This window comes from Hevea brasiliensis, chromosome 1 (assembly GCF_030052815.1).
Source record: "Hevea brasiliensis isolate MT/VB/25A 57/8 chromosome 1, ASM3005281v1, whole genome shotgun sequence".
Classification (NCBI taxonomy): domain Eukaryota; kingdom Viridiplantae; phylum Streptophyta; class Magnoliopsida; order Malpighiales; family Euphorbiaceae; genus Hevea; species Hevea brasiliensis.
Window position 1 is genome coordinate 62,919,925 of NC_079493.1, and position 288,358 is coordinate 63,208,282.

The 288,358-nt window shown below is 36.0% G+C and overlaps 1 protein-coding gene across 1 annotated transcript; it reads left to right on the top strand.

The window, feature by feature from the left end:
- The first annotated feature begins 266,478 nt into the window (after nucleotides 1-266,478).
- Nucleotides 266,479-268,310, top strand: LOC131183171 (uncharacterized). Its single transcript, XM_058153363.1, has 3 exons — nucleotides 266,479-267,086; nucleotides 267,222-267,541; nucleotides 267,625-268,310. The coding sequence occupies exons 1-3, from the start codon at nucleotides 266,479-266,481 to the stop codon at nucleotides 268,308-268,310; spliced, it is 1,614 nt and encodes a 537-aa protein (XP_058009346.1).
- The last annotated feature ends 20,048 nt before the right edge of the window (nucleotides 268,311-288,358 follow it).

Below are 288,358 nucleotides of genomic sequence, written 5' to 3' on the forward strand. Positions count from 1 at the left end.
TGCCCGTTTCTGCCATGTTTGTGGTAAGCTACATGGAGGTATTTGTCGTAAGGCCTCTGGAGCCTGTTACAATTGTGGAAAACTTGGACACTTTGCTAAAGATTGTGCTAAACCACCTCGATCTGCTCTCCGGAGTTCACAGACCGTCAGTCAGAGTCAAAGATAGAAATAGAGTTGGTACTCCTCACCACTATAACACAGTGAATCAACCCGAATATAGTAGCGCACCAGTCGGAGTGTCCACTATGCGCCAAGTAAAAGGAGCAGAAACTTCAGATGTAGCTGCTGGTAAGTTCTTAATTTTTGAAAGAAACAATTAGTTATTATTTGATCCAAGCACTACTTAGTTGTGTGTTAGTGTCAGAACTATATGTTCTGTTGTTATTCCTTTATATGGAAATGAATTTTGATGTATTAGTGACTAGTCCTTTAGGATAATAACTACAATAACAAGTATGGTTGACATTAATTTTGGAAGAATTGTTAGCTAAAAGTATTTTCTAACATACCGTAAATTATAAAGTTAATCGGCGAGCCTACTTAATGTAAGGCAAGAGGACCTAAAAGTAAGTTACAGTAATAGAATTGCTCTAGATGAGGGCAAAGATGTTACTGTTAGTAATTGTCAAAGGAAATTGTAATCAGAATCGGTTTGGGATATTAGTGGATTTGAGAAAGATAAGATGTTAGAAAACCTAGTCCATGAGGTTATAACGTAGTGACTATGTAATGTTCTCGATGTTTGTATCGTAAGCTGCAGATTTCAGTTCCAGCACGAGATTATTGTGTAGAGCTACGTACTTCCTCGTGGTACAATAAAGTAAGAATATTTGTAAGTAATCTATAAATTGATACAGTTGCACCCGAATAGGGTATTATTACTGGAAATAAATGTGAAAATTTTAGTCAGAAATTTAAAACTTCAGAACTAGCCTGTCGAAAGACTACACTTGTAAGGTAGTGAAGTCGATGCTTTCGATTACAATAATGTGAACTACCTGTACCACAGTAATTGCTATAAGCTTAGAGATATCAGTACAACGTATCATCCTCAGACAGATGGACAATTGAAACAAGTAATTCAGGTAAATTCGGAAACTCATTGAGTTCCTATAAATAATGAAATGAAATGATAATAATAACCGGTAAAATGTGACAAGTCCTCAAGAATATATCGAGAACTTGTGTCATTGAATCCGAGAGGAGATGGGACAGATACATCCCACTAACAGAATTTGTATACATTAATAAGTGTCAAGCTAGCATACGAGTGGCACCCTATGAAACATAGTAAGGGAACAGATAACTATGGATTTTGTGATGAGATTTCTGAGGACACAGAATAGTCATGATACAGTATGGTTTATAATTGATAGACTAACCAAGTCTGCTCACTTTTTGCCAGTCCGGATGGACTATAGCCTGGAAAGATTAGCCAGATTGTACATATATGAGATTGTAAAATTGCATGGAGTGCTAGTATCAATTGTATCTGACAGAGATCCTAGGTTCACTTCTAGATTCTAGGGTAGTCTTTAGAGAGCCCTAGGAACTAGATTGAACTTCAGCACAGCATTCCACCCACAGACAGATGGCCAGTCTGAAAGGGTTATTCAGACATTAGAGGATATGCTACGGGCTTGTGTGATTGAATTTGAAGGTAGTTGGGATACACATTTGCCTTTGATTGAGTTTGCTTATAATAACAGCTACCAATCAAGCATTGGGATACCTCCATATGAAGCTTTGTATGGCAGAAAGTGCAGAACTCCCTTATGTTGGGATGAAGTAGGTGAAAGGAAGATCATTGGGCCAGAAATTGTTCAGTAGACAGAGGAAAAGATCAGATTGATTAGGGATAGACTCAAGGCTGCATCAGACCGTCAGAAGTCCTATGTTGATTTGAAAAGAAGAGATATTGAATATGCAGTGGGTGATAAGGTATTCCTCAAAGTTTCTCCTTGGAAGAGGATTATGAGATTTGGTAGAAAAGGGAAACTGAGTCCTCGTTTCATCGGACCATATGAGGTTCTGGAAAGAGTGGGTCCTTTGGCATATCGGTTGGCATTACCTCCAAAGTTAGCAAGGATACACAATGTCTTCCATGTTTCCATGTTAAGGAGGTACAGATCAGACCCATCTCATGTACTATTAGTTGAAGAGATTGAAGTAAATCCAGACCTCTCATACGAGGAAGAACCCATAAAAATTCTGGCTTATGAGGTGAAGCAGCTGAGGAATAAACAGATACACTTGGTTAAAGTGCTGTGGAACCATCATTCAGGCCAGGAAGCTACTTGGGAACGTGAAGAGGATATGAGGAGACAGCACCCACAGCTGTTCAGAGACTAATACCAGGTAAAATTTCGAGACGAAATTTATTTAAGGGGGGGAGAATTGTAACACCCCTAAGTTCGGTAGTGCGTACTACTGTTCCGAAATTTGTACATTGAAGTTGTAAAGTAAATTATGAGTTATTTTGACTTGTAAAAATTGTATTATATTTCTTTTATCTCATCCTTTGAAAATACTGAAAAATTGTTGTGGATTGAGTTGAGAAAAATATTGTGTTGAATTTTGTTGGAGTTGAGATTTGGAAAAATATTAAAGTGCTTTTTACAGGTTTTCTGAAGAACTGTTTTATCCAAAATACAGATGGCACTCTGCCAAAATTTTTACAGAAATTCCAAATAATTCAAATGTGTTAGTTCTACTACTTCAATTCAAAAAGGTTTTTAATACCTGTAAATAGTGCTCACCACTGTGAAAAAAGTAAGAAAAGTTTTTAAAATCCCTTGTAGTTTATTTAATGGGTTATCAGTAGACGGAGTTGGTAATTCATTAGGTATACTACGGGATCATGTTGCATCTTACAGGGGAGTAGGGTGTGACATGTTGTGCACAAACCTCTAATAATTGTCTCCTGGTCTAAACTCAGTGTTTCTTTCCCTTTTCTTGAGTCTTTGGTAACTGAGAAACACAATTTGAAGTGTTTCAGTACTAAATTAAACTGTCTCTAATGATAATGTTCGATAAGTAATTCACTGAAGGCTATTATTTGTTTAATCACCTAATATACCGACCCTCGATGCGTTTTAGGTAAATTAGCTTTTAGTGTCATTAATATGTCACATTCGATAGGGTTTTAGGGTTGGTACACGCTACCAATTTCATTTTCTTTTTTAGTGCATTTTCTTGCAATTTGCTGGATTCTGGGATACTAGTTTGACCTAGCCGGACGACTTAGTTCCCTCGGTTTTCGGGTTTTGATCAAAACTAAAAACTTGTAGATCTATGTCTTATTACACGCGGGGCAAAATTTCAGATCATTCCGAGTTATGTAGACCAAGTTATGGTCATTTTACTATTGCTGGTCAAATGGCATCAAATTAGGTCATTTTAGGTCAACTTTGGTCAACTTTGGTTCGGCCAGTTTTTGGACCCGAACTTGTGCAAGCTGTTTGACTTGCTTATGGCCATTTCTGGGCTTAGGTGTCTTCATAAGACTTGTAGGTATGGGTCTTAACTATTCATGGTTAAAATTTCAGGTCAATTGGACCTGTTTTGAGTGAGTTATGGCCTAAACACTAACTGCTGCCCAATTGGTCAATTTTCAGGTCTCAATTGTACTTAATCCGAATTGGTCATTTTTCTTGCTACATTGCAAGCAGAATTTTGGTATGCTTTCTCAATGAAAGTTGGCACATTTTGTGCCTAGTTTCACCTCCAATTGGTCTCATACCAATTGGAGTTACACATTTAAAGTTATAGGCTAAAATGCATACTGCCCTTAAATACATTGCATAAACATGTATCAATTACACATTTGCCTTGCTACAAGTCCACTTCTCTTACCAATTCTGTTTTGGTACATTACCAAAACCATATACCACTTCACTTTAAAGTCACTTTGGGCAGATAACACACATCCTCAATACACCAAATAAACTCAAATTTACAAAGTCTAAGTACAATCACATATATACCTAAACATTACTCATTCTTACATACACTTTACACAACCAACCTATATACATATCCATCAATCCTCAATGTCAATATTCTGCCAATACCTTCATGAACTCATACATTTATCAAAGTGTCCCAAGGCTGCCGAAATATTCTACAATGCCAAAGTGTCCCACAATTCGTCAATCTCCAATTTAAGTGCACAATCACCACATTTTCATGGAAATAACTTACTAGGATATTAAATCTCTCTACTCAACATGAATTTACATCAAATATATGTAATAATAAATCATTAAATACATAACTCCATGGCTGTCCAAAATGGACATATCAATAACTCCTCAAACTTGAAAATTTTCTTCACAAATCCAACACCCATAACATGGACACAAAGTTTAACAAAGCAATATTCAAAAATGTAAACTTACCTATGGTTGGAACTTGCTAAACCTTGATTAAACTTCTTGATTTTGGTATCAAGCTCTTCCTTATGATGTGTAGACAATCTTTAATGAAGAAACCTAAATGATTGGAAGTGAAATGAGGAGGTTAGGTGAGCTTGAAAGAAAACGGCAATGGAGGTTTCATTTCCTTCAATTCGGCAAGGTTAAGGGAAATGGAGAAGATGAACATTTCAGCTTGTATAATGGAGTTACAGCTGCCCCATTATGTTTTTATTTTATTCATTAGTGGCCCACTCACACCAATTAATCATATTATAAGTTTAATTCCCCTTTATCCCACATTAAACCCTTAATTCTTGTTATTTACTTTAGGTATCACCAAATTAATTTTTCATTTTATTTTCTAAGTGTAATACTATTTATTTTTAATGGAATTTTAGGTCAAAAGATGATTCGGGATGTCAAATGACCATAATGCTCCTGTTCGGGTTGCATTCCCGATTTTTCGGTAATACCGAGTTTTGTCCGTTTTTTGATTTCTCACTTTTCTTTGTACTAATTAATAAATTTTTCTTTGATATTTCTAATGATATTGATACTTCACTTGATGTCTCTTTAAGTCCTAAAAATATTTTTCAGGGTTCCCCGCAGTCCAGGGCCAGTCAAAGGTCCACCCCATGACTTCCCGGTGCGATCACCCATCGCTAGGGTTCTCGACTCGCTTAACTTGGTTACATTTCTTTGCTATTATTTTTCCTTTGTTTTTCTTGTATTTTCTTTTCTTGTATTTCATTATTTTATGTCTCCTCACTCATATTGAAGTGTAGTTCTAGGCATCCTAGCTGTCCGGACAACACTGGTCACCGGAGCAGTAGAACGCACTACCGAACTTAGGAGTGTTACAGTTCAAAAACTTTATCTGAGGTTTAGGCTATCTTAGGATAAATGGATATACTAGCACTAGGTATCTAGTACCTCGGGCCGTCACACCATCGGTCACAAAATGTCTCCCGGTGTGCAAATAGTTTGGCTAAAAAGCCATATAATCAATCAGGCATTAAGCCGAGTATAATAACACAATCTATATAGCCATAGGCTATTAAGATCATAGAATGGCATAATAAGCCATAAAACACAGTATGACGTAAAGTCATTTACAGAACAGCTGTCAGAATCCTATTGGCATGCCAACCTATCCAAACTAGTCAACTAGGCAAATTAGGGCATATTACAATATCACATATTTAATTCTTTATTCATAGGGTTTATACATCTTTATGCCTTTCACTGGTCAATAAAATTATTGACTTTTTTATGCATCATGGATAGGTTGATTCTAGCATCAACATGTCATAATTTACACTTCAATATGTTGTCAATATAATGCAATTTACCCTTTTCACAAGTTGGCATTCATTGCCAAATCACTTCAAGCATCATTTTATGTAATTACCAATTTTCAATTTTAGTGTGCTAGATTGATCTAGCTTAAAGTCCTATTTCCCTTGGTTTTTAGCTTCTGGTCAAAGAAGCAAAATTATAGCTCTATGTCTTATTGCACGCGGGGCAAAATTTCAGGTCATTCTGAGTTGTATAGACCAAGATATTGTGACACCCCTTACCCGTCTACAGTGTAGCCGAGCAAGCTATGTCACACGGTATACCGGCACACTCTATTATACCTTAATAAATTTTCATCAATAATTTTGATTATAGCTTGTAAAATATGTTTTATTTAAGTTATTAGTGAAATTATAATTTATTTGAGGTTCCGAAAATTTTATAGAAAATCCGGCAGAGTACCGGCTAAAAATGGAGAAACCAGTTCTTCGGAACCTGTGAAAAACACTTCCTATATTCATATTCCATCATCTCAACTCCATTTATCAAATTCTCAACATTTTTCAATCATTCATTCCTCATATACAAACAATAAATAAATGCTCAAGTTTTGCATTTATAACCATAACTTTCATTATTTACATAAACATCAAAATACATTACATAGATCCAAATACATATAAGAAAATCAAAATTAATTACAGAATGCCAAAATGACACCTAGTGTCCTACCAATGCATTGCAGAAGTTGAGGTGACAAGGACACTGAGCAGAACTGCAGGACAGACTCACCCAGTCTGTGGTCTACTGGGCTCACGATCGGGATCTCGGTACCTCTGGCGTGGCAAAGCAACGCTAAGCAATGATGCTTAGTGGTGCAATAATATAATAGAAGAAAATAGCAAGAAATTAAATGTGTATGGAATGTGTATGCTTTCTTTGTTTGGTATTGGTACATTCGTGATTTCATTAACGTTGTTCACTTTTATTCATTTGGTTGCCCCAAGTAACCTACACTAGATGACTGGACTGGATAGCAGATGGGTAAGTGCATGGGTACCTAGTACCTCGGGCGTCACACCATCGGTCACATATGCATCTCGGTGTGCATGAGCGGCTAACAAGCTGTAAATAATATCAGGCACAAGGCCAAGTCTCAATACAAAGTCAGAATGGCTAAAAGCCATGAAATCACAGAATGACATTGCCATGTGCAGTACTGCTAACTAAACCCTATTGGCATGCCAAACTATCCAAACCAATCTTGTTAGGTATACTAGGGTATTTGAAACTTTTAAATTCTTCAATTTGTGAATTTCATGTTTTGGTGTTACTATTCACCTCATTGGTCAACAAAAATGTTGACTTTTGGATAGAAAATATGTACATTGACTTTGGCACTCCCAACATACCACATTTGGTGTTTAAAACTTGTTGGCATTAAGTGTTAATACCATTTCAAAGTGTAAACCCACACAAGCAGAATTTTCAGTTTTGGTGAGTCAACTTCACTATTCTATTGGACACTGTTACTGTGGGAATTTGAAGAAATGTAAACATGAAAGTTGTTTCTTATTTTGTCTAGTTGAATTTCTTTTTTTGAATCACTCCATTTGGAGTTTTGTAGCTCCAGATATGGTCCAAAAACCACAGCTGGCCGGATTCCCATTCTGCAGAAAATACCATATCTACAATAACAGGAACAGTAACTTCCACTACCATTTGGGTTAGGTTCTGGCCATAATTTGGGGTAGGTTCCTTCATGAAAGTTGTTTGTCTATGTCTTAACTTGTTTCTGTAAAAATTTCAGGTCAATTGACCATACCTACAGTGAGTTATGGCCAAATGAACAGTTACTGTTCATTTGGTCAATTCTGCAGAACCAGTTGCAGGGTATCCGGATTAGGGCCAAGTTTTGGTCCTCTTGCTTTGGTCTTTTGGGCATGGTTTCTTCAGCAAAAATGTACCATTATAAGCCTAATTTAATGTCCAATTGGCCAAACACCAATTGGACTAACACAGCCCAAGTTATGGCAGTGCAAATGGACTGAATTTTCAGTCCCTATCTTTCTTGTCCTAGGGCAGCCTGCAACCTCACTTTGCAACCTCATTTTTCAGTCCATTTGTTAGTCAAATTACCTAAAATGGTCACTAATTGACCATTAAAAGGTCCTTTAACAATTGCATAGCCCAAGTTCACATTTTACTCCAAAAACCCTAGTTCAAAGTCATGATTTCTACACTTTACCTTAGTTAGCTATTAATTCACCATTCTTATGTTTATAAACTTCAAACATGGTTTCTAATTCACTTTAAGCTCATCAAAAACACTTCCTCCTATTCCATAGCTAGGGCTGCCGAAATTCACAAGCTCAAACACATAGGTTTATGTTCATTTAAACCACAATTCTCACTAAGTTTCAAGTCCCAAACCATGAAAATAAAGAGTTTAATGGATATAAGTGCACTAACCTCAAGTGGCAGAATTTTCCAAGCCCTTAAACCTCACTTTCTTTCTCCTTCTTGGCTGCCAAAAGCTTTAGCAAGGTGCTAGGGCAAATTTTAGTGAAGGGTTTCTAGGGTTTTAGGGTGAATTGAAGAGGAAATTGAAGGTTTGGAGTGAACATCAATGGAGGGAGGAGTTGAGGAAGTTTCGGCTGGTTTTCTTGAAAGGGAGATGGCTGCTGCATTTTATCAATTTGGACTTCTCTTATCTCTTTTAATAGTTAGTCAAATAATGGCTTAATTTTGATTGGTCATTGTTTTCTTAATGACATCACCATGATGTCATAAATACCTCTTTTCCTCATTTTCTTTTCTTTCCTCCACTACTCATTTTCAATTTAATTTCTAGTAATGTTTATTCATATTTTATGTTATATTAATTATTTACTCAACTGGACAAGTCGGCCAAAAATCACCTCGGAAGGCGAAATGACCAAAATGCCCTCCGTTTGGCTTAACGGGTCAAAATTGTCTGTACCGATTGAAAAATTTTTCTAGGTATTTTCTTGTCATTCTAATGCCATGGGAACCTCAATAACCCTTCTCTGGAGTCCCAAAAATTATTTTATAATTTTTCCCCCGGGTCTAAGGCTCCTCGTTGCGAGAACCGCAACTTCCCTCTGGTTACCCATCGCTAGGGCACCAGCTCGTTTAACTTGGTTGTATTTTATTTCTAAAATTTTTACTAAATTTTTCTTATTAATATTTGAGTTAATTTTGGTTCCTAACTTTAATTTAAATATTTTTTCGGACATTCTAGGTATGGGACCGACCAGTCACCGGAACAGTAGGATGTACGGAGTAGTTACCGGGAGGGTGTTACAACTCTTCCCCTCTAATTTAAATTTCGTCATCGAAATTTACCTGATACAAACAGTTGAGGGAACTGTTGCCTCATCGTTTCTTCACTTTCCCAAGTTGCCTCCTCGGTGTTGTGGTGCCTCCAAAGCACTTTCACCAATGGAATTTGCTTGTTTCTCAACTCTTTCACTTCCCGAGCCAAGATCCGTAGAGGTTCTTCTTCGTATGTCAAATCCGGCTGTATTTCAATTTCTTCTCTGGAGATGACATGTGAAGGATCTGAGCGGTATCTTCTGAGCATAGACACGTGGAACACATTGTGGATCTTGTCCAGCTCTGGTGGTAAAGCTAGCCTATAGGCTACTGGACCCACACGTTCAATGACTTCATATGGGCCAATGAACCTAGGGCTTAACTTACCTTTCCTTCCAAACCTCAATACTTTCTTCCATGGTGACACCTTGAGGAACACTTTGTCGCCAACCCCATATTCTATTTCTTTTCTCTTCAGGTCGGCATAAGACTTATGTCTGTCTGAGGCAACCTTTAAGTTGGCTTTGATTGATTTTACCTTCTCCTCGGCTGTTTCACAGTGCAGCCCTACCGATTTGTCTTCGCCCAATTCAGTCCGGCCTGCTGAGTTCTACATTTTCTCCCATACAATGCTTCATACGGGGCCATTTGGATACTAGCTTGGTAGCTATTATTGTATGCAAATTCTGCCAGTGGGAGGTATCTATCCCAACTTCCCTCAAACTGAATGACACAACTCCTCAGCATATCCTCAAGGACCTGACATATATTTCATGTTATTGTTATCATTTTAGTTCAATATTTGTACTAATTCAATTGGTTCAATTGTTTACCTGGATTACTCTTTCGGATTGCCCATCCGTCTGAGGATGGAAAAGTTATGCTGAAATGGAGTTGTGCACCCAAGGATTCATGCAACTTCTTCCAAAATCTCGATGTAAACCTTGGGTCTCGATCAAATATGATGGAAAGTGGAATTCCATGTAGTCTAACTATCTCACTGATATACAATTCTGCTAACTTCTCCAGTGAGTAGTCGGTCTAATCGCGAGAAAGTGTGCTGACTTGGTCAATCTATCCACTATTACCCATGCTGCATCATGTTTCTTCCGGGTGAGAGGTAGACCACTTACAAAATCCATGGTGACCCGATCCCATTTCCATTCAGGTATGCGTATAGGCTGTAGCAAAACCGATGGAACTTGATGTTCTGCCTTGACTTGCTAACATGTCAAGCATTTAGTTACATAGTCAGCTATGTCTTTCTTCATACCAGGCCACCAATACTGAAGCTTCAGGTCATGATACATCTTTGTACTTCCTGGGTGCATAGCATATACACTAGTGTGTGCCTCTTTCAGAATACTGGCCTTCAATTCCCCATCATCTGGTACACACAGTCTTCCTTTGTAGTACAGGCATCCATCTGCTTTCACCCCATAATCAGTTACTTTTCCTTCTGGGATTTTGCTCATAATGGCCGTTAACTTTCCATCTGCCTTTTGCCCATCTAAAATCTGCTGTAGCAGGTTTGGCCTCACTTGCAACTCAGCCAAAATAGTTCCATCTCGAATCAAAGCTAGACGGGCATTCAATGATCTCAAAGCTGTGATGGAATTTCTGCTCAAAGCATCAGCAACTACATTTGCCTTCCCAGGATGATAGTCAATCACACAATCATAGTCCTTCAGGAACTCAATCCATCGCCTCTGTCTAAGGTTGAGCTCCTTTTGGGTTGGCAAATATTTCAGGCTTTTGTGGTCTGTGTAAATGTAGCACTTTTCACCATACAAGTAATGCCTCCATATCTTCAGTGCGAAGATAATTGCTGCAAGCTCTAGATCATGGGTAGGGTAGTTTTGTTCATGTGGCCTTAGCTGCCTGAAAGCATAGGCGATCACTTTTCCCTCTTGCATCAATACACACCCTAACCCATTATGAGAGGCATCACTGTAGACCACAAAGTCCTTTCCCGACACTGGCTGTGTTAATACTGGTGCCTCTGTCAACATAGCTTTTAACTTCTCAAAACTGGTCTGACACTTGTCATTCCAGTCAAATCTGGCATTCTTGTGTAACAACTTGGTCATTGGAGCAGCTATTAGGGAAAATCCCTTCACAAATCTTCTGTAATACCAGCTAGCCCCAAGAAGCTTGACCTCGGTTGTATTCTGGGAGGCTTCCATTCCATCATCGCTTCTATTTTCTTGGGATCCACCTAATCCCATCGGTGACACTATGTGTCCAAGGAATGCTATCTCATTCACCAAAAGTCACACTTGGACAACTTAGCATCTGACTTCTTTTCTCTCGGGGTTTGCGAACAATCCTCAAATGCTCATCATGTTCTTCCTGGTCTTGGAATACACCAAAATATCATCAATAAAGACCACTACGAACCGATCTAAGTGTGGATGGAAGATATGGTTCATAAGGTCCATGAATGCATTGGTGCATTTGTTAAGCCAAAGGGCATCACTAGGAACTCATAATGCCCATATCGGGTCCTGAATGCAGTCTTTGGCACATCTGCATCCTTCACCCTCAACTGATGATATCCTGATCTGAGATCAATCTTGGAAAACACTCCTGCTCTCTTCAACTGATCAAACAGATCATCAATTCTAGGCAACGGATATTTGTTCTTCACGATCACTTTATTCAAGCTGCCGTGTCGATGCATAGTCTCAAAGTCCCATCCTTCTTTTTCACAACAGCAACCTTTGGAGCTCCCCATGGTGACACATCGGGCGTATGAACCCCTTATCAAGCAACTCTTGCAACCGAGTTTTCAACTCCCTCAATTCGATGAGGTGCCATCCTATAAGGAGCAATGGAAATGGGTGCTGTACCCGGCAGTGTCTCAATAGCAAATTCGACTTCCCTTTCTGGTGGCAAACCAGGCAACTCTTCAGGAAATACTTCTGGGAAGTCTCTCACTGTGGGTATGTCACTCAGGTTTGGCTTAGCCTGCCTAGTATCCACCACATGTGCTAGGTAGGCTTCACAGCCTTTTCTCATCATTCTTCTTGCAATCGTATTGAGATGACATTGGACAAGAAATCTGTCCTTTCCCCCACAACTGTGATCTCATTACCCTCTGAAGTTTTTAGAGAGATTCTCTTCAATTTGCAATCAACTATTGCCTGATGACGTGACAACTAGTCCATTCCCAATATCACGTCAAACTCATGGAAGGGTAACTCAATTAGGTCTGCCGAGAATTCATACCCTTGAATCCTTAATGGGCAACCCTTGTATACTTTATTCACCACTACACTGTGGCCCAATGGATTAGTGACCAGAATGTCTTGGTCACTCTCCCCTACTAGTATCCCCCTTTCTACGGGTAGGTTGATGCAAATGTAGGAATGAGTGGATCCTGGATCCACCAATGCATGCACAGGAGTATTGTAGAGGAGAGCATTACCCACGATGACGTCAGGGCATCTTGCTCCTCCGAGCTCTCGGGGCATAATTTCTTCTTGGTGGTCTGCTATCGGGCCTCTCCGTGGCTCGAATCAGAGCCTCGTGATGGTCCAACGACCTCAGTTTACAGATTTTCTACCTCTGCGTAGTGCGGGAGCAGTGCATGCGCTTGTGTTGGAGCAGTTGTAGTGGTTCTGCGTGGACAATTTCTCAGCTGATGCTCTATCGACCCACATCTCAAGCAGGCACAAGTTACTCTCCAACACTCCCCCTTGTGCCATTTAAAGCAGTGTGGACATGCAGAAGATGTTGGGGCTGGTCCCCTGAACCCCATCCCTAGAGAGCTGCCCACTGATGGTGTGGACTGACCTCTCCTAGGGGTGAGCGTGGCTGGGCCCCGAGGTGACCACGACCATGTGGTGAGTTGAACTCTGTGTAGGTGGACCCTTGAACTTCTTTCCAAATGCGTGAGCTAGGCTAGGCCCAGGGTCCCCTCTTCTGCTGTCTCTCCCTTCAGTGCGCTCACTGATTCTCACTTTTTCAACTCTTATTGCAGCTTCCACTAGCTTGCTAAATTCTGTGATTCCCAAGGCAGTGAGCTGGATCTTGATGCTGTCATTTAGTCCCTCTTCAAATCTCTTGCACCTTTCAGCTTCATTAGGGACTATCTCCCTTCCATAGCGGCTCAATCGACCAAACTCCTTCTCATACTCGCCATCGACAACCGCCTGCCTCAGTTAATGAACTCTCTTCTTCTCTCTTCCGTATACAGATCCACATATTTCTTCTTGAATTCGGAGAGGAAGAAGTCCCAAGTTATAACTTCGGCTGCACTTCACCGACACGTGTCCCACCATTCGTAGGCATCGTCTTGTAACAAGGATACAACGACTTCTAAGTTACGCTGCTGGGTGCGGTGGAGTTGTTTTAAGACTCTGCCCGTTCTATTCAACCAATTTTTTTTGCAATGAGTCATCTTCCCTCTTGCCGAAGAAATCCACCGCCCCAAACTTTCTTAGCCTTTCCAGGTGTGATTTCTGCTGTGGAGCTGGTGGTGGTGGTGGTGGTGCTGGCATTACTCCGGCCATTTGTCTAAAGAAGTCGGCCATTTGTTGGAACATGGCCTGTGGAGGTGGCGAGCTCTGCTGGTGGCGGAGTAGGTTCTCCCTACCCCCGTCTCACTGCTCTTTGGTGGAGCATGACTCTCCACTTCCTCCTCAACTGCCCTCTGAGATGAAGGGTCCATATCCTATTCAAAATAAGAAAAACAAATAGATCTGCAATAGTGTCACCTCGACTCTTACAAATGCAATGCATGATATGGACTCAATCTAGGACCAGAAACGCCTAAACCAGGCTCTGATACCACTAAATGTGACACCCCTTACCCGTCTACAGTGTAGCCGAGCAAGCTATGTCACACGGTGTACCGGCACACTCTATTATACCTTAATAAATTTTCATCAATAATTTTGATTATAGCTTGTGAAATATGTTTTATTTAAGTCATTAGTGAAATTATAATTTATTTGAGGTTCCGAAAATTTTATAGAAAATCCGTGATCTGGCTAAAAATGGAGAAACCAGTTCTTCGGAACCTGTGAAAAACACTTCCTATATTCATATTCCATCATCTCAACTCCATTTATCAAATTCTCAACATTTTTCAATCATTCATTCCTCATATACAAACAATAAATAAATGCTAAAGTTTTGCATTTATAACCATAACTTTCATTATTTACATAAACATCAAAATACATTACATAGATCCAAATACATATAAGAAAATCAAAATTAATTACAGAATGCCAAAATGACACCTAGTGTCCTACCAATGCACTGCAGAAGTTGAGGTGACAAGGACATTGAGCAGAACTGCAGGACGGACTCACCCAATCTATGGTCTACTAGGCTCACGATCGGGATCTCCAGTACCTACGCGTGGCAAAAGCAACGCGTTAAGCAATGATGCTTAGTGGTGCAATAATATAATAGAAGAAAATAGCAAGAAATTAAATGTGTATGGAATGTGTATGCTTTCTTTGTTTGGTATTGGTACATTCGTGATTTCATTAACGTTGTTCACTTTTATTCATTTGGTTGCCCCAAGTAACATACACTAGACGACTAGACTGGATAACGGGTAAACTGGCACTGGGTACCTAGTACCTCGGGCCGTCACACCATCAGTCACATATGCATCTCCCGGTGTGCAACAGAATAGCTAACAAGCTGTAAATAATATCAGGCACAAGGCCAAGTCTCAATACAAAGTCAGAATGGCTAAAAGCCATGAAATCACAGAATGACATATTGCCATGTGCAGTACTGCTAACTGAACCCTATTGGCATGCCAAACTATCCAAACCAATCTTGTTAGGTATACTAGGGCATTTGAAACTTTTAAATTCTTCAATTTGTGAATTTCATGTTTTGGTGTTACTATTCACCTCATTGGTCAACAAAAATGTTGACTTTTTTGTATAGAAAATATGTACATTGACTTTGGCACTCCCAACATACCACATTTGGTGTTTAAAACTTGTTGGCATTAAGTGTTAATACCATTTCAAAGTGTAAACCCACACAAGCAGAATTTTCAGTTTTGGTGAGTCAAATTCACTATTCCATTGGACACTGTTACTGTGGGAATTTGAAGAAATGTAAAACATGAAAGTTGTTCCTTATTTTGTCTAGTTGAATTTATTTTTTTGAATCACTCCATTTGGAGTTTTGTAGCTCCAGATATGGTCCAAAAACCACAGCTGGCTGGATTCCCATTCTGCAGAAAATACCATATCTACAGTAACAGGAACAGTAACTTCCACTACCATTTGGGTTAGGTTCTGGCCATAATTTGGGGTAGGTTCCTTCATGAAAGTTGTTTGTCTATGTCTTAACTTGTTGCTGTAAAAATTTCAGGTCAATTGACCATATCTACAGTGAGTTATGGCCAAATGAACAGTTACTGTTCATTTGGTCAATTCTGCAGAACCAGTTGCAGGGTATCCAGATTGGGGCCAAGTTTTGGTCCTATTGCTTTGGTCTTTTGGGCATGGTTTCTTCAGCAAAAATGTACCATTATAAGCCTAATTTAATGTCCAATTGGCCAAACACCAATTGGACTAACACAGCCCAAGTTATGGCAGTGCAAATGGACTGAATTTTCAGTCCCTATGCTGCTGTCCTAGGGCAGCCTGCAACCCCACTTTGCAATCTCATTTTTCAGTCCATTTGTTAGTCAAATTACCTAAAATGGTCACTAATTGACCATTAAAAGGTTCTTTAACAATTGCATAGGCCAAGTTCACATTTTACTCCAAAAACCCTAGTTGAAAGTCATGATTTCTACACTTTACCTTAGTTAGCTATTAATTCACCATTCTTATGTTTATAAACTTCAAACATGGTTTCTAATTCACTTTAAGCTCATCAAAAACACTTCCTCCTATTCCATAGCTAGGGCTGCCGAAATTCACAAGCTCAAACACATAGGTTTATATTCATTTAAACCACAATTCTCACTAAGTTTCAAGTCCCAAACCATGAAAATAAAGAGTTTAATGGATATAAGTGCACTAACCTCAAGTGGCAGAATTTTCCAAGCCCTTAAACCTCACTTTCTTTCTCCTTCTTGGCTGCCAAAAGCTTTAGCAAGGTGCTAGGGCAAATTTTAGTGAAGGGTTTCTAGGGTTTTAGGGTGAATTGAAGAGGAAATTGAAGGTTTGGAGTGAACATCAATGGAGAGAGGAGTTGAGGAAGTTTCGGCTGGTTTTCTTGAAAGGGAGATGGCTGCTGCATTTTATCAATTTGGTCTTCTCTTATCTCTTTTAATAGTCAGTCAAATAATGGCTTAATTTTGATTGGTCATTGTTTTCTTAATGACATCACCATGATATGGTCAATTTACTAAAGCTGGACAGATTGCAACTTTGGTGCAAAATTGGGTTAATTTCTCAATTTTTGTGTGCTAGATTTGTCTAGCTTAAAGTCCTATTTCTCTTGGTACTATTCCCTTCAGTTCATTTCATTAGTCAACCTATATTGTTGACCCTTGATGCACTCTACGTGAGTCAATTCTAATGTCACCAATATGTCACATTTTATAGCCTTTTAGTGTTGGTATATGTTACCAATTTCATTTCTAAGTGTATTGCATTTTATTGCAATTTACCAGATTTCGGTGTACTATTTTGACATAGCCGGACGACCTAGTTTCCTTGGTTTTCGGGTTTTGGTCCAAACTACAAACTTGTAGATCTATGTCTTATGGAACGCGGGGCAAAATTTCAGGTCATTCTGAGTTATGTAGACCAAGTTATGGTCATTTTACTATTGCTGGTCAAAATGTATCAAAATTGGTCACTTTAGGTCATTTTAGGTCATTTTAGGTTCGGCCAGTTTTTGGTCCCGAACTTGTGCAAGCTTTTTGACTTGCTTATGGTCATTTATGGGATTGGGTGTCTTCATAAGACTTGTAGATATAGGTCTTAACTATTCATGGTCAAAATATCAGGTCAATTGGACCTGTTTTGAGTGAGTTATGGCCTAAACACTAACTGCTGCCCAAATGGTCAGTTTTCAGGCCTTAAATGCACTAATCCGGATTTGGTCACTTTTTAAGGTCAGTTTCTAGGCAGAATTTTGGCAACCTTTCTACATGAAAGTTGGCCTATTTGGTGTCTAGTTTCACCCCATATTGGCCTCATACCAATTGGGTTCATAGTTTGGCACTTATGGCCTCATTTAGGTGATGCCTTCAATACACAACCTGCACAAAGCTCATACACTCCCAATTTAATGTTCCTTCTCCTCCTCATTACTGCAATATTCAATCAACAACACTTCCATACATATATTGTACACAATCCCAGCAAAAATTCTAGGCAGAATACTCAAGTGCACAATGCACACAATACACCATTAAACTTCAATATTTACATCCACCCAAATTCAACATACTTCAATGTTAATATTACACATATACTTCAACATATTCATACTTCAACATCACTTATGGTGAAGAAGATGAAATGGTTTAGTGGAAAATGCTGTCCACTTATGGTTTTATACCCCACTAAACATTTAAATAATAGTTAAAATAATTAAACTTTCATAATTCTAATTATAGCCCCATATTTCCTTTAATTGCATTTCATTTATAATTTCATTTTTCATTAAATTTTCAAAATACAATGCCACTTATTTTTCATGGAAATTTAAGTCAAAAGTCAACTCTAGGTGTCAATTGACCAAAATGCCCCTCTTCGGGTCAAGTTCGGACTTTTTCGGTAACACCGATTTACTCCCTGTACCGCCGATTTCTTTAATTTTTATTTTTCGTTTATACTAACTTTCTAATTTTTCTTTAACATTTTCTAAGTGTAACATCATTTATTTTTAATGGAGATTGAGGTCAAAAGGCAACTCTAGGTGTCAAATGACCAAAATACCCCACTTCGGGTTATATTCTCGATTTTTCGGTAATACCGATTTTTGTCTGTTTCTCGATTTTTTATTTTTCTTTGTACTAATTTATTAATTTTTCTTTGATATTTCTAGTGTCAATTACATTTCAATAAATCTTTATTTATGTCTCAAAATTATATTCAGAGGGTTCCCTGCGGTCACCCATTGCTGCAGTGCCGGCTCGTTTAACTTAGTTTCATTTTCTCTCTTTCATTTTTCTTTTATTTTTCTTGTATTTTCTTTTTATTTATTTCATCATTATATGTGTAACACCCTCACTGTAGCAATTCCATACATTTTACTGTTCCGGTGATCGGTGTCAGTCCGGATAGCTAGAACGTCTGGAAAAATAATTAGACTAAAGTGAGGAACCATAAATAACTCAAATATTGATAAGAAAAATTTAGTAAAAATTTTAGAAATAAAATACAACCAAGTTAAATGAGCCGGTGCCCTAGCGATGGGTAACTCCAATGAAGTTGCGGTTTTCGCAACTAGGAGCCCTAGACCTAGGGAAAAACTCATAAAATAATTTTTGGGACTCCAGAGAAGAGTCATTGAGGTTCCTATGGAATTAGAATGCCAAGAAAATATTTAGAAAAATTTTTCAATCGGTACAGACAATTTTGACCCGTTAAGCCAAACGGAGGGTATTTTGGTCATTTCGCCTTCAGAGGTGATTTTTGGCCGACTTGCCCAGTTGAGTAAATAATTAATATGACATAAAATATGAATAAACATTACTAAAAATTGAATTGAAAATGAGTAGAGAAAAGAAGAAAAGAAAATGAAGGAAAATGCTTAATTATGACATATGATGATGTCATTTAAAAGCCCCCTCCAATCACCATTTGACAAACCAATAAAAAGAGATAAAAATGACTTAAAATGAGAAAAAAAAAACAAAGGAAACCAGCAGTTTCCTTCTTTATACGGGCTGGAATAAGAAAGAAAGAGAAAGAAAAAAAGAAAGAGACCTCCATTGAAGCTCTTGTCTCAAGCTTGATTCCCTTCACTCCCCACCATAAAATCCCTTCTTCTCTTCATTAAAACTTGTCCACTCATCTTGGGAAAGTGTTTGGCAGCCTAGAAAAGGAAAGAAAAAGAAGTTTGAGTTTGGGAAAATCTGCCCTACAAGAGGTTAGTGCACATATAGACCTTAAACCCTTTATTTCTATGTTAGAAACTTGAAATAGGTAAGAATTTGTGAATTAAATGAACCAAATATATGTGTATGTCCACCATGAATTTCGGCAGCCCTAAGGAAGGAACAATGATGGAATGTTTTTGATGGTTTTAATGGACTTAAAATGAATTAGAGATTATGTTTAAGGTGTATGTACACATATAGAATGAATGAAAGTGCTTAGCTAGGTGTATGGGTGAATTGAAAGGGAAAATTAGGGTTTTGGGAGTGAAAAATTGGACTTGGCTTATGAAATGATTAATGGACATTCTAATGGTCAATTAGTGACCATTTGAGGCAAGTTAATTATAATTTGAAGTGAACTAATGCATGGCAAAGTGAATGAGTATGCTGCCTAGTGAGTGTAGCAGGGTGGCTGAGATTTCAGCCCACTTAGACAGCCATAACTTTGGCTGTGCAGGTCCAATTGGTGTTTGGCCAATTGGACATGAAACTAGACTTATAATGGCACATTTTTGCTGAAGAAACCATGCCCAAAAGACCAAAGCAAGAGGACCAAAAGTTGGCCCCAATCCGGATACCCTGCACCCAGAAAACTGCAAAATGACCAACCATAACTCACTGTAGAAATGGTCAATTGACCTGAAAGTTTTAAAGCAACAATTTAAGACATAGACAAACAACTTTCATGAAGAAACCTATCCCAAATTATGACCAGAACTTAATCAAAATGGCAGTCACAGTTACTGTTCATGGTACTGTAGATTTGGTAAATTCTGCAGAATTGAAATCCGGCCAGCTGTGGTTTTTGGACCATATCTGGAGCTACAAAACTCCAAATGGAGTGATTCAAAAAACTAAATTCAACTAGACAAAATAAGGAACAACTTTCATGTTTACCATTTCCTCAAATTTCCACTGTAACAGTCCCTAATAGAACAGTAAACTTATGGTATAAAAACTGAAAATTCTGCCACTTAGTGTTAGGCTTAGAAATGGTAATGGTGATCACTTCCAACAAGTTTTAAATGCAAAATGTGGTATGTTTGGAGTGTCAAAACCAATGTACCTATTTTCTATCCAAAAGTCAACATTTTTGTTGACCAATGAGGTGAATAGTGACACCAAAACTTGAAATTCAAATGTGAAATTAGAAATGCATTTAGGGAACTTTAAATTGCAATTGGCAATTAATACTAGCAAATGTAAAACTCAAAATGTGGGATCTTAGTGTAATTAGAATTAATATATCCATTAAGTATAAAAAAGTCAACATTTTGGTTGACTAGTAAGGTGAATAGTAATCAAAATGATTAGTAAATTAAGATGAAGACCTAGAACCAATTCTAAGCTTAAATGCTTAGAATTATATGACAAATGTGGACTATGCATCCTAGTCAAAATTGTTAAAAAGAAATTAAGGCCATAAATTTGAAATCCATGAAATATTTATGGATTACTTGAAACATGAAAAATAAGTCACCTAATTGATATGAATAGATAGTTAGGGCTTATATGCCCATCACAAATGGAATTCATAAAATATTAATAACTCAACTTGAAATATAAAATTTGCAATTACATAAGTAGATTCTTGAATGTATAAATGAGAAAAGGAAAAATGTTTTGAATACAATGGTACATGTGAACCATTGTTTAGAATTGTGATTAATATGAATAACATAAAGAATGAATAAATGAACCATATTAATGTATGAATGAGACATTAGTTCTCATTATTGTAGAAAGGAGAAGTATTTTGAGTACAATGGTATGAAAAGGATAATTGATGTGAATTGTGATCATATAAATGATCAAATGAATGTATGAATTATAATTGAAATTTATTATGAAATAATGAAGTCATAAAACACAATATATTAATGTTTAATGATATTATGTGCCTTTTTATTGCCTAGACATGTGTGTCAGATTGGATAGTTTAGCATGCCAATAGGGTATTGTTTTAGCAGTACTGCGAAAGGCTTTATGCCCGTATTCATGGCTTTATGCCCGCATTCATGCGTGGTTGACGCTCTGCGTCCCATGGTATGACGGCCCGAGGCACCAAGGTGTCCAGTGCCAATGACCCGTTATCCAGTTTAGTTAGCCTGTCATAGGTTACTTGGGTAGTGAAATTTATTGAGATAAGTTAAGAATATTAGCAATTTAAAATATTAGAAATTAAATAAAATAAATGAGTAAGATGACCTAAAATAAATTAGAATAGTTATTTATTAGAAAGAATCGAAATGAACTGGACAGATATTAAAATTTACTTATTATGAGATAATCTGAGACAACCTAGCAAGTATTGGGAAAATGCTAAAAGATTAGCAAAGAAAATTATAAAATAAATAAATATTGCAAATGAGACTTATATAATAATATAAGCATAAATTTATTATTTTCAGATCATTTTTTTTCTTGTACATTATTATTGTACATTGGCGAAAAAAACGCTTCCAAAGAAGACTAAATTAGGATAAAACATATTAAATTTTAGAAACCGCATGTGAAGTATAAATAGATCTTAATTATTTGAATGATGTTTTATTTATATCCTTATTTGTATATTATTTCCTTGTTATATTATTGCACCACTATGCAGCAATGCTTAGCGGGATGGAATTGTTTCCTCGCGCAGGTACTGAAGCTAGAACCCACTGGACGTTTGACTGGAAATTTTGAGAGTTCAAATCTGCAGAGTGTCAAAGGTTGTCACCTCCTCAGCAATGCATGTAGATAGGGCTCACATTAAGCATATCATGTATTTTGTGTATGTTAATTATTTCTTATATTGTAATATAAATTAGCAAATTGTAATTAATTTGTATATCATGTAAATTATGTAAATTAAGGAAATTTGAAAATTTTGCTTATGTAAATTGAGAATGTTTACATATGAATTGAGTACGAATAGAAATGTATGGAAATGATTATGAAATTGAGTTATATGAATGAGATGTGAATTATGAGATGAATGATTGAGAAATGAAATTGAAAAATGTTGAGATTTGATATTGGAGTTTGAGAGTGATGAGATATAAATATTGGAAGTGTTTTTCACAAGTTCCGAAGAACTGTTTTCTCCATTTTTAGACGGTACTCCGCCGGATTTTCTTTAAAATTTTCGAAACCTCAAATAAATAATAATTTTGATAAATGGCTTAAATAAATTATATTCCATAAACTATATTCAAAACTATGACAAAAAAATTAATTAAGGAAAAAAATAGAGTGTGCCGGTACACCGTGTGACATATCTTACCCGGATATACTGTAGACGGGTAAGGGGTGTCACATTTATTGGTATCAGAGCGCGGTTTAGGCGTTCCTAGGCATAGATAGATAAAATAAGATTGTGTGCATGACATGCATTGCATTCACATGAGTCGAGGTGACACTAATGCAGATCTATTTTCGTGGTTATTTTAGGTTAAGGTATGGACTCAGAATCATAGAGGGCAATAGAAGAAGAAGTAGTAAGCCGTATCCCGACTGGGAGTGATATTGGAAATCGGGGAAATCCTTCTCCACCAGTGCAAGAGGTGCCTGTACAACCCCAACAGGCCTTGTTTGAGCAGATGATTGAATTCTTTCAACAGATGACTGGGGTTATTCCGCCACTGCCTCATCGAAAATCACCTCTAGGAAAAATTAGGAAGTATGGAGCTGTAGATTTTAATGGTAGAAAGGAAGACGATTCTTCAGCTGCTGAGTATTGGTTAGAAAGAACTAGAAGAGTCTTGCAGCAGCTCCATTGCACACCAGAACAAAGTTTGGAGTGTGCAGTTTCATTGTTACAAGAAGCTGAATATCGGTGGTGGGATGTTGTAACCAAGGCAGTGCAACCAACCGACGTAACTTGGGAATTCTTTCTGATAGAGTTTAGAAAGAAATATATTAGCTGTGTTCATGAAGAGGAACAGAAGAGGAGTGGTGATCAGCAAAAGAGGAAATTTGGACAGTCTAGTAATAAGAGGCCGAGAGAACAGTTAAGTCAGACATCTGATCAAAGTAGGAGATCCAAACCCAGGCCTATACCCAGAAGAGATCAACCAGAAACACTAGTAGTGAGTGCGCCAGGATTAGCAAGAAAATGTGGCCATTGTAACAAGTGGCATAAAGGTGAATGTAGGGGATTGACTGGAGCCTGTTATAGATGTGGGGCCATAGACCATCGTCTGAAAGATTGTCCTAAGAGGAATTTACCACGGACCCAAACAGAGGTCGTGGAAGGACCAAGTACAACAGTAATGTCACCCAAGTCAGAGAGGAGCAAGAAGCCCCAAATGTAAATTTGAGGCAAAGTATCCTTCCCTTATGATATGCCAAAGTGTATAATAATAGATTCAAAAAAAATTAAATAGTACCATATATATAAAAGAAGTAGACAGATGGAGCAATAGATAGGTAAAATAATTATCTCAGAATCCAAAATACCCAGTAAATTTCGAGGACGAAATTTAAATTAGAGGGGAAGAATTGTAACACCCTCACTGTAGCAATTCCATACATTTTACTGTTCCGGTGACCGGTGTCGATCCAGACAGCTAGAACGTCTGGAAAAATAATTAGACTAAAGTGAGGAACCATAAATAACTCAAATATTAATAAGAAAAATTTAGTAAAAATTTTAGAAATAAAATACAACCAAGTTAAATGAGCCGGTGCCCTAGCGATGGGTAACCCAGCGGGAAGTTGCGGTTTTCGCAACTAGGAGCCCTAGACCTGGGGAAAAATTCATAAAATAATTTTTGGGACTCCAGAGAAGAGTCATTGAGGTTCCTATGGCATTAGAATGCCAATAAAATATTTAGAAAAATTTTTCAATCGGTACAGACAATTTTGACCCGTTAAGCCAAACGGAGGGCATTTTGGTCATTTCGCCTTCAGAGGTATTTTTGGCCGACTTTTCCAGTTGAGTAAATAATTAATATGACATAAAATATGAATAAACATTACTAAAAATTGAATTGAAAATGAGTAGAGAAAATAAGAAAAGAAAATGAAGGAAAATGCTTAATTATGACATATAATGATGTCATTTAAAAGACCCCTCCAATCACCATTTGACAAACCAATAAAAAGAGATAAAAATGACTTAAAATGAGATAAAAAAAACAAAGGAAACCAGCAGTTTCCTTCTTCATACAGGCTGGAATAAGCAAGAAAGAGAAAGAAAAAAAGAAAGAGACCTCCATTGAAGCTCTTGTCTCAAGCTTGATTCCCTTCACTCCCCACCATAAAATCCCTTCTTCTCTTCATTAAAACTTGTCCACTCATCTTGGGAAAGTGTTTGGCAGCCTAGAAAAGGAAAGAAAAAGAAGTTTGAGCTTGGGAAAATCTGCCCTACAAGAGGTTAGTGCACATATATACCTTAAACCCTTTATTTCTATGTTAGAAACTTGAAATAGGTAAGAATTTGTGAATTAAATGAACCAAATATATGTGTATGTCCACCATGAATTTCGGCAGCCCTAAGGAAGGAACAATGATGGAGTGTTTTTTATGGTTTTAATGGACTTAAAATGAATTAGAGATTATGTTTAAGGTGTATGTACACATATAGAATGAATGAAAGTGCTTAACTAGGTGTATGGGTGAATTGAAAGGGAAAATTAGGGTTTTGGGAGTGAAAAATTGGACTTAGCTTATGAAATGATTAATGGACATTCTAATGGTCAATTAGTGACCATTTGAGGCAAGTTAATTATAATTTGAAGTGAACTAATGCATGGCAAAGTGAATGAGTATGCTGCCTAGTGAGTGCAGCAGGGTGGCTGAGATTTCAGCCCACTTAGATAGCCATAACTTTGGCTGTGTAGGTCCAATTGGTGTTTGGCCAATTGGACATGAAACTAGACTTATAATGGCACATTTTTGCTGAAGAAACCATGCCCAAAAGACCAAAGCAAGAGGACCAAAAGTTGGCCCCAATCCGGATACCCTGCACCCATAAACTGCAAAATGACCAAATGAACACTGTTCATTTGGCCATAACTCACTGTAGAAATGGTCAATTGACCTGAAATATTTACAGCAACAAGTTAAGACATAGAAAAACAACTTTCATGAAGAAACCTACCCCAAATTATGACCAGAACTTAATCAAAATGGCAGTCACAATCACTATTCATGGTACTGTAGATTTGGTAAATTCTGCAGAATTGAAATCCGGCCAGCTGTGGTTTTTGGACCATATCTGGAGCTACAAAACTCCAAATGGAGTGATTCAAAAAACGAAATTCAACTAGACAAAATAAGGAACAACTTTCATGTTTACCATTTCCTCAAATTTCTATTGTAACAGTCTCTAATAGAACAGTAAACTTATGGTACAAAAACTGAAAATTCTGCCACTTAGTGTTAGGCTTAGAAATGGTAATGGTGATCACTTCTAACAAGTTTTAAATGCAAAATGTGGTATGTTTGGAGTGTCAAACCCAATGTACCTATTTTCTATCCAAAAGTCAACATTTTTGTTGACCAATGAGGTGAATAGCGACACCAAAACTTGAAATTCAAATGTGAAATTAGAAATGCATTTAGGGGACTTTAAATTGCAATTGGCAATTAATACTAGCAAATGTAAAACTCAAAATGTGGGATCTTGGTGTAATTAGAATTAATATATCCATTAAGTATAAAAAAGTCAACATTTTGGTTGACTAGTAAGGTGAATAGTAATCAAAATGATTAGTAAATTAAGATGAAGACCTAGAACCAATTCTAAGCTTAAATGCTTAGAATTGTATGACAAATGTGGACTATGCATCCTAGTCAAAATTGTTAAAAAGAATTTAAGGCCATAAATTTGAAATCCATGAAATATTTATGGATTACTTGAAACATGAAAAATAAGTCACCTAATTGATATGAATAGATAGTTAGGGCTTATATGCCCATCACAAATGGAATTCATAAAATATTAATAACTCAACTTGAAATATAAAATTTGCAATTACATAAGTAGATTCTTGAATGTATAAATGAGAAAAGGAAAAATGTTTTGAATACAATGGTACATGTGAACCATTGTTTAGAATTGTGATTAATATGAATAACATAAAGAATGAATAAATGAACCATATTAATGTATGAATGAGACATTAGTTCTCATTATTGTAGAAAGGAGAAGTATTTTGAGTACAATGGTATAAAAAGGATAATTGATGTGAATTGTGATCATATAAATGATCAAATGAATGTATGAATTATAATTGAAATTTGTTATGAAATAATGAAGTCATAAAACACAATATATTAATGTTTAATGATATTATGTGCCCTTTTATTGCCTAGACATGTGTGTCAGATTGGATAGTTTGGCATGCCAATAGGGTATTGTTTTAGCAGTACTGCGAAAGGCTTTATGCCCATATTCATGGCTTTATGCCCGCATTCATGGCATTATGCCAACATTCATGGCTTCTACGCCCGATTATGTGTTATCATGGCTTTCTAGCCATACTGACTGCATACGTGGTTGACGTTTTGCGTCCCATGGTATGACGGCCCGAGGCACCAAGGTGTCCAGTGCCAACGACCCGTTATCCAGTTTAGTCAGCCTGTCATAGGTTACTTGGGCAGTGAAATTTATTGAGATAAGTTAAGAATATTAGCAATTTAAAATATTAGAAATTAAATAAAATAAATGAGTAAAATGACCTAAAATAAATTAGAATAGTTATTTATTAGAAAGAATCGAAATGAACTGGACAGATATTAAAATTTACTTATTATGAGATAATCTGAAACAACCTAGCAAGTATTGGGAAAATGCTAAAAGATTAGCAAAGAAAATTATAAAATAAATAAATATTGCAAATGAGACTTATATAATAATATAAGCATAAATTTATTATTTTCAGATCATTTTTTTTCTTGTACATTATTACTGTACATTGGCGAAATAAACGCTTTCAAATAAGACTAAATTAGGATAAAACATATTAAGTTTTAGAAACCGCTTGTGAAGTATAAATAGATCTTAATTATTTGAATGATGTTTTATTTCTATCCTTATTTGTATATTATTTCCTTGTTATATTATTGCACCACTAAGCAGCAATGCTTAGCGCGATGGAATTGTTTCCTCGCACAGGTACTGAAGATAGAACCCACTGGACGTTTGACTAGAAATTTTGAGAGTTCAGATCTGCAGAGTGTCAAAGGTTGTCACCTCCTCAGCAATGCATGTAGATAGGGCTCACATTAAGCATATCATGTATATTGTGTATGTTAATTATTTCTTATATTGTAATATAAATTAGCAAATTGTAATTAATTTGTATATCATTTAAATTATGAAATTTTGTAATTATTTTGTAAATTATATAAATTAAGGAAATTTGAAAATTTTGCTTATGTAAATTGAGAATGTTTACATATGAATTGAGTACGAATGGAAATGTATGGAAATGATTATGAAATTGAGTTATATGAATGAGATGTGAATTATGAGATGAATGATTGAGAAATGAAATTGAAAAATGTTGAGATTTGATATTGGAGTTTGAGAGTGATGAGATATAAATATTGGAAGTGTTTTTCATAGGTTCCGAAGAACTGTTTTCTCCATTTTTAGCCAGTACTCCACCGGATTTTCTTTAAAATTTTCGAAACCTCAAATAAATAATAATTTTGATAAATGGCTTAAATAAATTATATTCCATAAACTATATTCAAAACTATGACAAAAAAATTAATTAAGGAAAAAAATAGAGTGTGCCGGTACACCGTGTGACATATCTTACCCAGATATACTGTAGACGGGTAAGGGGTGTCACAATATGTCTGTTCACTATCACCGAAGTGTAGTTCCAGACATCCTAACTTTCCTGGACTTTTATTTGACTACTGGAGCAGTAGAACGTACAAAATATGTACAGTGGGGATGTTACAACTCTTCCCCTCTAAATAAAAATTTCGTCCTCGAAATTTACCTGATGTGAAGAGCTGAGGGAACTGTTGTCTCATTGTCTCCTCGCTCTCCCATGTTGCCTCTTCCGTGTTGTGGTGTCTCCATAGGATTTTCACTAGTGGAATTTGAAGGAACGGAAGCATGAAAAACACAAGTTTATACCATTGAATTCAAAAATTTTCACCTAGGGTCACATGCATCATGCAAGATTTATTTTTATCTATTTGATTTCAATGATAAACAACATATTAAAACTCTTTTAATATGTTTTTGGATCTGTATTTGCCATTTAAGATTTTAAAATTAATCAGATTAATTTTAGAACCCTAGATTAAATCAAGAACGATTACACTAACCTCTTGATGCAATCGCAATGGTTCGCCTTTGAGATTCGTCTTCAGGACACCAGATGTTGTCCCTCTAGCTTGTCCACACCAAGAACACCTATGGCAGCCCTTGAATAGCTTCTAAAGCTTTTTCTATTAATTAGAAAATCAAGTTCTGCCTTTTAAGAGATTAAAGATGTAAACAGGACACTAGAAACAATTTCTCGTGTTCTTAATTCAAGAGATTGATGGCTAATCTCTTTGAATTGATAAGAGATGAAGAAGAAGAGATAAAAACCCTCAAAGTGGCGTGACAAAGGAGTGTGGCTGCTGGTTGTGTTTTATTTTCTCATAACAACACTTAAATAGCTAGGTTAACACATTAAACCCTTGCCACATGTCACCCTTTGATTAGCTCTAGGTTTAAGTGACCCAATCACATTGTGCCAAGTGTCAAACCTATATTTAATCTTGATTTTAATCATCTTACATGATTAAAAAAAAAAACATTTGGCAAGCTTATGTGTTATGCCATGTGTCACCATCTCATGGTGCCACGTGTCACACTGTAAAATGACCAAAATGCCCCTGTGTCTTTATTTTGAGTTCTTAACCAAAAATAATTATTTTCTTCTTCTAATTAATTTATATCAAATATAAATTAATTAATTAATCTCTATTAATTAATTTCTCATTAATTAAATTCATATTTAAACACTTTAAATATAAATTTAACTTATATTATACATCCAATAATCTAGATTTGATTTCAAGTCATGCTAGGGACTTTGCAATCTAATTGCAAACCAAACCTATTTAATTAATCAATTTAAACTCTTTAATTAATTAATTAAATCATATTTAATTAGGTGATAACTTGTGTATGTGTGTGACTTACTAGGCTCATCACTAATTGGCAAAGAGACATGATATCAACTCTTAATATCATTAGAACTCTTTCTTACCATAAATGATTTCTCTAAATCATTTTATGAACCTCATAGACCATGGTTAACACCTAGCATAGTATGCCATGGCCACCCAATTAGTAATAAGGTTTACCTTAAATGAACCTATAATCATATGTTACCATGCACTATAATCTCTCTGTTACAAAATCCCAACTCAAGCTGGAGTCATGGTTTATGTCAAACTCTATTTGCTATGAATATTATGTTCTCTTTTAATTCCAGTTCTTGATTAAAAAGATTTTCTCATCAGAAACTCTTTTCTGAATAAATCTATCTGTCCTGGCCAGGAACTTGATACATCAAGAACAATTAAATGAACATAGGATTTTATCTCTATTTACTTAGAGGAACAGATTCCATCTTGATCAACACCTACCTCCATATATAACTAGTAGGAGCCAACACATGCCCATATACCCATACACAGTACAAGTATGAAAGCAGTATCACACTCAAACTACCTCTATACAAGATAACTGTGCTATCTCGTGTCTAAAGATTATATGCATTGATATGATTTATGACAAAACATTGACAAGAGTAAACTCCATGTGCTTGTCATAAGTGTCACTGGTTCGGCCTACTTATCATTTATAAGTGCCTATCATGTTTGTTATATGGCATGAGACTCACCATTCCATCTTATTTATATCTCATATAAATAACTTGGGAACAAACATGAATACAATCTTTCTGGATAAGTCATGTCCTTATTATGAAGTATCCTCGATTGTGAACCTATTTATGATACTTTGTGCTAGAAATATTGTCACTCATATTCTTAACAACTTAAGAATAATATTTCTAACAAAATATCAATGGACCTTTTCTATTACACATAAATATATTATATAAACGGAAAAGTGGAAATGCCTTTTATTAATAAAAATATGTACAAGATACATACTAAATGATATGCTCTAGGGCATACTACTAACAATCTCCCACTAGCACTAGAGCCATTCATTACAATATCTTAGACCTATCTTCTCAAGATGTCGGTCTAACTGAGTCTGTGACATAGTCTTAGTGAATGGATCAGCTGGATTTTCAGCTAATGCTATTTTTTGCATGGCTACATCACCTCGCCCAACTATTTCTCTGATAATGTGGTAGCGCCTTTCTATGTGTTTGGATTTCTGGTGAGACCTTGGTTCCTTAGCCTGTATGATCGCTCCATTATTGTCACAGATGTAGTGGAACCGCTGACTCAATGGAAGGAACTCTGTAAGTTCTCACGAACTTATTTATCCAAACGACTTCCTTTGTAGCATCCGATGCGAGAATATACTCACCAGTAGTGGAATCTGCAATGTGCTCGCTTGGAACTCTTCCAACTGACTGCACCTCCATTACAAATGAACGCATATCCAGAGGTAGACTTTCTATCATCGATATCTGATTGGAAATCAGAATCAGTATAACCATCCAATTGCAAGTCTCCACCTCCATAAATCAAGAATAAATCCTTAGTTCTTCTCAAATGTTCCAAACCTGGATTGGATTGATACCTGCTAGTCAAACTAATAGCATATGCGATATCCGGCCTAGTAGACAACATTGCATACATTAAACTTCCAATAGCCGAAGCACATGGAATCCTGGCCATCTTATCTCTTTCTTCAAGTGTCTTTGGAGACATCTCTTTAGAAAGATGGATACCATGTCTCACTGGTAACAATCCTCTCTTGGAATCAAGCATGTTAAACCTCTTTAACACCCTTTCCAAGTATAGACTTTGGGATAAACCAATTATTCGTTTCGCTCTATCTCTATAGATGCGAATCCCAAGAATATAGGTTGCCTCCCCTAAGTATTTCATGGAGAATGTATTTGACAACCATACCTTTATAGTCGTCAACATACCTGTGTCATTACCCATCAACAGTATGTCATCCACATATAAGACAAGGAAAGTGATAGCACTGTCACTAACCTTCTTATATACACATGGCTCATCCTCATTTTTTATAAAACCAAAGGATTTAATGGCTTCATCAAAACGGATGTTCCAACTCCTCGAAGCTTGTTTCAACCCATAAATGGATCGCTTTAGCTTGCATACCTTGGAACCATTTTGGGATTCAAAACCCTTAGGTTGTTCCATGAAAATGTTTTCTTCAGTGTATCCATTGAGAAAAGCTGTTTTGACATCCATCTGCCAAATCTCATAATCATAGTACGCAGCTATTGCTAATAAAATTCTAATTGATTTAAGCATGGCAACAGGCGAGAAAGTCACCTCATAGTTGATTCCTTGCCTTTGGCGAAACCCTTTCGCTACTAGCCTTGCTTTATAGGTCTCTACCTTTCCATCAGAACCAATTTTCTTCTTGAAAATCCATTTGTTCCCTATAGGTATAATACCTTCAGGTGGGTCAACAAGATCCCAAACTTGATTCTTATACATGGAATCAATCTCGAATTTCATAGCATCAATCCATTTTGAAGAGTCTATATCTGATATAGCTTCTTCATAGGTAAGTGGACCATCTCCATGATCTACTTTTTCATGAGTAGACAACTCTTGTTCTTCTTCATGAAGAAAACCATATCTCACTGGTGGGTGAGATACCCTGGTTGTTCTACGAGGAACAGCTGTAGATGTTTCATCAAGGGGTATAGGTTGACTAGATGGATCTATATCCATCTGATCTGTTGGTTGGTCAGAATTCTCCAATTCTAACTCTATTTGCCTTCCTTTGCCTCCTTCTTGGACAAATTGATGTTCAAGAAATGTGGCATCTCTACTTATCACAACTTTTGTGAAGTAGGCAAATAAAATAATATCCAAAACTATCTTTTGGATATCCAACAAATCGACCTTTTTCTGATCTGGTCTCCAATTTATCAGTGTTCAGCTTTTTGATATAAGCTGGACAACCCCAAATCTTAACATGCTTAAGACTTGGTTTTCTTCCATGCCATATCTCATAAGGTGTGGAAGAAACTGATTTTGATGGAATCCTATTCAGATTATACAAAACTGATTCTAATGCAAATCCCCAAAAGGAGATTGGCATATCAGTATAGCTCATCATACTACGTACCATATCCAATAGGGTACGATTTCTCCTTTCAGATACACCATTCAGTTGTGGCGTTCCTAGAGGAGTCAGCTGAGAAACAATGCCATGCTCTCTCAAGTATTCATCAAATTCAGTACTCAAATATTCACCTCCACGATTTGATCGAAGAGCTTTAATATTCTTTTCTGTTTGATTTTCTACTTCAGATTTAAATTCTTTGAACTTTTCAAAAGATTCATGTTTGTATTTCATCAAATACAAATACCCAAAGCTTGATTTATCATCAGTAAAGGTAATAAAATAATGAAAACCCCCTCTAGCCATTTCATTAAATGGACCACATACATCACTATGTATTAGCTCCAAAATATTTTCAGCTCTTAGCCCCTGTCCAACAAAGGGTGATCTAGTCATTTTGCCCTGAAGGCAAGATTCACAAGTTGGAGTAGGCTCAGAGTCCAATAAGGATAGAATTCCCATTTTCTCCAATTTTGTAATCCTATCTTCTGCAACATGACTTAACCTTAAGTGCCAAATATATTTTGAACTTGAGTTGGTTTTCACCATGGCATTGTATTCTTTTAGATTGCTATACTCTGGCCAGTGGAAACACTTTCTTACTGGCAATGGAAACACTTTCCTATTGGCAATGGAAACACTTTCTTGTTGGCAGTGGAAACACTTTCCTTTGCCACCATCAGCTTTAGTCTTCCTTTTCTGTTTAGCTATTTTCTTGGAAGGACCAGGAATCTGAGGTTTCTTTTTCTTATTGCCCTTCTTCTTATTGGACTTTCCAGTAGAAGAAGATGCAACCAAAGCTACCTCTTTTCCTTTATTGCCTGGCATATTCTTTTGGGCAATAACCAGCATGTTGAGTAAACCAGCTAATGTGCATTCCTGTTTAGTCATATGGAAATTTGTCACAAAATTCCCAAAAGACTCGGGGAAGGATCAAGGATCAAATCCGTCTGTAGTTGGAAATCCATGTTGAAGTCAAGATGTTCCAACTGCTCAATTAACCGAATCATCTTGTGGACATGATCCCTAACATTCTGTCCCTCAGACATCCTTATACGGAATAGCTATCTAGATATCTCATACATAGCATTCCTGCTGTGCTCACCATACAACTCTTGTAGGTGAAGGAGGATCTCACTCGCACTCTGCATGTTCTCATGTTGCTTTTGTAACTCATTACTCATGGAAGCAAGCATGTAACACTTAGCTCTTATATCATGCTCCTTCCACTTGTCCAAAGTTTCATGTTCCTCTTGTGTGGCCTCTGGAGGTAAGGGACCAGGAACATTTGAATCTAGAACATATCCTATATGTTCAAGGTTCAGGACAAGTTTCAAATTTCTTAGCCAATCAGACAGATTAGGTCCTGTCAACCTATTGTGATCAAGTATGCTTGCAAGGATATTGGATGGTGGTGGTTGTTTTGTGCTCATTTTTATCAGAAAATTAACTGCAGAAAATAACCAGATTAATTAGTAAATGTATCATGTAATTAACCAAAATGATTATGGTCTTTTAATCAAATTGGTCCTCCCACTAACTTAGCGAATCCTACACTTCCAAAGTAGAAAACGGAAATCCTAGTTGGATGGATTTCTAGTGGGTGATTGAATTCTTATAATTCTATTGATCATCCTCAGGTACATCCATTATTGGAATTACAATAAACTATAAGTGAGCAACTCTTTGCCCATCACATCTCATGTGAGGTTCAATCCTTTACCTAGCCCCTAATGCTCAAAATCTTAGGTACATCCATTATTGACTTATCTTGCATTAGTTAAGTTGATCCCATTGAGCGATAATTATGCAAATAATTTTAATGTCCTCAGTACGTCAATATTGGCCACTAAACCATTTACATATTTACAACATCTCATGCTTAACAATTATTCTTAAGAAAATCTCTTAAATAAATTGCATCTTATGCAACTATTTAAAATTTCTTAAAATAATTGCCCCAATGGAGGGCCTATGTTATAATTACTTTAATTATAGCATTTCCAACTTAATCATTTGTTTGGAAGATTTTATGGTCATTCTATTTACTATTAAGGTCTCACTTTGCACATTATCCATTTAGCATGCATATATCATATAATTGCATACATTCCCATACATCTCATGCATTCATGGATAAGCAGTAAATATGGTATGATCATGGACTTTCTAAGGGATTCAATTCTGAGCCACCAAGAATTGAATCGGGGCATTCCTAGGTGCATTTCATTCATTCATTTTACAAGAGTTACTGAAGGAGTACATAATCAACACTTGATCTTGAATTACTCCCACTGGTCCCACCAATGCTCTTGACCTCCTTGAACTTCTTGCAATCCAATATTACATAGTAATCCTTGGCATACCAAGGCGAATTTACAAGAACTTAAATAAATGAAATTACAACCCAAAAATTATTACAAACTTAATAATACATGCCCAAAATAAATTAAAATAAATTAATTAATTTACAATCCCAAAGAAACATAAAAGAAATAAATCCAATCACATTGGTCTTTTATAGTCCATGATCATCCATCATGCATATCACTATTTAACAATTAAATAAAACATACATACTTAAATTAAATTGAATATCTCATATTCAACTTAAAAATCCAGATTTGAATATGATTCAAATAAATTTAAAAATTCAGATTTGAATCTCATTCAAACAAATTTAAAAATTCAGATTTGAATCACATTCAAACAACTTCAAAAATTCATATTTGAATCACATTCAAACATTTTTAAAAAAATCAGATCTGAATTTTATTCAATCAATTTTAAAAAATCAGATTTAAATATGATTCAAACAACTTTAAAAATTCAGATTTGAATCACATTCAAACAACTTTTAAAATTCAGATTTGAATCACATTCAAACAATTTTTAAAATTCTAATTTGAATCATAATTTAATTGTGTGATAAAAACTACTAATTAAACACTTTAATTAGTCAAAGAATAGGCCTTAGATCATACAACAATTGCAGAATTAAAAGCCAAACCTTAAACCACCCATGGAAGCCAAACCATGCGCACCATTGATGGTGTTTTTTCAAGTATGCCGCCAACTTGCTTTGCAACCAGCAATGAACTTTTGATCTCATGCTCAAACACACAATTAAATCATATAATCAAAAATCTAAATGGCAAATATAGTGGCTCTGATACCAATTGAAGGAACGGAAGCATGAAAAACACAAGTTTATACCATTGAATTCAAAAATTTTCACCTAGGGTCACATGCATCATGCAAAATTTATTTTTATCTATTTGATTTCAATGATAAACAACATATTAAAACTCTTTTAATATGTTTTTGGATCTGTATTTACCATTTAAGATTTTAAAATTAATCAGATTAATTTTAGAACCCTAGATTAAATCAAAAACGATTACACTAACCTCTTGATGCACTGCAGCGTGTCTGCGCCTTTGAGATTCGTCTTCAGGACACCAGATGTTGTCCCTCTAGCTTGTCCACACCAAGAACACCTATGGAAGCCCTTGAATAGCTTCTAAATCTTTTTCTATTAATTAGAAAATCAAGTTCTGCCTTTTAAGAGATTAAAGATGTAAGCAGGACACTAGAAACAATTTCTAGTGTTTTTAATTCAAGAGATTGATGGCTAATCTCTTTGAATTGATAAGAGATGAAGAAGAAGAGATAAAAACCCTCAAAGTGGCGTGACAAAGGAGTGTGGCTGCTGGTTGTGTTTTATTTTCTCATAACAACACTTAAATAGCTAGGTTAACACATTAAACCCTTGCCACATGTCACCCTTTGATTAGCTCTAGGTTTAAGTGACCCAATCACATTGTGCCAATTGTCAAACCTATATTTAATCTTGATTTTAATCATCTTACATGATTAAAAAAAAAACATTTGGCAAGCTTATGTGTTATGCCATGTGTCACCATCTCATGGTGCCACGTGTCACACTGTAAAATGACCAAAATGCCCCTGTGTCTTTATTTTGAGTTCTTAACCCAAAATAATTATTTTCTTCTTCTAATTAATTTATATCAAATATAAATTAATTAATTAATCTCTATTAATTAATTTCTCATTAATTAAATTCATATTTAAACACTTTAAATATAAATTTAACTTAGATTATACATCCAATAATCTAGATTTGGTTTCAAGTCATGCTAGGGACTTTGCAATCTAATTGCAAACCAAACCTATTTAATTAATCAATTTAAACTCTTTAATTAATTAATTAAATCATATTTAATTAGGTGATAACTTGTGTATGTGTGTGACTTACTAGGCTCATCACTAATTGGCAATGAGACATGATATCAACTCTTAATATCATTAGAACTCTTTCTTACCATAAATGATTTCTCTAAATCATTTTATGAACCTCATAGACCATGGTTAACACCTAGCATAGCATGCCATGGCCACCCAATTAGTAATAAGGTTTACCTTAAATGAACCTATAATCATATGTTACCATGCACTAGAATCTCTCTGTTACAAAATCCTAACTCAAGCTGGAGTCATGGTTTATGTCAAACTCCATTTGCTATGAATATTATGTTCTCTTTTAATTCCATTTCTTGATTAAAAAGATTTTCTCATCAGAAACTCTTTTCTGAATAAATCTATCTGTCCTGGCCAAGAACTTGAAACATCAAGAACAATTAAATGAACATAGGATTTTATCTCTATTTACTTAGAGGAACAGATTCCATCTTGATCAACACCTACCTCCATATATAACTAGTAGGAGCCAACACATGCCCATATACCCATACACAGTACAAGTATGAAAGCATTATCAAACTCAAACTACCTATATACAAGATAACTGTGCTATCTCAGGTCTAAAGATTATATGCACTGATATGATTTATGACAAAACATTGACAAGAGTAAACTCCATGTGCTTGTCATAAGTGTGATTGGTTCGGCCTACTTATCATTTATAAGTGCCTATCATGTTTGTTATATGGCATGAGACTCACCATTCTATCTTATTTATATCTCATATAAATAACTTGGGAACAAACATGAATACAATCTTTCTGGATAAGTCATGTCCTTATTATGAAGTATCCTCGATTGTGAACCTATTTATGATACTTTGTGCTAGAAATATTGTCACTCATATTCTTAACAACTTAAGAATAATATTTCTAACAAAATATCAATGGACCTTTTCTATTACACATAAATATATTATGTAAACGGAAAAGTGGAAATGCCTTTTATTAATAAAAATATGTACAAGATACATACTAAATGATATGCTCTAGGGCATACTACTAACAGAATTATCTTATTTCTGAGCTCTTTTACCTCTCGTGCCAAGATTTTAATTGGTTCTTCTTCATATGTCAGGTCAAGTTGTACCACAATTTCTTCTGCTGAGATGACATGTGAAGGATCTGATCTGTATCTTCTGAGCATCGAGACATGGAACACATTATGTGTCTTGTCTAGCTCAGGTGGTAAGGCTAATCTGTAGGCTACTAATCCCACACATTCCATAACTTCATATGGGCCAATAAACCTAGGGCTTAATTTTCCCTTTTTCCCGAATCTCAACACTTTCTTTCACGGTGATACTCTGAGAAATACTTTCTTGCCAACTTCATATTCAATGTCCTTTCTTTTCAAGTCAGCATAAGATTTCTGTCGGTCTGAGGCAACTTTCAAATTGGCCTTTATTAGTTTCACCTTTTCCTCTGTCTGTTTTATCAGGTCTGGCCCCACTAGCTTATCTTCACCCAACTCAGTCCAACATACAGGTGTGCTGCATTTTCTCCCATACAATGCTTCATAGGGTGCCATTTGCATGCTAGCTTGATAGCTATTATTATATGTAAATTCTCCCAGTGGAAGGTATCTGCCCCAACTTCCCTCAAACTCAATAACACAACTTCTCAGTATATCCTCGAGGACCTATCACATATGTTCGGTTATTATTATCATTATCAGTTTAATTATTATTTACAATAACTCAATGAGTTTCAAAATTTACTTGGATTATTCTTTCCAACTGTTCATCCGTCTGAGGATGAAAAGCCATACTAAAATGGAGTTGTGTGCCCAAGGATTCTTGTAATTTCTTCCAAAATCTAGATGTAAACCTCGAGTCTCTATCAGATATTTTGGAAAGTGGAATTCCATGTAGTCTAACTATCTCACTGATGTACAATTCTGCTAACTTTTCCAGTGAGTAGTCAATTCTGATTGGCAGAAAATGTGCTGAGTTGGTCAACCTATCCACAATCACCCATACTGCATCATGCTTCTTCTGAGTGAGAGGTAGACCACTGACAAAGTCCATAGTGACTCGGTCCCACTTCCATTCAGGTATGTTTATGGGCTGTAACAAACCTGATGGAACTTGATGTTCTGCTTTGACTTGCTGACATGTCAAGCATCTAGTTACATAGTCAACTATGTCCTTCTTCATACCTGGCCACCAGTATCTGAGTTTTAGGTCACGGTACATTTTTGTGCTTCCTGAGTGTATAGCATACACGTTGTTATGTGCTTCTTTTAGAATACTGGTTTTCAACTCTTTATCATTTGGTACACATACTCTTTCTTTATAGTACAGGCACCCATTTTCTTTCACCTCATATTCAGTTTCCTTCCCCTCAGTGATTTTGCCCATAACAGCCATTAATTTCTCATCTGTTTTCTGCCCATCCTGTATTTGTTATAATAGATTCGGCTTTACTTGCAACTCAGCCAAAATAACTCCATCAATGGAAGGTATCTATTCTTGCTTTCGGAGTGAGCATCAATACAATTTCTAAATGTATTCTCAAATACCTACATCATTCCTTTCTGTCTAAAATATTAAAATACTGATAAGACTCCATATCAATGTCCAGATATCTTCATCCTCAAGGTGTTCTTTCTAATTTATAGCCATACTAGATTCTCTAAGCTCATAGCAATTTTTGTGGTAATGGTAGTCCACATTACTGTAACTGAGTCTCTGACTCTAGCTACCTTAAAAGTGTAGTCTTTCGATAGGTTAGTTCTGAAGTTTTAAATTTTTGACTAGAAATTTCACATTTATTTCCCATAATAGTACTCTATTCGGGCGTAACTGTATCAAATTATAGATTACTTACAAATATTCTTAGTTTATTGTACCATGAGGAACCACGTAGCTCTATACAATAATCCCATATCAGTACTGTAATCTGCAGCTTACAATACAAACATCGAGAATATTACATAGCCACTACGTTATAACCTTATGATCTCGATTTTCTACTTCTTTTTCTAATACCCTCTGTGACTCTGAGTCCATATCTTAACTTTCAATAATCAAAAGTAAACAGATCTGCATAGTGTCACCTCGACTCTTATGAATGCAATGCATGTATGTACACTATCTTTCCACTTATCTTTGCCTAGGAACGCCTAAACCGTGCTCTGATACCACTAAATGTAACACCCCTCACCCGTCTACAGTGAAGCCGAGCAAGGCGTGCTACACGCCGTGCCGGAGCACCTGATCTTATCTGATTTCATTATAGTTCTAGATTTACTTGTTCAAAAACTTTATCTGAGGTTTAGGCTATTTTTTACTTTTATCAAAATCTGACTAATTTGGAAAATTTAAAAATTTCAATGATAATCCAAAGAGAGTCTTGGCGATAATTTGGACTAACAGTTCTTCTGAACCTGCCAAAAACAATTTCAATATATACTCCAATTCACAACTCAGAATCAGTCTCAAAATTTTTCATACTCAATCTCAATCAGAATAATCATGATCAGATACTTAACTCATATATCAAAATTCTTACATTTTATTATTTTGCATAATTTGCCAACTAAGTACATAAATTTATCAAGTACAGAATATACAAATAAAATTACAGTTACTAATTCACATTACAATAATAGCAGTAATTATAATGTACAGATTATAAAACATACTTAAAATGAGCCCTATCTATATGCATTGCTGAGGAGGTGACAACCTTCAATTCTTCTGACACTTCTGCAGATCTGGAATCCAAAAATCTCAGTCGACAGTCTACTGGTTTTACCTTTGGTACCTGCGCGAGGAAGCAATAGCATTTCTGCTTAGTGGTGTAATAATATAACAAGAAATAATATATACAAGTAAAGAAAGAAATAAATCATAATTTAGATACTCAGGAATCAATTTAATTTGGTATGGTATTTCTAGCATCAATGATCCCATATACTAGTTTGTTCCTCTTTGGAAGTTCTTAGTTTATAACTTTTCAGTAATACTACCCAGTATACAAATTATTCTAACTGTATTGTATTTCAAGTCTCTACAGTTCTGCAATTTATATTTTTGTTATGTTTCTTTTGCTAATCTCTTTTACTCATTCATTCAATACTTAACTTAATTATACTGAAATTTCATTATACTTAACTTAACTTAGCTTCCTGAATTGAATAATATTTTAAATGACTGCCCATATAGCCTATACACTGACCAGAGTGGATAAATGGATATACTAGCACTGGGTATCTAGTACCTCGGGCCGTCACACCATCGATCACAAAATGTCTCCCGGTGTGCAAATAGTGTGGCTAAAAAGCCATATAATCAATCAGGCATTAAGCCGAGTATAATAACACAATCTATATAGCCATAGGCTATTAAGATCATAGTATGGCATAATAAGCCATAAAACACAGTATGACGTAAAGTCATTTACAGAACAGCTGTCAGAATCCTATTGGCATGCCAACCTATCCAAACTAGTCAACTAGGCAAATTAGGGCATATTACAATATCACATATTTAATTCTTTATTCATAGGGTTTATACATCTTTATGCCTTTCACTGGTTAATAAAATTATTGACCTTTTTATGCATCATGGATAGGTTGATTCTAGCATCAACATGTCACAATTTACACTTCAATATGTTGTCAATATAATGCAATTTACCCTTTTCACAAGTTGGCATTCATTGCCGAATCACTTCAAGCATCATTTTATGTAATTACCAATTTTCAATTTTAGTGTGCTAGATTGATCTAGCTTAAAGTCCTATTTCCCTTGGTTTTTAGCTTCTGGTCAAAGAAGCAAAATTGTAGCTCTATGTCTTATTGCACGTGGGGCAAAATTTCAGGTCATTCTGAGTTATATAGACCAAGATATGGTCAATTTACTAAAGCTGGACAGATTGCAACTTTGGTGCAAAATTGGGTTAATTTCTCAATTTTTGTGTGCTAGATTTGTCTAACTTAAAGTCCTATTTCTCTTGGTATTATTCCCTTCAGTTCATTTCATTAGTCAACCTATAATGTTGACCCTTGATGCACTCTACGTGAGTCAATTCTAATGTCACCAATATGTCACATTTTATAGCCTTTTAGTGTTGGTATATGTCACCAATTTCATTTCTAAGTGTATTGCGTTTTATTACAATTTACCAGATTTCGGTGTACTATTTTGACATAGCCGGACGAACTAGTTTCCTTGGTTTTCAGGTTTCGGTCCAAACTACAAACTTGTAGATCTATTTCTTATGAAACGTGGGGCAAAATTTCAGGTCATTCTGAGTTATGTAGACCAAGTTATGATCATTTTACTATTGCTGGTCAAAATGTATCAAAATTGGTCACTTTAGGTCATTTTAGGTCATTTTAGGTTCGGCCAGTTTTTGGACCCGAAATTGTGAAAGCTTTTTGACTTGCTTATGGTCATTTCTGGGCTTGGGTGTCTTCATAAGACTTGTAGATATAGGTCTTAGCTATTCATGGTCAAAAGTTCAGGTCAATTGGACCTGGTTTGAGTGAGTTATGGCCTAAACACTAACTGCTGCCCAAATGGTAAGTTTTCAGGCTTTAAATGCACTAATCCGGATTTGGTCACTTTTTAAGGTCAGTTTCTAGGCAGAATTTTGGCAACCTTTCTCCATGAAAGTTGGCCTATTTGGTGTCTAGTTTCACCCCATATTGGCCTCATACCAATTGGGTTCATAGTTTGGCACTTATGGCCTCATTTATGTGCTGCCTTCAATACACAACCTGCACAAAGCTCATACACTCCCAATTTAATGTTCCTTCTTCTCCTCATTACTACAATATTCAATCAACAACACTTCCATACATATATTGTACACAATCCCAGCAAAAATTCTGGGCAGAATACTCAAGTGCACAATGCACACAATACACCATTAAACTTCAATATTTACATCCACCCAAATTCAACATACTTCAATGTTAATATTACACATTATACTTCAACATATTCATACTTCAACATCACTTACACTTGCTGCCCACAAATTGACATTCACATATATCATTAATAACCATATATTCACACACAATTTCATGCTATTAGGGGCTGCCAAACATTTATGGTTTAGTGGAAAATGCTGTCCACTTATGGTTTTATACCCCACTAAACATTTAAATAATAGTTAAAATAATTAAACTTTCATAATTCTAATTATAGCCCCATATTTCCTTTAATTGCATTTCATTTATAATTTCATTTTTCATTAAATTTTCAAAATACAATGCCACTTATTTTTCATGGACATTTAAGTCAAAAGTCAACTCTAGGTGTCAATTGACCAAAATGCCCCTCTTCGGGTCAAGTTCGGACTTTTTCGATAACACCGATTTACTCCCTGTACCGCTGATTTCTTTAATTTTTATTTTTCGTTTATACTAACTTTCTAATTTTTCTTTGAAATTTTATAAGTGTAATATCATTTATTTTTAATGGAGATTGAGGTCAAAAGGCAACTCTAGGTGTCAAATGACCAAAATACCCCACTTCGGGTTATATTCCCGATTTTTCAGTAATACCGATTTTTGTCTATTTCTCGATTTTTCGTTTTTCTTTGTACTAATTTATTAATTTTTCTTTGATATTTCTAGTGCCAATTACATTTCAATAAATCTTTATTTATGTCTCAAAATTATATTCAGAGGGTTCCCTGCGGTCCTGGGGTCGGCAACGGCCTTCCCAGTGCGGTCACCCATCGCTGCGGTGCCGGCTCGTTTAACTTATTTTATTTTCTCTCTTTCATTTTTCTTTTATTTTTCTTGTATTTTCTTTTTATTTATTTCATCATTATATGTCTGTTCACTATCACCGAAGTGTAGTTCCAGACATCCTAACTTTCCTGGACTGTTATTTGACTACTGGAGCAGTAGAACGTACAAAATATGTACAGTGGGGATGTTACATGATTTCTCTAAATCATTTTAGGCACCTCATAGACCATGGTTAACACCTAGCATAGCATGCAATGGCCACCCAATCAGTAATAAGGTTTACCTTAAATGAACCCATAATCATATGTTACCATGCACTAGAATCTCTCTGTTAGAAAATCTCAACTCAAGCTGGAGTCATGGTTTATGTCAAACCCCATTTGCTGTTAATATTATGTTCTCTTTTAATTCCAGTTCTTGATTAAAAAGATTTTCTCATCAGAAACTCTTTTCTGATTAAATCTATTTGTCCTGGCTAGGAACTTGAAACATCAAGAATAATTAAATGAACATAGGATTTTATCCCTATTTACTTAGAGGAACAGATTCCATCTTGATCAACACGTACCTCCATATATAACTAGTAGGAGCTAACACATGCCCATATACCCATGCACAGTACAAGTATGAAAGCAGTATCAAACTCAAATCACTTATATACAAGATAACTATGCTATCTTAGGTCTAAAGATTATATGCACTGATATGATTTATGACAATGCATTGACAAGAGCAAACTCCATGTGCTTGTCATAAGTGTCACTGGTTCGGCCTACTTATCATTTATAAGTGCCTATCATATTTGTCATATGGCATGAGACTCACCATTCCATCTTATTTATATCTCATATAAATAACTTAGGAACAAACATGAATACAATCTTTTTGGATAAGTCATGTCCTTATTGTGAAGTATCCTTAACTGTGAACCTATTTATGATACTTTGTACTAGAAATAATGTCACTCATATTCTTAACAAGTTAAGAATAGAATTTCTAACAAAATATCAATGGACCTTTTCTATTACACATAAATATATTATGTAAACGGAAAAGTGGAAATGCCTTTTATTAATAAAAACATGTACAAGATACATACTAAATGATATGCTCTAGGGCATAGTACTAACACTAGCTGTGAGGACCGTAACTTCCCACTTGGTTACCCATCGCTAGGGCATCGACTCTTTTAACTTGGTTGTATTTTATTTCTAAAATTTTTCCTAAATTTTTCTTATTAATATTTGAGTTATTTATGATTCCTCACTCTAGTCTAAATATTTTTCTAGACGTTCTAGCTATTCGGACCGACACCGGTCACTGAAACACTAGAATATACGTAATTGCTACAGTGAGGGTGTCACAACTCTTCCCCTCTAATTTTAAATTTTGTCCTTAAAATTTACCTGACTCAAGTAATCGAGGAGTTGCTACCTCCTTGCTTCTTCACTTCCTTGGGTTGCCTTATCAATGTCTGGGTTCGGCTCCTCCTGAGCTTCCATAGCATATACCCGTGGTACCATTCTAACCTCGGGCCTTTCGACCATCTCAGAAGCAACCTTCTGTGCAATATCAGCCGTCTTTGCTCTACCTAGTCTTTTACCCCTTTGACCTGTAGGGGTAGGTCTATCAACTTGTACTGGAGCTGTTGAACCACTCTTTTGAGGGCAATCTCTTATGAAATGATCTGTAGCCCCACACTTGAAACACTCTCCAGTTAACAGTTGACACTCCCCTCTGTGTCTCCTACCACAGTGCATACATTCTGGTACTGGGGCTGATCCCCTTGTTACTGTGCCTGGGGAGCTAGTTATAGATATCCCAGTCTGGCCTCTCTGGCCCTGTGTCTAATCTTGTGAACTAGAACCCTTAAGCTTCTTACTATCAGTCAGTATAATTGACTGCCCTGGTCTAAATTCCCTCTTACGCTACCTATCTTTCCTATTCTGTTCACTTACTCTAACCCTTTCCACTTTCAATGCGGCTTCAACTAGTTTTGTAAAATCCAAAATTCCCAAAGCTGTTATCACAATTTTAATATTATCATTTAGCCCCTCTTCAAACCTTCTGCACCTCTCAGCTTCTGTGGGGACTATCTCCTTCCCATATCTACTCAATCTGATAAATTCTCTTTCATACTCAGCTTCTATCAGCTGTCTCTGCCTCAGGTTAATAAATTCTCTCCTCCTGTCTTCCAGGTACACACTTTCCACATACTTCTTTCTGAATTCAGCGTGGAAGAACTCCCAGGTTATTTGTTCTGGCTGCACTTCACTAGACACTGTATCCCACCATTGATACGCATCATCTTGCAGTAGAGATACAGCAGCTTCTAGGTTTTGCTCTGGGGTGTAGTGGAGTTGTTTTAAGACTCTTCCTATTCTGTCGAGCCTGTTCTCAGCTGCAACAGAATCATCTTCTCTCTTGCCAAGAAAATCCATTACTCCAAATTTCCTGAGTTTTTCCAAATGAGAGTTTTGCTGTGGTGGTGGTGGTGGTGGTGGTATTACCCCTGCCATTTTTCTGAAAAACTCGGCCATTTGCTGGAACATGGCCTAGAACAAGGCCTATGGAGGCTGTTGAAGGAGTGGAAGCATGAAAAACACAAGTTTAGATTATTGAAATTCAAAATTTTTCTTATAGGGTCACATGCATTATGCAAGATTTATTTTTATCTATTTGATTTTAATGATAAATAGCATATTAAAACTCCTTTAATATATTTTTTGGATCTACATTTGCCATTTAAGATTTTAGAATTAACAGATTAATTCATTAGAACCCTAGATTAGATCAAGAACAAGTGCACTAACCTGTTTGATGCACTGCAGTGTGTTTGGCAACTTTGGGATGTGCTTAGGACACCAGATGTTGTCCCTTTAGCTTATCCACACCAAGATCACCAATGACAGCCCCTTGAATAGCTTCTAAAGCTTTTCCAATCAATTAGAAAATTAGGTTTTGCCTTTTGAGAGATTATAGATGTAAACAGGACACTAGAAATGATTTCTAATATTTTTAATTCAAGAGATTGTTGTGAAATCTCTTTGAATTGATGAGAGATGAAGAAGATGAAAGAAAGAGGTGCTTTGGGGCGGCACCAATGAAACAAATAGCAGCTAGGTAATTTTCTTTTCATCATTTCCCTTATATAGCTAGGTCACCACTTAAAACCCTGGCCACATGTCACCTTCTGATTGGCTCTAGGTTTAATTGACCCAATCACATTGTGCCAAGTGTCAAACCTATATTTAATCTTAATTTTAATCATTTTACATGATTAAAAGAAATTTGGCAAGCTTATGTGTAGTGCCATGTGTCACCATCTCATGGTGCCACATGTCACCCTGTGAAAATGACCAAAATGCCCCTGTGTTTTAATTTTGAGTTCTCAACCCAAAATAATTATTTCTCTTCTTCTAATCAATTTATATCAAATATAAATTAATTAATTAATCTTTATTAATTAATTTCTCATTAGTTAAATTCATATTTAAACACTTTAAATATAAATTTAACTTATACTATACATCCAATAATCTAGATTTGGTTTTAAGTCATGCTAGGGACTTTGCAATCTAATTGTAAATCAAACCTATTTAATTAATCAATTAAACTCTTTACTTAATTAATTAAATCATATTTAATTTAGTGATTACTTGTGTATGTGTGTGACTTACTAGGTTCATCACTAATTGGCAATGAGATATGATATCAACTCTTAATATTATCAGAACTCTTTCTTACCATAAATGATTTCTCTAAACCATTTTATGCACCTCATAGACCATGGTTAACACCTAGCATAGCATGCCATGGCCACCTAATTAGTAATAAGGTTTACCTTAAATGAACCTATAATCATATGTTATCATGCACTAGAATCTCTCTGTTACAAAATCCCAACTCAAGATGGAGTCATGGTTTATATCAAACCCCATTTGCTATGAATAGTATGTTCTCTTTTAATTCCAGTTCTTGATTAAAAGATTTTCTCATAAGAAACTCTTTTCTGATTAAATCTATCTGTCCTGGCCAGAAACTTGAAACATCAAGAACAATTAAATGAACATAGGATTTTATCCCTATTTACTTAGAGGAATAGATTCCATCTTGATCAACACCTACCTCCATATATAACTAGTAGGAGCCAACACATGCCCATATGCCCATACAAAGTACAAGTATGAAAGCAGTATTAAACTCAAATCACCTATATACAAGATAACTATGCAATCTCAGGTTTAAAGATTATATGCACTGATATGATTTATGAAAATACATTGACAAGAGTAAACTCCATGTGCTTGTCATAAATGTCACTGGTTCGGCCTACTTATCATGTATAAGTGCCTATCATGTTTGTTATATGGCATGAGACTCACCATTCCATCTTGTTTACATCTCATATAAATAACTTGGGAACAAACATAATTACAGTCTTTCTAGATAAGTCATGTCCTTATTGTGAAGTATCCTCGATTGTGAACCTATTTATGATACTTTGTGCTAGAAATACTGTCACTCATATTCTTAACATCTTAAGAATAATATTTCTAACAAAATATCAACGGACCTTTTCTATTACACATAAATATATTATGTAAATGGAAAAGTGAAAATGCCTTTTATTAATAAAACATGTATAAGATACATGCTAAATGATATGCTCTAGGGCATACTACTAACAGTTGTGCAGGCTCTACTGAAGCTGGTGGAGCAAGTTTTCCCCTACCCCCAGTTTTAGCTGCAATAGGTGGAGCATGACTCTCCACTTTCTCTTCAACTGCCCTCTGAGACATGGGGTACATATCCTAATCAAAATAAGAAAAACAAATAGATCTGCATTAGTGTCACCTCGACTCTTACAAATGCAATGCATGGTATGGACTTGATCTAGACCCAGAAACGCCTAAACCGTGCTCTGATACCACTAAATGGGACACCCCTTACCCGTTTACAGTATAGCCAAGCAAGATATGCTACACAGTGTACAGGAACACTATATTTTATCTCAATTATTTTTATCCTTCCTTAATTTATTTCTTTATGGTTATGAAATGAAGTTTGTGAAATTTGACTCATTTAATGCATTTATTGAAATTATAAATTCATTTGAGGTTTCGAAAATCTTATAGAAAATCCGGCAGGGTATCGGCTAAAAATGGATAAAACAGTTCCTCGAAACCTATGAAAAACACTTCTAATACATTTTCCATCATTCTCAAACTCTATTATATCAACATAATCTCAATATTTCTCAACCATTTTTCAAAAATTCTTCTATTTGTCATTCATTCATTTCACATGATAATGATGTACAAATCATAAATAAATACTAAATTTTCATTTATAAACAAAAATTATAAATATTTGTATTAATACCAAAATATATTACATGAGTTTCAACTATACATGAGAAAATAAAAGTTCACTTATAAAATACAAATAGTACAAAATACTAAAATGGGACCTAGTGTCCTACCAATGCATTGAAGTCTATGAGGTGACACGAATACTATGTAGATCTGTATACAAGCCTCACCCTGTCTGTGGTTTACTGGGCTCTCTATCAGTCTCTCCAGAACCTACGGGTGGCAAAGAGCAACGCTCTAAGCAATAAAGCTTAGTGGTGCCAATAATAAAATAAAAAGAACTAAAAAGAAATTAAATATGCAGTGTATATGCTGATTTCTCATACAGACTATTTTTTTGTAATATTATTCATATGGCGTTGTTTATATTATTTATTTACTTAAATTTATCCATTTCCATTTTGGTTGCCCAAGTAACCTATACTGGATGACTGGACTGGATAAACGGGTAAACTGGCACTGGGTAATAAGTACCTCGGGCAGTCACACCATCGATCACAATGTGTCTCACGGTGTGCAACAGAACCGCTAATAAGCTGTAATAAACATTGAGTACAAGGCCAAGTATCACACTGAAATCAGAATGGCTAAAAGCCATAAAATCACAGAATGGCATAATTCCATATGCAGTACTGATAACTGAACCCTATTGGCATGCCAACCTATCCAAACTAATCTCACTAGGTGTACTAGGGCGCATTACAAAATTATTTCTTGAATATTTGTACTTAACATGTAAGATTACTATTCATTTAGTCATTTAAGTCAAAATATTGACTTTCTCATATATAATAGTTACATGAGTTCTAATCACATAAATCTACCACATTTTGGTTCCCAAAAGTGTTGGCATTAGTTGCCAATCATTGCTTCTAACCAATGGAGAATAAATCAAAATTTTCAGTTTTGGGTGCTAGAGTTCACTATTCCATTAGGCCATTCTACAGTGAGAATTTGACCAAATGTTCTTCATTAAAGTTGTTCCTTATTGTGTCTAGTTATATTTCACTTTTTAAATCACCCCATTTGGAGTTTTCTAACTCAAGTTATGGCTATTTCACCATAACTGGTCGAATTGGCTTTACCTAGAATTTCTAGGCAATTTTGGTTCTGCCTGATTTGGTAGTTCAAATTTGACTAGCAATTTCATTTAGTTAAGTCCAGAATTCGAGTTTGTGTTCTACATGAAAGTTATTCTAATTTGCCTAAGCTTTCCATTGTTGTAAATTTTAGGTCAATTGGACCTTTCTATACTAAGTTATGACCAAATGAATGAACACTGTTCATTTGGTCATTTTGCCCAGGCAGAATTAGTGCTACCCGGATTTGGTCAATTTTTAAGGCATCCTAAGTTTGTTTTCTAGATAGGGTTCCTTCATCAAAGTTGTGCCATTATGTGTCTAATTTTATGTCTAATTGGCCTTGCACCAGTTGAATGTAACACCCCTCACCCGTCTACAGTACAGCCGAGCAAGGCGTGCTACACGGCGTGCCGGAACACCTAGTCTGTGATTATTTCATTTCCTGAACTCAATTTGATTTTAAGAAGTCTTTAATGTAATATTCACATCATGCTGATACTATTTTCATACTTTGATAAAATCAGTATTTCAAAAATAGTAATAAAAATTTAGCAAGGTCCCATCTGTATTTCAGACAAACTGTCCTTCCAAACCTATTGAAAATAGTTTAATATGATAATATCAGAATCTCAAATATGTCACAGTCTCTATTTCTCAGTAAAGTCAATAGACTTTTACAATCATTAAATAGTTCCATAATATAGTCCATAATAATTTAAATATATCCAGAAAATCTCCATAGTATTTAATATGTATAAGATATTACAAACTTTAGAGCTTTCATAATATTACAAAATATAGGGCCGAATTTCAAAAATACAACAGAAGTACAAAATACAAGATATCCTAAGTTCTACCATGTATGCAATGCAGTTTAGATGACTCTGAACTCCTGTGCAAATCTGATGTCTCACCCGATCGTAGGTCTGCTGGGCTCCCCAGCTGTGTCTCCAGTACCTACGCGTTACAAAAGCAACGCGCTAAGCAATTTTGCTTAGTGGTGCCAAATATAAAGAAATATACACTAAAATAAAGTAAATGAATTTATGACATCGGTATTCTTTACAATTGTTGATTCTACTTTTATTTGCTGGCATTTCAATTTGTGCTAATTTTGGTGGTGCTGTATGTCAGAAGACTGAATTTAGCTATTTGAATTTAATAGTACTTGAATTAACTGCCCGTGTAGCCTATATACTGACCAGATTGAATAAACGGATATACTGACACTGGGTACCTAGTACCTCTGGCCATCACACCATCGGTCACAAAGTGTCTCCCGGTGTGTAAATAGTGTGGCTAAAAAGCCATATAGTCAATATAGCGATAAACCAAGAATAAATACACAATATGTGTAGCCGTAGGCTATTAAAGTCACAGTGCGGCATAATAAGCCGTAAAAACACAGTATGGCATGAAGCCATTTCCAGAACAGCTGTTAGAATCCTATTGGCATGCCAACCTATCCAAACTAGTTAACTAGGAAAACTAGGGCACATTATAAATTAATCGTTTAATTTATCAATTTTTAGAGTTTACTAGCTATTATGTAATTCATAAGTCAATGCATATGTTGACCTTTTTAGGTACTATGGATAAGTTGTTTCTAGCATCAACATGTCACATATTGTTATTCAATATGCTGCCAATATAGTGCAATTTACCATTTTTATAAGTTGGCATTCATTGCCAAATTGCTTCAAGAATCATTGTATGTAAATGTTAAATTCTCATTTTTTGTGTGCTAGATTGGTCTAGCTTAAAGTCCTATTTCTCTTAGTTTTTAGCTTCTGATCAAAGAAGAAAAATTGTAGCTCTATGTCTTATTGCACTCGGGGTAAAATTTCAGTTCATTCTGAGTTATATAGACTAAGATATGGTCAATTTACTAAAGCTGGACAGATTGCACCTTTAGTGCAAAATTTGGTCAATTTTAGGTCACTTTTAGTTTTGGCAGTTTTGGTACCCGAACTTGTGCAAGCTATTTGAATTTGGTTCTGGTCATTTCTGGGCTTTGGTGTCTTCATAAGAATTGTAGCTCTATATCTAAGCTATCTATGGTAAAACTTTCAGGACAATTGGACCTTTGTTGAGTGAGTTATGATCATCCTAATGATTACTGTTCATATGGTCAAAAATCTGGGTTGCAAGGTTGCTATTCCGGATTTGGTCATTTTTAAGGTCAGTTTCTAGGCAGAATTTTGGCAACATTTCTACATAAAAGTTGGCCTATTTGGTGTCTAGTTTCACCCCCCATTGGCCTCATACTAATTGGGTTCACAATTTGGCACTGATAACCTAATTTAGGTACTGCCATCAATACACAACCTGCACAAAACACTTACACTTCTAATTTGATATTCCTTCTCCTCCTCATTACTTCAATATTCAATCAATGGCACTTCCATATATATATATATATATATATATATATATATATATATATATATATATATATATATATATTGTACAAAATTCCAGCAAACAATTTTGGGCAGAACATTCAAGTGCTCAATGCACACAATTCACCATTAAGTTCAACATTCACTTCCACCAAAATTCAACATATCTCCATATCAATATTACACATACACTTCAATATACTCATACTTCAATATCAATTGCATATGCTGCCCATAATTTAACACTGTCATATTGTAACACCCCTAAGTTCGGTAGTGCGTTGTACTGTTCCGGTGACTAGTGTTGTCCGGACAGCTAGAATGCCTAGAACTACACTTTGATATGAGTGAGGAGACATTAAATAATGAAATACAAGAAAAGAAAATACAAGAAAAATAAAGGAAAAATAATAGTAAAGAAATGCAACTAAGTTAAGCGAGCCGAGAACCCTAGCGATGGGTGACCGCACCGGGAAGTCACGGCGTGGACCGTTGACTAGCCCTGGACCGCGAGGAACCCTGGAAAATATTTTTAGGATTTAAATAGACACCTATTGAAGTATAAATATCATTAGAAATATCAAAGAAAAATTAATTAATTAGTACAAAGAAAAGTGAGAAATCGAAAAAACGGACAAAACCCGGTGTTACCGAAAAATCGGGAATGCAACCCGAACAGGGGCATTGTGGTCATTTGACACCCCAAGTTGTCTTTTGACCTAAATGTCCATTAAAAATACATGATATTATATTTGGAAAATGTTATGAAAAATTAAATTGATGGTACATAAATTAAATAGCAAAAATTAGGAGTTAAATGTGGAAATTGAAAACTTGGATTATTATAATGTTAATGTTAATTAGTGAAGCACTAAGTGAACACTTAGTGGACCACTTAATATGCATTTGGACAGCAGATTCATCCTCTTCTTCAACCTCTCAAATTCAGCCGAAATGCTCCCAATGAAGAACTCCATGGCCAAAGCTTCCAAGCTCCATGCATGAACTCCAATCCACCATTTCAAGCCATAATTTCTTCACTTGTTCTTCATTAAAGTTGCTCTACATAGCTTGGGCAGTAGATAGGCAGCAAGAAATGAAAGTTTTTGTGGAGTTTTGAAGAATTTCCAAAGTGGTAAGTTTTTATTTTTTATTGTTGCTTTGTTAAAGTTTGTAAGAATGTTATGGGTGTTTGATTTATGAAGAAATTTTTGAGGTTTAATGTTGAATGGGAATATGTACTTTTGGCAGCCATGGAAACACCTTGAAGGCAGTTCATTTGTGCTTGTAAATAGTGGATTAAAAGGTTGATTAAATATTTATGTGTATAGGAAATCATTTGGGTGATTATACTTAGTATATGTAAATGTGTATTGAAATTTAAAGCTTGGAAATTGATGGAATATAAATGTACCATTGTGGCAGTTTGTTGACTCTTGAAGAATGCTAGAATTCAAGCTTGAATTATGGTATATTAATGTTGAATTGTGTTGGATGTTAGGGCAGTTTGAGTGTGTATATGATGGTGTGAAGTTGGACATGAAAAAAGTGTTATGGTTAGGTGATTAAATTGTTATAAATTTGGTTTAAAAATTCTGTACAAAATGGTGTATGTTGAATGTAATTGTAAGCTGCCAAAATGACCTATAATGTGTTGTGAATTATGTTTAGGTCATGGTACAACCAGAATTGGCTTGAATGTTGAGCTTGGTGAGTGTTAAAAGTGATCCTTGATGTGTATGACAGAAATGCAATAAGGCAGTTTGAGTTTTAGGCCTATAACTTTAAGTGTGTGGCTCCAATTGGTATGAGACCAATTAGAGGTGAAACTAGGCACAAAATCTGCCAACTTTCATGAAGGAAGCATGCCAAAATTCTGCTTGCAAGGTAGCTTGAAAAATGACCAAATCCAGATTAAGTGCAAATAAGGCCTGAAAATTGACCATTTGGGCAGCAGTTAGTTTTTAGGCCATAACTCACTCAAAACAGGTCCAATTGACCTGAAATTTTAACCATGAATATTTAAGACCCATATCTACAAGTCTTATGAAGACACCAAAGGCCAAAAATGACCATAAGCAAGTCAAACAGCTTGCATAAGTTCAGGTCCAAAAACTGGCCGAACCTAAAATGACTTAAAGTGACCTAAAATGACCAATTTTGGTGCAATTTGACTAGCAATAGTAAAATGATCATAACTTGGTCTACATAACTCAGAATGATCTGAAATTTTGCCCCGCGTTCCATAAGACATAGATCTACAAGTTTGTAGTTTAGACCGAAACCCGAAAACCGAGGGAACTAGGTATTTTCAATTGAAATAAATTACGATTATTTATATGTTATTGTTTTAAATTGTGTTTGTGCACAATAATTATTTTTTTTAAATTTTTCAATTGAAATAAATGATGATTATTTGTACGTTATTGTTTTAAATTGTGTTTGTGCACAATAAGTTTGACTTCTTATTTTCTACTTAAAAATTTAATTCAACATTATAGTTTTAAATTGTGTCCGTGCACAATACTTTTATATTCACTACTTTTACTAGCAAATTTTTTTGGAGAAATGAGTTATGAATAATTTTTTATTGCTTTGGTTTTGGGAATACTATTTGGAAATTATTGTGTTACCAACCTTGCAAATGGAAATTTTGAGATAAAATGTGATTTATGGTTTGTATGAAATATTATGATTTGAAATTGTTTTGATTCACACTTGGCATGACACTGTTACTATGTTCCTCCTCCATTTATGGGGTGAGTGTGATATATTCCTCCCTCTTTGACCTATCAGTCTGGGGTGAGTGTGATTATGGTCCTCCCTCTTTGACTTGCCAGTCTGAGGTGAGTGTGGATGAGTACTCATTATTCAGCTAGCTTCCTCCCTCATTGATTTCGATTATTGGGGTAAGTGTGTCTTGTCGTGGTGTACAACACGGCATGTGTGGAAAAATTGTGTCATGGCCTAAATTATGTTATCGATTGGCAACATTGTATTATTCAGTTATTTGATCGAATTGTGTTATTGATTTGCAAAACGATATTATTCAATTACTTGATCAAATTTGTGTTAGATGAATTTTGTAAATTGTGAAATGGAATTGTGAATCATTTGATTTGTGAACTGTCAATAAAAGATTTATATATCACATTTCAAATTGTTATTGTGCACCATTGAGTAAATTTTACTCAGTGATAGCTTTTCATTCTTTGTGCAGTGGAAACGGTGACAGGCGATGAGCTAGGCTGCTAGTACATTCAGCGAGAAATCATCGGGTATATTGAGTATACCATATTCTGCATTTTATATTGTAATGTATGTTGACTGTATATTATATAGTGTTCTTGGTTTTGAGCAGTTGTAAATTAAAATTGTACATTAAAGTTATAAAATAAATTATGAGTTATTTGGACTTGTAAAAATTGTATTATATTTCTTGTATCTCAGTCTTTGAAAAATTATTGTGGATTTGTGTTGAATTATGCTAGAGTTTGAGATTGAGAAAAATATTGAAGTGCTTTTTATAGGTTTTTTAAGAACTGTTTTATCCAAATTACGTAGGGCACTCTGCCAAAATTTTTTTTACAGAAATTACTAATAGTCTAAATGTGTTAGTTAATTCACCTCAGTTCAAAAAGGTTTTTAACACCTGTAAATAGTGCTCACCACTGTAAAAGAAGTAAGAAAAGTTTTTGAAAATCCCTTGTAGTGTATTTAATGGGTTATCAGTAGGCGAAGTTGGTAATTCATTAGGTATACTACGGGATCATGTTATGCCTTACAGAGGGGTAGGGTGTGACACATATTTCATTAATAAACTTCATATTCACACACAAATTCATGATATTATGGGCTGCCAAACATGGCAGTTTTCCAAAGCATCAAGGTTCAATTTCAAACCCTTAATTCAAGCATTACATACACATACTTAGATTTTAACTTACTACATCTTCCATTTGAGTTAATCAACCATAATTCCCATCCATTAGAGGTAAGAAAAACTCAAATACAATAAATATTCATAGCTGCCAAAAATGGACAATTACATATCTCAATGTTTTCTTCATTTCTCTTCACCAAAATACTCACCTCAACCTAAATACAAGGTTTACTAAAGCAAGGGAGAGATTTTGGACACTTACCAACTTTGAAGCTTATCAAAACTTCACCAAATCTTGTTTTTCTTGTTGCCAATATCTTCCCTAAGGTAAGTAGGCAAGCTTTAATGAAGGAACCAAGTGGAAATGGTGGCTTGATCATGCACCAATAAAGGTTGCATGTGGGGCGGCAATGGTGGTTTCCATGGTGAGAGTTTCGGCTGGTTTATGGAGCAAGGTTGAAGATGATGATTTAGCTATCCCATGGCTCGAGTTAGTGGAGTACTAAGTAATAGTTTAATGGTTAATTAGTTAAAGTTTCCTTATTTGCTCATTTAGCTCCATTCTTTTACTATTTACATATTGTATCCCATTTTAATTTTTCATGACATTTCATAAGTGCAATATCATTTATTTTTAATGTAAATTGAGGTCAAAAGGCAACTCTTGGTGTCAAATGACCAAAATGTCCCACTTGGGGTTATATTCCCAATTTTTCGGTAACACCGATTTTTGTCTGTTTCTCGATTTTTTATTTTTCTTTGTACTAATTTACTAATTTTTCTTTGGTATTTCTATTGTTAATTACATTTCAATAAACCTTTACTTACGTCCCGAAATTTAATTCCGAGGGTTCCCCATGGTCCTGGGGTCGGCAACGGCCTTCCCGGTGAGGTTACCCATCACTGCAGTGCCGGCTTGTTTAACTTAGCTTCACTTTCTCTCTTTCATTTTTCTTTGATTTTTCTTGTATTTTCTTTTTATTTATTTCATCATTATATGTCTTTTCACTATCACCAAAGCGTAGTTCCAGATGTCCTGACTTGCCTGGACTAATATTTGGCCACTGGAGCAACAGAACGTACTGTAACATCCTCATTTTAGCTAGTCCGTACAGTCTACTGTTCCGGTGACCAGTGTCGGTCCGGACAGCTAGAATGTTCGAAAAAAAAAATTTTTAACTAAAGTGAGGAACGATAAGTAACTCAAATATTAATAAGAAAAATTTAGGAAAAATTTTAAAAATAAAATACAACCAAGTTAAATGAGCCGGTGCCCTAGCGATGGGTAACCTAGTGAGAAGTTGCGGTTCTCGCAACCAGGAGCCCTAAACCTGGGGGAAAAATTATAAAATAATTTTTGGGACTCCAGAGAAGGGTTATTGAGGTTCTTATGGCATTAGAATGCCAAGAAAATACTTAGAAAAAAAATTTTCAATTGGTAAAGACAATTTTAGCCCGTTAAGCCAAACGGAGGGCATTCTGGTCATTTCGTCTTCAGAGATGATTTTCGGGCCAACTTGTTTAGTTAAATAAATAATTTATATAACATAAAATATGAATAAATATTATTAAAAATTTAATTGAAATGAATTAGACAAAAAAAGGATGGAAAAAAATGGAAGAAATTGAAGTTATGACATCATAATGATGTCATTAAAAGTCTCCCAACCAACCCAGTGTTGACACATGGCATAAGCTCATTTAAAAGAGACAAATGGGCTGGAAATGGAACAAAAAAAATCAGACTTCTTCAACCTTTGGGGCAGCCAAAAACATGGAGAGAGAGAGAGAGAGGAAGGAAAAACTCCATTAAAGCTCACCCAAGCTCCCAACCTCACCAAATCTCACTCCAAAACCCTAGCCTTCTTCACAAAAAATTAACCTAGCACCTTGAGGAAACTTTGGGCAGCAAAAAGAAAGGAAAATCAAGAAGTTTTCTAAGTTAGGGAAACTTTCCAATAAAGGTTAGTGACCTAACCATGAATTTTTCTTTAAATTCATGTTAATAACTTTGAATATGTGTAAAATGCAAAGAAAAAAAAATTGTTGAATACCATTTGGATGGAAACCCTAGATTCATGGCAACCATGGTTAGGGTTTGTTTGTGGTGAGTTTAATGAAATTAAAAGACCATCATGGCTGCCCACAACATGTATTTACTAAGTGGATTGATGAAATGCAAGTTAAATGCATGATTTGAGAAGTTAGGGTTAGGGTTTGGGTATAAAAATGGGATTTTGACCATGTGATGAAGAAAATAGATTTTAATGGTCAATTAGTGACCATTTAGTTCTGTTTAAATTAAAAATCAAGTGTGTTCAGTGATGGGATTGGGTTTGGTGTGGCTGCCATGAAAGGGACCTGCAGAATGGAGTGACCTGCAGAATTGGACTTGAGTCCAGCAGGTTTGGACAGCCATAACTTGAATTGTAGAGGTTCAATTGGTGCAAGACCAATTGTACATGAAACTAGACACATAATGGCACAACTTTGGTGAAGAAACCATGCCCATAATACCAAACCAAGTGGACCAAAAGCTTGCTCAAATCCGGGTGACCTGCAGGCTGTTTCTGCAGAATGACCAAATGAACAGTGTTCATTTGGCCATAACTCAATGTAGAAAGGTCCAATTGATCTGAAAGTTTACCAGAAAGAAGCTGAGATATACGCCAACAACTTTCATGAAGAAAACATGCCCATAAAACCAAACCAAGTGGACCAAAAGCTTGCTCAAATCCGGGTGACCTGCAGGCTGTTTCTGCAGAATGACCAAATGAACAGTTAGTGACTGTTCATTTAGCCATAACTCAATGTAGAAAGGTCCAATTGACCTGAAATTTTACCAGAAACAAGCTAAGATATAGACCAACAACTTTCATGAAGAAACCTACCCCAAATTATGACCAGAACCTATCCAATAAGTGAGTTGCAGTCACTGTTCACTGCACTGTAGATATGGTCAGCCCAGAAAAATTTCAATCCGGCCAGTTGTGGTTTTTGGACCATAACTTGAGCTAAAAAAACTCCAAATGGAGTGATTCAAAAAAGGAAATTCAACTAGACAAAATAAGGAACAACTTTCATTTTGATCATTTTGCCAAATTCCCACTGTAAAAATGACTAATAGAACAGTAAATATGAAACAAGAAAACTGAAATTTCTGCTTACTTAACTTTAAGCTTAGAAATGGTATTGGCAACCAATACCAACAAAATTTGAATGCAAAATGTGGTATTTTGGGAGTATTAAAACTAATGTACCTATTGTCTATGCAAAAGTCAACATTTTGGTTGACTAATGAAGTGAATAGTAACACCAAAACTTGAAATTCAAAAATTGTAAAACTTAAAAGTGTAAAATGCCCTAGTATACCTAACAAGATTGGTTTGGATAGCTTGGCATGCCAATAGGGTTCTGTTAGCAGTACTGCATATGGCTTCGTGCCATTCTGTGTTTCATGGCTTTCCCATGCCATTCTGTGAAATAATAGCCTTTGGCTATGTTATTTGAGTTGATATGCTTGGGTTTTGACCCTGATAATTATTACAGCTTATTAGCTGTTCTGTTGCACACCGGGAGACACAATGTGACCGATGGTGTGATGGTCCGAGGTACTTAGTGCCCAGTGCCGTTTTACCTGTTTATCCAGTCCAGTCAACTAGTATGGGTTACTCGGGCAATGATAATAAACCGTATCAAATTTTAAGTGAATAATACTACAAACAGTACCAAAAATTAAGTCTACCCAAAAACGAAATCATACACTCTGCATAATTATTTTATTCTATTTTATTTTATTTTATATTGTCACCACTAAGCAGAATTGCTTAGCGCGTCGCTTTGCCACGCCAGTAATCGAGAACCTAGCGGGAGCCCAGCAGACATCAGACGAGGTGAGTCTTCAGAGCTATATCAGGAGTCCAGAGTCACCTCACATTTGCACTGCATATGGTAGGACATTAGGACTATAGGTGGCCCTTTTTTGTATTAGTTTGGATTGTAACTATAAACTCTTGTAATTATGTATTAATGTAAATATATGAAATTTCATATTATTGAGATTTTCTGCATTATGTATGTTGATAAATGAAATGTTGAGAATTATTTGTGAATATGCTTCAAGTGATGAAGTGAACAGAAAAGTTTTGAAAATAATATCGTGATTGAGATTGAGATTTTGAGATTGACTTGAATATATATAATGGAGTGTGGATTTGGAAATTATTTTGGAAGTGTTTTTTTTAAACAGGTTCATAAGAACTGTTTTGCCAATTTATAGCCGGCACTCTGCCGGATTTTCTATAAAATTTGCAGATAAATTCAGATTTATCAAAATTGAAAATAAATGAATTATAAAGGGATAAATTGTAATAGAAACATAAATTGGTGCTCCGGCACACTGAGTGGCATAACTTGCTCGGCTACATTGTAGACGGGTAAGGGGTGTCACACGTACAGAATACATACAGTGGGGATGTTACATTGAACCTACAAAAATCAAGTTATAGCTGACCAAAGTTGTTGGACTCACATCCAGACCTGCAGGGCACATTGGACAGCATACCTAACCTCAATTCCCTATTTAATCCATTTTTTTTCCTCTTTCTTTGCTACTCATTTTCAATTCAATTTTTAACAATATTTATTCACATTTTATTTCATAGTAATTATTTACTTAACTGGACAAGTCAGCCAAATATCATCTCTGAAGACGAAATGATCAAAATGCCCTCCGTTTGGCTTATCGAGCCAAAATCGTCTATACTGATCTAAAAGTTTTTCCAAGCATTTTCTTGGCATTCTAATGCCATCGAAACCTCAATGAATCTTCTCTGGAGTCCCAAGAATTATTTCATGAATTTTTCCCTAGGTTTAGGGCTTCTAGCTGTGAGGACCGCAACTTCCCACTGGATTACCCATCGCTAAGGCATCGACTCATTTAACTTGGTTATATTTTGTTTCTAAAATTTCTCCTAAATTTTTCTTATAATATTTGAGTTTTTTTTATGATTCCTCACTCTAGTCTAAATATTTTTCCAGGCGTTCTAGCTGTCTGGATTGACACCGGTCACCGGAACAGTAGAATGTACGGTATTGCTACAATGAGGGTGCCACAGCCTCTATATCTTTAGTGCGAAGATAATTGCGGCAAGTTCTAGATCATGGGTAGGGTAGTTCTATTCATCTAGCCTTAGCTGCCTAGAAGCATAGGCGACCAACTTCCCCTCTTCCATCAATACACACCCTAACCCATTATGCGAGGCATCACTGTAGACCACAAAGTCCTTTCCTAACACTGGTTGTGTTAACACTGGTGCCTCTGTCAACATAGCCTTCAACTTCTCAAAATTGGCCTGAGATTTGTCATTATAGTCAAATCTAACATTCTTGTGTAATAACTTGGTCATTGGAGTAGCTATTAAAGAAAATCCCTTTACAAATCTTCTGTAATCCCATCAGCTGACACTATGTGTCCAAGGAATGTAATCTCACTCAACCAGAAATCACACTTGGACAACTTATCCTCAAATGCTCATCATGTTCTTCCTTGGTCTTGGAATATATAACATCCTCCCTGAATGTATTCTGTATGTTTTATTGCTCCAATGACCTAATGTCAGTCCGTGTAAGTCAGGATGTCTAGAACTACACTTCAGTGATAGCGAACAGACGTATAATGATGAAATAAATAAAAAGAAAATACAAGAAAAATTAAAGAAAAATAAAAGAGAGAAAATGAAACTAGGTTAAATGAGCCGGCACCGTAGCGATGGGTGACCGCACCGGGAAGTTACGGCGAAGGCAATTGCCAACTCCAGGATCGCAGGGAACCCTTGAAATTAAATTTTGAGACATAATTAAAGGTTTATTGAAATGTAATTGACACTAGAAATATCAAAGAAAAATTAATAAATTAGTATAAAGAAAAATGAAAAATCGAGAAATAGACAAAAATCGGTCTTATCGAAAAATTGGGAATACAACCCGAAGAAGGGCATTTTGGTTATTTGACACTTAGAGTTGTCTTTTGACTCAATTTCCATTAAAAATAAATGATATTACACTTTGAAAATGTCAAGAAAATTAAATTGAGGTACATTATATTAATAGTGAAAGAAATGAGGCATAAAATGTAAATTGTGAAACTTTAAATCATTAAAAATTAAATTATTGTTTAGTGCTCCACTAACTCATGAAGTGGGACACATATATGAGACTTTGGGACATCAAAAACCACTTCATCTTCAACCTTCCTTAGCCAGCCGAATTGTCCTCCATGAAAACTCCATTGCCGTAGCTCACTTCAAGCTCCATACACCCATGTTCAAGCCACTTTTCACACTAAGTTCTTCATTAAAACTTGCACACTCACCTTGAGGAAGCTTTTGGTAGCAAGAAAGGAAGGATTCGGTGAGGTTTGGGGAAAGGTCTCAAGAGGTAAGTGTCCATTTCTTCTTTCTTTCTTTAGTAAATTTGATTATTAGGTTGAGATGAATTGAATGGTGAAGAGAATGGAAGGATTTGTTGGGTTATTGAATTGTTCAATTTTGGTAGCCATGAGAACCTAAGTTGATTGAGTTTTTCTTACTTCTAATGGATGGAAATTTATGTTGATTTAGTCATTTTAAAGTTGTAATAAATTAATTTCCATATATATGTATATTGAGTACTTGAATTTAAGGGTTTGGATAGCAAGTTGAATACCTTAGCAAATTGCCACTTTTCGTAGCCTTTAAATTCATAAATTAATGTTTTATTTCATGAATTTCATTGATGAATTATGATGAAGATGAATTGAGGGCAGTGTATGCGAATGTTAGTGGAAGTGTTTGTATAAAATTAAGTGATCAAGTGTATTGATATTGTGTTGTTGTTGGCAGTACCTAAATGGAGCTATAAGTGCAAATTTGTGATCTCAATTGGTATGAGGCTAATTGAAGGCAAAACTAGACATAAAATAGGCCAACTTTCATGTAGAAATGTTGCCAAAATTTTGCCTAAAAGTAACCTAAAAAAATGACCTAATCTAGAATTGGTAATGTGCAAACCCAGATTTTTGACCATATGAACAACAGTCACTAAAATAATGATAACTCACTCAAAACAGGTCCAAATGGCTTGAAATTTATATCATTGGAAAGCTTAGACATAGGGCTATAACTCTTATGAAGACACCAAAGCCCAGAAATTACCAGAACCAAATCAAATTGCTTGCCCAATTTAGGGTACCAAACTTGCCAAAATTGAACTTGAGCTAAAAATGACCTAAATTTGCATTGAAAATGCAATCTGTCCAGTTTTAGTAAATTGACCATATCTTAGTCTATACAACTCAAAATGACCTAAAATCAGAGCCAAAAGTTCAATAAGACATAGAGCTACAAATTTGCTTCTTTGACTAGAAGCTAAAAACCAAAAGAAATAGGACATTTAGCTAGATCAATCTAGCACACAAAAACTGAAAAAAATGATAATATTATACCATAAAGCCTAGAAATAATTTGGCAATAAGTGCCAACTTGTGAGAATTGTAAATTGCACTATATTGGTAGTATATTGAAATGTAAATTGTGACATGTTGATACTAGAAAAAACTTATCCATGATGTCTAGAAAGCTCAACATTTGCATTGACTTGTGAATTGCATAATAACTTGTAAACCCTAAAAATAAAGAATCAAACAATTAATCTTGTAATATGCCTTAGTTTTCCTAGTTTGGATAGGTTAGCATGCCAATAGGATTCTGACAGCTGTTCTATAAATAGCTTTACGCCATATTGTGTTTATACGGCTTATTATACTGCACTGTGATTTTAATAGCCTATGGCTATACGGATTTTATTATTATACTCAGTTTATTGCCTGATTGATTATATAGCTTTTTAGCCACAGCATTTGCACACCGAGAGATACTTTGTGATCGATGGTGTGATGGCCCGAAGTACTAGGTATCCAGTGCTAGTATATCCATTTATCCAGTCTGGTCAGTATATAGGCTACACGGGCAGTTAATTTAAATGTTATTAAATTCAAATAGCTAAATTCAGTTTATTGACATACATCACCACCAAAATTAGCAAAAAAGAAATGTTAGCAAATAAAAGCAGAAACAACAACTGCAAAGAATATCGATGTCATAAATTCATTTATTTTATTTTAGTGTATATTTCTTTATAATTGGCACCACTAAGCATAATTGCTTAGCGTGTTGCTTTTGCTACGCGTAGGTAATGGAGACGGAGCTGGGGAGCCCAGCAGACCTACGACCGGATGAGATATCAGATCTGCACAGGAGTCCAGAGTCATCTGCACTACACTGTATATATGGTAGGACTTAGGATCTTGTGTAATGACTATCAGTTGTATTTTGACATTTTGTTATGTAATATATATATTATAAAACTTTAAGATTTGTAATAATTTGTACATATTAACTTTATATGGAGAATGTCTAGATGTATTTAAGTTATAATGGACTATATTTTGAAACTATTTAAATATTGTAAAAATCAATAGACTGTATTGAAATATTGAGACTGTGAAATAGTTGAGATTTTGAGAATATTATATTGAACTATTTTTAACAGGTGAAAAAGAACTGTTTGTCCAAATTACAGACGGCACTTTACCAGATTATGGTTAAAAATTTTGCAACACTAAATTTTATTACAAGATACAAATATAACCAACATGATATGAATTTTACATAAAAGCTTCTTAAGCCAAATTGAGTATTCTGAAAATAAGATAATCACAGACTAGGTGCTCTAGCACGCCGTGTAGCATGCATTGTTTGGCTACACTGTAGACGGGTGAGGGGTGTTACATTTAGTGGTATTAGAGCACGGTTTAGGCGTTTCTGGACCTAGATAGATTGCATATCATGCATTGCATTGTAAGTGTTAAGATGACTCTAATGCAGATCTTTTGATTTGTTATTTTGATCAGAATATGGACTCCACATCGCAGAGAGCGGTCGATGAGGAGGTGGAGAGTCATGCTCCATCTATAACTGAGCCAGGAGACTGGAGGGAACCTGCTCCACTAGTACAATAGGCACCAGCCACATTTTAGCAAATGGCCGAGTTCTTTAGACAGATGGCAGGAGTTATGCCACCACTACCACCTCCACATAAAAAATCTCATATGGAGAAACTTAGAAAGTTTGGAGCAGTGGATTTTCTGGGCAAAAGGGAAGATGATTTAGTCACGGCTGAAAACTGGTTGGACAGAACTAGAAGAGTCTTAAAACAATTTCACTGTACTCCATAGCAGAATTTGGAAGCTGCTGTATCATTACTGCAAGATGATGCATACTAAAGGTGGGATACATTGACTAGTGAGGTGCCACCAGAACAAATAACTTGGGATTTCTTTCTCACTGAGTTCAGAAAGAAGTATGTGGGCAGTGTATACCTGGAAGAGAGGAGAAGGGAATTTATTACCCTATACCAGAGACAGCTGACAGTGGCTGAATATGAAAGAGAATTTGTCAGACTGAGTCGCTATGGGCTGGAAATAGTCCCTAATGAGGCCGAGAGATGCAAGAGATTTGAGGAAGGACTCAATGATAACATTAAAGTAATGATTACAGCCTTGGGGATTATAGAGTTTTGCAAGTTAGTGGAAGCTGCACTGAAGGTCAAAAAAGTTAGAATAAATGAGCATAGTAGAAGGCACAGACAGCAGAAAAGAGGTCAGGGTCAGATTAGTACATCTTCTGCCCCTAGTAAGAAATTCAGATGTTCGCCTACTCAGAGTTTCAGTAGAGCACCAAGTCAGGGTCAGTCATAGAGGCCCAAATCTCAGTTTGTACCAAGGAGAGGCCAGTCCACACCTTCACTGGCTAGCTCTCTAGGGACAGGGTTAGGGGTCTAACCTCAACAGTATCTGTTACTTGCCCACATTGCCAAAAATGGCATAAGGGGGAATGTTGGAGAATGATAGGTGCTTGTTTAAGGTGTGGGTCTACAGACCACCTAATCTGAGATTGTCTGCGCAGAACTGCTACATCTACTCCGGTATCAACTATTAGTCCTGTCCCTCTAGCTCCAAGGGGTACAAAGCCGGGTAAGGTTGAGGCAGTCAGTACTTCACAGAGACTTGTATCAAAGTCTGTGGAGAGAGCAGAAGGTAGAATACCAGCTAGAGCCTGTGCTATGAGGGCACAAGAGGAACAGGATGCTCCAGATGTCATCAAGGGTACGTTCCTCCTCTATAATACTTTTGTGCATGCATTAGTGGATCTTGGATCTACTCATTCCTATATTTGTATCAAGCTACCCATAGAAAAGGGAATACCAGTAGAGGAAAGTGACCAAGATATCCTGGTTATAAATCCGCTAGGCCACAGTGTGGTAGTAAACAAGGCATATAAGGGCTGTCCATTAAAGATTTAAGGGAAAGAGTTTTCGACAGACTTATTCGAACTGCCTTTCCATGAGTTTGACATGATTTTGGGAATGGACTGGTTATCCCATCATCAGGCAATAGTAGATTGTAAATTAAAGAGAATCTCTCTAAAAACTGCTGAGAATGAAGAAATAACAGTTGTGGCTGAAAGGACAGATTTCTTGTCCAATGTCATCTCAGCTACAGTTGCAAGGAGATGGATGAGAAAAGGGTGTGAAGCCAATCTGGCACATGTGGTTGACACTAGGCAGGGTAAATTTGACTTGTCTGACATACCCACAATAAGGGATTTCTCTGAGGTATTTCCTGAGGAATTACCTAGTTTGCCACTAGAAAGGGAAGTTGAATTTGCTATTGAGATTGCTCCGTATAGGATGGCACCTGCTAAATTGAAAGAGTTAAAAATCCAACTGCAAGAATTACTAAACAAGGGGTTTGTACACCCCAATGTGTCACCGTGGGGAGCTCCAGTACTGTTTATAAAGAAGAAAGATGGGACACTAAGGTGATGTGCTGATGACCGGCAGTTAAACAAAGTAACAGTGAAGAACAAGTATCTGTTGCCTAGAATTGATGATCTATTTGATCAGTTGAAGGGAGCCGGTGTGTTTTCTAAGATTGATCTCATATCAGGGTATCATCAGCTAAGAGTTAAAGATGTAGATGTGCCTAAGACTGCATTCAAAACCCGGTATGGGCATTATGAATTCCTGGTGATGCCATTTGGGTTAACAAACGCTCCAGCAGCATTCATGGGCCTTATGAACCATATCTTCCATCCATACTTAGATCGGTTCATAGTGGTCTTCATTTATGACATCCTGGTGTATTCCAAGGATAAAGCAGAACATGATGAGCATTTGAGAATTATTCTGTAGACTCTAAAAGAGAAGAAACTGTATGCTAAATTGTCCAAGTGTGAGTTCTGGTTGAATGAGATTGCATTCCTTAGACATGTAGTATCAACTAAAGGGATTAGAGTGGATCCCAAAAAGATTGAAGTACTGATGGAATGGAAGCTTCCCAGAAATACAACTGAGATTAGAAGTTTCTTAGGGTTAGCTGGATATTATAGAAGATTTGTAAAGGGATTTTCCCAGATAGCTGCTCCAATGACCAAATTACTACACAAGAATATGAAAAATGACTGGAATGACAAGTGTCAAGCCAGTTTTGAGAGGCTGAAGGCTATGTTGATAGAGGTACTAGTGTTAACACAGCCAGTGTCAGGAAAAGACTTCGTAGTCTACAGTGATGCCTCACATAATGGGTTTGGGTGTGTACTCATGCAAAAAGGGAAAGTGGTCGCATATGCTTCCAGGCAGTTAAGGCCACATAAAAAGAATTACCCTACTCATGATTTGGAGTTAGTAGTAATTATCTTCGCATTGAAGATATGGAGGCATTACTTGTATGGAGAAAAATACTACATATACACAGACCATAAGAGTCTAAAGTATCTGCCAACCTAGAAGGATCTTAATTTGAGACAGAGGCGATGGGTTGAATTCCTGAAAGATTATGATTGTGTGATTGACTTCCACCCTGGGAAGGCAAACGTAGTCACTGATGCCTTAAGTAGAAAATCTATTTTAGCATTAAGATCTCTGAATGCCCAACTGTCCTTAACTCATGACGGAGTTATTTTGGCTAAGTTGCAAGTGAAGCCGAATCTGTTACAATAAATACAGGATGGGCAGAAGACAGATGAGAAATTAATGGTTGTTATGGGCAAAATCATTGAGGGAAAGGAAACTGAATATGAAGTGAAAGAAAATGGGTGCTTGTACTATAAAGAAAGAGTGTGTGTACTAGATGATAAAGAGTTGAAAACCAGTATTCTGAAAGAAGCACATAATAGTGTGTATGCTATGCACCCAGGAAGCACAAAAATGTACCATGACCTGAAACTTCGATACTGGTGGCCGGGTATGAAGAAGGATGTAGCTGACTATGTAACTAGATGCTTGACATGTCAGCAAGTCAAAGCAGAATACTAAGTTCCATCAGGTTTGTTACAGCCTATAAACATACCTGAATGGAAATGGGACCGAGTCACTATGGACTTTGTCAGTGGTCTACCTCTCACTCAGAAGAAGCATGATGTAGCATGGGTGATTGTAGATAGGTTGACCAAATCAGCACATTTTTTGCTAGTCAGAACTGACTACTCATTAGAAAAGCTAGCAGAATTGTACATCTGTGAGATAGTTAGACTACATGGAATTCCATTTTCCATCATATCTGATAGAGACCCGAGGTTTACATCTAGATTTTGGAAGAAATTACAAGAATCCTTGGGCCCACAACTCCATTTTAGTATGGCTTTTCATCCTCAGATGGATGGACAGTCAGAAAGAATAATCTAGGTAAATTTTTAAACTCATTGAGTTATTGCAAATAATAAATTGAATTGATAATGATAATAATAACCAAACATATGTGATAGGTCCTCGAGGATATACTGAGAAGTTGTGTTATTGAGTTTGAGGGAAGCTGGGACAGATACCTTCCACTGGCAGAATTTGCATACAATAATAGCTATCAAGCTGGCATACAAATGGCACCCTATGAAGCACTGTAAGGGAGAAAATATAGAACACCCATATGTTGAACTGAATTGGGTGAAGATAAGCTAGTGGGACCAGACCTGGTAAAACAGATAGAGGAAAAGGTGAAACTGATAAAGGCCAATTTAAAAGTTGCCTTAGACCGACACAAATCTTATGCTGATTTAAAAAAGAAGGACATTGAGTATGAAGTTGGCGAGAAGGTATTTCTCAAAGTATCACTATAGAAGAAAGTGCTGAGATTCGAGAAAAAAGGGGAAATTAAGCCCTAGGTTCATTGGCCCATATGAAGTTATTGAACGTGTGGGACCAGTAGCCTACAGATTAGCCTTACCACCTGAGCTGGACAAGATACATAACGTGTTCCATGTTTCGATGCTCAAAAGATACAGATCAGATCCTTCACATGTCATCTCAGCAGAAAAAATTGTTGTACAACCTGACCTAATATATGAAAAAGAACCGATTAAAATCTTGACACGAGAGGTAAAAGAGCTCAGAAACAAAACAATTCCACTAGTGAAAATCCTATGGAGGCATCACAACACGGAAGAGGCAACATGGGAGAGCGAGGAGACAATGAGGCAATAGTTCCCTCAACACTTCACATCAGGTAAATTTCGAGGATGAAATTTTTATTTAGAGGGGAAGAGTTGTAACATCGTCCCTGTATGTATTATGTACGTTCTGTTGCTTCGGTGACCTAATGTTAGTCCGAGCAAGTCAAGATGTCTAGAACTACACTTCAGTGATAGTGAACAGATATATAATGATGAAACAAATAAAAAGAAAATACAAGAAAAATTAAAGAAAAATAAAAGAGAGAAAACGAAACTAAGTTACACGAGCTGGCACCGTAGCTGTAACACCCTCCCGATAACCACTCCGTACATCCTACTGTTCCGGTGACCGGTGTCGGCCCGGACAGCTAGAACGTCCGGAAAAATATTTAAACTAAAGTCAGGAACCATAATTAACTCAAATATTAATAAGAAACACTTAGTAAAAATTTTAGAAATAAAATACAACCAAGCAAAACGAGCCGGTGCCCAAGCGATGGGTAACCGGAGAGAAGTTGCGGTTCTCGCAACGAGGAGCCCTAGACCCGGGGGAAAAATTACAAAATAATTTTTGGGACTCCAGAGAAGGGTAATTGAGGTTCCCATGGCATTAGAATGCCAAGAAAATACCTAGAAAAATTTTTCAATCGGTACAGACGATTTTGACCCATTAAGCTAAACGGAGGGCATTTTGGTCATTTCGCCTTCCGAGGTGATTTTTGGCCGACTTGTCCAGTTGAGTAAATAATTAATATGACATAAAATATGAAGAAACATTGCTAGAAATTAAATTGAAACTTGATAGAAAAGAAAAGAAAGAAAAAGGAGCTTAATTGGGAATTATGATGTCATGCTTAGGTAATTAAAAGTGTATTGGCCAATCAAATTTAAGCAAGTCCATTAAAATGAAATAAAAATGGGTAATGAGGCAGAATTCTAGAAACCCAAAACCAGCTCCCTCTCTTCTTCTTCACGCCACTCACTCACTCTTACCCATTCCACCATTAACAACCTTTCATCCTTCATCTTTCTTAGCTTTCTTCCACTAAAAACCCTAACTACCAACACAAAAATTCATTCTATCATCTTGGTGATTATTGTGGGAGCAAAAAGAAAAGGAAACCAAGACTTTGAGGAAGGGAAAAATTCTGCCACTTGAGGTTAGTGCATTTATATCTTAAAAACTCATTATTTTCATGGTTTGGGACTTGAAACTAGTAAGGATTGTGATTTAAATTAACAAAAACTTATGTGTATAACATCTTGAATTTTGGCTGCCCTAGCTATGGAATAGGGGGAAGTGTTTTGATGAGCTTAGAGTGGAATAGAAACCATGTTGAAGTGATAAACATATGAGCAATGCATTGGTAGCTACTAAGATACATGGCATAAACCATGAATTTGAATTAGGGTTTGGAAACGTGAAAATGTGACTTGGCTTAGGAAATTATTAGAGAGCATTTTAATGGTCAATTAGTGACCATTTTAGGTAATTTGACCAACAAATGGACAGAAAAATGAGATTGCAAAGTGAGGATTGCAGGCTGCCCTAGGACAACAGTATAGGGACTGAAAATTCAGTCCCTTTGCACTGCCATAACTTGGGCTGTGTTAGTCCAATTGAAGTTTGGCCAATTGGACATGAAACTAGGCTTATAATAGCACATTTTTGCTGAAGAAACCATGCCCAAAACACCAAAGCAAGAAGACCAAAACTTGGCCCCAATCCGGATACCCTGCAGCTGGTTCTGCAGAATTGACCAAATGAATAGTAACTGTTCATTTGGCCATAACTCACTGTAGATTTGGTCAATTGACCTGAAATTTTTACAGCAACAAGTTAAGACATAGACAAACAACTTTCATGCAGGAACCTACCCCAAATTATGGCCAGAACCCATCCAACCAAGTGACTCTAGTTACTGTTCATGCACTGTAGATAAGGTAATTTTCTGCAGAATGCACATTCGGCCAGCTTGGGTCTTTGGACCATATCTAGAGCTACAAAACTCCAAATGGAGTGATTCAAAAAAGGAAATTCAACTAGACAAAATAAAGAACAACTTTCATGTTTTACATTTCTTCAAATTCCTATAGTAATAGTGTCCAATGGAACAGTGAAGTTGACTCACCAAAATTGAAAATTCTGCTTGTGTTGAGTTACACTTTGGAATGGTATTAACACTTAATGCCAATAAGTTTTAAACACCAAATGTGGTATGTTGGGAGTGCCAAAGTCAATGTACACATTTGTATTCTAAAAGTCAACATTTTTGTTGACCAATGATGAATAGTGACACCAAAAATTTGAAATTCACAAATTGAAGAATTTAAAAGTTTCAAATGCCCTAGTATACCTAACAAGATTGGTTTGGATAGTTTGGCATGCCAATAGGGTTCAGTTAGCAGTACTGCACATGGCAAAAATGCCATTCTGTGATTTCATGGCTTTTAGCCATTCTGACTTTGTATTGAGACTTGGCCTTGTGCCTGATATTATTTACAACTTGTTAGCTGCTCTGTTGCACACCGGGAGATGCATATGTGACCGATGGTGTGACGGCTCGAGGTACTAGGTACCCAGTGCCAGTTTACCCGTTATCCAGTCCAGTCATCTAGTGTAGGTTACTTGGGGCAACCAGATGAATGAAAATGAGCAATGTAGAAGAAATAAAGGAATGGATATACAAATACATGACAAACAAAACATGCATATGCAATACATATTTATATCTGTTATTTCTTGTTATTTTATTATTGCACCACTAAGCATTATTGCTTAGCGCGTTGCTTTTGCCACGCGTAGGTTCTGGAGATACCGATCGTGAGCCCAGTAGACCACAGACTGGGTGAGTCCATCCGGCAGTTCTACTCAGTGTCCGTGTCACCTCAACTTCTGCTGTGCATTGGTAGGACACTAGGTGTCATTTTGACATTTTGTAACTAAATTTTGATTTTTCTTCATATGTAATTAGACTTGTGTAATGTATATTGATGTATATGTAAATTATGAAAATTGTATTTGTTAATAGAAATTGAAATGTTGAAATCTTGATATTGAGTTTGGTGTTGATATTGGAGTTTGAGATGATGGAATAAAAATATTGGAAGTGTTTTTAACAGGTTCCGAAGAACTGTTTTCTCCATTTTTAGCCGATACTCCGCCGGATTTTCTTTAAAATTTTCGGAACCTCAAAATAATAATGTTTGAAATAAATGGCTTAAATAAATCATATTTCATAAATTAGTTTCAAAAGCATGATACAAATTAAGTAAGGTATATTAGAGTATGCCGGTACACTGTGTGGCCTTACTTACTCGGGTACACTGTACACGGGTAAGGGGTGTCACATTTAGTGGTATCAGAGCACGGTTTAGGCGTTTCTGGGCCTAGATTGAGTCCATACCATGCATTGCATTTGTAAGAGTTGAGGTGACACTAACGCAAATCTGTTTATCCTTCTTATTTTGAATAGGATATGGACCCTTCATCTCAGAGAGCCGTTGAGGAGGAAGTGGAGAGTCATGCTCCACCTAACTGAGACTGGGGGCATGAGAGAATCTGCTCCGCCAACTCAAGCAGAGCCTATGGCCGGGGTAATGCCAGCACCACCACCACCACCACCAACTCCACAGCAGAAATCACACCTGGAAAGGCTAAGGATGTTTGGAGCTGTGGACTTCTATGGCAAGAGAGAAGATGACTCATTGCGGTAGAATTGGTTGAGCAGGCAAAGTACTAAAACAACTTCACTGCACTCCAGCAAAACAGAAGTCGCCATCTCTTTCTTGCAAGATGATGCATATGAGTGGTGGGACACCGTGTCGATGAAGTGCAGCGGAAAAGTAACTTGGGATTTCTTTCTTTACGAGTTCAAGAAGAAATATGTGGATCTTGTATACCGAAGAGAAGAAGAGAATTTATTAACCTGAGGCAGAGACAATTGTCAGTGGCTGAGTATGAGAAAGAATTCGTCCGATTAAGCCGCTATGGAAGGGAGATAGTCCCAAATGAAGCTGAAAGATGCAAGAGATTTGAAGAGGGACTAAATAACAACATCAAGATCCAGCTCACCGCCTTGGGAATCACAGAATTTACCAAGTTAGTGGAAGCTGCAATAAAGGTGGAAAAAGTAAGAATTAGTGAATAGACCAGAAGGGATAGACAGCAGAAGAGGGTACCAGGTCAGTCTAGTTTCGCTCCTGGATTTGGGAAGAAGTTTAAGGGTCCTCCTGCACAGAGTTCGGGTCAGCCACAGGGTCAGGGTCAGTCTCAGGGGCCCAAGCCACAGTTCATGAAGGAACGGAAGCGTGAAAAACACAAGATTATACCATTGAATTCAAAAATTTTCACCTAGGGTCACAAGCACCATGCAAGATTTATTTTTATCTATTTGATTTCAATGATAAACAACATATTAAAACTCTTTTAATATGTTTTTTGGATCTGTATTTGCCATTTAAGATTTTAAAATTAATCAGATTAATTTTAGAACCCTAGATTAAATCAAGAACGATTACACTAACCTCTTGATATCTTTGCAGTGTATGCGCCTTTGAGATCGTCTTGAGGACACGGATGTTGTCCCTCTAGCTTGTCCACACCAAGAACACCTATGGCAGCCCTTGAACAGCTTCTAAAGCCTTTTCTATTAATTAGAAATTCAAGTTCTGCCTTTTAAGAGATTAGAGATGCAAACAGGACACTAGAAACAATTTCTAGCGTTCTTAATTCAAGAGATTGATGGCTAATCTCTTTGAATTGATGAGAGATGAAGAGAAATAGCTGGAGAGGCTCAAAGTGGCGTGACATATGAGAGGAGAGGCTGCTGGTTGTGTTTTCTTTTCATAACCCCACTTAAATAGCTAGGTTAACACATTAAACCCTAGCCACATGTCACCTTTTGATTAGCTCTAGGTTTAAGTGACCCAATCACATTGTGCCTATAAACCTAGAGCTAATCAAAAGGTGACATGTGGCTAGGGTTTAATGTGTTAACCTAGCTATTTAAGTGGGGTTATGAAAAGAAAACACAACCAGCAGCCTCTCCTCTCATATGTCACGCCACTTTGAGCCTCTCCAGCTATTTCTCTTCATCTCTCATCAATTCAAAGAGATTAGCCATCAATCTCTTGAATTAAGAACGCTAGAAATTGTTTCTAGTGTCCTGTTTGCATCTCTAATCTCTTAAAAGGCAGAACTTGAATTTCTAATTAATAGAAAAGGCTTTAGAAGCTGTTCAAGGGCTGCCATAGGTGTTCTTGGTGTGGACAAGCTAGAGGGACAACATCCGTGTCCTGAAGACGATCTCAAAGCGCACTGCAAAGATATCAAGAGGTTAGTGTAATCGTTCTTGATTTAATCTAGGGTTCTAAAATTAATCGATTAATTTTAAAATCTTAAATGGCAAATACAGATCCAAAAACATATTAAAAGAGTTTTAATATGTTGTTTATCATTGAAATCAAATAGATAAAAATAAATCTTGCATGGTGCTTGTGACCTAGGTGAAAATTTTGAATTCAATGGTATAATCTTGTGTTTTTCACGCCTATTCCTTCAATTGGTATCGAGCCACTATATTTGCCATTTAGATTGTTGATTATATAATTTAATTGTGTGTTTGATCATGAGATCAAGAGATTCATTGCTGGTTGGATCATGAGATGTGGCGTCACACATGGAGAAGCCACCATTGGTGGCGGCAACAATGGTTCCATGGGTGATTCAAGGTTTGGCTTTTAATTCTGCAATTGTTGTATGATCTAAGGCCTATTCTTTGACTAATTAAAGTGTTTAATTAGTTGTTTTAATCACACAATTAAATTATGATTCAAATCAGAATTTTAAAAAATGTTTGAATGTGATTCAAATCTGAATTTTAAAAGTTGTTTGAATGAGATTCAAATCTGAATTTTTAAAGTTGTTTGAATCATATTTAAATCTGATTTTTTAAAATTGATTCAATAAAATTCAGATCTGTTTTTTAAAAAATATTTGAATGTGATTCAAATCTGATTTTTTAAAAAATGTTTGAATGTGATTCAAATCTGAATTTTGAAGTTGTTTGAATGTGATTCAAATCTGAATTTTTAAATTTGTTTGAATGAGATTCAAATCTGAATTTTTAAATTTATTTGAATCATATTCAAATCTGGAATTTTAAGTTGAATATGAGATATTCAATTTAATTTAAGTATGTATGTTTTATTTAATTGTTAAATAGTGATATGCATGATGGATGATCATGGACTATAAAAGACCAATGTGATTGGATTTATTTCTTTTATGTTTCTTTGGGATTGTAAATTAATTAATTTATTTTAATTTATTTTGGGCATGTATTATTAAGTTTGTAATATTTTTGGGTTGTAATTTTATTTATTTAAGTTCTTGTAAATTCGCCTTGGTATGCCAAGGATTACTATGTAATATTGGATTGCAAGAAGTTCAAGGAGGTCAAGAGCATTGGTGGGACCAGTGGGAGGAATTCAATATCAAGTGTTGATTATGTACTCCTTCAGCAACTCTTGTAAAATGAATGAATGAAATGCACCTAGGAATGCCCAGATTCAATTCTTGGTGGCTCAATTGAATCCCTTAGAAAGTCCATGATCATACCATATTCTCGCTTATCCATGAATGCATGAGATGTATGGGAATGTATGCAATTATATGATATATGCATGCTAAATGGATAATGTGCAAAGTGAGACCTTAATAGTAATTAGGATGGCTATAAAATCTTCCAAACAAATGATTAAGTTGGAAATGCTATAATTAAAGTAATTATAACATAAGCCCTCCATTGGGGCAATTATTTTAAGAAATTTTAAATAGTTGCATGAGATGCAATTAATTTAAGAGATTTTCTTAAGAATAATTGTTAAGCATGAGATGTTGTAAATATGTAAATGGTTTGGTGGCCAATATTGGATGTACCTGAGGACATTAAAATTATTTGCATAATTACTGGCTCAATGGGATCAACTTAACTAATGCAAGATAAGTCAATAATGGATGTACCTGAGATTTTGAGCATTAGGGGCTAGGTAAAGGATTGAACCTCACATGAGATGTGATAGGCAAGGAGTTGCTCACTTATAGTTTATTGTAATTCCAATAATGGATGTACCTGAGGATGATCAATAGAATTATAAGAATTCAATCACCCACTAGAAATCCATCCAACTAGGATTCCGTTTTCTACTTTGGAAGTGTAGGATTCGCTAAGTTAGTGGGAGGACTAATTTGATTAAAAGACCATAATCATTTTGGTTAATTACTTGATACATTTACTAATTAATCTGGTTATTTTCTCTGATTAATTTTACGATAAAAATGAGCACAAAACAACCACCACCATCCAATATCCTTGCAAGCATACTTGATCACAACAGTTGACAGGACCTAATCATGCGATTGGCTAAGAAATTTGAAACTTGTCCTGAACCTTGAACATATAGGATATGTTCTAGATTCAAATGTTCCTGGTCCCTTACCTCCAGAGGCCACACAAGATGAACATGAAACTTTGGACAAGTGGAAGGAGCATGATATAAGAGCTAAGTGTTACATGCTTGCTTCAATGAGTAATGAGTTACAGAAGCAACATGAGAACATGCAGAGTGCGAGTGAGATCCTCCTTCACCTACAAGAGTTGTATGGTGAGCACAGCAGGAATGCTAGGTATGAGATATCTAGACAGTTATTCCGTTTGAGAATGTCTGAGGGACAGAATGTTGGGGATCATGTCCACAAGATGATTCGGCTGATTGAGCAGTTGGAACATCTTGACTTCAACATGATTTCCAACTACAAACGGATTTGATCCTTCAGTCCCTTCCTGAGTCTTTTGGGAATTTTGTCACAAATTTCCATATGATTAAACAGGAATGCACCTTAGCTGAATTACTCAACATGCTGGTTATTGCCCAAAAGAATATGCCAGGCAATAAAGGAAAAGAGGTAGCTTTGGTTGCATCTTCTTCCGCTGGAAAGTCCAACAAGAAGAAGGACAATAAGAAAAAGAAACTTCAGATTCCTGGTCCTTCCAAGAAAATAGCTAAACAGAAAGGGAAGACCAAAGCTGACAAAGGCAAAGGAAAGTGTTTCCACTGCCAATAGGAAAGTGTTTCCATTGCAAGAAGAAAGTGTTTCCACGCCAGCAGAAAGTGTTTCCATTGCCCGAAGAAAGTGTTTTTCTTGCCCAGTATAGCAATATAAAAGAATGCATTGCCATGGTGAAAACCAACTCAAGTTCAAAAGATATATGGCACTTAAGGTTATGTCATATTGCAGAAGATAGGATTGCAAAATTGGAGAAAATGGGGATTCTATCCTCATTGGGCTCTGAGCCTACTCCAACTTGTGAATCTTGCCTTCAAGGCAAAATGACTAGATCACCCTTTGTTGGACAAGGGCTAAGAGTGAAAATATTTTGGAGCTAATACATAGTGATGTATGTGGTCCATTTAAAGAAATGGCTAGAGGGCTTTCATTATTTTATTACCTTTCTTGATGATAAATCAAGGTTTGGGTATTTGTATTTGATGAAATACAAACATGAATCCTTTGAAAAGTTTAAGGAATTTAAATCAAGTAGAAAATCAAACAGAAAAAATATTAAAGCTCTTCGATCGGATCGTGGAGGTGAATATTTGAAATCGAATTTGATGAATACTTGAGAGAGCATGGCATTGTTTCTCGGTGACTCCTCCAGAACGCCATAGCTGAATGGTGTATCTAAAGGAGAAATCGTACCCTATTGGATATGGTACGTAGTATGATGAGCTATCTTGATATGCCAATCTCCTTTTGGGGATTTGCATTAAGATCGACTTTATATATTCGAATAGGATTCCATCAAAATCGCTTTCTTCCACACCTTATGAGATATGGCATGGAAGAAAACCAAGTCTTAAGCATGTTAAGATTTGGGGTTGTCGATTTATATCAAAAAGGTGAACAACGATAAATTGGAGACCGGATCGTAAAGAGGTCGATTTGTTGGATATCCAAAAGATAGTTTTGGATATTATTTTTATTTGCCTACTTCACAAAAGGTTGTGATAAGTAGAGATGCCACATTTCTTGAACAACGGTTTGTTCAAGAAGGAGGCAAAGGAAGGCAAATAGAGTTAGAATTGGAGAATTACGACCAACCAACGATCGGATGGATATAGATCCATCTAGTCAACCTATATCCATTGATGAAACATCTACATTGTTCCTCGTAGAACAACTGTGGTATCTCACCCACCAGTGAGATATGGTTTTCTTCATGAAGAAGAACAAGAGTTGTCTACTCATGAAGAAGTAGATCATGGAGATGATCCACTTACCTATGAAGAAGCTATATCAGATATAGACTCTTCAAAATGGATTGATGCTATGAAATCCGAGATTGATTCCATGTATAAGAATCAAGTTTGGGATCTTGTTGACCCACCTGAAGGTATTGTACTTATAGGGAACAAATGGGTTTTCAAGAAGAAAATTGGTTCTGATGGAAAGGTAGAGACCTATAAGGCAAGGCTAGTAGCGAAAGGGTTTCGCCAAAGGCAAGGGATAGACTATGAGGAGACTTTCTCGCCTGTTGCGATGCTTAAATCAATTAGGATTTTATTAGCAATAGCTGCATACTATGATTATGAGTTTTGGCAGATGGATGTCAAAACAGCCTTTCTCAATGGATACATTGAAGAAAACATTTTCATGGAACAACCTAAGGGATTTGAATCCCAAGATGGTTCCAAGGTATGCAAGCTAAAGCGATCCATTTATGGGTTGAAACAAGCTTCGAGGAGTTGGAACATCCGTTTTGATGAAGCCATTAAATCTTGTGGTTTTATCAAAAATGAGGATGAGCCATGTGTATATAAGAAGGTTAGTGACAGTGCTATCACTTTCCTTGTCTTATATGTGGATGACATACTGTTGGTGGGTAATGATACAGGTATGTTGACGACTATAAAGGTATGGTTGTCAAATACATTCTCCATGAAAGACTTAGGGGAGGCAACCTATATTCTTGGGATTCGCATCTATAGAGATAGAGCGAAAAGAATAATTGGTTTATCCCAAAGTCTATACTTGGAAAAGGTGTTAAAGAGGTTTAACATGCTTGATTCCAAGAGAGGATTGTTACCAGTGAGACATGGTATCCACCTTTCTAAAGAGATGTCTCCAAAGACACACGAAGAAAGAGATAAGATGGCGAGGATTCCATATGCTTCACTATTGGAAGTTTAATGTATGCAATGTTGTGTACTAGGCCGGATATCGCATATGTCGTTAGTTTGACTAGCAGATATCAATCCAATCCGTGTTTGGAACATCGATAGTATCAAGAATATCCTTAAGTACTTGAGAAGAACTAAGGATTTATTCTTGATTTATGGAGGTGGAGACTTGCAATTGGATGGTTATACCGATTCGATTTCCAATCGATATCGATGATAGAAAGTCTACCTCTGGATATGTGTTCATTTGTAATGGAGGTGCATCGGTTGGAAGAGTTCCAAACAGAGTACGATCGCAGATTCCACATCGAGGTCGAGTATATTGTTGCATCGATGTCGCAAAAGAAGTCGCTTTGGATAAAGAAGTTCGTGATGTAACTTACGAGAGTTCCTTCCATTGAGTCGCCAGCCCACTACATCGTGACAATAATGGAGCATCATACTGAGCTAAGGAACTAAGGTCTCACCCAAAATCCAAACACATAGAAAGGCACTACCACATTATCGCATATAGTTGGGCAAAGGCGATATAGCCATGCAGAAAATAGCATCACCGAAAATCCGGTGATCCATTCACTAAGCCTATGTCACGCACTCGTTAGACCGACATCTTGAGAAGATAGGTCTAAGATATTGTAATGAATGGCTCTAGTGCTAGTGGGAGATTGTTAGTAGTATGCCTAGAGCATATCATTTAGTATGTATCTTGTACATATTTTTAATAATAAAGGCATTTCCACTTTTCTTTACATAATATATTTATGTGTAATAGAAAAGGTCCATTGATATTTTGTTAGAAATATTATTCTTAAGTTGTTAAGAATATGAGTGACAATATTTCTAGCACAAAGTATCATAAATAGGTTCACGAGGATACTTCATAATAAGGACATGACTTATCCGGAAAGATTGTATTCATGTTTGTTCCCAAGTTATTTATATGAGATATAAATTAGATGGAATGGTGAGTCTCATGCCATATAACAAACATGATAGGCACATATAAATGATAAGAAGGCTGAACCACTGACACTTATCACAATCACATGGAGTTTACACTTGTCAAAGTATAGTCATAAATCATATATCAGCATATAATCTATAGAACTGATATAGCACAGTTATCTTATATATAGGTAGTTTGAGTTTGATATCGCTTTCATACTTGTACTATGTATGGGTATATGGGCATGTGTTGGCTCTGCTAGTTATATATGGAGGTAGGTGTTGATCAAGATGGAATCTGTTCCTCTAAGTAAATAGAGTTAAAATCCTATGTTCATTTAATTGTTCTTGATGTTTCAAGTTCTGCCAGACAGATAGATTTATTCGTAAAAGAGTTTCGATGAGAAAATCTATCTGTCTCCGGCCAGAACTTGAAACATCAAGAACAATTAAATGAACATAGGATTTTAACTCTATTTACTTAGAGGAACAGATTCCATCTTGATCAACACCTACCTCCATATATAACTAGCAGGAGCCAACACATGCCCATATACCCATACATAGTACAAGTATGAAAGCAGTATCAAACTCTAACTACCTATATACAAGATAAATTTTATATCTCATGTCTAAAGATTATATGCACTGATATGATTTATGACAAAACATTGACAAGAGTAAACTCCATGTGCTTGTCATAAGTGTCACTGGTTCGGCCTACTTATCATTTATAAGTGCCTATCATGTTTGTTATATGGCATGAGACTCACCATTCCATCTTATATATATCTCATATAAATAACTTGGGAACAAACATGAATACAATCTTTCTGGATAAGTCATGTCCTTATTATGAAGTATCCTCGATTGTGAACCTATTTATGATACTTTGTGCTAGAAATATTGTCACTCATATTCTTAACAACTTAAGAATAATATTTCTAACAAAATATCAATGGACCTTTTCTATTACACATAAATATATTATGTAAACTGAAAAGTGGAAATGCCTTTTATTATTAAAAATATGTACAAGATACATACTAAATGATATGCTCTAGGGCATACTACTAACAGTTCACCCCTAGGAGAGGTCAGTCCACACCATCAGTGGGCAGCTCTCCAGGGATGGGGTTCAGGGGACCAGCCCCAACATCTTCTGCATGTCCACACTGTCAGAAATGGCATAAGGGGGAGTGTTGGAGAGTGACTGGTGCCTGCTTGAGGTGTGGGTCAACAGAGCATCAGTTGAAGAACTGTCCACGCAGAACTACTACAGCTGCTCCAACACAAGCAGACAGACCTGCTCCTGCACCACCAAGGGGTAGAAGGTCTGGTAAATCCGAAGCTGTGGGACCATCTCAGAGGCTCAGCATCCGAGCCCAGAGAGGCCGATAATGCACCACCTGCCAGAAATTATGCCCTGAGAACTCAGGAGGAGCAAGATGCCCCAGACGTCATCAGGGGTACGTTCTCCCTCTACACTACACCTGTGCATGCATTGGTGGATCCAGGATCCACTCACTCATACATCTGCATCAATCTACCCGTAGAAAGGGGGATACTGGTAGGGGAGAGTGACCAAGACATTCTGGTCACTAATCCATTAGGCCACAGTGTAGTGGTGAACAAAGTATACAAGGGTTGCCCGTTAAGGATTCAGGGGTATGAATTCTTGGCCGACCTGATTGAGTTGCCCTTCCATGAGTTTGACGTGATATTGGGAATGGACTGGTTGTCACGTCATCAGGCAATAGTTGATTGCAAATTGAAGAGAATTTCTTTGAAAACCCCTGAGGTTAATGAAATTACAGTTGTGGGTGAAAGGACAGATTTTCTGTCTAATGTCATCTCAGCCACAGTTGCAAGAAGAATGATGAGAAAAGGCTGTGAAGCCTACCTAGCACATGTGGTGGATACTAGGCAGGCTAAGCCAAACTTGAGTGACATACCCACAGTAAGAGACTTCCCAGAGGTATTTCCTGAAGAGTTACCTAGTTTGCCACCAGAAAGGGAAGTCGAATTTGCTATTGAGACACTGCCGGGTACAGCACCCATTTCCATTGCTCCTTATAGGATGGCACCCACTGAATTGAGAGAGTTGAAAACTCAGTTGCAAGAGTTGTTAGATAAGGGGTTCATACGCCCCAGTGTGTCACCATGGGGAGCTCCAGTGCTGTTTGTGAAAAAGAAGGATGGGACTTTGAGGCTATGTATTGATTACCGGCAGTTGAATAAAGTAACTGTGAAGAATAAATATCCGTTGCCTAGAATTGATGATCTGTTTGATCAGTTGAAGGGAGCAGGAGTATTTTATAAGATTGATCTCAGATCAGGGTATCATCAGTTGAGGGTGAAGGATGTAGATGTGCCCAAGACTGCATTCAGGACCCGGTATGGGCATTATGAGTTCCTGGTGATGCCCTTTGGCCTAACAAATGCACCAGCGGCATTCATGGACCTTATGAACCGTATTTTCCATCCATACCTGGATCGGTTCGTAGTGGTTTTTATTGATGATATTCTGGTGTACTCCAAGACTAGGGAAGAACATGATGAACATTTGAGGATTGTTCTGCAAACCCTGCGGGAAAAGAAGCTGTATGCTAAGTTGTCCAAGTGTGACTTTTGGCTGAATGAGATTGCATTCCTTGGACACATAGTGTCAGCTGATGGGATTAGGGTGGATCCCAAGAAAATAGAAGCAGTGATGGAATGGAAGCCTCCCAGGAATACAACTGAGGTCAGAAGCTTCTTGGGGCTAGCTGGGTATTACAGAAGATTTGTGAAGGATTTTCCTAATACCGCTCCAATGACCAAGTTGTTACACAAGAATGTCAGATTTGACTGGAATGACAAGTGTCAGACCAGTTTTGAGAAATTGAAGGCTATGTTGACAGAGGCACCAGTGTTAACACAGCCAGTGTCCGAAAAGGACTTTGTGGTCTATAGTGATGCCTCACATAATGGGTTAGGGTGTGTATTGATGCAAGAGGGAAAGTGATCGCCTATGCTTCCGCATACCTAAGGCCACATGAGCAGAACTACCCTACCCATGATCTAGAGCTTGCAGCAATTATCTTCGCACTGAAGGTATGAAGGCATTACTTGTATGGTGAAAAGTGCTACATTTACACAGACCACAAGAGCCTGAAATATTTGCCAACCCAGAAGGAGCTCAACCTTAGACATAGGCGATGGATTTAGTACCTAAATGATTATGACTGTGAAATTGACTACCATACTGTGAAGGCAAAAGTAGTTGCTGATCATTTGAGCAGAAAAACCATGACAGCATTGAGATCATTGAATGCCCGTCTATCTTTGGTTCGAGATGGAGCTATTTTGGCCGAGTTGCAAGTGAGGCCAAACTCGCTACAGCAGAGATCTTTGGATGGGCAAAAGGCGATGAGAAGTTAATGGCTATTATGAGCAAGATCTCGGAGGAAAAGCAATCGACTATGAGGTGAAAGCAGATGGGTGTCTGTACTACAAAGGAAGACTGTGTGTACCAGATGATGGGGAATTGAAGACCAGTATTCTAAAAGAGGCACACACCAGTGTGTATGCTATGCACCCAGGAAGTACAAAGATGTATCATGATCTGAAGCTTCAGTATTGATGGCCTGGTATGAAGAAGGACATAGCTTATTATGTGACTAAATGCTTGACATGTCAGCAAGTCAAGGCAGAACATCAAGTTCCATCAGGTTTGCTACAGCCTATACGCATACCTGAATGGAAATGGGATCGGGTCACCATGGATTTTGTAAGTGGGCTACCTCTCACCCGGAAGAAACATGATGGAGCATGGGTGATAGTTGATAGATTGACGAAGTCAGCACACTTTCTGCCAGTTAGGACTGACTACTCACTAGAGAGGTTAGCAGAATTGTATATCAGTGAGATAGTTAGACTGCATAGAATTCCACTTTCCATCATATCTGATCGAGACCCAAGGTTTACATCGAGATTTTGGAAGAAGTTGCATGAATCCTTGGGTACACAACTCCATTTCAGCACAGCTTTCCATCCTCAGACGGATGGCCAATCAGAAAGAGTAATCCAGGTCCTAGAGGATATGCTGAGGAGTTGTGTCATTGAGTTTGAGAGAAGTTGGGATAGATACCTCCCACTGGCAGAGTTTGCATACAACAATAGCTACCAAGCTAGCATTCAAATGGCCCCATATGAAGCACTATATGGGAGAAAATGTAGAACTCCAGTGTGCTGGACTGAATTGGGCGAAGATAAGCTGGTAGGGCCAGACCTGGTGAAACAGACTGAGGAGAAAGTGAAACTAATCAAAGCAAATCTGAAGGTTGCCTTAGACAGACAGAAATCTTATGCCGACCTGAAGAGAAAAGAAATAGAATATGTGGTTGGCGATAAGGTGTTCCTCAAGGTGTCACCATGGAAGAAAGTATTGAGGTTTGGAAGGAAAGGTAAGTTAAGCCCTAGGTTCATTGGCCCATATGAAGTTATTGAACGTGTGGGTCCAGTGGCCTATAGGCTAGCTTTACCACCAGAGCTGGACAAGATCCACAATGTGTTCCATGTATCCATGCTCAGAAGATACCGCTCAGATCCTTCACATGTCATCTCCAGAGAAGAAATTGAAATACAGCCGGATTTGACATATGAAGAAGAACCTTTACGGATCCTGGCTCGGGAAGTAAAAGAATTGAGGAACAAGCAGATTCCATTGGTGAAAGTGCTTTGGAGGCACTACAACACCGAGGAAGCAACTTGGGAAAGTGAAGAGACGATGAGGCAACAGTTCCCTCAACTGTTTGCATCAGGTAAATTTCGAGGACGAAATTTAAATTAGAGGGGAAGAATTGTAACACCCTCCCGATAACCACTCCGTACATTCTACTGTTCTGGTGACCGGTGTCGGCCCGGATAGCTAGAACGTCCGGAAAAATATTTAAACTAAAGTTAGGAACCATAATTAACTCAAATATTAATAAGAAACACTTAGTAAAAATTTTAGAAATAAAATACAACCAAGCAAAACGAGCCAGTGCCCAAGCGATGGGTAACCGGAGGGAAGTTGCGGTTCTCGCAACGAGGAGCCCTAGACCCGGGGGAAAAATTATAAAATAATTTTTGGGACTCCAGAGAAGGGTAATTGAGGTTCCCATGGCATTAGAATGCCAAGAAAATACCTAGAAAAAATTTTCAATCGGTACAGACGATTTTGACCCGTTAAGCTAAACGGAGGGCATTTTGGTCATTTCGCCTTCCGAGGTGATTTTTGGCCGACTTGTCTAGTTGAGTAAATAATTAATATGACATAAAATATGAAGAAACATTGCTATAAATTAAATTGAAACTTGATAGAAAAGAAAAGAAAGAAAAAGGAGCTTAATTGGGAATTATGATGTCATGCTTAGGTAATTAAAAGTGTATTGGCCAATCAAATTTAAGCAAGTCCATTAAAATGAAATAAAAATGGGTAATGAGGCAGAATTCTAGAAACCCAAAACCAGCTCCCTCTCTTCTTCTTCACGCCACTCACTCACTCTTACCCATTCCACCATTAACAACCTTTCATCCTTCATCTTTCTTAGCTTTCTTGCACTAAAAACCCTAACTACCAACACAAAAATTCATCCTATCATCTTGGTGATTATTGTGGGAGCAAAAAGAAAAGGAAACCAAGACTTTGAGGATAGGAAAAATTCTGCCACTTGAGGTTAGTGCATTTATATCTTAAAAACTCATTATTTTCATGGTTTGGGACTTGAAACTAGTAAGTATTGTGATTTAAATTAACAAAAACTTATGTGTATAACATCTTGAATTTTGGCTGCCCTAGCTATGGAATAGGGGGAAGTGTTTTGATGAGCTTAGAGTGGAATAGAAACCATGTTGAAGTGATAAACATATGAGTAATGCATTGGTAGCTACTAAGATACATGGCATAAACCATGAATTTGAATTAGGGTTTGGAAAGGTGAAAATGTGACTTGGCTTAGGAAATTATTAGAGAGCATTTTAATGGTCAATTAGTGACCATTTTAGGTAATTTGACCAACAAATGGACAGAAAAATGAGATTGCAAAGTGAGGATTGCAGGCTGCCCTAGGATAGCAGTATAGGGACTGAAAATTCAGTCCCTTTGCACTGCCATAACTTGGGCTGTGTTAGTCCAATTAAAGTTTGGCCAATTGGACATGAAACTAGGCTTATAATAGCACATTTTTTTCTGAAGAAACCATGCCCAAAAGACCAAAGCAAGAAGACCAAAACTTGGCCCCAATCCGGATACCCTGCAGTTGGTTCTGCAGAATTGACCAAATGAACAGTAACTGTTCATTTGGCCATAACTCACTGTAGATTTGGTCAATTGACCTGAAATTTTTACAGTAACAATTTAAGACATAGACAAACAACTTTCATGAAGGAACCTACCCCAAATTATGGCCAGAACCCATCCAACCAAGTGACTCTAGTTACTGTTCATGCACTGTAGATAAGGTAATTTTCTGCAGAATGCACATTCGGCCAGCTTGGGTCTTTGGACCATATCTAGAGCTACAAAACTCCAAATGGAGTGATTCAAAAAAGGAAATTCAACTAGACAAAATAAGGAACAACTTTCATGTTTTACATTTCTTCAAATTCCTACAGTAACAGTGTCCAATGGAACAGTGAAGTTGACTTACCAAAACTGAAAATTCTGCTTTTGTTGAGTTACACTTTGGAATGGTATTAACACTTAATGCCAACAAGTTTTAAACACCAAATGTGGTATGTTGGGAGTGCCAAAGTCAATGTACACATTTGTATTCTAAAAGTCAACATTTTTGTTGACCAATGATGAATAGTGACACCAAAAATTTGAAATTCACAAATTGAAGAATTTAAAAGTTTCAAATGCCCTAGTATACCTAACAAGATTGGTTTGGATAGTTTGGCATGCCAATAGGGTTCAGTTAGCAGTACTGCACATGGCAAAAATGCCATTCTGTGATTTCATGGCTTTTAGCCATTCTGACTTTGTATTGAGACATGGCCTTGTGCCTGATATTATTTGCAGCTTGTTAGCTGTTCTGTTGCACACCGGTAGATGCATATGTGACCGATGGTGTGACAGCCCGAGGTACTAGGTACCCAGTGCCAGTTTACCCGTTATCCAGTCCAGTCGTCTAGTGTAGGTTACTTGGGGCAACCAGATGAATGAAAATGAGCAATGTAGACGAAATAAAGGAATTGATATACAAATACATGACAAACAAAATATGCACATGCAATACATATTTATATCTGTTATTTCTTGTTATTTTATTATTGCACCACTAAGCATTATTGCTTAGCGCGTTGCTTTTGCCACGCGTAGGTTCTGGAGATACCGATCGTGAGCCCAGTAGACCACAGACTGGGTGAGTCCATCCGGCAGTTCTGCTCAGTGTCCGTGTCACCTCAACTTCTGCTGTGCATTGGTAGGACACTAGGTGTAATTTTGACATTTTGTAACTAAATTTTGATTTTTCTTCATATGTAATTAAACTTGTGTAATGTATATTGATGTATATGTAAATTATGAAAATTGTATTTGTTAATAGAAATTGAAATGTTGAAATCTTGATATTGAGTTTGGTGTTGATATTGGAGTTTGAGATGATGGAATAAAAATATTGGAAGTGTTTTTAACAGGTTCCGAAGAACTGTTTTCTCCATTTTTAGCCGATACTCCGCCGGATTTTCTTTAAAATTTTCGGAACCTCAAAATAATAATGTTTGAGATAAATGGCTTAAATAAATCATATTTCATAAATTAGTTTCAAAAGCATGATACAAATTAAGTAAGGTATATTAGAGTATGCCTACAATCGTGTGGCCTTACTTACTCGTATACTGCAAGGGGTGTCACATTTAGTATAGCTCAATTGGTAAGAGGCGAAGCAAATCCGTGAGGTGATATGGGTTCGAATCCTAGCTCTGCAGGGCGAAGGGATTGAACTCCACCAAAGCGGACAGTACCGATTTGAGTTGCATCGCAGGCCTCTAGAGGGGTACGCCGGCAAGATGGCCACCCATAGAGGGGCTTGAGCTGGGGCCCACTAAGCCGGGGTGTGACAGTAGCGATGGGTGACCGCACTGGGAAGTTACGACGAAGGCAATTACAGACCCCAGGACCACGGGGAACCCTTGAAATTAAATTTTGAGACATAACTAAAGGTTTATTAAAATGTAATTGACACTAGAAATATCAAAGAAAAATTAATAAATTAGTATAAAGAAAAACAAAAAATCGAGAAACAGACAAAAAATCGGTGTTACCGAAAAATCGGGAATATAGCCCAAAAGGGGCATTTTGGTTATTTTGCACCTAGAGTTGCCTTTTGACCTCAATTTCCATTAAAAAAAATGATATTATACTTTGAAAATGTCATGAAAAATAAAAATGAGATACATAATGTAAATAAAGAAAGAATGGTGGTTAAAGTGTAAATTGTGAAGCTTTAAATCATTAAACATTAAAATATGGTTTAGTGTCCACTAACTCCTAATTTGGGACACCTATATAGGACTTTGGGACAGCAGATCCCACTAACTTAGTCTTCTTCTTCTTCTTTCTTCTTCTTGCAGAAATGAATCTTTCAACCAAAACCTCCATGGTCGCACACCTTGTGAGCTTCATTAACCCATCATCAAGCCATGATTCTCACACTTCTCTTCACTAAACCTTGTCTACACACCTTGGGCAGCATACTTGGAGCAAAAAGAAGGAAGTTTGGTGAGGTTTGAACAAGCTACAAAAATAGGTAAATGTCCAAATCCCCGCCCTTACTTTTGTAAACTTCATGTTTAGGTTGAGGTGAGTTGAATGGTGAAGAGAATGGAAGAATTTATTGAGTTATGGAATTGTTCAATTTCGGTAGCCATGAGAACCTATGTTACTTGAGTTTTTCTTACCTCTAATGGATGGAAATTAATGTTGATTTAGTCAATTTAAAGTTGTAGTAAATTAGTTTCCATGTTTATGTATATTGAGTACTTGAATTTAAGGGTTGGAAAGTAATTTGAATACCTTAGCAAACTGCCACTGTAACACCCCTAAGTTCGGTAGTGCGTTCTGCTGTTCCGGTGACCAGTGTTGTCCGGACAGCTAGGATGCCTAGAACCGTACTTCGATATGAGTGAGGAGACATAAAATAATGAAATACAAGAAAAGAAAATACAAGAAAAACAAAGGAAAATCATAGCAAAGAAATTTAACCAAGTTAAGCGAGCCGAGAACCCTAGCGATGGGTGACCGCACCGGGAAGTCACGGCGTGGACCGTTGACTAGCCCTGGACTGCGAGGAACCCTGGAAAACATTTTTAGGACATAAATAGACCCTTATTGAAGTATAAATCTCATTAGAAAGATTAAAGAAAAATTAAATAATTAGTACAAAGAAAAGTGAGAAATCAAAAAACAGACAAAATACTTGTTACTAAAAATCTGAATGCCACCTGAACAGGGGCATTATGGTCATTTGACATCCCGAAGTGTCTTTTGACCTAAATGTCCATTAAAAATAATAATATTACACTTAGAAAATGAAATAAAAAATTAATTTGGTGGTACCTAAAGTAAATAGCTAAAATCATGGGTTAATGTGGGATTAAGTGAACAATTAGATTATTATATGATTTAAACCTAGTTAGTGGACCACTATAGGATTAATTAAACACTAAATGGGGCTGATGTAAGTCCACTATCTCCAGCAGCAACTTCATCTTCCCCATTTTCCCATCCAAGCCGAAATGAAGAGGTGAAGAATCCACCATTAACGTTTTCATGCAAGCTCTCATAACTCTCCATTTTCAACTCCAATCCCTTAAGTGGCTTCATGAAAGTTTGTCTACTCATCACAAGGAAGAGTTTGATACTAAATTTGAGAAGTTTAAGCAAGGTTTAACAAGCTCCAAACATAAGGTAAGTTCATATTTTTGAAGATAGCTTTGTTAAGTTTTGTGTACATGTTATGGGTGTTGGTTTTGTGAAGAAAAATTTTGAGTTTGAAGAGTTATTGTTGTGTTCATTTTGGACAGCCATGGAGTCATGTATTTGATGAGATATTTGTGCATATATTTGATGAGAATTGTTGTTGATCATGATGACTTAATAACCTAGTGAATTACTTCACATGTATAAGGTGATTTTGGCACTTGGATGAGAATTGATGAATTGTAGGGCAATGTGGTGTTGAAGAAGGTTTTTGGCAGCTTGGGAACCCTTGAATAATTGTATGTATTGATGGAAGTGTTGGCAGAATGTTGACATAGAAGAATTGATGAATGTGTATGTAAATTAGTAGTGGAAATTATATGTAATGAATAGGTGTATTTATGTACATATATTGCTAAATTTGGACTTTGTGGTTTAGGGTTGTATTTGATGTATTGAGAATGTTTGTATTCTGTCCAAATTAACCATAGTAAGAAGTGATAAATGAATATGGAATGGTATAAAATCAGAATAAGGTATGGGGATTTAAAGTAGAGCAAGTTAAATGTGTGTTTGAATTGGGGTTTGAAAGACATATAGAGGGCAGTGTGCAAATAGACCTATAACTTTAAATGTGTAACCTCAATTGGTATGAAACCAATTTTAGGTGAAAATAGGCACAAAATGTGCCAACTTTCATTGAGAAAACATACCAAAATTCTGCTTGCAAGGTGACCTAAGAAAATGACCAATTCGGATTAGGTGCAATTAGGACCTGAAAAATGACCAATTGGGCAGCAGTGAGTGTTTAGGCCATAACTCACTCAAAACAGGTCCAATTGACCTGAAATTTTAACCAAGAATAGCTAAGACCCATACCTACAAGTCTTATGAAGACACCAAAGCCCAGAAATGACCATAAGCAAGTCAAACAACTTGCACAAGTTCGGGTCCAAAAACTGGCCGAACCAGAGTTGACCAAATTGACCTAAAATTGACCTAAATTGATACCATTTGACCAGCAATAGCGTAATGACCATAACTTGGTCTACTTAACTCGGATTGACCTAAAATTTTGCACCGCGGTCCATAAGACCTAGATCTACAAGTTTTTAGTTTTGACCAAAACCCGAAAACCGAGGGAACTAGGCCGTCCGGCTAGGTCAAACTAGTATCCCGGAATCTAGCAAGTTGCATTAAAATGCACTAAATAAGGAAACGAGTTTGGCAAAACGTACCAAACCTAAAACCCTATCGAATATGACATATCAATGACACTAAGACCTAATTTACCTAGAACACGTCGAGAGTCGGTATATTAGGTGATTAAGCAAATAAAGGTATTCAGTGAATTGTTTATCGAACATTATCGTTAGAGGCAAATTAATTTAGCACTGAAACACTTCAAATTGTGTTTCTCAGTTGACAAGGACTCAGCAAAAGGGAAAGAAATACTGAGTCAGGACCAGGAGACAAATATCAGAGGTTTGTGCACAACAACTGTTTCTTTTGAATTATTTTCAATCGAAATAAATATTGACTATTTGTATATCATTGTTTTAAATTGTGAAAATGTGTTTGATGGACACTTATTGATTGAAAAATATTGTGAATGGTTTGAAACTGTGAAAATTTGTTTGAATGACATTGATGGATACTTATTGATTGAAAAGCATTGGAAATGGTTTGAAACCACAGCTATCATGTATATTGATTGTATTCCTCATTAGCTTGTCTAGTGGGACGAATTGAATTCCCTCTCTGGCTGAAGTGTTGAGGTGTGTGCCTGTTGAGGACGAATTGGATGAGTACTCATATTTTTGCTAGCTAGCTATGTTATTCCTCATTAGTCATCGACTTTTGGGACGAATTGAATACCTCATTAGCCATTGGCTTTTGGGATGAATTGAACTATGGATCATGATTAAGCTGTGTGTGATTTATTGATGTGTATTATGAGATTGTGAAATGGATTTAAACCCTCATTGACATATGCTGTCTTTTGAATTCAAACATGATCTGACTTATGGAAAATTATTGTGATATTGACAAATGGAGTTTAAATTCTTGTTGACATTTATTGTCTTGAATTTAACTATGGTTTTAAGTATCCACTATTTACATGACTTATGAATTGTGATTTAAATTGTATTTGGTTAATGTTGTGCACCACTAAGACATTGTCTCAGCGATAGCTTTTTATTGCTGTCGCAGGTAGAGAGGCGGACAGGGCAGCAGACTAGGCTGCTAGTACATCCAGCGAGGGATTACCGGGTATAATGAGTATACTAATATTTTGCATTTTGTACTGTAATGTATGACACTGTATGTACATATTGTTTTGGTTTTGAGCAGTTGTAAATTCAAATTGTACCTTGAAGTTGTAAAATAATTATGAGCTGTTTTGACTTGTAAAAGCTATATTATATTTCCTTATCTCAGACTTTGAAAAATTTCTATGGAATTGAGTTGATAAATTGTTGTGTTGAGAAATGTATTGGAGTTGAGATTTGGAAAATTATTGAAGTGCTTTTTACAGGTTTTCTGAAGAACTATTTTATCCAAAATACAGATGGCACTTTGCCAAAATTTTTACAGAAATTCCAAATAAACCAAATGAGTTAGTTATTTCACTCAGTTCACCAAAGTCTTTAACACCTGTAAATAGTGTTCACCACTGCAAAAGAAGTAAGAAAAGTTTTTAAAATCCCTTGTAGTGTATTTAATGGGTTATCAGTAGACGGAGTTGGTAATTCATTAGGTATACTACGGGATCATGTTATGCCTTACAGAGGGGTAGGGTGTGACATGTTTTGGTGGTATCAGAGCAAAGTTTTTAAATTCTGTTTTCACCTGTTACTTGAATATTCTTTCTTCATAGTGCAACTGCTCAATATCATTGTTTGATACATACAGTACATTACATTATAAATATGCACTAACAGGAGGAAATCTCCTTGTGTTATTTGTTCAGGAGATCTTAAATCCTCGCATTGAATATGGAAGAGGGTGATCGTTCAGTCAATCAATCTATTGAGGCTGAGGTGCAAGGGGATGCCCCAGGCCTACATAATGTTAGTGGTTGAAGACTACCGCTGCGATCGCGATTTCTGCTCGATTCGCTCAGCAGATGGTCGCAATGTTCTAACAAATGGTGTAATGCGCCTACTCAAGTCCCGATGAGACACGATGGTACAACCACAGTCTCCTACAAGGCAGTATGACAAATTGATGAAATATGGGTCTACAGAGTTTAAGGGGACAGTAGATCCTCTAGAAGCTGAACAATGGTTAGAGAGGATGGATTGGGTGTTCAAGAAGCTACATTGTACAGAAGAGCTTAGGTTTGAATACTCAGTGTCCTTACTACAGGGGGATGCTTATGACTGGTGGAAAACCATTCCCACACCTGGTAGAGCTGCGGTGCTAACATGGAATGACTTCCTCGGAATTCGGTAGAAATATATCCACGATGCTTATGTAGACCGGAAGTGCAAGAGTTCCTAAGTCTCTAAAGCGAAAGCAGATCGGTGGTAGTACGAAAGAGAATTTTCCCGCCTTAGCCATTATGCAGTGAGTCTACTCTCTACCAGCAGGGAAAGATGCAAGAGGTTTGAAACTGGCTTGAAGCCCAGTATCAGAGTACAAGTGATCGGCTTCAAACACACTAACTTCTCTGAACTTATTTCTCAAGCTCTAGAGTTGGAAAGAATTGAATTTGAGACTGCTCCTGAGAAGAAGAGGTCAGAGAAGACAGAGAAAGAGGGAAAATCAGTAGAACAGAGTTCCAGTGGTCATACTGGAAAGAGGAAGAACTATGGGGGACATGGCAGAGGTGGCAAGAAGTCTGGAAGGGGAAGATATTCAGGACAGAGACCTCCCCTATCTGGACAGCAGAGTACCAGAGGTTCCTATCCTCCCCGCCAATGTGAAACATGTGGAAGAAATCATGGTGGGATCTGCTACAAGGCTATTGGAGCCTGTTATAACTATGGAGGCACAGGACACTTTGCCAAGGACTGCACCAGTAGTCGCAGAGTTGGACCACCTCCTACTACTGCAGAGAAGTCGATTCGAGCCACTGTCACCAGAAGCTCACAACCACCTAGCAGAGGTAGAGGCAGGGGTAGAGGTAGCCAAGCAGACAGCCAAGGCACAGTAAAACAATCAGAGCAAGATAGTGCCCCAGTCAGAGTCTATGCAATGAGGCAAAGAGAAGAGGCTGAGACATCTGATGTTGTAGCTGGTACCTTCTCAACTTTTAACCAAAATGTGTTTGTGTTATTTGATCCGGGCTCTACCCATTCTTATGTGAGTGCTAGCATCATTGATTGCATTGCTGTTCCATGTACAAAAATGGACTTTGAGGTGCTAGTAACAAGTCCACTAGGACAGGAGGTCAGGGTTAATAGAATGTATAGAGATTGTCCTTTGGTGATCCAAGGACACACTTTCCTGTCTGATTTCATTGAAATGCCCTTCAGAGATTATGATATCATCTTGGGCATGGATTGGTTAGCTAGGCATCATGCCATGATTGGTATGGCGAAAGCGATCACTTTTGGCCTTCCTCGATGCAGTGATGTGGTGATACAAGGGGAGAGGCAGTTATTGCCATCAAACATCATTTCGGCTGCACTAGCCAGAAAAATGATCAGAAAGGGGTGTGAAGCATACCTGGCACATGTGGTAGACACCCAAGTGGGAAGTCCAGCATTGAAGGACATCCCTACAGTACATGGCTTTCCAGATGTGTTTCCTGATGAATTGCCAGGATTACCTCCGGAAAGAGAAGTGCAGTTTGAAATTAATGTTATGCCTGGTGTGGATCCAATCTCCATAACGCCATACAGAATGGCACCAGTAGAGTTGAAGGAGTTGAAGATACAATTGCAAGAATTACTTGAAAAGGACTTCATCCGCCCTAGTGTGTCACCTTGGGGAGCACCAGTGTTATTTGTTAATAAGAAGGATGGTACTCTCCGCTTATGTATAGACTACCGGCAGTTGAATAAGGTGACAATAAAGAACAGATATCCATTGCCTCGTATTGATGATCTGTTTGATCAATTGAAGGGTGCAGCTGTATTCTCCAAAATTGATTTGCGATCTGGTTACTATCAGTTGAAGGTGCAAGAGCAGAGTATTCCAAAAAGCGCTGAGAACTTCGGTATGGCCACTATGAGTTTCTAGTAATGCCATTCGGGTTAACAAATGCTCCAGCTGCTTTTATGGATCTGATGAACACTATTTTCAGACCATATGTTGATCAATTTGTGGTGGTGTTTATTGACGACATTTTGATATATTCAAGGAATGCAGAGGAGCATGACAGACATCTGCGGATTGTACTGCAGACTTTAAGGGAGAAACAACTATACGCCAAATTATCGAAATGTGAATTTTGGCTGAAAGAAATCTCCTTTTTGGGACATGTTGTGTCAACTGAAGGGATCAAGGTAGACTCCAGCAAGGTAGAAGCTATCCTTAATTGGAAGCCGCCTAGGAACATCACAGAAATTCGCAGTTTTCTGGGTCTAGCTGGATATTACCGTTGGTTTGTGAAGGGGTTTTCTATGTTATCTTCTCCACTGACCAAAGCCGCTTTGGAAAGATGTAAAATTTCGGTGGGCGGATAAATGTCGTGAGTTTTGATGAGTTGAAGAGGTGTTTGGTGAAGCTCCATTACTCACTTTACCTACTCCGGGTAAAGAATACACAGTTTATAGTGATGCTTCTCATAATGGGTTAGGCTGTGTAATGATGCAAGATTGGAATGTCATTGCTTATGCATCCCGCCAGCTGAAACCGCCTGAGAGGCACTACCCAACACATGATGCAGGTTAGCAGCTATTGTTTTTGCTCTAAAGATCTGGAGACACTATTTGTATGGGGAGAAATGCTACATTTACACAGATCACAAGAGCTTGAAGTACTTAGGCACCCAGAAGGAATTGAATTTGAGGCAGAGGAGATGGTTGGAACTCATTAAAGACTATGATTGCTTAATAGACTATCAGCCAGGGAAAGCAAATGTGGTGGCTGACGCCTTAAGTCGCAAGACTATGGCAAGTCTCAGAGTTTCTCCTTTGTCCATGGTATATGAATTGAAAGCACAACATGCCAGTTTAGAGATTGATGATGAGGGACAGACAGTAGTTGCATGGCATGTATAGCCAGTGTTGATTGATCAGATCAGAATGGCTGCTCAGAGTGATGAAAAATATCAGAAGCTACTGAAAGAAGTCCAGCAGGGTAAGAAACTTGAATTTTCTGTGAAAGATGATGGTTTATTGCTACATCAGGGCAGAGTGTGCATTCCTAGTGATGTGGAATTGAGACAGATCATTATGAAGGAAGCACATGAGTCTCCATTTGCTATGCACCCTGGTGGAACTAAAATGTCTGAGAGAAATTTGAAAGAACATTACTGGTGGATGGGCATGAAGAGAGATATAGATGAATTTGTTTCCAAATGCCTAACTTGTCAGCAAGTAAAGGTAGAACATCAAGTTCCAGCTAGTTTGTTACATCCTTTGTCAGTACCAGAGTGGAAATGGGAACGGATAACTATGGATTTTGTTACAGGACTTCCAAGGACACAGAGTAGTCATGATGCAGTATGGGTTATAGTTGACAGATTGACCAAGTCTGCTCACTTTTTGCCAGTTCAGATGGACTATAGCCTGGAAAGATTGGCCAGATTGTATATATATAAGATTGTAAAACTGCATGGAGTGCCAGTATCAATTGTGTCTGACAGAGATCCTAGGTTCACTTCTAGATTCTGGGGTAGTCTTTAGAGAGCCCTAGGAACTAGATTGAACTTCAGCACAGCATTCCACCCACAAACAGATGGCCAGTCTGAAAGGGTTATTCAGATATTGGAGGATATGCTACGGGCTTGTGTAATTGAGTTTGAAGGTAGTTGGGATACACACTTGCCTTTGATTGAGTTTGCTTATAATAACAGCTACCAATCGAGCATTGGGATGCCTCCATATGAAGCTTTGTATGGCAGAAAGTGCAGAACTCCTTTATGTTGGGATGAAGTAGGTGAAAGGAAGATGATTGGGCCAGAAATTATTCAGCAGACAGAGGAAAAGATCAGATTTGATCAGAGATAGACTCAAAGTGCATCGGACCGCCGATAGTCCTATGTTGATCGAAAGAAGAGATATTGAATATGCGATGGGTGATAAGGTATTCCTCAAAGTTTCTCCTTGGAAGAGGATTATGAGATTTGGCGAGAAAGAAGCGAGTCCTCGTTTCATCGGACCATATGAGATTACGGAAAGAGTGGGTCCTTTGGCATATCGGTTGGCATTACCTCTAGAGCTAGCAAGGATACAGTGTCTTCCATGTGTCCATGTTAAGGAGGTGCAGATCGGACCTATCTCATGTATTGTCGATTGAAGAGATTGAAGTAAATCCGGACCTCTCATATGAGGAAGAACCCATAAAAATTACGCCTTATGAGGTGAAGCGGCTAAGGAACAAGCAGATACACACTTAAAGTGCTATGGAACCACCATTCGGGCCAGAAGCTACTTGGGAGCGTGAAGAGGATATGAGGAGACAGCACCCACTGTTCGAGAGACTAATGCGAGTAAAATTTGAGGCGAAATTTATTTAAGGAGGAGAATTGTAACACCCTAAGTTCGGTGAGTGCGTTCTCATTCGGTGACGATCTTATGCTGGACAGACTAGGATGCCTAGAACCGTACTTGATATGAGTGAGGAGACATAAAATAATGAAATACAAGAAAAGAAAATACAAGAAAAACAAAGGAAAAATCATAGCAAAGAAATGTAACCAAGTTAAGCGGCGAGAACCCTAGCGATGGGTGACCTTGCCAGGAAGTCACGGCGTGGACCGTTGACTAGCTACAATTGCGAGGAACCACAGAAAACATTTTAGGACATAAATAGACCCTTATTGAAGTATAAATCTCATTAGAAAGATTAAAGAAAAATTAAATAATTAGTATAAAGAAAAGTGAGAAATCGAAAAACAGACAAAATACGGTGTTACCGAAAAATCGGGAATGCCACCTGAACAGGGGCATTATGGTTATTTGACATCCCGAAGTGTCTTTTGACCTAAATGTCCATTAAAAATAAATAATATTACACTTAGAAAATGAAATGAAAAATTAATTTGGTGGTACCTAAAGTAAATAGCTAAAATCATGGGTTAATGTGGGATTAAGTGAACAATTAGATTATTATATGATTTAAACCTAGTTAGTGGACCACTATAGGATTAATTAAACACTGAATGGGGCTGATGTAAGTCCACTATCTCCAGCAGCAACTTCATCTTCCCCATTTTCCCATCTAAGCCGAAATGAAGAGGTGAAGAATCCACCATTAACGTTTTCATGCAAGCTCTCATAACTCTCCATTTTCAACTCCAATCCCTTAAGTGGCTTCATGAAAGTTTGTCTACTCATCACAAGGAAGAGTTTGATACTAAATTTGAGAAGTTTAAGCAAGGTTTAACAAGCTCCAAACATAAGGTAAGTTCATATTTTTGAAGATAGCTTTGTTAAGTTTTGTGTACATGTTATGGGTGTTGGTTTTGTGAAGGAAAATTTTGAGTTTGAAGAGTTATTGTTGTGTTCATTTTGGACAGCCATGGAGTCATGTATTTGATGAGATATTTGTGCATATATTTGATGAGAATTGTTGTTGATCATGATGACTTAAAAACCTAGTGAATTACTTCACATGTATAAGGTGATTTTGGCACTTGGATGAGAATTGATGAATTGTAGGGCAATGTGGTGTTGAAGAATGTTTTCGGCAGCTTGGGAACCCTTGAATAATTGTATGTATAGATGGAAGTGTTGGCAGAATGTTGACATAGAAGAATTGATGAATGTGTATGTAAATTAGTAGTGGAAATTATATGTAATGAATAGGTGTATTTATGTACATATATTGCTAAATTTGGACTTTGTGGTTTAGGGTTGTATTTGATGTATTGAGAATGTTTGTATTCTGTCCAAATTAACCATAGTAAGAAGTGATAAATGAATATGGAATGGTATAAAATCAGAATAAGGTATGGGGATTTAAAGTAGAGCAAGTTAAATGTGTGTTTGAATTGGGGTTTGAAAGACATATAGAGGGCAGTGTGCAAATAGACCTATAACTTTAAATGTGTAACCTCAATTGGTATGAAACTAATTGGAGGTGAAACTACGCACAAAATGTGCCAACTTTCATTGACAAAACATACCAAAATTCTGCTTGCAAGGTGACCTAAGAAAATGACCAATTCGGATTAGGTGCAATTAGGACCTGAAAAATGACCAATTGGGCAGCAGTGAGTGTTTAGGCCATAACTCACTCAAAGCAGGTCCAATTGACCTGAAATTTTAACCAAGAATAGTTAAGACCCATACCTACAAGTCTTATGAAGACACCAAAGCCCAGAAATGACCATAAGCAAGTCAAACAACTTGCACAAGTTCGGGTCCAAAAACTGGCCGAACCAGAGTTGACCAAATTGACCTAAAATTGACCTAAATTGATACCATTTGACCAGCAATAGTGTAATGACCATAACTTGGTCTACTTAACTCGGATTGACCTAAAATTTTGCACCGCGGTCCATAAGACCTAGATCTACAAGTTTGTAGTTTTGACCGAAACTCGAAAACTGAGGGAACTAGGCCGTCCGGCTAGGTCAAACTAGTATCCCGGAATCCAGCAAGTTGCATTAAAATGCACTAAACAAGGAAACGAGTTTGGCAAAACGTACCAAACCTAAAACCCTATCGAATATGACATATTAATGACACTAAGACCTAATTTACCTAGAACACATCGAGAGTCGGTATATTAGGTGATTAAGCAAATAAAGGTATTCAGTGAATTGTTTATCGAACATTATCGTTAGAGGCAAATTAATTTAGCACTGAAACACTTCAAATTATGTTTCTCAGTTAACAAGGACTCAGCAAAAGGGAAAGAAATCTTGAGTCGGGACCGGAGACAAATATCGAGGTTTGTGCACAACAATTTGTTTTTGAGTTATTTTATATTGAAATAAATATTGACTATTTGTATATCATTGTTTTAAATTGTGAAAATGTGTTTGATGGACACTTATTGATTGAAAAATATTGTGAATGGTTTGAAACTGTGAAAAATTGTTTGAATGACATTGATGGATACTTATTGATTGAAAAGCATTGGAAATGGTTTGAAATCACAGCTATCATGTATATTGATTGTATTCCTCATTAGCTTGTCTAGTGGGACGAATTGAATTCCCTCTCTGGCTGAAGTGTTGAGGTGTGTGCCTGTTGAGGACGAATTGGATGAGTACTCATATTTTTGCTAGCTAGCTATGTTATTCCTCATTAGTCATCGACTTTTGGGACAATTGAATACCTCATTAGCCATTGGCTTTTGGGACGAATTGAACTATGGATCCTGATTAAGCTGTGTGATTTATTGATGTGTATTATGAGATTGTGAAATGGATTTAAACCCTCATTGACATATCTTTGTCTTTTGAATTCAAACATGATCGACTTATGGAAAATTTTTGTGATATTGACAAATGGAGTTTAAATTCTTGTTGACATTTATTGTCTTGAATTTAACTATGGTTTTAAGTATCCACTATTTACATGACTTATGAATTGTGATTTAAATTGTATTTGGTTAATGTTGTGCACCATGAGACATTGTCTCGTGATAGCTTTATTGTTATCGCGGTAGAGAGGCAGACATGGCGACATACTAGGTTGCTAGTACATCAATGAGGATTCTGGGTATAATGAGTATACCAATATTTTGCATTTTGTCTTGTAATGTATGACCTTTATGTATATATTGTTTTGGTTTTGAGATTGTAAATTCAAATTGTACCTTGAAGTTGTAAAATAATTATGAGCTGTTTTGACTTGTAAAAGCTGTATTATATTTCCTTATCTCAGACTTTGAAAAATTTCTATGGAATTGAGTTGATAAATTGTTGTGTTGAGAAATGTATTGGAGTTGAGATTTGGAAAATTATTGAAGTGCTTTCTGAGTTTTACAAGAACTGTTTTATCCAAAATACAGATGGCACTCTGCCAAAATTTTTACAGAAATTCCAAATAAACCAAATGAGTTAGTTATTTCACTCAGTTCACCAAAGTCTTTAACACCTGTAAATAGTGCTCACCACTGTAAAAAAAAAAAGTAAGAAAAGTTTTTAAAATCCCTTGTAGTGTATTTAATGGGTTATCAGTAGACGGAGTTGGTAATTCATTAGGTATACTACGGGATCATGTTATACCTTACAGAGGGGTAGGGTGTGACAGCCACTTTTGGCAGTCTTTATGTAAAATCCACACTTTAGCTAGTCCGTACAGTCTACTATTTCGGTGACCAATGTCGGTCCAGGTAGCTAGAATGTTTGAAATTATATATATACTAGATTGAGGAGTTATAAAGAAGCTAAATAATGCTCATAAAAATCAAGGAAACTTTTTAGAAACGAAATACACTAAGGTTAAACGAACCGAAGCCCTGTGATGGGTAACCCGAAGGGGAAGTGACGGTGAAGGTCGTTAACAACCCTAGAATCGGGGGAAAAATTATAAAATAATTTTTGAGAATCCAGATAACGGTTATTGAGATTCTTATGGCATTAGAATGCAAAGGAAATGCTTAGAAAAATTTTTCTATCGGTACACACAATTTTGGTTCGTTAAGCCAAACGGAGGGCATTTTGGTCATTTCATCTTTAGAGATGATTTTTTACCAACTTGTCCATTTATGTAAATAATTTATATGATATATAATGTGAATAAATATTGTTAAAAATTTAATTGAAATTAAATAGACAAGAAAAGGATAGAAAATGAGAAAAAAATAGTATTATGAAATCATTATGATGTCATTTCTATTCTCCTAAACAATCACTTGTCGACACATTTCACTTTTATTTTTTAAAAGAACTAATTGTTAGAAAACAAAAGAAAAAAAAATCAGAACACTCTTACTCCTTCTTCTTGCCTTTTCACTCCTCTCCATGGCCACCATTATCAAGCTTTTTAAAGCTTGATTTTCATAGCTTTTACCCAGCTAAACCCTATATTCCCAACACAAAAAATTGCTCTTACATCTTGGTGAGTCTATTGGGAGTAAAAATAAAAGAAAAAGAAGAACCCTAGCAAGTTGGAAATTTCACTCCATTAGAGGTTTGTGACCTAACCTTGATTTTCTCTTTAAATTCATGTTAAAGGACTATGAATGAGTGCAAATTACAAAGAAATTTATTAAATACCATCTGTATGCCCATCCCATATTTATGGCAGCCTTGGTTGGGGTAAGATTGTGATGATTTTTATGGAGCTAAAATGGTAGTATGGCTGCCCTTAATATGAATCTCTTAAGTGGAGTAATGAAATGTAAGTTATAATGCATGGTTGAGATAGTTGAGTTAGGGTTTGAGATGAAAATGAGACTTTGATCATGTGATGATGAAAGTAGGTTTTAATGGTCAATTATTAACCATTTGGCTGTGTGTGAATTAAAAATGAAGTGGTTTGTGTAGTGAGAATTGAGTTTGGTGTGGCTGCCCTTGGTGACCTGCAGGACTAGACATGAGTCCAGCAGGTTTGGGTAGTAATAACTGGAATTGTAGAGGTACAATTAGTGCAAGGCCAATAGGATATGAAACTAGACACATAATGGCACAACTTTGGTGAAGAAACCATACCCAGAAAACCAAACTAAGTTGACCTAAAGATTGCCCTAATCTGGGTGACCTGTATTCTGCCTGGGCAAAATGACCAAATGAATAGTATTTAGTCATTTGGCCATAACTCAGTGTAAAAAAGTCCAATTGACCTGAAATTTTACCAACACTAAGCTGAGATATAGACCTACAACTTTCATGAAGAAACCTAACCCAAATTATGATCACAACATATTCAAAAAGTGACTTACAGTCACTATTCCATTTACTGTAGATTTGGTCAGTCCAGAAATTCTGGAAAAATTATAATCCGGCCAGTTGTGGTTTTTGGGACATAACTAGAGCTAAAACACTCCAAATAGAGTGATTCAAAAAAGGAAATATAACTAGACAAAATAAGAAACAACTTTCATGTTGATCATTTTCCCAAATTCCCACTGCAAAAATGACTAATGGAACAGTAAACACAAAGTTTGAAATCTGAAAATTTTGAACAATTAACATTAAGCTTAGAAATGGTATTGGCAACCAATACCAACAATTTTAGAATGCAAAATGTGGTATGTTGGGAGTATTAAAACCAATGTACATATTTTCCATGTAAAAGTCAACATTTTGTTGACTAATGAATTGAATAGTAACCCAAAACTTGAATTTCAAGAATTATGAAACTTAAAAGTGTAATATGCCCTAATATACCTAGCAAGATTGGTTTGGATATATTGGCATGCCAATAGGGTTCCGTTAGCAGTACTGCATATGGCTTCAGGCCATTCTGTGTTTCATGGCCTCCCATGCCATTCTGTGATAAAATAGCCTTTGGCTATGGTAGTTGAGTTGTTATACTTGAATTATATCCTTGATGATTATTACAGCTTATTAGCTGTTCTGTTGCACACCGGGAGACACAATGTGACCGATGATGTGATGGTCCGAGGTACTTATTACCCAGTGCCAGTTTACCCATTTATCCAGTCCAATCAACTAGTATGGATTAGTTGGGAAATGATAATAAATCTTATAAAATTTTAATCGAATAATACTGCAACAAATATCAGAAATTAAGTATACAAAAAAATGTGAACATACATTCTGCATATTTACTTTAGTTTAGTTATTTTATTTTATATTGTCACCACTAAGCAGAATTGCTTAACGCATCGCTTTTGCCACGCGCAGGTACTGGGGACATAGCTGGGGAGTCCAGCAAGCGTCATACAGGGTGAGCCTTCATATCTGCACTCAGAGTTCAGAGTCACCTCACAGTGCAGTGCATTTGGTAGGACATTAGCCCACTTTTGATATTTTGATGTTTTGTATTTTGTAAACTTCTATAATGTATATTATAAATTCATGTAATTTGGCTTTTGATGTAATTATCTATGAACTATGTTCAGTAATAAATGTGAGCATTTCTCATTAAGTTGACTGTAATATGAATTGAATTAAATTTTGAGATACTGAAGTCAATTGAAAAATTGCTGGGAATATATTGGTGGTTGACTGAGAATGATGTGATGATTTTATTGGAAGTGTTTTTAATATATTCAGAAGAACTGTTTTTCTAATTTATAGCCGGCACTCTGTCGGATTTTCTATAAAATTTGCTAAAAAATTTAGATTATTAAAAAATTGTAAATAAATAAGTAAAAAGGGTAAATTGAATTGAAATATGATTTGGTGCTCCGGCACGCTGTGTGGCATATCTTGCTTGGCTGCACTGTAGACGAGTAAGGTGTCACATTTAGTGGTATCAAAGCATCGATTTAGGCATTTATGGGCCTAGATAGAGTGCATACCATTGCATTGCATTTGTAAGTGTTGAGGTGACACTGATGCAGATCTATTTGTTTTCTTATTTTGAATAGGATATGGATCCTGCTTCTCAAAGAGCTGTTGATATAGAGGTGGAGAGTCGTGCTCCACCAAGGGCTGAATCTGGGGGCAGGGGAGAATCTACTCCACCAGTAGCCGAGGCACCTGCCCAACCTCAGTTTGCACTATTTCAGCAAATGACCGAGTTTTACCGGCAAATGATGGGGGCAATTCCACCACCACAACCACAACCACAACCTCCACCAGCACCACAAAAGTCCCATATGAAGAAACTGTGAAAACATGGGGCTGTGGATTTCTTTGGGAAGAGGGAGGATGATCCCATGACAGCAGAAAACTGGTTGGATAGAACAATCAGTCTTTGAAAGCGACTTAATTGCACCCTCGAGCGGAACACGGAGGTGTTGTGTCCTACTTCAGGATGATGCATATCAGTGGTGGGACACAGTAACCAGTGAGGTACAACCAGAACGGATCACCTTTAAATTCTTTCTCACAGAGTTCAGGAAGAAATATGTTAGCAAAGTGTATTTAGAAGAGCGAAGAAGAGAATTTATCAGTCTGAGACAAAGGCAATTATCAGTGGTAGAGTATGAGCATGAGTTTATCAGGCTGAGCCGGTATGAGAGGGAGATAGTCCCTACGGAGGTAGAGAGGTGCAGAAGGTTCGAAGAACAGCTCAATAACAATATTAGAGTCATGATAACAGCATTGGAGATCACAGATTTTGCCAAATTAGTAGATGCTACACCGAAAGTAGAAAAGGTCCAAATAAATGAGCAAACCAGAAGGAAAGACAACAGAAAAGGGGTCCAGGTCAATCTAGTTCATTTTCTGCTCCCAGTAAGAAGAGTAAGGCTCCTCCTGCTCAGGGTTCAGGACAACCACAAGGTCGAGTTCGATCTCGAGGCCGGACCACGATCCACACCTAGGAGAGCCATCCACACCATCGGTGGGCGCTCTCGGGGGCGGTGTTCGAGGACCAGCCCTAGCGTCTTACTGCACATCGTCTTGCGAAGTGGCATAAGGGGGACTATTGGCAAGTGACTTGTGCATGCTTACGGTGTGGATCTACAGAACATCAGATCAAGAATTGTTAGAAGAGGGCTACTATAGTTGCTCCAACACAAGCTGACAGACCTACTCCTGCACCACAAAGGGGTAGGAAGCCCGGTAAATCTGAGGCAGCTGGTCCATCACTGAGGCCTGCATCCGAGTCAGCTGAGAGGCCAGAGATAAGAGTACCTACCAGGGTCTATGCCATCAGAGCTCATAAGGAGCAAGATGCCCCGGATGTCATCAGGGGTACATTCTTCCTCTACAACACTTTTATGCATGCATTAGTAAATCCAGGATCCACTCATTCCTACATTTACATCAAACTACCCATAGAGAGGGGAGTTCCAGTAGAGGAAATTCTGGTCACAAATCCACTAGGCCATAGTGTGGTAGTGAATAAGGTGTATAAAGGTTGCCCATTGAGGATTCAGGGGTATGAATTCTCGGCAGACCTAATTGAATTGCCCTTCCACGAGTTTGATGTGATTTTGGGAATGGACTGGTTGTCACGTCATCAGGCAATAGTTGATTGCAAATTGAAGAGGATTTCTTTGAAAATTTCTGAGGGTAACGAGATTACGGTTGTGGGTGAAAGGATAGATTTCCTGTCCAATGTTATCTCAGCCACAAATGTAAGAAGATTGATGAGAAAAGGCTGTGAAGCTTACCTAGCACACGTGGTTGATACTAGGCAGGCTAAGCCAAACCTGTGTGATATACCCACAGTAAGAGACTTCCTAGATGTATTTCCTGAAGAGTTGTCTGGTTTACCACCAGAAAGGGAAGTCAAGTTTGCTATTGAGGTAATTTCGGGTACAACACCAATTTCTATTGCCCCTTATAGGATGGTACCCATTGAATTAAAGGAGTTGAAAATTCAGTTGCAGGACTTACTTGATAAGGGGTTCATACGCCCCAGTGTGTCACCATGGGGAGCTTCGGTGTTGTTTGTGAAGAAGAAGGATGGAACTTTGAGATTGTGTATTGATTACCGGCAGTTGAACAAGGTAATTGTGAAGAATAAATATCCATTGCCCAGAATTGACGATCTGTTTGATCAGTTAAAGGGAGCCGGTGTATTTTTCAAAAATTGATCTCAGATCAGGGTATCATCAGTTGAGGGTAAAGGATGCAGATGTGTCAAAAACTACATTCAGAACCCGGTATGGGCATTATGAATTTTTAGTGATGCCGTTTGGGTTAACAAATGCACCAGCAGCATTTATGGACCTTATGAACCGTATCTTCCATCTATACTTAGATCGGTTTGTAGTGGTCTTTATTGATAATATTCTGGTGTATTCCAAGACTAGGGAAGAATATGATAAACATTTGAGGATTGTTCTGCAAACCCTGTGAGAAAAGAAGCTGTATGCTAAGCTGTCCAAATGTGACTTCTGGATGAGTGAAATCTCCTTTCTTGGACACATAGTATCAGCTGAGGGGATTAGAGTGGATCCCAGAAAGATAGAAGCAGTGATGGAATGGAAGCCTCCCAGAAATACAACTGAGGTCAGAAGTTTCTTGGGGCTAGCTGGGTACCACAGAAGATGTGTGAAGGGGTTCTCTCTTATAGCTGCTCCAATGACCAAGTTGTTGCACAAGAATGTGAAATTTAGTTGGAACGATAAGTGCCAAGCCAGTTTTGAGAGGCTGAAGGCTATGTTGACAGAAGCACTAGTGTTAACACAGCCAGTGTTAGGAAAAGACTTTGTGGTCTACAGTGATGCCTCACATAATGGACTAGGGTGTGTATTGATGCAAGAGGGGAAAGTGGTTGCCTATGCTTCCAGGCAGTTAAGGCCACATGAACAGAACTACCCTACTCATGACCTGGAGTTAGCAGCAATTATCTTATCACTGAAGATATGGAGGCATTATTTATATGGTGAAAAATGCTACATCTATACAGACCACAAGAGTCTAAAATATTTGCCAACCCAGAAGGAGCTCAATCTTAGACAGAGGCAATGGATTGAGTTCCTAAAGGACTATGATTGTGTGATAGATTATCATCCTGGGAAGGCAAATGTAGTTGTCGATGCCTTGAGCAGAAAATCCATCACAGCTTTAAGATCACTAAATGCTTGTCTTTCCTTAGCTCAAGATGGAGCTATTTTGGCTGAGTTACAAGTGAGGCCAAACCTGCTACAGCAGATACAAGATGGGCGAGGCGGATGAAAAATTAATGGCCATTGTGGGTAAAATTCGGAGGAAAGAGCGATTATGAGGTGAAAGCAAATGGGTGTCTATACTACAGAGGAAGAGTGTGTGTACCAAATGATGGGGAACTGAAGACTAGTATTCTGAAAGAAGCATACACTAGTGTTTATTCTATGCACCTGGGAAGCACAAAAATGTATAATGATTTGAAGCCTCGTTATTAGCGGCCTGGTATGAAGAGGGATAGAGCTGACTATGTGACTAAGTGTTTGACATGTCAGCAAGTTAAAGTAGAACATTAAGTTCCATCGAGATTACTCTGACCTATAAGCATACTGAATGGAAATGGGACCTGGTCACTATGGATTTTGTTAGTGGTCTACATCTCACCTAAAAGAAGCATGATGTAGTGTGGGTGATAGTGGATAGATTGACGAAGTTAGCACATTTTCTGCCAGTTAAGACTGACTACTCACTGAAGAAGTTAGCAGAATTGTATATCAGTGAGATAGTTAGACTACATGGAATCCCACTTTCCATCATATTTGACCGAGACCCAAGGTTTACATCGAGATTCTAGAAAAAGTTGCAAGAAGCCTTGGGCACACAACTCTGCTTTAGCACGGCTTTTCATCCTCAGATGGATGGACAGTCAGAACGAGTAATCCAGGTAAACCTAAGAACTAATTGAATTCTCATAGTTAATAAATTGAAATGATAGTAACAATGTGAATTATGTGATAGATCGTGGAGGATATGCTAAGGAGTTATGTCATTTAGTTTGAGGGGAGTTGGGATAGATACTTCCCACTGGCAGAATTTGCATATAACAATAGCTACCAAGCTAGCATTCAAATGGCTCCGTATGAAGCACTGTATGGGAGGAAATGTAGAACCTCAGTGTGTTGGACTGAATTGGGTGAAGATAAGCTGGTAGGACTAGACCTAGTGAAACAGACTGAGGAGAAAGTGGAGATAATCAAAGCTAACTTGAAGGTTGCCTCAGATAGACAGAAATCTTATGTCGACTTGAGGAGAAAAGAGATAGAGTATGTAGTTAGCGATAAAGTGTTTCTCAAAGTCTCACCGTGGAAGAAAGTACTGAGATTTGGAAGAAAGGGTAAGTTAAGCCCTAGGTTAATTGGCCCATATGAAGTCATTGAATGTGTGGGACTAATGGCCTATTGGCTAGCTTTACCACCAGAACTGGATAAAATCCATAATGTATTCCATGTTTCTATGCTGAGAAGATATCGCTCAGACCCTTCACATGTTATTTCCATGGAAGAGATTGAAATCCAGCCGGACTTGACATATAGAAGAACTTATACAGATCCTAGCTCGGGAAGTGAAGGAACTGAGAAATAAACATATTCCACTGGTGAAAGTGCTTTGGAGGCACCACAACACTGAAGAGGCAACTTGGGAAAGTGAAGAGACGATGAGGCAATTGTTTCCTCAGCTGTTTGCATCAGGTAAATTTCGAGGACGAAATTTTTATTAGAAGGGAAGAGTTATAACATCCTCACTTTAGCTAGTCCGTATAGTCTACTGTTCCGGTGACCAATGTCGGTCTGAGCAGCTAGAATGTTTGAAATTATAAATAGACTAGAGTGAGGAGTTATAAAGAAACTAAATAATGCTCATAAAAATCAAGGAAAATTTTTAGAAATGAAATACACTAAGGTTAAGCAATGAAACCCGGTGATGGGTAACCCAAGGAAGCGACAGTGAAGGCCGTTAACAACCCTAGTTCAAGGAAAAAAATTATAAAATAATTTTTGGGACTCCAGAGAAGGGTAATTGAGATTCTTATGGCATTAGAATGCTAAGGAAATGCTTAGAAAAATTTTTCTATCGGTACACACAATTTTGGCTCGTTAAGCCAAACGGAGGGCATTTTGGTCATTTCATCTTCAGATATGATTTTTTACCAACTTTTCCATTTATGTAAATAATTTATATGACATAAAATGTGAATAAATATTGTTAAAACTTCAATTGAAATTAAATAGATAAGAAAAGGATAAAAATATGAGAAAAAAAGAGGATTATGACATCATTATGATGTCATTACTATTCTCCCACCCAATCACATATTGACACATGGCACTAATATGTTTAAAAAGACCTAATGGGCAGAAAACAAAAGAAAAAAAAAATCAGAACACTCTTGCTCCTTCTTCTTGCCATTTCACTCCTCTCCATGGCCACCATTATCAAGCTTTTTAAAGCTTGATTTTCATAGCTTTTACCCAACTAAACCCTATATTTCCAACACAAAAAACTGCTCTTACATCTTGGTGAGTCTTTTGGGAGAAAAAAGACTCACCATGGCCACCATTATCAAGCTTTTTAAAGCTTGATTTTCATAGCTTTTACCCAACTAAACCCTATATTTCCAACACAAAAAATTGCTCTTACATCATGGTGAGTCTTTTGGGAGCAAAAAGGAAAGAAAAAGAAGAACTCTAGCAAGTTGGAAATTTCACTCCATTAGAGGTTTGTGACCTAACCTTGATTTTCTCTTTAAATTCATGTTAAAGGACTATGAATGAGTGCAAATTACAAAGAAACTTATTAAATAACATGTGTATGCCCATCCCATATTTTCAGCAGCCTTGGTTGGGGTAAGATTATGATGATTTTTATGGAGCTAAAATGGTAGTATGGCTACCCTTAATATGAATCTCTTAAGTGGAGTGTGAAAGGTAAGTGATAATGCATGGTTGAGATAGTTAAGTTAGGGTTTGGGATGAAAATGAGACTTTGATCATGTGATGATGAAAGTAGGTTTTAATGGTCAATTATTGACCATTTGGCTATGTGTGAATAAAAAATGAAGTGGTTTGTGTAGTGAGAATTGAGTTTGGTGTGGCTGCCCTTGGTGACCTGTAGGACTGGGCATGAGTCCAGCAGGTTTGGGCAGCAATAACTGGAAGTTTCAATTGGTGCAAGGCCAATTGGACATGAAACTAGACACATAATGGCACAACTTTGGTGAAGAAACTATGCCTAGAAAACCAAACCAAGTTAACTTCAAGATTGCCCTAATCCGGTGACTGCGTGCGAGGCAAAATGATCAAATGAACAGTGTTTAGTCATTTGGCCATAACTCAGTGTAGAAAAGTCCATTTGACCTGAAATTTTACCAGCACCAAGTTGAGATATAGACCTACAACTTTCATGAAGAAATATAACCCAAATTATGACCACAACATATTCAAAAAGTGACTTACAGTCACTGCTCAATTTACTATAGATTTGGTCAGTCCAGAAATTCTGGAAAAATTATATTCCGGCCAGTTGTGGTTTTGGGCCATAACTTGAGCTAAAAAACTCCAAATGGAGTGATTCAAAAAAGGAAATGTAACTAGACAAAGTAAGGAACAACTTTCATGTTGATCATTTTGCCAAATTCCCACTGCAAAAATGACTAATGGAACAGTAAACACAGAGCTTAAAATCTGAAAAATTTGAACAATTAACATTAAACTTAGAAATGGTATTGGCAACCAATACCAAAAATTTTAGAATGCAAAATGTGGTATGTTGGGAGTATTAAAACCAATGTACCTATTTTCCATGTAAAAGTCAACATTTTATTGACTAATGAATTGAATAGTAACCCAAAACTTGAATTTCAAGAATTATGAAACTTAAAAGTGTAATACGCCCTAGTATACCTAGCAAGATTAGTTTGGATATATTGGCATGCCAATAGGGTTCCGTTAGCAGTACTGCATATGGCTTCAAGCCATTCTGTGTTTCATGGCCTCCCATACCATTCTGTGATAAAATAGCATTTGGCTATGGTAATTGAGTTATTTTACTTGAATTATATCCTTGATGATTATTATAGCTTATTAGCTGTTCTGTAGCACACTGGGAGACATAATGTGACTGATGGTGTAATGGTCTGAGGTACTTAGTACCCAATGCCAATTTACCCGTTTATCCAGTCCAGTCAACTAGTATGGGTTACTTGGGCAATGATAATAAATCTTACCAAATTTTAATCGAATAATACTGTAATAAATATCAGAAATTAAGTCTACAAAAAAATGTAAACATACATTCTGCATATTTACTTTATTTTAGTTATTTTATTTTATATTGTCACCACTAAGCAGAATTGCTTAACGCGTCACTTTTGCCATGCGCAGGTACTGGAGACATAACTGGGGAGTCCAGCAGATCTCCTACAGGGTGAGCCTTCATATCTGCACTCAGAGTTCAGAGTCACCTCACTTTGCAGTGCATTTGGTAGGATATTAGGCCACTTTTGATATTTTGATGTTTTGTATTTTGTAAACTTCTGTAATGTATATTATAAATCCATGTAATTTGGCTTTTGATGTAATTATCTATGAACTATGTTTAGTAATAAATGTGAGCATTTCTCATTGAGTTGACTGTAATATTAATTGAATTAAATTTTGAGATACTGAAGTCAATTGAGAAATTGCTGGGAATATATTGGTGGTTGACTGAAAATGATGTGATGATTTTATTGGAAGTGTTTTTAACAGATTCTGAAGAACTGTTTTTCCAATTTACAGCCGGCACTCTGCCGGATTTTCTATAAAATTTGCGAAAAAATTTAGATTAATCAAAAATTGTAAATAAATAAGTAAAAAGGGTAAATTGAATTGAAATATGATTTGGTGCTCCGGCACACTGTGTGGCATATCTTGCTCGGCTATACTGTAGACGGGTAAGGGGTGTCACACTTTAAATTCATGAATTAATGTTTGGTTTCATGAATTTTCTTGATGAATTATGGTGAAGATGAATAGAGGGTAGTGTATGTAAAGTACTGGTTGGAAGGTATATGTAATAATTAAGTGGTTTCATGTATATGTTATGTTGAATTTAACTTTGTGAATTGGGGTTGTATAATGTACATGGAGCACTTGTATATTCTGCCCAAATGGACATGATTGAGATATGATGAAAGGTACAGAAGTGTTATGAATGTATAATTTTAGTTTTGGGAGGAGGAGAAATGGCATTTGGGAGTCTTCTTTTATGTGCAGATTGTGTGTTATGAAGGCAGTAGGTAAATTAAAACATAAGTGAAAATTGGTAACCATAATTGGTATGAGGCCAATGGGAGGTGAAACTAGATACAAAATAGGCCAACTTTCATGCAGAAATGTTGCTAAAATTTTGCTTAAAAACTAACCTTAAAAATGACCTAATCCGGAATTGGTAATGTGCAAGTCCAGATTTTTGACCATATGAACAGTAGTCACTAAGATGACCATAACTCACTCAAAATAGGTCCAAATGACCTGAAATGTTTACCATGGAAAGCTTAGACATAGAGCTACAATTCTTATGAAGACACCAAAGCCCAAAAATAGCCAGAACCAAGTCAAATTGCTTGCCCAAGTTAGGGTACCAAAACTGCCAGAACTGAATTTGACCTAAAATTAACCAAATTTTGCACTAAAGATGCAATCTGTCCAGCTTTAGTAAATTGATCATATCTTGGTCTATACAACTCAGAATGACTTGAAATTTGTGCCAAAAGTTCAGTAAGACATAGAGCTACAATTTTGCTTCTTTGATCAGAAGCTAAAAACCAAGAGAAAAAGGAGATTAAGCTAGACCAATCTAGCACACTAAAACTTAAAATTTTACATTTGCATACAATGAAGCTTTGAAGTAATTTGGCAATAAATGCCAACTTGTGAAAAGGATAAATTGCACTATATTGACAGCATATTGAATTACAAATTGTGACAAGTTGATATTAGAATCAACTTATAATTAATTCTTCAATATTGACTATATTCTCTCCAGTTCCAAAAGTAGAAGAGTTGGAAACAGACTAATTTCTGCAAAATATATCCATGATTTAAACAGTTTAATTAATACATTCCCTATAATAGGACGTCTGGAATTATAGCCAAACCATTAGGACTTACAAGAAGCAAGTCAAATCCTCAAAAGGGCTCAGGTGTAACACCCTTTACCAGTCTACTGTGTAGCCATGCAAAGCATGTCACACTCTGTGCCGGAGCATCTTATCTTATCCTATTACATTTCCTAGTAATCACATTTAATTTTTTTAATTTAGGTTCAGTTAATCAATTGGAGAAACTGACAGAGTTTTTCCTAATTTATTAATATTTTGACGATTTCCCACCTGCTTAAAGTTTCAATAATGATCTCAATAATATAAATTTTTCACAATTTTAATACTTCATCTCAAACTCATAAATTCATTCATTCCATACATAAACAAAATCATGCTCATATCCATAAATAAAACACTCAAATTTCATTAATTTACAAATAATTACATGAGTTCATAATTTACATGACAAAATTAATGTCTAACTACACAATACAAAATTACTAACAAAGCCCAGTGGGTCCTACCAAAATGCACTGCAGAGGATGGTGACACAGGACTCAAGTGCAAATCTGGACTCCCAAATATCTCAGTCCATATGGGCTCTCTCTTCTGGTCTCTAGTACCTATGCGTGGCGAAAAGTGACACGCTAAGCATAAAGCTTAGTGGTGCATATATAATATAAAAATAAACTAAATAATTAAATACAAAGAAATTATGCTATTAATTCACATAGATTGTATATTTTATAACTATTTGTAATATATTTAATTTAATAGTTTTTATATTCATTACTTAGTTGTAATTTTTTTTAAGACTTATTTTAATTGCCCTAGTAACCTATACAAATTGACCAGACTAGATAAATGGGCAAACTGGCACTGGGTACCAAGTACCTCGGGCCGTCACACCATCAGTCACATAGTGTCTGCTAAGTGTGCAACAAAATGTCTAACAAGCCATAATATCAATCAGGCATAAAGCCGTGTATGTCAAGAATAACAAAATGGCCAAAAGCCATAAATTACGAAATGGCAATAAAAGCCATAAATCACGAAATGGCATGGAGCCATAAGCAGTACTACAGTCAAAACCCTATTGGCATGACAACCTATCCAAACCAATCATAACTAGGCATACATGGACATTTTAATATTTTAGGTATTGGCTCTTTGCATTTTGTATCATTGTGGTTACTATTCATAATACTATTCATCAACAATTTGATAAAACCCTAATTTTTGTTCAAAACCCTAATTCCCAATGTCATACCTTACCCCTCTGTAAGGCATAACATGATCCCGTAGAATACCTAATGAACTATCGAACTTCACTTACTAACAACTCATTAAGTACCCTACAAGGGATTTTAAAACAATTTTCTTACTTTTTATAAGTGGTGAGCATTTTCTAATAGGTATCAAAATATTTAATTAGAGTTTGAAAACTAGTTAAGATTTTTGTCCCATTTTATTTTTCCAGAAATTTTATAAAAATTTCGGCAGAGTGCCGTCTATATTTTGAGAAAACAGTTCTTCAAATACCTGTAAAAAGCACTTCCAAAGATTAAACTCAACAACTTCATCATTTCAAAATTTTACATTAGGAAAAATGTAAACCAAAATTAATTACAAGCTTTATACAACTCTATACAACTTTATACAACTGCTCATAACCAATTTTACATGTCCATATAGTTTTATACATCAAAATAATTTTTACAATCAGGGTATAAAATATACCTGATAAAACTTTAGGGTAGGTCACTCCACAATCCTCAGCAGCTCACTCTACTGCTCCTCTAGTCTCTATATCTGTGACAGTAATAACAGCCATCGCTAAGTACTAGGACTCAGTGGTGCACAACATACTAAAATAAACTTTATGCAGAATTTAAATCATACTTATTCAAAAATTAAACTGAACATGATTTATAAGATTTTAATCCAAACAATTTCATTGCAAAAGTCTTAAAACAAATTTTATAAAAACACACAGTTATATATTGCCATTCAAAACAAATATAATCTCAATAGCCAGAGGCTAAGGAGAAGTCACAACACAAGGCTAGCTAGCTCAAATATATGGGAACCCATTATTTTTCTTCTTCTACTGGCACACACCTCAACACTTCAGGCAGAGAAGGAATCAAAATTCGAAACTGGTTTCCCCCACTAATCATGCTAGTGAGGTATTCAAATATATGGTCTTGATACTGTGGTTTCAAAACTATCTTAATAATTTACTAAACATTTATTTTTATTTCAAACACAAACAATTAATCTTTCAACAATTTAAATCAGAAGCATAGTAAACATTTCAAGACAATGATGTCACAATTCAATATTTCAATTTATTCAAAACAATGTGCTGAAGGAAATTTACAAAAATTCTATGTTGTATACAAACCTTATACGAGTCACCTCTTGGCCTTGACTCGATCCCTCGGGTTCTTTCCCGGTATTCTTTTCCACTAAAATGCACAGTTTCACAGTGTTTCAGTATCATAACTCATCATAAATCCAAAAATAAATTCCAATTCACTTATACCTAGCCTTAATATGCTAAACTTGACATTCTTTAACTTTTGTGTTTCGAGGTTACTATTCACGACACTATTCAAGTCAATTTGTTGACTTTCTAAGGCTTAATAGGTATGAGAATTCCAACTTCACCCACATACCACAATGTGGTTACTAAATTTGTTGGTTTTGGTTGTTTACTCAAATTTTAAGTCATTTAGGCAAATTTGCAAATTTTCAATTTTGGTATCCTATGTTGCACTGTTCCATTGGTCATGTTGCTGTTAGAATTTGGCTAAGTTTTCTTCATAGAAATTGTTCCTTATTGTCTCAAATTTATTCTCCTTTTTGAATCACTCCATTTGGAGTTTTGTAGGTCAATTTATAGCCATTTGAATCATGGCTGCCGGATTGGCTTAACCCAGATTTCTGGGCACCAAAACTGGTTCTAGCAGTTTCAAGTCACCAATTTTGGGTGGCTAAATGACTTAGTTAAGGGAATAATTTGAGTTTGTGTTCTTCATGAAAGTTTTAGGTCTATATCTCAGCTTTCCACTGGTAAAATTTCAGGTCATTTAGACTTGCCTAACCCAAGTTATGGTCAAATGAACAAATATTGTTCATTTGGTCATTTTTGCACAGGTTAGATTTCCTAAGTCCGAATTTGGTCAATTTGTTCACTAGGTTTTGGTCACTTTTTAGGCATGATTCCCAAATGAAAAATGTGTCATTTTGTGTCTAGTTTCATTCTCAATTAGCCTCACACCAATTGGGCTTGTAAATTTTCAGTTTTGGTCCCTGAAAGGGACCTTGGTCATGCTCCTGCATACTGCCCATATCCAATCCGAATCTAAACCTAATTCTAACACTTCCAACATACCTCAATTGGTCACAAATGACCATTTCTCAACTCCAACAAGATCAAACACATCATTTAACAAATTTTCACATTTTTGTCTTCCAAACCCTAGGTGCCAAAACCCTAACTACACTAATTGTTACATTTAATTAATTCTAAGCATACTAACATCACTCCATCACTAAATTAAGCTTCCTAACATAATTAATTCAATCAAAACACAAGCATTTCCATCACAAACCCTAGCTAGCCGAATTTACTCTTGTTCCCCAAGGATGTTATCATTTCATTTTAAGCATATTTATAAGTTCTTTATGCTGTAAATACATTGATTAAACTAAAAATGTCAAGTTTGCTTACTAACCTTATGCAGAATTTTCTTTCTCTTCCAATCTCTTCCTTTCTTTTTTCTTTCTTCTTCAAGCTCCTCTTTTAGTTGTCAAAATAAGTTTTAACTATGGTGAGTAATTTTTCAATGGTGGAAATTTGGTAATATTCAAGCTCAAAAATAAGCTTCAATGGTGGTTGTTTTAGTGAGGGAGAGATGAGAGAGGGAGGACGGCTAAAGGGAGAAGATGAGTCTTTTTTTTTCTTTCTTTTCTTTTTCTTTTTTTAATTTATTCTTTAGGAAGACTATAAATTAAATTAATTAAATTTTAATTACAATATTTATTGTATCATGCATGATGTCATGCATGATGTCATCACTTTTCACTTTTTCATTTTCCTTTTTTTTTTTTTCCATTAGTTCTTTAATTTAATTCCTGATTCCGAAATTTTCTTTTCTCTGATTTTATTTGACAGTTAGCTTAGGAGTCAGCTCTCGGGGTTAATTGACCAAATTGCCCCTTACCAGTTTGACCCAGTTTGTAAATAATTCAATATTTCTTCCGGATCCCTGACCTAATTATTTGATTGGCTTAACAATTCTTTTTCATGATTTTCTCCTTTCCATTGTGTTCGCAATAGTTCTAAGGACCGCAGCGTCACATTTTACGGTTCGAAATTTGAGTTTAAATCGACTTCGCAATCCTTCCCGAGAAGGTCACCCATTGTTGTGATTATCGACTCGTTTAACTTCTTATGTTCTGTTTTTCTTATTTATACTTAACTAATTGACAATTACTAATTATTTATGTTTAGGGCTTATCTAGTTGTCTTAGATGTGGTTCTAATCCCCTTAATTTTTTGGACTAACACTGGACACCGAAATAGTGAAATATGCCAGGCTATACAAATAGGGGTATTACACCTAATGTCTCAATTTCCTACCACATATGGGAATTGAAGTTCTACTCCATATGTACTCATCAAAGATCATTACTAAGCAATTTTTATTCAATTAAAAATCATCAAACACTCCCCTACTCATGGTTTCCGAAATTCATGTGTGCTGTGAAGGCATGGAAGCATGGAATTTAAGGCATTAGAGCATGGCATGGAATTTAGGATTCTATCAAAATCAGTATCTTCCATACCTTATGAGATATGGCATGGAAGAAAACCAAGTCTTAAGCATGTTAAGATTTGGGGTTGTCCAGCTTATATCAAAAAGCGAAACACTGATAAATTAGAAACTAGATCAAAAAAGGGTCGATTTGTTGGATATCCAAAAGATAGTTTTGGATATTATTTTTATTTGCCTATAACACAAAAGGTTGTGATAAGTAGAGATGCCATATTTCTTGAACAACAGTTTGTTCAAGAAGGAGGCAAAGGAAGGCAAATAGAGTTGGAATTGGAGAATTCTGACTAACTAACAGATCAGATGGATATAGATCCATCTAGTCAACCTACACCTATTGATGAAACATCTACAGCTATTCTTCGTAGAAAAACCAAAGTATCTCACCGAGATATGGTTTCCTTCATGAAGAAGAACAAGAGTTATCTACTCATTAAGAAGTAGATCATGGAGATGATCCGCTTACCTATGAAGAAGCCATATCAGATATAGACTCTTTAAAATGGATTGATGCTATGAAATCCAAGATTGATTCCATGTACAAGAATTAAGTTTGAGATCTTGTTGACCTACCTGAAGGTATTGTACCTATAGGGAAAAAATGGGTTTTCAAGAAGATAATTGGTTCTAATGGAAAGGTAGAGACCTATAAGGCAAGACTAGTAGCGAAAGGGTTTCGCCATGGCAAGGAATCGACTATGAGGAGACTTTCTCACCTGTTGCCATGCTTAAATCAATTAGGATTCTATTAGCAATAGCTGCATACTATGATTATGAGATGTCGCAGATGGATGTCAAAATAGCTTTTCTCAATGGATACATTGAAAAAAACATTTTCATGAAATAGCCTAGGGGTTTTGAATTCCAAGATGGTTCCAAGGTATGCAAGCTAAAGCAATCCATTTATGGATTAAAACAAGCTTTGAGGAGTTAGAACATCCATTTTGATGAAGCCATTAAGTCATTTGGTTTTATAAAAAATGAGGATGAGCCATGTGTGCATAAGAAGGTTAGTGATAGTGCTATCACTTTCCTTGTCTAATATGTGGATGACATTTTGTTGATGGGTAATGACACAGGTACGTTGACAACTGTAAAGGTATGGTTGTCAAATACATTCTCCATGAAAGTCTTAGGGATGGCAACCTATATTCTTGGGATTTGCATCTATAGAGATAGAGCAAAAAGAATAATTGGTTTATCCCAAAGTCTATACTTGGAAAATGTGTTAAAGATGTTTAACATGCTTGATTCCAAGAGAGGATTGTTGCCAGTGAGACATGGTATCCACTTTTCTAAAGAGATGTCTCAAAAGACACCTAAAGAAAGAGATAAAATGGCTAGGATTCCATATGCTTCGGCTATTGGAAGTTTGATGTATGCAATTTTGTGTACTAGGCCGGATATCGCATATGCTGTTAGTTTAACTAGCTGGTATCAATCCAATCCAAGTTTGGAACACTGGATAGCTGTCAAGAATATCCTTAAGTACTTATCACACCTTACCCCTCTGTAAGACATAACATGATCCTGTAGTATACCTAATGAATTACCAAACTTTGTCTACTGATAACCCACTAAATATACTACAAGAGATTTTAAACCTTTTCTTATTTCTTTTTACAGTGGTGAGCACTTTTGACAGGTGCTAAATTTTTTTTTTTTTTTAACTGAAGTGAAACCAAATAACACATCTGAAGTATCAATAATTTTTTTAAAAATTTTGGCAGAGTGCCATCTATGTTTTGAATAAAATAGTTCTTCAAAAACCTGTAAAAAGAACTTCCAATATATTTGTTCAATTCCAAACTACAATATGGCTCAACGCGAATCAATTTCTTAACATTTGTCAAACTAAATTCAACATCAATTTCCAGTAGTTCCAAAAGCTGAGATAAGAAAAATATATTACAACATTTTTCAGGCCAAAATAATTTATAACTTTAGTTTACAACTACTGAAGACCAAGTATACTATATATATATACAGTCACGTACATTACAACAAAAACTATAAAAATAGTGGTATACTCAATATACCCGGAAGAATCCTAAAAGTGTAGCATAAGCAGCCTACTCTACTGCTCTATCTGTCTGTCTACCTGCAACAGCAATGAAAAAGCTAACCCTGAGCCAATGTCTTAGTGGTGCACAACATTAAGAAAATGCAATTTAAAACCATAATAATAGTTAAATTCAAAAGACAGAGAATGTCATAAAGAATTAAAATCCATTTCACAATGTCTCAATGAATATCAATAATTCACACACAGCTTAATCATGATTCCAAAGTCCAATTTGTCCCAAAAGAAAATGGCTAATGAGGAATAGCATAGCCAGCTAGCAATTATATGAGTACTCATCCTATTCGTCCTCAACTGGCACATACCTCAACACTTCAGCCAGAGAGGGAATTCAAAGTCAATTCATCCCACTAGATAAGTTAGCAAGGAATTCAATCAAATATACATGATAGCTATGGTTTCAAACCATTTACAATATTTTTCAAGCAATAAGTATCCATCAAATTTCGTTCAAACAATTTTTCCATAATTTAAGCAATAATATACAAATTGTCATAATTTATTTTCAATTGAAAATTCAAAAGAAATAACAGTTGTGCACAAACCTCTGATGAATAGCCTCTTGGCCTTGACTCAGTGGTTCCTTCCCCTTCCCTGAGTCTTTGCTAATTGAGATGCACAATTTAAAGTGTTTCAGTACTCATTTAAATTGTTTCTAACAATAAGGTTCAGTAATTAAATTATTTAATACTATTACTTTCATTAGTCAACCTATAATGTTGACCTTTGATGCACTCTAGGAGAATAAATTTTAATGTTACCAATATGTCACATTTTATAGTCCTTTATTGTTGGTACATGTTACCAATTTTATTTTCAAGTGTATTGCCTTTTTATTGCAATTTATCAGATTTTGGTATGCCATTTTAACCTAGCCGGATGACCTAATTCCCTCAGTTTTTGGGTTCTGGTCAGAATTACAAACTTGTAGGTCCATGTCTTATTGAACTTTTGCCACAAATGTTAGGTCATTTGGAGTTTACTAGACCAAGTTATGGTCATTTTATCAATTCTCGACAGGTTGCACTAAAATGGCAAACTTAGGTCATTTTTAGGTCATTTTCGATTATGGCAGTTTTTATACCCGAACTTGTACAAGCATTTTGACTTGCTTATGGTCATTTCTGGGTTTTTTGATCTCTACAAAAGATGTAACCCTATGTCTAAGCTTTCCAACCATATAAATTTCAGGTCATTTGGACCTGTTTTGAGTGAGTTATGGCCAAAATACTGACTGCTATTCAAATGGTTAATTTTCAGGTTTGCAATGTCACCAATCCGGATTTGGTCAATTTTCATGTCACTTTCTGGACAGAATTTAGTTAGGCTTCGAACATGAAAGTTGGCACATTTTGTGCCTAGTTTCACTTCCAATTGGCCTCATACCAATTGGAGTCACACACTTAGAGTTATAGGCTCATTTGCATACTGACCTTTATATGTCTCTCAAACACCAATCCAAATACACATTAACCTTGTTATAAGTCCACTTCTCTACCAAATTCTGAATTGGTACTAACCATAACCACTCAACACATCACATTTAAGTCAACTTGGGTAGAATATAACAACTCATAATACATCAATTACAACTCAAAATTTCAAAGTCCAATTTCAATAATACATACACATGAATACCTCTTATTAACACATCTAATTTCCCATCAATAATCTCATACACATTTTGCCATCCTTGGTACCATAATTCACTAAACTATTTTATGAATTTAAACACTCTGCCATGCATCACAAGGCTTCCCAATTGCTCATATACATCAAGCTTCCCAATTTCAATACGTAATCTCACTTTACATTCATAATTCACACATATACATAAAATACATTGGCTAAAACATCTTATGACATTAATCAACATGATTTCCCATCAATTACACGTAAAAAGCAAGATAAACACGTTGAACTTCTATGGCTGCCAAAAATGGAACATCACCCTAACTCATCAAACCTCAACATTTCTTCCATAAATCAATTCACCCAAACACCCACACAAACTTTAATGAAGAAAGGGAAAGGAAATGAGCACTTACTTAATTTGAAGCTTATTAAAAACTCATCAAAACCCTTCCTTCTTGCTGCCAATATCTTTACCAAGTTGTGTAGGCAAGCTTTAATGAAGAAGTTGAGGTGAAATGAGGGCTTGAATGGAGGTGCATGGTTGTTGTTCATGTTTCAGCCATGGAGTTTCTATGGAGTTCCATTCGGCCATTGTTTTGAGAGGTTGAAGATGAATTCATCTTCTGTCCAAAATGGCTTTTACATCTGTCCACTTAAAGGTTTATTTAATCCCATAGTGCTCCACTAATCATCCTAAGCATTATAATAATCAACTTTAGTTAATTTGAATTACACCCCTTAGATTTCCTTTATTTCTTCTATGTATTTGACTTCTAATTTTTATGGCATTTTCAAAGTTTAATATCATTTATTTTTAATATACATTTAGGTCAAAAGGCAACTCGGGGTGTCAAATGACCAAAATGCCCTTCTTCGGGTTGCATTTCAAATTTTTCGATAACACCGATTTTTCTTTGACATTTTCAATGTCATTTATACTTAAATAAATGTTTATTTAAGTCTTAAAAATATTTCCCAGGGTTCCCCGTAGTCCAGGGCTAGTCAACGGTCCACGCCGCAACTTCCCAGTGCGATCACCCATCGCTACGATTTTTTGCTCGTTTAACTTAGATACATTTCATTGCTCTTATTTTTCCTTTGTTTTTCTTGTATTTTCCTCTATTGTATTTCATTATTTCATGTCTCCTCACTGATATTTAAGTGTAGTTCTAGGCATTCTAGCTATCCGGACAGACACTGGTCACCGGAACAGTAGAACGCACTATCGAACATAGGGGTGTTACAATTCTCTCCCCCTTAAAATAAATTTCATCTCAAAATTTTACCTAGTTTTAGTCTCTGAACAGCTGTGGGTGCTGTCTCTTCATGTCCTCTTCACGTTCCCAAGTAGCTTCTTGGCCTGAATGATGGTTCCACAGCACTTTAACCAGGGGTATCTATTTGTTCCTTAGCTGTTTCACCTCATGAGCTAGAATCTCTATGGGTTCTTCCTCGTATGAAAGGTCTAGATTTACCTCAATCTGTTCAATTGATAGAACATGAGTTGGGTTTGATCTGTACCTCCTTATCATGGACACATGGAAGACACTATGTATCCTTTCTAGCTCTGGAGTTAATGCCAACCGATATGCCGAAGGACCCACTCTTTCTAGAACCTCATATGGTCCGATAAAGCAAGGACTCAGTTTTCCCTTTTTGCCAAATATCATAATCCTCTTCCAAGGAGAAACTTTGAGGAATACCTTATCACCCACTGCATATTCAATATCCCTTCTCTTTAGATCAATATAAAACTTCTGACGGTCTGATGCAACCTTGAGTCGATCTCTGATCAATCTAATCTTTTCCTCTGTCTGCTAAAAAATTTCTAGGCCAATCATCTTTCTTTCACCTACTTCATCCCAACATAGGGGAGTTATGCACTATTTGCCATACAAAGCTTCATATGGAGGCATCCCAATGCTTGATTGGTAGCTGTTGTTATAAGCAAACTCAATCAATGGCAAGTGTGTTTGACACCCCTTGCCCGTCTATAGTGTAGCCGAGGAAGTTATGCCACTCAGTGTGCCGGAGCACCAATTTATGTTTCTATTACAATTTATCCCTTTATAATTCATTTATTTTAAATTTTGATAAATCTGAATTTATCTGTAAATTTTATAGAAAATCCGGCAGAGTGCCGACTGTAAATTAGAAAAATAGTTCTTCTGAACCTGTTTAAAAACACTTCCAAAATAATTTCCAAATCTAAACTCCATTATACACATTCAAGTCAAACTCAAAATTTCAACATTTCATTATTCAACATACATAATGCAGAAAACCTCATTAATATGAAATTTCATATATTTACATTAATACGTAATTACAGGAGTTTATAGTTACAATCCAAACTAATACAAAATGCAAAATACAAAAGGGCCACCTATAGTCCTAATGTCCTACCATATGCAGTGTAGATGTGAGGTGACTCTGGACCCTGAATGCAGCTCTGAAAGCTCACTCCGTCTGATGTCTGTTGAGCTCCCCAGCTAGGTCTCCAGTACTTGCGCGTGGCAAAAGCGACGCGCTAAGCAATTCTGCTTAGTGGTGACAATATAAAATAATATAAAATAACATAAAATGAAACGAATATGCAAAATGTGTGTTTACATAGTTGGTAGACTTAACTTCTGATATTAATTTCATTATTATTTGATTAAACTTTGGTAAGATTTATTATCATTGCCCGAGTAACCCATACTAGTTTACTGGACTGGATAAATGGGTATACTAGCACTGGGTACTAAGTACCTCGGACCATGACACCATCAGTCACATTGTGTCTCCGACAGCAAATGTAATGCCTAATAAGCTGTAATAATGATCAGGGTTAAAACCCAAGTGTATCAACTCAAATAACATAGCCAAAGACTATTATGTCACAGAATGGCATGGGAGCCATGAAACACAAAATGGCATGAAGCCATATGCGATCGCTAATGAATCGAATTGGCATGCCAAGCTATCCAAACCAATCTTATTAGGTATACTAGGGCATTTTACACTTTTGAGTTTTACAATTTTTTGAATTTCAAGTTTTCATGTTACTATTCACTTCATTAGTCAACCAAAATGTTGACTTCTGCATAGATAATAGGTATATTGGTTTTAATACTCCCAACATACCACATTTTGCATTCAAAATTTGTTGGTATTGGTTGCCAATACCATTTCTAAGCTTAATGTTAATTAAGCAAAATTTTCAGTTTTTATGCTTCACTTTTACTGTTCCATAGTCATTTTTTCTGTGGGAATTTGGAAAAATGATTAACACAAAAGCTATTCCTTATTTTGTCTAGTTGAATTTCTATTTTTGAATCACTTCATTTGGAGTTTTGTAGCTCAAGTTATGGTGCAAAAACCACAACTGGCCGGATTGAAATTTTTCTAGACTGACCATATCTACAGTGCAGTGGACAGTGACTGCAACTCACTTGTTCGATAGGTTCTGATCAAAATTTGGGTTAGGTTCCTTCATGAAAGTTGTTAGTCTATATCTCAGGTTGTTTCTGGTAAAATTTCAGGTCAATTGGACCTTTCTACATTGAGTTATGGCCAAATGAACAATTACTATTCATTTGGTCATTCTGCAGAAATAGACTGCAGGTCACCCGGATTAAGGCAAGCTTTTGGTCCACTTGGTTTGGTTTTATGGGCGTAGTTTCTTTACCAAATTTGTGCCATTATGTGTCTAGTTTCATGTCCAATTAACCTTGCACCAATTGAACCTCTACAATTGAAGTTATGGCTGTCCAAACCTGCTAGACTCATGTCCAATTCTGTAGGTCACCATGGGTAGCCACACTAATCTCAATTCTTACTACACAAACCACTTCATTTCTTATTTACACATATCCAAATGGTCACTAATTGACTGTTAAAACTCACTTTAACCATTACATGATCAAAGTCTCCATTTTATACCCAAACCCTAACCCTAACATCTCAAATCATGCATTTAACTTGCATTTCATCAATACACGTAGTGGGTACATATTGTGGGCTGCCAGATGGTCTTTTAACTTCATTAAGCTCAATACAATCAAACCCTAACCATGGCTGCCAAAAAATATGGGATAGCATACAAGTGGTTTTTAATAAATTTCCTTTGAAATTTACACTCATTCAAGTCCCTAAACATGTATTCAAAGTAAAAATTTAGGGTTAGGTCACTAACCTCTTTGGAACTAAGTTTGGGTCTTGCAAAACTTCAGTTTTTCTTCAAAATTTTGCTGCCCAAAGCTTCCTCAAGGTGTGGGGTGAATTTTTTGTGAAGATAACTAGGGCTTTGGGCTGAGATTTGGTGAGGTTGGGAGCTTCGGTGAGCTTTAATGGAGTTTTCCTTCCTCTCTCTCTCTCCACGTTTTTGGTTGGCCCAAAGGTTGAAGAAGCAACTGATTTTTCTTTCTTTTTTCTGCCCATTAAGTCATTTTAAATAAGTTAGTGCCATGTGTGAAAGTTTGATTGGGTGGGAGGATTTTAATGACATCATTATGATGTCATAATGCTATTTTCTTTCATTTCTTCTCCATTTCTTGTCTAATTAATTTCAATTAAATTTTTAACAACATTTAGTCATATTTTATGTCATATAAATTATTTATTTAATTGGACAAGTTGGCCAAAAATCATTTCTGAAGACGAAATGACCAAAATGCCCTCCGTTTGGCTTAACGGGCCAAAATTGTCTGTACCGATTGAAAAATTTTTCAAAGTATTTTCTTAGCATTCTAATGCCATAAGAACCTCTATGGAGTCTCGAAAACTATTTTATAATTTTTCCTAAATTTTTTTTTATTAATTATTTGAGTTAATTTTTTTGGTTCCTCACTTTAGTTTAAATATTTTTCCGAACGTTCTAGCTGTCCGAACCGGCACTGGTCACCGGAACAGTAGACTGTACAAACTAGCTAAAATGAGGATGTTACAACTCTTCCCCTCTAAGAAAAATTTCGTCCTTGAAATTTACCTGATACAAACAGTTATGGGAACTGTTGCCTCATTATTTCTTCACTTTCCCAAGTTGCCTCTTTAGTGTTGTGGTGCCTCCAAAGCACTTTCACCAGTGGAATTTGTTTTTTTCTCAGTTCCTTCACTTCCCAAGCTAGGATCTGTGCAGGTTCTTCTGTATATGTCAAGTCCGATTGGATTTCAATCTCTTTCATGGAAATGACATGTGAAGGGTTTGAGCGATATCTTCTCAGCATAGAAACATGGAACACATTATGAATTTTATCCAGTTCTGGTGGTAAAGCTAGCCGATAGCCGATAGGCCACACATTCAATGACTTCATATGGACCAATGAACCTAGGGCTTAACTTACCCTTTCTCCCAAACCTCAGTACTTTCTTCCACGGTGAGACTTTGAGAAACACTTTATCGCCAACTGCATACTCTATCTCTTTTCTCTTCAAGTCAGCATAAGATTTCTGTCTATCTGAGGCAACCTTCAGGTTAGCTTTGATTATCTTCACTCTCTCCTCAGTCTGTTTCACCAGGTCTGGTCCTATCAGCTTATCTTCGCCTGATTCAGTCCAACACATTGGACTTCATATGGAGCCATTTGAATGCTAGCTTGGTAGCTATTATTATATGCAAATTCTGCCAGTGGGAGGTATCTATCCCAACTCCCCTCAAAGTCAATAACACAACTCCTTAGCATATTCTCCAGGATCTATCACATAATTCACATTGTTACTATCATTTCAATTTATTAATTGTAAAAATTCAATTAGGTCTTAGGTTTACCTGGATTACTCATTCTGACTGTCCATCCATTTGGGGATGAAAAGCCGTGCTAAAATTGTGACACCCCTTACCCGACTAAAGTGCAGCCGAGCAAGTTATGCCACTCAGTGTGCCGGAGCACTCTATTTTATCTTAATTCATTTTTATCGTAATTTTGAATATAACTTGTGAAATATAATTCATTTATTGAAATTGTAATTTATTTGAGGTTCCGAAAATTTTAAAGAAAATCCGGCGGAGTACCAGCTAAAAATGGAGAAAACAGTTCTTCGGAACCTGTGAAAAACACTTCTAATAATCATATTCATCTATTCACAAACTCCAATATCAAAATCTCAATATTTTTCAACCATTCGTTTCTCAATCATTCATCACATTTGATAGTCATGTAACAGTCACAGATCAATATTCACTTTTCCATTTACAAACACAATTTTGCATTATTTACATGAAAATCAAAATACATTACATAAGTTTCATTTACACAAAGGAAAATAAAAATCAATTACAAAATACCAAAATGAAGCCTAGTGTCCGACTAATGCACTGTAGACGGTGAGGTGACATGGACACTATGCAGAACTGTGAACTGCCTTACCGAATCTGTGGTCTACTGAGCCCTCTGTCCAAATCTTCAGTACCTACGCATTGCAAAAGCGACGCGCTAAGCATAAAGCTTAGTGGTGCCAATAATACAAGAAAATATAATATACAAATAAAAATAATAATTTCCTTGCTATTGTGTTCATAAGAAATGAGTAATTACTAACTTATTGTTTAGTCGAGGGCTAATCATGTTTTATCATATTAGCTTCTTCATGCATTTCGTTAATTATTTTTTTTTTTAATGATCTTGAGCTTCCTTGTATTTTTGTAATCATTCCTGATACTTAATTTTCGTATTTTCTTTAATAATCAGTTCACAGTTATACTTTTCCATTCATTTGGTTGCCCAAGTAACCTATACTGGATGACTGGACTGGATAACGGGTCGTTGGCACTGGGCACCGCGGTGCCTCGGGCCGTCATACCATGGGACACAGAACGTCAACCACGTATGCAGTCAATATAGCTAAAAGCTATGATATCACATAATCGGGCATAAAAGCCATGAATACGGGCATAAAAGCCATGGATACGGGCATAAAGCCATGAATACAGGCACAAAGCCTTTCCTTTCGCAGTACTGCTAAAACAATACCCTATTGGCATGCCAAACTATCCAAACCAATCTATTTAGGTATACTAGGGCATTTGATACTTTTAAATTTTTCAAATTTTGAATTTCAAGTTTTGGTGTCACTATTCACCTCATTGGTCAACAAAAATGTTGACTTTTGGATAGAAAATAGGTGTATTGGTTTTAACACCCCAAACATACCACATTTTGTATTTAAAACTTGTTGGAATTGATTACTATTACCATTTCTAAGTTTAAACCAAGGGAAGCAGAATTTTCAGTTTGTGAAGCTTAACTTTACTGTTCCATTAAGTATCAGTGGGAATTTAAAGAAATGGCAAACATGAAAGTTGTTCCTTATTTGGTCTAGTTGAATTTCCTTTTTTGAATCACTCCATTTGGAGTTTTGTAGCTCTAGATATGGTCCAAAAACCACAGCTGGCCGGATTTCCATTCTGCAGAAATTACCATATCTACAGTAACATGAACAGTGATTGCCACTGCCATTTGGGTTAGGTTCTGGTCATAATTTGGGGTAGGTTTCTTCATGAAAGTTGTTTGTCTATGTCTTAACTTGTTGCTGTAAAAATTTCAGGTCAATTGACCTTATCTACAGTGAGTTATGTCCAAATGAACAGTTCATTTGGTCATTTCGCAGTGTCTTTGTTGCGTGGTATCCGGATTGGGGCCAACTTTTGGTCCACTTGCTTTGGTCTTTTGGGCATGGTTTCTTCAGAAAAAATGTGCCATTATAAGCCTAGTTTCATTTCCAATTGGCCAAACACCAATTGGACCAACACAGCCAAAGATATGGCAGTCCAAGTGGACTGAAATTTCAGTCACCCTGCTGCTGTCTTTATGCAGCCTACACATTCACTTTGCCATGCATTAACTCACTTTAAATTATGATTAACTTGCCTTAAATGGTCACTAATTGACCACTAGAATGTCCATTAATCAATTCAAATGCCAAGTCCAATTTTCACCATTAAAACCCTAATTCCCATTATGAATTTTCACAACTTATCTTAATTAACTACTAGTTCATTATCCTTATATTTATACACTTTAAACATGGTTTCTAGTTCACTCCAAGTCCATCACAAACACTCAATCCTATTCCTTCCTTAGGGCAGCCGAAATCCATGGCATACATACCCATAAGTTTCATTCATTTAATCCACAATTTCATACTCATTTTTAAGTCCTTAACATGGAACAAGAGATATACATGCATAATTAAGCACTAACCTCTTTGCTCAACTTATTGAGCTTGTGAAAACTCTAGAATTTCTCCTCTTTGTGGCTGCCTAGAGTTGCCTTGTGATGTGGGGACAAGTTTTAGTGAAGGTGACTTAGGGTTTAGTAGTGGAATTTCATGGGAAATGGAAGAAATTAAAGGAAACTTTCATGGAGGGTTATTGAAAAGGGGAGGTCACGTTTTGGCTGAAGAAGAAGAAGAAGATGACCAGAATTTTTGGTCTCCTTTGGTCTCTTTTATTAGTTAATTAAAGGGTTGTTTAATTGTGATTGGAGGAAGCTTTTTAAATGACATCACAATATGTCATATTTGGCATTTTATTGCATTTTCTTTTCATTTCTTTTCTACTAACTTTCAATTAATTTTTCATCAATATTAATTCATATTTTATGTCATAATAATTATTTACTCAACTGGGCAAGTTGGCCAAAAATCGTCTCTGAAGGCGAAATGACCAAAATGCCCTCCGTTTGGCTTAACGGGTCAAAATTGTTTGTACCGATTGTAAAATTTTTCTAAATATTTTCTTGGCATTCTAATGCCATAGGAACCTCAATGACCCTTCTCTGGAGTCCCAAAAATTATTTTATGAATTTTTTCCCGGGTCTAGGGCTCCTCGTTGCGAGAACCGCAACTTCCCTCTGGGTTACCCATCGCTTGGGCACCGGCTCATTTGACTTGGTTGTATTTTATTTCTAAATTTTTTCCTGAATTTTTCTTATTAATATTTGAGTTAATTTTGGTTCTTGACTTTAGTTTAAATATTTTTCCGGACGTTCCAGCTGTCCGGACCGACACCGGTCACCGAAACAGTAGAATGTACGGAGTTGCTACCGGGAGGGTGTTACAACTCTTCCCCTCTAATTTAAATTTCATACTCGAAATTTACCTGACTTAAGTAATCGGGGAGTTGCTACCTTCTTGTTTCTTCACTTCCTTGTATCGCCTCATCAGTGTCTGGGTTTGGCTCTTCCTGAGCTTCCATAGCATATACTTGTGGTGCCACCCTGACTTCGGGCTTTTCAACTATCTCAGAAACAATCTTCTGTGAAATGTCAGCCATTTCTGCTCTACCCGATCTTTTACCCCTTTGAACTATAGGGAAAGGTCTATCAACTTGTACCGGAGCTATTGAACCACTCCTCAGAGGGCAATCTCTTATGAAATGATCCGTAGCCCCACACTTGAAACACTCTCCAGTTAACAATCGACACTCCCCTCAGTGTCTTCTACCACAATGCATACATTCAGGTACTGGGGTTCATCCCCTTGTTATTGTGCCCGGGGAACTAGCTATAGATATTCCAATCTGGCCTCTGTGGCCCTGTGTCTGATCTTGTGAACTAGAACCCTTAAACTTCTTACTATCAGTTGGTATACTTGACTGTCCTGGTCCAAATTCCCTCTTACACTGCCTATCTTTCCTATTTTGTTCATTTATTCTCACTTTCTCCACTTTTAATGCAGCTTCCACTAACTTGGCGAAGTCTGTGATCCCCAAGGCAGTGATCATGATCTTTATATTATCATTTAATCCCTCTTCAAATCTCTTACATCTTTCAGCTTCATTAGGGACTATCTCCCTTCCATAGCGGCTCAATCTTACGAATTCCTTCTCATACTCGGCCACTGACAACTGCCTCTGCCTCAAATTAATAAACTCTCTTCTTCTCTCTTCCAGGTATACAGACCACATATTTCTTCTTAAATTCGAGAGAAAGAAGTCCCATGTCACTATTTCTCGCTGCACTTCACTGGACACGGTGTCCCACCATTCATATGCATCGTCTTGCAGAGATACAGAGATTCCAAGTTTTGCTCGAGTGCAATGGAGTTGTTTTTTAATTCTCACTGCCTGCTCAACCAATTTTCTACAGCAGAATCATCTACTCTCTAACCATATAAGTCAACTGCTCAAAACTTTCTTAGCCTTTCCAGTGTGATTTACTGTGGAGCCGGTGGTGGTGGTGCTTGCATTACTCGGCCATTTGTCTAAAGAAATCGCCATTTGGTTGGAACATGGCCGGTGGAGGCCGAGGTGCTCGCTTGAGCTGGTGGAGTAGGTTCTCCCCTACCCCAGCCTCAATCGCACAGGTGGAGCATGACTCTCCACTTCCTCCTCGACTGCTCTCTGTGATGAAGGGTCCATATCCTATTCAAAATAAGAAAGACAAACAGATCTGCATTAGTGTCACCTCGACTCTTACAAATGCAATGCATGGTATGGACTTAATCTAGGATCAGAAACACCTAAACCGTGCTCTGATACCACTAAATGTGACACCCCTTACCCGACTACAGTGTAGCCGAGCAAGTTATGCCACTCAGTGTGCCGGAGCACTCTATTTTATCTTAATTCATTTTTATCGTAGTTTTGAATATAACTTGTGAAATATAATTCATTTATTGAAATTGTAATTTATTTGAGGTTCCGAAAATTTTAAAGAAAATCCGGCGGAGTACCGGCTACAAATGGAGAAAACAGTTCTTCGGAACCTGTGAAAAACACTTCTAATAATCATATTCATCTATTCACAAACTCCAACATCAAAATCTCAATATTTTTCAACCATTCGTTTCTCAATCATTCATCACATTTGATAGTCATGTAACAGTCACAGATCAATATTCACTTTTCCATTTACAAACACAATTTTGCATTATTTACATGAAAATCAAAATACATTACATAAGTTTCATTTACACAAAGGAAAATAAAAATCAATTACAAAATACCAAAATGAAGCCTAGTGTCCTACCAATGCATCAGACGGTGAGGTGACACGCACACTATGCGTAACGTGAACCGCCTTACCGAACTGGGTCTACTGGGCCCTCTGTCCAAATCTTCAGTACCTACGCGTTGCAAAAGCGACGCGCTAAGCATAAAGCTTAGTGGTGCAAATAATACAAGAAAATATAATATACAAATAAAAATAATAATTTCCTTGCTATTGTGTTCATAAGAAATGAGTAATTACTAACTTATTGTTTAGTCGAGGGCTAATCATGTTTTATCATATTAACTTCTTCATGCATTTCGTTAATTATTTTTTTTTTTATGATCTTGAGCTTCCTTGTATTTTTGTAATCATTCCTAATACTTAATTTTTGTATTTTCTTTAATAATCAGTTCACAGTTATACTTTTCCATTCATTTGGTTGCCCAAGTAACCTATACTGGATGACTGGACTCGATAACGGGTCGTTGGCACTGGGCACCGCGGTGCCTCGGGCCATCATACCATGGGACGCAGAACGTCAACCACGTATGCAGTCAATATAGCTAAACGCTATGATATCACATAATCGGGCATAAAAGCCATGAATACGGGCATAAAAGCCATGGATACGGGCATAAAGCCATGAATACAGGCACAAAGCCTTTCCTTTCGCAGTACTGCTAAAACAATACCCTATTGGCATGCCAAACTATCCAAACCAATCTAGTTAGGTATACTAGGGCATTTGATACTTTTAAATTTTTCAAATTTTGAATTTCAAGTTTTGGTGTCACTATTCACCTCATTGGTCAACAAAAATGTTGACTTTTGGATAGAAAATAGGTGTATTGGTTTTAACACCCCAAACATACCACATTTTGTATTTAAAACTTGTTGGAATTGATTACTATTACCATTTCTAAATTTAAACCAAGGGAAGCAGAATTTTCAGTTTGTGAAGCTTAACTTTACTGTTCCATTAAGTACTGTTGCAGTGGGAATTTAAAGAAATGGCAAACATGAAAGTTGTTCCTTATTTGGTCTAGTTGAATTTCCTTTTTTGAATCACTCCATTTGGAGTTTTGTAGCTCCAGATATGGTCCAAAAACCACAGCTGGCCGGATTTCCATTCTGCAGAAATTACCATATCTACAGTAACATGAACAGTGATTGCCACTGCCATTTGGGTTAGGTTCTGGTCATAATTTGGGGTAGGTTTCTTCATGAAAGTTGTTTGTCTATGTCTTAACTTGTTGCTGTAAAAATTTCAGGTCAATTGACCTTATCTACAGTGAGTTATGTCCAAATGAACAGTTACTGTTCATTTGGTCATTTCTGCAGGTGCTGTTGCAGGGTATCCGGATTGGGGCCAACTTTTGGTCCACTTGCTTTGGTCTTTTGGGCATGGTTTCTTCAGAAAAAATGTGCCATTATAAGCCTAGTTTCATTTCCAATTGGCCAAACACCAATTGGACCAAACACAGCCAAAGATATGGCAGTCCAAGTGGACTGAAATTTCAGTCACCCTGCTGCTGTCTTTATGCAGCCTACACATTCACTTTGCCATGCATTAACTCACTTTAAATTATGATTAACTTGCCTTAAATGGTCACTAATTGACCACTAGAATTTCCATTAATCAATTCAAATGCCAAGTCCAATTTTCACCCTTAAAACCCTAATTCCCATTATGAATTTTCACAACTTACCTTAATTAACTACTAGTTCATTATCCTTATATTTATACACTTTAAACATGGTTTCTAGTTCACTCCAAGTCCATCACAAACACTCAATCCTATTCCTTCCTTAGGGCAGCCGAAATCCATGGCATACATACCCATAAGTTTCATTCATTTAATCCACAATTTCATACTCATTTTTAAGTCCTTAACATGGAACAAGAGATATACATGCATAATTAAGCACTAACCTCTTTGCTCAACTTATTGAGCTTGTGAAAACTCTAGAATTTCTCCTCTTTGTGGCTGCCTAGAGTTGCCTTGTGATGTGGGGACAAGTTTTAGTGAAGGTGACTTAGGGTTTAGTAGTGGAATTTCATGGGAAATGGAAGAAATTAAAGGAAACTTTCATGGAGGGTTATTGAAAAGGGGAGGTCACGTTTTGGCTGAAGAAGAAGAAGAAGATGACCAGAATTTTTGGTCTCCTTTGGTCTCTTTTATTAGTTAATTAAAGGGTTGTTTAATTGTGATTGGAGGAAGCTTTTAAATGACATCACAATATGTCATATTTGGCATTTAAGTGCATTTTCTTTTCTTTTCTTTTCTACTAACTATCAATTAATTTTTCATAAACATTAATTCATATTTTATGTCATAATAATTATTTACTCAACTTGACAAGTCAGCAAAAAATCGATTCAAGGAAATGACCAAAATGCCCTCCGTTTGGCTTAACGGGTCAAAATTGTCTGTACCGATTGTAAAATTTTTCTTAATATTTTCTTGGCATTCTAATACCATAGGAACCTCAATGACCCTTCTCTGGAGTCCCAAAAATTATTTTATGAATTTTTTCCCGGGTCTAGGGCTCATCGTTGCGAGAACCGCAACTTCCCTCTAGGTTACCCATCACTTGGGCACCGTCTCATTTGACTTGGTTGTATTTTATTTCTAAATTTTTTCCTAAATTTTTCTTATTAATATTTGAGTTAATTTTGGTTCTTGACTTTAGTTTAAATATTTTTCCAGACGTTCTAGTTGTCCGGACCGACACCGGTCACCGGAACAGTAGAATGTACGGAGTTGCTACCGAGAGGGTGTTACAAAAATGGAGTTGTGTGCCCAAGGCTTCTTGCAACTTTTTCCAGAATCTCTATGTAAACCTTGGGTCTCGGTCAGATATGATGGAAAGTGGGATTCCATGCAGTCTAACTATCTCACTGATATATAATTCTGCTAGCTTCTCCAGTGAGTAGTCAGTCCTAATTGGCAGAAAATGTGCTGACTTCGTCAATCTATCCACTATCACCCATACTGCATCATGCTTCCTTTGGGTGAGAGGTAGACCACTAACAAAATCCATAGTGACTCGGTCCCATTTCCATTCAGGTATGCTTATAGGCTGTAGCAATCCTGATGGAACTTGATGTTCTGCTTTAACTTGCTGACATGTCAAACATTTAGTCACATTATCAGCTATATCCCTCTTCATACTAGGCCACCAATAATGAAGCTTCAAATCATTATACATTTTTGTGCTTCCCGGGTGCATAGCATAAACACTAGTGTGTGCTTATTTCAAAATACTAGTCTTCAGTTCCCCATCATCAGGTACACACACTCTTCCTCTGTAATACTAATCCACAATTTCATACTCATTTTTAAGTCCTTAACATGGAACAAGAGATATACATGCATAATTAAGCACTAACCTCTTTGCTCAACTTATTGAGCTTGTGAAAACTCTAGAATTTCTCCTCTTTGTGGCTGCCTAGAGTTGCCTTGTGATGTGGGGACAAGTTTTAGTGAAGGTGACTTAGGGTTTAGTAGTGGAATTTCATGGGAAATGGAAGAAATTAAAGGAAACTTTCATGGAGGGTTATTGAAAAGGGGAGGTCACGTTTTGGCTGAAGAAGAAGAAGAAGATGACCAGAATTTTTGGTCTCCTTTGGTCTCTTTTATTAGTTAATTAAAGGGTTGTTTAATTGTGATTGGAGGAAGCTTTTTAAATGACATCACAATATGTCATATTTGGCATTTTATTGCATTTTCTTTTCTTTTCTTTTCTACTAACTTTCAATTAATTTTTCATCAACATTAATTCATATTTTATGTCATAATAATTATTTACTCAACTGGACAAGTCGGCCAAAAATCGTATCTGAAGGGAAATGACCAAAATGCCCTCCGTTTGGCTTAACGGGTCAAAATTGTCTGTACCGATTGTAAAATTTTTCTTAATATTTTCTTGGCATTCTAATACCATAGGAACCTCAATGACCCTTCTCTGGAGTCCCAAAAATTATTTTATGAATTTTTTCCCTGGTCTAGGGCTCATCGTTGCGAGAACCGCAACTTCCCTCTAGGTTACCCATCACTTGGGCACCGTCTCATTTGACTTGGTTGTATTTTATTTCTAAATTTTTTCCTAAATTTTTCTTATTAATATTTGAGTTAATTTTGGTTCTTGACTTTAGTTTAAATATTTTTCCAGACGTTCTAGTTGTCCGGACCGACACCGGTCACCGGAACAGTAGAATGTACGGAGTTGCTACCGAGAGGGTGTTACAAAAATGGAGTTGTGTGCCCAAGGCTTCTTGCAACTTTTTCCAGAATCTCTATGTAAACCTTGGGTCTCGGTCAGATATGATGGAAAGTGGGATTCCATGCAGTCTAACTATCTCACTGATATATAATTCTGCTAGCTTCTCCAGTGAGTAGTCAGTCCTAATTGGCAGAAAATGTGCTGACTTCGTCAATCTATCCACTATCACCCATACTGCATCATGCTTCCTTTGGGTGAGAGGTAGACCACTAACAAAATCCATAGTGACTCGGTCCCATTTCCATTCAGGTATGCTTATAGGCTGTAGCAATCCTGATGGAACTTGATGTTCTGCTTTAACTTGCTGACATGTCAAACATTTAGTCACATTATCAGCTATATCCCTCTTCATACTAGGCCACCAATAATGAAGCTTCAAATCATTATACATTTTTGTGCTTCCCGGGTGCATAGCATAAACACTAGTGTGTGCTTATTTCAAAATACTAGTCTTCAGTTCCCCATCATCAGGTACACACACTCTTCCTCTGTAATACAGACACCCATCTGCTTTCACCTCATATTCAGTTTCCTTTCCCTCTGGAATTTTACCCACAATGGCCATTAATTTTTCATCTGCCCTCTGCCCATCTTGTATTTGCTGTAACAGGGTTGGCCTCACTTGCAACTTAGCCAAAATAGCTCCATTTTGAGCTAAAGACAGACGGGCATTTAGTGATCTTAAAGCTGTGATGGACTTCCTGCTCAAAGCATCAGCAGCTACATTTGCCTTCCCAGGATGATAATCTATCACACAATCATAGTCCTTTAGGAACTCAATCCATCGCCTCTGTCTAAGATTGAGCTCCTTCTGGGTTAGCAAATATTTTAGACTCTTGTGGTCTGTATAGATGTAGCATTTTTCACCATATAAATAATGCCTCCAAATCTTCAGTGCGAAGATAATTGTTGCTAACTCTAGGTCATAAGTAGGGTAGTTCTGTTCATATGACCTTAACTGTCTGGAAGCATAGGCGATCACTTTCCTCTCTTGCATCAATACACACCCTAACCCATTATGCGAGGCATCACTGTAGACCACAAATTCTTTTCCCGACACTGGCTGTGTTAACACTGGTGCTTCTGTCAACATAGCCTTCAGCCTCTCAAAACTGGCTTGGCACTTATCGTTCCAGCCAAATTTGACATTCTTGTTCAACAACTTGCTCATTGGAGTAGCTATAAGAGAGAACCCCTTCACAAATCTTCTATAATACCCAGCTAGCCCCAAGAAACTTCTAACCTCAGTTGTATTTCTGGGAGGCTTCCATTCCATCACTGCTTCTATCTTTTTGGGATCCACTCCAATCCCCTCGGCTGATACTATGTGTCCAAGAAAAGAGATCTCACTCATCCAGAAGTCACACTTGGACACCTTAGCATACAACTTCTTCTCTTGCAGGGTTTGCAGAACAATCCTCAAATGTTCATCATGTTCTTTCCTGGTTTTGGAATACACCAGAATATCATCAATAAAGACAACTATAAACCGATCTAAGTATGGATGGAAGATACGGTTCATAAGGTCCATAAATGCCGCTGGTGCATTTGTTAACCCAAACGGCATCACTAAAAATTCATAGTGTCCATACTGGGTTCTGAATGCAGTTTTTGACACATCTGCATCCTTTACCCTCAACTGATGATACCCTGATCTGATATCAATTTTTGAAAATACACCGGCTCCCTTCAACTGATCAAACAGATCATCGATTCTGGGCAATGGATATTTGTTCTTCACAGTTACTTTGTTCAACTGTCGGTAATCAATACACAATCTCAAGGTTCCATCCTTCTTCTTCACAAATAGCACCGGAGCTCCCCATGGTGACACACTGGGCCGTATGAACCCCTTATCAAGTAACTCTTGCAACTGAGTTTTCAACTCCCTCAATTCAGTGGGTGCCATCCTATAAGGAGCAATACAAATGGGTGCTGTACCCGGCATTACCTCAATAGCAAACTCGACTTCCCTTTCTGGGGGTAAACCAGGCAACTCTTCAAGAAATACATCTGGGAAGTCTCTTACTGTGGGTATATTACATAGGTTTGGCTTAGCTTGCCTAGTATCAACAATGTGTGCTAGGTAAGCTTCACAGCCTTTTCTCATCAATCTTCTTGCAATTGTGGCTGAGATAACATTGGATAGGAAATCTGTCCTTTCACCCACAACAGTGATCTCATTACCCTCAGTAGTTTTCAGAGAAATCCTCTTCAATTTGCAATCAACTATTGCCTAATGATGTGAAAATAAGTCCATACCCAAAATCACGTCAAACTCGTGGAAGGGCAATTCAATTAGGTCTACAGAGAATTCATACCCCTGAATCCTCAACGGGCAACCTTTATACACCTTATTCACTACCACACTGTGGCCTAGTGGATTTGTGATCAGAATATCTTGATCACTCTCCTCTACTGGAACTTCCCTCTCTACGGGTAGTTTGATGCAAATGTAGGAATGAGTGGATCCGGGATCCACCAATGCATGTACATAAGTGTTGTAGAGGGAAAACGTACCCCTGATGACATCCGGGGAATCTTGCTCCTCCTGAGCTCTGATGGCATAGGCCCTAGTAGGTATTCTAGTGTCTGGCCTCTCAGCTGACTCGGATGCAGGCCTCAGTGATGGACCAACTGCCTCAGGTTTACCAGGCTTCCTACCCCTTTGTGGTGCAGGAGCAGGTCTGTCAGTTTGTGTTGGAGCAACAGTAATGGTCCTCTTCGGACAATTCTTGATCTGATGTTCTGTCGATCCACACCGTAAGCATGCACCGGTCACTCACCAACATTCCCCCTTATGCCACTTCTAATAGTACTGACAAGCAGAAGATGCAGGGGCTGGTCCCCTAAACAACATCCTTAGAGAGCTGCCCATTGATGGTGTGGACTGGCCTCTCCTAGGTGTGAACTATGACTGGGCCCCTGAGACTGACCTTGACCCTGTGGTGGTCCTGAACTCTGAGCAGGAGGACCCTTACTCTTCTTACTGGGAGCAGAAAATGTACTGGACTGACCCGGACCCTCTTCTGCTGTCTTTCCCTTTTATTTTGTTCATTGATTCTGACCCTTTCCACTTTTGATGCAGCATCCACTAGCTTAGCAAAATCTGCGATCTCCAATGCTGTGATCATGACTTTGATGTTGTCATTGAGTCCTTCTTCAAACCTTCGGCACCTCTCTGCCTCTGTAGGGACTATCTCCCTCCCATATCTGCTCAGTCTGACAAACTCAAGTTCATACTCAAGAATCGACAACCGCTCTCATCTCAAATCGATAAATTCCCTTCTTCGTTCTTCTAAATACACTTTGCTAATATATTTCTCCCTGAACTCTGTGAGGAAGAATTCCCAAGTGATTCGTTCAGGTTGCACCTCACTGGTTACTGTGTCCCACCACTAATATGCATCATCCTGAAGTAGGGACACATCACCCACCAGGTTCTGCTCGGGGGTGCAATTTAGCTGTTTTAGCACTCTGATGGTTCTATCCAACCAGTTTTCTGTGGCCATGGGATCATCCTCCCTCTTCCCAAAGAAGTCCATAGCCCCATGCTTTCTCAATTGCTCTAGATGAGATTTCTGAGGTGCTGGTAGAGGTTGTGGTTGTGGTTGTGGTGGTGGAATTGCCCCCATCATTTGCCGGTAAAACTTGGTCATTTGTTGAAATAGTGCAAACTGAGGTTGGGTAGGTGCCTCAGCTGCTGGTGGAGCAGATTCTCCCCTGCCCCCTGATTCAGCTCTTGGTGGAGCACGACTCTCCACCTCTTCCTTAACTGCTCTTTGCGAAGCAGGATCCATATCCTATTCAAAATAAGAAAACAAACAGATCTGCATCAGTGTAACCCCAACACTTACAAATGCAATGCAATGGTATGTACTCTATCTAAGCCCAGAAACGCTTAAACCGATGCTCTGATACCACTAAATGTGACACCCCTTGCCCGTCTACAGTGTAGCCGAGCAAGTTATGCCACTCAGTGTGCCGGAGCACCAATTTATGTTTCTATTACAATTTATCCCTTTATAATTCATTTATTTTCAATTTTGATAAATCTGAATTTATCTGCAAATTTTATAGAAAATCTGGCAAAGTGCCGGCTGTAAATTGGAAAAACAGTTCTTCTGAACCTGTTTAAAAACACTTCCAAAATAATTTCCAAATCTAAACTCCATTATACACATTCAAGTCAATCTCAAAATTTCAACATTTCATTATTCAACATACATAATGCAGAAAATCTCATTAATATGAAATTTCATATATTTATATTAATACGTAATTACAGGAGTTTATAGTTACAATCCAAACTAATACAAAATGCAAAATACAAAAGGGCCACCTATAGTCCTAATGTCCTACCATATGCAGCGCAGATGTGAGGTGACTATGGACCCCGAATGCAGCTCTGAAGGCTCACCCCGATTCATGTCTGCTGGGCTCCCCAGCTAGGTCTCTAGTATCTGCGCGTGGCAAAAGCAACGCGCTAAGCAATTCTGCTTAGTGGTGACAATATAAAATAATATAAAATAACATAAAATGAAATGAATATGCAGAATGTGTGTTTACATTTTTTATAGACTTAACTTCTGATATTAATTTCATTATTATTTGATTAAACTTTGGTAAGGTTTATTATCATCGCCCGAGTAACCCATACTAGTTGACCAGACTGGATAAATAGGTATACTGGCACTGGGTACTAAGTACCTCGGACCATCACACCATCGGTCACATTGTGTCTCCTGGTGTGCAATAGAACAGCTAATAAGCTGTAATAATGATCAGGGTTAAAACCCAAGTATATCAACTCAAATAACATAGCCAAAGGCTATTATGTCACAGAATGGCATGGCAGCCATGAAACACATAATGGCATGAAGCCATATGTAGTACTGCTAACAGAACCCTATTGGCATACCAAGTTATCCAAACCAAACTTGTTAGGTATACTAGGGCATTTTACACTTTTGAGTTTTACAATTTTTTGAATTTCAAGTTTTCATGTTACTATTCACTTCATTAGTCAACCAAAATGTTGACTTTTGCATAGACAATAGGTATATTGGTTTTAATACTCCCAACATACCACATTTTGCATTCAAAATTTGTTGGTATTGGTTGCCAACACAATTTCTAAGCTTAATGTTAATTAAGCAAAATTTTTAGTTTTCATGCTTCATTTTTACTGTTCAATAGTCATTTTTGCAGTGGGAATTTGACAAAATGATCAACATGAAAGTTGTTCCTTATTTTTTCTAGTTGAATTTCCTCTTTTGAATCACTCTATTTGGAGTTTTGTAACTCAAGTTATGGTCTAAAAACCATAACTGGCTGGATTGAAATTTTTCTGGACTGACCATATCTATAGTGCAGTGAACAGTGACTATAACTCACTTGTTGGATAGGTTCTAATCAAAATTTGGGTTATGTTCCTTCATGAAAGTAGTTGGTCTATATCTCAGCTTGTTGCTGGTAAACTTTCAGGTCAATTAGACCTTTCTATATTGAGTTATGGCCAAATGAACAATTACTGTTCATTTGGTCATTCTGCAGAAATAGACTGCAAGTCACCCGGATTAAGGCAAGCTTTTGGTCCACTTGGTTTGGTTTTGTGGGCATGGTTTCTTTACCAAAGTTGTGCCATTATGTGTCTAGTTTCATGTCCAATTAACCTTGTACCAATTGAACCTCTACAATTCAAGTTATGGCTGTCCAAACCTGCTGGACCCATGTCCAATTCTGCAGGTCACCATGGGTAGCCACACTAATCTCAATTCTCACTACACAAACCACTTCATTTCTTGTTTACACATATCCAAATGGTCAGTAATTGACCGTTAAAACTCACTTTAACCACTACATGATCAAAGTCTCCATTTTATACCCAAACCCTAACCCTAACATCTCAAATCATGCATTTAACTTGCATTTCATCAATACACGTAGTGGGTACATATTGTGGGCTACCAGATGGTCTTTTAACTTCATTAAGCTCAACACAATCAAACCCTAACCATGGCTGCCAAAAAATATGGGATAGAATACAAGTGGTTTTTAATAAATTTCCTTTGAAATTTACACTCATTCAAGTCCCTAAACATGTATTCAAAGTAAAAATTTAGGGTTAGGTCACTAACCTCTTTGGAACTAAGTTTGGGTCTTGCAAAACTTCAGTTTTTCTTCAAAAATTTGCTGCCCAAAGCTTCCTCAAGGTGTGGGGTGAATTTTTTGTGAAGATAACTAGGGCTTTGGGCTGAGATTTGATGAGGTTGGGAGCTTGGGTGAGCTTTAATGGAGTTTTCCTTCCTCTCTCTCTCTCTCTCCACGTATTTGGCTGCCCCAAAGGTTGAAGAAGCAACTGATTTTTCTTTCTTTTTTTCTGTCCATTAAGTCATTTTAAATAAGTTAGTGCCATGTGTCAAAGTTTGATTGGGTGGGAGGATTTTAATGACATCATTATGATGTCATAATGCTATTTTCTTTCATTTCTTCTCCATTTATTGTCTAATAATTTCAATTAAATTTTTAACAACATTTAGTCATATTTTATGTTATATAAATTATTTATTTAATTGGACAAGTTGGCCAAAAATCATTTCTGAAGACGAAATGACCAAAATGCCCTCCGTTTGGCTTAACGGGCCAAAATTATCTGTACCGATTGAAAAATTTTTCTAAGTATTTTCTTAGCATTCTAATGCCATAAGAACCTCTATGGAGTCCCGAAAATTATTTTATAATTTTTCCTAAATTTTTTTTATTAATTATTTGAGTTAATTTTTTTGGTTCCTCACTTTAGTTTAAATATTTTTCCGAACGTTCTAGTTGTCCGGACCGACACTAGTCACCAGAACAGTAGACTGTACGGACTAGCTAAAATGAGGATGTTACAGTGTGTATCCCAACTACCTTCAAATTCTATCACACAAGCCCATAGCATATCCGCCAATATCTAAATTACCCCCTCAGACTGGCCATCTGTCTGTTTGTGGAATGTCGTGCTGAAGTTCAATCTAGTTCCTAGGGCTCTCTGAAGACTACCCCAGAATTTAAAAGTGAACCTAGGATCTCTGTCTGATACAATCGATATTGGCACTCCATGCAGTCTTAAAATCTCATCTATGTACAATCTGGCCAATCTCTCCATGCTATAGTCCATCCGGACTGGCAGAAAGTGAGTAGAGTTGGTCAATCTATCAACTATGACCCATACTGCATCATGGCTCTTCTGTGTCCTCGGAAGTCCTATCACAAAATCCATAGTTATCCATTCCCATTTCCACTCTGGTACTGGCAATGGATATAATAAACCGGCTGATACTTGATGTTCTGCCTTTACTTGCTGACAAGTTAGGCATTTGGAGACAAAATCAGCTATATCCTTTTTTATACCCATCCATCAGTAATGCTCTTTCAGCCCTCTGCACATTTTAGTTCCACCGGGGTGTATAGCAAAAGGTGACTCATGTGCTTCCTTTATAATGATCTGTCTCAATTCCACATCATTAGGAATGCACATTCTGCCCTGATGTAGTAGTAAACCATCATTTCTCACACAAAATTCAGGTTTCTTGCCCAGCCAGACTTCTTGCAGTAGCTTCTGATATTTTTCATCATTTTGAGCAGCCATTCTGATCTGATCAATCAACACTGGCTGTACATGCCATGCAACTACTATCTGTCCCTCATCATCAATCTCCAAACTGGCATGTTGTGCTTTCAACTCATGTGCCATGGATAAAGGAGAAACTCTGAGACACGCCATAGTCTTGCGACTTAAAGCGTCAGCCACCACATTTGCTTTCCCTGGCTGATAGTCTATTACGCAATCATAGTCTTTAATCAGTTCTAACCATCTCCTCTCTCTCAAATTTAATTCCTTCTGGGTGCCCAAGTACTTCAAGCTCTTGTGATCTGTGTAGATGTAACACTTCTCCCCATATAAGTAATTTCTCTAGATCTTCAGAGCAAAAACAATAGCTGCTAGCTCCAAGTCATGTGTCAGATAGATCCTCTCATGTGGTTTCAGCTGGTGTGATGCATAAGCAATAACATTCCGTTCTTGCATTAGTACACAGCCTAACCCATTGTGAGAAGCATCACTATAAACTGTGTATTCTTCACCCGGTGTGGGTAATGTAACACCCCTTGTATAGCTAGGTATATTTCACTATTCTGGTGACCGGTGTCAGTCCGGACAATTAGAGAATTAGAACCACGCCTAAGATAAGGGGTGACCTTCTTAACATTAGAACCACCCATCGTTGTCTTAAGCATAGAAAGCTCATTTGAGCTTGAAGAAACCAAAAATTTAGCCATAGAAATTGCAAATTCCTTAGTTAAACCTTGTTTGGGCCACTTGAAAAGGAGTTTGAGCAAGAAAAGAAAAGAAGAAAAGGAAGGATTTGGGTGGTTGAATTTCAAAGGGAAGGTTAGTGTAACACCCCTATGTTCGGTAGCGCGTTCTACTATTTCGGTGACCAGTGTTGTCTGGACAGCTAGGATGCTTAGAACTACATTTAATTGCTAGTGAAGATACATAAAATAATAAAATACAAGAAAAGAAAATACAAGAAAAACAAAGGAAAAATAATAGCAATTAAATGAAACTAAGTTAAACAAGCCAGCACCGTAGCGATGGGTGACCGCATGAGGAAGTTCTCATGAGCAATAGCGACCCAAAGACCTTAGGGAACCCTTAAAATTTAGTTTCGATACATAATTAAAGACTTATTGAAGTATAATTTCATTAGAAATATCAAAGAAAAATTAATTAATTAGTACAAAGAAAAATGAGAAATCGAGAAAATGACAAAACTCGGTGTTACCGAAAAATCGGGAATACAACCCAAATAGGGGCATTGTAGTCATTTGACACCTAGAGTTGGCTTTTGACCTAAATTTTAATGAAAAATAAATGGTATTACATTTGGAAAAATCAAATGAAAAATGGAATTAAAGATAAAATGTAAATTATGAGAAATTAAGGTTAAAATTGTAATTTTTGAAACCTTAGATTATAATATCATTAATCTAGGTTTAGTGGAGCACTAAGTAGATACATTAATACTTAAAATGAGGGCAGAATCCTCCACTAACTTCATCATCCTCACCAAGCTCTCCCATGGCCGAAAATGGTGTCCCAACTTTCCTCCATGGAAACCACCCATGCAAGCTTGAATCACCTTCATTTCAAGCTAAATTCTTGAACTTCCTTCATTAATCTTTGCCTACACACCTTGGGCTGCAATAAGGGAGCAAGAAAGATAAGTTTTGGTGGAGTTTTGAAGAAGTCCAAAAGAGGTAAGTGGTTATTTTCAATTCTTGTTTCATTAAAAGTGTAACTAAGGTTGTGGGTAGTTAAATTATGGAAGAAATTTAAGGTTTGATGAATTATTGGTGATGGAGCAGTTTGGCAGCCATGAAACCTCACCATGAATAGCTTGTCCTTGCATGTAAATGGTTGTTTGGATGTTGATTTAAATGTTTAATTGTATTGAAGTTGAATTCCATGTGTAAAATTTGATTTGTACGCTTAAAAAGTGAAAATGGAAGTTGATGGGTATGTGTAAACTTGTGGCAGCCTCATGAAGAAGATTGAAGTGTTTAAGTTCATGAAATATTGTTGAATTATGTTGCTTATGGTGGCAGCATGTGTATGTGAATAATTGTTTGGATTTGGACATGTAAGTGAGGTATGTTCACGTGGTTAAATTATTATAATTGAAATTTGAAAATTCTGAGTTATAATGTGTACGTTGAGAATGGTTACAAGCTATCCAAAATGACCAAAATGTGTTGTTAAGTGTGTTAATGGTATGGTACAAACTAGAATTGACATGAAAGAGTTAGCTTGGTAAGTATAGAATGTGTAATTGTTAAGTGATGAAGAATGTGTAGTAGGGCAGTATATGTTTTAGCTTAGAACCTTAAGTGTGTGACTCCAATTGGTATGAGAACAATTGGAGGTGAAACTAGGCACAAAATGTGCCAACTTTCATGAAGGAAGTTTACTTAAATTCTTCCTAGAAGGTGACTTGAAAATTGACCAAATCCGGATTAGTGACTTGGAAGCCTGAAAATTGACCATTTGGGCAGCAGTTAGTGTTTTGAACATAACTCACTCAAAACAGGTCCAAATGACCTGAAAGTTTTACTATAAATAGTTTATACATAGATCTACAATTCTTATGAAGACACCAAAGCCCAGAAATGGTCAGAACCAAGCCAAATAGCTTGCACAATTTCAGGTACCAAAACTGGCCGAACCAAAAGTGACCTAAAAATGACCTAAGCCTACCATTTTAGTGCATTCTGTCCAGCATTGGTAAATTGACTATATCTTGGTCTACACAACTCATAATGACATGAAATTTTGCCCCACGTGCATTAAGACATAGACCTACAAGTTTTTAGTTTGGACTGGAACCCCAAAACCAAGGGAACTAGGTCGTCTGGCTAGGTCAAAATAGTGCATCGAAATCCGGTAAATTGTAATAAAATGCAATACACTTGGAAATGAAATTGGTAACATATACCAACACTAAAGGGCTATAAATGTAACATATTGGTAACATTAGAATGGACTCACTTAGAGTGCATCAAGGGTCAACATTATAAGTTGACTAATGAAATGAATTGAAGGGAATAGTACCAAGAAAATTTAGATATTGGATTTTATGGTTGGAAATAAATTCATTGAGTACTAAAATGTTTTAAATTGTGTGTTTCAGTTGATAAGGATATTGAGAAGCATAAAGAACATCTAGTCAAAGGCCTAGGAGCGACTCAAATCAGGTTTGTGCACAACTAGTTTTTAACTGATTTTGTTCTGAATATTTCATATGATTAAATGACATATTTTTCTTATGTATTATGTTTAACAAGCATTGGATTTAATTCAATGATTATTGAAATTGCTATAGTATGTATGGATTTAGCTTTGTGAAATGATATTTCCACAAGTATTAAGTATTGTTGTGGATTGAATAAATTATGTTTTGAAAAATTGTGATAGAACATGTTTTTAATTGTGATGGGCAATTTGCATGGAAAAATGCAAATTTATGATTTGAATTGTGATGAGCATAAAAAATTATTGGATATTGGGATTGACTTTAAATCAAATTGTATTATGATTTATGCTCACAAAAAAGGATTGTGATATTATTTTATATCTCACTATAGATGCTTAACTAGGTTATTACCCGTCTCTCTCATTTGTTGAGAAGACAATGAAGTTAGTTGTGTTTTGATTACCATGGTACGTGTATAGGCTTAGATTCTCCTCTTATTAGAGGTTAGATCTAAGTTTTTATGTTAAGGCCCTTTCAGAAGATTTATTATTGTGCTGTGTACTGTGCACGATGATTCGACCTCCTCGACCATAGGGAGTTAGAATCCGATTCAACCTCCTCGACCATAGGGAGTTAGAATCACCCCGAATATGGCCCTTTCGGATTAGTCTTGCATAGTTAGTGAGATAAAGAATGGTTTTTGAGATAAAGAATGGTTTTTGAGATAAAGAATGATTTTTGAATAGTAAAGAATTATGATTTCAATTATGATTTATGTATAATTAATTTCGTTGGAATTACGTTAAATGGTTAGTTATGATTTGATAAATTGAATTTCATGATCAAAGCCATTTTAAACAAATGGTTTATATTATTGGCAATGAATATTTTGAGTTTTGGAATTTGATGAGTATCCAGATTTCTAAATTATTTGTTGTAATTTTTGTTAAGGTATATTATACTATGTTTTAAATTATAGTTGTGCACTACTGAGTTCATCACTTAGCGATAGCTTTGTATGCTGTCGCAGGTGAAAAGAGCATAAAGAAATTGAGTAAGCTTCTTTGAAGACACATTCATATCAGCTCCAGGTATATCATAGGTACACCCATGTACATAGGTTTTGATGTATGCATGTGATAATATGTATGTAAATTATTTGAGCAGTTGTATAAAAACTCTTGTAAAATATTTTGGTATGTAATTAAATGCAAATCATTGTAATATAAATTTGAGATTTCATTTAGCTATATAGTTTTGTAATTTTAATTTTGGAGTTTTATAATTAATGAAATGTTCTTTATGATGAGATTGGTTTTGTAACACCCCTAAGTTCGGTAGTGCGTTCTACTGCTCCGGTGACCAGTGCTGTCCGGACAGCTAGGATGCCTAGAACCGTACTTCGATATGAGTGAGGAGACATGAAATAATGAAATACAAGAAAAGAAAGTACAAGAAAAACAAAGGAAAAATGATAGCAAAGAAATGTAACCAAGTTAAACGAGTCGATAACCCTAGCGATGGGTGACCGCACCGGGAAGCCACGGCGTGGACCGTTGACTAGCCCTGATCATGGGAACCACGGAAAACATTTTTAGGACTTAAATAGAACCTTATTGAAGAATAAATATCATTAGAAAGATCAAAGAAAATTTAAATAATTAGTACAAAGAAAAGTGAGAAATCGAAAAACAGACAAAACCCGGTATTACCGAAAAATCGGGAATGCAACCCGAACAGGGGCATTATGGTCATTTGACATCCCGAAGTATCTTTTGACCTAAATGTCCATTAAAAATAAATAATATTACACTTATAAAATGAAATGAAAAATTAAAAGAGGGGTACCTAATACAAATAGCCAAAAGTGGGGTGAAAAATGTGTAAATAACACATTTAAACTTATTTTATGATATAATTTAAATGAGTGGACCACTAAGGGAATAAAATAACACAAAGAGGGTCAGAAGAAATACCACTAAACCAACAGAAACTTCATCTTCCTCATTTGGATTCAAAGTTGCCGAATTGAAGAAAATGGAAACCACCATGGCCATTTTTCATGCAAGCTCTCTTAACTCTCCATTTTCAACTCCAATCTTTAGGTTCCTTCATGAAACTTTGTCTACTCATCACAAGGAAGAGTTTGATACTAAATTTGAGAAGTTTAAGCAAGGTTTAACAAGCTCCAAGCATAAGGTAAGTTCATAATTTTGAAGATAGCTTTGTTAAGTTTTGTGTGCATGTTATGGGTGTTGGTTTTGTGAAGGAAAATTTTGAGTTTGAAGAGTTATTGTTTTTTTCATTTTGGACAGCCATGGAGTCACGTTTTTTATGAGATATTTATGCATATAATTGATGAGAAATGGTGTTGATCATGATGATTTAATAACCTAGTGAATTACTTCATGTTTATATGGTGATTTTGGCACTTGGATGAGAATTGATGAATTGCAGGGCAATGTGGTGTTGAAGAAGGTTTTCGGCAGCTTGGGAACCCTTGAATAATTGTATGTATTGATGGAAGTGTTGGCAGAATGTTGACATAGAAGAATTGATGAATGTATATGTAAATTAGTAGTGGAGATTATATGTAATGATTAGGTGTATTTATGTACATATATTGCTAAATTTGGACTTTGTGGTTTAGGGTTGTATTTGATGTATTGAGAATGTTTGTATTCTGTCCAAATTGACCATAGTAAGAAGTGATAAATGAATATGGAATGGTATAAAATCAGAATTAGGTATGGGGATTTAAAGTAGAGCAAGTTAAATGTGTGTTTGAATTGGGGTTTGAAAGACATATAGAGGGCAGTGTGCAAATAGACCTATAACTTTAAATGTGTAACCTCAATTGGTATGAGACCAATTGGAGGTGAAACTAGGCACAAAATGTGCCAACTTTCATTGAGAAAACATACCAAAATTCTGCTTGCAAGGTGACCTAAGAAAATGACCAATTCGGATTAGGTGCAATTAGGACCTGAAAAATGACCAATTGGGCAGCAGTGAGTGTTTAGGCCATACCTCACTCAAAACAGGTCCCATTGACCTGAAATTTTAACCATGAATAGTTAAGACCCATACCTACAAGTCTTATGAAGACACCAAAGCCCATAAATGACCATAAGCAAGTCAAACAACTTGCACAAGTTCGGGTCCAAAAACTGGCCGAACCAGAGTTGACCAAATTGACCTAAAATTGACCTAAATTGGTACCATTTGACCAGCAATAGTATAATGACCATAACTTGGTCTACTTAACTCAGATTGACCTGAAATTTTGCCCCGCGAGCAATAAGACCTAGGTCTACAAGTTTGTAGTTTTGACTGAAACCCGAAAACCGAGGGAACTAGGCCGTCCGGCTAGGTCAAACCAGTATCCCGAAATCCAGCAAGTTGCATTAAAATGCACTAAACAAGGAAATGAGTTTGGCAAAACGTACCAAACCTAAAACCCTATCGAATGTGACATATTAACGACACTAAAACCTAATTTACCTAAAACGCAACGAGGGTCGGTATATTAGGTGATTAAGTGAATAATTGAGTGCAGCGCATTATTTACCAAACACCATCAATAGAGACAGTTTAATTTAGCACTGAAACACTTCAAATTGTGTTTCTCAGTTAACAAGGACTCAGCAAAAGGGAAGGAAACACTGAGTCTAGACCAGGGGGACAGTCATCAGAGGTTTGTGCACAACAACTGTTTCTTTTGAATTATTTTCAATTGAAATAAATATTGACTATTTGTATATCATTGTTTTAAATTGTGAAAATGTGTTTGATGGACACTTATTGATTGAAAAATATTGTGAATGGTTTGAAACTATGAAAATTTGTTTGAATGGCATTGATGGATACTTATTGATTGAAAAGCATTGGAAATGGTTTGAAACCACAGCTATCATGTATATTGATTGTATTCCTCATTAGCTTGTCTAGTGGGACGAATTGAATTCCCTCTCTGGCTGAAGTGTTGAGGTGTGTGCCTGTTGAGGATGAATTGGATGAGTACTCATATTTTTGCTAGCTAGCCATGTTATTCCTCATTAGTCATCGACTTTTGGGACGAATCGAATACCTCATTAGCCATCGGCTTTTGCGACGAATTGAACTATGGATCATGATTAAGCTGTGTGTGATTTATTGATGTGTATTATGAGATTGTGAAATGGATTTAAACCCTCATTGACATATGCTGTCTTTTGAATTCAAACATGATCTGACTTATGGAAAATTATTGTGATATTGACAAATGGAGTTCAAATTCTTGTTGACATTTATTGTCTTGAATTTAACTATGGTTTTTAGTATCCACTATTTACATGATTTATGAATTGTGATTTAAATTGTATTTGGTTAATGTTGTGCACCACTGAGACATTGTCTCAGCGATAGCTTTATTCTTTATCGCGCAGTAGAGAGAGCAGGCGAGACTAGGTTGCATATACATCCAATGAGGATTACAGTATAATGAGTATACCAATATTTTGCATTTTGTATTGTAATGTATGACACTGTATGTACATTTTGTTTTTGGTTTTGAGCAGTTGTAAATTCAAATTGTACCTTGAAGTTGTAAATTAATTATGAGTTATTTGACTTGTAAAAATTGTATTATATTTCCTTATCTCAGACTTTGAAAAATTTCTATGGAATTGAGTTGATAAATTGTTGTGTTGAGAAATGTATTGGAGTTGAGATTTGGAACATTATTGAAGTGCTTTTTATGAGTTTTACAAGAACTGTTTTGTCCAAAATACAGATGGCACTCTGCCAAAATTTTTACAGAAATTCCAAATAAACCAAATGAGTTAGTTGTTTCACTTCAGTTCACCAAAGTTTTTAATACCTGTAAATAGTGCTCACTACTGTACAAGAAGTAAGAAAAGTTTTTAAAATCCCTTGTAGTGTATTTAATGGATTATCAGTAGACAGAGTGGGTAATTCATTAGGTATACTACAGGATCATGTTATGCCTTACAGAGGGGTAGGGTGTGACATGTTTTGGTGGTATCAGAGCAAAGTTTTTAAATTCTGTTTTCACCTGTTATTTGAATATTCTTTCTTCATAGTACAACTGCTCAATATCATTGTTTGATACATACAGTACATTACAGTATAAATATGCACTAACGAGAGTAAACATCCTTGTGTTATTTGTTCAGGAAAGCTAAGATCCTCGCATTAACTATGGAAGAGGGTGATCGTTCAGTCGATCAGTCTATTGAGGCTGAGGTGCAAGGGGATGCCCCAGGCCTACAAAATGTCAGTGGTTCAAGACACCGGCCCTGCGATCTGTAGTTTCTGCTCGGTTGCTCAAGTGGATGGCTGCAATGTTCCAACAAATGGCTGGCAATGTACCTACTCAAGTCCCAATACAGACACCAGTGGTACAACCACAGTCTCCTACGAGGCAGTATGACAAATTGATGAAGTATGGGGCTACAGAGTTTAAGGGGACAGTAGATCCTCTAGAAGCTGAACAATGGCTAGAGAGGATGGATAGGGTGTTCAAGAAGCTACATTGTACAGAAGAGCTTAGATTTGAATACTTAGTGTCCTTACTACAGGGGGATGCTTATGACTGGTGGAAAACCATTCCCCACGATGCAGTAGAGCTGCGGTGCTAACATGGAATGACTTCCTCGGGAATTCGAGTAAATATATCCACGATGCTTATGTAGACCGGAAGTGCAAGAGTTCCTAAGTTTGAAAGCAGGAACAGATCAGTGGCTGAGTATGAAAGAGAATTTTCCCGCCTGAGCCATTATGCAGTAAGTTTGCTTGCTACCAGCAGGGAAAGATGCAAGAGGTTTGAAACTGGCTTGAAACCCAGTATCAGAGTACAAGTGCTCGGCTTCAAACACACTAACTTCTCTGAACTTGTTTCTCAAGCCCTAGAGTTGGAAAGAGTTGAGTTTGAGACTGCTCCAGAGAAAAAGAGATCAGAGAAGACAGAGAAAGAGGGAAAATCTGTAGAACAGAGTTCCAGTGGTCATACTGGAAAGAGGAAGAACTATGGGGGACATGGTAGAGGTGGCAAGAAATCTGGTAGGGGAAGATATTCAGGACAGAGACCTCCCCTATCTGGACAGCAAAGTACCAGAGGTTCCTATCCTCCCCGCCAGTGTGAAACATGTGGAAGAAATCATGGTGGGATCTGCTACAAGGCTATTAGAGCCTGTTATAACTGTGGAGGCACAGGGCACTTTGCCAAGGATCGCACCGATGAGTCGCAGAGTTGGACCACCTCCTACTCTGCAGAAGGGTCGATTCGAGCCACTGTCACGAAGCTCACAACCACCTAGCAGGTAGAGGCGGGGGTAGAGGTAACCAGTGACCAAGGCACAGTAAAACAATTAGAGCAAGATAGTGCTCCAGTCAGAGTCTATGCCATGAGACAGAGAGAAGAGGCAGAGACATCTGATGTTGTGGCTGGTACCTTCTCAACCTTTAACCAAAATGTGTTTGTGTTATTTGATCCGGGCTCTACCCATTCTTATGTGAGTGCTAGCATCATTGATTGCATTACTGTTCCATGTACAAAAATGAACTTTGAGGTGCTAGTAACAAGTCCGTTAGGACAGGAGGTCAGGGTTAATAGAATGTATAGAGATTTTCCTTTAGTGATCCAAGGACACACTTTCCTGTTTGATTTCATTGAAATGCCTTCAGAGATTATGATATCATCTTGGGCATGGATTGGTTAGCTAGGCATCATGCCATGATTGACTGTAGGCTGAAGACAGTCACTTTTGACCTTCCTCAGTATAGTGATGTGGTAATACATGGGGAGAGGCAGCTATTGCCATCAAACCTCATTTCGGCTGCACTAGCCAGAAAAATGATCAGAAAGGGGTGTGAAGCATACTTGGCACATGTGGTAGACACCCAAGTGGGGAGTCCAGCATTGAAAGACATCCCTACAGTACATGACTTTCCAGATGTGTTTCCTGATGAATTGCCAGGATTACCTCCGGAAAGAGGAGTGCAGTTTGAAATTAATGTTATGCCTGGTGTGGATCCAATTTCCATAATGCCATACAGAATGGCACCAGCAGAGTTGAAGGAGTTGAAGATACAATTGCAAGAACTACTTGAAAAGGGCTTCATCCGCCCTAGTGTGTCACCTTGGGGAGCACCAGTGTTGTTTGTTAAGAAGAAGGATGGTACTTTTCGCTTATACATTGACTACCGGCAGTTGAATAAGGTGACAATAAAGAACAGATATCCATTGCCTCGCATTGATGATCTGTTTGATCAGTTGAAGGGTGCAGCTATATTCTCCAAAATTGATTTGCAATCTGGTTATTATCAGTTGAAGGTGCAAGAGCAGAGTATTCCAAAAACTGCTTTCAGAACTCGGTATGGCCACTATGAGTTTCTAGTAATGCCATTCGGGTTGACAAATGCTCAGTACTTTTATGGATCTGATGAACACTATCTTCAGACCATATCTTGATCAATTTGTGGTGGTGTTTATTAATGACATTTTGATATACTCGAGGAATGCAGAAGAGCATGACAGGCATCTGCGGATTGTACTGCAGACCTTAAGAGAGAAACAACTATACGCCAAATTGTCGAAATGTGAATTTTGGCTGAAAGAAATCTCCTTTTTGGGACATGTTGTGTCAGCTGAAGGGATCAAGGTAGATTCCAGCAAGGTAGAAGCTATCCTTAATTGGAAGCCGCCCAGGAATATCACAAAAATTCGCAGTTTTCTGGGTTTAGCTAGATATTACTGTCGGTTTGTGAAGGGATTCTCTATGTTATCTTCTCCACTGACTAAGCTGCTTCGGAAAGATGTAAAATTTCAGTGGACTGATAAATGTCAGCAGAGTTTTGATGAGTTGAAGAGGTGTTTAACTGAAGCTCCAGTCCTTACTTTACCTACTCCGGGTAAAGAATACACAGTTTATAGTGATGCTTCTCACAATGGGTTAGGCTGTGTACTGATGCAAGATCGGAATGTCATTGCTTATGCATCACACCAGCTGAAACCGCATGAGAGGAACTACCCAACACATGATCTGGAGTTAGCAGCTACTGTTTTTGCTCTGAAAATATGGAGACACTATTTGTATGGGGAGAAATGCTACATTTACACAGATCACAAGAGCTTGAAGTACTTAGGCACCCAGAAGGAATTGAGTTTGAGGCAGAGGAGATGGTTAGAGTTGATTAAAGATTATGATTGCTTAATAGACTATCAGCCAGGGAAAGCAAATGTGGTGGCTGACGCCTTAAGTCGCAAGACTATGGCAAGTCTCAGAGTTTCTCCTTTGTCCATGGTATATGAGTTGAAAGCACAGTATGCCAGTTTAGAGATTGATGATGAGGGACAGATAGTAGTTGCATGGCATGTACAGCCAGTGTTGATTGATCAAATCAGAATGGCTGCTCATAGTGATGAAAAATATCAGAAGCTACTGAAAGAAGTCCAGCAGGGCAAGAAACCTGAATTCTCTCTGAGAGATGATGGTTTATTGCTACATCAGGGTAGAATGTGCGTTCCTAGTGATGTGGAATTGAGACAAGTCATTATGAAGGAAGCACATGAGTCTCCATTTGCTATGCACCCTGGTTGAACTAAAATGTACAGAGGGCTGAAAGAGCATTACTGGTGGATGGGCATGAAGAGAGATATAGCTGAATTTGTTTCCAAATGTCTAACTTGTCAGCAAGTAAAGGCAGAACATCAAGTTCCAGCTGGTTTGTTACATCCTTTGTCAGTACCAGAGTGGAAATGGGAACGAATAACTATGGATTTTGTTACAGGACTTCCAAGGACACAGAGTAGTCATGATGCAGTATGGGTTATAGTTGTGAGATTGACCAAGTCCGCTCACTTTTACCGATTCGGATGGACTATAGCACAGAAAGATTGGCAGATTGTACATATATGAGATTGTAAAATTGCATGGAGTGCCAGTATCAATTGTGTCTGACAGAGATCCTAGGTTCACTTCTAGATTCTGGGGTAGTCTTCAGAGAGCCCTAGGAACTAGACTAAACTTCAGCACAGCATTCCACCCACAGACAGATGGCCAGTCTGAGAGGGTTATTCAGATATTGGAGGATATGCTACGGGCTTATGTGATTGAATTTGAAGGTAGTTGGGATACACACTTGCCTTTGATTGAGTTTGCTTATAACAACAGCTACCAATCAAGCATAGGGATGCCTCCATATGAAGCTTTGTATGGTAGAAAGTGCAGAACTCCCCTATGTTGGGATGAGGTAGGTGAAAGGAAGATGATTGGGCCAGAAATTGTCCAGCAGACAGAGGAAAAGATTAGATTGATCAGAGATAGGCTCAAGGCTGCATCAGACCGCCAGAAGTCCTATGTTGATCTAAAGAGAAGAGATATTGAGTATGCAGTGGGTGATAAGGTATTCCTCAAAGTTTCTCCTTGGAAGAGGATTATGAGATTTGGCAGAAAGGGGAAACTGAGTCCTCGTTTCATCGGACCATATGAAGTTCTGGAAAGAGTGGGTCCTTTGGCATATCAGTTGGCATTACCTCCAGAGCTAGCAAGGATACACAGTGTCTTCCATGTGTCCAAGTTAAGGAGGTACAGATCTGACCCATCTCATGTACTGTCAGTTGAAGAGATTGAAGTAAATCTAGACCTCTCATATGAGGAAGAACCCATAAAAATTCTGGCTTATGAGGTGAAGCAGCTGAGAAACAAACAGATACACCTGGTTAAAGTGCTGTGGAACCATCATTCAGGCCAGGAAGCTACTTGGGAACGTGAAGAGGATATGAGGAGACAGCACCCACAGCTGTTCAGAGACTAATGCCAGGTAAAATTTCGAGACGAAATTTATTTAAGGGGGGGAGAATTGTAACACCCCTAAGTTCGGTAGTGCGTTCTACTGCTCACTGGTGACGATCTTTGTCAGGACAGCTAGGATGCCTAGAACCGTACTTCGATATGAGTGAGGAGACATGAAATAATGAAATACAAGAAAAGAAAGTACAAGAAAAACAAAGGAAAAATGATAGCAAAGAAATGTAACCAAGTTAAACGAGTCGATAACCCTAGCGATGGGTGACCGCACCGGGAAGCCACGGCGTGGACCGTTGACTAGCCCTGGATCATGGAACCCCGAAAACATTTTTAGGACTTAAATATAACATTATTGAATAATAAATATCATTAGAAATATCAAAGAAAATTTAAATAATTAGTACAAAGAAAAGTGAGAAATCGAAAAACAGACAAAACCCAGATATTCTGAAAAATCGAATGCAACCCGAGCAGGGCATTATGGTCATTTTACATACTGAAGTGTATTTTGAACTAAATTTCCATTAAATATAAATAATATTACACTTAGAAAATGAAATGAAAAATTAAAAGAGGGTACCTAATACAAATAGCCAAAAGTGGGGTGAAAAATGTGTAAATAACACATTTAAACTTATTTTATGATATAATTTAAATGAGTGGACCACTAAGGGAATAAAATAAAACAAAGAGGGGCAGCTGTACTTCCACTAAACCAACAGAAACTTCATTTTCCTCATTTGGATTCAAAGTTGCCGAATTGAAGAAAATGGAAACCACCATGGCCATTTTTCATGCAAGCTCTCTTAACTCTCCATTTTCAACTCCAATCTCTAAGGTTCCTTCATGAAACTTTGTCTACTCATCACAATGAAGAGTTTGATACTAAATTTGAGAAGTTTAAGCAAGGTTTAACAAGCTCCAAGCATAAGGTAAGTTCATAATTTTGAAGATAGCTTTGTTAAGTTTTGTGTGCATGTTATGGGTGTTGGTTTTGTGAAGGAAAATTTTGAGTTTGAAGAGTTATTGTTGTTTTCATTTTGGACAGCCATGGAGTCACGTTTTTGATGAGATATTTGTGCATATAATTGATGAGAAATGGTGTTGATCATGATGATTTAATAACCTAGTGAATTACTTCATGTTTATATGGTGATTTTGGCACTTGGATGAGAATTGATGAATTGTAGGGCAATGTGGTGTTGAAGAAGGTTTTCGGCAGCTTGGGAACCCTTGAATAATTGTATGTATTGATGGAAGTGTTGGCAGAATGTTGACATAGAAGAATTGATGAATGTATATGTAAATTAGTAGTGGAGATTATATGTAATGATTAGGTGTATTTATGTACATATATTGCTAAATTTGGACTTTGTGGTTTAGGGTTGTATTTGATGTATTGAGAATGTTTGTATTCTGTCCAAATTGACCATAGTAAGAAGTGATAAATGAATATGGAATGGTATAAAATCAGAATTAGGTATGGGGATTTAAAGTAGAGCAAGTTAAATGTGTATTTGAATTGGGGTTTGAAAGACATATAGAGGGCAGTGTGCAAATAGACCTATAACTTTAAATGTGTAACCTCAATTGGTATGAGACCAATTGGAGGTGAAACTAGGCACAAAATGTGCCAACTTTCATTGAGAAAACATACCAAAATTCTGCTTGCAAGGTGACCTAAGAAAATGACCAATTCGGATTAGGTGCAATTAGGACCTGAAAAATGACCAATTGGGCAGCAGTGAGTTTTTAGGCCATACCTCACTCAAAACAGGTCCAATTGACCTGAAATTTTAACCATGAATAGTTAAGACCCATACCTACAAGTCTTATGAAGACACCAAAGCCCAGAAATGACCATAAGCAAGTCAAACAACTTGCACAAGTTCGGGTCCAAAAACTGGCCGAACCAGAGTTGACCAAATTGACCTAAAATTGACCTAAATTGGTACCATTTGACCAGCAATAGTATAATGACCATAACTTGGTCTACTTAACTCGGATTGACCTGAAATTTTACCCCGCGTGCACTAAGACCTAGATCTATAAGTTTGTAGTTTTGACCAAAACCCGAAAACTGAGGGAACTAGGTCGTCCGGCTAGGTCAAACCAGTATCCCGAAATCCAGCAAGTTGCATTAAAATGCACTAAACAAGGAAACGAGTTTGGCAAAATGTACCAAACTTAAAACCCTATTGAATGTGACATATTAACGACACTAAAACCTATTTTACCTAAAACGCAACGAGGGTCGATATATTAGGTGATTAAGTGAATAATTGAGTTCAGTGCATTATTTACCAAACACCATCAATAGAGACAGTTTAATTTAGCACTGAAACACTTCAAATTGTGTTTCTCAGTTAACAAGGACTCAGCAAAAGGGAAGGAAACACTGAGTCCAGACCAGGGGGACAGTCATCAGAGGTTTGTGCACAACAACTGTTTCTTTTGAATTATTTTCAATTGAAATAAATATTGACTATTTGTATATCATTGTTTTAAATTGTGAAAATGTGTTTGATGGACACTTATTGATTGAAAAATATTGTGAATGGTTTGAAACTGTGAAAAATTGTTTGAATGACATTGATGGATACTTATTGATTGAAAAGCATTGGAAATGGTTTGAAACCACAGCTATCATGTATATTGATTGTATTCCTCATTAGCTTGTCTAGTGGGACGAATTGAATTCCCTCTCTGGCTGAAGTGTTGAGGTGTGTGCCTGTTGAGGACGAATTGGATGAGTACTCATATTTTTGCTAGCTAGCCATGTTATTCCTCATTAGTCATCGACTTTTGGGACGAATCGAATACCTCATTAGCCATCGGCTTTTGGGACGAATTGAACTATGGATCATGATTAAGCTGTGTGTGATTTATTGATGTGTATTATGAGATTGTGAAATGGATTTAAACCCTCATTGACATATGCTGTCTTTTGAATTCAAACATGATCTGACTTATGGAAAATTATTGTGATATTGACAAATGGAGTTTAAATTCTTGTTGACATTTATTGTCTTGAATTTAACTATGGTTTTAAGTATCCACTATTTACATGATTTATGAATTGTGATTTAAATTGTATTTGGTTAATGTTGTGCACCACTGAGACATTGTCTCAGCGATAGCTTTTTATTGCTGTCGCAGGTAGAGAGACAGACAGGGCAGCAGACTAGGCTGCATATACATCCAGCGAGGGATTACCTGGTATAATGAGTATACCAATATTTTGCATTTTGTATTGTAATGTATGACACTGTATGTACATTTTGTTTTTGGTTTTGAGCAGTTGTAAATTCAAATTGTACCTTGAAGTTGTAAATTAATTATGAGTTATTTGACTTGTAAAAATTGTATTATATTTCCTTATCTCAGACTTTGAAAAATTTCTATGGAATTGAGTTGATAAATTGTTGTGTTGAGAAATGTATTGGAGTTGAGATTTGGAACATTATTGAAGTGCTTTTTTTTACAGGTTTTCTGAAGAACTGTTTTGTCTAAAATACAGATGGCACTCTGCCAAAATTTTTACAGAAATTCCAAATAAACCAAATGAGTTAGTTGTTTCACTTCAGTTCACCAAAGTTTTTAATACCTGTAAATAGTGCTCACCACTGTAAAAGAAGTAAGAAAAGTTTTTAAAATCCCTTGTAGTGTATTTAATGGATTATCAGTAGACGGAGTGGGTAATTCATTAGGTATACTACGGGATCATGTTATGCCTTACAGAGGGGTAGGGTGTGACAGGTTTGAAAATGAATTAATTTGATTATTGAGATTTGAATTGTGAGTTAAAATGAAGTTATTGGAGTTTTATTTGAGAAAACATATTGGGAGTTTTTTCCTTTTTTAGGTTTGAAGAACTGTTTTCTCAAAACACAGCCGGCACTTTGCCAAAATTTTGAAAAAAATTTTATAACACTATATTTTAATTGATGATTTAAATTTCACGAAAATTGTTTTAAAATCCCTTGTAGTATATCTAATGGGTTATCGGTAGGTGAAGTACGGTAATTCATTAGGTGTACTACGAGATCATATTATATCTTACGGGGGAGTAAGGTGTGACATGTTTTGTCGGTCCCTTAGGCAAATCCCACATCGGCAAAGCACGGAGATGGCCTTGGGTTCAAAAAATAATGATATATAAAATAGGAGAACTAATCACTAGAGGCGCCTTTTGGTGGAATGGCCTGGAGAGTTGGAAGAGCTCTAGGGTTAAGCGTGCTCGCTTGAGAGAAATCCAAGGATAGGTGACCTCCTGGGAAGTTCTCCATTCCACCTATGGGACAAAACCGTGACGCTTATGGCCAAAGTGGACAATTCCTTTAGAGGTTAGAGCCCGATCGTTACAATTGGTATCAGAGCCGCTCGCGTGTCCTCTTAAACGATGGTTGTAACACCCCAAAGTTCGGTAGTGCGTTCTACTGTTCCGGTGACCAGTGTTGTCCGGACAGCTAGGATGCCTAGAACTACACTTCGATATGAGTAAGAAGACATAAAATAATGAAATACAAGAAAAGAAAATACAAGAAAAACAAAGGAAAAATAATAGCAAAGAAATGTGATCAAGTTAAGCGAGCCGAGAACCCTAGCGATGGGTGACCGCACCGGGAAGTCACGGCGTGGACCGTTGACTAGCCTGGATCATGGAACCCTGGAAAACATTTTTAGGACTTAAATAGACCCTTATTGAAGAATAAATATCATTAGGAAGATCAAAGAAAAATTAAATAATTAGTACAAAGAAAAGTGAGAAATCGAAAAACAGACAAAACTCGGTGTTACCGAAAAATCGGGAATGCAACCCAAACAGGGGCATTATGGTCATTTGACATCCCAAATTGTCTTTTGACCTAAATGTCCACTAAAAATAAATAATATTACACTTAGAAAATGAAATAAAAAATTAATTTGGTGGTACCTAAAGTAAATAGTAAGAATTAAGGGTTAATGTGGAATAAGTAAAAATTAAACATATTATATGATTTAATCTAAGTAAGTGGACCACTAAAGGAATAAATTAAAGATAATGGGGCAGGTGTACACTCATCTTACCATCTGCAATTCATCTTTCTCATTTGGATTTAACATTACCGAAATGAAGAGGTGAAGAACCCTCCATGGCCGTTTTCATCAAGCTCTCCTAACTCCTCCATTTCAACTCCAATCTCTTAGGGTTCTTCATGAAAGTTTGTCTACACATCATAAGGAAGAGCTTGATACCAAATTTAAGAAGTTTAATCAAGGTTTGGCAAGTTCCAACCATAAGGTAAGTTAGCATTTTTGAAGATAGCTTTGTTAAACTTTGTGTTCATGTTATGGGTGTTGGTTTTGTGAAGAAAATTTTTAAGTTTGAAGAGTTATTGAGATGTTCATTTTGGACAGCCATGGAGTTTTGTATTTGATGAAATATTTGTGCATATATTTGATGAGAAATGATGTTGGTTATGGTGATTTAATATCCTAGTAAATTAATTCATATGTATATGGTGATTTTTGCACTTGGATGGAAATTGATGAATTGTAGGACACTTTAGTATTGAGAAACATTTTCGGCAGCCTTGGGACACTTGGAAAAAGGTGTGTGTTCATGAAGGTGTTGGCAGAATATTGACCTTGAGAATTGATGGATATGTGTATAGATTGATTGTGTAAGAGTATGTAAAAATTTGTAATGTTTAGGGTATATGTGATTGTACTTAGAACTTGTAAATGTGAGTTTAATTGGTGTATTGAGGATAATTGAAATCTGCCCAAAGTGACATTTAAGTGAAGTGGAATATGGTTTTTGGTAATGTACCAAAACAGAAATTGTAAGGGGAGTGGACATATAGCAATTAAATGTGTAATGGATACATGTATAAGCAAAGTAATTAAAGGCAGTATGCAATTTAGTCAATAACTTTAAATGTGTAACCTCAATTGGTATGAGACCAATTGGAGGTGAAACTAGGCAAAAAATGTGCCAACTTTCATTGAGAAAGCATACCAAAATTCTGCTTGCAAGGTGATATGAAAAATGACCAATTCGGATTGAGTACATTTGAGGCCTAAAATTTGACCAATTGGGCAGCAGTTAGTGTTTAGGCCATAACTCACTCAAAACAGGTCCAATTGACCTGAAATTTTAACCATGAATAGTTACGACCCATACCTACAAGTCTTATGAAGACGCCAAAGCCCAGAAATGACCAGAAGTAAGTCAAAAAGCTTGCACAAGTTCGGGTCCAAAAACTAGCCGAACCAAAGTTGACCAAATTGACCTAAAATTGACCTAATTTGATGCCATTTGACCAGCAATAGTATAATGATCATAACTTGGTCTACATAACTCGGATTGACCTGAAATTTTGCCCCGTGTGCAATAAGACATAGATCTACAAGTTTGTAGTTTTGACCAAAACCCGAAAACCGAGGGAACTAAGTCGTCCGGCTAGGTCAAACTAGTATCCCGGAATCCAGCAATTTGCAATAAAATGCAAGGAAACGCAGTATACATAGAAACGAGTTTGGTAAAACGTACCAACCCTAAAACCCTATCGAATGTGACATATTAATGACACAAAAACCTAATTTACCTAAAACGCATCGAGGGTCGGTATGTTAGGTGATTAAGCAAATAATAGCTTTCAGTGAATTATTTGTCAAACATTATCGATAGAGACAGTTTAATTTAGTACTGAAACACTTCAAATTGTGTTTCTCAGTTAGCAAAGACTCAGGAAAAGGGAAGGAAACACTGAGTCAAGACTAAGAGACAGTTATCAGAGGTTTGTGCACAACTAGTTTTCAACTGATTTTGCTCTGAATAATATTTCATATGATTAATTGTATGTTATTGTTTTAAGTTGTGTTTGTGCACAACTAGTTTTAACTGATTTTGTTTGAATATTTCATATGATTAAATGACATACTTTTCTTATGTATTATGTTTAACAAGCATTGGATTTAATACAATGATTATTGAAATTTGTTATAGTATGCATGAATTTAGCTTTGTGAAATGGTATTTCCATAAGTATTAAGCATTGTTATGGATTGAATAAATTATGTTTTGGAAAATTGTGATAGAACATGTTTTGAATTGTGATAGTAATTTCCATGGAAAAATGCAAATTTATGATTTGAATTGTGATGAGCATAAAAATTATTAGATATTGGAATTGACTTTGAATCGAATTATATTGTGATTTATGCTCACTAAAAGGATTGTGATATTGTTTTATATCTCATTATAGATGCTTGACTAGGTTATTACCCGTCTCTCTCATTTGTTGAGAAGACAATGGAGTTAGTTGTGTTTTGATTACCATGGTACGTGCACAGGCTTAGATTTTCCTCTCATTTGAGGTTAGATCTAAGTTTATTTTATCGTTATGGCCCTTGCAGAAGATTCATTATTGTGATGGTACTGTGCACGATGATTCGACCTCTCCGACCATAGGGAGTTAGAATCTGATTCGACCTTCCCGACCATAGGGAGTTAGAATCACATCGAAGATGGCCCTATCGGATTAGTCATGCATAGTTAGTGAGATAAAGAATGATTTGTGAGATACAGCATGGTTTTTGAGCTACAGCATGGTTTTTGAGATACAACATGGTTTTTGAGATAAAGAATAATTTTTGAGATACAGAATGGCTTTTGAAGGGTAAAGAATTGTGATTTCAATTATGGTTTATGTATAATTGATTTTGTTGGAATTACTTAAATGGTTAATCATGATTCGATAAATTGAATTTTGTGATCAAAGTCATTTACACAAATGATTTACATTATTAGCAATGAATATTTTGAGTTTGGAATTTGATGAGTATTCAGATTTCCAAATTATTTACTGTAAATTTTGTCAATGTATATTGTACTATGTTTTAAATTATAGTTGTGCACCACTGAGTGAAAGGAACGGAAGCGTGAAAAACACAAGATTATACCATTGAATTCAAAAATTTTCACCTAGAGTCACATGCACCATGCAAGATTTATTTTTATCTATTTAATTTCAATGATAAACAACATATTAAAACTCTTTTAATATGTTTTTGGATCTGTATTTGCCATTTAAGATTTTAAAATTAATCAGATTAATTTTAGAACCTTAGATTAAATCAAGAACGATTACACTAACCTCTTGATGTGCTGCAGCGTGTCTGCGCCTTTGAGATTCGTCTTGAGGACACGGATGTTGTCCCTCTAGCTTGTCCACACCAAGAACACCTATGGCAGCCCTTGAACAGCTTCTAAAGCCTTTTCTATTAATTAGAAATTCAAGTTCTGCCTTTTAAGAGATTAGAGATGTAAACAGGACACTAGAAACAATTTCTAGTGTTCTTAATTCAAGAGATTGATGGCTAATCTCTTTGAATTGATGAGAGATGAAGAGAAATAGCTGGAGAGGCTCAAAGTGGCGTGACATATGAGAGGAGAGGCTGCTGGTTGTGTTTTCTTTTCATAACCCCACTTAAATAGCTAGGTTAACACATTAAACCCTAGCCACATGTCACCTTTTGATTAGCTCTAGGTTTAAGTGACCCAATCACATTGTGCCAAGTGTCAAACCTATATTTAATCTTGATTTTAATCATCTTACATGATTAAAAATATTTTGCAAGCATATGTGTTATGCCATGTGTCACCATCTCATGGTGCCACGTGTCACACTGCAAAATGAACAAAATGCACATGTGTCTTAATTTTGAGTTCTTAACCCAAAATAATTATTTTCTTCTTCTAATTAATTTATATCAAATATAAATTAATTAATTAATCTCTATTAATTAATTTCTCATCAATTAAATTCATATTTAAACACTTTAAATACAAATTTAATTTATACTACACATCCAATAATCTAGATTTGGTTTCAAGTCATGCTAGGGACTTTGCAATTTTATTGCAAACCAAATCTATTTAATTAATCAATTAAACTCTTTAATTAATTAATTAAATCATATTTAATTAGGTGATAACTTGTGTATGTGTGTGACTTACTAGGCTCATCACTAATTGGCAATGAGAAATGATATCAACTCTTAATATCATCAGAACTCTTTCTTACCATAAATGATTTCTCTAAATCATTTTATGAACCTCATAGACCATGGTTAACACCTAGCATAGCATGTCATGGCCACCCAATTAGTAATAAGATTTACCTTAAATGAACCTATAATCATATGTTACCATGCACTAGAATCTCTCTGTTACAAAATCCCAACTCAAGTGAGTCATGGTTTATGTCAAACTCCATTTGCTATGAATATTATGTTCTCTTTTAATTCCAGTTCTTGATTAAAAGATTTTTCTCATCGAAACTCTTTTACGAATAAATCTATCTGTCTGGCCAGAACTTGAAACATCAAGAACAATTAAATGAACATAGGATTTTATCTCTATTTACTTAGATGAACAGATTCCTTCTTGATCAACACCTACCTCCATATATAACTAGCAGTATCCAACACATGCCCATATACACATACATAGAACAAGTATGAAAGCAGTATAAAACTCAATCAACCTATATACAAGATAACTATTCTCTCTCTGTTCTAAATATTATATACAGACATATTATTTATGACAAAACATTGACAAGATTAAACTCAATGTGCATGACATAAGTGTCACTGGTTCGGCCTACTTATCATTTATAAGTGCCTATCATGTTTGTTATATGGCATGAGACTCACCATTCCATCTTATTTATATCTCATATAAATAACTTGGGAACAAACATGAATACAATCTTTCTGGATAATTCATGTCCTTATTATGAAGTATCCTCGATTGTGAACCTATTTATGATACTTTGTGCTAGAAATATTGTCACTCATATTCTTAACAACTTAAGAATAATATTTCTAACAAAATATCAATGGACCTTTTCTATTACACATAAATATATTATGTAAATGGAAAAGTGGAAATGCCTTTTATTAATAAAAATATATACAAGATACATACTAAATGATATGCTCTAAGGCATACTACTAACAATCTCCCACTAGCACTAGAGCCGTTCATTACAATACCTTAGACCCATCTTCTCAAGATGTCAGTCTAACTGAGCTTGTGACAAAGGCTTAGTGCATGGATCAGCTGAATTTTTCAGCTGATGTTATTTTTCTGCATGGCTATATCGCCTTTGCCCAACTATATGTCTGATAATGTGGTAGTGCCTTTCTATGTGTTTGGATTTTGGGTGAGACCTTAGTTCCTTAGCCTGTATGACTGCTCCATTGTTGTCACGAGGTAATGGAACTGCGACTCAATGGAAGGAACTACCGTAAGTTCTGTCACGAACTTCTTTATCCAAAGCGACTTCCTTTGCGACATCGATGCGAGAATATACTCAGCCTCTGTAGTGGAATCTGCAGTCGTGGTCTGTTTGGATCTCTTCCTACTGAGTGCACCTCCATTACAAATGAACACATATCTAGAGGTAGACTTTCTATCATCAATATCTGATTGGAAATCAGAATCAGTGTAACCATCCAATTGCAAGTCTCCACCTCCATAAATCAAGAATAAATCCTTAGTTCTTCTCAAGTACTTAAGGATATTCTTGTGACTATCCAGATGTTCCAAACCTGGATTGGATTGATACCTGCTAGTCAAACTAACAGCATATGCGATATCCGGCCTAGTACACAACATTGCATACATTAAACTTCCAATAGCCGAAGCATATGGAATCCTGGCCATCTTATCTCTTTCTTCAGGTGTCTTTGGAGACATCTCTTTAGAAAGATGGATACCATGTCTCACTGGTAACAATCCTCTCTTGGAATCAAGCATGTTAAACCTCTTTAACACCTTTTCCAAGTATAGACTTTGGGATAAACCAATTATTCTTTTCGCTCTATCTCTATAGATGCGAATCCCAAGAATATAGGTTGCCTCCCCTAAGTCTTTCATGGAGAATGTATTTGACAACCATACCTTTATAGTCGTCAACATACCTGTATCATTACCCATCAACAGTATGTCATCCACATATAAGACAAGGAAAGTGATAGCACTGTCACTAACCTTCTTATATACACATGGCTCATCCTCATTTTTGATAAAACCAAAGGATTTAATGGCTTCATCAAAACGGATGTTCCAACTCCTCGAAGCTTGTTTCAACCCATAAATGGATCGCTTTAGCTTGCATACCTTGGAACCATCTTGGGATTCAAATCCCTTAGGTTGTTCCATGAAAATGTTTTCTTCAATGTATCCATTGAGAAAGGCTGTTTTGACATCCATCTGCCAAATCTCATAATCATAGTATGCAGCTATTGCTAATAAAATCCTAATTGATTTAAGCATGGCAACAGGCGAGAAAGTCTCCTCATAGTCTATTCCTTTGCCTTTGGCGAAACCCTTTCGCTACTAGCCTTGCCTTATAGGTCTCTACCTTTCCATCAGAACCAATTTTCTTCTTGAAAACCCATTTGTTCCCTATAGGTATAATACCTTCAGGTGGGTCAACAAGATCCCAAACTTGATTCTTATACATGGAATCAATCTCGGATTTCATAGCATCAATCCATCTTGAAGAGTCTATATCTGATATAGCTTCTTCATAGGTAAGTGGATCATCTCCATGATCTACTTCTTCATGAGTAGACAACTCTTGTTCTTCTTCATGAAGAAAACCATATCTCACTGGTGGGTGAGTACCCTGGTTGTTCTACGAGGAACAGCTGTAGATGTTTCATCAATGGGTATAGGTTGACTAGATGGATCTATATCCATCTGATCTGTTGGTTGGTCAGAATTCTCCAATTCTAACTCTATTTGCCTTCCTTTGCCTCCTTCTTGAACAAACTGTTGTTCAAGAAATGTGGCATCTCTACTTATCACAACCTTTTGTGAAGTAGGCAAATAAAAATAATATCCAAAACTATCTTTTGGATATCCAACAAATCGACCTTTTTCTGATCTGGTCTCCAATTTATCAATGTTCAGCTTTTTGATATAAACTGGACAGCCCCAAATCTTAACATGCTTAAGACTTGGTTTTCTTCCATGCCATATCTCATAAGGTGTGGAAGAAACTGATTTTGATGGAATCCTATTCAGAATATACAAAGCTGATTCTAATGCAAATCCCCAAAGGAAATTGGCATATCAATATAGCTCATCATACTACGTACCATATCCAATAGGGTACGATTTCTCCTTCGGATACACCATTCACCGTGGCGTTCTGGAGGAGTCACCGAGAAACAATGCCATGCTCTCTCAAGTATTCATCAAATTCAAGACTCAAGTATTCACCTCCACGATCTGATCATAGAGCTTTAATATTTTTTTCTGTTTGATTTTCTACTTCAGATTTAAATTCTTTGAACTTTTCAAAGGATTCATGTTTGTATTTCATCAAATACAAATACCCAAACCTTGATTTATCATCAGTAAAGGTAATAAAATAATGAAAGCCCCCTCTAGCCATTTCTTTAAACGGACCACATACATCACTATGTATTAGTTCCAAAATATTTTCAGCTCTTAGCCCTTGTCCAACAAAGGGTGATCTAGTCATTTTGCCTTGAAGGCAAGATTCACAAGTTGGAGTAGGCTCAGAGCCCAATGAGGATAGAATCCCCATTTTCTCCAATTTTGCAATCCTATCTTCTGCAACATGACATAACCTTAAGTGCCAAATATATTTTGAACTTGAGTTAGTTTTCACCATGGCATTGCATTCATTTAGATTGCTATACTCGCCGCTGGTAACACTTTCATCTTGCAATGGAAACACTTTCTGTTAGCAATGGAAACACTTTCTGCTAAGTGGAAACACTTTCCTTTGCCTTTGTCACTTTGGTCTTCCGTTCGCTTAGCTATTTTCTTGGAAGGACCAGGAATGTGAAGTTTCTTTTCTTATTGCCCTTCTTCTTGTTGGACTTTCCAAATGAAGAAGATGCAACCAAAGCTACCTCTTTTCCTTTATTGCCCAAAGATATTCTTTTGGGCAATAACTAGCATGTTGAGTAAACCACTAAGGTGCATTCCTATTTAGTCATATGGAAATTTGTCACAAAATTCCTAAAAGACTCGTGAAGGATCAAGGATCAAATCCGTTTGTAGTTGGAAATCCATGTTGAAGTCAAGATGTTCCAACCGCTCAATCACCAATCATCTTGTGGACATGATCCCCAACATTCTCGTCCCTCGGACATCCTCATACCTAATAACTGTTTAGATATCTCATACCTAGCATTCTGCCGTGCTCACCATACAACTCTTGTAGGTGAAGGAGGATCTCACTAGCACTCTGCATGTTCTCATGTTGCTTCTGTAACTCATTACTCATGGAAGCAAACATGTAACACTTAGCTCTCATATCATGCTCCTTCCACTTGTCCAAAGTATCATGTTCCTCTTGTGTGGCCTCTGGAGGTAAGGGACCACGAACATTTGAATATAGAACATATCCTATATGTTCAAGGTTCAGACAAGTTTCAAATTTCTTAGCCAATCGCATGATTAGGTCCTGTCAACCTGTTGTGATCAAGTATGCTTGCAAGGATATTGGATGGTGGTGGTTGTTTTGTGCTCATTTTTATCAGAAAATTAACTGCAAAAAATAACCAGATTAATTAGTAAATGTATCATGTAATTAACCAAAATGATTGTGGTCTTTTAATCAAATTGGTCCTCCTACTAACTTAGCGAATCCTACACTTCCAAAGTAGAAAACGGAAATCCTAGTTGGATGGATTTCTAGTGGGTGATTGAATTCTTATAATTCTATTGATCATCCTCAGGTACATCCATTATTGGAATTACAATAAACTATAAGTGAGCAACTCCTTGCCCATCACATCTCATGTGAGGTTCAATCCTTTTACTAGCCCCTAATGCTCAAAATCTCAGGTACATCCAATATTGACTTATCTTGCATTAGTTAAGTTGATCCCATTGAGCCAGTAATTATGCAAATAATTTTAATGTCCTCAGGTACATCCAATATTGGCCACCAAACCATTTACATATTTACAACATCTCATGCTTAACAATTATTTTTAAGAAAATCTCTTAAATTAATTGCATCTCATGCAACTATTTAAAATTTCTTAAAATAATTGCCCCAATGGAGGGCTTATGTTATAATTACTTTAATTATAGCATTTCCAACTTAATCATTTGTTTGGAAGATTTTATAGCCATCCTAATTACTATTAAGGTCTCACTTTGCACATTATCCATTTAGCATGCATATATCATATAATTGCATACATTCCCATACATCTCATGCATTCATGGATAAGCAAGAAATATGGTATGATCATGGACTTTCTAAGGGATTCAATTCGAGCCACCAAGAATTGAATCAGGCATTCCTAGGTGCATTTCATTCATTCATTTTACAAGAGTTACTGAAGGAGTACATAATCAACACTTGATATTGAATTCCTCCCACGGTCCCACCAATGCTCTTGACCTCCTTGAACTTCTTGCAATCCAATATTACATAGTAATCCTTGGCATACCAAGGCGAATTTACAAGAACTTAAATAAATGAAATTACAACCCAAAAATATTACAAACTTAATAATACATGCCCAAAATAAATTAAAATAAATTAATTAATTTACAATCCCAAAGAAACATAAAAGAAATAAATCCAATCACATTGGTCTTTTATAGTCCATGATCATCCATCATGCATATCACTATTTAACAATTAAATAAAACATACATACTTAAATTAAATTGAATATCTCATATTCAACTTGAAATTCCAGATTTGAATATGATTCAAATAAATTTAAAAATTCAGATTTGAATCTCATTCAAACAAATTTAAAAATTCAGATTTGAATCACATTCAAACAACTTCAAAAATTCAGATTTGAATCACATTCAAACATTTTTTAAAAAATCAGATTTGAATCACATTCAAATATTTTTTAAAAAATCAGATCTAAATTTTATTGAATCAATTTTAAAAAATCAGATTTAAATATGATTCAAACAACTTTAAAAATTCAGATTTGAATCTCATTCAAACAACTTTTAAAATTCAGATTTGAATCACATTCAAACATTTTTTAAAATTCTGATTTGAATCATAATTTAATTGTGTGATTAAAACAACTAATTAAACACTTTAATTAGTCAAAGAATAGGCCTTAGATCATACAACAATTGCAGAATTAAAAGCCAAACCTTGAATCACCCATGGAACCATTGTTGCCGCCACCAATGGTGGCTTCTCCATGTGTGACGCCACATCTCATGATCCAACCAGCAATGAATCTCTTGATCTCATGATCAAACACACAATTAAATTATATAATCAACAATCTAAATGGCAAATATAGTGGCTCTGATACCAATTGAAAGGAACGGAAGCGTGAAAAACACAAGATTATACCATTGAATTCAAAAATTTTCACCTAGGGTCACATGCACCATGCAAGATTTATTTTTATCTATTTAATTTCAATGATAAACAACATATTAAAACTCTTTTAATATGTTTTTGGATCTGTATTTGCCATTTAAGATTTTAAAATTAATCAGATTAATTTTAGAACCTTAGATTAAATCAAGAACGATTACACTAACCTCTTGATGTGCTGCAGCGTGTCTGCGCCTTTGAGATTCGTCTTCAGACACCGGATGTTGTCTCTCTAGCTTGTCCACACCAAGAACACCTATGGCAGCCCTTGAACAGCTTCTAAAGCCTTTTCTATTAATTAGAAATTCAAGTTCTGCCTTTTAAGAGATTAGAGATGTAAACAGGACACTAGAAACAATTTCTAGTGTTCTTAATTCAAGAGATTGATGGCTAATCTCTTTGAATTGATGAGAGATGAAGAGAAATAGCTGGAGAGGCTCAAAGTGGCGTGACATATGAGAGGAGAGGCTGCTGGTTGTGTTTTCTTTTCATAACCCCACTTAAATAGCTAGGTTAGCACATTAAACCCTAGCCACATGTCACCTTTTGATTAGCTCTAGGTTTAAGTGACCCAATCACATTGTGCCAAGTGTCAAACCTATATTTAATCTTGATTTTAATCATCTTACATGATTAAAAATATTTGGCAAGCTTATGTGTTATGCCATGTGTCACCATCTCATGGTGCCACTTGTCACACCGCAAAATGACCAAAATGCCTCGTGTCTTAATTTCGAGTTCTGACCCCAAAATAATTATTTTCTTCTTCTAATTAATTTATATCAAATATAAATTAATTAATTAATCTCTATTAATTAATTTCTCATCAATTAAATTCATATTTAAACACTTTAAATACAAATTTAATTTATACTACACATCCAATAATCTAGATTTGGTTTCAAGTCATGCTAGGGACTTTGCAATTTTATTGCAAACCAAATCTATTTAATTAATCAATTAAACTCTTTAATTAATTAATTAAATCATATTTAATTAGGTGATAACTTGTGTATGTGTGTGACTTACTAAGCTCATCACTAATTGGCAATGAGAAATGATATCAACTCTTAATATCATCAGAACTCTTTCTTACCATAAATGATTTCTCTAAATCATTTTATGAACCTCATAGACCATGGTTAACACCTAGCATAGCATGCCATGGCCACCCAATTAGTAATAAGATTTACCTTAAATGAACCTATAATCATATGTTACCATGCACTAGAATCTCTCTGTTACAAAATCCCAACTCAAGCCGAGTCATGGTTTATGTCAAACTCCATTTGCTATGAATATTATGTTCTCTTTTAATTCCAGTTCTTGATTAAAAGATTTTTCTCATCGTAAACTCTTTTCTAATAAATCTATCTGTCTGGCCAGAACTTGAAACATTAAGAACAATTAAATGAACATAGGATTTTATCTCTATTTACTTAGAGGAACAGATTCCTTCTTGATCAACACCTACCTCCATATATAACTAGCAGGAGCCAACACATGCCCATATACCCATACATAGTACAAGTATGAAAGCGAGATCAAACTCAAACTACCTATATACAAGATAACTGTGCTATCTCAGTCTAAAGATTATATGCATCGATATGATTTATGACAAAACATTGACAAGAGTAAACTCCATGTGCTTGTCATAAGTGTCACTGGTTCGTCCTACTTATCATTTATAAGTGCCTATCATGTTTGTTATATGGCATGAGACTCACCATTCCATCTTATTTATATCTCATATAAATAACTTGGGAACAAACATGAATACAATCTTTCTGGATAATTCATGTCCTTATTATGAAGTATCCTCGATTGTGAACCTATTTATGATACTTTGTGCTAGAAATATTGTCACTCATATTCTTAACAACTTAAGAATAATATTTCTAACAAAATATCAATGGACCTTTTCTATTACACATAAATATATTATGTAAATGGAAAAGTGGAAATGCCTTTTATTAATAAAAATATATACAAGATACATACTAAATGATATGCTCTAGGGCATACTACTAACACTGAGTTCACCACTCAGCGATAGCTTTGTATGCTGTCGCAGGTAAGAAGAGCACAGAGCAGTGAGTAAGTTTCTTTGAAGACACTTTCAGACCAGCTCCAGGTATATTATAGGTATACCCATGTACATAGGTCTACCCATGTACATAGGTCTGATGTATGCATGTAATAATATGTATGTAAATTATTTGAGCAGTTGTAAATTAAAATTTATACATTGAAGTTGTAAAGTAAATTATGAGTTATTTTGACTTGTAAAATTTGTATTATATTTCTTTTATCTCATCCTTTGAAAATACTGAAAAATTGTTGTGGATTGAGTTGAGAAAAATATTGTGTTGAATTTTGTTGGAGTTGAGATTTGGAAATCTATTGAAGTGCTTTTTACAGGTTTTCTGAAGAACTGTTTTATCCATAATACAGATGGCACTCTGCCAAAATTTTTACAGAAATTCCAAATAAGTCAAATGTGTTAGTTCTATCACTTCAGTTCACAAAAGTTTTTAACACCTGTAAATAGTGCTCACCACTGTGAAAGAAGTAAGAAAATATTTTAAAATCCCTTGTAGTGTATTTAATGGGTTATCAGTAGACAGAGTTGATAATTCATTAGGTATACTACAGGATCATGTCATGCCTTACAGAGGGGTAGGGTGTGACAATGGTGGGGCAAAACTCGGTGAAGATGCTGAGTCCTGAAAGGGGGGGAGAAAGGTCCCTTAGGCAAATCTCACATTGGTAAAGCATGGAGATGGTTTTGGGTTCAAAAAGTAATGATATATAAAATGGGGAAACTAATCACTAGAGGCGCATTTTGGTGGAATGGCCTGGATAGTTGGAAGAACTCCAGGGTTAAGTGTCCTCGCTTGAGAGAAATCCTAGGATGGGTGACCTCCTAGAAAGTTCTCCATTCCACCAATGGGACAAAACCGTGACACTTACGGCCAAAGCGGACAATTCTTCTAGTGGTTAGAGCCCGACCGTTATAGTTAGCAAGCTAAACTTTGAATTTCTAGTTGAATTATTGTGTTTATAGTTGAATAAACTTAGAAATTATGAAAAATGGAAAAGAAAACAATTGTTAGAGGACTATATGTAAATTTTGGCCAGCCTATATAGAGGAGTGATTTGCATGTGTTTGATTGAATTAAATATGTTAGAAAGCTTGAATGAGTTGAGAAATGGTGTTTGTATGTTTGGAACTAATTAAATGTAACAAATCAAGTGAGTTAGGGTTTTGGAACCTAGGGTTTTGGAAGACAAAAATTGGAGAATTGGTCAAATAGTGTGTTTAACCTTATTTAAGCTGAAAAATGGTCATATGTGACCAATTATGGTATGCTGTACGTGTTAGAATTAGGTTTAAATTCGGATTGCTTAGGGACATTCGGTAGATAGCAGGACCAAGGTCCCTTTCAAAGACCAAAACTGAAAATTTACAATCCCAATTAGTGTGAAGCCAATTGGGAATGAAACTGGACACAAAATGACACATTTTTCATTTAGGAATCATGCCCAACAAATGACCATAGCATAGTGAACAAATTGGCCAAATCCGGAATTGAGTGTTTTGCCTTGTACAAAATGACCAAACGAACAGTATTTGTTCATTTGGCCGTAGCTTAGGCTAGGCAGGTCAAAATGACCTGAAATTTTACCAGTAGAAAGCTGAGATATAAACCCAAATTATGCCCTTAACCATGCCACACCGTACCTGTAACACCCTCCCTGTACCAACTCCGTACATTCTACTGTTCCGGTGACCGGTGTCGGTCCGGACAGCTAGAACGTCCGGAAAAATATTTAAACTAAAGTCGAGAATCATAATTAACTCAAATATAAATAAGAAAAATTTAGTAAAAATTTTAGAAATAAAATACAAACAAGTTAAACGAGCCGGTGCCCTAGCGATGGGTAACCAGAGGGAAGTTGCGGTTCTCGCAACGAGGAGCCCTAGACCCGGGGAAAAATTCATAAAATAATTTTTGGGACTCCAGAGAAGGGTTATTGAGGTTCCCATGGCATTAGAATTCCAAGAAAATACCTAGAAAAATTTTTGAATCGGTACAGACAATTTTGACCTGTTCAGCCAAACGGAGGGCATTTTGGTCATTTCGCCTTCAGAGGTGATTTTTGGCCGACTTGTCCAGTTGAGTAAATAATTAATATGACATAAAATATGAATAAACATTACTAGAAATTAAATTGAAAATGAGTAGTGGAGGAAAGAAAAGAAAAATCAAAGAAAAGCTCATTTATGACATCTTGATCATGTCATTTATAAATTATGACCAATCACAATTGAGCTATCATTTGACTAACTAATAAAAAGACTAAATGAAGACTAAATTCATCAAAAAAACCAGCAGCCATCCCTCTCTCCTCAAGTGCAGCTGAAACTTCTTCCTTCCTCCCTCCATTGATGTTCAATCAAGCAAGCTCCCTTTCTCCTTTGTTTCCACCACTAAACCCTAAACCCCTTCATTAAAACTTAACCACACCTCTTGGGGAAGTGTTTGGCAGCCTAGAAAGTGAAGGAAAGTGAAGATTTAACTTGGGAAAAATCTGCCTACAAGAGGTTAGTGCAACTATATACATAAAACTCATTAATTTCATTATTTGTGACTTGAAACTTAGTAGGAATTGTAATTTGAATAAACAAAAACTCATGTGTATGAGTATATAAATTTCGGCTGCCCTAGCTATGGAATGGGAGGGAGTGTTTTTGATGAGCTTGAAGTGAACTAGAATCATGTTGGAAGTTTATAAACACAATAATAATGAATTAAAAGCTAACTAAGGTAAATTGTATAAAACATGAATTTGAATTAGGGTTTTGTGAGCAAAATGTAAACTTGGTTTAGGAAATTATTAGAGAACATTTTAATGGTCAATTAGTGACCATTTTAGGTAAGTTGACCATAAAATGGACTGAAAAATAGGATTGCAAAGTGAAGTTGCAAGCTGCCCTAGGACAGCAGCAAAGGGACTGAAAATTCAGTCCACTTGCACTGCCATAACTTGGGTTGTGTTGGTTCAATTGGTGTTTGGCTAATTGGACATGAAACTAGGCTTATAACGACACATTTTTGCTGAAGAAACCATGCCCAAAAGACCAAAGCAAGAGGACCAAAACTTGGCCCCAATCCGGACACACTGCAACAGCCCCTGCAGAATTGACCAAATGAACTGTTCATTTGGCCATAACTCAATGTAGATTTGGTCAATTGACCTGAAATTCTTACAGCAACAAGTTAAGACATAGACAAACAACTTTCATGAAGAAACCTACCCCAAATTATGGCCAGAACCTAACCTAAATGGCAGTGGAAGTCACTGTTCATGTTACTGTAGATATGGTCAATTCTGCAGATTGGCAATCCGGCCAGCTGTGGTTTTTGAGCCATATCTTGAGCTACAAAACTCAAAATGGAGTGATTCAAAAAAGGAAATTCAACTAGACAAAATAAGGAACAACTTTCATGTTTGTCATTTCTTTAAATTCCCACTGTAACAGTTCCAAATGGAACAGTAAAATTATGGTACAAAATCTGAAAAATCTGCTCCTTTTGTTTAATGCTTAGAAATGGTATTAACGCTCAATGCCAATAAGTTTTAAATACAAAATGTGGCATGTTGGGAGTGCCAAAACCAATGTACCTAATTTCTACCTAAAAGTCAACATTTTAGTTGACCATAGAGGTGAATAGTAACACCGAAACTTGAAATTCAAAGATTGAAGAATTTTAAAGTATTGAATGCCCTAGTATACCTAACAAGATTGGTTTGGATAGTTTGGCATGCCAATAGGGTTCAGTTAGCAGTACTACACATGGCAATATGCCATTCCGTGATTTTATGGCTTTTAGCCATTTTGACATTATATTGAGACTTGGCCTCGTGCCTAATATTATTTACAGCTTGTTAGCTGTTCTGTTGCACACCGGGAGATGCATATGTGACCGATGGTGTGACGGCCCGAGGTACTAGATACCCAGTGCCAGTTTACCCGTTATCCAGTCCAGTCGTCTAGTGTAGGTTACTTGGGGCAACCAAATGAATAAAAGTGAACAAAGTTAATGAAATAATGAATATACCAACACCAAACAAAGAAAGCATACACATTCTATACACATTTATTTTCTTGCTATTTTCCTTTATTATATTATTGCACCACTAAGCATTATTGCTTAGCGCGTTGCTTTTGCCACGCGTAGGTACTGGAGATTCCGATCGTGAGCCCAGTAGACCACAGACTGGGTGAGTCCATCCTGCAGTTCTGCACAGTGTCCTTGTCACCTCAACTTCTGCAGTGCATTGGTAGGACACTAGGTGTTCTTTTGATATTTTGTAGCAAATTTTTACCTTCTCATATGTATTCGAACTTATGTAATATATTTTGATGTTCATGTAAATAATGAAAGTTATGACTATGAATGCAAAATTTGAGCATTTATTTATTGCTTGTATATGAGAAATGGATGTTTGAGAAATGAAAAGGTTGTTGAGAACCGAAATTGGAAATTGTTGAGATTTTGGATATTGGAGTTTGAAATGATGGAATACAAATATTGGAAGTGTTTTTAACAGGTTCCGAAGAACTATTTTCTCCATTTTTAGCCGGTACTCCGCCGGATTTTCTTTAAAATCTTCGGAACCTCAAATAAATAATACTTTTGATAAATGGCTAAAATAAATTATATTTCATAAATTATATTCAAAAGCATGATATAAATCAATTAAGGTATATTAGAGTGTGCCGGTACACCGTGTGGCATTACTTATTCGGGTATACTGTAGACGGGTAAGGGGTGTCACATTTAGTGGTATCAGAGCACGGTTTAGGCGTTTCTGGGCCTAGATTGAGTCCATACCATGCATTGCATTTGTAAGAGTTGAGGTGACACTAATGCAGATCTGTTTGTCTTTCTTATTTTGAATAGGATATGGATCCTTCATCTCAGAGAGCAGTCGAGGAGGAAGTGGAGAGTCATGCTCCACTGGCGGTGAGGCTGGGGTAGGGGAGAACCTACTCCACCAGCTCAAGCGAGCACCTTTCGGCCTCCACAGGCCATGTTCCAACAAATGGCCGACTTCTTTAGACAAATGGCTGGAGTAACCAGCACCACCACCACCACCAGCTCCACAGCAGAAATCACACCTGGAAAGGCTAAGGAAGTTTGGAGCAGTGGACTTTTTTGGTAAGAGAGAATATGACTATATTGCAGCTGAGAATTGATTGAACAGAATGGGCAGAGTCTTAAAACAACTCCACTGCACCTCAGATCAAAATCTAGAAGCTGCAGTATCTTTGTTGCAAGACGATGCCTACGAATGGTGGAACACTATGTCCAGTGAAGTGCAGCCAGAAGCTGTAACTTGGGACTTCTTTCTTTCCGAGTTCAAGAAGAAATATGTGGGTACTGTATACCTGGAAGAGAGAAGAAGAGAGTTCATTAACCTGAGGCAGAGACAGCTATCAGTGGCCGAGTATGAGAAGGAATTTGTCCGATTAAGCCGCTACGGAAGGGAGATAGTCCCTAATGAAGCTGAAAGGTGCAAGAGATTTGAAGAGGGACTAAATGACAACATCAAGATCCAACTCACTGCCTTGGGAATCATAGAATTTACCAAGTTAGTGGAAGCTGCAATAAAGGTGGAAAAAGTAAGAATCAATGAGCAGACCAGAAGGGATAGACAGCAGAAGAGGGGCCCAGGTCAGTCTAGTTCAGCTCCTGCATTTGGGAAGAAGTTCAAGGGTCCTCCTGCACAGAGTTCAGCTCAGCCACGTGGTCGTGGTCGGCCTCGGGGCCCAGCCACGCTCACCCCTAGGAGAGGTCACCCACACCATCGGTGGGCGCCTCTCTAGGGATGGGGTTCAGGGACCAGCCCCAAAGATCTTTGCGTGTCCACACACCGCCGAAATGGCATAAGGGGGAGTGTTGGAGAGTGACTGGTGCCTGCTTGAGGTGTGGGTCAACAGAGCATCAGCTGAGGAACTGTCCACGCAGAACTACTACAGCTGCTCCAACACAAGCAGAAAGACCTGCTCCTGCACCACAGAGAGGTAGAAAATCTGGCAGATCTGACGCAGTGGGACCATCATAGAGGCCTGCATCCGAGCCAGCAGAGAGGCCAGATAATAGACCACCTGCCTGAAATTATGCCCTGAGAGCTCAGGAAGAGCAAGATGCCCCGGACGTCATCAGGGGTACGTTCTCCCTCTACAATACTCCTGTGCATGCATTGGTAGATCCAGGATCTACTCATTCCTACATTTGCATCAACCTACCCGTAGAAAGGGGGATACTTATAGGGGAGAGTGACCAAGACATTCTGGTCACTAATCCATTGGGTCACAGTATAGTGGTGAACAAAGTATACAAGGGTTGCCCGTTAAGGATTTAGGGGTGTGAATTCTTGGCAGACCTGATTGAGTTGCCCTTCCACAAGTTTGACGTGATTTTGGGAATGGACTGGTTGTCACGTCATCAGGCAATAGTTGATTGCAAATTGAAGAGAATTTCTCTAAAAACTTCAGAGGGTAATGAAATCACAGTTGTGGGGGAAAGGACAGATTTCTTGTCCAATGTCATCTCAAATCATTGCAAGAAGAATGATGAGAAAAGGCTGTGAAGCCTACCTAGCACATGTGGTGGATACTAGGCAGGCTAAGCCAAACCTGGGTGACATACCCACAGTAAGAGATTTCCCAGAGGTATTTCCCGAAGAGTTGCCTGGTTTGCCACCAGAAAGGGAAGTTGAATTTGCTATTGAGACACTGCCGGGTATAGCACCCATTTCCATTGCTCCTTATAGGATGGCACCCACTGAATTGAGGGAGTTGAAAACTCAGTTGCAAGAGTTGCTGGAAAAGGGGTTTATACGCCCCAGTGTGTCACCATGGGGAGCTCTAGTGCTGTTTGTGAAAAAGAAGGAAGGGACTTTGAGGCTATGCATCGATTACTGGCAGTTGAATAAAGTGACTGTGAAGAATAAATATCCGTTGCCTAGAATTGATGATCTGTTTGATCAGTTGAAGGGAGCAGGAGTATTTTCTAAGATTGATCTCAGATCAGGGTATCATTAGTTGAGGGTGAAGGATGTAGATGTGCCCAAGACTGCATTCAGGACCCGATACGGGCATTATGAGTTTCTGGTGATGCCCTTTGGCCTAACAAATGCACCAGCGGCATTTATGGACCTTATGAACCGTATCTTCCATCCATACCTAGATCGGTTCGTAGTGGTCTTTATTGATGATATTTTGGTGTATTCTAAGACCAGGGAAGAACATGATGAGCATTTGAGGATTGTTCTGCAAACCCTGAGAGAAAAGAAGCTGTATGCTAAGTTGTCAAAGTGTGACTTTTGGCTGAATGAGATTGCATTCCTTGGACACATAGTGTCAGCTGATGGGATTAGGGTGGATGCCAAGAAAATAGAAGCAGTGATGGAATGGAAGCCTCCCAGAATACAACCGAGGTCGAAGCTTCTTGGGCCGGGTATTACGTAAGATTTGTGAAGGGATTTTTCCTAATAGCCGCTCCAATGACCAAGTTATTACACAAGAATGTCGACGGATCGAACGAAAAGTGTCGGACCAGCTTTGAGAAGTTAAAGGCTATGTTGACAGAGGCACCGCAGTTAACACACCAAGGTGTCAGGAAAGGACTTCGTGGTCTACAGTGATGCCTCTCATAATGGGTTAGGGTGTGTATTGATGCAAGAGGGGAAGGTGGTCGCCTATGCTTCCAGGCAGCTAAGGCCACATGAACAGAACTACCCTACCCATGATCTAGAGCTTGCATCAATTATCTTCGCACTGAAGATATGGAGGCATTACTTGTATGGTGAAAAGTGTTACATTTACACGGACCACAAAAGCCTGAAATATTTGCCAACCCAGAAGGAGCTCAACCTTAGACAGAGGCGATGGATTGAGTTCCTAAAGGATTATGATTGTGTAATTGACTACCATCTTGGGAAGGCAAATGTAGTTGCTAATGCCTTGAGCAGAAAATCCATCACAGCTTTGAGATCATTGAATGCCCGTCTCACTTTGATTCGAGATGGAGCTATTTTGGCTGAGTTGCAAGTGAGGCCAAATCTGCTACAGCAGATTTTAGATGGGCAGAAGGTAGATGAGAAGCTGATGGCTATTATGAGCAAAATTTCAGAGGGAAAAGCAACTGACTATGAGGTGAAAGCAGATGGGTGTCTGTATTATAAAGGAAGACTGTGTGTACCAGATGATGGGGAACTGAAGGCCAGTATTCTAAAAGAGGCACACATCAGTGTATATGCTATGCACCCAGGAAGTACAAAGATGTATCATGATCTGAAGCTTCAGTATTGGTGGCCTGGTATGAAGAGGGATATAGCTGACTATGTGACTAAATGCTTGACATGTCAGCAAGTCAAGGCAGAACATCAAGTTCCATCAGGTTTGCCACAGCCTATACGCATACCTGAATGGAAATGGGATCGGGTCACCATGGATTTTGTGAGTGGTCTACCTCTCACCCAGAAGAAACATGATGCAGCATGGGTGATAGTTGATAGATTGACAAAGTCAGCACACTTTCTGCCAATTAGGACTGACTACTCACTGGAGAAGTTAGCGATTGTACATCGCTGAGATAGTTAGATCGCATGGAATCCCACTTTCTATCATATCCGATCGAGACCCAAGGTTTACATCGAGATTTTGGAAGAAGTTGCATGAGTCCTTGGGTACACAACTCCATTTCAAAGATGACTTTCCATCCTCAAACGGATGGGCAATCGTAAAGAGTAATCCTGTAAACAATTGAAACCAATTAGATAAATACACATATTGAATCAAATGATAACAATAACATGAAAAATATGTCGTCCTTGAGGATATCTTTGAGGAGTTGTGTCATTGAGTTTGAGGGAAGTTGGGATAGATACCTCCCAGCAGAGTTTGCATACAACAATAGCTACCAAGCTAGCATTCAAATGGCCCCATATGAAGCAATCGTATGGGAGAAAATGTAGAACTCTAGCAGTCTTGGACTGAATTGGGCGAAGACAAATCGGTAGGGCTGCACTGTGAAACAGCCGAGGAGAAGGTAAAATCAATCAAAGCCAACTTAAAGGTTGCCTCGCATGCATGTAAATCTTATGCCGACCTGAAGAGAAAAGAAATAGAATATGTGGTTGGCGACAAAGTGTTCCTCAAGGTGTCACCATGGAAGAAAGTGTTCAGGTTTGGAAGAAAAGGTAAGTTGAGCCCTAGGTTCATTGGCCCATATGAAGTCATTGAACGTGTGGGTCCAGTGGCCTATAGGCTAGCTTTACCACCAGAGCTGGACAAGATCCACAATGTGTTCCACGTGTCCATGCTTAGAAGATACCGCTCAGATCCTTCACATGTCATCTCCAGGGAAGAAATTGAAATACAACCGGATTTGACATATGAAGAAGAACCTCTATGGATCCTGGCTCGGGAAGTGAAAGAGTTGAGAAATAAGTAGATTCCACTGGTGAAAGTGCTTTGGAGGCACCACAACACCGAGGAGGCAACTTGGGAAAGTGAAGAGATGTAACACCCTCCCTGTACCAACTCCGTACATTCTACTGTTCAGGTGACTGGTGTCGGTCTGGACAGCTAGAATGTAACACCCTCCCGGTAATCATTCCGTACATTCTACTGTTCCGGTGACCGGTGTCGGTCCGGACAACTAGAACGTCCGGAAAAATAATTAAACTTAAGTCAGGAACCATAATTAACTCAAATATTAATAAGAAAAATTTAGTAAAAATTTGAAAAAATAAAATACAACCAAGTTAAACGAGCTGGTGCCCTAGCGATGGGTAACCAGAGGGAAGTTGCAGTTCTCACAACGAGAAGCCCTAGACCCAGGGGAAAAATTATAAAATAATTTTTGGGACTCCAGAGAAGGGTCATTGAGGTTCCTATGGCATTAGAATGCCAAGAAAATACCTAGAAAAATTTTTCTATCGGTACAGACGATTTTGACCCGTTAAGCCAAACGGAGGGCATTTTGGTCATTTCACCTTCAGAGGTGATTTTTGGCCGACTTGTCCAGTTGAGTAAATAATTAATATGACATAAAATATGAATAAACATTACTAGAAATTAAATTGAAAATAAGTAGTGGAGGAAAGAAAAGAAAAATGAGGAAAAAGCTTATTTATGACATCATGGTGATGTCATTAAGAAAATTTGGACCAATCACAATTAAACCATTATTTGACTAACTAATAAAGAGACTAAATGAAGACTAAAAAATCAAAAATTGCAGCAGCCATCCTCCCCAAAAGAAACCAGCCGAAACCCTAGTCCCATAGCCACCTCCATGAAAGCTCTTTCAAGCTTTAAATTTCCATGCTTCCTCACCCTAAAACCCATAAGTCCCTTCATCAAAAATTAATCCCACACCTAGACAAAGCTTTTGGCAGCCAAGAAAAGGAAGAAAAGTGAAGTTTAGGGGCTTGGAAAATTCTGCCACTTGAGGTTAGTGCTCTATATACTTAAAACTCTTTCATTTCATAAATAGCAACTTGAATTTAGTGAGAAAATGTAAATTAAATGAACAAAAATTCTTGTGAAGGTGTACATGAATTTCGGCTGCCCTAGCTATGGAATAGGAGGAAGTGTTTTTTATGAGCTTAAAGTGAATTAGAAACCATGTTTGAAGTTTATAAACATAAGAATGGTGAATTAATAGCTAACTAAGGTAAAGTGTAGAAATCATGACTTGGAACTAGGGTTTTTGGAGTAAAATGTGAACTTGGCCTATGCAATTGTTAAAGAACCTTTTAATGGTCAATTAGTGACCATTTTAGGTAATTTGACTAACAAATGGACTGAAAAATGAGGTTGCAAATTGAGGCTGCAAGCTGCCCTAGGACAGCAGCATAGGGACTGAAAATTCAGCCCATTTGCACTGCCATAACTTGGGCTGTGTTAGTCCAATTGGTGTTTGGACAATTGGACATGAAACTAGGCTTATAATGGCACATTTTTTCTGAAGAAACCATGCCCAAAAGACCAAAGCAAGAGGATCAAAACTTAGCCCCAATCCGGATACCCTGCAATTGGTTCTGCAGAATTGACCAAATGAACAGTAACTGTTCATTTGGCCATAACTCAGTATAGATATGGTCAATTGACCTGAAATTTTTACAGCAACAATTTAAGACATAGACAAACAACTTTCATGAAGGAACCTACCCCAAATTATGGCCAGAACCTAACCCAAATGGTAGTGGAAGTTACTGTTCCTGTTACTATAGATATGGTATTTTCTGCAGAATGGGAATCCGGCCAGCTGTGGTTTTTGGACCATATCTAGAGCTAAAAAACTCCAAATGGAGTGATTCAAAAAAGGAAATTCAACTAGACAAAATAAGGAACAACTTTCATGTTTTAAATTTCTTCAAATTCCCACAGTAACAGTGTCCAATGGAACAGTGAAGTTGACTCACCAAAACTGAAAATTCTGTTTGTGTTGGGTTACACTTTGAAATGGTATTAACACTTAATGCCAACAAGTTTTAAACACCAAATGTGGTATGTTGGGAGTGCCAAAGTCAATGAACATATTTTCTATCCAAAAGTCAACATTTTTGTTGACCAATAAGGTGAATAGTAACACCAAAACATGAAATTTACAAATTGAAGAATTTAAAAGTTTCAAATGCCCTAGTATACCTAACAAGATTGGTTTGGATAGTTTGGCATGCCAATAGGGTTCAGTTAGCAGTACTGCACATGGCAAAAATGCCATTCTGTGATTTCATGGCTTTTAACTATTCTGACTTTGCATTGAGACTTGGACTTGTGCCTGAGATTATTTACAGCTTGGTAGCTGTTCTGTTGCACACCGGGTGATGCATATGCGACCGATGGTGTGACGGCCCGAGGTATTAGATACCCAGTGCCAGTTTACCCGTTATCCAGTCCAGTCGTCTAGTGTAGGTTACTTGGGGCAACCAAATGAATAAAGGTGAACAAAGTTAATGAAATAATGAATATACCAATACCAAATAAAGAAAGCCTACACATTCTATACACATTTATTTTCTTGCTATTTTCTTTTATTATATTATTGCACCACTAAGCATTATTGCTTAGCGCATTGCTTTTGCCACGCGTAGGTACTGGAGATCCTGATCGTGAGCCCAGTAGACCACAGACTAGGTGAGTCTGTTTCAGCTTCTGCCGTGTCCTCGTCACCTCGTCACCTGCAGTGCATTGGTAGGGCACTAGGTGTCATTTTGTCATTTTGTAATTAAATTTTTATTTTCTCATATGTATTTGGGATTATGTAATGTATTTTGAGGTTCATGTAAATAATAAAGATTTATGGTTATGTATGGAAGTAATTTGAGCTTTTAATTGTTAGTTATATATATGAGAACACTGAGAAATGGATGTTTGAGAAATGAAAAGGCTATTGAGAACTGAAATTGAGAAATATTGTTGAGTTTTTGATATTGAGACTCTGTTGATGAATTGAAGTTGGGTTTGTTTGAAAATTATTTGGAAGTGTTTTCGCAGGTTCCGAAGAACGGTTTTCTCCATTTTTAGCCGGTACTCCGCCGGATTTTCTTTAAAATTTTCGGAACCTTAAATGAATAATACTTTTGATAAATGGCGTAAATAAATTGTATTTCATAAATTATATGCAAAAGCAGGATATAAATTAATTGAGGAATATTAGAGTGTATCGGTACACCGTGTGGCATTACTTACTCGGGTATACTGTACACGGGTAAGGGGTGTCACATAGAACGTCCCGAAAAATATTTAAACTAAAGTCAGGAATCATAATTAACTCAAATATTAATAAGAAAAATTTAGTAAAAATTTTAGAAATAAAATACAAACAAGTTAAACGAGCCGGTGCCCTAGCGATGGGTAACCAGAGGGAAGTTGCGGTTCTCGCAACGAGGAGCCCTAGACCCGGGGAAAAATTCATAAAATAATTTTTGGGACTCCAGAGAAGGGTTATTGAGGTTCCCATGGCATTAGAATGCCAAGAAAATACCTAGAAAAATTTTTCAATTGGTACAGACAATTTTGACCCGTTCAGCCAAACGGAGGGCATTTTGGTTATTTCGCCTTCAGAGGTGATTTTTGGCCGACTTGTCCAGTTGAGTAAATATTTAATATGACATAAAATATGAATAAACATTACTAGAAATTAAATTGAAAATGAGTAGTGGAGGAAAGAAAAGAAAAATCAAAGAAAAGCTCATGTATGACATCTTGATCATGTCATTTATAAATTATGACCAATCACAATTGAGCTATCATTTGACTAACTAATAAAAAGAATAAATGAAGACTAAATTCATCAAAAAAACCAGCAGCCATCCCTCTCTCCTCAAGTGCAGCCGAAACTTCTTCCTTCCTCCCTCCATTGATGTTCAATCAAGCAAGCTCCCTTTCTCCTTTGTTTCCACCACTAAACCCTAAACCCCTTCATTAAAACTTAACCACACCTCTTGGGGAAGTGTTTGGCAGCCTAGAAAGTGAAGGAAAGTGAAGATTTAACTTGGGAAAAATCTGCCTACAAGAGGTTAGTGCAACTATATACATAAAACTCATTAATTTCATGATTTGTGACTTGAAACTTAGTAGGAATTGTAATTTGAATAAACAAAAACTCATGTGTATGAGTATATAAATTTCGGCTGCCCTAGCTATGGAATGGGAGGGAGTGTTTTTGATGAGCTTGAAGTGAACTAGAATCATGTTGGAAGTTTATAAACACAATAATAATGAATTAAAAGCTAACTAAGGTAAATTGTATAAAACATGAATTTGAATTAGGGTTTTGTGAGCAAAATGTAAACTTGGTTTAGGAAATTATTAGAGAACATTTTAATGGTCAATTAGTGACCATTTTAGGTAAGTTGACCATAAAATGGACTGAAAAATAGGATTGCAAAGTGAAGTTGCAGGCTGCCCTAGGACAGCAGCAGAGGGACTGAAAATTCAGTCCACTTGCATGCCATAACCTGGGCTGTGTTGGTTCAATTGGTGTTTAGCCAATTGGACATGAAACTAGGCTTATAACGGCACATTTTTGCTGAAGAAACCATGCCCAAAAGACCAAAGCAAGAGGACCAAAACTTGGCCCCAATCCGGACACACTGCAACAGCCCCTGCAGAATTGACCAAATGAATAGTAACTGTTCATTTGGCCATAACTCACTGTAGATTTGGTCAATTGACCTGAACTTTTTACAGAAACAATTTAAGACATAGAAAAACAACTTTCATGAAGAAACCTACCCCAAATTATGGCCAAAACCTAACCTAAATGGCAGTGGCGATCCACTGCTCATGTTATCAGAGATATGGTCAATTCTGCAGATTGGCAATCCGGCCAACTGTGGTTTTTGAGCCATATCTTGAGCTACAAAACTCCAAATGGAGTGATTCAAAAAAGAAAATTCAACTAGACAAAATAAGGAACAACTTTCATGTTTGTCATTTCTTCAAATTCCCACTGTAACAGTTCCAAATGGAATAGTAAAGTTATGGTACAAAATCTGAAAAATCTGCTCCTTTTGTTTAATGCTTAGAAATGGTATTAACGCTCAATGCCAACAAGTTTTAAATACAAAATGTGGTATGTTGGGAGTGCCAAAACCAATGTACCTAATTTCTACCTAAAAGTCAACATTTTAGTTGACCATAGAGGTGAATAGTAACACCGAAACTTGAAATTCAAAGATTGAAGAATTTTAAAGTATTGAATGCCCTAGTATACCTAACAAGATTGGTTTGGATAGTTTGGCATGCCAATAGGGTTCAGTTAGCAGTACTACATGTGGCAATATGCCATTCCGTGATTTTATGGCTTTTAGCCATTTTGACATTATATTGAGACTTGGCCTCGTGCCTAATATTATTTCTGACTTGTTAGCTGCTCACATTACACCGGAGATGCATATGTGACCGATGGTGTGACGGCCCGAGGTACTAGATACCCAAAGGCGCTTACCCGTTATCCAATCCAGTCGTCTAGTGTAGGTTACTTGGGGCAACCAAATGAATAAAAGTGAACAAAGTTAATGAAATAATGAATATACCAACACCAAACAAAGAAAGCATACACATTCTATACACATTTATTTTCTTGCTATTTTCCTTTATTATATTATTGCACCACTAAGCATTATTGCTTAGCGCGTTGCTTTTGCCATGCGTAGGTACTGGAGATTCCGATCGTGAGCCCAGAGACCACGATCGGTGAGTCCATCCTGCAGTTCTGCACAGTGTCCTTGCCACCTCAACTTCTGCAGTGCATTGGTAGGACACTAGGTGTCATTTTGATATTTTGTAGCAAATTTTTACCTTCTCATATGTATTCGAACTTATGTAATATATTTTGATGTTCATGTAAATAATGAAAGTTATGACTATGAATGCAAAATTTGAGCATTTATTTATTGCTGCTTGTATATGAGAAATGGATGTTTGAGAAATGAAAAGGTTGTTGAGAACCGAAATTGGAAATTGTTGAGATTTTGGATATTGGAGTTTGAAATGATGGAATACAAATATTGGAAGTGTTTTTAACAGGTTCCGAAGAACTGTTTTCTCCATTTTTTGCCGGTACTCCGCCGGATTTTCTTTAAAATCTTCGAAACCTCAAATAAATAATACTTTTGATAAATGGCTAAAATAAATTATATTTCATAAATTATATTCAAAAGCATGATATAAATTAATTAAGGTATATTAGAGTGTGCCGGTACACCGCGTGACATTACTTATTCGGGTATACTGTACACGGGTAAGGGGTGTCACACTACCCCTCTGTAAGGCATAACATGATCCCATAGTATACCTAATGAATTACCAACTTCGTCTACTGATAACGCATTAAATACACTACAAGGGATTTTAAAACTCTTCTTACTTCATTTTACAGTGGTGAGCACTATTTACAGGTGTTAAAAACTTTTTGTGAACTGACTTGAAACAGATAACACATTTAGACTATTAGAATTTCTGTAAAAATTTTGGCAGAGTGCCATCTGTATTTTGGATAAAACAGTTCTTCAGAAAACCTGTAAAAAGCTCTTCAATATATATTTCCAAATCTCAACTCCAACATAACTCAACAAAACATATTTCTCAATTCAAATCTATAGTAATTTTTCAAAGACTGAGATAAAGAAATACAGTTCAATTTTTTCAAGCCAAAATATCTCATAATTTACTTTACAACTTCAGTGTACAATTTTAATTTACAACTGCTTAAAACCAAAAACAATATGTACATACAGTGAACATACATTACAGTACAAAATGCAAAATGTGGTATACTCGTTATACCTGAAAATCTCTCGTTATACCCCATGTATTACCACATCACTGTACTGAGGGAGACCAAAAATGACTGTCTTCAGCCTACAGTCAATCATGGCATGATGCCTAGCTAACCAATCCATGCCCAAGATGATATCATAATCTCTAAAGGGCATTTCAATAAAATCAGACAGAAAAGTGTGTCCTTGGATCACCAAAGGACAATCTCTATACATTCTATTAACCCTGACCTCTTGTCCTAGCGGACTTGTGTACATGGAACAGCAATGCAATCAATGATGCTAGCACTCACATAAGAATGGGTAGAACCCGGATCAAATAACACAAACACATCTTGGTTAAAAGTTGAGAAGGTACCAGCCACAACATCAGATGTCTCTGCCTCTTCCCTCTATCTCATTGCATAGACTCTGACTGGAGCACTGTCTTGCTCTGAATGTTTCACTGTGCCTTGGCTGCCTGCTGGGCTACCTCTACCCCTGCCTCTACCTCTGCTGGGTGGTTGTGAACTTCGGATGACAGGGCTCTGAACTGGCCTTTCTGCAGTAGTAGGAGGTGGTCCAACTCTGCAACTACTGGTGCAGTCCTTGGCAAAGTGTCCTGTGCCTCCACAGTTATAACAGGCTCCAATAGCCTTGTAGCAGATCCCACCATGATTTTTTCCACAAGTTTCACATTGGCGGGGAGGGTAGGAACCTCTGGTACTCTGCTGACCAGATAGGAAAGGCTTCTGTCCTGAATATCTTCCCCTACCAGACTTCTTGCCACCTCTGCCATGTCCCCCATGATTCTTCCTCTTTCCAGTAGGACCACTGGAACTCTGTTCTACTGGTTTTCCCTCTTTCTCTGTTTTCTCTAATTTCTTTTTCTCAGGAGCTGCTTCAGACTCAATTCTTTCCAACTCTAGGGCTTGAGAAACAAGTTTAGAGAAGTTAGTGTGTTTGAACCCGACCACTTGTAATCTGATACTGGGCTTCAATCCAGTTTCAAACCTCTTGCATCTCTCCTTGCTGGTAGAAAGTAGACTTACTGCATAATGGCTTAGGCGGGAAAATTCTCTTTCATACTTAGCCACTGATCTGCTTCCCTGTTTCAGACTTAGGAACTCTTGTAGCTTCTGGTCTACATAAGCATCAGGGACATATTTTTGTCTTAATTCCTTGAGAAAGTCATTCCATGTTAACACTGCAGGTTCTACCAGACTGTGGGGAATGGTTTTCCACCACTCATAAGCATCGCCCTGTAGCAAAGATACAGAGTATTCAAATCTGAGCTCCTCCGTGCAATGCAGTTTCTTGAATACCCTATCCATCCTCTCTAACCACTGTTCAGCTTCTAGAGGATCTACTGTCCCCTTGAACTCTGTAGCCCCATACTTCATCAATTTGTCATACTGCCTAGTAGGAGACTGCGGTTGTACCACTGGTGTCTGTATTGGGACTTGAGTAGGCACATTACCAGCCATTTGTTGGAACATCGCAGCCATCTGCTGAGCGAACTGAGCAGAAATCGCAGATCGCAGGGCTGTCACGAACCACTGACATTGTGTAGGCCTGGGGCATCCCCTTGCATCTCAGCCGCAATAGATTGATCGACTGAACGATCACCCTCTTCAATAGTCAATGCGAGGATTTTAAATCTCCTGAACAAATAACATAAGGAGATTTCCTCCCGTTAGTGCATATGTATAATGTAATGTACTATATGTATCAAACAATGATATTGAGCAGTTGTACTATGAAGAAAGAATATTCAAGTAACAGGTGAAAATAGAATTTAAAAACTAGCTTTGATACCACTAAAACATGTCACACCCTACCCCTCTGTAAGGCATAACATGATCCTATAGTATACCTAATGAATTACCAACTTCGTCTACTGATAACCCATTAAATACACTACAAGGGATTTTAAAACTCTTCTTACTTCATTTTACAGTGATGAGCACTATTTACAAGTGTTAAAAACTTTTTGTGAACTGACTTGAAACAGTTAACACATTTAGACTATTAGAATTTCTGTAAAAATTTTGGCAGAGTGCCATCTGTATTTTGGATAAAACAGTTCTTCAGAACAACCTGTAAAAAGCACTTCAATATATATTTCCAAATCTCAACTCCAACATAACTCAACACAATATATTTCTCAATTCAAATCTACAGTAATTTTTCAAAGACTGAGATAAAGAAATACAGTTCAAATTTTTCAAGCCAAAATATCTCATAATTTACTTTACAACTTTAGTGTACAATTTTAATTTACAACTGCTCAAAACCAAAAACAATATGTACATACAGTGAACATACATTACAGTACAAAATGCAAAATGTGGTATACTCGTTATACCCGAAAATCTCTCGCTGGATGTACTAGCAGCCTAGTTTGTTGCCCTCACTGGTTTCTACTGCGATAAAGAATAAAGCTATCGCTGAGACAATGTCTCAGTGATGCACAACATTAACCAAATACAACTTTAAATCACAATTCATAAATCATATAAATGATGGATACGTAAAATCATAGTTAAATTCAAGACAATGAATGTCAGAAGGAATTTAACACAATATCACAATAAATGTCAGAAATCCAAACATAGTTAAATTCAAAAGACAGTGAATGTCAATAAGAATTTAAATTCATTTCACAATCTCACAATACATATCAATAAATCACACACAGCTTAATCATGTTCCAAAGTTCAATTCCTCCCAAAAGCCGATGGCTAATGAGGTATTCAATTCGTCCCAAAAGTCAATGACTAATGAGGAATAACATAGCTAGCTAGCAAAAATATGAGTACTCATCCAATTCGTCCTCAACAGGCACACACCTCAACACTTCAGCCAGAGAGGGAATTCAATTCGTCCCACTAGACAAGCTAGCGAGGAATACAATCAATATACATGATAGCTGTGGTTTCAAATCATTTCCAATGCTTTTCAATCAATCAGTATCCATCAATATCATTCAAACAATTTTTCACAATTTCAAACCATTTACAATGCTATTCAAGCAATAAATATTCATTCAAACACATTTCCACAATTTAAAACAATAATGTACAAATAGTCATAATTCATTTCAATTGAAAAATTCAAAAGAAATAGCTGTTGTGCACAAACCTTTGATAACTGTCTCCTGGTCTTGACTCAGTGTTTCCTTCCCTTTTCCTGAGTCTTTGCTAACTGAGAAACACAATTTGAAGTGTTTCAGCACTAAATTAAACTGTCTCTAACGATAATGCTTGATAAATAATTCACTGAATTCTAATATTTGCTTAGTCAACCTAATATGTCGACCCTCGATGCATTCTAGGTAAATTAGATTTTAATGTTATTAATATGTCACATTCGATAGTATTTTAGGGTTGGTACATGTTACCAAGTTCATTTTCGTGTATACTACATTTTCCTGCAATTTTCTGGATTCCGGGATATTAGTTTGACCTAGCCGGATGACCTAGTTCCCTCGGTTTTCGGTCTAAACTACAAACTTGTAGATCTATGTCTTATGGAACGCGGGGCAAAATTTCAGGTCATTCTGAGTTATGTAGACCAAGTGGTTTGGTGTCTTCATAAGACTTGTAGATATGGGTCTTAACTATTCATGGTCAAAATTTCAGGTCAATTGGACCTATTTTGAGCGAGTTATGGCCTAAACACTAACTGCTACCTAAATGGTCAATTTTCAGGCCTCAATTCCACTCAATCCGGATTTGGTCATTTTTCAAGCTACCTTGCAAGCAGAATTTTGGTAAGCTTTCTTCATGAAAGTTGGCACATTTTGTGCCTAGTTTCACCTCCAATTAGTCTCATACCAATTGGAGCCACACAATTAAAGTTTTAGGCCTAAAACTCAAACTGCCTTAGTGCAATTCTTGCATACACATCAAGCATCACTTTTAACACTCACCAAACTTAACATTCAAATCAATTCTGGTTGTACCACAACCTAAACATAATTTATAACATATTATAGGTCATTTTGGAAGCTTATAATTACATTAATGTGCACCAACAAGTGCAGAATTTGTCCAATTCAATTTACAACAATTCAATCACTAATTCATGCTCATTTACATGTCCAACTTCACACCATCATACATGCACTCAAACTGCCATAACAACCAACACATTTTAACATCATTATTCCATAAACCAAGCATGAATTCTAGCATTCCTCAAGAGTTAGTAAACTGCCACAATGGTACACTTACATTCCATTACTTTCCAAGCTTTAAATTTCATTTTACATTTACATATACTAAGTATACATCACCCAAACAATTTCCTACACAATATACATTTAATCAATCATTTAATTCACCATTTACAAGCACAATTAAACTGCCTTCAAGGTGCTTCCATGGCTGCCAAAAGTGCACATTCCCATTCAACATCAAAACTCAAAAATTTCTCCATAAATCAAACACCCATAGTATCCTTACAAACTTTAACAAAGCAATAATCAAAAACTCAAACTTACCTATTTTTGGGACTTGTTAAATCTTCACTAAAACTTCTTAATATTGGTATCTACTTCTTCCTTGTGAAGTGGGGATAAACTTTGATGAAGAAACCCAGATGTTTGGAGGTGAAATGAAGGAGAGGATGAGGTTCCTTCAAGCTTCGGCCATGGAAGTTTTTAGGGAGTTCAATTCGGCATGTGTGAAACAAATGAAGAAGATGAAGTTTGCAGATTGTGTAGTGGATTTACACCTGCCCTTTTTGCGTTTAATTTATTCCATAGTGGTCCACTTACACAAAACTAATTATATTTTATGTTTAAATGTGATAATTAGTCAATTTGCCCTCCATTTTTACTATTTACATTAGGTACCCCTGAATTAATTTTTCATTATATTTTCCAAGTATAATATTATTTATTTTTAATGGACATTTAGGTCAAAAGACAATTCGGGATGTCAAATGATCACAATGCTCCTGTTCGGGTTGCATTCTCGATTTTTTGGTAACACCAGGTTTTGTCCGTTTTTCGATTTCTCACTTTTCTTTGTACTAATTATTTAATTTTTCTTTGATATTTCTAATGATATTCATACTTCAATAAATATTTATTTGAGTCCTAAAAATATTTTCCAGGCTTTCCCGCGGTCCAGGGCTAGTCAACGGTCCACACCGTGACTTCCCGGTGCAGTCACCCATCGCTAGGGTTCTCGGCTCGCTTAACTTGATTATATTTCTTTGCTATTATTTTTCCTTTGTTTTTCTTGTATTTTCTTTTCTTGTATTTCATTATTTTATGTCTCCTCACTCATATCGAAGTGTAGTTCTAGGCATCCTAGCTGTCCGAACAACATTGGTCACCGGAACAGTAGAACGCACTACAGAACACAGCGGTGTTACAAACCAAGTCATTTGGCCACCCAAATTTGGTGACTTAAAACTACCAGAAACCAGAAATTTGCCTAGAAATCTGGGTTAGACCAATCCGGCAACCATGATTCAAATGGCTATAACTTGAGCAACAAAAACTCCAAATGGAGTGATTCAAAAAAGGAAATAAAGTGAAGACAATAAAAAACAATTTCTATGAAGAAAACTTGCCCAAATTCTAACAAAAACATGACCAATGGAATAGTGCAAAATAGGTTACCAAAACTGAAAATTTGAAAGTTTACCTAAAAGACTTAAGTTTTGAGAAAATGACCAGAACCAATAAGTTAGGTAACCAAAATGTGGTATGTAGGTATAATTGGAGTTCCCATACCTTTTAAGCATTAGAAAGTCAATAAATTGACTTGAATAGTATTGTGAATAGTAACCCCGAAATACAAATTTTAAAGAACGTCAAGTTTAGTATATTAAAGCTAGGTATAAATAGATTTGATTTTATTTTTGGACTTATGATAAGTTGTGATACTGAAACACTATGGAATTGTGTGTTTCAGTTGAAAAGAATACTGGGAAAGAACACGAAACATCGAGTCAAGGCTAATGGGCGACTCGCATTAGGTTTGGGCACAATAAACCTTAATTTATCATTTTCCCATACAAAACTTGTTCAATTATACATAGTGAAATTATTGTGTTAATTATGGGTTTTGAGAACTACTGTCTTGCCACTTTATGGATAGAAATTTGACTTTGGAAATTTATTGTGTTTTGCATAAAATATTTGAACAACTTGATTTAAATTGTTTTTAATTCATAGTTGGCATGGCAATATTAATGTGTTCCTCTTCCACTTGTGGGGTGAGTTTTGTAACATCCTCACTTTAGATATTCCATACAGTCTACTGTTCCGGTGACCAGTGTCAGTCCGGACAGCTAGAACGTTCAAAAAAATATTTAAACTAAAGTGAGGAACCATAATTAACTCAAATATTAATAAAAAAAAATTTAGGAAAATTTTAGAAATAAAATACAACAAAGTTAAATGAGCTGGTGCCTTAGCGATGGGTAACCTAGTGAGAAGTTGCGGTTCTCGCAACTAGGAGCCTTGGACCTAGGGGAAAAATTATAAAATAACTATTGGGACTCCAGAGAAGGTTTATTGAGGTTCTTATGGCATTAGAATGCCAAGGAAATGCTTAGAAAAATTTTTCAATCAGTACAGACAATTTTGGCCCGTTAAGCCAAACGGAGGGCATTTTGGTCATTTCGTCTTCAGAGATGATTTTTGGCCAACTTGTCCAATTAAATAAATAATTTATATAACATAAAATATGATTAAATTTTTTTAAAAATCTAATTGAAATTAATTAGACAAGAAATGGAGACAAAATGAAAGAAAATTGACTTATGATATCATAATGATGTCATTAAGATTCTCCTAACCAACCCAAAGTTGACACATGGCATAAGCTTACTTAAAAGAGACAAATGGGCTGGAAAATGGACAAAAAATCAGACTTCTTCTCCCTTTCTTCTTCCATTCCGTGAACCTCCTCCATAGCCAAACCATTTTCAAGCTTCCAAAGCTTGATTTTCACTCACTTCTACCCAACAAAACCCTAACCTAGCAACACAAAAAAGTGTTCTTGCATCTTGGTGATTCTTTTGGGAGCAAAAAGAAAGGAAAAGGAAGAGCTTTAGCAAGTGGGAAAATCTCACTCCATAGAGGTTAGTGACCTAAACCTTGAATTTCACTTTAAATTCATGTTTAAGAACTATAAATGTGTGCAAATGACAAAGAAAATTGATGAAATACCATTGGTATGCTAACCCTAAATTTCGGAAACCTTGGTTAGGGAATGATTGTGATGAATTTTATGGAGATAACATGCTTGTATGGCTGCCCACAATATGTATCTACTAAGTGGATTGATGAAATGAAATGAAAATGCATGGGTTGTAATGTTTGAGTTAGGGTTTCGAATGGAAAAATGGGACTTTGACCATGTGATGATGAAAATAGGTTTTAATGGTCAATTAGTAACCATTTGGTTCTGTTTAAATCAACAATGAAGTGTGTTGAGTAGTGGGATTTGGGTTTGGTGTGGCTGCCCTTGGTGACCTGCATAATTGGACATGAGTCCAGCAGGTTTGGGCAGCAATAACTTTAATTGTAGAGATTCAATTGGTGCAAGGCCAATTGGACATGAAACTAGACACATAATGGCACAACTTTGGTGAAGAAACCATGCTTCGAAAACAAAATTTAGTGGACCAAAAGATTGCACTAATCCGAGTGACCTGCATTCTGCCTGGGCAAAATGACCAAATAAACAGTGTTTGGTCATTTAGCCATAGCTTATTGTAGAAAGGTCCAATTGACCTGAAATTTTACCAGCAATAAGCTGAGATATAGATCTAAAACTTTCATGAAGAAACCTAACCCAAATTATGACTAGAAAATATTTAAAAAGTGAGTTACATTCACTATTCTTAACACTGTAGATTTGGTCAGTCCAGAAATTCTGGAGAAATTTTAATCTGGCCAGTTGTGGTTTTTGAGCCATAACTTGAGCTACAAAACTCCAAATTGAGTGATTCAAAAAACGAAATACAACTAGACAAAATAAGGAACAACTTTCATGTTGATCATTTTGCCAAATTCCCATAGAAAAAAAGACCAATGGAACAGTAAATACAAAGCGTGAAAACTGAAAATTCTGCCCAATTAACATTAAGCTTAGAAATGGTATTGGCAACCAATACCAACAAATTTTGAATGCAAAATGTGGCATGTTGGGAATATTAAAACCAATGTACCTATTGTCTATGCAAAAGTCAACATTTTAGTTGACTAATGAAATGAATAGTAACATTCAAACTTGAAATTCAAAAATTGTGAAACTTAAAAGTGTAATATGCCCTAGTATACCTAACAAGATTGGTTTGGATAGCTTGGCATGCCAATAGGGTTCTATTAGTAGTATTGCATATGGCTTCATGCCATTCTGTGTTTCATGGCTTCTCATGCCATTCTGTGATATAATAGCCTTTGGCTATGTTATTTGAGTTGTTACATTCGGGATTTTATCCCTAATAATTATTACAGCTTATCAGCTATTCTGTTGCACACCGGGAGACACAATGTGACCGATGGTGTGATGGTCCGAGGTACTTAGTACCCAGTGCCAGTTTACTCATTTATCCAGTCCAGTGGACTAGTATGGGTTACTCGGGCAATGATAATAACTTTTACCAAATTTGAATCAAATAATACTACAAAAAAATATCAGGAATTATGTTTACCCAAAAATGTTAACATACATTATGTATACTTATTTTTATTCCTATTTTATATTATTTTATATTGTCACCACTAAGCAGAATTGCTTAATGTGTCGCTTTTTCCACGCGCAGGTACTAGAGACCTAGCTGGTGAGCCCAGCAGACATCAGACAGGGTGAGTCTTCAGATTTGCATCCGGAGTCCAGAGTCACCTCACATCTGCAGTGCATATGGTAAGACATTAGGATTTCGGGGTAGCACTTTGCATTTTGCATTTTGTATTAATTTTGGGTTGTAACTATAAACTCTTAAAATTATGTAACAATGTAAATATATGAAATTTCATGTTATTGAAATTTTCTGTATAATGTATGTTGATAAATGAAATGTTGAGAAATATAAATGTGCTTTCAGTGATGATGTGAACAGAAAAGAAAAGTTTCTGAAAATAGTATTCAGATTTTGAAATTGAGTTGAGAAATGTGTGCATAATGGAGTTTGGATTTGGAAATTATATTGGAAGTGTTTTTAAGCAGGTTCAGAAGAACTGTTTTTCCAATTTACAGCCGGCACTCTGCCGGATTTTCTATAAAATTTGCGAAAAAATTCGGATTTATCAAAAATTATAAATAAATGAATTAAAAGGGATAAATTGTAATTGAAACATGAATTAGTGCTCCAGCACACTGAGTGGCATAACTTGCTCGGCTACACTATAGAGGGGTAAGGGGTGTCACATTTAGTGGTATCAGAGCATCGGTTTAGGCATTTCTGGGCCTAGATAGAGTGCATACCATTGCATTGCATTTGTAAGTGTTGAGGTAACACTAATATAGATCTGTTTGTTTTCTTATTTTGAATAGGATATGGATCCTGCTTCACAAAGAGTAGTTGATGAAGAGGTGGAGAGTCGTGCTCCACCCATGGCTGAATCTGGGGGCAGGGCAGAATCTGCTCCACTAGCAGCTGAGGCACCTGCCCAACCTCAGTTTGCGCTATTTCAGCGAATGAATAAATTCTACCGGCAATTGATGGGGGCAATTCCACCACCATAACCACAGCCACAACCTCCACCAGTACCACAGAAGTCCCATTTGGAGAAACTGCGAAAGCATGGGGCTGTGGACTTCTTTGGGAAGAGGGAGGATGATCCCATGACAACAAAAAATTGGTTGGATAGAACCATCAGAGTTCTAAAATAGCTTAACTGCACCCCCGAGCAGAACCTGGAGGGTGTTGTGTCCCTACTTCAGGATGATGCATATCAGTGGTGGGACACAGTAACCAGTGAGGTGCAACTGGAACGGATCACCTGGGAATTCTTCCTCATAGAGTTCAGGAAGAAATATGTTAGCAAAGTGTATTTAGAAGAGCGAAGAAGAGAATTTATCAGTCTGAGACAGAGGCAATTGTCAGTAGTAGAATATGAGTGTAAATTTGTTAAACTGAGTAGATATGGGAGGGAGATAGTCCCTACAAAGGCAGAGAGGTGCAGAAGGTTTGAAGAAGGGCTCAATGATAATATCAAAGTTATGATAATAGCATTGGAGATTACAGATTTTGCTAAACTAGTTAATGCTGCATCAAAAGTGGAAAGGGTCCAAATAAATGAACAAAATAGGAAAAATAGGCAGCGTAAGAGGGAATTTGGACCAGGACAGTCAAGTATATCGACTGATAGTATGAAGTTTAAGGGTTCTGATTCACAAGATCAGACACAGGGCCACAGAGGCCAGATTGGAATATCTATAGCTAGCTCTCTGGGCACAATAACAAGGGGATCAGTCCCAGTGCCTGAATGTATGCATTGTGGTAGGAGACACAGAGGGGAGTGTCGACTGTTTACTGGATAGTGTTTCAAATGTGGGGCTACGGATCATTTCATAAGAGATTGCCCTCAGAGGAGTGGTTCAATAGCTCCGATACAAGTTGATAGACCTTCCCCTACAGTTCAAAGGGGTAAAAGATCGGGTAGAGCAGAAACGGCTAACATTTTATAGAAGGTTGTTTCTGAGACAGTTGAAAAGCCCGAAGTTAGGGTGGCACCACAAGTATATGCTATGGAAGCTCAGGAAGAGCCAAACCCAGACACTGATGAGGCGATACAAGGAAGTGAAGAAACAAGGAGGTAGCAACTCCTCGATTACTTAAGTCAGGTAAATTTCAAGGACGAAATTTTTATTAGAGGGGAAGAGTTGTAACATCCTCACTTTAGCTAGTCCGCACAGTCTACTGTTTCGGTGACCAGTGTTAGTTCGGACAGCTGGAACATCCGAAAAAATATTTAAACTAAAGTGAGGAACCATAATTAACTCAAATATTAATAAGAAAAATTTAGGAAAAATTTTAGAAATAAAATACAACCATGTTAAATGAGCCAGTGCCCTAGCGATGGGTAACCTAGTGATAAGTTGCGGTTCTTACAACTAGGAGCCCTAGACCCAGGGGAAAAATTATGAAATAATTATTGGGACTCTAGAGAAGGGTTATTGAGGTTGTTATGGCATTAGAATGCCAAGAAAATGCTTAGAAAAAATTTTCAATTGGTACAGACAATTTTGGCCCGTTAAGCCAAACGGAGGGCATTTTGGTCATTTTATCTTCAGAGATGATTTTTGGCCAACTAGTCTAGTTAAATAAATAATTTATATAACATAAAATATGAATAAATATTGTTAAAAATTTAATTGAAATTAATTAGACAAGAAATGGAGAGAAAATGAAAGAAAATGGACTTATGACATCATAATGATGTCATTAAGATTCTCCCAACCAACCCAAAGTTGACACATTGCATAAGCTTACTTAAAAGAGACAAATGGGCTGGAAAATGAACAAAAAATCAGACTTCTTCTCTCTTTCTTCTTCCTTGTCGTGAACCTCCTCCATAGCCAAACCATTTTCAAGCTTTCAAAGCTTGATTTTCACTCACTTCTACCCAACAAAACTCTAACCTAGCAACACAAAAAAGTGTTCTTGCATCTTGGTGATTCTTTTAGGAGCAAAAAGAAAGGAAAAGGAAGAGCTTTAGCAAGTGGGAAAATCTCATTCCATAGAGGTTAGTGACCTAAACCTTTAATTTCACTTTAAATTCATGTTTACAAACTATAAATGTGTGCAAAAGACAAAGAAAATTGATGAAACACCATTGGTATGCTAACCCTAAATTTCAGCAGCCTTCGTTAGGGAATGATTGTGATGAATTTTATGGAGATAACATGCTTGTATGGCTGCCCACAATATGTATCTACTAAGTGGATTGATGAAATGAAATGAAAATGCATGGGTTGCAATGTTTGAGTTAGGGTTTGGGGTGGAAAAATGGGACTTTGACCATGTGATGATGAAAATAGGTTTAAATGGTCAATTAGTGACCATTTGATTCTATTTAAATAAAAAATGAAGTGTGTTGAGTAGTGGGATTTGGGTTTTGTGTGGCTGCCCTTGGTGACCTGTAGGATTGGACATGAGTCCAGCAGGTTTGGGCAGTAATAACTTGAATTGTAGAGGCTCAATTGGTGCAAGGCCAATTGGACATGAAACTAAACACATAATGGCACAACTTTGGTGAAGAAACCATGCCCAGAAAACAAAATTTAATGGACCAAAAGATTGCCCTAATTCGAGTGACCTACATTCTGTCTGGGTAAAATGACCAAATGAACAGTATTTGGTCATTTAGACATAACTCAGTGTAGAAAGGTCCAATTGACCAGAAATTTTACTAGCAACAAGCTGAGATATAGATCTACAACTTTCATGAGAAACTTAACCCAAATTATGACCAGAACATATTCAAAAAGTGAGTTCCAGTCACTGTTCCTAACACTATAGATTTGGTCAGTCCATAAATTCTGGAGAAATTTCAATCCAGCCAGTTGTGGTTTTTGAGCCATAACTTGAGCTACAAAACTCTAAATGGAGTGATTCAAAAAAAGAAATGCAACTAGACAAAATAAGAAACAACTTTCATGTTGATCATTTTGCCAAATTCCCACTGCAAAAATGACCAATGGAACAGTAAATACAAAGTATGAAAACTGAAAATTCTGCCCAATTAACATTAAGCTTAGAAATGGTATTGGCAACCAATACCAAAAAATTTTGAATGCAAAATGTGGTATGTTGGGAATATTAATACCAATGTACTTATTGTCTATGCAAAAGTCAACATTTTAGTTGACTAATGAAATGAATAGTAACATGCAAACTTGAAATTCAAAAATTGTGAAACTTAAAAGTGTAATATGCCCTAGTATACCTAACAAGATTGGTTTGGATAGCCTGGCATGCCAATAGGGTTCTGTTAGTAGTATTGCATATGGCTTTATGCCATTCTGTGTTTCATGGCTTCCCATGCCATTCTGTGACATAATAGCCTTTGGCTATGTTATTTGAGTTGTTACATTCAGGATTTTATCCCTGATAATTATTACAGCTTATCAGCTGTTCTGTTGCACACCGGGAGACACGATGTGACTGATGGTGTGATGGTCCGAGGTACTTAGTACCCAGTGCCAGTTTACCCATTTATCCAGTCCAGTCGACTAGTATGGTTACTCGGGCAATGATAATAACTTTTACCAAATTTGAATCAAATAATGCTATAATAAAATATCAGGAATTAAGTTTACCCAAAAATGTTAACATACATTCTGCATACTTATTTTTATTCCTATTTTATATTATTTTATATTGTCACCACTAAGCAGAATTGCTTAGCGCGTCGCTTTTGCCACACGTAGGTATTGGAGACCTAGCTGGTAAGCCCAGCAGACATCAGACCGGGTGAGTATTCAGATTTGCATCCGGAGTCCAGAGTCACCTCACATCTGCAGTGCATATGGTAGGACATTAGGATTTCGGGGTAGCACTTTGTATTTTGCATTTTGTATTAATTTTGGGTTGTAACTATAAACTCTTGAAATTATGTAACAATGTAAATATATGAAATTTCATGTTATTGAAATTTTCTGTAAGTGTTTGGATTGGGAAATTATATTTTCTGTAAATATATGGAGTTTGGATTGGGAAATTATACTGGAAGTGTTTTTAAGCAGGTTCAGAAGAACTGTTTTTCCAATTTACAGCCGGCACTCTGCCGGATTTTCTATAAAATTTGCAGAAAAATTCAAATTTATCAAAAATTGTAAATAAATGAATTAAAAGGGATAAATTGTAATTAAAACATGAATTGGTGCTCCGGCACACTGAGTGGCATAACTTGCTCGGCTACACTGTAGATGGGTAAGGGGTGTCACAAGTTTGATATTTGATCACTTTCCTCCCTCTTTGGCTTCCCAGTCCGAGGGGTGAGTTTGGATGAGTACTCATTAGCTAGCTAGCCACCTCCCTCATTGATTTCAATTAGTGGGGTGAGTTTGCCTTCTCGTGGTGTACAACACCTCATGTTTGGAAATTTTGTGTCATGGCCTAAGTTGTGTTATTGATTGGCAACACTATGATTATTAAATTATTTGATTAAATTTGTGTTATATTAAGCTTTGAAAATTATGATTTGCTATAATTGTGATTTGAAAAATTGTTAAATGTGATTGTGAGATTTTTGAATTATGAATTGTTCATAAATGTTTTATATTATGCATTTGTATTTTATTGTGCACTACTGAGTATTTTTATACTCAGCGGTAGCTTCTTTTGCTGTCGCAGATAGAGAAAAGGACATAGCAGCAGAGTGAGCTGCTACAATAAGAGAGGAGCACAATTTGGAGATTTTGTATTGGTATTTGTTAATACCTTTGTAATTATTTTGATGTAAATGGTTTAATGTCATATGTATTTAGGTAGATTGAGCAGTTGTACAGTCAATGTATAATAATATTATTTTTGAGATTTTGCGTCTGTAAATTAACTTATGAATGAAAATTAAATAATTAAAATGCAATGTGGATGAGTTTATGAAATGTTTTGAGATATCAATTCTTGATTTCAAATTTGGATTTCGAATTGAAGTGCTGCTACTGCTGTTGATTTGAAGTTTGGTGGTTGCAAATAGGGTTGAAATTAATTATTTAGAAGTGTTTTTCACAGGTTTTGAAGAACTATTTTTCCCAAATACAGACGGCACTCTGCCGAAATTTTTATAAAATTTACGGAAAGATAAAATGGGACAAAAATCTTAACTAGTTTTCAAACTTTAATTAAATGTTTTTATTTCCTACCAAAATGCTCACCACTTCCAAAATGTAAGAAAATGGTTTTAAAATCCCTTGTAGTATATTTAATGGGTTACCGGCAGGCGAAGTACGGTAAATCATTAGATGTACTAAGGGATCATGTTACATCTTACTAAGGTGTAGGGTGTGACATGTTTAGTGGTATCAGAGCATGGTTTTGCAATAAATTTTGGCTATGTATGTGAATATTTCTTTGATAAGTACAACGGCTCAAGTGTCTTTAATTGATACATATGATATATTTACATCATGAATATGCACTAACGGAGGTCAACCTCGTTGTGTTTGTTATCAGAGAGTAGAAAATTTTTGGAAACGGAATGGAGGAGGGAGATCATTCCGTAGAGCAATCTGTCGAGGCTGAGGTCCAAGGGGAAGCCCCAACAATCCAGAACGTGAGTGGGTCAATCACTCTAGCTCCTACTCCAACACCGCAGTTTCCTGCTCAGTTTGCACAATAGATGGCTGCGTTTTTCCAATAAATGGCAGAAAATGTGCCACCTCAAGCTCAGATGCAAGCACCTGTAGCACAAACACAGCCTCCGGCTTAGCAATATGACAACTTAATGAAATTTGGGGCTACAGAATTCAAAGGAACAGTGGATCCAATGGAGGTAGAACAGTGGTTAGAAAAAATGGAACGGGTTTTCAAAAAGTTACAGTGTGTAGAGGAGTTGAAGTTCGAATATTCTGTATCACTTCTGTAAGGGGATGCATATGAGTGGTGGAAGACCATCCCCCACAACTTGGTAAAGCCACCAGTCCTCACATGGGCAGACTTTTTGAGAGAATTTCGATAAAATGGGTCCCTGATACTTATGTAGACATGAAGTTGCAAGAGTTTTTAAGTTTGAAGCAAGGGGACAGATCTGTAGCAGAGTATGAGCGGGATTTCTCTCGACTAAGCCACTATGCTAGAAGTTTGGTCACCACCCCCAGAGACCGGTGTAAGAGGTTTGAGGCTGGGTTGAGGCCTAGCTTGAGAATGCAAGTGGTGGGGTTCCGACACTAGAATTTTTCTAAATTAATTTCACAAGCCCTGGAACTGGAAATGATAGAATCAGAATGGGCAGTGAAAAAGAGTACAAAAGAGAAAGAGAAAACTAAAAAGGTTACTGGCCAAGCTATTGAGATTGGCTCTGGAAAAAGAAAACATTTTGAAGGATCTAGTTCACGCGAATCGGGTAGAGGTAGATCTTCTAGACAGAAACCACCCCAATCCGATCAACAAACTCAACAGATAGGTAGAAATATGCTGTCGGATCGACTTTGTGAGACTTGTGGTAAATCACATAGTGGAGTATGTTATAGAGCTATAGGAGTATGTTTTAATTGTGGAGGGACTGGTCATTTTGCTAAGGATTGAGTAAGTCCATATTGTTATGGATCATTTCCACGTCAAAAGGATTAGCCCAAGTTTCTGCACCGAAGAGTTCACTAGCTATTGGTAGAGGCAGAGGCAGAGGTAGGGGTAGTATACCTGGAAGTCAGAGTACTGTGAATCAACCAGGACAAGGTGATGCTCCAGTGAGAGTATACACTATGCAACAGAGGGACGAGGATGAGACTTCTGATATGGTTGCTGGTATTTTCTATATTCTTAATTAAGATATGTATATGTATATATAAAAAAAAAAAACAATGTTGATATGTTAGTGACTAGTCTTTTAAAAATTAATTTTGGAAGAGTTTGTCAGTGAAAAGTATTTGCTATCACACAAGAATTTATAAAGTTAATTAGCAAGCCTAATTAGGTAAGGCAAGAGAACCTAAAAGTAAGTTATAGTAACATAGCTACCTTAAATGCGGACAAAGGTATTACTGCTGATAGATGTCAGTGGGTACCATAATCAAAATAAGTTTAAGATATTAATGGATTTGAAAGAAATAAGATAAGAGGAAGTTTGATCTATTGGGATGTATCGTAATAACTATATAATATTCTTGATGTTATGCTGTAAGCTACAGATTATAGTACTGACTTGGGATTTATTGTGTAGAGCTACATACTACTTAATAGTACATAAAAATAAGAATAGTTGCAAACGACATCTGTTTGGGTATAGTTATGATAAGATAAACTTTTCTTATTGGAAAGGAGTTTGAAAGTCCTAACCTGGGGTTTAAAACTCTAAATTTAGAATATTGAAAGGTTATAGTTCAGTACAAAAGAAAGTAATGACTACACATTAGTGCAAAATAAGCTATAGAATATCGATAAATAAAAAAAAAAGAAAAATTTGTGGAAGCAAAAAATTAGAATAGTTAGTGCAAATGTGATAAAAAAAATTTTAAATTATGAATAGAAGATAAAGTGTTGACTAGAATGGTCTGAGGACCAAATTAAAGTAATATTGAAGTATAGCGAAGTTATTAGGGATGATAAGAAGTGCTAAATTAGGACTCGGTCATCAAGTTAAGGAAGAGGATAAGATTGAAGAATAAAATAATTAAAGTTAAGTTGTGAAATGAAAAAAGGAGAAATAAATAGAACAGTAAGAAATGATAAAAATACTAGATGAGGAATTGCCACCAAGGCAAACAACTTACTTAAGATGCGTAACGATATCCCAAACTATTTTATCAAGAAAGAAATAAGTTAAACAAAAACAAACAAGATAGTGCAAAATGGCCCATAGGCCTTGGTCATAAATGGAGATGGTAAAATAATGGTTATGAACCTATGGCCAATAAAGAGATAAATAATTCATATATGACCAATAAGGTAATTTAAAAAAAGAAACTACAAAGGAAAATAATTGCTAAAACAACAGCAAGAAAAGACTAAATATTCTAAACTAAACTGAAGGTTGCATCAAATGATCAAGAGATTTGATAAGAAAAGAGTAAAACTGAGTTCTCACCCATAGGATCGTACGAGGTCCTAGAAAGAGTGGATCCACTAGTACACAGATTTGCTTACCTCTAAAATTAAAATGAATTCGAATATAACTTATGACAGAATCTTATAAGAAACTTGGCACACGAGGTAAGGAATCGATGAGTAAATAGTATTAGTTAAAGTGCTACGGACCATTATTTCGATTATGAAACTATGCAGAAATGTGAGAAAAACATGAGAAAACAACATGTATGACTATTTGAGGACAGATAGTGGACACAATTTTGAGGATAAAATTATTTTAAGGGGGAGAGAATTGTAACACCCCTATTTGTATAGCCAGGTATATTTCATTGTTTCGGTGACCGGTGTCGGTCCGGATAATTAAGAGAATTAGAACCACGCCTAAGACACTTAATTAAGCCCTAAAAATAAATAATTAGTAATTGTCAAATAGTAAAGTATAAATAAGAAAAACAGAACACAAGAAGTTAAATGAGCCGAGAGTCACACCGATGGGTGATCTTCTGAGGAAGGACTGCGAGGTCGATTTAAACTCAAATCTTGAAATGTAAAATGTGACGCAGCGGTCCTTAGGACTATTGCGAACACAGTGGAAAAGAGAAAATCATGAAAAAAAATTGTTAAGCAAGTCCAATAATTAGGTTAGGGATCCAAAAGAAATATTGAATTATTTGTAAACCGGGTCGAACCGGCGAGGGGCAATTTGGACAATTGACCCCTGGAGCTGACTCCTAACCTGAATGCCAAATAAAATCGAAGAAAAGAAAATTTTGGAATCGAGAATTAAATTAAAGAACTAATGGAAAGATAAATACAAAAGAAAAAGAAAAAGAAAAAGGAAAAAGTTTATTACATCACCCTTATGACATCATCATGATGTCAAAATTCATTTTAAATTTCTTACCTAAATTGACTAAGTCAAAAACATTTTTAGAGACATAAAAATGCATAAAAAAGAAAAGAAAATTAGATTTCCTTCTTCCTCACCCAAATGTGCCGCCCCAGTTCTCTCTTCGCTCTCTCCCTCACTTCACCTCCATGAAAGCTCATTTTTGAGCTTGAAGAAACCAAAAATTTAGCCATAGAAATTGCAAATTCCTTAGTTAAACCTTGTTTGGGCCACTTGAAAAGGAGTTTGAGCAAGAAAAGAAAAGAAGAAAAGGAAGGGTTAGGGTGGTTGAATTTCAAAGAGAAGGTTAGTAAGCTAAACTTTGAATTTCTAGTTGAATTATTGTGTTTATAGTTAAATAAACTTAGAAATTATGAAAAATGGAAAAGAAAACAATTGTTAGAGGACTATATGTAAATTTCAGCCAGCCTATGTAGAGGAGTGATTTGCATGTGTTTGATTGAATTAAATATGTTAGAAAGCTTGAATGAGTTGAGAAATGGGGTTTGTATGTTTGGAACTAATTAAATGTAACAAATCAAGTCAGTTACGATTTTGGAACCTAGGGTTTTGGAAGACAAAAATTAGAGAATTAGTCAAATGCTGTGTTTGACCTTGTTTAAGCTGAAAAATGGTCATATGTGACCAATTGTGGTATGTTGGAAGTGTTAGAATTAGGTTTAAATTCGGATTGCTTAGGGACAATCTGTAGGCAGTAGGACCAAGGTCCATTTCAGGGACCAAAATTGAAAATTTACCAACCCAATTGGTGTGACGCCAATTGGGAATAACACTGGACACAAAATAGCACATTTTTCATTCTGGAATCATGCTCAAAAAGTGATCATAGCATAGTGAACAAATTGGCCAAATCCGGAATTGAGTGTTCTGCCTTGTACAAAATGACCAAATGAACAATGTTTGTTCATTTGGCCATAGCTTGGGCTAGGTAGGTCTAAATGAATTCAAATTTTATCAGTAGAAAGTTGAGATATATACCTACAACTTTTATGAAGAACATAAACCCAAATTATGCACTTAACCAAGTCATTTAGCCACCTAAATTTGGTGACCTAAAACTGCCAGAACCCAAAAATTTGCCCAGAAATCTGGGTTAGACCAATCCAGCAGCTATGATTCAAATGGCTATAACTTGAGCTACAAAACACCAAATGGAGTGATTCAAAAAGTGAAATAAAGTTAAGAATATAAGAAACAATTTCTATGAAGAAAACTTGCCCAAATTCTAATAGCAACATGACCAATGGAATAGTGCAATATAGGTTACCAAAACTGAAAATTTGAAAGTTTACCTAAAAGACTTAAGTTTTGAGAAAATGATCAAAACCAATAAGTTAGGTAACTAAAATGTGTTGTGTAGGTATAATTGGAGTTCCCATACCTTTTAAGTATTAGAAAGTTAATAAATTGACTTGAATAGTATCGTGAATAGTAACCCCGAAATACAAATTTTGAAGAACATCAAGTTTAGCATATTAAAGCTAGGTATAAATAGATTTGATTTTATTTTTGGACTTATGATAAGTTGTGATACTGAAACACTATGAAATTGTGTGTTTCAGTTGAAAAGAATACTGGGAAAGAACCCGAAACATCGAGTCAAGGCCAATAGGTGACTCGCATCAGGTTTGTGCACAATACACCTTAATTTATCATTTTTCCATAGAAAAATTGTTCAGTTATACATTGAGAAATTATTGTGTTAATTATGGGTTTTGAGAACTACTGTGCTACCACTTTGTGGATGGAAATTTGATTTTGGAAATTTTATTGTGTTTTGCATAAAATATTTGAATAACTTAATTTAAATTATTTTTAATTCACACTTGGCATGGCAATATTAATGTGTTCCTCCTCCACTCGTGGGGTGAGTTTGATATTTGATCATTTTCCTCCCTCTCTGGCTTCCCAGTCTAAGAGGTGAGTTTGGATCAGTACTCATTAGCTAGCTAACCACCTCCATCTTTGATTTCAATTAGGGGGGTGAGTTTGCCTTGTCATGGTGTACAACACGGCATGTTTGAAAATTTTGTGTCATGGCCTAAGCTGTCTTATTGATTGGCAACACTATGATTATTAAATTGTTTGATCAAATTTGTGTTATATTAAGCTTTGAAAATTATGATTTGCTATAATTGTGATTTGAAAAATTGTTAAATGTGATTGTGAGATTTTTGAATTATGAATTGTTTATAAATGTTTTATATATGCATTTCTATTTTATTGTGCACCACTGAGTATTTTTATACTCAGCGATAGCTTCTTTTGCTATCGCAGATAGAGAAAAGGACATAGCAGCAGAGTGAGTTGCTACAATAAGAGAGGAGCACAGTTTGGGGATTTTGTATTGGTATTTTGTTAATACCTTTGTAATTATTTTGATGTAATTGGTTTAATGTCATATGTATTGAGGTAGATTGAGCAGTTGTACAGTCAATGTATAATAATATTATTTTTGAGATTTTGTGCCTGTAAATTAACTTATGAATGTAAATTAAATAATTAAAATGCAATGTGCATGAGTTTATGAAATGTTTTGAGATATCAATTCTTGATTTGAAATTTGGATTTTGAATTGAAGTGTTGCTATTGCTATTGATTTGAAGTTTGATGGTTGCAAATGGGGTTGAAATTAATTATTTGGAAGTGTTTTTCATAGGTTTTGAAGAACTGTTTTTTCCAAATACCGACAGCACTCTGCCGAAATTTTTATAAAATTTGTGGAAAGATAAAATGGGACAAAAATCTTAACTAGTTTTCAAACTTCAATTAAATGCTTTTATTTCCTACCAAAATGCTCACCAATTCCAAAATATAAGAAAATGGTTTTAAAATCTCTTGTAGTATATTTAATGGGTTACCGGTAGGCAAAGTACGGTAAATCATTAGATGTATTATAGGATCATGTTACATCTTACTAAAGGGTAGGGTGTGACATGTTTAGTGGTATCAGAGCATGGTTTTGCAATAAATTTTGACTATTTATATGAATATTTCTTTGATAAGTACAACTGCTCAAGTGTCTTTAATTGATACTTATGACATATTTACATCATGAATATGCACTAACGGAGGTCAACCTCCTTGTGTTTGTTATCAGAGAGTAGAAAATTTCTGGAAAATGGAATGGAAGAGGGAGATCATTCAGTAGAGCAATCTGTCGAGGCTGAGGTCCAAGGGGAAGCCCCAGCACCCCAGAACGTGAGTGGGTCAACCACTCCAGCTCCTACCCCAGCACTGCAGTTTCCTGCTCAGTTTGCACAGTAGATGGTTGCGTTTTTCCAACAAATGGTAGGAAATGTGCCTCCTAAAGCTCAGATGCAAGCACCTGCAGCACAACCACTGTCACACCCTACACCTCTGTAAGGCATAACATGATCTCGTAGTATACCTAATGAATTACCAAACTTCACCTACTGATAACCCATTAAATGCACTACAAGGGATTTTAAACCTTTTCTTACTTCTTTTTACAGTGGTGAGCACTATTACAGGTGTTAAAAAGTTTCTTTTACTAAAGTGAAACAGCTAACACATTTGAAGAATTAATAATTTCTGTAAAAATTTTGGCAGAGTGCCATCTGTATTTTGAATAAAACAGTTCTTCAAAAACCTATAAAAAGCACTTCAAATATATTTCTCAATCTCAAATTCCAACTCCAACATCCAAATCAATACAATAAGTTTCTTAACATTTGTCTACTTAATCCACAATAATTTTCCAGTGTTTTCAAAAGCTGAGATAAAAGAAATATATCACAATATTTAAAATCCAAAATAATTTACAAATTTAGTTTACAACTTTAATGTACAATTTTAATTTACAACTGCTTAAAACCAAGAACACTATATACATACAATGAATATACATTACAATACAAAATGCAAAATATGGTATACTCAATATACCCGATGAACTCTCAATATAGCATTAGCAACCTAGTCTGCTGCCCCGTTAGTCAGTCTACCTACAACAGCAATGAAAAGCTATCGCGGAGTAAAATTTACTTAGTGGTGCACAATAACAATTTGAAATGATATATATAAATCTTTTATTGACAATTCACAAATCAAATAATTCATAATTCCATTTCACAATTTACAAAGTTCATATAATACAAATTTGATCAAACAATTGAATAACACAGTTTTGCCAATCAATAACACCATTTGATCAAATAACTGAATAATACAGTTTTGCCAATCAATAACACCATTTGATCAAATAACTGAATAATACAGTGTTGCCAATCAATAACACCATTTGATCAAATAACTGAATAATACAGTGTTGCCAATCAATAACACAATTTAGGCCATGACACAATTTTTCCATACATGCCGCGTTGTACACCACGACAAGACACACTCACCCCACTAATCGAAATCAATGAGGGAGGAAGCTAGCTAGATAATGAGTACTCATCCACACTCACCTCAGATTGGCAAGTCAAAAAGGGAGGAATATAATCACACTCACCCCATAAATGGAGGAGGAACATAGTAATTGTCATGCCAAGTGTCAATCAAAACAATTCCAAATCACAATATTTCATACAAACCACAAATCACATTTTATCTCAAAATTTCCATTTGCAAAGTAGGCAACACAATAATTTCCAAATAATATTCCCAAAGCCAAAACAATAAAAAACTATTTATAATTCATTTCTCCAAATAAATTTGCTAGTAAAAGCGGTGAATATAAAAGTATTGTGCACAGACACAATTTAAAACTATAATGTTCAATTAAATTTTTAAGTAGAAAATGAGAAATCAAAATTATTGTGCATTAACATAATTTAAAACAATAACATACAAATAATTATAATTTATTTCAATTGAAAAATTCAAAAGAAATAACTATTGTGCACAAACCTCCGATATATGCCTCTTGGCCCTGACTCAGTGTTCCTTATGCTTCTCAATATTCTTTTCAACTGAAACATACAATTTAAAGTGTTTCAATACTCAATGAATTTGTTTCTAATAATAAAATTCAATATTTAAATTTTCTTGGTACTATTCCATTCAATTCATTTCATTAGTCAACCTATAATATTGACCCTTGATGCACTCTAAGTGAGTCAATTCTAATGTTACCAATATGTCACATTTAATAGCCTTTTAGTGTTGGTACATGTTACCAAATTCATTTTCAAGTATATTGCATTTTATTGCGATTTGCCGAATTTCGGTATACTAATTTGACCTAGCCGGATGACCTAGTTTCCTCAATTTTCGGGTTTCGGTCCAAACTAAAAACTTGTAGGTCTATGTCTTATTGCACGCGGGGAAAAATTTCAGGTTATTCTGAGTTGTGTAGACCAAGTTATGATCAATTTACCAATGCTAGACAGAATGTACCAAAATGGTAACTTTAGGTCATTTTTAGGTCACTTTTGGTTCGGTCAGTTTTGGTACCCGAATTTGTGCAAGCTATTTGACTTGCTTATGTTCATTTCTTGGTGTTGGTGTCTTCATAAGAATTGTAGATATATGTCTAAACTATTCATGGTAAAAATTTCAGGTCAATTGGACCTATTTTGGGTGAGTTATGGCCAAAACACCAACTGCTGTTCAAATGAACAATTTTCAGGCTTTCAAAGCACTAATCTGGATTTGGTCTTTTTTAAGGTGAGTTTCTAGGCAGAATTTTGGCAACATTTCTACATGAAAGTTGGCCTATTTGGTGTCTATTTTCACTTCCCATTGGCCTCATACTAATTGGGTCCGCAATTTTGCACTTATAACCTAATTTAGGTATTGCCATCAATACATAACCTACATAAGAGAATTTACACTCCCAATTTGGCAATCCTCCTTCTTCCAAACTCCAAATAAGCATAAATGGCACTTCTAATATTCATTAAATAGTCTCAATTTCAACAAGTCATCATCAAAATTTCATCATAATTAAACAGCCCCAAATTAACATTAAAGCCCTAATAATTTTTCAATTTCAATTATACATACAATTCAACCTACATACATGTCTATATTCACTCTCAAGCATCATTTAGCAAGTTTAATCATTCAAAACCATCTAAACCTAGCTCTCCTCAAGGCTACCAGAAATTAGAAGGAGTGTAGACTTATCATTTCTCCTAAATTTCAAGAGAATTCAACTCACCTCATGAAGCTCATCAACTTTAAAGAAGGAAGGGTGGGGGTTCTTTGCACTTACCTCATATGTGTGACCCTTGCTGCCCTTGACAACTCCACTATTTCCTCTCCTAATGGTTGCCCAAGGATTGTTCTTGATGTGAGGATAAACTTTCATGAAGGGACTTATTGTATTTATGGCATGAAAGGGGAGAGATTAAGCTTTGCATGAAAGTTGGCTATGGAAGTTTGGAGAGAGATTTGAATTCGGCAATGGGTTTGAAAGGTTGAAGAAGGTGACTTGGTTAGTGGAAATTCTGTCCACTTAATGAGTTTTAATAATCCCATAGTGCTCCACTAACATAATTAACATTTAAATAATCTAAATTTTTAATTATTCCACATTTTACCCTTAATTCCTCTTAATTACTCCACACATTTGACTTCAATTTTTTTTCGGCATTATTAAATTTTAACACTACTAATTTTTCATGGACATTTAGGTCAAAAGTCAACTTGGGGTGTCAATTGACCAAAATGCCCTTATTCGGTTTGTATTTCGAAATTTTTAGTGTTATCGATTAAATCCTTGACCCGTCGATTTCTAAATTTTTGTTTTTATTTATATTGACTTACTAATTTTTCTTTGACATTTTCTAAGTTAATTATACCACAATAGATATTTATTTGGGTCTCAAAAAATATTTTCCAGGGTTCCCCGCGGTCCAGGGCTAGTCAATGGTCCACACCGCAACTTCCCGTTGCGGTCACCCATCGCTATGGTTCTCGGCTTGTTTAACTTGGTTACATTTCATTGCTATTATTTTTCCTTTGTTTTTATTGTCTTTTCTTTTCTTGTATTTCATTATTCTATGTCTCCTCACTAATATTTAAATATAGTTCTAGGCATTCTAGTTGTCCGGATAGACACTGGTCACCGGAGCAGTAGAACGCACTACCGAACATAGGGGTGTTATAATTCTTCCCTCCTTAAAATAAATTTTGTCCGTGAAATTTTACCTAATAGCCATCTTACAATAATTATACATTTATTTTCTCCTTTCTATATGATCGTATGATCTTCTTTCCCTCGAATTTGTATAAGACTTTTAACAATCTAATACAACGTTTAATTTGTTTGTATAACACCAATCTTCTCTTACTATTGTGCTGTCTAATATTTCAGTTCATGTTCCTTCTTGAATGACCCTTGAGGTCATATTAGAATGATTTATCTAGTCATTGGTCCTCTGACCATTATAGTCAATAGTCTTCCTCACATTCGTAACATTTCTTTGTTATATCTGAACCAAATGTTCAAATTTTTACTTCCATAATTCTTTTATCTATTAATGTTCTATAAGTTACTTCCTTTTGTACTAAACTATAACATTTCGATTTTCGAACTTTTGAATTTTAAATCCCTAAGTAGGATTTTTAAACTTATTTCTAACAATTAAATTCTGTCCTGGCATAACTATACCAAAACAGATGTCGTTGGCAACTATTCTCATCTTGGTGTACTATCGAGTAGTACGTAGCTCTACACAATAATCTCAAGTCAGTACTGTAATCTGTAGCTTACAGTATAAACATCAAGAACATTGCATAGTTACTACGATACATTCCAATAGATCAAACTTTCCTATCTTTTATCCTTTTCGAAATCACTAATATCCGAGACTTATTCTGATTATAATATCCATTGACAATTACTAACTGTAACATCTTTGCCCTCATCTAGAGCAATTCCATTACTATAACTTACTTTTAGGTAACTAACATTTTTTTTTTCTTTATATGAGGGACAGCAGGAAGGCAAACAATACTAGTACTAACATAAAAGTATGCAGACCCCAGGTCAAACAGTACATATATATATTAGTTACTAGTTTAGAGAGTAACAGCAATGATGTCAAAGTCTCAGCCTCTTCCCTTCGTTGTATAGCGTATACTCTAGCTGAAGCATCACCCTGTTCTGGCTGATTCACAGTACTCCGACTTTTAGGTGTACTACCCCTACCTCTACCTCTGCCTCTACTAACTAATGGTGAACTATTTGGGGTCGAAACTTAGGTTGACCCCTCTGGTGTAGTAAATGATTCAGAACGGCATGGATTTATACAATCCCTAGCAAAATGACCAATCTTTCCACAATTAAAACATGCTCCTATGGCTCTATAACATAACCCACTATATGGTTTACCACAAGTTTCACAAAGTTGATCTGACAGCGCATTTCTGGGTTTCTGTTGAGTTTGCTGATCAGATTGAGGTGGTTTCTATCCAGAAGATCTATCTCTACCAGACTTCTTACCACCTCTGTTGTGTGCCCCAAAGTTTTTCCTCTTTCCAGTAGGACCACTGGAACTCTGTTCTACTGACTTTCCCTCTTTTTTTGTCTTCTCTGATTTCTTTTTCTCAGGGGTCGCTTCAGATTCAATTCTTTCTAATTCTAGTGCTTAAGAAATAAGCTCAGAGAAGTTGTTATGTTTGAATCCGACCACTTGTAATCTGATACTAGGCTTCAAGCAGGTTTCAAACCTCTTACATCTCTCCCTACTAGTAGAAAGTGGACTTACTGCATAATGGCTCAGGTGGGAAAATTCCCTCTCATATTCAGCCACCGATCTACTCCCCTATTTCAGACTTAGGAACTCTTGCAGCTTCTGGTCCACATAAGCATCAAGGACATATTTTTGTCTGAACTCCCATAGAAAATCATTCCATGTTATCACTGAAGGTTCTACCAAACTATGGGGAATGGTTTTCCACCAGTCATATGCATCCCCCTGTAGCAGAGACACTGAATATTCAAATATGAGCTCCTCTGTTCAGTGCAGTTTCTTGAACACCCTATCCATTCTCTCTAATCACTGTTCTGCCTCTAGAGGATCTACTATCCCCTTGAACTCAATAGCTCCATATTTCATCAATTAGTCATACTGCCTAGCATAAGACTGTGGTTGTACCACCGGTGTCTGTAGTGGGACTTGAGTAGGCACGTTACCAGCCATCTGTTGGAACATTGCAGCCATTTGCTGAGCAACCGAGCAGAAATCGCAGATGCGAGGGGCTAGTGTGGTGATCCATCGACAATATGTAGGGTCAGCATCCCCTTGTACCTCAGCCTCTATCAATTGATCGACTGAATGATCACCCTCTTCCATAGTCAATTTGAGGATCTTAGACCTCCTGAACAAATAACACAAGGAGATTTCCTCCCGTTAGTGCATATTTATAATGTAATGTACTGTATGTATCAAACATTGACATTGAGCAGTTGTACTATGAAGAAAGAATATTCAAATTATAGGTGAAAACAAAATTTAAAAACTAGCTCTGATACCACTAAAACATGTCACACCCTACCCCTCTGTAAGGCATAACATAATCCCGTAGTATACCTAATGAATTACCGAACTTCGCCTACTGATAACCCATTAAATACACTACAAGGGATTTTAAACCTTTTCTTACTTCTTTTTACAGTGGTGAGCACTATTACAGGTGTTAAAAAGTTTCTTTTTATCACACCCTACCCCTCTGTAAGGCATAATATGATCCCGTAGTATACCTAATGAACTACCAACTTCGTGTACTGATAACCCATTAAATACATTACAAGGGATTTTAAAACTTTTCTTACTTCTTTTTATAGTGGTGAGCACTATTTATAGGTGTTAAAAACTTTTTTGAACTGAAGTGAAACAGCTAACACATTTGAAGAAATAATAATTTCAGTAAAAATTTTGGCAGAGTGCCATCTCAAAAATCATTCTTTATTGTACCACGAGGAAGCACATAGCTCTACATAATAATCCCGTGTCGATACTGTAATCTGCAGCTTACAATACCAACATCGAGAACATTATATAGTTACTACGATACATCCCAATAGATCAAATTTTTTGATGTTTTATCCTTTTCGAATTTACTGATATTCGAATCTTATTCTGATTATAATATCCATTAACAATTACTAACAGTAACATCCTTGCCTTCATCTAGAGCAATTCTATTACTGTAACTTACTTATACGTCCTCTTGCCTTACATTAAGTAGGCTCGCCAATTGGCTTTATAATTTATGGTGTGTTAGAAAATATTTTTCACCGATAAACTCTTCCAAAAGTAATTTCACTTATTATCACAATCCTTATCTTAAAGGACTAATCACTAATGCATCAAAATTTATTCCCCTGTAAAGGAATAACAACAGAACATATAATTCTGACACTAATATAAAAGTATGCAGATTCCAGGTCAAACAATACATAAACGAAGAGTGCCATCCTTCTTCTTAACAAACAATACTGGCGCTCCCATGGTGACACACTAGGACGGATGAAGCCCTTTTCAAGTAATTCTTGCAACTGTACCTTCAACTCTGCTGGTGCCATTCTATATGGTTTTATGGAGATTGGATCCACACCAGGTATAACATTAATTTCAAACTGCACCTCTTTTTCCGGAGGTAATCCTAGAAATTCATTAGGAAACACATTTGGAAAGTCATATACTGTAGGGATGTCCCTCAATGCTGGACTTCCTACTTGGGTGTCTACCACATGTGCCAAGTATGCTTCACACCCCTTTCTGATCATTTTTCTGGCTAGTGCAGCCAAAATGATGTTTGATGGCAATGGCTGCCTCTTCCCATGTATTACCACATCACTGTACTGAGAGAGACCAAAAGTGACTGTCTTCAGCCTACAGTCAATCATGGCGTGATGCCTGGCTAACCAATCGATGCCCAAAATGATATCATAATCTCTGAAGAGCATTTCAATGAAATCAGACAGAAAAGTGTGTCCTTGGATCACCAAAGGACAATCCTTATACATTCTGTTAACCCTGAGCTCCTGTCCTAGCGGACTTGTTACTAGCACCTCAAAGTTCTTTTTTATACATGGAACAGTAATGCAATCAATGATGCTAGCACTCACATAAGAATGGGTAGAACCCGGATCAAATAACACAAGCACATCTTGATTAAAAGTTGAGAAGGTACCAGCCACAACATCAGATGTCTTGACTTCTTCCCTCTGTCTCATTGCGTAGACTCTCACTGGAGCACTGTCTTGCTCTGATTGTTTCACAGTGCCTTAGCTGCCTACTGGGTTACCTCTACCCCTGTCTCTACCTCTGCTGGGTGGTTGTGAACTTCTGGTGACAGGGCTTTGAATTAACCCTTCTGCAGTAGTAGGAGGCAGTCCAATTCTGCGAGTACTGGTGCAGTCCTTGGCAAACTGTCCTGTGCCTCCACAGTTATAACAGGCTCCAATAGCCTTGTAGCATACCCCACCATGATTTCTACCACAAGTTTCACATTAGCAGAAAAGGGTAGGAACTTCTAGTTGTTCGATGACTGGACCTTGGTGGTCTCTTCCTTGATGATCCACCTTTGTTATATTCCTGAGCTCGGGGCTCCTCAAATTCTTTTCTCTTCCTCAAATTACTGCTTGAGCTCTAACCCATAGGTTTCTCCCTCTTCTTTATTTCATGTTGCCCTTGTGGGGGTTGGGTCTGTACTTGAGCTTGGGCTGACAGATTATCAGCCATTTGTTAAAAGAAAGTGGTCATTTGCTGGGCCATTTGTGCAGTAATTTATACCGGTAAAACTGGTACAGTCAAGCCTTCGACACTTTGTGGAGCTGGGGCCTCAACTTGTACCTCAGCCTTTATCGATTGATCGACTGAACGATCATCCTCTTCCATAGTCAATTCGAGGATCTTATACCTTCTAAACAAATAATACAAGGAGATTTCCTCCCGTTAGTGCACATTTATAATGTAATGTACTGTATGTATCAAACAATGACATTGAGCAGTTGTACTATAAAGAAAGAATATTCAAATTATAGGTGAAAACATAATTTAAAAAAAAAATAGCTCTGATACCATTAGAACATGTCACACCCTACCCCTCTGTAAAGCATAACATGATCCCATAGTATACCTAATGAATTACCAACTTCGTCTACTGATAACCCATTAAATACACTACAAGGGATTTTAAAACTTTTCTTACTTCTTTTTATAGTAGTGAGCACTATTTACAGGTGTTAAAAACTTTTTTGAACTGAAGTGAAACAACTAACACATTTGAAGAAATAATAATTTCAGTAAAAATTTTGGCAGAGTGCCAATTGTATTTTGAATAAAGCAGTTCTTCAAAAACCTATAAAAAGCACTTCAAATATATTTCTCAATCTCAAACTTCAACATTCAGTCAACTCAAAATCCACAATAATTTTTCAGTATTTTCAAAGGCTGAGATAAAAGAAATATATCACAATATTTACAAACCAAAATAATTTACAATTTATTTTACAACTTCAATGTACAATTTTAATTTACAACTGCTCAAAACCAAGAATACTATATACATACAGTGAACATACATTACAATATAAAATGCAAAATATGGTATACTCAATATACCCGATGATCTCTCAGGGTAGTACTAGCAGCCTAGTTTGCTGCCCTATCCATCTCTCTACCTACGACAACAATGAAAAGCTATCGTTGAGTGGTGAACTCAGTGGTGCACAACTATAATTTAAAACATAGTACAATATACATTGACAAAATTTACAGCAAATAATTTGGAAATCTGAATACTCATCAAATTCCAAACTCAAAATATTCATTGCCAATAATGTAAATCATTTGTATGAAATGACTTTGATCATGAAATTCAATTTATCAAATCATGACTAGCCATTTAAGGTACTTCCAACAAAATCAATTATACATAAATCATAAATGAAATCACAATTCTTTACTATTAAAAAACATTTTGTGTCTTAAAAATCATGTTGTATCTCAAAAACCACGTTGTATCTCAAAAACCATGCTGTATCTCAAAAATCATGGTGTACCTCAAAAATCATTCTTTATCTCACTAACTATGCAAGACTAATCCGAAAGGGTCATATTCGAAGTGATTCTAACTCCCTATGGTTGGGGAGGTCGAATCAGATTCTAACTCCCTATGGTCGGGGAGGTCGAATCATCGTGCACAGTACACATCACAATAATAAATCTTTCGCAAGGGCCGTAACGATAAAAAAACTTAGATCTAACCTCAAATCAGAGAAAAATCTAAGCCTGTGCACATACCATGGTAATCAAAACACAACTAACTCCATTGTCTTCTCAACAAATGAGAGAGACGGGTAATAACCTTGTCAAGCATCTATAGTGAGATATAAAACAATATCACAATCCTTTTAGTGAGCATAAATCACAATATAATTCGATTCAAATTCAATTCCAATATCCAATAATTTTTATGCTCATCACAATTCAAATCATAAATTTGCATTTTTTCATGAAAATTACCATCCCAATTCAAAACATGTTCTATCACAATTTTCCAAAACATAATTTATTCAATCCATAACAATGCTTAATACTTGTGGAAATACCATTTAACAAAGCTAAATTCATACATACTATAACAATTTCTATAATCATTGAATTAAATCCAATGCTTGTTAAACATAATACATAAGAAAAATATGTCAGTTAATCATATGCAATATTCAAAACAAAATCAGTTAAAAACTAGTTGTGCACAAACCTCTGATAACTGTCTCTTGGCTCTGACTCAGTGTTTCCTTCCCCTTCCCTGAGTCTTTGCTAACTGAAACACAAAATTTGAAGTGTTTCAGTACTCATTTAATCTGTCTCTAAGAATAAACTGTCCTCAAGGAGTTTCCATGGCTGCCAAAAATAAACATCTCCCTTAGAACGTTAAACTACAAAATTCTTTCCACAATTCAAGTACCCATAATCTCCTCACAAACTTTAATGAAGCCATAACCCAAAAACAAAAAACTTACCACTTTGGAAACTCTTTAAAATCTCTCCAAAACTTGGTCTTCTTGTTGCCTATCTACTGCCCAAGGTGTATGGACAATATTTAATGAACGAAAGTGGCAAGAAAGGAGCTTGAATCTCACATGCATGGAGCTTCAAACCATGCGTCAATGGAGTTTTTTTGGGAGAAAATTTCTGCTGGTTCTAAGGTTGAAGATGAAGATGTGTATTCTGCCCAAGATGATGAGTTAGTGGTCCACTTTGATGGGTGAGTGGAGCACTAAGCTTAAATTAAATATTAGTTTAATATAAGATTTCATTTTCCCACATTAAGCTTCCCATTTTTGCTATTTACATTAGATACCACTAATTTCATTTTTCATGACATTTTCCAAGTGCAATATCATTTATTTTTAATGTACATTTACATCAGAAGACAACTCAGGGTGTCAAATGACCACAATGCCCCTATTCGGGTTGCATTCCCGATTTTTCGGTAACACCGGATTTTGTCCATTTTTTGATTTCTCACTTTTCTTTGTACTAATTAATTCATTTTTCTTTGATATTTCTAATGGTATTTATACTTCAATAGGTGTCTATTTAAGTCTTAAAAAATATTTTTTAGGGTTCCCCGCGGTCCAGGGCTAGTCAACGGTCCACGCCGTGACTTCCCAGTACGGTCACCCATCGCTAGGGTTCTCGGCTCGCTTAACTTGGTTACATTTTTTTGCTATTATCTTTCATTTGTTTTTCTTGTATTTTCTTTTCTTGTATTTCATTATTTTATGTCTCCTCACTCATATCGAAGTGTAGTTCTAGGCATCCTAGCTGTCCGGACAACACTGGTCACTGGAACAGTAGAACGCACTACCGAACTTAGGGGTGTTACACTTTTACTGAAGTGAAACAGCTAACACATTTGAAAAATTAATAATTTCTGTAAACATTTTGGCAGAGTGCCATCTGTATTTTGAATAAAACAGTTCTTCAAAAACCTGTAAAAAGCACTTTAAATATATTTCTCAATCTCAAACTCCAACATCCAAATCAATGGAATAAGTTTCTCAACATTTGTCTACTCAATCCACAATAATTTTTCAGTGTTTTCAAAAGCTGAGATAAAAGAAATATATCACAATATTTACAAACCAAAATAATTTAAAAATTTAGTTTACAACTTTAATGTACCATTTTAATTTACAATTGCTCAAAACCAAGAACACTATATACATACAGTGAACATACATTACAATACAAAATGCAAAATATGGTATACTCAATATACCCGATGAACTCTCAATATAGCATTAGCAGCCTAGTCTGTTGCCCTGTCAGTCAGTCTACCTGCAATAGCAATGAAAAGCTATCGCTGAGTAAAATTTACTCAGTGGTGCACAATAACAATTTCAAATGTGATATATAAATCTTTTATTGATAATTCACAAATCAAATAATTCACAATTCCATTTCATAATTTACAAAGTTCATATAACACAAATTTGATCAAATAATTGAATAACACAGTTTTGCCAATCAATAACACCATTTAATCAAATAACTGAATAATACAATTTTGCCAATCAACACCATTTGATCAAATAACTGAATAATACAGTTTTACCAATCAATAACATCATTTGATCAAATAACTGAATAATACAGTGTTGTCAATCAATAACACCATTTGATCGAATAACTGAATAATACAGTGTTGCCAATCAATAACACCATTTGATCAAATAACTAAATAATACAGTATTGCCAATCAATAACACAATTTAGGCCATGACACAATTTTTCCACACATGCCGTGTTGTACACCACGATAAGACACACTCACACCACTAATCGAAATCAAAGAGGGAGGAAGCTGGCTAGATAATGAGTACTCATCCACACTCACCTCTGACTGGCATGTCAAAAGAGGGAGGAATACAATCACACTCACCCCATAAAATGGAGGAGGAACATAGTAATTGCCATGCCAAGTGTGAATCAAAACAATTCCAAATCACAATATTTCATACAAATCACAAATCACATTTTATCTCAAATTTTTCATTTGCAAAGTCGGCAACACAATAATTTCCAAATAATATTCCCAAAGCCAAGATAATAAAAAACTATTTATAACTCATTTCTTCAAATAAATTTTCTAGTAAAAGAGGTGAATATAAAAGTATTATGCAGAGACACAATTTAAAACTATAATGTTCAATTAAATTTTTAAGTAGAAAATGAGAAATCAAAATTATTGTGCACAAACATAATTTAAAACAATAACATACAAATAATCATAATTTATTTCAATTGAAAATTCAAAAGAAATAACTATTGTGCGCAAACCTCTGATATATGCCTCTTGGCCCTGACTCAGTGTTTCTTATGCTTCTCAATGTCCTTTTCAATTGAAACACACAATTTAAAGTGTTTCAGTACTCAATGAATTTGTTTCTAACAATAAAATCTAATATTTAAATTTTCTTGGTACTATTCCCTTCAATTCATTTCATTAGTCAACCTATAATATTGAACCTTGATGCACTCTAAGTGAGTCAATTCCAATGTTACCAATATGTCACATTTAATAGCCTTTTAGTGTTGGTACATGTTACCAAATTCATTTTTTAGTATATTGCATTTTATTGCAATTTGCCGAATTTCGGTATACTAATTTGACCTAGCCGGATGACCTAGTTCCTTCGGTTTTCGGGTTTTGATCCAAACTACAAACATGTAGGTCTATGTCTTATTGCACGCGGGGCAAAATTTCAGGTCATTCTGAGTTGTGTAGACCAAGTTATGGTCAATTTACCAATGCTGGACAGAATGTACCAAAATGGTAACTTTAGGTCATTTTTAGGTCACTTTTGGTTCGGCCAGTTTTGGTACCCGAACTTCTGCAAGCTATTTGACTTGCTTATGTTCATTTCTGGGTGTTGGTGTCTTCATAAGAATTGTAGATATATGTCTAAACTATTCATGGTAAAAATTTCAGGTCAATTGGACACGTTTTGAGTGAGTTACGGCCAAAACACCAACTGCTGCCCCAATGGTCAATTTTCAGGCTTTCAAAGCACTAATCTGGATTTGGTCTTTTTTAAGGTCAGTTTCTAGGCAGAATTTTGGTAACATTTCTACATGAAAGTTGGCCTATTTGGTGTCTATTTTCACTCCCCACTGGCCTCATACCAATTGGGTCCACAATTTTGCACTTATAAACTAATTTAGGTACTGCCATCAATACACAACGTGCATAAGAGAATTTACACTCCCAATTTGGCAATCCTCCTTCTTCCAAACTCCAAATAAGCATATATGGCACTTCTAATACTCATTAAATAGTCTCAATTTCAACAAGTCATCATCAAAATTTCATCATAATTAAGCAGCCCCAAATTAACATTAAAGCCCTAATAATTTTTCAATTTCAATTATACAAATAATTCAACCTACATACATGTCTATATTCACTCTGAAGCATCATTCAGCAAGTTTAATCATTCAAAACCATCTAAACCTAGCTCTCCTCAAGGCTACCAGAAATTAGAAGGAGTGTAGACTTATCATTTCTCTTAAATTTCAAGAGAATTCAACTCACCTAATGAAGCTCATCAACTTTAAAGAAACAAAGGTGGGGGTTCTTTGCACTTACCTCATATGTGTGACCCTTGCTGCCCTTGACAACTCCACTATTTCCTCTCCTAATGGTTGCCCAAGGATTGTTCTTGATGTGAGGATAAACTTTCATGAAGGGACTTATTGGATTTATGGCATGAAAGGGGAGAGATTAAGCTTTGCATAAAAGTTGGCTATGGAAGTTTGGAGAGAGATTTGAATTCAGCAATGGGTTTGAAAGGTTGAAGAAGGTGACTTGGTTAGTGGAAATTCTGTCCACTTAATGAGTTTAAATAATCCCATAGTGCTCCACTAACATAATTAACATTTAAATAATCTAAATTTTTAATTATTTCACATTTTACCCTTAATTCCTCTTAATTACTCTACACATTTGACTTCAATTTTTTTTTTGCATTATTAAATTTTAACACTACTAATTTTTCATGGACATTTAGATCAAAAGTCAACTCAGGGTGTCAATTGACCAAAATGCCCTTATTCGGTTTGTATTTCAAAATTTTTAGTGTTACCGATTAAATTCTTGACCCGTCGATTTCTAAATTTTCATTTTTATTTATATTGACTTACTAATTTTTCTTTGACATTTTTTAAGTCAATTATACCTCAATAGATATTTATTTAGGTCTCAAAAAATATTTTCCAGGGTTCCCCGCGATCTAGGGCTAGTCAACGGTCCACGCCGCAACTTCCCAGTGCGGTCACCCATCGCTATGGTTCTCGGCTCGTTTAACTTGGTTACATTTCATTGCTATTATTTTTCCTTTGTTTTTATTGTCTTTTCTTTTCTTGTATTTCATTATTCTATGTCTCCTCACTAATATTTAAATATAGTTCTAGGCATTCTAGCTGTCCGGTCAGACACTGGTCACCGGAGTAGTAGAACGCACTACCAAATATAGGAGTGTTACAACCACAGCCTCCGGCTCGACAATATGACAAGTTAATGAAATTTAGGGCTATAGAATTCAAAGAAACAGTGGATCCACTTGAGGCAAAACAGTGGTTAGAAAGAATGAAACAAGTTTTCATAAAGCTGCAGTGTGTAGAGGAGTTGAAGTTCGAATATTTAGTATCACTTCTGCAAGGGGATGCATATGAGTGGTGGAAGACCAACCCCCACAGCCTTGTACAGCCAATAGTCCTCACATGGGCAGACTTTTTGAGAGAATTTCGGCAAAAGTGGGTCTGATACTTATGTAGACATGAAGTTGCAAGAGTTTTTAAGCCTGAAGCAAGGGAATAGAACTGTAGCAGAGTATGAGCGAGATTTCTCTCGACTAAGCCACTATGCCGGAAGTTTGGTCACCACCCCCAGAGACCGGTGTAGGAGGTTTGAGGCTGGGTTGAGGCCTAGCTTGAGAATGCAAGTGGTGGGGTTTCGACACCAGAATTTTTTTGAATTAATTTCACAAGCCCTTGAACTAGAAAGGATAAAATCAGAATGGGCAGTGAAAAAGAGTACAAAAGAGAAAGAGAAAATTGAAAAGGTTACTGGCCAAGCTACTGAGAGTGGCTCTGGAAAAAAGAAAACATTTTAGAGGATCTAGTTCACACGAATCGGGTAGTGTCACACCCTACCCCTCTGTAAGGCATAACATGATTCCATAGTATACCTAATGAATTACCAACTTCATCTACTGATAACCCATTAAATACACTACAAGGGATTTTAAAACTTTTCTTACTTCTTTTTACAGTGGTGAGCACAATTTACAGGTGTTAAAAACCTTTTTGAACTGAAGTGAAACAGCTAACACATTTGGACTATTAGTGACTTTTGTAAAATTTTGGCAGAGTGCCATCTGTATTTTGGATAAAACAGTTCTTTAGAAAACCTATAAAAAGCCCTTCAATATTTTTCTCAATCTCAACTCCAACAGTTAAACACCACAATATATTTCTCAACTCAAATCCCCAATAGTTTTTCAAAGACTGAGATAAAAGAAATGCAGTACAAATTTTACAAGCCAAGATAACTCATAATTTATTTTACAACTTCAATGTACAATTTTAATTTACAACTGCTCAAAACCAAGAACAATATATACATACAGTGAACATACATTACAGTACAAAATGCAAAATGTGGTATACTCAATATACCCGATCATCTCTCGCTGAATGCACTAGCAGCCTAGTCTGCTGCCCTGTCCGTCTGTCTACCTGCGACAGCAATGAAAAGCTATCACTGAGACAATGTCTCAGTGGTGCACAACATTAACCACTTACAACTTTAAATCACAATTCATAAATCATATAAATGATGGATACGTAAAATCATAGTTAAATTCAAGACAATGAATGTCATAAGGAATTTAATACAATATCACAATAAATCTCAGTAATCAAAACATAGTTAAATTCAAAAGACAGTGAATGTCAATAAGAATTTAAACTCCATTTCACAAATTGTGTTTCTCAGTTAGTACTGACTCTTTGATAACTGAGAAACACAATTTGAGGTGTTTCAGTACTCATTTAAACTGTCTCTAACGATAATGCTTGATAATTAATTCATTGAATTCTACTATTTGCTTAGTCAACCTAATATGTCGACCCTCGATGCATTCTAGGTAAATTAGGTTTTAATGTTACTAATATGTCACATTCAATAGTCTTTTAGAGTTGGTACATGTTACCAAACTCATTTCCATGTATCTTGCATTTTCTTGCAATTTGCTGGATTCTGGGATACTAGTTTGACCTAACCGGATGACCTAGTTCCCTCAGTTTTCGGGTTTCGGTCAAAACTAAAAACTTTTAGATCTATGTCTTATTGCACGCGAGGCAAAAGTTCAGGTCATTTTGAGTTGTGTAGACCAAGTTATGGTCATTTTACTATTGCTCGTCAAAAATGCATCAAAATTGGTCACTTTAGGTCATTTTAGGTCATTTTAGGTTTGGCTAGTTTTTGGACCCGAAATTGTGCAAGCTGTTTGACTTGCTTATTGTCATTTATGGGCTTTGGTGTCTTCATAAGACTTGTAGATATAGGTCTTAAATATTCATGGTCAAAATTTCAGGTCAATTGGACCTGTTTTGAGTGAGTTATGGCCTAAATACTAACTGCTGCTCAATTGGTCGATTTTCAGGCCTTAATTGCACTAATCCGGATTTGGTCATTTTTCAAGCTACCTTACAAGCAGAATTTTGGCAAGCTTCCTTCATGAAAGTTGGCACATTTTGTGCCTAGTTTCACCTCCAATTGGTCTCATACCAATTGGAGCCACACACTTAAGTTTCTAAGCCCAAAACACAAACTGCCCTATTGTATTTTGTTCATACTCATCAAAGGTCACCTTTAACACTTACCAAACTTCACATTCATGCCCATTATGGTTTATACCATAACCTAAACATATTTTCCCACATATTTTTGATCATTTTGGCAGCTTATAATCACATTCAACATACACCATAAAGTGCAGAATTTGTCAAACTCAATTACAACAATTTAACCACCTATTCATGCTCATTTACATGTCCAACCTCACACCATCACACATATACCCAAGCTGCCATAACAACCATCACAATTCAACATTATTATACCATAATCCAAACATAAAATAACATCCTTATGGTTCACCAAACCAGGCTGCCGATTCATGCATTTACATTCCATTAATTCCCAAGCTTCAAATTTCAAATACACATTCACATATACTAAGTATACATCACCCAAATAATTTCCTACACGCATAAACATTTAATCAATCCTTTAATCCACCATTTACAAGCAAAAATAAACTGTCTTCAAGGAGTTTCCATGGCTGCCAAAAGTACACATCCCCCTTTAAACATCAAACCTCAAAAATCTCTCCATAAATCAAATACCCATAACATCCTTACAAACTTTAATAAAACAAAAATCAAAAACACAAACTTACCTATTGATGAGGCTTGTTAAATCTTCACCAAACTCTCTTGATTTTAGTATCTACTTCTTCCTTGTGAGGTGGGGATCAAAATTAGTGAAATGACTTTGGTGTGTGGAGGTGGAAATGATGGAGATTAAGAAGCTTTAAGCAAATTGGCCATGGAGGATTTTCAAGCTCTTCATTTCGGCATGGAAGGAGGAATGAAGAAGATGAAGTTTTAGTGGAAGTACACCTGCCCACTTAATGTTTAATTTAATCCATAATGCTCCACTCACCACAAATTAATTATATTATATGTTTTAAAGTGTTATTTACTCAATTTATATCCTATTTTTGCTATTTACATTATGTACCACTAATTTAATTTTTCATGACATTTTCCAAATATAATATCATGTATTTTTAATGAAAATTTAGGTCAAAAGACAACTCAGGGTGTCAAATGACCACAATGCCCCTGTTCGGGTTGCATTCCCGATTTTTCGGTAACACCGGGTTTTGTTCGTTTTTTGATTTCTCACTTTTCTTTGTACTAATTAATTAATTTTTCTTTGATATTTCTAATGATATTTATACTTCAATTGATGTCTCTTTAAGTCCTAAAAATATTTTTCAGGGTTCCCCTCGGTCCAGGGCTAGTCAACGGTCCACGCCGTGACTTCCCGGTGCGGTCACCCATCGCTAGGGTTCTCGGCTCGCTTAACTTGGTTACATTTCTTTGCTATTATTTTTCATTTGTTTTTCTTGTATTTTCTTTTCTTGTATTTCATTATTTTATGTCTCCTCACTCATATCGAAGTGTAGTTCTAGGCATCCTAGCTGTCTGGACAACACTGGTCACCGGAACAATAGAACGCACTACCGAACATAAGGGTGTTACAATTCTCCCCCCCCCCCCCTTAAAATAAATTTCGTCTTAAAATTTTACCTGGCATTAGTCTCTGAATAGCTATGGGTGTTGTCTCCTCATACCCTTTTCACGTTCCCAAGTAGCTTCCTAGCCTGAATGATGGTTCCACAACACTTTAACCAGGTGTATCTGTTTGTTCCTTAGCTGCTTCACATCATAAGCCAAAATTTCTATGGGTTCTTCCTCATATGAGAGGTCTGGATTTACCTCAATCTCTTCAACTGATAGTACATGAGATGGGTCTGATCTGTACCTCCTTAACATGGACACATGGAAGACACTGTGTATCCTTGCTAACTCCAGAGGTAATGCCAATCGATATGCCAAAGGACCCACTCTTTCTAGAACCTCATATAGTCCAATGAAATGAGGACTCAGTTTCCCCTTTCTGCCAAATCTCATATTCCTCTTCCAAGGAGAAACTTTGAGGAATACCTTATCACCCACTGCATATTCAATATCTCTTCTCTTCATATCAACATAGGACTTCTGACGGTCTGATGCAGCCTTGAGTTTATCTCTGATCAACCTGATCTTTTCTTCTGTCTGCTGAACAATTTCTGGCCCAATCATCTTCCTTTCACCTACTTCATCCCAACATAAGGGAGTTCTGCACTTTCTGCCATACAAAGCTTCATATGGAGGCATCCCAATGCTTGATTGATAGCTATTGTTATAAGTAAACTCAATCAAAGGCAAGTGTGTATCCCAACTACCTTCAAACTCAATCACACAAGCCCGTAGCATAGCCTCCAATATCTGAATTACCCTTTCGCATCGCCATCCGCTGTGGGTGGAATCTTTGTCTTTGAAGTTCAATCTAGTTCCTAGGGCTCTCTGAAGACTACCCCAGAATCTAGAAGTGAACCTAGGATCTCTGTCAGACACAATTGATACTGGCACTCCATGCAGTTTTACAATCTCATATATGTACAATCTGGCCAATCTTTCCAGGTTATAGTCCATCTGAACTGGCAAAAAGTGAGCAGGCTTGGTTAGTCTGTCAACTATAACCCATACTGCATCATGACTATTCTGTGTCCTTGGAAGTCTTGTAACAAAATCCATAGTTATTCGTTCCCATTTCCACTTTGGTACTGGTAATGGGTGTAACAAGCCAGCTAGAACTTGATGTTCTACCTTTACTTGCTGACAAGTTAGGCATTTGGAAACAAATTCAACTATATCTCTCTTCATACCCATCCACCAGTAATGCTCTTTCAGCCCTCTGTACATTTTAGTTCCACCAGGGTGCATAGCAAAAGGAGACTCATGTGCTTCCTTCATAATGATCTGTCTCAATTCAGCATCATTAAGAACACACATTCTGCCCTGATATAGCAATAAACCATCATCTTTCACAGAAAATTCAGGTTTCTTGCCCTGCTGGACTTCTTTCAGTAGCTTTTGATATTTATCATCACTCTGAGCAGCCATTCTGATCTGATCAATCAACACTGGCTGTACATGCCATGCAACTACTGTATGTCCCTCATCATTAATCTCTAAACTAGCATGTTGTGCTTTCAATTCATATACCATGGACAAAGGAGAAACTCTGAGACTTGCCATAGTCTTGTGACTTAAGGCGTCAGCCACCACATTTGCTTTCCCTGGCTGATAGTGTATTAAACAATCATAGTCTTTAATGAGTTCTAACCATCTCCTCTGCCTCAAGTTCAATTCCTTCTGGGTGCCTAAGTACTTCAAGCTCTTGTGATCTGTGTAAATGTAGCATTTCTCCCCATACAAATAGTGTCTCCAGATCTTAAGAGCGAAAACAATAGCTGCTAGCTCTAAATCATGTGTTGGGTAGTTCCTCTCATGTGGTTTCAGCTGGCGTGATGCATAAGCAATAACATTCCAATCTTGCATCAGTACACAGCCTAACCCATTGTGAGAAGTATCACTATAAACTGTGTATTCTTTACCCGGAGTAGGTAAAGTGAGGACTGGAGCTTCAGTTAAACACCTTTTCAACTCATCAAAACTTTGCTGGCATTTATCTGTCCACTGAAATTTCACATATTTCCGAAGCAGCTTGGTCAGTGGAGAAGATAACATAGAAGACCCTTTCACAAACCGGCGGTAATATCCAGCTAAACCCAGAAAACTGCGAATTTCTGTGATATTCCTGGGCGGCTTCCAATTAAGAATAGCTTCTACCTTGCTGGAATCTACCTTGATTCCTTCAGCCGACACAATATGTCCCAAAAAGGAGATTTCTTTTAGCCAAAATTCACATTTCGATAATTTAGCGTATAGCTGTTTCTCCCTTAAAGTCTGCAGTACAATCCGCAGATATCTGTCATGCTCCTCTGCATTCCTCGAATATATCAAAATGTCATCAATAAACACCACCACAAATTGATCGAGATATGGTCTGAAGATAGTGTTCATCAGATCCATAAAAGCAGCTGGAGCATTTGTTAACCCGAATGTCATTACTAGAAACTCATAGTGGCCATACCGAGTTCTGAAAGCAGTTTTTGGAATACTCTGCTCTTACACCTTCAACTGATAATAACCAGATCGCAAATCAATTTTGGAGAATACAGCTGCACCCTTCAACTGATCAAACAGATCATCAATGCGAGGCAATGGATATTTGTTCTTTATTGTCACCTTATTCAACTGCCGATAATCTATACATAAGCGGAGAGTACCATCTTTCTTCTTAACAAACAATACTGGTGCTCCCCAAGGCGAGACACTAGGGCGGATAAAGCCCTTTTTAAGTAGTTCTTGCAACTGTATCTTCATCTCCTTCAACTCTGCTGGTGCCATTCTGTATGGCGTTATGGAGATTGGATCCACACCAGGCATAACATTAATTTCAAACTGCACTTCTCTTTCCATAGGTAATCCTGCCAATTCATCAAGAAACACATCTGGAAAGTCATATACTGTAGGGATGTCTTTCAATGCTGGACGCCCCACTTGGGTGTCTACTACATGTGCCAAGTATGCTTCACAACCCTTTCTGATCATTTTTCTGGCTAGTGCAGCCGAAATGATGTTTGATGGCAATAGCTGCATCTCCCTATATATTAACACATCACTGTATTGAGGGAGACCAAATGTGACTGTCTTCAGCCTACAGTCAATCATGGCATGATGCCTGGCTAACCAATCCATGCCCAAGATGATATCATAATCTCTGAAGGGCATTTCGAAATCAGACAGAAAAGTGTGTCCTTGGATCACCAAAGGACAATCTCTATACATTCTATTAACCCTAACCTCCTGTCCTAGCGGACTTGTTACTAGCACCTCAAAGTCCATTTTTATACATGGAACAGCAATGCAATCAATGATGCTAGCACTCACATAAGAATGGGTAAAACCGGGATCAAATAACACAAACACATCCTGATTAAAAGTTGAGAAGGTACCAGCCACAACATCAGATGTCTCAACCTCTTCTCTCTGTCTCATTGCATAGACTCTGACTGGAGCACTGTCTTGCTCTGACTGTTTCACTATGCCTTGGCTGCCTGCTAGGCTACCTCTACCCTTGCCTCTACCTCTGCTGGGTGGTTGTGAACTCGTGACAGTGGCTCAATCGACCCTTCTGCAGTAGTAGGAGGTGGTCCAACTCAGCGACTACTGGTGCAGTCCTTGGCAAAGTGTCCTGTGTCTCCACAGTTATAACAGGCTCCAATAGCCTTATAGCACATCCCACCATGATATCTTCCACAAGTTTCACATTAGCGGGAAGGGTAGGAACCTCTGGTACTCTGCTGACCAGATAAAGGAAGTTTCTGTCCTGAATGTCTTCCCCTACCAGACTTCTTGCCACCTCTGTTGTGTCCCCCATAATTCTTCCTCTTTCCAGTAGGACTACTAGAACTCTGTTCTACTGATTTTCCCTCTTTCTCTGTCTTCTCTGATTTCTTTTTCTCAGGTGCAGCTTTAGACTCAAATCTTTCCAACTCTAGGGCTTGAGAAACAAGTTCAGAGAAGTTAGTGTGTTTGAATCCGACCACTTGTAATCTGATACTGGGTTTCAAGCCGGTTTCAAACCTCTTGCATCTCTCCCTGCTGGTAGCAAGTAAACTTACTACATAATGGCTCAGGCGGGAAAATTCTCTTTCATACTCAGCCACTGATCTGCTCCCCTATTTCAGACTTAGAAACTCTTATAGCTTCTGGTCTACATAAGCATCAGGGATATATTTTTGTCTGAATTCCCTGAGAAAGTCATTCCATGTTAGGACTGCAGGTTCTACCAGACTGTGGGGAATGGTTTTCCACCAGTCATAAGCATCCCCCTGTAACAAAGATAGAGTTTATTCAAATCTGAGCTCCTCCGTGCAATGCAGTTTCTTGAATACCCTATCCATCCTCTCTAACCACTATTCTGCCTCTAAAGGATCTACTGTCCCCTTGAACTCTGTAGCCCCATATTTCATCAATTTGTCATACTGTCTAACAGGAGACTGTAGTTGTACCACTGGTGTCTGTATTGGGACTTGAGTAGGCACATTACCAGCCATTTGTTGGAACATTGCAGCCATCTGCTGAGCGAACTGAGCATGAAATCGCAGATCGTGGGGTGTCTTTGAACCACTGACATTGTGTAGGGCTGGGGCATCCCCTTGCACCTCAGCCTCTATAGATTGATCGACTGAATGATCACCCTCTTCCATAGTCAATGCAAGGATTTTAGATAACACATGGAGATTTCCTCCCGTTAGTGCATATTTATTGTAACACCCCTCACCCGACTATAGTGTAGCCGAGCGAAGTGTGTCACACTCGGTGCCGAAGCACCCTATCATGTCTTACTTTATTATTTTAATAATTTGATCTTGTTATGTTTTTAATATCAATTATTTTTCGATGGAGAAACCAAAGGAGTTTCCCCTATTTTATTATCGTTTGGCGTATTTCAATATTCACCTATTTGAAATTCAATAATATTTTCAAAATAAAATCTTATCCTTGCTAATCATAATGATCTCATCAATCATTCTCATAATTTTCTCATATTTCAAATCTCATCCATACATTTCAATTTCCTAATCATTTCCATACATTTCCATTCACACTCAATTCATATGTAAACATTCTCAAATTACATAAGCAAAATTTTCAAATTTCCTTAATTTACATAATTTACAAAATAATTACTAGATTTCATAATTTACATGATATATAAATTAATTACATATGAAAAAGCTAATTAATTAATTTACATCACATTGCTATTAATTACTTGTTCATAATATACATTACAATACAATTTCTAAGCATTTTATACAAAATATAAAATATGATCTATATGGGCCCTATCTACATGCATTGCTGAGGAGGTGACAACCTTGAATACTCCAGCCACTTCTGCAGATCTGGACTCCAAAAATCTTAGTCAAAGTACCTGCGCGAGGAAACAAATCCATCGCGCTAAGCATTGCTGCTTAGTGGTGCAATAATAGAACAAGAAATAAAATATACAAATAAAGAAAGAACGAAGCATAATTTGAATAGTTAAGAATCAATTTAATTTAATACAATGCGTCTAATATTAATTATCTTTTGTTCTCATTTGTTTCGCTTTGGAAGCGTTTAATTCCGAAATTCACAGTGATAATGTACAATATACAGAATTTATAAAAATACTCAATTTATATTCATATGGAATTTAATATGTTTAATCCTAATTTAGTCTTCTTTGAAAGTGTTTATTTGCCAATGTACAGTAATGATGTACAAAGAATAATGATTTGAAAATAATAAATTTATGCTTATATTGTTATATAAGCACGTTTGCAATATTCATTTATGTTATAATTTTCTTTGCTAATCCTTTAGCGTTTTCTCTATACTTGCTAGGTTGTCTCAGATTATTTCATAATAAGTAAATTTTGATATCTGTCCAGTTCATTTCGATTCTTTCTAATAAATAACTATCCTAATTTATTTTAGGTCATCTTACTCATTTATTTTATTTAATTTCTAATATTTTTAATTGCTAATATTCTTAACTCATCTCAATAAATTACACTTCCCAAGTAACCTACGACAGGCTGACTAAACTGGATAACGGGTCGTTGGCACTGGACACTGAGGTGCCTCGGGCCGTCATACCATGGGACGCAGAACGTCAACCACGTATGCAGTCAGTATGGCTAAAAAGCCATGATAACACATAATCGGGCATAAAAGCCATGAATGTTGGCATAAAGCCATGAATATAGACATAAAGCCATGAATACAGGCATAAAGTGTCACATCTCGACTTAGCGGGCCCCAGCTCAAGCCCCTCTCTGGGTGGCCATCTTGCCGGCGTACCCCCCTAGAGGCCGGCGGTGCGACTCACAAGGTACTGTCCGCTTTGGTGGAGTTTAATCCCTTCACCCTGCAGAGCTAGGATTCGAACCCTTATCACCTCACGGGTTTGCTTCGCCTCTTACCAATTGAGCTGCAGCTCAACGGGTTTGCTTCGCCTCTTACCAATTGAGCTGCAGCTCAATTGGTAGGCAGCTCCCGTGAGGTGATAAGGGTTGAATCCTGGCTGCAGGCGATTGAACTCCACCAAAGCGAGTCGCACCTTGTGAGTCGCACGCCAGAAGATGGTTACTCAGGCTTGAGCCAGTCGGGATGTGACAATAAAAAGGCGCCTTTTTTATTGTCACACCCCGGCTTAGTGGGCCCCAGCTCAAGCCCCTCTATGGGTGGCCATCTTGCCGGCGTACCCCTTTAGAGGCCGGCGATGCGACTCAAATCGGTACTGTCCGCTTTGGTGGAGTTCAATCCCTTTGCCCTGCAGAGCTAGGATTCGAACCCATATCACCTCACGGGTTTGCTTCGCCTCTTACCAATTGAGCTCCTAAATGTGACACCCCTTACCCGACTACAGTGTAGCCGAGCAAGTTATGCCACTCAGTGTGCCGAAGCACTCTATTTTATCTGATTTCATTACAGTCCTTGATTTATTTATTCAAAAACTTTATTGAAGATTTAGGCTATTTTTACTTTTATCAAAATCTAACTAAGTTGGAAATTTCAAAAATTTTAACGATAATCCGACAAAGTGTCGGCTGTAATTTGGACTAACAGTTCTTCTGAACCTGCCAAAGACAATTTCAATATATACTCAATTTCTCAAACTTAATAGTCTCAAAAATTTTCAAACATAATGTATCTCAATGCATTATCCAGATTTCTCAGAAATCTCATTAGATTTTCAATATCTCAATATTCACAAGTATAATTTCATTATAACTCAAATTCAATTCACATACTAAAATACTTACTTTGAATAGCTTCCATAATTCATAGGTTAATTACATGAGTTTATTTTGTACAAGATATACAAATAATTTACAATGTGCTAGGAATGAACAATATACATAACATGTATAAAATGAGTCCTATCTACATGCATTGCTGAGGAGGTGACAATCTTGAACTCTTCTGACACTTCTGCAGATCTGGACTCCAAAAATCTCAGTCGACAGTCTACTGGTTTTACCTTCAGTACCTGCGCGAGGAAGCAATTCCATCGCGCTAAGCATTTCTGCTTAGTGGTGCAATAATATAACCAGAAATAATATATACAAGTAAAAAAAGAAATAAATGATAATTCAGATACTCAAGAATCAATTTAATTTGGTATGGTATTTTTAGTATCAACGATCTTATATACTAGTTTGTTCCTCTTTAGAAGTGCTTAGTTTATAACTTTTCAGTAATACTAGCAGGTATATAATTTATTCTATCTGTATTGTATTTCAAGTGCATGCATTTCGCAATTTATTTTTTTGTTATTTTTCTTTTTCTAATCTCTTTTTCTTATTCATTAAATACTTAATTTAATTTTAATTGATTTTCATTATACTTAACTTAACTTAGCTGACTTAATTGAATAATACTTTAATTGATCGCCCAAGTAACCTATACTAGACGATCGGATGGATAACGGGTCGTTGGCACTGGACACCGCGGTGCCTCGGGCCGTCATACCATGGGACGCAGAACGTCAGCCATGTATGCAGTCAGTATGGCTAAAAAGCCATGATATCACATAATCGGGCATAAAAACCATGCATACGGGCATAAAAGCCATGAATAAAGGCATAAAGCCATGAATACAAGCATAAAGCCTTTCGCAGTACTGCTAAAACAATACCCTATTGGCATGCCAAACTATCCAAACCAATCTTGTTAGGTATACTAGGGCATTTGATACTTTAAAATATTAATATATTGTGCTTTATGACTTCATTATTTCATGATAAATTTCAATCATAATTCATACATTCATTTGATCATTTATATGATCACAATTCACATCAATTATCATTTTATACCATTGTACTCAAAATACTTCTCCTCTTTACAATAATGAGAACTAATGTCTCATTCATACATTAATATGGTTTATTTATCCATTCATTATGTTATTCATATTGATCCCAATTCTAAACAATGGTTCACATGTACCATTGTATTCAAAACATTTTTCCTTTCTCATTTATACATTCAAGAGTCTACTTATGTAATTACAAATTTTATATTTCAAGTTTTGGTGTCACTATTCACCTCATTGGTCAACAAAAATATTGACTTTTGCATAGACAATAGGTACATTGGTTTTAACACTCCCGATGTACCACATTTTGTATTTAAAACTTGTTGGAATCAATTACCAAATCCATTTCCAAGCTTATTTCAAGTTTTCATGTCACTATTCACTTCATTAGTCAACTAAAATGTTGACTTTTGCATAGAAAATATGTACATTGACTTTGGCACTTCAAACATACTACATTTTTCATTTAAAACTTGTTGGTTTTGGTCACTTTCTCAAAGCTTAGGTCATTTTGGCAAAATTGCCAATTTTCGGTTTTGGTGCTCCGAGGTTGCACTGTTCCATTGGTCAGTCTACTGTTGGAATTTGATAAAACTTCCTTCATAGAAAATGTTCCTTATTTTGTCTAGTTGAATTTCTTTTTTTGAATCACTCTATTTGGAGTTTTGTAGCTCAAGTTATGGCCAAAATAAGTTTACTGTTCACGTGCACTGTTCATGCTGCTATCATGGGTTCTGGCAGATTTTGATCCAACTTTGGTCAGTAATTTGATCAAGTTAAGTTCCTAATTTTGTCACACCCTACCCCTCTGTAAGGCATAACATGATCCCGTAGTATACCTAATGAATTACCAACTCCGTCTACTGATAATCCATTAAATACACTACAAGGGATTTTAAAAACTTTTCTTACTTCTTTTACAGTGGTGAGCACTATTTACAGGTGTGAAAGACTTTGGTGAACTGAAGTGAAACAACTACCTTATTTTATTTATTTGGAATATCTGTAAAAATTTTGGCAAGGTGCCATTTGTATTTTGGACAAAACAGTTCTTCAGAAAACCTGTAAAAAGCACTTCAATATATTTTCAAATCTCAACTCCAACATTTTTATCAACACAACACATTTCTCAAGTCAAATCCACAGTGATTTTCAAAGACTAAGATACAAAGATATAACACAATTTTTACAAGCCAAATAACTCATAATTATTTTACAACTTTATCAGACAACTTAAATTTACAATCGCTCAAAACCAAGAACAAAATATACATACAGTGAATATACATTACAAGATAAAATGCCACATGTGGTATACTCATTATACCCAAAAATCTCTCATTGGCGATACTAGCGACCTAGCCTCTTGCCTGTCTGTCTCTACTGCGACAAAGAATAAAGCTATCACGAGACAATGTCTCGATGGTGCACAACATTAACCAAATACAAATTTTAAATCACAATTCATAAATCATATCAATAGTGGATACTTAAAACCATAGTTAAATTCAAGACAATAAATGTCAACAAGAATTTAAACTCCATTTGTTAATATCACAATAATTTTCAATAAGTCGATCATGGTTGAATTCAATAGATGTATATGTCAATAAGAGTTTAAATCAATTTCACAATCTCACAATACATAATAACACAATTCGATCAAATAATCAAGAATACAAAGTGTTGCCAATCTATAACACAATTTAGGCCATGACACAATATTTCCATATATCCCGAGTTTTAAAACACAACAAGAAATTCTAACCCCAATAATCTAAATCAATGAGGAGGAAGCTAGCTATATAATGAGAACTCATCCATACTCACCTCGGTGGGAAGTCAAAGAGGGAGGAACATAATCATACTCACCCTGCACTAATAAGTCAAAGAGGGAGGAATAATCACACTCACCCCATTAATGGAGGAGGAACATATTATCAGTGTCATGCCAATTGTGAGTCAAAACAATTCCAAACATTTTATTCAAATGATCCGTAAGAATCCAATAAATTTCCAAAGTTATAATTTCATTCACAAAATGGCAACACAATTCGTAATTCACTTCAATTACTACAAAACCATTTCTGATTGCTTTTCAATCAATAAGTATCCATCAAATACCATTCAAACAATTTTTCACAGTTTCAAACCATTCACAATGTTTTTCAATCAATAAGTGTCCATCAAACACATTTCCACAATTTAAAACAATAATATACAAATAGTCAATATTTATTTCAATTGAAAAATTCAAGAGAAATAGTTGTTGTGCACAAACCTCTGATGACTGTCCCCCTGATCTGGACTCAGTGTTTCCTTCCCTTTTCCTGAGTCTTTGGTAACTGAGAAACACAATTTGAAGTGTTTCGATTACTAATTTAAAGTCTCTATCGATGGTGTTTGGTAAATAATGCACTGAACTCAATTATTCACTTAATCACCTAATATACCGACCCTCGTTGCGTTTTAGGTAAATTAGGTTTTAGTGTCGTTAATATGTCACATTTGATAGGGTTTTAGGTTTGGTATGTTTTACCAAAGTCATTTCCTTGCTTAGTGCATTTTAATTCAAAATTCAGGAATACGGGACACATGTTTGACCTAAACGGACGATCTATTTCCCTCGGTTTTGGTCTCGGTCGAAACTACAAACTTGTAGATTTAGGTCTTATGGACCGCGGTGCAAAATTTCAGGTCAATCCGAGTTAAGTAGACCGAGTTATGGTCATTACACTCTTGCTGGTCAAATGGTACCATTTTAGGTCAATTTTAGGTCAAATTGGTCAATTCTGGTTCGGCCAGTTTTGGACCCGAACTTGTGCAAGTTGTTTGACTTGCTTATGGTCATTTCTGGGCTTTGGTGTCTTCATAAGACTTGTAGGTATGGGTCTTAACTGTTTTTGGTTAAAATTTCAGGTCAATTGGACCTGGTTTGAGTGAGTTATGGCCTAAACACTCACTGCTGCCCAATTGGTCATTTTTCAGGTCCTAATTGCACCTAATCCGAATTGGTCATTTTTAGGTCACCTTGCAAGCAGAATTTTGGCATGGTTTCTCAATGAAAGTTGGCACATTTTGTGCCTAGTTTCACCTCAAATTGGTCTCATACCAATTGAGGTTACACATTTAAGGTTATAGGCTAAAATGTGTACTGCCCTCAATATGCTTTTCACACCCCATTCAAAACACATATTTACCTTGCAAAGTTTACTTCCATACCCTACCAAATCAGTTTTGGTACATTACCAAAAGCACTTTCTACTTTACATTAACATTATTTTGGGCAGATTCCAATCAGCCTCAACACACCAATATCATTCACAATTACAATTTCTAAGTACTATTACAAACACACCTAACCATTACAAATTTTACACACACTTTACAAGATCAATCTACATACATATCATCAATCCTTCTAGGTTAATATTCTGCATACATTTCCTTCAATATATACCATTACTCAAGTGTCCCCAAGCTGCCACAAACCATTCTTCAACATCAAAGTGCCGTCCATTTTACAATTTCCCATCCAAGTGCATAAATCACCACATAAACATGAAATAATTCACTAGGTTACTAATTCATCATGATCAACACCATTTCTCATCAATTATATGCACAAATATCTCATCAAAAACGTGACTCATGGCTGTCCAAAATGAAAACAACAATAACCCTTCAAACTCAAAATTTTCTTTCACCAAACTAACACCCATAACATGAACATAAACTTTAACAAAGAAATTCTCAAAAATGCAAACTTACCTTTAATTGTAACTTGCTAAACCTTCATCAAACTTCTCAAAATTAGTATCAATATCTTCCTTGTGATGTGTAGACAAAGTTTAATGAAGAACACTAAGAGGTTGGAGTTGAAAATGGAGACTTAAGAAAGCTTGCATGAAAAATGGCTATGGAGTTTCCTTCACTCTTCAATTCGGCAATTTGAATGCAAATGAGGAAGATGACTTATTCAGCTGCATTTTAAGTGTACACATGTCCCACTATGTATGTAATTAATCCCTGAGTGGTCCACTTAGTCACTTAATCATATAATAAAGTAATTATTCATTTATTCCACATTTAACCCATAATTTCCACTATTTATTTTAGGTACCACCAATTTAATTTTTCATTTTATTTTCTAAGTGTAATACTATTTATTTTTAATGGACATTTAGGTCAAAAGACACTTGGGATGTCAAATGACCATAATGCCTGTTCGTGGCATTCTGATTTTCGGTATTCTGGGTTTTGTCTGTTTTTCGATTTCTCACTTTTCTTTGTACTAATTATTTAATTTTTCTTTGATATTTCTAATGATATTTATTCTTCAACAAGGGTCTATTTATGTCCCAAAAATGTTTTCCAGGGTTCTCATGATCCGAGGCAGATCAACGGTCTCTGCCGTGACTTCCCAGTCTTGATCACCCATCGTGAGGTTTCAGCTCGTTTAACTTGATCACATTTCTTTGCAATCATTTTTCCTTTGTTTTTCTTGTACTTTCTTTTCTTTTATTTCATTATTTTATGTCTCCTCACTCTCATTGAAGTGTGGTTCTAGGCATCCTAATTTGTCCAGGACAACACCGGTCACTGGAGCAAATGAATGCACTACCGAACTTAGGGGTGTTACAATTCTCCCCCCCTTAAATAAATTTCGTCCACGAAATTTTACCCAGTAATCATCTTACAATAGTCATACGTTTATTTTCTCCTTTTTATATGATCGTAAGACTTTTAACAATCTAATACAATGTTTACTTTGTTTGGATAACACCAATCTCCTCTTACTATTATGTTGTCTAATATTTGACTCACGTTCCTTCTTGAATGACCCTTGAGGTCATATTAGAATCATTCATCGTGCATTGGTCCTCTGACCATTCTAGTCCATAGTCTTCCTCACATTCGAATATTTCTTTGTTACATATGAATCAACTGCTCAAGTCTCTACTTCCATAACTCTTTTATCTGTCAATGTTCTATAACTTACTTCCTTTTATCTTGAACTATAACCTTTCGATATTTTAACTTTTGAGTTTTAGATCCTAAGTAGGATTTTCAAACTTATTTCTAACAATTAAATTACGTCACGGCATAACTATGCCAAAGCAGATCGTTGGCAACTATTCTCATCTAGGTGTACTATCGGTTGATGCGTAGCTCTACACAATAATCTCAAGTTAATCTGTGTCTGCGACACGGTATAAACATCAAGAACATTGCATAGTTACTACGATACATCCCAATAGATCAAACTTTGTTATCTTTTATTCTTTTTGAATTCACTGATATTCGAATCTTATTCTGATTACAATATCCATTAGCAATTTCTAACAGTAACCTCCTTGCCCTTATCAAGAGCAATTCCATTACTGCATCTTACTTTTACGTCCTCTTGCCTTACATTAAGTAGGCTCACTAATTAGCTTTATAATTTATGGTGTGTTAGAAAATACTTTTCGCCGATAAACTCTTTCAAAACTAATTTCACTTATTATCACAATCCTTATCTTAAGGGCTAATCACTAATGCGTCAAAATTTATTCCTCTGTAAACGAATAACAACAGAACATATAGTTCTAACACTAATGTAAAAATATGAAAATTCAGGTCAAACAATACATATATATATCTCAGTTGCTAATTGAGAAAGTACCAAGAATGATGTCAAAAGTCTCACTCTTTTACTCGTCGGATAGCGTATACTCTCGTTGAAGCATCACCCTGTTTTGGCTGATTCACAGTAGTCTGACTTCTAGGTGTACTACCCCTACCTCTACCTTTGCCTCTACTAACTGATGGTGAACTCTTTGGGGTAGAAACTTGGGTTGATCCCTTTGGTGTAGTAAATGATCCGAGCGACTGGATTTACACAATCCTTAGCAAAATGACCAGTCTCTCCACAATTAAAGCATGCTCCTACGGCTCTATAACATACCCCACTATGTGGTTTACCACAAGTTTCACAAAGTCGATCTGACAGCGCATTTCTGGGTTTCTGTTGAGTTGGCTGATCGGATCGAGGTGGTTTCTGTCCAAAAGATCTATCTCTACCGGACTTCTTAATATCTCTGTCTTATCCCCCAAATTTTTTCCTCTTTCCAGTAGGACCACTAGAACTCTGTTCTGCTGACTTTCCCTCTTTTTCTGCCTTCTCTGATTTCTTTTTCTCAAGAGCCGCTTCAGATTCAATTCTTTCTAATTCTAGTGCTTGAGAAATAAGTTCAGAGAAGTTGTTATCTTTGAATCCGACCACTTGTAATCTAATACTAGGCTTCAAGCCGGTTTCAAACCTCTTACATCTCTCCCTGCTGGTAGAAAGTAGACTTACTGCATAATGGCTTAGGCGGGAGAATTCCCTTTCATACTCGACCGATGCCCCTGTTTGGACTTAGGAATTCTTGCGACACGGTCTACATAAGCATCAAGGACATATTTTTGCCTGAATTCCCTGAGGAAGTCATTCCATGTTAGCACTGCAGGTTCTATCAGACTGTGGGGGATGGTTTTCCACCAGTCATAAGCATCCCCCTGTAGCAAAGATACTGAGTACTCAAATCTAAGCTCCTCTGTGCAATGCAGTTTCTTGAATACCCTATCCATCCTCTCTAACCATTGTTCTGCCTCTAGAGGATCTACTGTCCCCTTGAACTCTGTAGCCCCATACTTCATCAATTTGTCATATTGTCTAGCAGAAGACTGTGGTTGTACCACCGGTGTCTGTATTGGGACTTGAGTAGGCACATTACCATCCATTTGTTGGAACATTGCAGCCGTCTGCTGAGCGAACTGAGCAGAGAACTGCGGTACTGCAGGGGCTGGTGCTACTGAACCACTGACATTATGTAGGCATGGGGCATCCCCTTGCACCTCAGCCTCAATAGATTGATCGACTGAACGATCACCCTCTTCCATAGTCAATGCGAGGATTTTAGATCTCCTAAACCAATAACACAAGGAGATTTCCTCCCGTTAGTGCATATTTATAATGTAATGTACTGTATGTATCAAACAATGATATTGAGCAGTTGTACTGTGAAGAAAGAATATTCAAATGACAGGTGAAAACAGAATTTAAAAACTTTGCTCTGATACCACTAAAACATGTCACACCCTACCCCTCTGTAAGGCATAACATGATCCCGTAGTATACCTAATGAATTACCAACTCCGTCTACTGATAATCCATTAAATACACTACAAGGGATTTTAAAAACTTTTCTTACTTCTTTTACAGTGGTGAGCACTATTTACAGGTGTGAAAGACTTTGGTGAACTGAAGTGAAACAACTAACTCATTTGATTTATTTGGAATATCTGTAAAAATTTTGGCAAGGTGCCATTTGTATTTTGGACAAAACAGTTCTTCAGAAAACCTGTAAAAAGCACTTCAATATATTTTCAAATCTCAACTCCAACATTTTTATCAACACAACACATTTCTCAAGTCAAATCCACAGTGATTTTCAAAGACTAAGATACAAAGATATAACACAATTTTTACAAGCCAAATAACTCATAATTATTTTACAACTTTACTGTACAACTTAAATTTACAACTGCTCAAAACCAAGAACAAAATATACATACAGTGAATATACATTACAGTACAAAATGCCACATGTGGTATACTCACTATACCCAAAAATCTCTCGCTGGCGATACTAGCGACCTAAGCTTTTGCCATCTGTCTCTCTACTGCGGCAAGAATAAAGCTATCAACGAGACAATGTCTCGATTGGTGCAACATTAACCAAATACAAATTTTAAATCACAATTCATAAATCATATCAATAGTGGATACTTAAAACCATAGTTAAATTCAAGACAATAAATGTCAACAAGAATTTAAACTCCATTTGTTAATATCACAATAATTTTCAATAAGTCAGATCATGGTTGAATTCAATAGACAGTATATGTCAATAAGAGTTTAAATCAATTTCACAATCTCACAATACATAATAACACAATTCGATCAAATAACTGAAGAATACAGTGTTGCCAATCTATAACACAATTTAGGCCATGACACAATTTTTCCATATATGCCGTGTTGTACACCACGACAAGACATGCTCACCCCAATAATCGAAATCAATGAGGGAGGAAGCTAGCTATATAATGAGAACTCATCCATACTCACCTCGGTGGGAAGTCAAAGAGGGAGGAACATAATCATACTCACCCAGAATAATAAGTCAAAGAGGGAGGAATAATCACACTCACCCCATTAATGGTGGAGGAACATATTATCAGTGTCATGCCAATTGTGAGTCAAAACAATTCCAAACATTTTATTCAAATGATCCGTAAGAATCCAATAAATTTCCAAAGTTATAATTTCATTCACAAAATGGCAACACAATTCGTAATTCACTTCAATTACTACAAAAACCATTTACAGTGCTTTTCAATCAATAAGTATCCATCAAATACCATTCAAACAATTTTTCACAGTTTCAAACCATTCACAATGTTTTTCAATCAATAAGTGTCCATCAAACACATTTCCACAATTTAAAACAATAATATACAAATAGTCAATATTTATTTCAATTGAAAAATTCAAGAGAAATAGTTGTTGTGCACAAACCTCTGATGACTGTCCCCCTGATCTGGACTCAGTGTTTCCTTCCCTTTTCCTGAGTCTTTGGTAACTGAGAAACACAATTTGAAGTGTTTCAGTACTAATTTAAACTGTCTCTATCGATGGTGTTTGGTAAATAATGCACTGAACTCAATTATTCACTTAATCACCTAATATACCGACCCTCATTGCGTTTTAGGTAAATTAGGTTTTAGTGTCGTTAATATGTCACATTTGATAGGGTTTTAGGTTTGGTATGTTTTACCAAAGTCATTTCCTTGCTTAGTGCATTTTAATGCAAATTGCTGGATTCCGGGACATTGGTTTGACCTAACCGGACGATCTAGTTCCCTCGGTTTTCGGGTCTCGGTCGAAACTACAAACTTGTAGATTTAGGTCTTATGGACCGGGGTGCAAAATTTCAGGTCAATCCGAGTTAAGTAGACCGAGTTATGGTCATTACACTCTTGCTGGTCAAATGGTACCATTTTAGGTCAATTTTAGGTCAAATTGGTCAATTCTGGTTCGGCCAGTTTTTGGACCCGAACTTGTGCAAGTTGTTTGACTTGCTTATGGTCATTTCTGGGCTTTGGTGTCTTCATAAGACTTGTAGGTATGGGTCTTAACTGTTTTTGGTTAAAATTTCAGGTCAATTGGACCTGGTTTGAGTGAGTTATGGCCTAAACACTCACTGCTGCCCAATTGGTCATTTTTCAGGTCCTAATTGCACCTAATCCGAATTGGTCATTTTTTTAGGTCACCTTGCAAGCAGAATTTTGGCATGGTTTCTCAATGAAAGTTGGCACATTTTGTGCCTAGTTTCACCTCAAATTGGTCTCATACCAATTGAGGTTACACATTTAAGGTTATAGGCTAAAATGTGTACTGCCCTCAATATGCTTTTCACACCCCATTCAAAACACATATTTACCTTGCAAAGTTTACTTCCATACCCTACCAAATCAGTTTTGGTACATTACCAAAAGCACTTTCTACTTTACATTAACATTATTTTGGGCAGATTCCAATCAGCCTCAACACACCAATATCATTCACAATTACAATTTCTAAGTACTATTACAAACACACCTAACCATTACAAATTTTACACACACTTTACAAGATCAATCTACATACATATCATCAATCCTTCTAGGTTAATATTCTGCATACATTTCCTTCAATATATACCATTACTCAAGTGTCCCCAAGCTGCCACAAACCATTCTTCAACATCAAAGTGCCGTCCATTTTACAATTTCCCATCCAAGTGCATAAATCACCACATAAACATGAAATAATTCACTAGGTTACTAATTCATCATGATCAACACCATTTCTCATCAATTATATGCACAAATATCTCATCAAAAACGTGACTCATGGCTGTCCAAAATGAAAACAACAATAACCCTTCAAACTCAAAATTTTCTTTCACCAAACTAACACCCATAACATGAACATAAACTTTAACAAAGAAATTCTCAAAAATGCAAACTTACCTTTAATTGTAACTTGCTAAACCTTCATCAAACTTCTCAAAATTAGTATCAATATCTTCCTTGTGATGTGTAGACAAAGTTTAATGAAGAACACTAAGAGGTTGGAGTTGAAAATGGAGACTTAAGAAAGCTTGCATGAAAAATGGCTATGGAGTTTCCTTCACTCTTCAATTCGGCAATTTGAATGCAAATGAGGAAGATGACTTATTCAGCTGCATTTTAAGTGTACACATGTCCCACTATGTATTTAATCCCTTAGTGGTCCACTTAGTCACTTAATCATATAATAAAGTAATTATTCATTTATTCCACATTTAACCCATAATTTCCACTATTTATTTTAGTTACCACCAATTTAATTTTTCATTTTATTTTCTAAGTGTAATACTATTTATTTTTAATGGACATTTAGGTCAAAAGACACTTCGGGATGTCAAATGACCATAATGCCCCTGTTCGGGTGGCATTCTGATTTTCAGTATTCTGGGTTTTGTCTGTTTTTCGATTTCTCACTTTTCTTTGTACTAATTATTTAATTTTTCTTTGATATTTCTAATGATATTTATTCTTCAACAATGGTCTATTTATGTCCCAAAAATGTTTTCCAGGGTTCCCCGCAGTCCAGGGCCAGTCAACGGTCCACGCCGTGACTTCCCAGTGCGGTCACCCATCGTGAGGTTTCCCGGCTCGTTTAACTTGATCACATTTCTTTGCAATCATTTTTCCTTTGTTTTTCTTGTACTTTCTTTTCTTTTATTTCATTATTTTATGTCTCCTCACTCTCATTGAAGTGTGGTTCTAGGCATCCTAGCTGTCCGGACAACACTGGTCACTGGAGCAGCAGAACGCACTACCGAACTTAGGGGTGTTACAAATTTGGTCTAACTTTCTTCATATGAAATGTTCTACTATGCCTTAGGTTTCCATCGGTTCAAGAATCGCCTAAATCCGAGTTTTCTAGAGAGAGTTATAGTCCTCCAAACATTGCTGCTCAAATGAAAATTGAAATCTCGATCTGATAAACTTCACTTTGCTCAATGATTTGATTAGGTTCTGGTCATAATTTTGGGTAGGTTTCTTCATGAAAGTTGTTTGTCTATGTCTTAACTTGTTCAATTGACCAAATCTACAGTGAGTTATGGCCAAATGAACGATTCTTCGCTTATTTGGTCATTCTGCAGGTGCGTGGTGTCGGATTGGGGCCAAGTTTTGGTCCTCTTGCTTTGGTCTTTTGGGCATGGTTTCTTCAGCAAAAATGTGCCATTATAAGCCTAGTTTCATGTCCAATTGGCCAAACACCAATTGGACTAACACAGCCAAAGTTATGGCTGTGTAATTGGACTGAAATCTCGGTCCATTCTTCTGTCCCTAAGCGAGATAGTCATTCCCTTTTACCATGCTATTTTTCAATCCATATTATGGTCAAATCTCCTCAAATGGTCACTAATTGACCATTAAAATGTCCTTTAACAATTTCATAAGCCAAGTCCACATTTTCACTCCCAAACCCTAGTTTCCCATTATGATTCACACATACACCTTAGAAACACACTTTCATTCATCACATATGTGTATATGCTCCTTAAACGTAATCTCTAATTCATTTTAAGTCCATTAAAATCATCAAAAATACTCCATCATTGTTCCTTCCTTAGGGCTGCCAAAATTTATGGTACACATACACATGAGTTTTAGTCCATTTAACTTACAATTTCATACTAAATTCAAGTCCTTAACATGGAAGTAAAGGAATATTAGCATAAGTAAGCACTAACCTCTTGTAGAGAAAAATTTTCCAAGCTTAAACTTCGCTTTCCTTCACTTTCTAGGCTGCCAAACACCTTCCCAAGATGAGTGGACAAGTTTTATTGAAGAGAATTTAAGGTTTAGTGGTGAGAATTCAAGGTTTGGAAGAGAGAAAATGAAATGAATTTTAATGGAGGAAGAAAGGTTCACGTATGGAAATTGGGAAGAAGAAGAAAGCTGCATTTTTCTCTCATTTTCTGTCCATTTTATTGATTTTAAATGGGTTATAGCCATGTGTCACCATATAATTGGGTGAAGGTACACTAATGACATCATGTGATGTCATAAATTCCCATTTAATTCATTTTTTTTCTTTTCTTTTCTACTCATTTTCAATTCAATTTCTAGTAATATTTATTCATATTTTATATCATATTAATTATTTACTCAACTGGACAAGTCGGCCAAAAATCACCTCTGAAGGCGAAATGACCAAAATGCCCTCCGTTTGGCTTAACGGGTCAAAATTGTCTGTACCAATTGAAAAATTTTTCTAGGTATTTTCTTGGCATTCTAATGCCATGGGAACCTCAATAACCCTTCTCTGGAGTCCCAAAAATTATTTTATAATTTTTCCCCCGGGTCTAGGGCTCCTCGTTGCGAGAACCGCAACTTTCCTCTGGGTTACCCCTCGCTAGGGCACCGGCTCGTTTAGCTTGGTTGTATTTTATTTCTAAAATTTTTACTAAATTTTTCTTATTAATATTTGAGTTAATTATGGTTCCTGATTTTAGTTTAAATATTTTTTCGGACGTTCTAGCTGTCCGGACCGACACCGGTCACCGGAATAGTAGAATGTACGGAGTTGCTACCGGGAGGATGTTACATAAAGCCTTTCGCAGTACTACTAAAACAATACCCTATTGGCATGCCAAACTATCCAATCTGACACACATGTCTAGGCAATACAAGGGCACATAATATCATTAAATATTAATATATTGTGTTTTATGACTTCATTATTTCATGATAAATTTCAATTATAATTCATACATTCATTTGATCATTTATATGATCACAATTCACATCAATTATCCTTTTATACCATTGTACTCAAAATACTTCTCCTCTCTACAATAATGAGAACTAATGTCTCATTCATACATTAATATGGTTCATTTATTCATTCATTATGTTATTCATATTGATCACACTTCTAAACAATGGTTCACATGTACCATTGTATTCAAAACATTTTTCCTTTCTCATTTATACATTTAAGAATCTACTTATGTAGTCACAAATTTTATATTTCAAGTTAAGTTATTAATATTTTATGAATTCCATTTGTGATGGGCATATAAGCCCTAACTATCTATTCACATCAATTAGGTGACTTATTTTTCATGTTTCAAGTAATCCATGAATATTTCATGGATTTCAAATTTATGGCCTTAATTTCTTTTTAACAATTTTGACTAGGATGCATAGTCCACATTCGTCATACAATTCTAAGCATTTAAGCTTAGAATTAGTTCTAGGTCTTCATCTTAGTTTGTTACTCATTTTGATTACTATTCACCTTACTAGTCAACCAAAATGTTGACTTTTTCATACTTAAGGGATATGTTAATTCTAATTACACCAAGATCCCACATTTTGAGTTTTACATTTGCTAGTATTAATTGCCAATTGCAATTTAAAGTCCCCTAGATGCATTTCTAATTTCAAATTTTGAATTTCAAGTTTTGGTGTCACTATTCACCTCATTGGTCAACAAAAATGTTGACTTTTGGATAGAAATAGGTGTATTGGTTTTAACACCCCAAACATACCACATTTTGTATTTAAAACTTGTTGGAATTGATTGCCATTACCATTTCTATGCTTAAAACCAAGAGGGCAGAATTTTCAGTTTTTGAAGCCTAACTTTACTGTTCCATTAAGCCCTGTTGCAGTGGGAATTTGAGGAAATGGTAAACATGAAAGTTGTTCCTTATTTTGTCTAGTTGAATTTCCTTTTTTGAATCACTCCATTTGGAGTTTTGTAGCTCCAGATATGGTCCAAAAACCACAGCTGGCCGGATTGCCAAACTGCAGAATTGACCATATCTACAGTAACATGAACAGTAACTGGAATCACTTTGTTGGATGGGTTCTGGCCATAATTTGGGGTAGGTTCCTTCATGAAAGTTTTTTGTCTATGTCTTATCTTGTTGCTGTAAAAATTTCAGGTCAATTGACCATATCTACAGTGAGTTATGGCCAAATGAACAGTTACTGTTCATTTGGTCATTTCTGCAGGTGCTGTTGCAGGGTATCCGGATTGGGGCCAACTTTTGGTCCTCTTTCTTTGGTCTTTTGGGCATGGTTTCTTCAGCAAAAATGTGCCATTATAAGCCTTGTTTCATGTCAAATTGGCCAAACACCAATTGGACCTACACAGCCAAAGTTATGGCTGTCTAAGTGGACTGAAATTTCAGTCACTCTACTGCTATCCTTAGGCAGCCTATACATTCACTTGGCCATGCTATATTTCAGTCCAAATTGTGGTCAACTTACCTAAAATGGTCACTAATTGACCATTAAAATGTTCTCTAACAATTTCCTAAGCCAAGTCAAATTTTCACTTCTCAAAACCCTAGTTTCCATTTCAATTCCCCCATACACCTAGTTAAGCACTTTCATTCATTATATATGTGTATATACACCTTAAGCATAATCTTTAATTCATTCTAAGTCCATTAAAACCATCACAAACACTCCACCTTTGTTCCTTCTTTAGGGTAGCCGAAATTTATGGCATACACACACATAGTTTTTATTCATCTTACTTACAATTCCTTACTTATTTCAAGTCTTTAACATAGAAATAAAGAGCTTTAGGTGTATATGTGCACTAACCTTGAATGGGGCAGAATTTCTAGCCACCCAAACTCCTTTCTTTCTTCCTCTTTTGGCTGCCTAGAGGTTGCTCAAGTTGCTAGGTTAATTTTTTGTAAAGCTAGGTTATGATTTTGTTGGGTAGAAATGGGTGAATCAAGCTTTGAAAAGCTTGAATATGCTTAGCTATGGAAGAGGTCACGTATTGGAGGAAGAAGAAGAAGAAGAAGAAGAGCAGAATTTTTAGGTCCATTTGTCTCTTTTATTGGTTAAGTAAATGGTTGTTTAAATGTGATTGGGGGGAAACTCTTAGATGACATCATATGATGTCAAAATTGACATTTATTGTCATTTTTCTTTCCTCTTCTTCTCTACCCATTTTCACTTTAATTTTTAGTAATATTTATTCATATTTTAGACCATAATAATTATTTACTTAACTGGACAAGTCGGCCAAAAATCATCTCTGAAGGCGAAATGACCAAAATGCCCTCCGTTTGGCTTAACGGGTCAAAATTGTCTATACCGATTGAAAAATTTTTCTAGGTATTTTCTTGGCATTCTAATGCCATGGGAACCTCAATAACCCTTCTCTGGAGTCCCAAAAATTATTTTATAATTTTTCCCCCGGGTCTAGGGCTCCTCGTTGCAAGAACCGCAACTTCCCTCTGAGTTACCCCTCGCTAGGGCACCGGCTCGTTTAACTTGGTTGTATTTTATTTCTAAAATTTTTACTAAATTTTTCTTACTAATATTTGAGTTAATTATGGTTCATGACTTTAGTTTAAATATTTTTCCAGACGTTCTAGCTGTCCGGACTGACACCGATCACCGGAAAAGTAGAATGTACGGAGTTGCTACCGGGAGGATGTTACATTTATAATGTAATGTACTATATGTATCAAACAATGATATTGAGCAATTGTACTATGAAGAAAGAATATTCAAGTAACAGGTGAAAATAGAATTTAAAAACTAGCTCTGATACCACTAAAACATGTCACACGCTACCCCTCTGTAAGGCATAAGATGATCCCGTAGTATACCTAATGAATTACCAACTTCATCTACTGATAACCCATTAAATACACTACAAGGGATTTTAAAACTTTTCTTACTTCTTTTTATAGTGGTGAGCACAATTTACAGGTGTTAAAAACCTTTTTGAACTGAAGTGAAATAGCTAACACATTTGGACTATTAATGACTTCTGTAAAAATTTTGGCAAAGTGCCATCTGTATTTTGGATAAAACAGTTCTTCAGAAAACCTGTAAAAAGCACTTCAATATTTTTCTCAATCTCAACTCCAACAGTTAAACACCACAATATATTTCTCAACTCAAATCCCCAATAGTTTTTCAAAGATTGAGATAAAAGAAATACAGTACAAATTTTACAAGCCAAGATAACTCATAATTTATTTTACAACTTCAATGTACAATTTTAATTTACAACTGCTCAAAACCAAGAATAATATATACATACAGTGAACATACATTACAGAACAAAATGCAAAATGTGGTATACTCAATATACCCGATGATCTCTCGCTGAATGCACTAGCAGCCTAGTCTGCTGCCCTGTCCGTCTGTCTACCTGTGACAGCAATGAAAAGCTATCGCTAAGACAATGTCTCAGTGGTGCACAACATTAACCAATTATAACTTCAAATCACATATCATAAATCATATAAATGATGGATACATAAAACCACAATTAAATTCAAGGCCATGAATGTCATAAGGAATTTAACACAATATCACAATAAATCTCAGTAATCAAAACATAGTTAAATTCAAAAGACAGTGAATGTCAATAAGAATTTAAACTCCATTTCACAAATTATCGAAGCTCATAATAACACAATTTAGTCAAATAATTTAAGAATACAGTGTTGCCAATTCATACACAACTTAAGCCATGACACAGTTTTCCGATCAATGCCGCGTTGTACACCACGACAAAGCAATCACGACCCCACTAATCGAAATCAATGAGGAAGGAAGCTAGCTATATAATGAGTATTCATCCGATCTACAACCTCAACTGGTAAACCAGAGAGGGAGAAAAATAAACGATCACAACCTCATAAATGGAGAAGGAATGATGTGATACTGTAATGCTAAGTGTGAACACAAAATCAATTCCAAACATTTTATTCAAATGATTCGTGAGAATCCAATAAATTTCCAAGGTCATAATTTCGTTCACAAAATGGCAACACAATTCATAATTAACTTCAATTTTCACAAATCACACTAAATCAATTTTTCCACAGTTTCAAACCATTTACAATGCTTTTCAAGCAATAAGTATCCATTCAAATATATTTCCATAATTGAAAATAATAATATACAAATAGTCATAATTTATTTCAATTGAAAAATTCAAAAGAAATAAGTGTTGTTCACAAACCTCTGATAACTGTCTCCTGGCCTTGACTCAGTGTTTCCTTCCCTTTCCCTAAGTCTTTGTTAACTGAGAAACACAATTTGAGGTGTTTCAGTACTCAATTAAGCTTTCTCTAATGATAATGCTTGATAATTAATTCACTGAATTCTACTATTTGCTTAGTCAACCTAATATGTCAACCCTCGATGCATTCTAGGTAAATTAGGTTTTAATGTTACTAATATGTCACATTCAATAGTCTTTTAGGGTTGGTACATGTTACCAAACTCATTTCCATGTATCTTGCATTTTCTTGCAATTTGCTAGATTCCGGGATACTAGTTTGACTTAGCCGGACGACCTAGTTCCCTCGGTTTTCGGGTTTCGGTCAAAACTACAAACTTGTAGAGCTATGTCTTATTGCACGTGGGGCAAAATTTCAGGTCATTCTGAGTTATGTAGACCAAGTTATGGTCATTTTACTATTACTGATCAAAATGCATCAAAATTGGTCACTTTAGGTCATTTTAGGTTCGGCCTGTTTTTGGACCCGAAATTGTGCAAGCTGTTTGACTTGCTTATGGTCATTTCTGGGCTTTGTTGTCTTCATAAGACTTGTAGATATAGGTCTTAACTATTCATGGTCAAAATTTCAGATCAATTACACCTGTTTTGAGTGAGTTATGGCCTAGAAACTAACTGCTGCCCAATTGGTCAATTTTCAGGCCTTAATTGCACTAATCCGGATTTGGTCATTTTTCAAGCTACCTTACAAGCAGAATTTTGGCAAGCTTCCTTCATGAAAGTTGGAAAATTTTGTGCCTAGTTTCACCTCCAGTTGGTCTCATACCAATTGGAGCCACACACTTAAGGTTCTAAGCCCAAAACACAAACTGCCCTATTGTATTTTGTTCATACTCATCAAAGGTCACCTTTAACACTTACCAAACTTCACATTCATGCCCATTATGGTTTGTACCATAACCTAAACATATTTTCCCACTTATTGTTGATCATTTTGGCAGCTTATAATCACATTCAACATACACCATAAAGTGCAGAATTTGTCAAACTCAATTACAACAATTTAACCACCTATTCATGCTCATTTACATGTCCAATCTCACACCATCACACATATACCCAAGCTGCCATAACAACCATCACAATTCAACATTATTATACCATAATCCAAATATAAAATAACATCCTTATAGTTCACCAAACCAGGCTGCAGATTCATGCATTTACATTCCATTAATTCCCAAGCTTCAAATTTCAAATACACATTCACATATACTAAGTATACATCACCCAAATAATTTCCTACACACATAAATATTTAATCAATCCTTTAATCCACCATTTACAAGCAAAAATAAACTATCTTCAAGGAGTTTCCATGGCTGCCAAAAGTACACATCCCTCTTTAAACATCAGACCTCAAAAATCTCTCCTTAAATCAAATACCCATAACACCCTTACAAACTTTAATAAAACAAAAATCAAAAACACAAACTTACCTATTGATGAGGCTTGTTAAATCTTCACCAAACTCCCTTGATTTTAGTATCTACTTCTTCCTTGTGAGGTTGGGGTCAAAATTAGTGAAATGACTTTGGTGTGTGGAGGTGGAAATGATGGAGATTAAGAAGCTTCAAGCAAATCAGCCATGGAGGATTTTCAAGCTCTTCATTTCGGCATGGAAGGAGGAATGAAGAAGATGAAGTTTTAGTGGAAGTACACCTGCCCACATAATGTTTAATTTAATCCATAATGCTCCACTCACCACAAATTAATTATGTTATATATTTCAAAGTGTTATTTACTCAATTTATATCCTATTTTTGCTATTTACATTATGTACCACTAATTTAATTTTTCATAAAATTTTCCAAATATAATATCATGTATTTTTAATGAAAATTTAGGTCAAAAGACAACTCAGGATGTCAAATGACCACAATGCCCCTGTTCGGGTTGCATTCCCGATTTTTCGGTAACACCGGGGTTTGTCCTAATTAATTAATTTTTCTTTGATATTTCTAATGATATTTATACTTCAATTGATGTCTCTTTAAGTCCTAAAAATATTTTTCAGGGTTCCCCTTGGTCCAGGGCTAGTCAACGGTCCACGCCGTCACTTCCCGATGCGGTCACCCATCGCTAGGGTTCTCGGCTTGCTTAACTTGGTTACATTTCTTTGCTATTATTTTTTCTTTGTTTTTCTTGTATTTTCTTTTCTTGTATTTTATTATTTTATGTCTCCTCACTCATATCGAAGTGTAGTTCTAGGCATCCTAGCTGTCCGGATAACACTGGTCACCGGAACAATAGAACGCACTACCGAACATAGGGGTGTTACAGGTAGAGGTAGATCTTCTGGACAGAAACCACCCCAATCTGATCAGTAAACTCAATAGACACGCAGAAATATGCTTTCGGATCGACTTTGTGAGACTTGTGGTAAACTACATAGTGGAGTATGTTATAGAGCTATAGGAGCATGTTTTAATTGTGGAGAGACTGGTCATTTTGCTAAGGATTGTGTAAGTCCACGTCGTTATGGATCATTTACCATGTCAAAAGGATTAGCCCAAGTTTCTGCCCCGAAGAGTTCACCAGCTATTGGTAGAGGCTGAGGCAGAGGTAGGGGTAGTACACCTGGAAGTCAGAGTACTGTGAATCAACCTGGACAAGGTGATGCTCCAGTGAAAGTATACACTATGCGACAGAGGGACGAGGATGAGACTTTTGACATGGTTGCTGGTATTTTCTCGATTCTTAATTAAGATATGTATATGTATAAAAAAATAATAATAATTTTGATATGTTAGTGACTAGTCTTTTAAAAATTAATTTTGGAAGAGTTTGTCAGTGAAAAGTATTTGCTAGCACACAAGAATTTATAAAGTTACTTAGTAAGCCTAATTAGGTAAGGCAAGAGAACCTAAAAGTAAGTTATAGTAATATAGCTACCTTAAATGCGGGTAAAGGTGTTAGTGCTAAGAGATGTCAGTGGGTTCCATAATCAAAATAAGTTTAAGATATTAATGGATTTGAAAGAAATAAGATAAGAGAAAGTTTGATCTATTGGGATGTATCGTAATAATTATATAATATTCTTGATGTTGTGCTATAAGCTGCAAATTACAGTACTGACTTAGGATTTATTGTGTAGAGCTACGTACTACCCAATAGTACATAAAAATAAGAATAGTTGCAAACAACATCTGTTTTGGTATAGTTACGATAAGATAAAGATTTCTTATTGGAAAGGAGTTTGAAAGTCCTAACCTGGGGTTTAAAACTCTAAAGTTAGAATATTGAAATGTTATAGTTCAGTACAAAAGAAAGTAATGACTACACATCAGTGCAAAATAAGCTATAGAATATCTATAAATAAAAAAAAAAAAAGAAAAATTTATGGAAGTAAAAAATTAGAATAGTTGGTGCAAATGTAATAAAAAAAAATAATTATGAATAGTAGTTAAAGTGTTGACTAGAACGGTCTGAGGACTAAATTAAAGTAATATTGAAGTATAGCGGAGTTATTAGGGATGATAAGAAGTGCTAAATTAGGACTCGATAGTCAAGTTAAGGAAGAGGATAAGATTGAAGAATAAAATAATTAAAGTTAGGTTGTGAAATGAAAAAAGGAGAAATAAATAGAACAATAAGAAATGATAAAAACACTAGATGAGGAATTGCCACCAAGGCAAACAACTTACTTAAGACGCTTAACGATATCCCGAACTATTTTATCAAGAAAGAAATAAGTTAAACAAAAGCAAACAAGATAGTGCAAAATGGCCCATAGGCCTTGGTCATAAATGGAGATGGTAAAACAATGGTTATGGACCTATGGCCAATAAAGAGATAAGTAATTCATATATGACCAACAAGGTCATTTAAAAAAAAAGAAACTAAAGGGGAAAATAATTGCTAAAACAACAGCAAGAAAAGACTAAAATATTCTAAACTAAACTAAAGGTTGCATCAAATGATCAAGAGATTTGATAAGAAAAGAGTAAAACTAAGTTCTCACCCATAGGATCCACTACAAAAATTATGGCTTTTAACGACCAATAATTAACGATAAAATAAAACTTTCCTCGTTAATGACATATAAATAACGAGCAATAATACAATTGGTCGTAATTATGTACAATTTTAACTACCATTTTAAAAAACCCTTGTTAAAAGTTAAAATATTAGTCGTTATATGTAAATTTTTATATAAATTTTAATTTCCTGATTTTAGAAGTCTATCACAAGGACAAAATTGTCCTCGTAAATGAATTTTTTTTAGATTTTCCTTTTACCTCTAGCGGTCTTTTCTTTCTTAAGAGGTTATTTCATAAAAGGTTTCTAATTAATAACTCCCGTATACTTGCGCAACTTGGAAAACTGAAATAGTCTATCACTGGCTTAATGAGTTCCTCCCGAGGGTTTTGCAAAATTGAAAGTCTATTACTCCCGATTCTCATTGGAAGCCTCTGCTGTGCCAAGTGTGGATTTGGAAGCTTCCTTCGCGCTGTGTGTGTCTTCCATATATAGGTATGCCTCACATTCACAATTTCCATTCCAATTGTTGAGTCCCTTTTGATGGTTAATTCATTTAGAAACTTTAGATTTTGGAAAAAAGTCTGTAATGGGAGAAATTGATATGATCCATGGTTGTACCCTTTTTTTCTTTTAATTTTGTTGGAATTGAAAGTGCTACAATCGGTGGGTTGATTCCCCATATTTGGTGCTGTTTTCTCCTAATTTTTTCTTTATAGAGATTCCTCGTGGGTTCTGTTGTTCTTTTTGATTTTTTTCATGTATCTGTTTTTACCCCTATTTTATGTAGACTTGGTTATATGTTTTAGCAACAAATTGTGGTTGAGGGTTGATGCTGGTTTATGAATTTAATTTGGTTGATTGTCACTAATTGTCTCTGTTCTTTTAAAATGCCTTTAGGTGATTTATTCAAAATCTTATATTGAAATGAATTTCTATTGGTAATCCTTTTAACTTTCGAAAGCCTCAAATTTATATTGATATTGGTAATTATGCCTCAAGTTATGTGATTTGGGAAGTTGGATTTATAGATGTTATTGACTAAGTTTTGACAGTAAAGCAACATCCCAAACAATGAGTGTTCTAGGGATAAGTATGCCATTATGGAGGGTGGTACTGTAGGAACAACTAGATTATGGTATAAACTTAAATGTGGACAAATGGATTAGAATGAAGGAAAATTAATTAGAGATTTATGAAAGATGACTTGTTAAGAGTGCAGCACATCAACAGTACCTAGTTTTATCTTTGATTTATAATAATTGCATTGTTAATCTTGGCTTATCTATTTTTTATAGAAACTCAAACTAATTGAGAGATACAGATACTAATCTGTAAGTATTTGTGTATATGGGATCCTATAGATTTGTTTCGCTTCCCTTTTAAGTGTTCTTTGTGTTCTACACGGTCACTTTTAGATTAGCTAATGGAAACCAAGGTTTATTTTTTCTTAATGAATTTCTTCCTTATTTTTCCAGCATTTGCAGTACCAGGAACCTAGGGTGCAGTTTATGGTGACCCTTCTATAGTTTGAAAACGTGGATTTGAAATTATTGAAAATGGATTCCTTGCAGAAAATTTGATTTTCTGTCAGATATTCTAATGCATTGTATCTTTGCTATTGATTAAAAAAATGGAATAACTCATCTTTCTTAATCCTAAAACAAGTGGATTCTGCCATTTGTGAATTTACTGGATTTTATTTTGAAGGATGGAATTAGTTTAGTCATGGAGGTGCACATACTTAAGTTGTAGAATGAATTTTATTACTTGGTAGAGATTATTGCTGCTTTAAGTGTTGCTAGGCCAGCCTTCAACATGAATATAGATTATAAATCTATAATCTATTATTTTTGAGTCATAAGGAACTTTTAAATATTTTCCAGTCAAAATCTTGCATATCTATCCTTTGCTCAGTTATACTTTCTTTTTTAGCAAGAGCACCAAATGCATAACAGAGATGGTATTCAATTAGCAACTTATGATTCTAGTCATGTAGATGGATTGCACTTTGCCAAGCTTAAAAAAGATATCTTAAGACAAAAGGTAGTTAGGCTAAAGGGTTAATTTTGTTTAAAAAAATTATTCCTATCAGATTAAGATGGATTGTGTAACCACAAACTTATAAAGCTATGTTTCTTATTGGCCTTTTCATACACCTCATTCCACAATAATGGTTATTATTATGTAATTATAAAGTGCTTTGAATGAGACCCTTTAACTAGTCCAAAATATTGGTTATTTAAAAAAAATGTAAACGGGTTAAAATTTTTGTCCAAGCTCAAGCTACTAGTCCAGAAATTCTTTCTTGTTTTTTTTTTTTAATTTTAGAATAATATGTAAAATAGGACACCATATATATATATAATTTGGCCATGAAAATTGACTTCAAATGGCATCTACAGTTCTTGGTCATGTCTAGTGAAATTTGTCTTTGTTTTTAATGAAATTCTCCCTATGTTATTTGGATACTTTAGCAATGTCTTGTTTCTTGTTTACTAATTTGCTTGATACTATCTTGGTTACAAGGGAATTGAAGATTGCCACTCTTATGCTTATTTAGTTAAACATTTGAATCAAGGTTAGTACCACTACAATAAACATAGCTTTTAATGATCAAGTATTAATAATAAAATTAAAATTTTCTTTCATGTAAAATTTTCTGAAGGACTAATTTAAACTTTTATTAAAAATAATTATAATAATATTAAGTTAAAAATCCATAATTGTTTTTAAATGTTTGATAATTATAAAATTTTAGTTGAAGTAATACCTATTACACTATTAATGCTAAGAAACTTCCCTTTCATGCATGCGTTTTCATTTTGTCTTTCAAAAAAAAAAATCACTATATTATTTGCACTTTATTACTTCTTTGCTTTATCTCAAAGTATACTTATTTTGAAATGAGTTGTCTCTCAATATCAATAATAACATCCATATACATTTTTCTTGACATAATTATGATTAAAAAAATTCAAGCTTCTTCATGTATTTTATAATTTTAATTAAAATTTATAATTTTTTTTGTTTTAATCCTTAATATTTAATATTTATTTTAATTTTAAATATTCAATTATCAAAACTGAAATTAAAATTTTTGTCCAAATTTAAAAATCATTTAATAAAACAAAGTGCTAGGTTTTCTTTGCTTTGCTTGTTGAGGTACAGTAATTTCTTTTATCGTGTTTATACAATGCTTAGTGGCCTCTTTATCCTTCATGGCACCATCCTTTTTGCGATCAATGTTATTTAATTTTTTAATGTTTATTTATTTAATAATGTAACCTAAATTTTTTTCTTTGTCAAATGTGTTTGCATTTTTTTTAGGTTATATTTCTAACTATCTATTTATTAGATAATGGCTCCTAGTAAAGGATGGATGGATCTTGTTGGTGATCGTCTTAATAATATATATTTATGTGGAGTTGAAGAATTTTTAGACTATGCTTTTAAGAAGACTGGGAAGCATGGGAAAATACGTTGTCCATGTGTCAAGTGTAGTAACACGTATTCCGCCACACGAGAAGTGGTAGGGACACATCTCAAGGTGTATGGAATAATACGTAATTATACATTTTGGTATCACCATGGAGAAAGGGTAGGTGAATCTGAATCTAATTTAGAAAGTGTTGAACAAAGTGAAGATGAGCCTAGTAATGAGATGCATGACATTTTAAGGGATTTATATCCAGAGTTTTGTGGTCAAGATACAAATGATATGGATACGGATATCTTCGCTTGTGATATTCATAAAGAGGAACCGAATGAGGAAGCGAATAAATTCTATAGGTTACTAAGAGATTTTGAGCAACCATTATACCAAGGTTCTAAGAGCTCAAAGTTATCTTGCTTAGTCAAATTGCTCCATATCAAGAGCCTTGGTCGATGGAGTAATGAGTCATTTACTATGTTGTTGCAATTATTGAAAGATGAATTATTACCTCAAGGATCTAATTTGCCACAATCGTATTATGATGCAAAAAATTGAATTTAAGATCTTGGTCTCTCATATAAAAAAATTGATGCATGTGTAAATAATTGCATGTTATATTGGAAAGAGGATGAGAGGCTAGATTTTTGTAAGATTTGCGGCTATTCTAGATGGAAGACTGATAAATATAATGGGGAAGACAAGGTTAAAACCAATGGGAAGAGAATACCAAAAAAAATTCTGCGTTACTTTCCACTAAAGCCAAGACTTCAAAGATTGTTTATGTCCACAAAGACAGCGTCTTTGATGAGATGGCATAAAGATAAGAGGGTAGATGATGGAGTGATGAGACACCCTGCTGATTCAATGGCATGGATTTCCTTTGACAAACTACATCCAAATTTTGCCTCAGACTCTCGCAATGTGAGACTAGGCCTTGTTAGTGATGGATTTCAACCTTTTGCCATTCAAAAATGCCATATAGTGTTTGGCCAGTTTTACTCATTCCATACAATTTGCCACCTTGGATGTGCATGAAACAATCAAATTTTATTTTATCAATGCTTATTCCAGGTCCTGAGGGTCCCGGAAATGCAATTGATATCTATCTTCAACCCTTAGTAGAAGAACTAAGAGAGTTATGGGAAACTGGCATTGATACATTTGATGCATATGCACAACAGAATTTCAAGTTACATGCAGTTTTACTATGGACTATCAATGATTTCCCTGCATATGCGAACTTATCAGGTTGGAGTACTAAGGGAAAGTTGGCTTGTCCTTGTTGTAATAAGGACACCTGTTGGATGAGGTTGGCTAATGGAGGCAAGCAATGTTATATGGGTCATCGACGATATCTTCCTCTTAATCACAAATGGAGAAATGATAACGAATCTTTTGATGGCACAAGGGAGCGAGGGTTACCACCCAAGCCACTTTCAGGAGATGATATACTTGATCAAGTGAAAAATCTTGAAGGGGTCATATTAACTAAGGCTCCTCATATGAAGAAAGCAATCTCACATGATGGTAGGGGGGACAATTGGAATAAAAAGAGTATATTCTTTGACCTTCCATATTGGAGGACCTTATTGCTACGTCACAACTTAGATGTCATGCACATTGAAAAGAATATATGCGATAATATACTAGGGACAATCATGAACATAAAGGGAAAAACTAAAGATGGCATCAAAACTCGCCTTGACTTGCAAGCATTAAATATAAGGCCAGAGTTACACCCAGACAACAGGGAATAAAGTTGTGATACCTCCAAAGATTGTACAATTTATCTACTACTGAAAAATACAGGCTTTGCCAATTCTTGAAGCAGTTAAAAGTTCCAGATGGATTTTCATCCAATATTTCTCTTTGTGTAAACATGAAAGAGAGTAAAATCTCAGGATTAAAGAGTCATGATTGTCACGTTCTTCTATTACATATACTTCCTCTTGCAATACGTGGTTTACTTCCTAAGGTAGTATATGAACCACTTGTTGAGCTGTCATTGTTTTTCACTCATTTAGGAGCAAAGTCATTAAAGGTAGATGTATTGGAGCAATTAGAAAAGAAAATTCCTATAACTCTTTGCAAGCTAGAAAGGATCTTTCCACCTTCATTTTTTGACATTATGGTGCATTTGCCTATGCATTTGGCTAATGAAGCTAAAATTGGTGGACCAGTACAATATCGTTGGATGTACCCAATAGAACGAGCATTATATTCATTTAAGTCATGTATTCGTAATAGAGCTTGCGTAGAAGGTTCAATTGCAGAGGCATACATTGCAAATGAGTGCATGACTCTTTGCTCAAGGTACTTGCATGGCATTGAGACAAAGTTCAATCGAATGGAGCGCAACTATGATGGTGGCAGTAATAAAAATAAAGGAGGCTTATCAATTTTCTCCAAAGTAGGACGAGGATTAGGTGCTAGTAAAACTCGTGATCTTGATACACAGGAGTGGGAGCAAGCTCATATTTATGTATTAAAGAATTGTGATGAAGTCCAGCCATACATCGAGTATGATATTTTTTTTTGCTTATTCATATTGTATTTACTCTTTTTTTTTTAATTTATCACAATCGCCTATAATCCTCTTTTTTTTTTTTTTTTTGCCCCTTAGAGAGTATTCACAATTGCCAGCAACCAATTTAGTAGGTATGTCAGAAGGTCAATGGAATAAAAATTTTGTTAGATGGTTTAAGACGAAAGTAAGTACACTTTAAGTTTTGTATGTATTTTGAGTAATTAATTATTTCAATTGTTTATAACCATTAGGAATTGATTTTTCACTTTTTCAAACAAATTTTTTTTATAGGTTGCGTGGTTGCATAAAAATGACTCAAGTCCAATGATGGGAGCCCTACTCTCATTATCACGCGGTCCTGCTCGATATGTGACATCTTTTTATGGTTACATTGTCAATGGGTATAGGTTTCATACTAAATATCATGACCAAGGTTTGAGGACACAAAATAGTGGAGTTGTTGTAATTGGAGATATTGGTGATGAAGTTAACAACATAGATTACTACGGTGTCTTAACTGAGATTATTCAATTGCAATATCTTGGAGGAAGACGTGTGGTGTTATTTCGTTGTAATTGGTGGGATGTTTATGATCGAGTGAGGGGGGTTAAGATTGATGAATATGGGGGGGTTAGTGTTAATTGTAAACAAACTTTGAAAACAAATGAACCTTTCATTTTAGCTAACCAAGCATCACAAGTCTTTTATGTTCCAGACAATATTCACAAAGGCTGGCATTGTGTGATAAAGGCACATCCTCGAGATTCTTATGACATCCCATTAGAAGAAGACATTGACCCCGTTGACTTGAATCAATTAGGTGAAGCATATCAAGCTGATGAATCTGTCAATCTTGAATCTGGAGAAACAACTACAGCTGATGCAAATGACCAAATTAGTTGGAAGAGGATGGATATAGAGCCACAAATAATTGATATATCTTCAACACAGAAGAAAAGAAAATATGGATCATGAAGTTTATTTAATTATTATTGTTTGAATGCTAGTGTATAATGTTTCTTTTCAAAATAAACTCTATAATATATACATAATTTATTTTGGATGTTTATGTGTAATTAAGTTATTCAATGTAGTTTACATTTCATTTTGTCTTTTCCCATATTTTATTTATGTTGTTTCCCATATTTATTTATGTCATGATATATTTTGTTGGTTTGAAAAAAATTCACATATATTTGATGTGCTAATATTCCAGGTAAATGACGCTAGAAATGGGGTCACAAAAAAAGAAAGGACCTAGGACAAATATAGTGAAGAGTTCATTTATACCACCGGGTGCATTAAGAAGGGCAAGGGGACATGGACATCAATCAAGATCATTTTTACCTATGACATCCACACAAAGTCAAACTGCATCAATTGCACGTTGTTCGTTAGAGCCACATAATGACATCTCTCTTTTTCAAGATGTTGATCATAGGGAAGAAGATGGTGGAGTACAGGAACAAATACCTGAACAAGTGCATGAAGGTTCAACTCCTATTTTTCTATTTTATTCAGGGTTATGAATTTAGTTTACATTAATAATTTACTTTTTATTTTTAATATTGATAGATTTTGATACTGCAGAATGTAATACAACAAGGCAACATCAAAGTAATAATAATCCAGCTCAGGAAGAAACACAAGAAGGTTCAAATAATTATTGTCATATGTATTATTAATAATTTATATTTATTATTGATGCATTATTTCTATATCATTAATGAAGTTCTAAGGACTTTTTTATTAAGGTATTTCCACTATACAAAAGAAGAGAAAAACAAGAGGAATGAACAAGGGTAAAAAGATTGCAGCACTTAAGAATGGAGAGAAACTGGATGTGGTTTTTTATAATAATCGAGTTGTTGGAGAAAATCATGCAGAATGGTCAAGACATTTGGGCAAAATAGTGCGTGACCCAAATATTTGTCCAATAAGAGTGCACTCATGGAAGCAAATTGGAGAAGATGCAAAAGATCATATGTGGGATTCAGTCAAGGTACCTTTACTTTTAATAAAACATTGGATTAATTTAATTTGCATCTATTCATTCATTCTTTTTTTTTTGTAGGAGAAATTTAAAAATGTTGACATTGAGCTATATCGAGAAAAGACTTTAGAGCATATGAATCATTTGTGGAATAATTGGAGAGGGGATTTGAAACGCCACAATATAAAGCCTTGTGGTTCTTTTCCAGAGATGTTGAAAAATGTTCCTCAAGGGATGCATCAAGAAGATTGGGAGTGGTTAGTTAAGAACCATTTTTGCACCAAAAAATTTAAGGTATGACATTTTATTTTACCAATATTAGAAATTGTGTAAATTAAATATAAGTATTTTTATCTTTAGTTTTATTATTTTTTAGAAGGGTTAACATAATGTTTTTAAATACTTTTTTTAATGTAGGAAACAAGTGTTCGAAACTCTGAAAATAGGAAAAATTTAACTATGCTTCATCATACTGGTAGCAAACCTTACAGACAAATTATCTATGATTTGGTAATGTTAGTGAAATTTTTTCATGCTTTTGCATTTTAGAGATTAAATATATTATGCTATTGTGTAACAATATCGTATTTTGTAAAGGGAGGCAAGGATGGCAATCCACCAGACATTGGAACTATATTCTTTGAAACTCATAAGAAGGGTGCAAATTTGGTTGACTCTAATGTTCAAGAGAAATATGTATGTTATATTACTTTTATTGCAAATCTTTGTCTTTTCATAAATTGTTTTATTTGTGTCATTGATTAATCATAATTATTATAGGATCAAATACGTGATGTCATCCAATCCAACCCTTCTTTGTCTCATATGGAGGTTGTAGAACAATGTTTTGAAACACGACATCGTGATCAAGTTATTGGTTATGGGGGTGGAATAAAGGCAAAAGAAGTTAAGAAATCTCATTCCAACATTGGCCTTCAAGAGGAGAATCGATTGCTTAAGGATCGTTTGTCTGAAGTAGAAACTAGGATGAAATACCTGGAGGACTTATTATTGAGCCAATACTCTAATGCTCCATCTAGAACTTCTCTATCTACAGATCAATCTACTTGATTGTGATAAGGTAAATTATCTTCTTTTTCATCTACTATATTCTTTATATTGTTTTTAATATAGGTCATATTTTAAGTTGTACATTTACAAATGGAAATAAATATTCACTATTATATATTTATTGAAGATAAATGTATATAATTTAATTAAAGAGCACAGAAATCGGATTGGAAGTTGATGAATATTTTTGAATTTATGTTTTATGCAAGTTATGAATTTGAATTATTTGTTTGAAATTTTGAAAATATTCAAAATACAAATGGAATTTTGCCGAATTTTTTATTTGATATATTATACTTAAACTGTTTAGAAATAAAATATTAACAAATTTTAAGTTAAATGTGAAACTTATTTCAAGCTATTAGTGGATTTCATAGTTGTTGCAATCTAATTATATTTTTCTATTGTGGTGCAGATGTGATTATGCAAATAGTAAAAGCATTGAAGTAATTTTTTTGGGTGAAGGTGTTCAAAAGTAACTTAGAAGATATTGTTGAATTTTATTTCAGCCTTCACGTATTTATAGTTTTCTTATTTACATAAACAAATTAAGTGTAAATAATTAATATTAAACCGACATTTGAGACGGTTGTTATGACATTTTTCATATTGATGTATGAATGTTATTTTATTTATGAAGCATATTATTTATTATTATTAATTGCTTATTAAATTTTTTAGTGTTTTAAAAGTATTAATGATGATTTTTGTATTCATATTGATTGTTAATCACCTCTTTTTGTTATTGTTAATATGTTTTCACAACTATTTTTATGATTGTTAATCATTTTTAACGACCATTTTGCATCGTTGTTATCAATTTTTAATGTTCATCCTCAATTATTTTCAACGACTACTTTTTACTATCGTTAGTAATTTTTAACGATCATCATTTGCTCTCGTTAATACTTTTTAACGAGATTTTTTTTAATTGTTAATAACCATTAACGAGCATTATTTGCTGTTGTTAATATTTTTTAACGACCAATTTTTTCATTGTTAATAGTTTTTAGAGGCCGTTACATTGTAAAATAACGATCTTTTAATTTAAATTTGATGACCATTTTCTCCGTTGTTAATAACATTAACGACGGCTAAAATAGTCGTTAATACTATAATTTTAACAACCGCTTATTGTATCCTCGTTATTAGTATCAACGACGAGTTATATAAATTCCTCGTTAAACTTTTTAACGACGGAGCCTATAACGACGACTTAACGACCAACTTTTGTGGTTGTTAATTATTATTAACGACCACTTTTTAACTTTTAACGATGATTTTTCCTCTCGTTAAATATTAATTTTCTTGTAGTGATCGTACGAGGTCCTAGAAAGAGTGGATCCACTAGCACACAAATTTGCTTACCTCTAAAATTAAAATGAATTTGAATCTAACTTATGACAGAAGCTCATAAGAAACTTGGCACACGAGGTAAGCAATCGATGAGTAAATAGTATTGGTTAAAGTGCTACGGACCATTATTTCGATTAGGAAACTGCGTAGAAATGTGAGAAAAACATGAGAAAATAACATGTATGACTATTTGAGGGCAGATAGTGGGCACAATTTCGAGGACGAAATTATTTTAAAGGAGGGAGAATTGTAACACCCCTATTTGTATAGCCAGGTATATTTCACTGTTTCGGTGACTAGTGTCGATCCGGATAATTAAAAGAATTAGAACCACACGTAAGACACTTAATTAAGCCCTGAAAACAAATAATTAGTAATTGTCAAATAGTTAAGTGTAAATAAGAAAAACAAAACACAAAAAGTTAAATGAGCCGAGAGTCACAGTGATGGATGACCTTCTCGAGAAGGACTGCGAGGTTGATTTAAACTCAAATTTTGAACCATAAAATATGATGTCGTGGTCCTTAGGACTATTGTGAGCACAGTAGAAAAGTGAAAATCATGAAAAAGAATTGTTAAGCTGGTTAAATAATTAGGTTAGGTATCTGGAAGAAGTATTGAATTATTTATAAACCGGGTTGAACCAGTGAGGGGCAATTTGGTCAATTGACCCCTGGAGCTGACTTCTGACCTGACTGTCAAATAAAATCAGAGAAAAGAAAATTTTAGAATCAAGAATTAAATTAAAGATCTAATGGAAAAATAAATACAAAAGAAAAAGAAAAAGGAAAAAGTTTATTACATCACCCTTATGATATCATCATGATGTCAAAATTCATTTTAAATTTCTTACCTAAATTGACTAAGTCAAAAACATTTTTAAAGACATAAAAATGCATAAAATAGAAAAGAAAATTAGATTTCCTTCTTCCTCACCCAGATGTGCTGCCCCACTTCTCTCTTCCCTCTCTCCCTTACTTCACCTCCATGAAAGCTCATTTTTTAGCTTGAAGAAACCAAAAATTTAGCCATAGAAATTGCAAATTCCTGTTAGTAGTATGCCCTAGAGCATATCATTTAGTATGTATCTTGTACATATTTTTATTAATAAAAGGCATTTCCACTTTTCCGTTTACATAATATATTTATGTGTAATAGAAAAGGTCCATTGATATTTTGCTAGAAATATTATTCTTAAGTTGTTAAGAATATGAGTGATAATATTTCTAGCACGAAGTATCATAAATAGGTTCACAATCGAGGATACTTCATAATAAGGACATGACTTATCTAGAAAGATTATATTCATGTTTGTTCCCAAGTTATTTATATGAGATATAAATAAGATGGAATGGTGGGTCTCATGCCATATAACAAACATGATAGGCACTTATAAATGATAAGTAGGCCGAACCAGTGACACTTATGGCAAGCACATGGAGTTTACTCTTGTCAATATTTTGTCAAAAATCATATCAGTGCATATAATCTTTAGACCTGAGATAGCACAGTTATCTTGTATATAGGTAGTTTGAGTTTGATACTGCCTTCATACTTGTACTGTGTATGGGTATATGGGCATGTGTTGGCTCCTACTAGTTATATATGGAGGTAGGTGTTGATCAAGATGGAATCTGTTCCTCTAAGTAAATAGAGATAAAATCCTATGTTCATTTAATTGTTCTTGATGTTTGAAGTTCCTGTCCAGGACAGATAAATTTATTCAGAAAAGAGTTTCTGATGAGAAAATCTTTTTAATCAAGAACTGGAATTAAAAGAGAACATAATATTCATAGCAAATGGAGTTTGACATAAACCATGACTCCAGCTTGAGTTGGGATTTTGTAACAGAGAGATTCTAGTGCATGGTAACATATGATTATAGGTTCATTTAAGGTAAACCTTATTACTAATTGGGTGGCCATGGCATGCTAGGCTAGGTGTTAACCATGGTCTATGAGGTTCATAAAATGATTTAGAGAAATCATTTATGGTAAGAAAGAGTTCTGATGATATTAAGAGTTGATATCATGTCTCATTGCCAATTAGTGATGAGCCTAGTAAGTCACACACATACACAAGTTATCACCTATTTAAATATGATTTAATTAATTAATTAAAGAGTTTAATTGATTAATTAAATAGGTTTGGTTTGCAATTAAATTGCAAAGTCCCTAGCATGACTTGAAACCAAATCTAGATTATTGGATGTATAGTATAAGTTAAATTTATATTTAAAGTATTTAAATATGAATTTAATTAATGAGAAATTAATTAATAGAGATTAATTAATTAATTTATATTTGATATAAATTAATTAGAAGAAGAAAAATAATTATTTTGGGCTAAGAACTCAAAATTAAGACACAGGGGCATTTTGGTCATTTTGCAGTGTGACACGTGGCATCATGAGATGGTGACACATGGCATAACACATAAGCTTGCCAAATGTTTTTTAATCATGTAAGATGATTAAAATCAAGATTAGATATAGGTTTGACACTTGGCACAATGTGATTGGGTCACTTAAACCTAGAGCTAATGAAAGGGTGACATGTGGCAAGGGTTTAATGTGTTAACCTAGCTATTTAAGTGTTGTTATGAGAAAACAAAATACAACCAGCAGCCACACTCCTTGGTCACGCCATTTTGCAGCCCTCCCTCTATTCTTCTTCATCTCTCATCAATTCAAAGAGATTAGCCATCAATCTCTTGAATTAAGAACACTAGAAATTGTTTCTAGTGTCCTGTTTACATCTTTAATCTCTTAAAAGGCAGAACTTGAATTTCTAATTAATAGAAAAGGCTTTAGAAGCTGTTCAAGGGCTGTCATAGGTGTTCTTGGTGTGGACAAGCTAGAGGGACAACATCTGGTGTCCTGAAGATGAATCTCAAAGGCGCAGACACGCTGCAGTGCATCAAGAGGTTAGTGTAATCGTTCTTGATTTAATCTAGGGTTCTAAAATTAATCTGATTAATTTTAAAATCTTGAATGGCAAATACAGATCCAAAAACATATTAAAAGAGTTTTAATATGTTGTTTATCATTGAAATCAAATAGATAAAAATAATTCTTGCATGATGCATGTGACCCTAGGTGAAAATTTTTGAATTCAATGGTATAAACTTGTATTTTTCACGCTTCCGTTCCTTCAATTCCTTGGTTAAACCTTGTTTGGCAACTTGAAAGCCACTTGAAAAGGAGTTTGAGCAAGAAAAGAAAAGAAGAAAAGGAAGGATTTGGGTGGTTGAATTTCAAAGAGAAGGTTAGTAAGCTAAACTTTGACTTTCTAGTTGAATTATTGTGTTTATAGTTGAATAAACTTAGAAATTATGAAAAATGAAAAAGAAAACAATTGTTAGAGGACTATATGTAAATTTTGGCCAGCCTATATAGAGGAGTGATTTGCATGTGTTTGATTGAATTAAATATGTTAGAAAGCTTGAATGAGTTGAGAAATGGTGTTTGTATGTTTGGAACTAATTAAATGTAACAAATCAAGTCAGTTACGATTTTGGAACCTAGGGTTTTGGAAGACAAAAATTAGAGAATTAGTCAAATGGTGTGTTTTACATTGTTTAAGCTGAAAAATGGTCATATGTGACCAATTGTGGTATGTTGGAAGTGTTAGAATTAGGTTTAAGTTCAGATTACTTAGGGACATTCTATAGGCAGCAGGACCAAGGTCCCTTTCAGGGCCAAAACTAAAAATTTACATAATCAATTGGTGTGCGGCCAATTGGGAATGAAACTAGACACAAAATGGCATATTTTTCATTTAGGAATCATGCCCAAAAAGTGACCATAACATAGTGAACAAATTGGCCAAATCCAGAATTGAGTGTTCTGCCCTGTACAAAAAAACTAAATGAACAATGTTGGTTCATTTGGCCATAGCATGGGCTAGGCAAGTCTAAATGACCTGAAATTTTACCAGTAGAAAACTGAGATATAGACCTACAACTTTCATGAAGAACACAAACCCAAATTATGCTCTTAACCAAGTCATTTGGCCACCCAAATTTGGTGCCCTAAAATTGCCAGAACCCAGAAATTTGCCCAGAAATCTGGGTTAGACCAATCTGGCAGCCATGATTCAAATGGCTATAACTTCAGCTACAAAACTCCAAATGGAGTGATTGAAAAAGGGAAATAAAGTTAAGACAATAAGAAACAATTTCTATGAAGAAAACTTGCCCAAATTCTAACAGCAACATGACCAATGGAATAGTGCAAAATAGGTTACCAAAATTGAAAATTTGAAAGTTTACCTAAAAGACTTAAGTTTTGAGAAAATGACCAGAACCAATAAGTTAGGTAACCAAAATGTGGTATGTAGGTATAATTGGAGTTCCCATACCTTTTAAGCATTAGAAAGTCAACAAATTGACTTGAATAGTATTATGAATAGTAACCCCAAAATAAAAATTTTAAAGAACGTCAAGTTTAGCATATTAAAGCTAGGTATACATAGATTTGATTTTATTTTTGGACTTATGATAAGTTGTGATATTGAAACATCGAGTTAAGGCCAATAGGCAACTCGCATCAGGTTTGTGCACAATAAACCTTAATTTATTGTTTTCCCAATGCAAACTTGTTCAGTTATACATTGTGAAATTATTGTGTTAATTATGGGTTTTAAGAACTACTGTGTTGCCACTTTGTGGATAGAAATTTGACTTTGGAAATTTATTGTGTTTTGCATAAAATATTTGAATAACTTGATTTAAATTGTTTTTAATTGTCACACCTTACTCCTCCGTAAGGCATAACATGATCCCGTAGAATACTTAATGAACTACCGAACTTCACCTACCGATAACTCATTAAGTACCCTACAAGGGATTTTAAAACGATTTTCTTACATTTTGGAAGTGGTGAGCATTTTGATGAGAATTAAAAATCATTTATTCAAGTTTAAATGCTAGTAAAAATTTTTGTCCATTTTACTTTTGCCACAATTTTTATAAAAATTTTGACAGAGTTCTGTTTGTTTTTGGAGGAAACCGTTCTTCAATTACCTGAGAAAAACACTCCCAAAATGTTTCACAACTCCCAACCACCAATAATTCTCAAATCAACTCAATTCAAGGCACTTCAAATAATTTCACAATACAAATCAAGATTTCTCATCTCAAAATATTTAATATCTTCATTAACAAAACATAAAGTACGAAATTTATATGTACAAATATTAAATTACCATAGAAAATCCAAAATAATATTATTACAATTTATTTACAACTGCTCAACTACATTGATACATACAACATTTCCATATTTACATCAAAATTATCTACAAGGGTATAAAATAATACCTGTACAAAAGCTTGATGTGATCTTCAACTCAGTAGCAGCTCACTCTGCTGCTTTTTCCTTGCTCTTATCTGCGACAGCAAAATAAGCCATCGCTGAGTATAAAAATACTCAGTGGTGCACAATAAAAATTTAAAATGCCATAAATAAATCATTCATTGCCAAACATACTTTAAATATTTCTCAATCACATTTCACAAGTATCCAAGTTCATAATAACACCATTTTGTCAAATAATCTATTAAACACAGTTTAGTCAAACAATTTCATAAACACAGTGTTGCCGAGTCATACACAACTTAAGCCATGACACAAAATTTCTGATCAATGCCGCGTTGTACACCACGACAAAGCAATCTACAACCCCATTAATCGAAATCAATGAGGGAGGTGGCTAGCTAGCTAATGAGTACTCATCCGATCTCGACCTCAACTGGTAAGCCAGAGAGGGAGGAAAATAAACGATCTCAACCCCATAAATGGAGGAGGAATAATAAGTAACTGTCATGCTAAGTGTGAATCAAAAATCCATTTCAAACATTTCATTCAAATATTGCATACAAAAATCAAATCAATTTCCAAAGTTACAATTTTATCACAAGGTGGCAACACAAAAGTTCATAAATTCATAATGCGTACTAAATCAATTTTTTTTTTAAGGGTAAAATGCTTGAATAGGATTTATTATGCACAAACCTCAAGCGAGTCGTCCCTTAGCCTCGACTCGGTTCCTCGGTTTCCTTCCCGATATTCTTTTCAACTGAAACACACAATTTTACAATGTTTCAGTACTAGAACTTAACATAAATCCAAAATAAATTTAGTTTCACAATTACCTAGCTCTAACGTGCTAAATTCGACATTCTTTAAATTTTGTGTTTTGGGTTACTATTCACTGCACTATTCAAGTCAAATAGTTTACTTTCTAAGGCTTAATAGGTATGGGAACTCCAACTTCACCCACATACCACATTTTGGTCATTAAACTTGTTGGTTTTGGTCATTTTCTCAAAGCTTAGGTTATTTTGGCAAAATTGCCAATTTTCGGTTTTGGTGCTCCGAAGTTGCACTGTTCCATTGGTCAACCTACTGTTGGAATTTGGCAAACCTTCCTTCATAGAAAATGTTCCTTATTGTCTTAAGTGTATTCTCATTTTTGGATCACCCCAATCGGAGTTTTGTAGCTCAAGTTATAGACAAAATACAATTACTGTTCACGTGCACTGTTCATGCTGCAATTTTGGTTCTGGTAGATTTTTTGTCCAAATTCATTTAATAATTTGATCAAGTTAAGTCCATAATTTGGTCTAATTTCCTTCATACGAAATGTTCTACTATGTCTTAGGTTTCCATCAGTTTAAGAATCGCCTAAATCGGAGTTTTCTAGAGAGAGTTATAGCCATTGGAACTTTACTGCTCAATGGCAATTCTGCAGAGTTGCAGGTTTAATAACTCAACTTTGCTCAATAATTTGACTAGGTTAATGGCATAATTTGACTAGGTAAAATTTCAGGTCTATTTGACCTATCTAGCTCGAATTATGACCAAATGAACACTGTTCATTTGGTCAGTTTGGTGCAGTGGCAGCCTGCTCTCATTTCACTTTGGTCAATTGGTTCACCAAGTTTTAGTCAGTTTTTGGCCATGGTTCCTCAATGAAAATTGTGTCCTTTTTTGTCTATTTTCATCCCTAATTGGTGGCATATCAATTGGGCTTGTAAAATTCCCGTTTTGGTCCTTCAAAGTAGGTTTGGTCATGCTGCCAGCAGCATGACCATTTGACCTACGAATTTGACTCCCATTCTAATAATTCCCACACATTTCCTTTGGTCATTATTGACCATTTTTCAGTCCACAATTGGTCAAAGATATCATTTATGCATTTCTCCAAAATTTGGTTCATAAACCCTAACATTCAAACCCTAATCTCACTAATTCATTGTATTTAACTACATTAATGGTTTTAATGCTAATCATTCAACTAATTAAGGTTTCTACACTCATTCAAACTCATTAAATTCATGCAATTCATACTCCCTTCAACCATATCAAAATTTCAGTTTAGTCCTTCTCCCATGATTTTATTTCATTTCATAATTTCTAAGCTCATTTCAATCATCACACATGCATTTAAATGGAAGAATAAGGAGTTTAACATACTAACCTCAATTTAAAGCTTCAAATCTCTCTCTTAGCCCTTCTTTCTTCTTGTAGTCTTCTTCCCAAGTTACAATATCAAGCTCTAATGAAGTTTTTATGAGGGTTATTAAGGTTGGGTAAGGAGAAATTAAGCTTAGTGTAAGCTTAAGGGAAGGATTTTCATGGAGGAAGTGTGGGCGGCACCAAGGAAGAAGAAAATATGGTTTTTTTCTATTTTTTTTTTTTTGTTTTCTTTTCTTTAATCTTATCCCTTTTAGAAGACCAAAAATTCCAAATTAATAAATAACTTAATTAATTTCTTATTGACATCATTCATGATCTCATCACCTTTGACTTTTCCATTTTCTTCTTTTTCTTTTTTTTTTTCTATTTTTCAATTAGTTCTTTAATTTAATTCTCGATTCCAAAATTTTCTTTTCTCCGATTTTATTTAACAGTAAGGTCAGGAGTCAGCTCTCGGGGTCAATTGACCAAATTGCCCCTCGCCGGTTCAACCCGGTTTGCAAATAATTCCATATTTCTTCTGGCTCCCTGACCTAATTATTTGACTGGCTTAACAGTTCTTTTTCGTGATTTTCTCTTTTCCACTGTGTTTATAATGGTCCTAACGACCACAGCGTCACATTTTATAGTTCTAAATTTGAGTTTAAAACGACTTTGTAGTCATTCCCGAGGAGGTCACCCATCGCTGTGACTCTTGGCTCGTTTAACTTTTTATGTTCTGTTTTTCTTATTTATACTTAACTAATTGAACATTACTAATTATTTGTGTTTATGGCTTATCTAGTTGTCTTAAGTATGGTTCTAATCCCCTTAATTGTTCGGACCGACACCGGTCACCGGAATAGTGAAATCTACTAGGCTATGCAAGCGGGGGTGTTACATTAATTCACACTTGGCATGGCAATATTAATGTGTTCCTCCTCCACTTGTGGGGTGAGTTTGATATTTGATCACTTTCCTCCCTCTCTGGCTTCCCAGTCTGAGGGGTGAGTTTGGATGAATACTCATTAGCTAGCTAGCTAGCCACCTCCCTCATTGATTTCGATTAGTGGGGTGAGTTTGCCTTCTTGTGGTGTACAATACAGCATGTTTGGAAATTTTGTGTCATGACCTAAGTTGTGTTATTGATTGGCAACACTATGATTATTAAATTGTTTAATCAAATTTTTGTTTTATTAAGCTTTGAAAATTATGATTTTCTATAATTGTGTTTTGAAAAATTGTTAAATGTGATTGTGAGATTTTTGAATTATGAATTGTTCATAAATGTTTTATATTATGCATTTGTATTTTATTGTGCAGCATTGAGTATTTTTATACTCAGCGATAACTTCTTTTGCTGTCGCAAATAGAGAAAAGGACATAGCAGCAGAGTGAGCTACTACAATAAGAGAGGAGCACAGTTTGGAGATTTTGTATGGGTATTTATTAATACCTTTGTAATTATTTTGGTGTAAATGGTTTAATGTCATATGTATTTAGGTAGATTGAGCAGTTGTACAATCAATGTATAATAATATTATTTTTGAGATTTTGCGTTTATAAATTAACTTATGAATGAAAATTAAATAATTAAAATGCAATGTGTATGAGTTTATAAAATGTTTTGAGATATCAATTCTTGATTTGAAATTTAGATTTTGAATTGAAGTGTTGCTATTGCTATTGATTTGAAGTTTGGTGGTTGCAAATGGGATTGAAATTAATTATTTGGAAGTGTTTTTCATAGGTTTTGAAGAACTATTTTTCCCAAATACAGACAGCACTCTGCCAAAATTTTTATAAAATTTGCAGAAAGATAAAATGGGATAAAAATCTTAACTAGCTTTCAAACTTCAATTAAATGTTTTTATTTCCTACCAAATGCTCACCACTTCCAAAATGTAAGAAAATGGTTTTAAATTCAGATTGCTTGGGCTAGGTGTTAGTAGTATGCCCTAGAGCATATCATTTAGTATGTATCTTGTACATATTTTTATTAATAAAAGGCAATTCTACTTTTCCATTTACAAAATATATTTATGTGTAATAAAAAAGGTCCATTGATATTTTGTTAGAAATTCTATTCTTAAGTTGTTAAGAATATGAGTGACAGTATTTATAGTACAAAGTATCATAAATAGGTTCACAATCGATGATACTTCATAATAAGGACATGACTTATCCAGAAAGATTATATTCATGTTTGTTCCCAAGTTATTTATATGAGATATAAATAAGATGGAATGGTGAGTCTCATGCCATATGACGAACATGATAGGCACTTATAAATGATAAGTAGGACGAACCAGTGACACTTATGACAAATACATGTAGTTTACTCTTGTCAATGTATTGTCATAAATTATACCAGTGAATATAATCTTTAGACCTGAGATAGCACAGTTATCTTGTATATATGTGGTTTGAGTTTGATACTGCTTTCATACTTATACTGTGTGTGGGTATATGGGCATGTGTTGGCTCCTACTAGTTATATATGGAGGTAGGTGTTGATCAAGATGGAATCTGTTCCTCTAAGTAATAGAGATAAAATCCTATGTTCATTTAATTATTCTTGATATTTCAAGTTTCTAGCCAGGACAAATAGATTTATTCAGAAAAGAGTTTCTGATGAGAAAATATTTAATCAAGAACTAGAATTAAAAGAAAACATAATATTCATAGCAAATGGAATTTGACATAAACCATGACTCTAGCTTGAGTTGGGATTTTGTAACAGAGAGATTCTAGTGCATGGTAACATATGATTATAAGTTCATTTAAGGCAAACCTTATTACTAATTGGGTGACCATGGCATGCTATGCTAGGTGTTAACCATGGTCTATGAGGTGCATAAAATGATTTAGAGAAATCATTTATGGTAAGAAAGAGTTCTGATGATATTAAGAGTTAATATCATATCTCATTGTCAATTAGTGATGAGCCTAGTAAGTCACACACATACACAAGTTATCACCTAATTAAATATGATTTAATTAATTAATTAAAGAGTTTAATTGATTAATTAAATAGGTTTGGTTTGCAATTAGATTACAAAGTCCCTAGCATAACTTGAAACCAAATCTAGATTATTGGATGTACAGTATAAGTTAAATTTATATTTAAAGTGTTTAAATATGAATTTAATAAATGAGAAATTAAATAATAAAGATTAATTAGTTAATTTATATTTGATATAAATTGATTAGAGAAGATAAATAATTATTTCGGGTTGAGAACTCAAAATTAAGACACAGGGGCATTTTGGTCATTTCACAGGGTGACATGTGGCACCATGAGATGGTGACTAATGGCATTACACATAAGCTTGTCAAATATCTTTTAATCATGTAAGATGATTAAAATTATGATTTAATATAGGTTTGACACTTGGCACAATGTGATTGGGTCAATTAAACCTAGAACCAATTAGAGGGTGACATGTGGCAAGGGTTTAATGTGTTAACCTAGCTATATAAGTGTTGCTATGAAGAGAAAAAAATACAACTAGCTGTTGCTCTCATTTGTGTCACCACCTTAAGGCTCTCCCTTCTCTTCTTCTTCATCTCTCACTAATTCCAAGAGATTAGCAAACAATCTCTTGAATTAAAAATACTAGAAATCGTTTCTAGTGTCCTGTTTGCATCTTTAATCTCTTAAAAGGCAGAACTTGATTTTCTAATTAATAGAAAAAGCTTTAGAAGTTGTTCAAGGGCTGCCATAGGTGTTCTTGGTGTGAAAAAGCTAGAGGGACAATATCTGGTGTCCTGAAGATGCATCTGAAAGGCACAAATACACTGCAGTACATCAAGAGATTAGTGTATTTGTTCTTGATTTAATTTAGGGTTCTAAAATTAATCTGATTAGTTTTAAAATCTTAAATGGAAAATACAGATCCAAAACATATTAAAAGTGTTTTAATATGTTGTTTATCATTGAAATCAAATAGATAAAAATAAATCTTGCATGATGCATGTGACCCTAGGTGAAAATTTTTGAATTCAACGGTATAAACTTATGTTTTTCGAGCTTCTGTTCCTTCAATTGGTATCAAAGCCACTATATTTGCCATTTAGATTGTTGATTATATGATTTAGTTGTGTGTTTTGACCATGAGATGATTTGTCCATTACTGGTTGCAATGGATGTGTGGCGGAATGCTTGAAGAACACCATTTTTGGTGCGCCAATTTTGGCTTCCATGGGTGGCTCAAGGTTTGGCTTTTTAATTTGCAATTGTTGTATGATCTAAAAGCTCATCCCATGTCTAATTAAATTGTTTAATTAGAATTTTAATCACACAATTAAATTTTGATTCAAATCAAAATTTTAAAAATTATTTGAATGTGATTCAAATCTGAATTTTAAAAGTTGTTTGAATGTGATTCAAATCTGAATTTTTAAAGTTTTTTGAATCATATTTAAATCTGATTTTTTAAAGTTGTTTGAATAATATTTAGATCTGAATTTTTAAAAATTGTTTGAATGTGATTCAAATCCCATTTTTTTAAAATTGTTTGAATGTGATTCAAATCTGAATTTTTAAGGTTGTTTGAATTTGATCCAAATCTAAATTTTTAAATTTATTTAAATCATATTCAAATCTGGATTTTTAAGTTGAATATGAGATATTCAATTTAATTTAAGTATGTATGTTTTATTTAATTGTTAAATAGTGATATGCATGATGGATGATCATGGACTATAAAAGACCAATGTGATTGGATTTATTTCTTTTATATTTCTTTGGGATTGTACATTAATTAATTTATTTTAATTTATTTTGGGTATGTATTATTAAGTTTGTAATAATTTTTGGGTTGTAATTTCATTTATTTAAGTTCTTGTAAATTCGCCTTGGTATTCCAAGGATTACTATGTAATATTGGATTGCAAGAAATTCAAGGAGGTCAAGAGCATTGGTGGGACCAGTGGGAGGAATTCAAGATCAAGTGTTGATTATGTACTCCTTCAGCAACTCTTGTAAAATGAATGAATGAAATGCACCTAGGAATGCCCTGATTCAATTCTTGGTGACTCAGAATTGAATCCCTTAGAAAGTCCATGATCATACCATATTTATTGCTTATCCATGAATGCATGAGATGTATAGGAATGTATGCAATTATATGATATATGCATGCTAAATGGATAATGTACAAAGTGAGACCTTAATAGTAATTAGGATGACCATAAAATCTTCCAAACAAATGATTCAGTTAGAAATGCTATAATTAAAGTAATTATAACATAGGCCCTTCATTGAGGTAATTATTTTAAGAAATTTTAAATACTTGCATAAAATGTAATTAATTTAAGAGATTTTCTTAAGAATAATTATTAAGCATGAGATGTTGTAAATAAGTAAATGGTTTGGTGGCCAATATTGGATGTACCTGAGGACATTAAAATTATTTGCATAATTACTGGCTCAATGGGATCAACTTAACTAATGCAAGATAAGTCAATAATGGATGTACCTGAGATTTTGAGCATTAAGGGCTAGGTAAAGGATTGAACCTCACATGAGATGTGATGGGCAAGGAGTTGCTCACTTATAGTTTATTGTAATTCTAATAATGGATGTACCTGAGGATGATCAATAAAATTATAAGAATTCAATCACCCACTATAAATCCATCCAACTAGGGTTTTCGTTTTCTACTTTGGAAGTGTAGGATTCGCTAAGTTAGTGGGAGGACCAATTTGATTAAAAGATCATAATCATTTTGGTTAATTACATGATACATTTACTAATTAATTTGGTTATTTTCTGTAGTTAATTTTCTAATAATAATGAGCACAGAACAACCACCACCATCCAATATCCTTGCAAGCATACTTGATCGCAATAGGTTGACAAGACCTAATCTATCTGATTGGCTAAGAAATTTGAAACTTGTTCTGAACCTTGAACATAAAGGATATGCTCTAGATTCAAATGTTCTCGGTCCCCTACCTCCAGAGGCCACTAAAGAGGAACATGAAACTTTGGACAAGTGGAAGTAGCATGATATGAGAGCTAAGTGTTACATGCTTGGTTCCATGAGTAATGAGTTACAGAAGCAGCATGAGAACATGCAGAGTGTGAGTGAGATCCTCCTTCACCTACAAGAGTTGTATGGTGAGCACGGCAGGAATGCTAGGTATGAGATATCTAGGCAGTTGTTCCGCATGAGGATGTCTGAGGGGAAAAATGTTGGGATCATGTCTATAAGATGATTTGGCTGATTCAGCAATTGGAACATCTTGATTTAAACATGGATTTCCAACTACAGACGAATTTGATCATTCAGTCCCTTCCTGAGTCTTTTGGGAATTTTGTGACAAATTTCCATATGACTAAACAGGAATGCACCTTAGCTAGTTTACTCAACATGCTGGTTATTGCCCAAAAGAATATACCAGGCAATAAAGGAAAAGAGGTTGGTTTGATTGCATCTTCTTCTGCTGGAAAGTCCAATAAGAAGAAGGGCAATAAGAAAAAGAAACCTCAGATTCCTAGTCCTTCTAAGAAAATAGTTAAACAAAAAGGGAAGACTAATGTTGATGGAGGCAAAGGAAAGTGTTTCCACTGCCAGAAGGATGAGCATTTGAAAAGGAACTGCCCAGAGTATCTTACTTCTCTGAAGGACAAGAAGGATACACCTTCGGAAGGTATATCCATATCTTGTTATTTAGATTCTGATGATACTCATAGTTCATCTATAGCTTGGGTTTTAGATACTGGTGCCAATTCTCACATTTCTAATGATATGCAGGAGCTAGCAAATAGTAGCAGCTTGCATTCTCGAGATGTTAGACTCCAGATTGGCAATGGCTCAACTGTTGAAGCTTTAGCCATAGGATCTAAATCTTTTTATATGTCTGGACATGTTTTATGTTTGGATAATATTTTATATGTACCTGATGCTTTTAAGAACATCATTTCTATATCTAGTTTTGTAACACCCTCCCCGTAGCAACTCCGTACATTCTACTGTTCCGGTGACCGGTGTCGGTCCGGACAGCTAGAACATCCGGAAAAATTTTTAAACTAAAGTCAGGAACCATAATTAACTCAAATATTAATAAGAAACACTTAGAAAAAATTTTAGAAATAAAATACAACCAAGTGAAACGAGCCGATGCCCAAGTGATGGGTAACCGGAGGGAAGTTGCGGTTCTCGCAATGAGGAGCCCTAGACCCGGGGGAAAAATTATAAAATAATTTTTGGGACTCCAGAGAAGGGTTATTGAGGTTCCCGTGGCATTAGAATGCCAAGAAAATACTTAGAAAAATTTTTCAATCCGTACAGCCAATTTTGACCCGTTAAGCCAAACAGAGGGCATTTTGGTCATTTCGCCTTCAGAGGTGATTTTTGGTCGACTTGTCCAGTTAAGTAAATAATTA

Bases quoted from the DNA above. Each gene is read 5' to 3' on its own strand.
- LOC131183171 (XM_058153363.1), top strand. From the start codon at position 266,479: ATGGCTCCTAGTAAAGGATGGATGGATCTTGTTGGTGATCGTCTTAAT. The intron at 267,087-267,221 runs GTATTATGATGC...CGGCTATTCTAG, and splicing joins GGATCTAATTTGCCACAATC to ATGGAAGACTGATAAATATA. The intron at 267,542-267,624 runs GCCAGTTTTACT...TGCTTATTCCAG, and splicing joins AAAATGCCATATAGTGTTTG to GTCCTGAGGGTCCCGGAAAT.